At 43.3% G+C, this 288,358-nt stretch overlaps 1 protein-coding gene across 1 annotated transcript; it reads left to right on the top strand.

The window, feature by feature from the left end:
- The first annotated feature begins 91,714 nt into the window (after positions 1–91,714).
- On the top strand, positions 91,715–232,729 carry ESRRB (estrogen related receptor beta). Its single transcript, XM_054972976.1, has 7 exons — positions 91,715–91,842; positions 171,081–171,490; positions 190,179–190,295; positions 216,725–216,835; positions 219,573–219,734; positions 226,650–226,919; positions 232,485–232,729. The coding sequence occupies exons 2-7, from the start codon at positions 171,094–171,096 to the stop codon at positions 232,727–232,729; spliced, it is 1,302 nt and encodes a 433-aa protein (XP_054828951.1). The 5' UTR covers positions 91,715–91,842; positions 171,081–171,093.
- The last annotated feature ends 55,629 nt before the right edge of the window (positions 232,730–288,358 follow it).

The following is a 288,358-nucleotide window of genomic DNA, read 5'->3' as shown; positions in this document are numbered from 1 at the left end:
CAGATCTGGGATTCAGAGATCCCCCCACCCCCAAAATCCAGGATTCCAAAATCCTGGAAAAAATTTCTGATCTGGCTCAGACAGATCAGAGGAAATCCAGGATTTATTCAGCCATTATTCCATATGGAGAAAACTATCGGGGGCGGGGGGACTGGAGGGGGGCTCATTTTTCAAGCAAACTTCACCAAACTTTTAGAGAACTATTCTTTTCCATAAAAAATGTTTAGGGTATATTGCCAATGTTTTTAGAGTGATTTGTGGGATTTTCAATGGGATTGCCCTCATGAGAAAGAGAAATGTTGGTAAGATAAATGATTTTATAATATGAAAACTTTCATACCAGAAGGGGTTCATTTTGTCCCATTTAGCTAAATTGACTTGATTTATAATTTTAATGTGGTTTAGTTTGAATAATTGTTTTAAGTCTATAGAAATAGTTATACCTAAGTATGAGATTTGGTTTGGGGCCCATAGATATTTACTAACGTGCTTAATCTGATTTACAGTGTTATCTTTGATATTTATTAACATATAATCTGCAAATAAGATTAATTTATAATTATTAGAGTCTAACTCGATACCTTGTATGTTTTTGTTCTCTTATTGCTATTGCTAAATGCTCTAGTGGTATTACGAATAGGATGGGAGATAGTGGGCATTCTTGTCTGATACCTCTCTAGATTGATATTTTGTCTGAAATATGGCCGTTAATTTTAATTTGTGCAGAGGCTTGGGAGTAGATAGTATTTATTATTTTGAGGAACTTTTGTCCGAAGCCCATATGTTGTAATGTTGTTTTGAGATATTGAATTTCAATTGAATCAAAGGCTTTTTCAGTGTCGAGAGAAAGAAATATTGACTCAAGTTGATTTTTTTGACAATATGATATTAAGTTTAAGGACTTATATATATTATTCATTAGATCTCTATAAGGAATGAAACCAGATTGATCCTGACGTATGTAGTTAGAAATAAAAGAGTTTAATCTTTTTGTTAAAATAGTTGTGAATATTTTATAATCTTGATTAAGGAGTGATATTGGTTTATATGAAGAGTTTTTTGTAGAGACTCCTTACCTTGCTTAGGGATAACTATAATTGATGCTCTTGCCCATGAGGGGGGAATTTGTCCCATTTCTAGGACTGCATTGTAAGCTTCTGTTAATGGTTTGCGTATTATATTTGCGAATTTTTTGTAAAATTCAAAGGAGTAGCCATTTGGGCCTGGTGATTTATTGTTGCGAAGAGATTTAATAGCATGTAGTGTTTCTTGTTGTGTGATGGGGCTATCCAATAAGAATCTGTGATTATCTTCAAGTTTCTTTAAGTATTTAAGTGACTATAAAAACTGTAATATTTTTTTGATTTGGAAGTTTTGATGTGTATAATTGTTTGTAGTATTCTTCAAAGGCTTTTAGGATATTCTTTGTCTTAATTTGTAAATTATCTTGTCTGTCATATATTTGTTTAATAAATTTGTTGATTCTTTTCCTTTATTTTGTAGGATAGTAAATGTAGTAACTTTGGAGTAGTAAACCAATAATTTTGTTTTGTATTGGAGGTTCCTATGTATTTTGTTGATTTCTAAAGATTCCAACAATTTACGCTGAGTCAATAGTTTTTTGTGTATATTTTTGCTGCCTGGTTTTTTATGGGCAATTTCTAGAGTTTTAATATTATCTAATAGATACTGTTTTATGTATTGTCGAAGGCTTTCACGGCCGGAGAACGATGGTTGTTGGGGGTTTTCCGGGCTGTATTGCCGTGGTCTTGGCATTGTAGTTCCTGACGTTTTGCCAGCAGCTGTGGCTGGCATCTTCAGAGGTGTAGCACCAAAAGACAGAGATCTCTCAGTGTCACAGTGTGGAAAAGATGTAGGTCATTTGTATCTACTCAGGAGGGGTGGGGTTGAGCTGAGTCATTCTGTAAGAGTTTCCCAGGGTGTGGAATGCTAATGGCGGGAGGCTTCACTGTAACCTGAGGAGGTTCTTTTGCATATGGATTGGTGCTTGATGTGCTAATCTTCTCTGCAGGGCTATTGTCGGGTGTGGAGTGTTTTGTTGGCCTGGTGTTTTTCAGAACTGGAGCCCATGCTCTGTTCATTCTTAAGGTTTCTTCTTTCCTGTTGAAGTTTTGCTTATGCTTGTGGCAATGCTACAGTGATCATGAAAACGGAGGAATACAAAAAGAAGATTAAGGAACTCCTGGACCCCTCCACCTACAAAAAACTAAAACGAGATCCCACTTGCAAAATCACCAGGCTAACAAATGCGCTGATCAAGAATTCCTCACTACATCCCGACACGCACAGAAAACTATGCAAGACTGAAGCACAGCCACCTAGACTATATGGACTCCCCAAAATACATAAAGATTCAGTCCCACTCCGACCCATTGTGAGTGCCATTGGTTCACCGACATATGAATTAGCTAGACATCTGGCAGATCTCCTGCAGGACCACATCGGGAAAACCTCGTCTTACATCAAAGATTCAGCAGATTTCATCAACAAAATCAGTTCTCTGAAACTCAATCCACGAGACATACTTGTCAGTTTTGATGTTGTATCCCTGTTTACCAAGGTTCCAGTAAAAGACACTATTGCACTGATTAATCAGATTTTCCCAGAGGATGTAACAGCCTTATTCCATCATTGTCTGACAACCAGTTACTTCCAATGGGACAACGAATTCTATGAACAGATGGATGGGGTGGCCATGGGGAGCCCACTCAGCCCAGTTATAGCAAACTTCTACATGGAACATTTTGAAAAAACAGCTCTAGAATCAGCACCCCACAAACCCAGTGTATGGTTCCGGTTTGTGGATGATACATTCATCATTTGGAGCCATGGGGAGGAATTATTAAATTCCTTTGTTTATTTAACTGTGTTGAAAGAGATATTATATGGCCTTTCATGATGGTTTTAATCGTATCCCATAGGATATTTGGCTTAATACCACTTGTAGTTGTCAGGTTCTGCCACGGGCGCCGCCCAGTGAGACGCCGGCCTGCCTGACTTCCGCCTTAAAGGACCTTCAGGGATGTCAGGTTCTGCCAAGGGCGCCGACCTGTGAGGTGCTGGCCTGCCTGATCTCTTCCTTAAAGGACCTTCAGGGAATATGTGGAATCCCAGTCTGCGGAAGGAGGGGGGGTATACCTCAACCTCACACCCTCTCAGTCCACTCGCAGGTCCCCTCAACCTGACCTTGTCCCGGCTGCCTTCCATGACAACTGCCCCCACCCAGCTGTTGGTCCACCCCCTCCCGTTGGTCCTCCCCCTCTGCTGCTCACTTGTCTCTCTCTTTCCTCCACTCCACCACACTCCTACACAACAACCCACCACGCCCTGTAGGTGGACTTCCCTTATATCCTTTCCTTTATTCCTGGCTCCACCTGCCAGCCACACCCCTCGTTTGCCCTCTAGCCCTGGCTGCCTCAAGCAGCTGCACCTGGGGTAGCTTGTCTGGCTGCTTTGGGCAGTTACAGATGGACTCTCTTGGCTGGCTGCCAAGCTTCCTTTGCTCTGAGCTTCAGGCCCCTGGGCAGCAACAGCTGTGCCTTCTTGGCTGGCTGCCAAGCCTCCCCTGCTCAGAGCTTCCAGCTGGTCCCTATTATTCCCTTCCTCCCTGTTTGCAGGTTGGGGCATCGTCCTGGGCTGGTTTTGCTGCCTTTTTTCCTCTGCCGTTAAGGTTGCTGGCTGGCTGGTTGATGTCTGGCTGTCCCTCTTTCTGGGGCCTTCTCCCTTGGCCCTGGCCCCCTTTTGGCTGTCCTTACTCTCCCTTCCAGGGCTCCCAGCCTTCCAGCAGAGGGTAGGACTGGCTGGCTTCCATCTGCTCCTTCTAACCCTCTGAGGCTTGTGTGTCTCTTCCCTTCCCTCTGTGGCTGGCAGGTTCTGGACCTGCCTGTCTGTTGGGGCAGTGGGGCATCTGATTCCTGAGGGTCTCCTGTCCTCTTCTCCAGGTAAGTCCAGGGGCTGGGCTGTGGACCCCAGACAGTTGTATTATCTTCAATATTTACTAATTTCTTTAGCATTGTCTTGGTTGGTGATTAATGATTTGTTTAGTGACCAAATTTTTTGTTTATAAGTATCTTGAATGATTGCAAATACACAGTCTACCCAAACATGGGTAGCATTGAGATGTTACCGATTTCTGAACTGATTATTCTGTTTATGGTTGTATCTGAGGTTAAAAGGTAATCTACTCTGGTGTATATGTTATATTTAGGCGAATAATATGTAAAAATCTTTTGTGCTGTTGTGCGTGTATCTCCATATATCGATTCGGTGATTGTTTTCTAAGATTTTCACTAATCTAGTATATGGATTTTTCCCTTTGTATGGTTTCTTTTAGGGTCTCGATCTGTCTAATTTATAATTTACTAAATAGTTGAGATCACCCCCTATAATCAATTCTCCTTCCTGAAAGTATGAGAGTTTGTCTAAGTTGTCTTTTATAAAGGTTAGCTGGTCTTTATTCGGAGCTTAAATTGAACCAAATGTGTAAATTTGATTTTCTGTTGTGCCTTTGAGATATATAAATTGGCCCTTTAGATCATTTAATGTATCTTTGTGTTGGAAAGGTAAATTTTTGGAAATTAAAATAGCTACTCCCTTTGCTTTAGATGTCCCCTTTGAATGATATTGTAATGGGATCCAATTTGATTTCAAATCCTGACTGTTCGAGGGACTGTTTCTGTGGGTTTTAGTTCTTTCCTTTTAATCAGTACTTCATTTGGAAGGTCTGTAAAGATGTATACTGGAGTTTCATTGAAAGGTAATAAGCCTTTAAGTTTGGCTTCTTCAATAATCCTTTTCCTGACATTGTGGTCTGAGATCTCTATAATGATATCTCTTGGAGTGTTCCTGTTCCTGGCTTGCTTTTCTGAGCCTATGCGATAAGCTTTAGTTATCTGGGAAGGAACTCCATTTCCTAAATCCAATTGCTTTGCAAGCCAGTTTGTTATTATTGTTATTAGGTCTTCATCTTTTGTATATGCTTCATCCAGCCCCATAAGTTTAAGGTTCTTCTGCCGGGCGTTAATTTCTAAGCTAAGGATTCTTGCTTGCTGAGACTCTATTGTTTTTTGGAGATCGCTCACGTCTCTTTGAGCCATTATAGCAAGATCCAAAGCATTCTCCACTTTTTGATTAGTTTTACGCATTTCGAGTTTTATTTCAGTTAGTTGCTCTGCTAAGGGCTGGATCAATAAAGCCATTTGTTTCAATAAGCTTTATTCTAATTTTACAAATTGAGGGTCAAGTTTAGGATCTGCAGTGTTTACCATTTCACAGGCTTCAGTAGCTCTTCCGTCAGCCATTTTGGATTGCTCTATTCTGTGGCTTTCTTGTGCTGCGGCTTGAAATGTCTTTGTAAAAGAAGCTTGCAAGTTTTTGGCAGCTTTCAACAGGAATTTCTTTTTCTCTGATTCTTGCTTTCTCATGATGTACTGCAGAGTAGATGTTATGAGCATTTCGGCGGGGTTTTCAGGCTTGGGAGAGACAGAACTCTTTCAATGTGTGTCCATTCTCTACGAGAACAATGCCACACCCCCAGATAACCTATTCTTGGCTGTCCTCTAAAGACCACCCAAGTTTCAGGAAGATTGTGCCCCAGCCACTCCTTTTTTCATATGGGAAAAAGTCAAAGAAGCTGACTCTCACTGCAGAAACACACTGGGGCAAGGCTGCCATGGCCAAGGCACACTCCCAAATGCAATCTCCATATAAATAAATCTCAACAGAATCAAACTGAAACAAGGGAATGGAATTCCCCCTGAACCAAAGTGAAGCAAGTGGACCAATATCAAACCAGAGAATCACATCCATTTCACCCAAACCAAACTGAAGCAAACTGAAGATAACCCCACTTAGCACTTGGAGATGGGAATGGTTTCTTAGAAAAACAGAAAGTATGGCTGAGTTTGTCAAAACTGATACTTGTGGAATGCATCAGAGCAAAAGGAGGAACAATTGTAAAAGAAGTAGATAGCACATAGTCCTGGTGCCATATGATCCCCCCATTTCTGTGGATGGTAGATCACAAGTTACCACAACAGCACATATGCAAACTGTACATGACAACTCCGATCCTGCCCAGTTCCTAAACACACTGGGACTGACCTTCACTTGCTAGAGTAAACACACAATTGAATGTCACCACTTGATCATTCTGATTTGGAATGAAAATTGTAGTTAGAAAAGTACTGTTTGTGGTTTCTGGAAGGGAAGCTGAGATGTAGTCATTTAGTGGTTTTCTGGCAACAAAGCCCGCATTCCCTCCTCCTCCATTGCTGATCCCAGCTGAACAAAGGAAGGGGGTGGGCATGGCCACCTCCTCTGCACCTGATCCCAGCTGAGTGAAGGAGGGGTGGGCATTGCCACCTGCTCTGTGCCTGATCCCAGCCAGGTGAATGGGGGGATTGCTGCCTGCTCCACACCTGATCCCAGCTGAGTGAACTAGGGGTGGGCATTGCCACTTGCTCTGCTCCTGATCCTGACTGGGTGAAGAAGGGGTGGTCATTGCCTCCTACTCTGTGCCTGATTCCGGCTGGATGAAGTGAGAGGGGGCGTTGCCACCTACTTCTGCCTGATTCTGGCAGGTTGAATGGGAGGGGCATTGCCTCCTGCTCCTGCTGGGTGAAGCGGGAGGGGGCATTGCCGCCTACTGCCTGATTCTGGCAAGTTGAATGGGGGGGGGCATTGCCTCCTGCTCCACTCTTGATCCAGGCTGGGTGAATGAGGTGGGCATTGTCTCTTGCTGTGCCTTTGATCCCGGCCAGGTGAATAGGGCGGGCATTGTCACCACCTCCTCGCCTGATCTTGGCCAGGTGAAGGGGGGGCGGGCATTGCCACCTGCTCCAATCCTGATCCCAGTTGGGTGAAGGCGGGGGGAGGGCATTGCCACCTGCTTTGCTCCTCATCCCAGCTGGTTGAAGGCGGGGGTGGGCGTTGCCACTTGCTTCGCTCCTGATCCCAGCTGGGTGAAGGTGGGGGGTGGGCATTGCCAACTGCTCTACTCCTGATGCCAGCTGGGTGAAGACGGGGGGGAGAGGCATTGCTGTCTGCTCCTCTCCTGATCCCAGCTGGGTGAGGGCAGGGGGCATTGCCACCTGCTCCACTCCTGATCCCAGCTGGGTGTCCTGCTTCCAGAGGTTGCCGAGTCTGCAAAGTGCTGCTGACAGGTAACGAGGTCCAGCTGGCAAGGCGAGGAATGTGCAAAGTCCGTAAATCAAGGGAGTAGTCGAGGACAGGCCGGGTCGGAGGTCAGAGAGACAGTTCCAAGGAGCAAACACAGGCAGTACAGTAGCAGCTTAGAGAACTCGTTGAAGCCACGCTGAAGGGAGCCCTCCCTCTGGCTTTTATACTCTAAGGGCATTTGGTCAGCTCGCACAGCTGCTTCAAGTCTCCTCCTCTGAAGCCCCTCCTTCCTCTGAGAAGGCTGGCCTGTTCAGAGCCCGGAGGCGTGCAGATTGACGTCGGATCTGTAAGTCTCTTCTGTCCCTGCTACGCCGACGTTGCTCTCGATAGTCTGGAGATGTTGGAGGGGATAAGGAAGCTGGCTGCATCTGGGCTGGTGGCTCTGGGTGGGGAAGGGGAGCTTCTGGCTGGGATTCAGCCTCTGACTGTTCAGCTGTGGTCGGCTGCTGGGAGACAGGCTGCTCCTCCTCAGGAGGAGCAAGGCTGTCAGCAAGCATCAGCTGTTCCAGTTCCTCCTCCTCAGAGGACTCGTCAAGCTTAGGCTGTACTATGACACTGGGTGAAGGTGGAGGGGGAGGGTGGTGGGCATTGCTGCCTGCTCGGCGCCTGATCCCAGCCTGAGCTTTCCACTGTGGTGCGCTCTCTGGAGGTTTTGCTGCCTCATCTTGGCTTCCCACCACAGTAGCGCCCTCTGGAGGCACATCAGGGTAGGAAGTGAGTTGTCTTGAATACACTTAGCTTTTTATATAGTAAGATAGGGGACATCCTCTTAGAAGATAAGAGAGGCAATGGAGACATTGACACTCTGGTGTAATGTGCTGTACTCCTGTCAGGAGCTTCTGTAGCAGTTGATGCTTCCAAATGGTCTTCAAGAGCAGTCTTTTTAAAAGTGAATCACGGGAGTCTATTTTCAAAGTTAAGATGGAAAAAAACTTCCTTTCTAGATCTGATTCTTGTAAATGGAGTATGTAGTCAATGAAAGATGTGCCATTGGTCTTCCAGATGCAGCCGTGGATCCAGCAATATATCAAGACATAACTTGAATACCAAACCACATTGTTTTCACCACTTTACAAGCTTAATTTATAATAATTGTTATTACATTGTTTTGAATCCCCAAAATCCCAAATGTGGGGAGACATTTCACCCATGTAGTTATAACTTATGGTGTAATATATTCTTGTTCCTGATCTGCAGTGCTGAGGCACCTGTCCATTCAAATCTTGCATGCCTGGAATGGGTCTGGAGGGTGCTTTCATAAAGGAAATAGAGTTCTTATTTATTGCACTATTTATTTATATATTATCTGGTTTGCACTGCACTATTTTCTTATTTTCGTAATCCAGTTATTGCATTGCTTTTTAATGCCTTGTGTTGTTCTTCTAATTTTGTAATCTTCCTTAAGTCTCAGAGAGAAAGATGGGCTATAAAGTAAATAAACAAATATGTACGGGAAATCTAGTTCGAACAGCTGTATAAATGGCAACTATAGCAGACCATGAATCTATGGATCAGAAGACAACAATTGGCTTCACAGCTTGGCATTTTAAACATTTTTCTACTAGCTGCCAATTTATTGCTTTCCTCTCAGCTATACATCTCTATGGTTAAGACCAAACTAGACATTTGCCTTTTAAAAGAGCTGGATCCAGGTACATGTGCACAGACTACTCCATGTGGAGCATCAAAAATGGGGAAATAATCCCCCAGTGCTGTTTGGCGTGGGATACCAGCAGTGGGGCAGTAGCCCTTGTTCCCTCACAGTAGCATTCCGGGCCTAAACAGGCTCTGCTTTTTTTTAAAAAAGCCATTACCTGTGTCGTTGCAAAGAAATTGGACCCAACTCTTTAAAAAAATAAACATCTACATTGGCCCTTATTCATTGATGTTAACTTGACCAGGAAGGTACTAAGCCTCAGAGATTAATTCCAATAAACATAAAGTTATAATTAATTATTTTAATATATATTACAATATTATATTATGTTGTGCTTTACCTGGAGGTTCCAAATACATTGCATACATTATTTCTATCTTTCTACATAATTGAGAAAGCGCGTTTCCGATGACTCACCTTGATTCCACTGCGCAGGGGCGCTCTATAGCACCCCTAGCGGGTATAAGAGGTATAAGAGGCGAGTCGTGGAAGAGGATGGTGCAGCAGTGTGGTTCACTGCCTGCTCTCCTCTACCCTGCCCTGTGCGGCCCTGAATGCAGCTGCAGTGGGCAGGCGGGCTGGCAGGCGCAGCAGCGCCCGGCTGCCGGTTCCCCCCACCATGCAATCCATGCCTCCAGCCTGCTCGGGGTGGCCCCAAATGGGACCGTGCTGGGTGGGCTGGCAGGCACAGCAGCACCCAGCTGCCTCTTTCCCTCCTCTCCCCCCCACTGTGCAATCTGCGCCTTCAGCCCGCCCGGCGTGGCCCCAAACCGGATTGCTCTGGGTGGGGTGGCAGATGCAACAGCACCCGGCTGCCTCTTCCCTTCCCCCCCACTGCACAACCCACACCTTCAGCCTGCCCAGCGCAGCCCCAAATGGGACTGCACTGGGTGGGCTGGCAAGCACAGCAGCATCCGGCTGCCTTCCCCCCCCCCGCCGTGCATTCTATGCCTCCAGCTTGCCTGGTGTGGCCCCGAATGGGGCTGCACTGGGAGGGCTGGCAGGTGCAGCAGTGCCCAAGTGCCTGCTCCCCTCCCCCACCCCACCTCCACCTCTGCAAACAGAGGCCAGGTCTCCAACCCCTTTGCCAGCTGGTAGAGTTGGCCTCTGATCCTTCAGAGACCAGGTCTACCTCATTTCCTTGGCTGGTTCAGTAGACCCGGCCTCTGGACCCATGGAGACCAGGTCTACCCACCATGGTTTTGCTGGCAGGGTAGACCTGGCTTTCATACTCCTGGAGGCCCAATCTATTGCCCATAGCCTTGCCAGGCTGGTAGACTTGAATTCCAGACCCATGGGGGCTTTGCTGTCCTTTGCTGGCCAGGTAGTCCTTTGCTGTCCTTTGCTGGCCAGGTAGACCTGGCCTCCATTACCTCAGTGGGGGCCACAACAGGCTGCTGCTGGGCACAGGAGCCCACCAGCATGCCTGGTACTACCACCCCCAGCAGTACTCCCTGCCTGCAGTGGTCTGTTCTGACCCTAACAGGGCTAGAACTTGCCGCTGCCGGGAGCAGGAGCATACAAGGTCATCTGCCGCCACTCCCCCTTGGCAGCACTCCTCACCTACAGTGGCCTGATCCGGTGCCAACAGGGCTCCTGCTGCTGCCCCTCTAGGGGCACTCCCCATCTGCAGTGGCCTTGGCAGTGGCACGTTCTGACCCCAATGGGACCAGAATGGGCTGCTATTGGAAGCAGGAGCCCACCAGGGCACCTGGCGCCCCTCCCCCACATGGCACTCCACACCTGCAGCAGCCTGATCTGGCACCAACAGGGCCAGAACAGGCTGCTGCCAGGCACAGGAGCCCACCAGGGCACCTTTTGCCCCCCCCCCGGAGATGCTTCCTGCCTGTAGTGGCCCGATCCAGTGCCAATGGGGTTGGAACGGGCTGCTTCCGGTCACAGGTGCTCACCATGGCACCTGCCACCCCCCCTCATGGTGCTGGGGAGGGGGCAATGCCAGGCCCGGCCGCCTTTCCCTCCCTCCAACCAAATTGGGGTGCAATGACTGGTCCGCCTGCCCTGCTCCTTCTTGAGCCTGTTGTATTTTCCTCCCACAACGGGCTTTGTTACTAGTCTTTAGAATAACCATGTGACTAGCAACTTTTGATTCACATATCAAGACTTTTAGGGCAGACTGTGGTGATAAAATAAATCCTTCAGTTCAGTTCTATATTTTCTGAAAGTGGGTGACTGCCCCTAAGCTAGCTGGTCATGAAACCATGGCAGTGAAAAACAGCCTGGACTATTTAGTTCTGAATGTATTAATGATCAGACCATACATGACAATACTTTCAGGATGCAAAAAGTGATAGTGCAGAAGAAGCTTAAGAGAAAAACACAATAGCTTGGTCCTGGTATTGTTCAGTTTTGTCCCAACGCAAGTAGATCAACTCCTCCCTCTCCCTCTGTCTACTGGAACGGAAGGCAGGAGGCAGAGAGCTGTGCCTTATATAAGAAATGCTCACATAGAGCAGAACAGGAGCTCTCTGGTGGGCAGACAGACCTGCCTAACAGGGTTTGGAGGGATGAGATTGGTGTTCCCATGGCTACAGAAGGTCCATCCTCTCCTGCTCGTTACTCTCATAGAACAGAATGAGAGATCTCAGGTTGGCAGGGAGAGCTGCCTATCAAGGTTATATGGGCAAAGATTGGGGTTTCCACAGCATCTAAAGGTCTACAGACATTCTGGGCCTATGTTACCTAGGCTATCAGTGGATTGGCACCAGCCTGTCTGGCATCGTGAAGCATTCACGGATCAAACGAATCGGCCCCAAAAGTTGTGTATTTCATGAAAAACGCAGCCTCCACAAAACGCCTTTTTGCGATACACGAATTGGCTCGATTCATCACAAAATTTGATTCGTATTTCAATTCGTGCCCATGTCTACTGTTTATCGATCAGAGGCCAGATGTGACCTCCCTGAAAGAAAGACAGCTTCCAGACACATGTGCTGTTGGTTTTCATTTGCTTCACAGGGGTTCATCTGCCTTCATCCAGATTGTGTCTCTTTTGTAGGGATATTGTGGCACTCAGATAACAATGTTTTGTCCCTGGGGGAAGAAGTGTTTTGTGCAGCCATTGCTCTTGAGATGGTTCTGCAGAATGTGGCTGCCTGAGAGTCATGGGCCTCTATTTGATCAGTGAAATTGGGCTGTTAGGAGGCAGTAATGCAATTCTGCTGCTCCTCCCCACCAAACGCCTGCACTGTTCTGCGACCTTTTGATTGCTTTAATTCTATGAAAACCCCAGGAAGACTATAATCCAGGCCTTTTAAAAATAACAAACAAAAGTATCAAACAACAGAGAGTAGAAACTATGATCCATTCCTGTACAGGAAAAGTGCACCTCATATCTTTTTACCTCCCCTTTTCTCTTACCTTTGCGTTCCCCTCTCCAGGACTGGCTTGCTATCAAGCCCCCCCGCCGCCCAAGACAGCCACAAGACTTGCTCACTCCAAAGCAATTCTACCTCCTCTTGAAGCAAGGCACCCTTTCAGTTCTGTATCTCCAGGCGGGGTGGGGGTGGGGGTGGGGGTGGGGGGACATACAAAAGGAAAAACAGCTGGGGCATGTTTTGCAGGATTCTGTGCATAATAGGCCTTATGAACATTCCACTGAAAAACTACATTGAAAAATGCTACCTAGCAGGAGTGGTGGGGATAGAAACTAAGCTGTGTAGGCATGCATTTCAAGGGAATGTGACTCAAGCTGACTCCATGTGTGTGTATGCATTATGCACAGAAACAATAGGCATTGACCTATGCAAACACATAGCAAATTATAGCTTCCCCATAAACAAATTAGCATGCTTTAAAAGGTGAAAAGCTCTATAAAATTGTCTCCCCTATTGTTTATGGTGTGTGTGTGGATGCACTACATTACTGAGGCATGCTCATTCCTCTCTCCCCCCCTGGACGGAAATGGACGCGTGCTCTGTCCATCCTGCCATTGTTCCTGCCAGCCTGCTCCCAGCAGGGGTTCCCTAATTAGCAATCTCTTCATTTCCAATCAAAGCACAAAGCAGCCCCCAAAGCCTCTCTTTATGAGGGAGCGGAGCAGTGGCTGGGGACACAGAGTGGGATAATTGCCTTCGCCACTGGCAGCGGTAAGCAGCCTGGCTAATTCATTATTGTAATAACTTTGCTTGTCCTTGGGGAGGGAGGGGGAGGGCCAGAGTGGTAGAACTGAGCCAGCCGGTGCTAGCTGAGGACAGGAGAAAGTGGGAGCCCAGCCAGGGTTCAAGCAGAATGGGAATAATTAGCTAAGAAGGTGAGTTTTTCTCCCCTTCATTGCAAAATACTCCACAGCACTGGTGAATGACCAACATCCCGAGATTTAATTTTAGCTGGGTCTTGTCCACGTGTAAAAATACAGTTGACCTAGTAATGGCAGGGTAAAGTGCTTGAGGTGTTGCTGAAAGAATGACAGAAAACTGCATTTAGGCTGTGCTCAGGTCTTTAAACAGAGGTAGAACGGCTGATCTGCTGCCATTGCTATGTCTCTGCTTTCTCTCATTAATTTGTGTTACTTCATCTCAGGAAATTATAGCCCATGTTTCCTATTGCTGGTGAGATCTGAGAGAGCCAAATGAAACTACATGATTGCAGTTGTGTAGGTTCAAACACAGTGCTGCCCCCTATCAAGGTGTGTTTATGTGAAGGATATGGTTTTTAACAGCAAGGGGTGTAAACCTTCCATCTTCCCGCTGATTCCATCCCTGCAGTGTGTTTTAGCCAGCTATATTCGCTTCAAGTATTGGAGCTTGGCTGAGGAGAAAAGTTCTGGGGGGAAGGAGCTCCAGGCAGGTAGACCATTCGCAGTCTTTACCTCTGCACTCTTTGCCTCTTTGTCCTTGTCACTGTTAAGCTCCTATCTTCTCTCATTCTGTGTGGCTAGGACAGTGGACAGTCCAGTATTTAAATACACAAGACTGCTGCTATGCCTAAGGCACTTTTCAGACACATTGGTCAGGCCTTCATTTAATTTACATTGGGATGGCTCTTTGGTGCTAATTTTACACTTTATGAATTTTGCTAGAAATGGATTCAATACATGGGGGAACATATACAATGTTGACGCTAAGGACAGAACTGGCTAAGTCAAAGATTGCAATGCTGAGAGTGAAAAAAGCAGCCCAGATCTCCTTCTCCCCTTTCTCCTGCTAAGGCTAGTTAAATCTCATGGCATTGAGATCTTCCTCACCCTGGCAAATGGCAGCCATTGGGGTGAACATCATTGCCAGGGAAGCATCCAGTGCAATCACATCATTTCACATGTCAATAGTTTTAGGTTGGTAGCCATGTTAGTCTGCATTAGAACACGTTTATTACACCAGTGATAACAGGAGCAGTGTGGCACCCCAAGTGTCAATCTGCTAATCTTGGGGGGCATTTGGAACTTGGGGGGGGGAAGTGGGGAGCATTTAGGATTTTGGGCAGACCCTTTTCCCCACCTTGATAGATCCCAGATCTCTCTGACTGACCTTGAAAAAAGTGTACCCATGTTTAAGGAGATGGCTAATGGTCATCAGTCACAAAGGTATCATTGCCTGAGATCTGTGTGTCATATCCTTATATCATAAATACACCTATATAAATAAAATTTCCTTGTCTAAAGTGCTGTTTTTATCTCCTTTTAAAACTTATGAACTAGCTTGCCACCTTAGATCTTCCCAGAACTGCCTCTTGCTTGTGCTCCCACTTTGGGTCCTCTGTTCAAACATGGGTCTGCTCTTATTCAGTGGCTGCTCCATCACTGTGCGGTGAACCAGTGTGCTGTCCAATAGCTGTGTTTTTCTTACCTATTCTTAAAACTACCTGTGCCTTGTGGACCAGGTGTTTTTATAAGTTGCCTTGGACCACCATGGCTGGTGGCAAAGGCTGCATATAAATATTTAAATAAATAAACTAGGGGGCGTTCAATGTTTATTTAATTTATTTTATTTATTTAAAACGTTTATTTAGCCTTGCTGGAACTCAAGGCAGCATCCAATATAAATAAAATAATCATAAAATGAATTTTAAAAGTTTATAAAAAACACAGTTTAGGACTGCCAATAAACATAAAAATAAAGTTAATTAAAAGCAGTGGGGCACCCCAGCTTCTTGACGTCACCTGCAAGATAAAAAGATAAGCGTTTTACTACTTCATAGCATTGCCTACTCTGGATATGTACCTTTTGGACGGTCTTCTTCCATTGTTCTTCTCGCTGCACCTACAAAAAAGAACAAAGAGAACATTGTATCTTCATATCAAATATTGACTGAACTTTTGGCATTTTACAGTATTGAGAATCTTGTCTAGCGTGTACATAGGACCTGTTTTTTGGATACTGTATATTGTATTTATAGGAATAGTCTGCATTTATGGGTATTCTTTATATATTTTGCATCGTCTCCTGAAGACTGGCGGTGAGGCCATGACACACCTCCTTGGCGATGCTGTTCCATAATCGTGGAACTGCTACTGAAAAGGCCCTCTCCTGTGTACCCACCAGTGAGCTTCTTTAGCTCATGGAACAGTCAAGAGGTCCTTTCTCTGTGAACTTAATTCCTGGGCAGGAACATATGAGAGAAGGCAGTCATTCAGATTCCCTGTTCTAAGCCAGGTGGGACTTAAAGGCCAAAACCAACACCTGAATTGAGTTCGGGTGTGGATTGGTAGCCAGTTGCTATAATATTGGGGTCAGATGCATCAGATAGCTGGCCCCAACCAGCAGTCTCCCCACAGCATTCTGCATTAGCTGCAGCTCTGAACACTCTTCAAGAGTAGCCCCTAAGTACAGCACATTGCAGTAGTCCAGTCTAGGGTTGCCAGTATCCAGATGGTGGCTGGAGATCTTCTGGAATTATAACTGATCTCCAGGCCACAGACATCAGTTCCCTTGGAGAAAATGGCTGCTTTGGAGGGTAGATTCTATCACATTATACCCTGCGGAGGCCCCTCCCCTCCGCAAACCCTGCCCTCTCCAGGCTCCACTCCCAAAATCTCCTGGAATTTCCCAACCTGGAGCTGGCAACCATGGTCCAATCTAGATGTAACTAAGGCATGGATTACTGTGCCTAGATCTGACTGAGCCAGGAACAGGTGCAGCTGATGCACCAACCAAAACTGGGCAAAAGCACTCTGAGTCTGAACCCACCTATCCACCTAGTTTGCTAAGGTGACTATTGTGTTGAGCAACACTCCCAATTTGTAAACCTGGCTTTTCAAGGGAAATGTAAACCCACCCAAGACAGGCGAGGTCTCAACTTCCTGGTCTGCCTTTCTATTAACTGTTACCAGAACTGCTCTTTATTTTAAGGGGAAATTAGCTTTAGCAGTCTGTAACTAAAATTAGCGCGGATCTGACCTATATATACCGAGGTCCCGATTCCAGACACTCTAGTGAAAAAGAGGCAGACTACAAATAAGTTCCAAACACGTGTATTTAGTGTGGCGTAAGCCTAAACTTGCACAAGCATACAAGAGAACACACAAGATCTAAGAAATACAGAGTAGGAAATGCAGAGACTTTCGCATTAGCTGGTTCCCAACGATGGTGGGGAATACTCACTTATCCTGGAGCGAAGCAGAGACACAACAGCGAGGTGGCCCAATGCCAGCACTGGGACCACAGACGGACAGCAAGGGATTCTGGATAGGATGGCCTGAGCACCGAGTGGTCTGAGAGACCAGTTTAAATACCCCAAAACGTACCCTGGGGCTGGTGCTGTACTTGGTGGTTCTCACAGATTAAAACAAAGGTTCTAATGGGCTACTGAATGGCTTGGATGGGCCATTTTGGTAATCTGATTGTGATAAGTGACACCTCAGGAAGAGGGGACAAAAGAGGGAGGGGGAAATCCGAGTGGGCTGAAAGGATGTTCCAGTGGACAGGGCTTGTCCTGATGTCATCAGCTCTGGAATGCGGAGGTTTCTTTGAGATGCATTCTATAAGTGCTTGGGATGGTCGGCACTTAGTTCCTTCTCCGGGGCGGCTCCTAAGATATGCAGAGTGGGGCGAGGTACTCTTGCTGCGGACGTGGTGTGCCCGCTTCGCCGAAATGGCTTCTCAAAGCAGTCTTCTTCCCTGGGTCTTCTGGCTGCCTGGGAACATGGATGCCGGCTGGGCATAGCTGGGGCTGGATAGCAGGCTGCCCGGTAGCGAGGGCAAGCTCAGGGACCGACCCGCGGGAGGCTCCAGGCGGGAACTGACCAGGGAGCGCCTAGCCAGGCTCGCTGGAGGTTTCCCCGGCAGGCGCCCGGCTGCTAGCAGCGGCTTGGGCCCATATGAGGCAGGCTTCCATGGAGGCAGGGGGAACAGCACACAAAACACAGTCCAAAGCAGGGAACAGGCACGGTCCGTGGCAGATAGCAATGCAGGCACGGGGCACACTTGTAATGAAGTCCAAACACACACTGGGAAGTCCAGATACAGGTCAGGGCAGGGCTGCCCAGAAAAAGAGTCCTTTGTGCAGTTATCCAAGCATGGAGTCAGGGATCTACACAGTCTATTGCAGCAGCAAGGTAATTGACACGCAGGCAGGAAACTGACACGTGTATCAGAACACACACGTGCAAAGCAGTCTTTGGTGCAGCAGTAAAACAGCAACGCAGGAAACTTTAACACAGTTCATGGCAGGCCTTAAAGCAGGAGAGGGGGCCTACTTGGCAACATAACCATGAGAACCTCTGTCTTGTCAAATTTTATTTTTATTATCTTACTGTTCCTTAATCCCCCTGCAGATGTTAACACTGGGGGCTGTGATGTAAAAGCAGATCAATCACGTAAAAGACTTTTTCTGTTTGAAATTAGCTGTCATTTACACAAACTCTCAGATACATAGTCATGTATATTTCTTCCTCTGAAGAATTTCCTGTTGGCAACTATTTGTGGAAGCCATACAGATTCTGTAAGATAATGCACCACAAATAGGGTAGAAATGCAAAGATCCTGCTCCTTTGTTTTGGGATTCCCTTCATATGTTGTCTCTTTGTTAGATAAAATTGGAATCATTCAGCCACTGACAGTACTTAGAGAATTCAACAACAGCTAAACTGTACTGGCTAAAAATTCTTGAATGGTAAATGTAGAGTACAAGTGCAAAAGGCAAATATCTCATGTTCCTTTTGCCATTTATTTATTTAAAACATTTATATGCCACTTCTCCAAATACTTGAGGCCTGCCATTGACTCGTGTATCTGACCTTGGACATCCTTCTTCCTGCAGGCATTTCTCTACTTGCACTTTAGCTGGAGATAATATTTACCAGTTTACCTGTAAAAACTGTATTGGGAACTTTGCAGTTTCATTGACAAACAAATTAGGAGGAAGTGCAAAATGATGAAAAACATCAGGACAGAGATTAGTGTAGCTGCCTAGCTAGTATGTCAGATGTTGGCAGACCTGGCTGGGAACTGATGAAAAGGATCATGGGTGGACAGTTAGGATCTCAAACCTCCTTGCCTTCCTTTCATCTCAGAGCATAAACTGTTGCGCCAGTAGCAATTGCTTGTGAAAAGGTAAGAAATCGCAGCAATGGACAGGCAAGGGAATATTAATGATTCAATTTCCAGCTGGGTTCCACTCCAAGGCCTCTCTGGAAGATGAGCATTTTTAATCATAACTAACCAGAATGAGTAGTCGTTTACGATGAAGCAGCCCTGTGTGTAGAGCCATTCAGTGTGACACATCTTGTACCTCTGTTTGCTGCTGGGGGGAAACTGTGCTCTCCAATGCAGCTGCATAGAGTCTAGAATCTGCCATCTTTTAGGAATGCATCATGTTCTACCGACCCATTGAAAATCCAAACTACAGCAAGTACAAAGCTATCCCCATAACCAAGGATGTGTATTCGTCCTCCCACCTTGAATGGGTCTTATCCTAAGGGTACTTGGGTACTTGAAGTAGATGTTGTTAAGTGTCCATATTCAAGTTCAAATATCTGCCCAGTTGTTGGACCTTTCATAAGTGCCAGTGGGTGACTGGAAAAGAAATCACCATTGGAGAAACATTGTGACAGGGATATAGTGTGACTGGGGTCTAATTAGAATGTATTTTTGCAAGTAATTCTTTAGGGTTATTCTAATAGGTTAGAGAGACAAAACTGAGGCAGGAGTGGAGAAGTATCCACTGAACTGGATTTCCTCCCCAGGTTATACAGAACCATAAATCAGATTATACCAGTTTTCCCAAATGATGAATTGGAATAGGTACCTGTCCCCCCAAAAGATGATAAACTTCATCTCCAGGGAAATAAGGAAAGTATAATATCCTAATTTTTCACAGGGATACATGTTCTGCGGACAAGACTCGGCAAGTTAATAGAAGTCCTGCATCTGGAACTCCCAGCATCTTTTCAAATTGGGCTCACACATTTCTGGTAACTGAGTTAAATAATGCTGGGAGTTCCAGATGCAGGACTTCTATTAACTTCCCTGCATCATTTCCACAAATTAAAACAGCCCTGGAGAACTGCTGTGTGTCCTGCAGGGGAAAACTTCATATGGGCCACCTCCATATCTCACAACTGAATTTAGAAAACTATGGAACTGTTAAACACAGAACTTCTAGTGTCTTATCTGTTTAGCCCTGAAAGAGTTCAGGATGACACCATCACAATAACATCATCAGATTCCTGCAAGACCAAAGTCACATGGAATCATTCTGATGTTCAAATAATTGTGTGAAACACAGATTATGCAAAAACATTACTAGGTTTGTGGAATACAGAATATGCGGGGTCAGTATTGCGGAACTACCTACATCTGTGAATAAACAGAAAATAACAGTCTTCACATGGTAAAAGAATGGAAGATTTTACCTTGGAATTGTCCTGGACCAGAATCTTTTCCTCATGAATGCTATAAATGTTGCATCTTCCAACAAGCACTTTTAATATTAAAATCAAAAAGAGTCCAGTAGCACCTTTAAGACTAACCAATTTTATTGTAGCATAAGCTTTCGAGAATCACAGTTCTCTTTGTCAGATGCATGGAGGGCAAAAAGAAACTGGTCAGATATAGAGGAGGAGAGGGGAGGGCGGAGTAAATGCAAACAGCTCCTTCTGATATGGAGATCAGTTTGCTTCTGTTAAGGAAATCAGTTACCTCTGATAATGAGATAACCATTCATAGTCCCTATTCAGTCCCAGCTTGACAGAGTCAAATTTACATATGAATTCCAATTCAGCAGCTTCCCGTTGGATTTTGTTTTTGAAAGGTTTCTGTTGAACTACAGTGACCTTTAAGTCTTTGATGGAATGTCCTGGTAGATTGAAGTGTTCTCCCACTGGTTTCTGGATGTTGCCCTTTCTAATGTCAGATTTGTGTCCATTTATTCTTTTGCGTAGAGGTTGGCTGGTTTGTCCAATGTACAGAGCAGAAGGACATTGTTGGCACATGAGGGCATATATCACATTGGAGGATGAGCAGCTGTAAGAGCCAGAGACAGTGTAGTTGATGCCATTGGGTCCTGTAATTGTATTCCCTGGGTAGATATAAGGGCGGAGCTGGCATCTGGGTCTGTTGCAGGGCCTGGTACCTGTACTGGTGACTCTGCTAGCCGATTCATAATTGTAAGTGAGAAGTTGTTTAAGGTTGGGGGGCTGTCTGTAGGCAAGGAGAGGTCTTCCACCCAGGGCTTCTGAGAGAGAGGTATCATTTTCCAGGATGGGTTGTAGCTCACTGATGATACGTTGGATGGGTTTGAGCTGGGAACTATAGGTGACAACCAGTGGTGTTCTGTTGTTAGTTCCTTTAGGTTTGTCCTGGAGCAGGCTGTTTCTGGGTACTAGTCTGGCCCTGTTGATTTGTTTCCTCACTTCATTTGGTGGGTACTGTAGCCCCAAAAATGCTTGTTGTAAATCTCTTAAGTGGGAGTCCCGATCAAGAGCATTGGAGCAGATACGGTTGTAACGTAAGGCTTGGCTGTAGACAATTGACTGAGTGGTATGTTTAGGGTGGTAGCTGGAGGCATGTAGATATGAGTATCGGTCCATGGGTTTCCAGTATAAGGTGGTATTTATCCATCCATTATGTAGTTGTACAGTGGTGTCCAGGAAGTGTACCTGTTGTGTAGAGTGGTCCAGGCTCAGGTTGATAGTAGGGTGAAAGTTGTTGAAGTCCTGATGAAATCTCTCAAGGGCTTCCTTCCCATGCATCCAAATGATGAAGAGGTCATCCAAGAATCTTAAGTATAGTAGTGGTTCACCAAATTCGAAGTAATTGTGAGTGAGTACGAAGTGACAAAGTTCAGTGGCGAGGTGTGCTGTGGTTTTGTCCGGGATAATATTCCTTATGGCTTGCAGTCCATCTGCATGTGGGATATTTTAATATTAAGACTACCTGTACAAATATGTGGGTACTAGATCAAATCAAGCCTGAATTCTCTCCAGAAGCTAAAATGACACAACTGAGGCTATTGTACTTTGGTCACATCATGAGAAGACAAGATTCTTGGGAAAAGTTAATAATGCTAGAAAAAGTGGAAGACAGTTGGAAAAGAGGAAGACCTAAAAGGAGATGGCTTGACTCCATAAAAGACGTGACGTCCTCCAGTTTGCAGGATCTGAGCAAGTTTGTTAATGAGAGCCAGTTTGGTGTAGTGGTTAAGAGCGTGGGACTCTAATCTGGAGAACCGAGTTTGATTCCCCACTCCTCCACTTGAAGCCAGCTGGGTGACCTTGGGTCAGCCACAGCTTCTAGGAACTCTCTCAGCCCCACCCACCTCACAGAGTGTTTGTTGTTATGGAGATAATAATAGCATACTTTGTAAACCGCTCTGAGTGAGTGTTAAGTCATCCTGAAGGGTGGTATATAAATCGAATGTTATCATCATCATTATTATAGGATGTTTTTGAGGTCTTTCCTTCATAGGTCGCCATAGGTTGGAGGCGACTTGATGGCACATAACACACACACACCCCTGTACATCAGGAATTTTGTTTCTTGACAGAGGGAGGTTAACTGTGACAAACTTTCTTGTATGTAGCTACAAGAAAAGAAGAACAGGTTACAAAATGGATCTTGTTCTTCTCTTGGGAACAATGCCCAGGATAGCTAACTGAAGTTGGGAAGTGAGTATGATGTGGACGAGCAACACTCTGTGTATGTGTGTGTGTGAGGGTGGTATCCTGCCTGCTGTGGAAATCTGCACTAATTCAGGAAAGCATCCTATTTCTACCCTAAATCACTTAAACAATCAAACCAGTAATGAAATAGAAAGCCAGCAGCGGAGTGGGGGCTATGTTTTTCAGGAAGAGCTACATGGGCCACAATTGTGGGTGTGTGTTCAGTACTAAGGGAGCAAATTTGTTCCCTTCAGACTATGGTTGATGATGTGGAAAAGCTGAGGTAAGGAGAAGTATGTGGATAAGACCTTCAAGGGACCTACTACAACAGTCCCACTCCTGTGCTGACAGCTCCTCTGCTGTCATAGAGACTGAGGGTCCTGAGGTTGGAGGGCATCAGGCACAGGAGAAGGGACATGATCTCTTAGATGGGCCCCCTTATGGGATGATGGACCGACATCATCTTGAACTGAGGATACCCCTCTGGGTTGGGAGGAGGTGGGCTTTTGGTAGTGGGTGATTTGATTATTAGGAATATAGACAGCAGGGTCTGTGAGAGGCATTTTGATCATGTGGTGATTTGCTTGGTGCAAAAGTTGTGGACATCATGTGCTGTCTAGATAGATTGATAGTGCTGGGGAGGAATCAGCAGTTGGGTGCATTGGGAAATGTAGTTGTATGGTCCTAGAGATAAAAAATTTAGGTTACTAGGCAAAAAGTTAAAGGCCAGGGCCTCTAAGGTAGCATTCTCAAAATTGTTACTGGTTCCCTGTACAGGGCCAGCTAGACCAGTACAGATTAGGAGGAAGCAGGGCCTTTTTCTGGGAAAAGAAGTGGTGGAACTCAGTGGGTTGCCCTCAGAGAAAATGGTCACACGGCTGGTGGCCCCGCCCCCTGATCTCCAGACAGAGGGGAGTTTTGATTGCCCTCAGAGGGCAATCTAAACTCCCCTCTGTCTGGAGATCAGGGGGCGGGGCCACCAGCCATGTGACCATTTTCAAGATGTTCCAGAACTCCGTTCCCCCGTGTTCCCCCTGAAAAAAAGCCCTGGGAGGAAGGGTTTAGATTTGTCAGGCACTAGGGGAAATTCTGGGACAAGCTGGACCTGTACAAACATGACAGACTTCCCTTGAATCAAAAGGGAACCATATTACTGGCACATAATGTCAAAAAAATGGCAGAAAAGCTTTTAGACTAATCCCAAAGGGAAAACTGACAGGAGATAGGACCCTCCATTTCAAGTCAACTCAGACCAAAGGGAAAATGCTCAGGGTAATATTGGTAGGAATACAATAGAACTTGGTGGTGAGAGTAGGATGGCAAAGCAAGACCATGTATTGAGAGACAAGGGGACTGAGGGAACAGAAGGTTGTTGGAAAAGAAAACACATTATAGGAGTCTGTATACCACCACTAGAAGCGTTTGGGCCAAGATGCGGGCGCTGGAGTGCTTGGTGCTAAATGACAATTTAGATATCTCATCTGGATGTCTCAGAAAAATGGTAGAATGGAGAAAATTAGTGGGATATAGGCCATCCCTGGGTGTGAGCTTTATAGGCAGGGCAGGGAAGGATATGTTGGGGAAGGTGTTGCATTGTATATCAAAGAAGACATCAAATCAAATAAGAAAACATTAAGGGAATGAACTTCCCAACAGAAGCAATATTGGTGAAGATACCAGGCCCTAAGGGTTATTTAACAGGGTGTGTGTGTACTATTGCCCACTTGATCAAACCTTTGAGGAGGATCATGATGAAGAAGGAAATAAGGGAGGTGACTAAAGCAGATAATATTGTGATACTGAGTGACTTCAACTATCCTTACACTGACTGGATAAAAATGTGCTTGAGTCATGCAGTAGAAATGAGATTCCTAGACATCATAAATAACTGTGCACTAGAAAAGTGGACATAGCCAACCCTTCTCTTGTGAAGATATAAAGGAAAAGGCATATCTCTACAACAGAAAGTGCTGGAGACTTACTTCTGTAAAAAAATAAAAGCGGTGAATTCAGAGAACCTGCTACACCTATCATTACAATAGTATATTAATATAAATATTGATATATATATTTTTTAAAAGCTCAAAAATGAAACCAGAAAAGTGTGTGTGGGGGGGGGGGGTGGCAGCAGGAGGAGTAGTTCAATGATGATGAATGTCCAATAATCGAATAGTGTGTTGGAGCTGGGTGGGATAAACAAAACCAAACCAAACATTACACACATGAAACAATGGTGACTCAGAATCAGCTTCAAAAATGATCAGTTTCAGGTAGGTTCCTAAGTTGATCTGCAGCCAAACAGCAGGATTTGAATCCCATGGCACCTTAGAGACCAACAAGATTTTTAGAGTATAAGCTTTTGCGAATCAAAGCTCATTTCTTGATATCTCAAGATGGGAGCTTTGACTCTCGAAAGTTTATACTCTGAAAATCTTGTTGACCTCTAAGGTGCCACGGGATTCAAATCCTACAAAAAAAAATGGAGGCTAGGCTGAGGCTGTCCTCTTTGTGTTGTTTGCTCATGATTTTATTGTTAAGTTTTCAATTTGCTGTTGATAAAAGGAGTCAAATTGTGAAAGGGACTGTCTCTTTCTCTACAGGATGGGGAAAAGCTACCATGCACATATCATGGTAGAAAAGGTTGCACTGGAATATTTATTGGGCATTTATATGTATGTATAAATTTGAGAATGGCTTTGAAGCAAAAGAAATGGGGTGGCAAAATGTGTGAGCTGTGAGCTGTGTGCTGTGAGAAAGTCCTTGGTTCAAATCTTAACCTTAACTCTGACCCAGCAGATTTTACACAGTATCCTCAGCACCTCTCATCCGCCAGCAGTTTGGAGATAAGACACCTGACCTAATTTGCAGGGTTGTTGTTAGGATTGCTGAGATAATGGAAGTAGATGCTTTAAAATGGCTACATAAACTCTTCTTATTTATGTTATGACCTAAATGGATATAGATTTGTGCTGAGTTTAAATGGATTGTTAAATTTTAAAGTCATTTTAAAATTAATTGAGATTGAACCGACTGCTATATACTTTGTTTCACTTACACCCTTGCTTGTGTGTGTATATATGTACTTCTGCTGTGCTGATGCTTGTTTTGATACGTAGGGGAGAGTTTTGCTTCTGCTTCAGTGCTCCAGCAGCCTGCCTCTGATTTAAGGGCAGGTTTTATTCCCCAGCTGCCTCAGGGCTCCTCTTTTCTGATTGCATTAAAGTCTCTATAATTCTCCCCTCATTAATGATTGGCATATTTTTACCTCTCACTAAAGCAGTTTGGAGGCAACTCCCCAAGGAAGGGGAGGGGGCTGCTTTCCAAATGAAACAATTTCATCCTGCTCCAGAAATGCATTAAAAAGGGTTTGTCAGGATCTTATCGCTACTTAGGGGGAGCTAATCAAATTACTTCTATTTATTAGCAGTAGCAGTCATGTGTCATTCCATCAAAGTCAGCTACTGGGACAGGCCTGATAGCTCGCCAATCAACATTCCAATACCGGCCCTTCAGTGCCTCCTGCTGGGAGGGGGGAGTGTGGTGATGAAACTATGAGTTGACCACAAACTTCCCCCTTCTCCCTGCAGCAAAGGTATCTTATTGGTTCTGGAGAAGGTAACTTTGCACTTTATGGTTGCATATTTGTAAGCAGATTATAATTACCATGTAGGAAACAAGATTTTCAGACTGTAAATAAATAAATTTATAAATAAATAAATACCACTCCCCTGCCCTGAAATATTTGCATGCAAGCTACAGTTTCTACATAAGGAAAATCTAGATTCTTGCAAATTGTTCCATTTGGCATTTAATTACATATAAGTACACTTTGCAGCTTCAGGGAGCATAGATTTCTTGGGGATCAAAATTCTTGGCAGTCTTTGTGTGGTCAGGTCTAGAAGGGACAGTTGTTGAAGATGGTGGAAAGAAGACAGGCTGTTACAGAGAAAGAACATGAGGAGGTCTGGTTTACTGCATTAATCCACCTTTCTCCCCAGTAGTGGCCCAAAGCGACTTATAACATTCTTTTTTCTTTCATTTTTCACAACTAGACATGGGTATGAACGGGAAAAAAACCCCGAACGCCCTGTTCGATGTTCAGTGCCATCCACGAACAATGAAAAACGAACATGGACGAACATGAACTGTTCCCGGACATGTTAGTTGTTCGTTGTTCGTGGGGGCCAGAATGCCCCCCCCCACTTAGCCCCTTCCCCTTAAATCCACTTACCTGGCCCTTTAAAAATTCCTTTAAACTATCAGCTGGCAGGTGGCAGGGGGGGGATTACCCCTGCCGACTGCCAGCTGATAGTTTAAAGGGCCGGGGGAGCAGTAGTACAGCCAGGCTGCCTGCCCAGTGCGAGAGAGGTGGGGAGATTCCCCCCATCCCTCTCTCACCCGGGAGAATATTCCCAATGTCCAATACCCACCAAATTTGCAGGGGTTTTAGTCATCACTATCCTCTGAAGACCTCCCCCCCAGTTTCAGAGAGATTGCACCCCGGGAAAGGCATGATCCATGGCTCTCCCCCTTTAGTCCCCACTGTCCTCTGAAGACTCCCCCAGTTTCAGAGAGATTGCACCCCAGGAAAGGCATGATCCATGGCTCTCCCCCTTTAGTCCCCACTGTCCTCTGAAGACTCCCCCAGTTTCAGAGAGATTGCACCCCAGGAAAGGCATGATCCATGGCTCTCCCCCTTTAGTCCCCACTGTCCTCTGAAGACCCCCCCCCCAGTTTCAGAGAGATTGCACCCCAGGAAAGGCATGATCCATGTGTGTGCCCCCCCTTTGCTGTCTTTTTCTGTTCACAGTGGCAAAAACAGAACTGCCTGTTGGAAGGCAGCTACTTTGAGGGGTTACAAACTGCCCTTCCCAATGTCCAATATCCATCAAATTTGCAGGGGACATAGTCCTCACTGTCCTCCAAAGACCCCCCCCCACAAGTTTCAGAGAGATTGCACCCCGGGAAAAGCATGATCCATGGGTCCTTCCTTATGTTGTCATTTTCTGTTCACAGTGGCAAAAACAGGACTCTCTGGTGGAAGCTACTTTGAGGGGTTACAAACTGACCATCCCAATGTCCAATACACACCAGATTTGCAGGGGACATGGTCCTCACTGTCCTCCGAAGACCTCTCAAGTTTCAGAGACATTGCACCCCGGGAAAGGCATGATGCATGGGTCTCTCTCTTGTCATTTTTTCTTCACAGTGGCAAAAATGGGACTCTCTGCTGGAATGGCTGCAGAAGGCAACGAACAAGGCTTTTAATGACCACCTGTTAGTTTAGCATGGGGCCTCACAAACAGCTTGCTCGCAAACAGCAGATTGGGCTGTTCTTGGGTTTTTTCTGTTCGTAATGCTGTTCGTGCCCATGTCTACTCTCAACTTTGTGAGGCAGGTGAGGCTGAGAGCGTATGACTGACCTATTGTCACCCAGAGAGCTTCCATGGCAGATTAAGGATTCAACCCGGGGTCTCCCAGATCATAGTCCAATGTTCTAACTACTACACCGGACTGGCTGTTTCATTTGTATCCTGCCAATGACAGCATAGTATAGCCCAATCTTGTCAGATCTCTGAAGCCACCAAAAAAGACTTTGCAGAGGAAGGCAATGGCAAATCACCTCTGCTTTTCACTTGACTTGAAATCACCTTGCTGGGGTTACCATTAGAAGTGGGCACGATCAGCAATATGAAAAAAAAGCCATGAACAGCCCGATCAGCTGTTTGCAAGCAAGCTATTTGTGAGGCTCCATTCCCAACGAACATGTGTTTGTTCCAAGCCCTGTTCATGGTGCTCATCAGCTGTTCGTCAATCCAGACCGTCTGGCGCCTTTCAGTCAATTCCCTTGGCAACAGTAGGCATGGACTTTCTGAACTCTGTCTGTACTCCTATTGCCCTGGAAACCCCAAACTAAGCCCAGGGGCACTTCACCCCGACTCAGCTGCTTGTCAGGGAAAACCCTGACAAGCAGCTGAGTGCATCCTGCCGTGGTTTAAATTTCCCTCTCCCTGCTGCTGCCCAGCACAGGAAGAGGGACATTTAAATCCCCCACTCAGCTGCTTGTCAGGGAAACCCCTGACAAGTGGCTAAGTGCAGCCTGCTGTGGTGAAATGCCCTTCTCCCTGCTGCTGCACAGCAGCAGGGAGAGGGGTATGTCACCCCCGACTCAGCTGCTTCTCAGGGATTTCCTGACAAAGTCTCCCCCCCTCCCTCCAGCCGGCTGGAAGGAGGGAGACTTTGAAGGAAAGGAGGTTCCCTATGCCATTTGCATAGAGGGGCCCCAGCTGAGGGAGTCTGAACAGAGTACCCCCATGGATAGCTGCCCCCCCCATTGGCTGTGTAAAGAGTAGTTTTCTGGGCAACTGCCTCTGGGGCAGGCAGGGGCTGCTGCCACCGCCCCCTCCCCTGCTGAGCCTCGCCTGCAGAGGCTGGCAGTCAGGGGAATTCAGGTGAGGGGGCAGCTGTGTGCTCACCTACCTCAGTTCATAAGCGGTGCAGCCAGAGGTTTTGTAGGGTGCGTGGGCAGGTCATTGGGTGCGGGGAGAGGGGCTCGCCCACTCCGGAAGCGTATGCAGATTGGCCCCCATGGCAGTTTCCATCCTATACTCCTTCAGGCCGCGAGGGTGGGGGACATTCTTGGGCCTGAGTCAATGCCCAATCTGCAACATCTGGGAAGGTGTCCATTGGTTAAGAGCTGTGGCAGCAGCTCCACAGGTACAGCTCACAACCACATGATGCGTGACCCTCTGGTGAGACAGCCTCATATAAAATAGGTGTTGACAAACAAGAAACTGCTGACTGTTCTCTTGCTCCCCTGACATTGACAGTAGCTGCCGCAGCCCCCAGCTCCCCGTCGGGACGCCTTCTCACACATCCCTGCAAATTCTTCCTGGCTTGGGGCTGGGATCGATAGGGTGGGCTCTGTTGCTAGGAGGAGCTGGGGTCAAGTGGCGCCCTGTCCAGCTTCCCTGCTCCCTCCCCTCCCCTCAATGCAACTTCAGGCAGTGGGGTGGGAATTGAAGTCTGGCCCATGAATGTCTGGCAGAGCAGGGGGGAGGTTCCATGGAGGATGTTCATTCTCTGACAGACTGAGCTTCTGGCGTCCGATAAGCCAGGCAGAAGGGAAGGTGGAAGTTACTGCCGGGAGGTGGGGGATGTGGAGCGACATCTTCAGATCTCCTCCTCCTCCAGGAGGATGGACCACCCTCCATTTCACTGTTTGTGGATGCAGGGATGGACTTGGGAAATCTGGCTGAGGGAGGGGGTGAATGGCGGCCCCCAGAGCAGTTTCTCTGCTCCTGCAGGCTGTCAGTCCACAGGGGGAGGGGTGTCACCCCTAGACTGGGGCATGGCACTCAAGTTACAACCCATGTTCTCACATCGTTGTGATGAAGTGATGTGTTCAAATGGCACCACTGCAAGTCTGTGGGCGCTTTGCACTGCCTTCTGGCCTCTTGCATGGTTTCCAATGGGCATTCTTGTCACTCGTTGTAGAACCTGCCCCCCCCCGACCTGCCTCTTCGGATCCTGGGGGCTGCTCCCAAGTGCTGCAGGCTTTCTGGTTCCACTTTTCAGGGAGGAGGAACCTGTTTCTCATGGTAGCGGTGGCAGTGGCAGCGGGGATTTACAGGTGCACTGAACTGTGGCCAATGGCCTGGCCCTCATCGAAAATGGGGGCTGGACAGGCGAGAGGGTGGGTGTTTGATCTGGACCTTCACTGTCACTTCTGCCCCCCTCCCTGGCAGGAATGCCTGCTTCCCAAGGGGGGCCCCTGTTGGCGGGTAGCGGGGATTGCGGCCTCCCCATTGGCTGCACCGCCACTTGCCCCTTGCCTGCCTGTCAGGGGAGCGGTGTGGCTATTGGCTGGTGTGAGCAAGATTGTCAGGGGAATGGCAGGTGGGTGTTCCTGGTGGCGGCCATGCCACGACTTGCTGCACCAGTGGGACTGTCCTGCAAAAGTCCATAGGGAGCCACGGAGTAGCACCCCATTTACGTCAACACGTGAGCAAGGGTGCTGCCTTGGGGCTTAGGATTGAGCTGCCCCTTTTGCTTAGTTTGTAGAAGGCCAGGGGAGTGGGAGTTCCCCCAACCTCCTCAGGCAAGGCCATTCCGTAAGGTGGGGGCCATCACAGAGAAAGCACATGTGCAGGCAGCTATGGATTTTGCCCTACTGCGAGGTAGTATCTGCAGAAGGCTCAGTTCAGATGAGCAAAGCGGCCATGGTGAAAAATAGGGGGAAAGGTGGTAGCACAGATAATGAGGAGCCAGGGTCATGAAGAGCTTTGAATGCATTACAGTAATCTAGTCTCTATCTTACTGTGGCATGAATCCAGGTGGCCTGATCAGCTGCGTCGAAGTAGGGGGCCATCTTGCATGTTTCCTGTTAGGAACTCAGAGTGCATTGCTATGTACTTACCCTTACCCTTTCCTTAAGGGTAAAGGGTAAGGATAAGTAGTAAAAGTAAGGGTAAAGGGTAAGGGGTAAGGTTAAAGGGGTAAAGGTATGGATAAGGGATAAGGGTAGGGTTATCATGCAAAGCCCTGAGAAAGCAGTGTTGCCATTATGTCATTTCCTAGAGAAAAGGGACAGTAACCCCATTCCCTCAATTCCCAACCAGCCTCTAGCCTGTCATATCTTTGTCGGCAGCTATCAGTCGATTCCACCTAGTCTTTATTGTGTAGTACAGAGCCTCTGTAGTATCTGTATGTAAAGTGCCATCAAGTCGTGGGTGACTTATGGTGACTCCATAGGGTTTTCAAGGCAAGAGCCAAACAGAGAGGTGGTTTGCCACTGCCTGTCTCTGCATAGAGACCGTGGACTTCTGTGGTAGTTTCTAGGAGAAACGGAAGTCATCCCCTCTCTGCAGCCATTCTAGGGCTTCCATTTTCTATAAAGTCTATGGTTCATATAGGAGAACTTGTCACTGTAGACTTGAGATCACTTATAATTCTAGGAGAACTCTAGACCCCACTAGGAGGTTGGCACTTATATATCTGAGTTACATATAAAGGGCTCAAATACACCAGTGTCCATTAGCATCATGAATCTAATTGCATGGCTTGGACTGGAAGAGAGAGGGAAAATCCTGGGGAAGGTGGTTGTTAAACTCACTAAATTTACTTGGTGGTTGCTAAACTCACTAAATTTACTGTGACAAGTCAGAAGCACTCAGGGTCTATTCCAAAACTCACTAAATTTACTTTTGGAATAGACCCTGAGTGCTTCTGAGTCACAGTGTTTTGACCTCAGACTCCTAGAAACAGGCACGGTTGAAGTAGGATTACTGGTATTCTCGACCTGTCCCATGCAGGGAACCATACTCTGGCGTTCTTTTTATCCCACGTAGTTAAAAGGCAGCCTAGAAAGGGCCATCACATTTCACAAAAAGCTGTATCGATTGGTCTGTCAGAGCGTTTCCTGGGGTCCTTTATATCTCTCTGCCTCGTCGTTGGTAATGAAGAGGCTGAGTGCGGGGAGAGTCTGCAGATGCCCGGCTGCTGGGATTTCTTCATCTTCTCATCAGGATTTTAATTAGACACGTCCGAGAGGGCACCCCTTGTGAGGGCGGGCAGCAGCTTTATCAAACAGGCCCCATCTTTAATTACTGTTTACTGACAGATAACAAGTAGTGGGGTTGAGAGGTGGGTGGGGGTGGCAAGTCTGAAAGGACAGTAACACCCAGAATATCCTTGTACTGCAAAAGCTAAAGCTTCTGAAGCTCTGTGGAAATGCATGGCTACTTTCCCAATACTGTATTCCTATTTCCCAGAAGGAGGAAGAAAATGATTGCCTGTATTTTAATGAGATGGGAAAGGATACAAGGAAAATTATTTGGCAGGTGCTAAAGAAGTATTAATTCTAGAAAGAAAACAAAGCAGATGGGAGCGATATGTTCTCCTCAGAGCAGAACAACAGTTAAAATCTATGTACCTAGTACATTTTCATCCTACCCTTCATTTAGTGACCCCAGGGTGACATATATCATTCTCCATTCCCCATTTTGACATCACAACAACCCTGTGAGGTAGTACAGCCTGAGAGACAATGACTTGCCAAAGGTAACCCAGTGAGCATCAAAGCAGAGTGAAGATTTGGCCTGAGGTCTCCCCGATACTGGTCTGACATGCTAGCCACTACACCAAGCTTGTGTATAATATGTAAATATATGTATTAACAGTTACAGAGGAAGTCATATATACAAGTTTCAGGTGGATAGCTGTGTTGGTCTACCGTAGAAGAGCAAGATTCAAGCCCGGTAGCACCTTATCCACGGTATATCCACAAGATATCCACGGTAGAAGAAGATGAAGAAATCCCAGCTGGGTATCTGATAAAGGGAGCTTTCCTCTGGAAAGCTTATACTCTGGAAATCTCATGGGTTTTTAAGGTGCTGCTGGACTCAAATCTTGCACATCTTTGGGGAAAAGTGTGCTCAAAACCATCAAAAATTGGTCAAATATATGTGGACTGTTGAACTTCATGGGACGATTTGTTCAGTACCGTATTTGATTGCTTTAGAGTCTTACAACTGAAAAGTATGTCTGCTTGCCCGGGCTGGCCCACTAACTGAGGGGAAAATGTCAGCTTACTCCTTACCTGCTGTCTTCTCTTCCAGCTGGGAAGGGGTGTGTATGTGTGTGAAAAGAAGCAATTTTCTGTGCTGTGTGCATGACATGGGAAGCGGCTGTGCTGATTCCTTCCAGGGAGCACCCCACCCTTGTGAAAGTCCTGTATGTGAAGAAGGGAGCTCTGACGGCTGAAAGCTTATACCCTGACAATCTTGTTGGTCTCTAGGGTGCCATTGGACTCAAATCCTGCAATTCTTATAATATATTTTGTACACAGACAAACTCTGTGCTGGGAAATGGGATTATTAGGGAAAGGATTGAAAATAAAAACAGCCAGTATTTGTAATGCTCTTTGTAGATCTATAGTATGGCTTCATTTGGAATACTGTGTGCAGTTCTGGATGCAAGAACATTGCAAAGCTGGGAAAAGCACAGAAGAGGGCAACCCAGGTGTTTTCCACACAAGGTTCTGGCTCCTTTCTGCTGTGGTTTATTCTCTGATTTCTGTGCTTTCTCTTGAACCTTTAGCTTTCACCTGGCATTTCTCCATTTTTTTCTAGTTCTTTTGGGACTACTTTTACACCAATCTTTTTCTGAAACTGATTTTGAGTTGCGTTTTTTCGCATGCGTAATGTTCCCTGTGGGTTTGTTTTGTTCCACCCACTTCCAGCCCACTTTTCGCTGATGGGACTGTTGTCATACCATGCCCTTTGATCCCCCCCCCTTCCCTCTCTGCCCCAGAATAGTGAGGTTTCAATCATTTTTGATTTTTTAAAAACTTGCCTTATAGAGATATATTGCCAAGATGATTAAGGAAAGGATGAAGAGTCTGGGATTTCTCCATTTAGAAAAGAGACAACTAAGGTGGGACATAACAGAAGTTTATAATATTATGCACATGGTAGAGAGAGTGGACAGAGAGAACTTCCTTTCCTTCTCCCCAAATACTAGAACTCAGGGGTATCCATTGTAGTTGATAGGCAGCAGATTCATGATGGACAAAAGGAAATACTTCTTTATGCAATAAATGATTAAAATGTGGAATTTTCTGCAAGACGTAGATATGGCCACAGGCATAGACCACCTTAAACACAGAGATTAGACAGATTTATGGAAGGTCTTTCAGTGGCTCCTAGCCATGGTGACTAAAGGGAACTGTCACATTCAGAGGCAATTCATCCCCAAGGCAGCACCAGGGAAGCCTCAGCCTTTATGACTTGTTGTTGGCCCTCCAGAGTAGCTGCTTGGCCATTGTGTGAGACAGGATGCTGGACTAGATGGACCACTGGTCTGATCCAGCAGGGCTCTTCTTATGTTCTTAGTAGGGTTGCCGGGTCCCTCCTATGGGCCAAACTGGAGGATGGGGTGGTGGAGGGGTGATGAGTACTCACCCTGCCTGCACTCTCCTGCATCACCACAAACTGATGTTATTTTCAACATGACCTGCTGCTTCTGTCTTGTGCCAGAATGACATTTCCAGCAACACCCATGTCACCCGTGTGCTCTTGGCCAGAGAGCTCACGTTTGGCTGGTTCCCTATGCTTCCATCTCACTGGCCAGGTGAGTGGTGGGGGTGGCAGCTGGCAGCAGCTGGGGATGGGTGATCATCTTCCGCAGTGGCAACCCTAGTTCTTAGGTTCTGAAACAGACACATCATAATGTTTTTGATAGGAAGGAAGCATGTTATATAAATCTCAGATTTCCCCTTTAAAATGCTGATAAGTGGGTTCTTGATGCTTTGCTGCTTGTTTTTCATGTATATCTTAAAGGGGAAAGCAGCAGCTTCTGTACACTTGCTTTTTATATCTGAAACAGAAGGCATGCCATTGTAAATGGCTATCATGACATCCATAAAGTATGCCATTATGTAAAATAAGTGGTAAGCCCACTGTGAAAATACATGTACTGCATTTTGTTTACCATCTTCTCTTTTGGATTTAGCATAGGAAAAACACAGTTCTACAGGTTTGTGGAAGAATTTGACTATGTGTAGCTCTGATTGGCTGGAACTGGTGATGTCACAAATCACCTCTCCTTCCTGGAGCAATTTCTCAAGGATGCATGGTGAAACAGATTCAGTATTTCAGAAATTACAAAGATGGACAATTCACTTAAAGCATGGGACATGGCAATCAATGGAATTAGTGTTTGATTCATTGACTATTGTTTCTCATTTGCATTCCAAACATAAAAGGAAGCTCTGAAGGAAATGTAGTGAGACTCCTTTTTTTAAGCGTACTTCTTCAAATCATTTTTATGTCTCCCTTTCTTTCCTTTACATTTGAATCAACATTAAATTCTTTCTTGTACATCACTACCCCTTGATGGGAACTCTTAGGTAAAGCAGGGTTTTACATGAAGCTACCTTATGCTGAATTAGACCAGGGACGAATCCACATTACTCCTTTTTTAACGCATTTTCCCCACCTTTTCCCCGCATTCCCGAGTGCCGGTCACATTACCTGATAAATCACACGCATCTCTTCCGCATTCCTCTCGGATCTTCAGTTACTGTTTTCTTGCGAGAATTTCACGGTGGACGTGAATGCCTACAAGTGCAATTTACGCGCCTTTTTTTTAAACCACCCCCATTCAAGTATTTCTAGCTGTTCCCTGGGTTCCCATCGGCCGATTCTATTACCAAGTGCTCCATAGTCTGTTAATGCCTGTTTTTCATTTTTTCTTTCATTGTCTGGGAATTATAACTCAGATGTCTTCGAAATCATTTCTGGTTGAGTGTAAAACTTTTTTTGGCAATGTAGCCTAATAGCGGCTTCGCGCAACTCCCTGGTTTTTTTCTATTTTTATTTTTCTCTAGATCAATGTAATAGCGAAATTACGGCATATATTCCTGCGCAATAAAGATCACGTAGCAGCATAGCTATCAGGCTTCCCGGCTTTCCCCACGTATACTCAGTCCCCTATGACACTTCACATTAGCTTGAATATTGCCTGGGATGATGTTCTAACATTTGGCACGTCTTTTTAAAAAGATTAATTTATTCTTATCAAAGCATCGCTTTTACGGAGTACTGATGAATAAAAAAAATAAAAAATTATTTATTTCTTGCAAGATTCTTCCTATCGATATAGCAAAATTAAATATCCTAAATTATTGATGGTGCTTGAGTTGATTGGTGGTTGCAACAACAATGGGGTAACACACGTCTGGGAATATTGGATCTCCGTCAATGCCCCAACGAAATAAGGCATTGGTTTCTATTTAGCATAATATCGTTATGCCAAAGATTTGATCAAAAAAAATTGCAGCTTAAATGAGCCTCCACCAGCTCGATGAACATGCTCTTGGACATTCGGAAGCGGCGTATCCAGCGACGGTCATCCCAGTGCACCATCACAAGTGTTCATGTGATATATCGCTTTGATGATGTTTCCTTATAAGGTAAAATCAAAATAACGGAAAAGTGCGTTCAAAAAATAAACAAAAAATGGGCGGGAAAATGAGGTCCCGCCCACAAAAGCGGCTTTTCCAGTGGCTGTGTGACCGGAGGAATGCGTGAGAAAGACGCATTGGAAGCATGAATGTGAACGGAGAGGAGAAATTTGTGGATTGGAGACAAACGTTAAAAATGCGGGTAATAGGTGAATGTGGATTCGAACCAGTGGTCCATCAAAATCAGTATAGTCTAGTCAGACTGTCAGTGGGTCTCCAGGATCTCAGATCAAGACGTTTCACATCAGTTCTGACCTAATCCTTAACTTGAGATGTCTGAGGTTGAACCTGGGGCCTTCCGCATGCCAAGGAGATGCTCTATCACTGATCCACCCCCTAGCTTAACCTGTACCTTCAGATGGTTCCTACTTAAAATACAAACACATTCATAAAAAAATCAAAAATGGTAGTTATTTTCTTATTACCACTCCAAACAGGTCTTCCATTATCCCCTAAGCTTTTGAGGATGCTTAAGTTTTCACATGACCTTAAATGCTCTATTAATTGGTAAAGGTAGCAAAACAGTGTTTTGCTTTTGAATGGTGAACAGCTGCCAACAATAGGCAAAAGTGTGCACCCACTCCCTAGGGATGTGACATATCAATGTCACTGTATCAAGCTTGTTGAAAAGCTATTCAAGGTTGAGTGAGGCATGAATGATGTCATGCAACCTGAGCTAAGCAGTGGCATCTCTTTTGTTGTAATAATATAGATTAGCATTTAAATGGGAGCAAGCATGGAGACAGGCAGACCGACAGTACCCAATCACTTCCTGAAAAGCCCAGGAAAGGGGGGAAAGCATGACAGCCCCCTTACCCCGTGTATGATAAGCACAGATTACCTATACAGCAGACTGTTGCCTCCCCCAAATTGAGTTTAGGGCATTTTAAAAATGGAATTCTGAATGATGTGATAGACTTGTATAAATATTTATGTATTTACAGGATTTCTGTACTTCATTTTAAAAAAAATCATAACATGGGCCACAAATTATAGATTTTTTAAAAAGTCAAAAGCAAAATCTAGAATTCTATAAAACCCTAGCACCATTCAGTTTAATTTCCCAAAGATGAGCAGGATAGTTGTGTTTGTAGGTAATTCCAGAGATACATTTGAATGAGTACTATTGCAGCAAAATCAAACAGGAATCCAGTGCCCTTTTAAAGACTGACAGATGATTCCAGCATAAGCTTTCATAAGTCAGATGCATCTCACAAAGTGAACTCTGGCTCATGAAAACTGCTTTTCATTTGGTTAGTTTTTACGGTGCCACTGGACTCCTGTTCAGTGTTTGTACATGCTTCCAGAAGGAAGCCAAATGAATGGCCAGTTCATCATCACAGACCCTTTCCCTGCACAGATGAAAGACATGCTTTACAGATTGTCCCAAGGCAAAGTGTGTTACACAAAGAAATGAAGGAGGTACAGGAGAAGCTGCAGGCAGCAGATGGTCCAGAAATGCAAGCTCAGCCATATCCTGCATCTAATGACAACTGGTTCTAAGGGTCTGTAGTGCTGTGTCTCCTAGCTTAGAACAGGGATTGCAGGGCAAGGTGAAGTTTTCCCCTGCCCCTGCTAGAGCCCTAGTTGGTCTGCACAGAGCAGAAGCTGTAGTGTATGTCCAGAGTAGCAAGGACCCAGTAACTGGACTGTTGTTTTCCCATTTTGCTATGCAGTAGCAAGCAGATTATAGAGCCTACTTGCTATAGATTTCCTGTCAGCCCTCATGAATCAAGTTCCACTGTCTTATTTACTCTTGGCCATTGCCTGTGAATAACATCATCCAGGGGCATACACACTCACACTCTTGTGCAAATATACACAGCAAACACATGTTGCCATTGAGTTTTCAGTTTCTCCCCTCCCAGCTCCCTCCTCCTCTTGTTTCATCCTTTTAGAGACATTTCCTGAAAAAAGAAGGGCCTTGTTTATCATCTGGGCACCTGGTGGCAGCCAGCAAACAATGCACGTTTAATACAATTAATAGCTATGCCTCCACCCCAAAAGTTGCATGCCATACACTGGTTTCCTCTTTCTCAAGAATACTATTTGCATTTTAAGGAAATACCTGAATCTGAGCATGGAAGGTCAGTTGAGAGCCTCTGGGTAAAAATAAAAGGAGAAAGAAATAATAGTGGACTTGGGTGATATACTCCTAGACCTGGGCCGATTCCAGACGACTAACCTGAAGGCGCTGCATGCTGCCATGTTCCGGATCGTGACGGGGAAAACGCGAAATATCGCGTTTTCTCGCGCAAGTTTGGCGCGCGATTTCCCCGTCGCGATCCGGAACATGGTGGCATGCAGCGCCTTCAGGTTAGTCGTCTGGAATCGGCCCAGATTACAAAATTTTCAAAGAGATGGAACATAGTCATCATGGGAGATATCAATTACCCTGATATCTTCTGGAAGTCAAACTCTGCTATAAACATAAGGTCTGGTTGACAACTTCATCTTCCAGAAAGTAGAGACGGAAACAAGGGGCTCTGCTATTTTGGACTTGATTCTTACCAACAGGGAAGAACTGGCTGATAAGGTGGCAGTAGTGGGCACCCTGTAATTTTGAAGTTTAAGATCTTAGGCAAGGGAAAAGCTGGACGTAGATGTATAGGTTGGATTTTAGAAAAGCAAATTTTAACAAGCTCAAGGTCATGCTGAGGAGAATCCCATGGTCAGAAAAACTCAGGCAGAAAAGAATTCAAGATGGGTGGGATTTTCTTAAAAGTGAGATGTTGAAGGTACAACCACAAACTATTCCAATGAGAAAGAAACATGGGAGGTACTTAAAGAAGCCAGTGTGGCTCCATAAACAGCGTTCTAAAGAACTGAAAATTTTAAAAGACACATTTAAGAAATGGAAAGAGGGCTGTATAACCAAGGATGAATATAAACAACTTGCCAGTGCTTGTAGAGAGAGGGTTAGAAAGACCAAAGCTAAATATAAGCATAGGCTAGCAAGAGATGCTAAATGCAACAAAGAAGGTTCTTTGGTTATATTCGGAGCAGGAAACAGATAAGGAAGTGTTAGGCTCACTGCAGGGATTAGAAAATGAGATTTTAACAGGTGATAAGGAGAGGGCAGAACTGCTCAATTCCTACTTTGCCTTGGTCTTCACTTGCAAGGGGAACTGTGCTCACCATGGCAAAAAGGGAACATATGAGGAATAAATGTAATTGCAGCCTACAGTAGATGGGGTGGTACGTAAACACCTAGCTTCTTTAAATGAAATCAAGTCCTCAGGACCAAATGAATTGCACCCTCGGGTAAGAAAGGAACTTACTGATGTAATTGCAGAGCTTCTATCATCTTTGAGAATTTTTGGAGTACAGGTGAGCTACCAGAAGATTGGAGGTGGGCAAATTTATTTATTTATATTCAATTTATATTCTGCCCTCCCCATATCAGCAGGCCCAGGGAGGATAACAACAAAGTTTAAAATCACATTTCACAGTTTAACAGTTTAAAAACATAAAACACCTTAAATACCATAGATTAAAATAACACACATATATATATAAATATAAACACAGCAGCACATAATCTGGACGACCACATTTTTCGCTATTTCCAGAGCATTTTAACAGGGAGATATGTGAGAGACGGAAGGTGTCACTAGAAGGTAGGGCACGTGCTTTCCTCCCCTGGCTAGGGGGCACCACCTCACATCAACCATATGTCTGGTGGAACAGCTCTGTCTTGCAGGCCTGGTGAAAAGCTAACAAATCTTGCTGGGCCCTGGTCTCATTAGACAGAGCATTCCACCAGGCTGGGGCCAGGACTGAAAAAGCCCTGGCCCTAGTCAATGCCAGGCGGGCCTCCCTAGGACCAGGGATCTTTAATAGATGCTTATCGCTCAAGCGAAAAGTCCTCTGGGGTTCATATGGGGAGAGGTGGTCCCACAGATACTCTGGTCCTAGTCCGCATAGGGCTTTGTAGGTTAGTACCAAAACTGTGAATCTGATTCGGTATTCCACTGGCAACCAATGCAGCTGGTGCAATACTGGTGTTATATGCACACATATCAGCGTTCTGGTGATGACCCGCACCACCACATTCTGTACCAGCTGAAACCGCTGAATCAGGTTCAGGGAAAGCCCAGTATAGAGTGCCTTACAGTAGTCCAGCCTAGAGGTGACCATTGCTTGGTCCATTGTAGTCATGTCACGGGACGAAAGATAAGGCGCAAGTTGCCTGGCCTGTCTAAGGTAACAGAAAGAAGACCTGGCAACCACAGTAATCTGATCTTCCATCATCAAGGAGAGATCGAGGATCACCCCCAGGCTCCTAACTCTTGGAGCTAGTGTAAGCACCACCCCATCAAGTGTAGGAAGCTGGGGTCCCAAGCCCACGTTTCCACGACTCAAGTACAGGATCTCCATCTTTTCAGGGTTCAGTTTCAGCTGACTTTGCCTCAACCATCCAGCCACGGATTCAAAAGCACGCTCCAGGACAACCAGGGCCAATCCAGGCCGGCCACCCAACAACAGATACAGCTGGGTGTCATCCGCATATTAGTGACACCCAAGCCCCAAACTCCGCACCAACTGGGTGAGGGGGCGCATATAGATATTAAATAATAATGGGGAGAGTATCGCCCCCTGCAGCACACCACATATTAATGGACTACGGGATGATAACATCTCCCCTAACACCACCCTCTGTCCCCAATCATGGAGAAAGGAGACTAGCCACTGTAGTGCTGTCCTCTGGATTCCCACATCAGCGAGGCGGTGGGTCAGAAGATCGTAATCGACCATATTGAACACTGCTGAAAGATCTAATAAAATCAGCAGCGCCGATCCACCTCGATCCAGATGCCTGCAAAGATCGTCTGTGAGGGCAACTAGCAATGTCTCCACCCTGTGTCCTGGGCAAAAACCAGACAGGAAGGGATCTAGGGCAGAGGTCTCCTTCAGGAAACTCTGTAGTTGTTTCTCCGCTGCCCGCTCAATCACCTTACCCAGAAACGGGAGGTTCAAGACCGGGTGGTAGTTGAGCGGGTCGGTGGGATCCAATGGTGATTTCTTCAAGAGGCCGCACCACAGCCTCCTTTAGTGCCCTGGGAAAGACTCCAGAGCTCAAGGACAAGTTTACAATCACCTTCAAGGAATCCCGTAGTCCGTCGACACTGGCTTTTACCAGCCACGATGGACACAGGTCTAGGAGGCATGTGGTAGGCCTCACCACCTGCAGAATCCTGTCCACCTCCTTCCCAGAAAGGGGTCTGAAATGATCAAATATCCACCCTGAAGATGGCCAAAGGGCCTCTAGTTCATGTACTGTATCAACTGTGGCTGGTAAGTCGTGGTGGAGAGACAAGATTTTATCAGCAAAAAAGCTCACAAAAGCCTCACAGCTTTTCTCCGAATTCAAATTTTGACGGTCTCTACCTGAGTGGGAGACCAATGAACGCACCACATTGAACAATTTAGCTGGGCATGAGCTAGCTGATGCAATGGAATCTGTATAATATTCCTTCTTCACAGCTTTCACTGCCATCTCATAGGATTTCATAAGCAACCTATGGGATGTTCTTGCTTCCTCGTCACAAGATCACCACCACACGCACTCAAGTCGTCTTAATTCCCATTTCTGTCGCCGAAGCTCCTCCGTATACCAAGGAGCTCAGCAATTTTGGGAACAAAGAGGATGACGGGAAGCGATTTCATCAATGGCCTCAGAAAGCCGGACCTGCCAGTCCTCCACCAGCTCATCTAATGAACCACCGTGGAGCATTGGTTCCCGTAGAGCATTCTGGAAACCAATCGGATCCATGAGTCTCTGTGGGCGAGCATAAATTTGCTCACCGCCCTTGCAGGGGTGTGTGTGACACCCCCAACCGAGCCTTCATGAACACGTGGTCTGACCATGGCACTGACTATTCTGTTTAGAACCACATCCAATCCCATCCTGAAGATCAAATCCAGTGTGTGGCCCACTTCATGTGTGGGCCCAATACAAACTGGAAAAGCCCCAGTGTTGCCATGGCCAACACCAGGTCTGCAGCCTGTACAGAGGTGGCATTGTCAGCATGGACGTTGAAATCCCCCAGCACTATCAGCCTGGGGTACTCCAAGGCCCACCCCACCACCACCTCCAATAGGCGCAGCAAGGAGTCTGCTGGTGCGCTAGGCGGTGGGTACACCAGACAGACAGCCAAAATTTCCTTGGCACTCCACACCAGTCCCACACAATCAATGCCAGAGATCTCAGGGATGGGAAGCAGCCTGAAGGAGAAACCATCTCAGATGAGGATTGCCACCCCTCCCCACAACACCCTGTTCACAACTGATGGAGGACCGAGTATCCTGGGGGGGTCAGCTCACCCAAGGTGACTGTTTCACCCTCCCTCACCCAGGTCTCAGTCACGCATACCAGGTCCATATTAGCTACTGCAAAGATATCATGCAGAGTTCTGGTCTTATTATTTATGGACCTGGCATTGCACAACATCAGTGTCGAAGGGGGATTTTTCCTAGCTCCAACACCAGTGTGTCTTGGGATGAGACGTAAGTTACAAGGGCACCGAGCCTTTCCATATCTCCATGGCCTTCTCCATTTTAACTGAGTCCCACCGCCATACCTCCCTCGTCCCCAGAGGACTGGGATCCCTGGCCCTGTCTCGGTTGCCCTGTCTTCAAGAAGGGAAAAAAAGGAGGAGCCAGATAATTATCAACCCATCAGCTTGACGCCCATAATGGAAAGGTTCTGGAATAAAACATCAAGCAGTCAGTCCTTGAGCATTTAGAAAAGACAGCTGTGATTACTAAGAGCCAGCATGGGTTCCTCAAGAACTAAAACTAAGAAAATGAATTTCAAAAGAGATAAATGTAAAGTTCTGCATTTAGGTAGGAAAAATCAAAGGCACACTTACAGGATGGAGGAGACTTGTCTTGGCAGTAGTATTTGTGAAAAGGATCTAGGGGTCTCAGCAGATTATATGCTGAAAATGAATCAGCAATGTGATGCTGTAGCTCAAACGGCAAAGGTGTTTTTAGAGCTGTATCAACAGAAGCATAGTGTCCCGATCACTTTACTTTGCTCTGGTTAGATCTCGGCCGTTTCCACGCACGTTGAATAATGCTCTTTCAGTGCACTTTAGTTATCCTTTAGAAGTGGATTTTGTGTTTCACACACGAAAACCCAGTTCCAAATGATCACTAAAGAGCATTCAAGTGCATTATCCAATTTGTGTGGAAGCAGCCCTCATTTGGAGAACTGTGTACAGTTTGGGGCACCACAGTTTAAGAAGAATGTTGACAAGCTGGAACGTAGAGGACAACAAAAATGGCGGGAGAGTCTGGAGAGCAAGTGTTATGAGGAAAGGTTGAAGGAGATGTTTATCCTGGAGAGGAGGTGACTGTGAGATGATAGCCCTCTTCAAGTGATTGAGGGGCTGCCTCATAGAAGATGGAGCACAGGGCCGGCGCACCCATTGAGGCCAGGTAGGCGGTGGCCTCAGGTGTGGGGTGCCAGAGGGAGCGCCGGAGGAGGCGCGGGGGGCAGGATTGCGTGCCACAAAGCAGCAGCCTCCTATCCTTCCCGCCCACGCCACTGCCGCTGCCAGCACAAGCCCCCGGCAGGGCGCAGCCGCCGCGGGCAGGCATCTGTGGCGGCACAGGCAACCAAGCGGGAGAGCTCGGAGGCCACCCGCTGCAGCGATCAGGCCAGTGGCGGCGAGTGCGCTCCCGTGATGATGTCACACGTGGTGTCATCACGCAGGCCAGTGCCTGTGCAGGGGGGGGGGGGAAGGCAGCTGGCCAGCTGGCCGGCCACAAGCAAAGCAAACCCTTGCACCACCCCTGATGGAACAGAGTTGTTTTCTGTTGCCCCAGCAAGTTGGACTAGAAACAATGGGTTAAAATTAAAGCAAAAGAGTTTTCGACTAAATGTTAGGAAGAACTTCCTGACAGAGCAGTTCCTCAGTGGAACAGCCTTCTTTGGGGTGTGGAGGGCTCTCCTTCCCTGAATGTATTTAAGAAGAGGTTAGGTGGTCATCTGACAGCTATGATGATTGTCTGACTTAATATGAATGTACACAGATTAAGAGAGGGAGCGCATGAAGGAATGAGCCAGCACTTTACCTTCGTGGGCCTTTCTTATATGCCCAGGGTAATGTCAATCACCATTTTGGGGACAGGAAGGGATTTTACTCCAGGATAGATTGGCCAGGGATCCTGGAGGTTTTTTGGGCATAGAGCAGGAGTCACTGGGGGAGGTGGGAGGGGATAGCTGTGAATTCCCTGTGTTGTGTAGGGGGCTGGACTAGAGGGCCCTTGTGGGGAGATCCCTTCCAGCTCTGTGTTTCTAAGTAGAATAAAATAGGGGCATTCCCTTTTATTTTCTAGGAAGGCAGGGTAGATGGACCATTTAACTCACAGGGAAGAGCTCCTGGTGGTGTCTACTGCCTTGGAGGACAATGGGCAATCAGGAGCAAACAAAGCCAAGCCTCAGCAGCAGTGCCAGTGCTGTAGGGACAACTCAGTTCAGATTTGGCCAGTGGCACCAAGATGAGGGCAGTGGTGCAGGAGGTAGCAACGGGTAAGCTGGCACTCATCATTGGTATCCCTGGCCAGTTCTGAGCTGAGTGGCCTCTACCATACTGGCTTGTAGTTCAGTAGGAACCATTGAGCCTGGCTTGCTCCTGAGCTTCCCTATCCACCCCAGTAGGAAGGGATGTTATCTCTATCCTTGTTTATTCCAGGGATCGTCCATCTACTTGCAATTTCTTTATTCTTTAGAAGCAGCATTTACTAGGATGACTGGCAAATGTTCATTGCCCTTTCAAGAAGGGGTAGTGACCACAGCTCGTAGTAAGAATTTGGCCAACCACAATCTTTATAATTTGTATATTATAAATTAAAGACTTGGAGGACTTTCCCCAAGGATCATTTTCTTGGGCAACAGAGGAAGAGTTGCTACCTGGTTGTTGTGTAGGGGCGGGGGTGGTCCAAATATTCTCTTCCGCCTTGTCACAGCTGGATTGCATTTTCTAAGTACTTCAACAACGTATTTGGTCATTAGGGAAATGCACTATTTCTCTCCTCAGCTACCACATCTATTATGACCATGATTGCTATGTAAAATGTACTGAGTGAAATGCTAAGAAATTATGATCATGTTTGAAAACTCCTCCATGTTTGAGAACTTAAAAGACTTCATATTTATATTTTATTTTTCTATTTTAGAGACAGGTGCTTCCCTCTGAACCACTCCAGGAAAAGCACTCATGTAAAATGAGAACAAATGGGTGGTGGTGGTGGTGGTTAGGAATTCTTGGGAGAGTGAAATAATTTGGAAATCTCCCCATGTGAAGATGTCCCCTCCAGGATTCTGTAAACTCTCAGTGATTTGAGCAGCTCAGTTTCTCTTCTCTGCTCTCCCCTTTGAACTTGACCCTCCGTTGCTCTCAACACTCTGTGCTGCTTGAGAATATTCAGTCATTAGGCCATTTTGGAGTTCCCCTTTTTCTTTTTGGTTATTTTACAAAGTCATATTTTTCTGTATTCCTGAGGACTCCCTCAAGTAGGTAGAGGTCCCACACATTGTCTGTGGCTGGCTTGATTTTGTATCTTTTCACAATTAGCATAGAGGACAGACAATTAACTAGATACAGTGATGTGGGATGCCTGTGAAGAATCAATGGAGAGAAAATATTTTCCTCCTCTCCCTTCCTGCCAATCCTCCCTCTATCATCCCATTGAAGATTAACAGGCCCCATCTGCATTTTGTGCCTATTGTATTGCTCCTGCTTCCCCTTTAAGGCTGCATTCCCAATAGGGTTTTCAATCTCCAGGTGAGGCCTAGAGATCGCCAGACTATAGTGATCAGTTTCCTGGAGTAAATGGCTACTTTGGAAGATGGACTGTGTGGCATTTATACCCTGTTGAGATCCTCCCCCCCGCCCCCACTCCCTGCCCGGTATACCTCACCCTTACCAGGTTCCATCCCCAAATCTCCAAGAATTTCTAAAGACAGAACTGGCAATCATAATTCCTATGCATGCATTCCTGGGTGTAGCTCCTATTAAACGTAGCAGGATTTATTTCTAGCAGATGGGCATAGGATTGTACTCAACAAGTTGCAATCAGGCCATTGTTTTACCCCTTATCATATGAGTTTCCTATAGCTGCCATTAGAAGGTCAGTTTGAATAGCCAGAAGAAGTGGAACTGCAAAGGGGCAAAGTAGACTAAGTAGCAAGGGCTGTGCTATTTGTTTGGCAGGAGCTAGATACTAAGGGAGGAAGGGCTGGCAGATGCCGACCCATGGGCCTATCTTGTCCCCATATTTCATGGGCCAGACTTTGGTCTTGCAGCATATCTTCTGCCTTCCAGGCCCAGAAGCTGTGATACCTTATGTTGGTGTTTGCTGGCATTTGGAGGTAGTTTGTTTGGTACTCATTCTGTGTGATAGCAGTAGTTGTGGATTTGTTGCTGCTCTTTACTTTCATGGCAGTGTGATCCCATTCTTCAGTAGTCATTGTTCTGGGGACCAAGGGGGAAGCTATTTTTTCTGCATACTTGGGAAAATCCCAGAATTCTCCATGTTAATACTAGAACAATCACCAAAGGCCAGCAGGCAATACTCTGTGGCACAGTTGTTCCTCTGGCAGCAAGGTGCCCCATCCATTCCGTAGGGATGGAATATTGAGCTATTAGAGTGGTTACTCCTGCAGACTTTCCCCCATTGACCTGCATCACCACATTAGATCTTTGGTTCATCTAGCTCAGTTTCCCACAGTCTCAGATCACAAGTGCAGGAGCTCTTTCCTAGCCCTTCTACCGGACGTCTGTTAAGTGGCATGTCAGAGATCAGTTCTATGTCCTGCTGCTGAGCTGTGGGTCCACCTTGGCATGTTGAAATGTACATAGAATCACCAAACTGGAAAGAAACTTTGTATGTTTTGAGTTTCTTCTGTATCCCATTCCTAAAGCTCAGGCAAATACTTAGGAAAAAAGTCCCTGTCCAGTATCATGCACATAAGTAGGACTATCCAGTAGATGAAGATCAAAATCAAGTAAAGTGCTCAAGATCGTCATATCCAAACAGGTTTACTATGGAATGGTGTCTGAAGATCAGATAGGTCCAGGTGGCTTGTGTGCCAATAACAGGAGAGAACTTTACTACAAAGACTCAATTCATCTCCAGGTTACTAAGGCCCATGATAACGACACATCTTGGAACTGTGTTGTGATAATGATAAACTGCTCAAAAGAACACTGTTACATACAAGTTCTATCACCTCACTATGGATTCCAATGAAAATGACTAGGTAACGAGTATATCCTGGAAGTAACAAATAGCAAAATCTGCTGCCATTATTGACAGGACAGATATGGGCACGTGAGAAGAATCCGTTATGGCAATAAACGGAATGAAGGCTTCATTGTGTTCCAAAGGAGTATGCTTATCCATCATGCTTAGAATAACTACACTGGATCAGACCTACATTAGGCATAGTTGCACAGGTTATTGCTGCACTGCGCATTCTGATCTTGTGAGAGAGGGATTTCACTGGCATTCACAGATCAGGAATCATCACCAGGTGCTTCTGGGTATATTGAAGACAACACAGAGTAATAATAAAGTACTCCATGCAGCTATTCATTTCCCATGCTCAGCAGTGCAAGGCATTAGGAACAGAACAATATATACCCTAACTGTAAACTAAATTATGATTATTGCATAAAATAGGATTATTGCATGGCCTACGTGTTAAGGTTAAACTAGACATATGGCACTGGACCTGTTTGGTTAAACTTTGTCTGCTCTGCTGCTTATAAAACAGGTGGAGAGGTCATTTTTAGAGTGGATAAATGCATATCTTCCTGCACAGAAAGCAGCAGCTTCTGGGGAGGAGGGGCAATTTGCTTTGCACAGACTGTTCAGGGTAAAAGGGTAAACCCCCCTGGCATAACATGACCCTACTGAGGTCAAAATTTGGTAGGGATTCGACTTAGGCTACATCCACACATCATAGAATATTGTACAGTGAATGTACTACATTGTGTTCTCTTGGACAGCCTGACCTATTAATGGACATTGTTGTTCGTATAATATGTTCACAATGTAACAAAAACAACATAACTCTGCTTATTTTGAATGGTACCTTCCATTTTATATCTCTGATTATATACCGTAAGTAGCATATTTGAGTCCAATACATTCTCTCTCCAGCATAGACACATATCAATTAATTGCTTAATCTCTTCATGTGTCTAATAACCACTGGGCCCCAGCCTTGTCCCATAGAGATGCTTATCAACTAATTGCATATGGTGACATTCTGGTACCCTTAACTTGCTTTCCACAGAACCTCTGTTAGCTAGCCAACATATGTGCGCTAAATTGAGACCCAAATACTTTGCCTTGATGATAGTGTTGGACATCATATTCAGTCTAGCAATTCTTGAGGGTTCTTTTTGCATGTAGTAAATTGCAAAACCCAAGAATGCAAGAATATATTGAAAACATGGAGGTTTTATTAATACACAATTAATTGCTATACTGGGGGGGAGGGGCGGGATATAAATTCCTTGCAAAGAATGAATGTTCAGCTGTCAGGTTTGAGTATTTGCATGTCTAATTATTGGGTTTTTAGAGGTGAGATGTTACATTCACAGGACGTGAGATTGAGCTTTTTAGATTAAAGGCTACAAGTTGAGAACAGTGGATTCAAACTTATAGATTTGAAGCCAGCTTGCATTCCTAGTTCCTGCTGTATTCCTAGTTCAGAGAATTTCCATAAAGGCCCATGTCTCTGAGCTGGACGCATCATTGATCGATGTGATCTGAACCGAATCATGAGTTAACGGTATGTCACCTCCACATTGATGCACAACAAAGTCATAAGATCCAAGCAGAAGATAGAGGAAATTTTTGATAGCCTTATTCTGTTAGAATCTGAGTCCAGAGCAGGGTGCTACTTCAGATATCTGAATCAGGGATAAAATTACCAACTCTGGGTTGGGAAACTCCTGGGGATTTTGGGAGTGGAGCCTGGGGAAGGGAGGGGAGGGGGTGGTCAGTGGGGTAGAATGCCATAAAGTTCACCCTTCAAAGCAGCCATTTTCTCCAGAGGATCTGATCTCTTGCAATTCCAGATCTGCAGGCACGACCTGGAGGATGGCAACTTCAATCAGGGGACAGGGAGAGGTTTCAGTAATTGGAGGGGCAAGATTTACAGCTTTGAAGCCCACTCTTGCATATAATCCTAAAACATAAAAGGCAAACCATGTTGCCGATGACTCACTTCTTATCCCCATGCAGGCACAGTACACAGGGATAAGAAACGAGTCGGGGGCAAAACAGTTTGCCTCCCTGCTGCCTCCTCAGGGCATCCAGAGGCCCAGAAAGGCCCAGTGTGGTTGTGGGAAGGCCTGGCACCGCTCAGGGCTTTCAGAGGCCAATGAAGCCCTGGCCCAGCAATGGGAAGGCCTGGCACAGCAGCAGCAGGAAGGTATGGCACTGTGGTGCTGGGCTTTCGGAGGCTTGGGAAGCCCTGGACCAGTGAAGGGAAGATCCAGTGCCACGCCACTGAGCCTTCCTGCTGTCTTGGGCTTCTGAGGAGCCTGCTGTCACTGAAGAGCCTGCCACTGAGGTGCCCAAGAGCTCCACCGCTGTGTGCTGAGGAGCTCCGCCATGGCGGATGAGCCCACAGCCACTGTGGGAAGGCTCAGTGTGGCGGAGTGGCCCTCCCAAGGTCCCACAGCGGCTGGGGGGGGCTGAGCTCCCCGCTGCCTCCATGGGGCCTTGGGAGCAGCAGACAAGGGGCCGGAGGAGGGAGCCTCCCCGATCTCTTCCTTGATCCCCCCCCTCAACTGATGCCATCAGGAGAGGTGCGGGGGGACGAAGCACTGCTAAGGTCCATTGTATTTCCCAAACAACGGGCCTTATTGCTAGTCAAGATTAATTGAAAAAGGGTATTTGCTATGATTAGTTAAAAATACCTTTGTAGCAACTACTACAGTGTTACTAATGAAAATCAGTCACTTAGAAGAAAAGTTCTGTTTTAATGTTTTTGTTGTGAGCCACCTTGAGCAGGTCATGAGAGTCGGCATACAAATCTTCTAAGTAAATAAAAAGGATTTGTGCCTTTGGCATGCATACCTAATAACAATCTAACTTATTTATAATAGTAGTTCACTGAAGATCAAACTGGAAGAAATGTCAGGAGATTTCTGAACTGGCTTGTGGGTTTTAAAAAGATAACTAGCAGCTGTGGAGGCCTGTGATTCTCATTGGGACTATGGCATGAGGACTTTAACTCTCCCCCGGATAATTTTCTTGTCCTGTAAAGCAAATAACTGTGGGTGGGTGGAGGGAGTCTGTGTGGAAGAAGAGCATATAAGGGAAGGTTCATAGAATCACAGAATCATAGAGTTGGAAGGGGCCATACAGACCATCTAGTCCAACCCCCTGCCCAGTGCAGGATCAGCCTAAAGCACCCCTGACAAATATTCATCCACCCTTTCCCTTCATGCAACAGTTCCACTGCAGCTCATATGTCTATTTTAAAGGCCTGCAATAAAGGCATTCTCCAAGTATCACATCTTGTTTGACCCAAAGAGAGGCTATGGCTTATTGGCAGAGCATCTGCTTGGTATACAGAAAGTCCCAGATGCATACCTGGTATCTGCAGTTTAAAAAAAAAAGAATCAGGTGGTTGGTGACGTGAAAGATTCCTACCTAAAACCCTAGAGAGCCACTGCCATGCTGATGGGCCAATGGCTGGATTCAGTATAAGGCATCTTCATGTATCTATGGTGCTGAATCAGTAAGTTGGCCGCCAATATAGGAGCTTGTGATGGCTGATCTCACTATGATGTGAAACTGCACTGTTCCATTCCTGTTTTATATGGTTTTAAATCCTTTCAGCCCCTCCCTTCTGGATTTTTGCCGTATCAGATTGGGAACAGTAAAAGACATAGAGCAGAACCACAAGTGACAAAAGGCACAGATTGGACACTAGTCAGCTTCCCTCGAGTTTTGATGGGAAATGTAGGCATCCTGGTCTTGCAGCTTGGCTCTCTGACTGCTGTCCAATGGACTTTTCAACTGTCACTTGTCCAACATTCCGCCAAGCTGCCTACATTTCCCATCAAAGCTTGAAGGAAGCTGACAAGTATCCAATCTGTGCCTTTTGTCACTTGTGGTTCTGCTCATAGACACACCATCTCAGTTTCATATCTAGTAATTCATTCAACTGCATTTTTAGAAGAAGGTCTTTAACACCATTTCTAGTGTTTATTCAGCTGACCTTTTGAACTCACCCATGGGGGCTAATATATTGAGAAAATGGGAGGGGAAGAAGAAGTCAGTATTGTATGTCTTAAATGTTGTTAGTCACTTCCAGACTTTGTGATCAAAAAGTGGGGTCATCGATATATCTAATTTTCAACCTGGCCCATCTATGGATATTTAAACCAGAGATTAGGGACATGGACAGGCAAGGCAGATCTGTCTACAAACCTGAGAAAAGATCTAGGCTGGCATAAAAATCTGAAATCTAAAACAAAACAAAACAAAACAAAACACCACCCCAAAGTAATAGTAGCATAGCAGTGCCTGTAGCTTTAAGAAATGAATGCTATCAATGGCTGTTGCTAGGCAGCCACAATTGCCAGCCCTGATTTCTGTCAGTAAAAGGCAGGAGGGAGGGAGAGGGGGCAAGGCCCTTTCTAGGGATATTTTGGCCTTTGAGGAAGTTCTCATTGGGGCCAGGCCTGGCAGCATCCACTGGGCAACTTGCTACCATGTGAGTTGCACGATTTGCCCAGGCCTGGCTGCTAGTTACTCTTCAACAGTAGCCACCCTACAATAGCTAGTGTTGCATACTGGTTACAATTTCAGTTTAGGATCTGGGGGACAAAGGTTCAAATCCCCTCTCTGCTGTGGAAGCCCACTGGATAACTTTGGGCCAGTCACAACAGATTGTGGATCTGTAATTCCCCCAGACCAATGGGAAAAAATTTGGTCTTCTAATATAAGAGATTCTCGCATAATAAACAACAGAATTCAAGCTTATAAAATTATCCACAGATGTTATTTAACACCAAAGAGACTCTCATTATTTTCACAAACTCAGTCACCTTATTGTTGGAAAAGATGTAATTTGATAGGTTCTTTCGATCATTGCTGGTGGAATTGTCCCCTAGTTAAAAACTATTGGATAGAGATTTTAAAGAATATAAAAGAAATAACAGGTTATGAAATACCCTTTGATATTAAGCTAATTTTTCTAAATCAATGGGACAACATAGATATCCCAAGCATTAGGAAAGAATTAATTAATGACCTCCTAATGGTCGGAAAATCCCTTTTGGCAGCTAACTGGAAGTCCCCCAAGATCCCATCTATCGACAGTTGGTTTTCCAGAGTCTGGGATTATTATATCCAGGAGAAAGTTTATGATTCTATTTATATATCTCAGCATTTTCCAAAAGAAACTGACTTTATGACAAAATGGCTCCCTTTCTTTGACTACTTATTAACCAATGATATACACCCTCCAAAGCACTTATTGTTTGTCTCATGGTGTTTCTGAGCAATATGTTGGGTTTCATACAAACTGTAAAGAACCTCCCTCTCTGCTTAGGTATATTGCAATTCTCTAAGCAAATTTTCTTTTTCCTTTGTTAATATTATATTTGAAAACTGGTAGTATATTATAAGCTATCTGTTTTTTCTTGTATTATAGTTGACTTTAATATTGTGTAATTTGTTTTCCTGTTTACGCATTGTATGTTGTTTTTTTAAAGTTAATAAAAAGTTTATTTAAAAAAAAAAAAAAAAAAACTTTGGGCCAGTCACACACTTTCTGCGTAACCTACCTTACTGGAGTCATGAAGATAAAATGGAGGAGAGGAGAATGGTATAAGCTGCTTTGGATCCTCATTGTGAAGATAGGTGGGGTATTAATGAAATAAATAAATATAGCTGAGGACTGGAGGCAGGTAAATGGTAGGTTGGTTGGCGTGTAGGAAGGAGAGAAGGAAGCAAGGGGGTAGGGAGAGAAAAGTAGGTTGGCTGGTGAATGAGAAGGAGGTAGGGAAAGGGGAGAGGCTATGGGGGCTTTCAGGGAAGGGAAAGAGGAAATAGTAGGGGAGGAGAAAATAAGTTGACCCCCCCAGAAGCCCATGTTCAGATGGGCATTTTTATAAAGGGAATATTGTAGTTGAATGTCTGTGGAAATTTTATAGTGTTTTACTATATTGTTTTCATTGTACTGTGTGTAATTTTTGTAATCCATCTTGAGTCTGCGTGAGAAAGATGAACAATAAATGAAGTAGATAAAGAAATAGCTGCTTACAGACTTCTCATCCCTGTTGTGGATGGATGAAGGCTAGCCATAGGCATGGCAGCAAGCACAGGAATGCTGTTGCGTCAGGCGGGGAGCTTGGGCCTTCTTTTTGAGGATTGGATGGGCACTGGCAGTAGAAGATTCTTGTGTAAATGAGCAAGGGTGGCTTATAACAACAACAACAACATTTGATTTATACAACACCCCTCAGGACAACTTAATGCCCACTCAGAGTGGTTTACAAAGTATGTAATTATTATCCCCTCAACAATCACCTTGTGAGGTGGGTGGGACTGCGAGAGCTCTAAGAGAACTGTGACTAGCCCAAGGTCACCCAGCTGGCTTCAAGTGGAGGAGTGGGGAATCAAACCCAGTTCTCCAGATTAGAGTCCTGCCACTCTTAACCACTAAACCAAACTGGCTGTCATTAAACCAAACTGGCTTGACAAGGCTGGTGGCTAACAACTACTTTATGTTCTTGGACCGTGGCTGGAGAAGAACAGTCTGGAAGTAAGCTGGCAAGATGCAGTGTTTGTTTGGGGGGGGGGGGGGTGTTCTACAGTTTGCTTTTTGGAAAATTGGTGCTGTGTTATAGATCAGTGTCTTGTCTCAGGGTGCCTCCCTGCTCCCACGTGCTGAACGTGCATATTTTGCAAATAAACATATTACAAGAGGCACTGCCAGTCTTCAACATGCTCTTCTCACAAGGAATCGATCTTTTAAAAAGCTTCCCTCCCCTGGGGCTTTTTACCACTGAGGGAAGAGTAGATGTGGCATTGCTTGTCCCTTAGTGTATAGGGCCTCTGAGTGAGCTCTGGAGGCTGAGGGTGGGGATTCCATAATGGATGGGACTCTCTCGCTCTCTTTTACAGGGTCTGTCAAGCAGAAAATGTTTGTTTGCTGCTCTGGAATCCAGACCAAGGTGGAAAGAATAAAAGTGATTTGGAAGTCACCTGACAGAGCAGACAGGCAGGCAGACTGCAAAGGACAAATGGAAGAGGAAGGTCTGCAGTGTGCGTGGGGTGCAGCTGGGGATGGGGAGACATAGATGACCGGATTTATTTATTATTCATATTCTAATTTTTCTCTGCTCATATTTCTCAAACTGCTGGTGGAAATAAGGATTTTCTTAACTGTCTCCGCTATTTCGTGACTTGTGAGCGCTCTCTGTGACATTGAGTTCGTCTTTGAGACGGGGAGTGCCCTCTAGTGGTCAAGGACATCCCCACACCTCTCTGCGGCAAGCAAGGCTCAGATCCAGCAACGCAGGGCTGAGTGCGTTCAGGTTAGTTTCAGCTGACTTTTTAAATTGAAAACAGCACATTGTTCATGGGGGTTTCTTCTTCAGGCAGAGCAGATGAAGTGGAATCTGCAAGGTGAGTAACTGGACAAGGAAGTTTGTGGGGCATTCCTTACTTTTTCATACTTAACCTTCATTTAAAGACCTTGCTTAGCTTCTTCATAGGCTCCTTCAGAAATGTGACTAGCGCCCTGTCGTGTGAAGCAGCAACTCTATGACCGGAAGACATTCCAGGGAACATGTAAGATCTTCTGGGTTTATCTACACACAGAATGAAATCTGAATGAATCCTTCTTAGATCATTGTGTGTGTGATAATGTCACACATGTGTAATTCACTCACACATGATGGAATTCAAGCAAATTCCTACACAAAAGTGGGTCCAGAAATCCAGGGTCTGTTTTCTAAGCAGCTCCGTTTCTGTGTTTGGTCTCTCTCCCCCTGCCTCCAGTATTGTCTCATGCCACAAATGCCCCCCCCCTTGATTTTAGTTCTTTTAGTTCATATGCTGAAATCAGTACAGTCCACTGCAGAATGAGCTGGAATTCAGCTCAGGTTTCCCTTCTCCTTCCCTTAAGTGGATTAAATAGGCTGAGGGGATAGTCTTCGCCTGCCTGCCTCAATCTTCATTAGTTAACGTGTTTCACCAGCTACAGCCACATCCTGGTCTGGGGAGGTAGGATTGAGTGGAACGGATTGCATCATCTGTTTTGTGCATTTGCCAAGAACACGAATCATGCTTTATCCCATTTAAAACGGGAGACCAGTGGCACTTCATTTTGCAGCTACAGGCTAACATTACGAATTATTGATCCTATTTCTCCGGTTCTGGTTCTTGGTGGATGGTAGCTAATCAGTTGAAACTGAATTCAGACGAGATGGACATGGTGATGACCAGTGAGACTGTTTACTGGGAAGGAATGGGTGCACCTGCATTAACGGGGCTCGGTCTTCTCTAGCCAGTGAGGCTTTTGATTCTCATGTCATTTCTGAGCCTGAATTTATCCGGTGAAGGTTATGGAAAGGGGAAGTTTCCTCTATGCACCATCTGATGAGAAGCTGTTTCTGGATTTGGACACTGCAACTGACATTGACATCTTTGTAGCCTTGAGGCTTGACTGTTGTCTTGTGCTCTTTATGAAGCTGCCCTTGACAACTGCTGAGTTATGCACAAAACACAAACAAGTACAGGCATCTTTCTCCATCAGGACACTCCCACACTAAAAGCAGGGATTCAAGCAGTATAATCTCATTGCTTCTGCAATGGACCCCGGAGCGGATGGAGACTGAGAACGGGAGAAGTGGAAGAGATCCAGTGCATGGTACATTGAATCTTTTTAACAAATGCCAAATATTACCTGAAAATTCTTAAACAGCAACACTCTCTCTTAAGAGTCTTGTTACAGTCTGACTTTGCATGTTATATACACTCAGACAAAACCAGCATAGGCCTTTAACCAGGATACCAGATAAAAAGTTATGTACGTTGCTGCTGTAAAGAGCTCCGTGGCGCAGAGTGGTAAGCTGCAGCACTGCAGCCCAAGCTCTGCTCATGACTTGAGTTCGATCCTGGTGGAAGTCAGGTTCAGGTAGCCAGCTTAAGTTTGACTCAGCCTTCCATCCTTCCAAGGTTGGTAAATGAGTACCCAGTTTCCTGGGGGTAAAGTGTAGATGACTGGGGAAGGCAATGGCAAACCACCCCGTGAAAAGACTTCCAGGAAAACATCGTGATGCAACGCCCCCCCCCCCCCCCCCCGTGGGTCAGTAATGACTCGGTGCTTGTGTAACTTCTCTTTTCATGGGTTCTATGGGGCTTAGGAAGCAACTTACACAAAATTTTAAGAAATAACTTTTTTTCTTTAAACTTTTTAACAATTAATAAAATACAACTTTTTAAAAAAATCAACTCTTAAGTGCAACCATAAAAAAACCTCCAAATCAACAACGTCCTTGAAAAGGCAAACAGTTCAACATCCAAGAAGTGATGAGTCCTCTCTCATCCATTCGAAGCAGCTGTACCCCAGGCTTCTGTCTTCTTGTTGGGGAATTATAGCCCTGCAAAAATAATACAATCCCAGTAACACCAACTAAACACAATACACAAACACCACTTTAAATCATATTTTACATACGACATTTGATTACCTTATTCAAGGTGATAAGAGCTTATAATTTATTAAGCTCCCCAGCAAACAGCCTCCTCCTCAGCAGCCTGTCTCTAGCTTCTGACTCCACCCCACTGGGCTAAACCAATTAACCTCACAGGGGTTACACTTGCACAGGGGACTACCTTTGCCTTTTATGTTGTTGCTGCTAACCAAGTCTATTGTCAGCTGGACAGAATGTAGTGTGCAGGGCTTACCTGAGTTGATGGACAACCCAATTGCAATTTGAGGGTTTATTTTCCTGTTCAGAGTCTTTAACCCACCTGCATTTGGAGCATAAGGTCCCCTTTAAAGCATTTAACAATGCAATCCTGTGCAGTTACTCTCTGCTAAGTCCATTGGAGACATCCAGTGCTTATGCAATGCAGTGGTTCTCAAATTGTGGGTCAGGACCCAAAAGAAGGTTGCAACTTTCTTGCAGGTAGGTCTTGAGGAGGAGGAACAATATGAGTTGGAAAAGGAGGCTTTGAGTGGCTTGATGACATACCCAGGTTTTCTTCTGCATGTGTGTCAAATGGCAGTGAAATATAGCCAGGTGCTCAGTGTCATATACGTACTAAACATGAGATCAAACTTATAAATGTATTTGGTACTAACTGATGTGAGATTTTGGTTTTCTATGTTGGAGAGAGGGAAAATACTGTGGAATTATATTGCAAGTGGATCCCCAAAAGTACAGTATTTAGAAGTATTCCTGTATTTGAGAAGGGGACTAGATGACTTCCAAGATCCCTTCCAGCACTAATGACCTATAACTCTAAAAAGTCCCAGTTTCAGAAGGTTTGAGAATTACTAGTGCAATGGATATGTTTTCATACTAGGACTTGGGTACAAATCCTTACTGAGCCATGGAGCTCACTGGGTAACTTTGAGCCAATCACTCTCAGTCTAACTTACCTCTCCGGGCTGTTGTGAAGATAAAGATCTTTGACTTATTATCCATTTAGAATAAATAAACAAATAACCATCCCCTTTCCCTTGCAGTTCCCAATCCCTACTGCAAGAGCATGAAATCACTGCCACTGGACATCTGACCCTCTTTGTTATTTCATTTATTACATGTCTCTATTATTATATCCTTAAAACACCTTAGTTTACAATCTTTTTCTCCCAGATTGGCCCTCCTGTCCTATTTACCCTAAATGCATCTTGAGAATTGAAATCCTGAGGGCAGGGTCTATTTTATTCTTATTTTGCTCAGGGCTTAGTTGATTTTAAGTATTTTACAGTGCCATCCTAAGCAGAGTTGCGTCCTTCTAGCCCGTTGATTTCCTGGGACATATAAGGGTGTAACTCTGTTTAGGATTGCATTGTAAGTGGGCCAGGCAGCCTTAGCAAGGTCTTGTTTCTTCCAAGGAAAAACACACTGGCAGTGAAATCCTAAGAAGAGTTACTCCAGTCTAACCCCATTGAAATCAATGGGCTTAGTCTGGAGGAACTCTTTTTAGGATTACACTGTAAACAATGCAAGTATGTATTAGGTAAAAATTAATTAATTAGATAAAATTAATTAATAGTAAATAATGGTCAGAAAATATGGAAAATATAAGCATTTGTAAATAGCTATACTTTTAAACACCGGGTCTCCCCTAGTAATGCTTCCGCAGACCAAGGAAACTTAATTGACACTGCAAGTCCTAGAATTATTATTGGAATCCATTTACAATGCATAGCCTGTGTCTATTTGTGCAGAAGAGAAGTGAGCAAGCACTGGAAGCAGAAAAGAGAAGTCTAACAATGCAATCCTAAGCAGAGTTATTCCAGTCTTCAATGGGCTTGGACTGGAGTAACTCTGTTTAGGATTGTACTGTAAGAGAAGAAAGAAGCTTGGCACGAATCTCAAAGTGAGCATTGTTTCATTTGCTCTTGATGGTGAAGTTCTAGTTATGAGTACAAAGAATTCAGGAAGAAATTTGTTCAGAATTACCAGATAAATTTCTCAGGCTGCTAGGATATGCTACGCTACCCCAGAGGCTAGCAGGGGCTGGCATGAAATGATAACATCCTAGCCAGGTGCTGGACCTCAGCGGCCTCTGGTTTCATGGCACAGTTGGAACCTCCTAGCTTCTGGTATTGCTGTCTAGAGATGAAGGGAACCTGATGCATGTTGTGAAGACTGCAAGCATAATGCAACCTTTTAATACTATGGTGCATGTTGTATCTGGGAAAGCTGAGCTGCATGAGAGATGCCAAGTTTATTCAGGTTCTTCAATTACATGTGAGAGCATGAAAGTCTGCATGAATCCAGTCATCATGGTAGCATTTTGCAGTCTCATAGGCCTTCCAAACTACCAAAAATAGACTCTGAATGAAACTGCCTATCATTCTCTCTGAAGAGGGGGAGTGTCCAGGCTGAACTGGCATGACTAGAAGTTGAGAACTTTTGAATGAGGAGGACTGTGAATCACCCAACCAGCTTCCCAGGCTTTCATACCCCTAACATTCCTATAGAAGAATACAAAGGGTACAACTTGATTCCATTCAGGGTTATCAAAGTACACTGCTCAAAGCCACAGCATTAACCCTATAAATACTAGAAAGGGGCAAGAGTCCAGTAGCACCTGTAAGACTAACAACATTTGTGGTAGGAGATGAGCTTTCATGAGTCACAGGTTACTTCTTCAGATATAGCTAGAATGCGAGTCCACCTGTCCTTATATCTTGGAGAGTGGAGTGATTTCAGGTGCTGAATAACAACAGCCAGTGAACGACAATAGCAGGCATGATTGGATTGGATGGGGTATGCAGAGGGGTAGGTATGATGAAGTCTGCATTGGTAATGAGGCAGGAAGCCTAGGTCTTGATTCAATGCAGGTGAAGGCATTGTCTTGAGCTTCATTATCAGTTGCAATTCAACAGTCTCTCTTTCTAATCTCCCTTTAAAATTCCTCTGCAGAATAACTGCTACTTTTAGGTCAGCAGCTGAATGTCCTAGAAAGTTAAAATATTCCCCCACTGTTTTTTTAATGTTGTGTTTTCTGATGTCAGTCTTATGTCCATTAATTCTTTGTCAAAGGGACTCGCCAGTTTGTCCAATGTGGAGAGTGGAAGGGCATTGCTGATACGTGATGACATAAATCACATTAGAGGATGAGCAGGAGTATGAACTTGAGATGGCATGGCTAATGTTGTTGGGTCCTCTGATGTTGTTGCTAGGATCTATAAATACTGTACAAACTTCCTGAAACTTGTGTTCTCAAGCTTGCTCAAAAGTTGGGTCAGTGGAGCTTTGGACCATACTGGAGCAAAGTCTGGGTCTCATAAGCCTCCTTGTGGAGAGAGCGGACTATAAATTTAATAAATAAAATAATAAAAATAATATGGGAGCTGTCCCTGGTCCTGTGGAATCATAGAAGCATAGCGTTGGAAGGTGCCTCTAGGGTCATCTAGTCCACCCCCAATACAATGCAGGAAATTCACATCTCCCCTCTCCCCACCCCTAGTGACCCCTGCTCCATGCCCAGAAAATGGCAAAACACCTTCAGGATCTCTAGCCAAACTGGCCTGGGGAAAATTGCTACCTGACCCCAACCTGATTCTGAATCAGAACCTGATTCTGATCTATTCCCTGAAGTTCAAGAGAAAAATGATAGTCTGATCATTGTTTTCTGTTCATATTCAGGCTTGGCTTGATGACAGAGCCTGTCTTCTGTGTTAACTTGCATACCCTTTTTCATATGCTTGGTTTGAATGATGGGATCAATGGAGCACCATTGTAGTCAGTTGGAATCACTGATCGTAATAATAATGGTGGTGATTGTAGAACTAGGGTGCCTTGAGATAACTTGAATGTGCAAGCTTTTTTAAAAAATGTGTCTCTTAGGCAAGTGGCACAGGATTTCTCAGCTTAGAAAGAAATACCTGTGTTTGGATAATATTTTCTCTTGGGCTTATCATCTGGCGAAATTATTGAAGTTGCAAAGAGAATGTCAGAACTTCCAATAGGGAAATGGGACTTTTCATCTTCTTATGCCCCTCTCCCAGATAAATGCACTACATGAGTGGATAATATTAAATGGCTTGTGTGCAAATACGTGTTTGGCTTTGGTGCCGATATGGGATTGGATCCTATATTTTTGCTTAGCATGCACTTTTCTTTGGGCTCCATGGAGGTGGTCCTCTGCTACAGAGGCTGTTTTTTCCTCATTCTAATCACTTTGAAAAGCACTGGAACACTCCACTCTGCAGTGGAGGAATACCACCACAGTGCCAGTAGAGAAGTGTGCTGGGTATAGGAGTCATTGTTTCTGGTTTTGCTTTCTGGGTAGTAAGAGTGGGTAAATCCAACATTCTGCCCTATGAGTACTGAGGAATTATCCTGTTCTGAATGTCAGCCCACACTTCTCACAGTGGGTTTCTACCTCCATCTCCCCATCTCCAACCTGTTAAACAATTGTTCAGTCCCTTGAGAAACTTGATCTATACTGGAAAAAGTTTTTTTTTTAAAAAATCCCCAAATTGCCAGACAAAAAGCCCTTGCAGCCAAACTTTTCTCCCCAAGGGAAACTTAATGCAGAGTACTTGGGCCATTCTAAGTGTCATTGGTATGTTGTTTTTTCCCAGGAGGCCTGTTGATGCTCTCAGTAGCCCTCTTCTGCCCCCAAGACTTCGGTACATTCTGTACGGCATTATGAACATTCTGGGCATGAACTGTACTAACCTCCTTGAGATCCGAACTGAGGAAATTGATAGGATTTCAAGCACCACCTTCTGCCTGCTCCCTATCCCTCCCTAAACCTTTCCAAGCAGAAAGGGTCGCCCCAAGAGGAGAAAAAAAGAACTCTATAAATAAATAATCTTCTTCTGTCTTTCTCAATCAGCCCACAGAGCAGTGAGTGGTCCTGGGTGATCAGCTTGCCTTAAAAATGGCTTTTGAACTAAAGTCGCCCTCGTCATGATCCGCCAGCTCTTCCTCCCCTTTCTGAAACAGCAATTGCAGCTTTGTGGGTGAAGGCCTTTCTCTCTCTCCACTCTCTCTGCCTCTTCCTTTTCTAAACAACAAAACATACTTATTTGGTTTGAGCAGAATAGTGATTTGATTGGGACAAAAGGGAAAAGTTGCCCCAGGATGTAGCTGGCCAAAAACGTTTTGCTGCCCAATGCAGCTGTGACAGGCCTTACAAGAGTTTCACCTTTCCAATGTAGCAGTAGCTGCTGGAGCAGTCCTACCCGAACCTACCTAACCTCTTTGGAGTCCCTGCTTTGGGTGCCCCCACTTTCTGAGATTAGGCGAGTAGCAAGCCAGCGGAGAGCCTTCTTGGTCATGGCACCAAAATTCTGAAACTCTGCCCCCAGGGAGATTTGTCTCTGCCCCTTCTGTTGCCATTTTCCACCAGCTGGGGAAGACTTTTTTTTGTTTCATTTGGTGTTCCCTCAGAGTCTCTGTACACAAGTCCTCTTACATGGGGACGCTCAAGTGAAAGATCCTACACTTGTTCTCCCATTGTGGATACACATGCACTGCTAGGGAGACAGAGTGCATTTGAATATAAGACCACACAGAAAGTAAGTCTCTTGAGCATTCTTGTGGTTTTGGTTGGTTGTAATTGTTTTAAAATGTACATTATGTGTATTTTAACTTCTTAGCCACCTTGGTGGCTCTTATGAGGGCAGAAAGGCAGGATATAAATTTTGTTAAATAAAATAAATTAAAATTCTCCTTCTGTGCTGCTGAGTACGATTGAAGAGTTGTGCCTCTGCATCCTTTGTGGCACTATGATAGTCAGAGGCCCAGACGGTGGCTTTCTCCCCTGCTTTATTGGTGTCTCTACAACAGACAGTTTATTTGCTTGTGCAGTTAGGCTTGCAATGCCTAGTTCCTCTCAGAATGTTGTTTGCAGCCCTCACAAATGGGAGTTGGACCTTCAAGTATCTATCTTGATTATTCTTGATGGTCTGTTCATGGTGGAAGTGTTTTCATGCACTTTCCATTTCTCAAACGCTGTTGCTGTTCTGGGCTGGCCCTCCCTCCACCTTTCCTCTTAGTGCCTCCCTGGTAGTCTTGCTCTGTTGACGACCCTTTGGGGTTTTATTGAGTTTGGCATCTCAGCACAGTTGTGTGCCATAACAGAAGGAAGCTGTTAAATGCAATTGCTGGATTCCAACATAGCCTGACCAGCATCCAGGGACTGTAGAACAGTGCGCTTGCACAGTGCCTATTTCTCTCTCCAGGGTATTGCAGCATGTAACATATATCATCACCCGTCAGTCAGAGACAGCTTTACTCACTGTACAAGTATTAATTAATTAACCCTCACCATGTGCTGTGAGGGCAGCATTAAAATGCTCATTTCCCCCCATGAAGGCGCTGAGAGGTTAAGTGACTTGTCCTAAACTGCTCATTTAGTAAATGACAGATCTGGGAATAGAATGCAGGGTTCTGAGCCTGTTTGGTCTCTTCTCAGTATTATTTATTTAGATAGTTGTAGTTTGCCATATTCCGAAGGCTTAAAAGCAACTAACATATGATTGCCACTGCTATTACTCTTTAACAGATGTACAACAGAGTTGATTGAGGGAATTTAGAGCCAAGCAAGATTTAAACCCATTTGTTGCAGGTCCAACACTCTATATGGGGGGCTTATATGGAGTGATCCTTTAGAAGCCCTTGAGATCTGATCTTAAGGAATTACCACTGGATTTGTATTCTATGGTATTACTTATACATCTGCATCATATGGAGGAGGAAGACATCTGTCCCCAAAAGTTTGTAAATGTCAGCTTCTGCCCCACCTTTTGGTTATATGGTAAAGTGATCAAGACATAGGGTAGACAGTGTTTTATTATGTGCTGAAACATTGCCTCCACTGTAGTTTTTCTCCTGTAGTTCTGGCTCCCATATCATATGTGCAGCTTAGAAAGTGGAAGCAGAAAGGAAGACTGGTGCATGTGATTGTAATATACAAGAACTGGGAAGGGGGTTGAGTTGGAGCACGGGTCACTGGGTGTGCGCGCGTGGGGGGAGGTAGTTCTGCTGCATTTTATATTCACTTGTTCTACTGCGAGCTTTGTGGGCTACTGAATACACATCACTTTTTTTTTAGTTTGAGCATGCGTGGTAGTTCTCTGTGCTGCCATTTTGAACCCTAACTGTTGAAATTTTGAGTCTTTTTACTTAGAAAACAGCACAAGAGCAGCTGCACTGAGATTAACACCAATCCTTTCACCCCCCACTACCTACTATTCACGGAATGATCTTCCTTCCCCCCCCCCGCCACCTTTTTTACTGTTCTCTGCAACCAGAGAAGAGAAATAAAAGAAAGCTGGTTCTATGCAGGGAAGCCTGCAGGACAGAAACGTGTGTGTGTGTGTGTGTGTTGGAGGGGGATCCACTCCATTTAGCCAGGTCCCAACTGAACGCTTTAAAGAAAATAATCTTCTTAGGTTTGTGTTGGGGAAAGATTCCATCTCCACGACTGTTAAACACACACAACTCTGTTTTAAAGTGCTTAACGCCTCAATGATACTACCCTTCAGAAGCAGTAAAAAAATATCAGATGGGGAGATGAGAAGGGAAGGGGCAGAGCCATCACCACCTCTGCTCGTCTGGGAAGGAAGCAGAGGAGGCGAGCGATGGGCACAGCTGAGCTGCCACTTGGTGCAACGGTTGCTGCCCAATGGCGAAAGAAGCATTAGGGGAGCTGACGAGGGTGGGTGTGATTAAATCTGCTCTGGCCAATCAACTTGCAATAGAAAAGGAAAAGGGGGGGAAGAGGCAAACATTTTATACTTACTTTCACCAACTCAAGCACGAGTCAGCATCTAAGGCAAAAAAAAAGTCATGATATGTCCGTAGTCAGATACCCCAGGGAAAAGCTAACATAGCCCGGAGCAGTGTCACATGACTAGCTGACAAGTGTAAAAGGCAGAAAAACATGGAATGTGAAACAGTATTGAACGCGCTGTAAAAACCGAGTGCAAAAGACTTCCTAGTCATTCTTGCATCTGAAATGTGGTAATGGGGAGGGCAGTGGATAAGCTTGCCACTAGGGATGTGCATAAGACAAAAATGAACTGAAAATACACACAGAAATTGCTGGTTCAGCTCGTTAAAGCAGCTTCCAGAATGGTGGAACAAATTTGGGAAGTGAGGCTGTCAAGACTGCTCATACCCGTCAAAAAGTTTGTGTTTCGTTTTGGTTCTTACCTGAACTGTTGCCGTGCAGGCAGGCCAGGCAGTGGTGGGCCATTCAGCAGCATCTTGTTTTCCTTAATGGAAAGCCTGTCTGCACTCATCATGCAATCAGTTGGATCGGAAGAGGAGAGACTGAGCCCTTAGCATTAACTCTAAGGGAATGTGCATGGCATGCATGAGTGCAATTTTTCTTCAGAGCTTCCTGGGCAATGGCATTGGCATTGAGTGACTTGTATGGATTGAATCTCAAAAGGTTTGCTTTGCGCAGCAGCAGACAACATGGTGCCAGCATTGCCATCCCTTTCTGTACATGTTTATGCCCAATGCAAAGAAAGGCTGGCTACATCCATGTGGGCATACACACATGGATTGGAGGAGGGAGGGGTCTGCTTCAGCCCTCAGCCCCTGGTTGCCACAAAGGCTCATGTTATACAGATTAGGCTGAAAATTGGAAAGAAAAAAACAATTATTAAAGGAGAGCTGCACTGATGAAGTCCCAGGCACCTGCAGTTGGTTGATGCCCATCCAGTAGCCTTCTGCTGCTGCTTTCCTGTACTTAGCTGCCATGGTGCCAGGGCCACTACTGTGACTAAAGAAGACCTCCAAAGATAGTGGGTTGAAGAGCACCAAGAGGAATGTCATCTTGCCCAGAAAGTCTTCTGTCTTTTTTGGCTTTTCTGATTAAAACTGTCAAACCAGTGTTAAATGACACAGAAGTAGCAGAAGTGTGCATTGTACATGTGCACATGCACACCCAAGTCTTTCTAGATCAGTATTCCACATGGAAAGACCAATCTTGTCAGATTTTTTATTTTTGGGCACACCAACGGAACTCTCGTTGAGCTCTACCTGTCATTGTTTCCTTTCTTCATTTTCATTCAACTCTGGGTTAACGGTTTTAGTTGGCAGGGGAAACTGGCAGCTGGCAACCTGTCTAGTCTCCCACTTTCACCAGTAAAAAATAGAAAAAAAGAGGGCCATCCTCCCTCTAGTTTCCTTCCTGTGGAGGAAAAACCAGCATCTAGCCCTCCCTTTCTGCAAGCTTTTATGCACAATGCAAGGACAGGCCAGCAGCCAGCAGTATCTTCATGGTTTTAAAAAGGGAGGCTGCTGCAAAGCTGATTAGGGTGAGGACTGGAGGATTCACCCCTCACCTTGGAAACGAAGCTACAAGGCACAGGGAAAGATGGCATTACTGCAGGACTCAAAGGTAGTAATTTCTTGGCTTTGTCACTAAAGTAGGAATTTAAAAAAAAAATCACTGTGCTGTGCCGGTTGGCAACGGAGAGCTCTCCTGCTTGTGCAGCATGCTGGCGTGTCGTGCTGTCACTGCTTTGCCAGAAAGTTTCTTACTATTGTGCGCAACCACTGGTTTTCGCCTTCTTTAGGGTCCATTGCTGTATGTGTTTTCATGAGCTTGAGGAGAAACCAATTGGACTGATGGGTTTGAGGATGGTGCCATTTTTAATTAAGTGGAAATAGAACCTTGTTTCCCCAACTCCCCCTTGAAAAGAACAGTATGTGTCTGTGAAGCCACCCAACACTTGCCTTGATGCATGCCTTCCCCAAGCATTCTTTGGGGTCTATAAACACGGAGTCCCATTGTTGTGTGCTCTCGGTGGGTCGATAGTTAAAGGGAGGACTGTGTTCTCTGCGATTATGGTGCCATTGAGTGTGGCCTCAGAGCCTTGTTTCCTCACCTCCTTGAAAAGAACAACACACATCTGCGTATGTGTGGCCAGCACCCACCATGTGCACATGCAACAGACTGAAACTCATGAAAATGAAGAAAACCAAACAGAATAGATCCAAACTGCCACTGACCCACCCAGAACAAACTAGTAATGGCATGAAATTATTCTGGAAACCCTGAAACTGAAACTAAAAGGGAAATTTCCTTGGTACACACCCCTACTTGCCACCCTTGGAGCATGATAGTTGAAACGGCAATAGATCTCCCCCATGCTAACTTTTAGGAGCATAATGGGAAGTGCAGCAACTAGGAGGAGCCTCTAAACAGCAACACAGGTGCAGAGAGATAGGCATGCTAAACTTTGATTAGCAGGAGACTATGGGGCTTAGGGTCTCTGGTGGTAGTGGAAGCTAACCAGTTTGGTTTTGGTATCACCAGGGAGTGAGGGAAAGGGGCGGTTATTGCAGAATGGAGACTTGAGTTGGCTGTGGATTTTTCCAAACTCAAAGTAACAGGAGGGCCTTGCAAGTCCATTCCTTCACAAGCATGTTTCAAAGTGACAAATTGCTAGTGCAGTAAGTCCCCCCCCCAACATTTACAGTCTAGGTCACCTTCTTCCATCAGGGCTGCACTTCCATGGCAGTTACATTTTTGCCAGCCTGAAATGTCCCACCTTTAACTCACAAGAAAGCATCATCATTGCAAGCAATGTAATCACACCCAAAGCTTTTGTATGTTGTTTTGTGTGATGCCAGGGCTCCTCTGTGGTGGTGCCTGCTCCTTCAGTGCATTGAAACACACATTTGTTCCTCTACATTGCGTTTGTAGAGCATCATGCATAAAATTATCCTACAGCTTCAAACATGAGGATGCATCAAGAAACCAATAAGTCTGGGATAGAAATCAAAGCATATTGCAAAGGACAACCTGAGCATGGGGACATAGCGAGATCTTGAGTAACCATGGGCAGATCTTAGATCTGCCTTGCAGCTGGGGGGAGACAAATGTTCCCTCTTAAAGTTCTTTTCGTTTCTATACATTGTCATTGTGAACAGTTTTGATCGGCCCGTTTTCCTTGCTTGAACTGATACCTTGTTTCTTTTATGATTTTTTAAAAAATTATACACACACACACACATATATACATATATATATACATACAGTATCAACGCTGTACATTAATTAAAGCATGTACACAAAAAGTACTGAGATGCATCCATTTTATGGAGAAGATTTGCATTTTATGCAAGAAAAAAAGAGAATGGGACAATAACAAAATTGTGGGTTTGGTTCACACAAGGGAGAAGCAAAATCAAAAGGGGAATAGTTGAACTGAGACAGAAGCTTATGAGATTCGACAGCATCTTTACTTGCAGCCCCCATTCTCCATCCATAAAATAGCAATAATTGCCACCTATCTCACAATGTTATTGTGTGTGCAGGCATAATAAAGCACTAAACATGCTACATAAATGATGGAAAGTAGCATTAACAGGGTTCTAACTTAGCAGTTACCTGAGAGACAATACTGGCGTCATTGTGGTTGGTGCACTGCACAAGAAACTGTATGGCATCCATTGTGGACATGCATAGCAAACATAAATCTTATCATCCATGTACAAGTCTGTAGTGTCATTACTATCTTGAATGCTGCTTGCTTGAAATCTTAATTACTATATGTATAAAATCTTGAACATCATGTGCAGTTTTTGTGTGTTTCATCTTGAGAAAAAAATTTGCTGGAGAAAGTGTGAAGAATCACAGGTTCAGGTAGGATTTATATATGGTTTCTTTACTACACAGAAAACACTTTCATGTAGGGTGGGTAGCCATGCTGGTCTGCAGCAGGGCTTCCAGATTTGAGACTAGTGGCACCTTAAAGACCAACAAGATTCCCAGGGCATAAGCCTTCAAGAGTGAAAGCTCCCTTCCTCAGATAATAACTTTTAATCTAAATGCAGATTGTCAGATCTGATATTTGCAAACTATCTATTATGCCTTGAGAAGGCATGTTATATCACGATTTCTCTGTATGTGCAAATGCAATGGATTCATGTATTTGATTTAATATCCCACTTTTCCATATAAATACATGATGGCTTCCACTCTCAGAAAAATAACCACACCCTAATTCCCTTGGCATCTTGAACACTGTTTCCAGTATCTCTAACGCACCAGTGCGCCCAGGGGGAAGTAGTCCTCTGAGTGCTTGTTGGGAGAGGTGTGTGTTTGGGGGAGATATTTTCCTATCTGATTGGTGTAATCAGAAGTTGTGTCCCAGTATGACCTGCCGTGGCACTAACAGCAGCCTTAATGTGCAACATAGTAATGAGAGGGAAGGGAAAAGAAAGGGGTAGGGGGAGATGTGGAAGAGAAAAGGAGGCAGAGAAGGGGGAAAGATGCAGGATCACAAATGAATGGACAGATTTATTTATTCTTTGCTTCTGATTTCATTACTCAAACAAATGAAATTAAACAGGATTATTAAATTGTATATTCATTTGGAAAGGAATGTACAACTCCCATTGCTATGTATAAGCTGTGCTGTAGTCTGTCCTTGTCCCCTTGCCTTCCTCACAGCAGTGTCTGTCCATTTTACCTGGCACAAAATTTAAGGTGATCAGGTAGCAGGTGAGCCCATTTTCCACCTGGTTTGCTGTGTGAGTGTTTTTAAATTCCATAAGCTATTTGAAGAATTGTGCCATGTTTTTGCCTTTCTTTTGGGAATATTCTGTCGGACAATAATGTTGGGGTGGAGGGCAGATACAGGGACTGAAAAGAAATTCAAGACCTCTTCGATCCACTCTGTTCCCTTTTATTCTCATATTTTGTTATCAAACTGTACTATCAGGTCAGCTTGGCATGGATTCTAGGTTCTCATGTATATTATACCAAATGAAATTTCTGCCAGTCATTCTGTCAGCTTGCTGGGACGTTGGCCATTATTTGATGATAAAAAGTTTTTTAAAAAGTAAAAAGAAAAATGAATCAGTCACAAAATTGCTTAGTCATTAAAGTACAGGGGGTGGAAGTGTAAAGTCAATTTCTGAGTCCATCATCACCGAGAACAGCACAAAGAGGGACGAGAATTTGCTGTTTCTCTTTGGAGAGAAGGGGAAGTGATGCTAATGTACCTTTTGGATAAAAGGGGCCCAATACCAGTGTGGAGCTGCAATTTGTAGTGATATGGAAGGGTCCCATCCTTGACTGTGTAGCATAGCAGTTTCTATTGATCATGCAGCATGTGCAGCTGCTTCCTTCTCCCACTATGTTACAATAAGGTTAGGCATCATGCTACACTACAGTGACGGGGGCATGGCTCAGTGGTAAGGCAATTGCTTTGTATTCAGAAGGTCCCAGGTTCCAGTTCCAACAGTTAAAAGGAATAGAAGTAAGAGACTTCTGTCTGACACTTGAAAAGCTGCTTTGACAGTATTGACCTTGGCAGACTAATGGCCTGACTTGTTATAAGAAGTCCCCTTTATGCAGAATTCTGTCACTTTTACAGACCACTGCCTTTGCAAAGTTCAGTGCAATTCTCATTTAGCATTAAACATTGGCAGGGTGGGATGGAAGTGGGAGGAGTCTGTCTTGTTTTCCAGTGCTTAGGATGCTACAGCAGCTGGATTGAGAGCCCTCATATACTATTATGTTGTCTACATGTAAGGCAGAGGTGCAGTGACAAATAATTACATTGCATTACATACGACACCATATGATATGGGCTACGTGTATTCTGAGACTCCATCAAAATGCAGAGAAAGCCCCAAATTAATGCTGGGTTGATATGGGATACAAGGCTGCCATTTGAAATATTAGAATTAGGTGAATGGGATCACTAGCCCATTAAACGAAATATCCAGATAAATAAACCGTCCCTTCTGGTTAGTCATCTCCACCGAAAGGTGTCATTTCACCTCCATGACAAACTCATGGCAGAACTAGTAGGGATACCCTTCAAACAGAGGATGAAATGAGCTCATCAAGTGAATGAATGAGCTCATCCAGTGAATGAATGAGCTCTCTCTACAGTCATTGTAGAGGGACATAGTGGCCAGTTGCGTATATATTTGGATATAAAGAACTTCAACAAAGCTATTGAAAGAGAACATTTCTGACTACAAATGAGAGTCCAAGTTGCCAGTGCCAAATACTTCAGAAAGTTGGATGCTTCTTTAGGATTTTGGCAACTAAAGCAAACAGCAAAAAGTTCTAAATGATGTCCATTTAACACTCCATTTGGAAGATACAGATTACTTCCGTTTTCTTCTGGCATAGTTTATGCTCCCAAAGCATATTACAAAAGGTTACATGTGATCTTATGGAGAGAGTGAATGCATCTATGGATGAAGATATTATCTGGGGCTCTACCAAAGAAAAACATAATCATAGACATCAGCAATATATAGATATTGCATTGCTTTTGTCTCTTGGGGATCAACCGATTGAGAGTGTGGGATCTAATTTTTTTTTAATGTCCTTGGAGCATCAAGACCAGCAAGTTTAAAATGAAATGGGCAAAATGTGTGTGAAGGTTATCTAGTTGACTGTGGTTGGAGATATGATCTCCACTACAGGGGTTAAATCAGACAGCAAGAAAGTTCTGACTGTTGAAATAATACCATGGCTTTGATCAAAACATTTGGGGGGGAATGGGGAAATTGGAGGAATTTATATTGAATGTATCCAAACTAAAGCAACTCTGCTGAGGAAATTTTTAGAAAATAAAAATGAAAGGCACTAGGAAGTGCACAAGGAAGAATGATAGACTACTGTCAAACAACAACTTCCTCAAGTGCCTGTATTAAAATTTTATGCTCCGAGATAGGCCCATCAAAATTTCACCTAGTTCATCACAGTCAGGCTTAGGACCAGTAATTCTGCAGAAACGTTATGACCATTGGCAACCCTTGTCAGCAGTATATTCATCTAAATCAAAGACTGATCTTAGCTTGTGAGAAAGAGCTATTGAGGATCCTGTTTGCTTGTGAGTGCTTTCATCAATATATCTATGACTGGACAGCTCGGATAGAAAGAGGCCACAAGCCCTACATACTGTTATGTTGTCTATATCTTAGTGTGTGCTAAATGATTAGACCTTAAGAATCAATGGTGGCTGTGGGTCAGGCACAGGGAATATTCCAGCCTTCACCACTGTGTGCAGAAGCGGAGTAGGTGGTGGTGTCACCATTACCAGTGGATGACAAGAGGCAACACCAGAACTGCTGGACCCACAGCTACATCATTGTGACTAATGGACTCCAGTACGAGTGCTGAGTGATGACCTTACTTGCTGGCACCAGGTTCCACTATTTACTCAGAAGCTGCACGCTTGCATGGTTCTGCCACTGTGGCACCGACAAATATGTTGCTACTTTGCCTTCTGGTAGGATTTCTGCCCTTCCCTTCAGTGATGCAAAGAGGGTAGATTCCTTGCATTCCACCCCATGAACCTCTGCTCTTAAGGATTCAGTGGATGATGATCAAAGACATCTGAACTTGAGGAGCAAGCCTATGTACACTAATGTGTCACAGCAGAGCCCCAAAGTGGAAACAGAAAGATGAATGAATGAGCGTTCTGAAGGAAGAGATCATTCAGGAAGGCCGTAATATAAAGGTGGCTGCTTCTTCAGTATAAGAGATTACTGGAAATGGAAACAGGTAATCTGAGTAATTGACATTAAAATTGTTTTACCAAAAAGTCTTCAGGAGAAAAATGAGGACTTTTTTAGAGTTGAAAAATGTAAAAGATTTGCCCGAGGCATGATGTGCTGTCCACAAATCAATTAGATCATTGTTAATACGATATACCTCCTTGAAATTTCAATCAAGACAAGCAGACCCCTGAAACATTTCACCCATTCCAAATAAACTCAATGGCATGCTTAATAGTTACAGATCATTTTTTTGTGTATGCAGAAATGTGTACTGCCTGGTATAAGTGGTACATCTGTGATACAAGGATCGGCCCCTCTTCTTGAGGCCTGCCATTCCAACTGACATCTTTAATGATAATGGCCTTCAATTTGCCGGTGTTGAATTTAGACAATTTCTTACAGATGTCACAAGTAGCTTACTCACAATGGCCCAGTGGGCAGATCCCTAAGTAAAGGTAGTCCCCTGTGCAAGCACTGAGTCATTGCTGACCCATGGGGGGATGTCACATCATGATGTTTTCTTGGCAGACTCTATATGGGGTGGTTTGCCATTGCCTTCCCTAGTCATCTACACTTTACCCCCAGGAAACTGGGTACTCATTTTACCAACCTCGGAAGCAGGGCTCATTTGGAGGGGGAACGCACAGGAACGCAGTTCCAGCAGTTCCCCAAAGAGGTCACGTGACAGGTGGCCCCGCCCACCTGACTCAGCCATTTTGGGCCCGTTTCGGCCTGGATTGGGGCCAAAATGGCCCGGATCGGGCCTCTGATGGGTGGTGGATCACTCCTGCTCAGCAGCGGCCCAATCCTGATCGTTTTGGGCCCCTTTTCAGCCCCCTTTTGCCATTTTGGGCCCAACTTAGGCACTGAATGGCCAGGATTCGGTCCAAAACAGCCAGGATAGGTGATGTCAGGGGTGTGTGGCATATGCAAATCAGTTATGCTAATGACAAACTTCTGGCGATGGCAAGAGGTGTGGCATATGCTAATGAGTTATGCTAATGAGTTCTTCCAGCTCTTTTTCTATGAAATGACCTCTGCTCGGAAGGATGGAAGGCTAAGTGAACCATGAGCCAGTTACCTGAACCCAGCTTCCGCCAGGATCGAACTCAGGCCATGAGCAGAGCTTGGGCTGCAGTACTGCAGCTTACCACTCTGTGCCACGGGGCCCTTACTCACAATGGCCCAGTGAAAAGATCCCCACAAACAGTAAAAATTTGATGAAAAATAGCATTGCTTATGAGATAAAGAATACAATCTATTCTCCCAATTGCTAGTATCCTGCTGAGAAGTTTTAGCCATAAGGGCCACAAAAAATATAAAAGCAGGGAATGAGAAGCAGAAACTTTTGAAGTTTCTGTTACTGAACGGGGCCAAGAGAGATGGGGCAATTCATAGTAACCTGTAATCTGTAATGTACTCAAGGAGTGTTTTTGCTTTGTCTTAGAATATTGTTGGTCTTCAACAGAGGGACAGAATGAGATTATTCTAAAATAGGCTGCAGTTTTCACCATGTTAAAGCCACACCAGCAATCAGAAATCTCTTCACTTTCCACTGAAGAGGTGGTACCTGGACACTGCAAGAAAAGCGAAGTCTCATACTCCAAGAGCAGCAAAGGGAGAAAAAGTGATGTCGGGAAGGAGAAACTCACTTCAGAGTGATGTACAAATTGCCCAGTTTAGGATTTCCTTTATTTTTGTCCAGTCATTATGCCTTCACTCTGCACTTGGTGTTGTTTCTTGTGAATAATACTGAGGTAATGGCTGTTGGCAGGCAAATGGGTTCTCCATTCACATATGCAATTCAGTCTCCCAGCTTACTCAGGCTCAAAGCTTTCAGGTGCTCCTGGACTCAGTTTCCTCCTACTAAAATCACTCTGAGGGCCACTTTTCTTCTTTAGCAACTTTATTAACTGTATTGCTATGTTAACTGCTGCAAAACCTTTTTTTTACTCATTCTTTTCCCTTTGTAATCCATTCTGTCAAACTTTCGTTCTCTGTGTTCTATATTGTTTTCTTTCTCTACACCACCATAACTCTCTAGACCCCTCTTTCTGTTACTCCTCCTTTTTTTCTTGTTCTCCAAGTACATAAATCTCTCCTAACCCTCTTCTTTTTCTCTACCCCTTAGCACTTTCTTTTTCCCTCTGTTCACAAGTTACAATGAATTCATGTTCAATCATGTACAGTGTATGCTTGATTTTTCTTTATAGTTACGTTGAATAATTCTCATGTTAACATTTAACACATGTACAATGGAACATGATTTAAACTTTGCATTTATCCAAGTACTATTCCCTGGTTTCATTTATAAAGTGAACATGTGTTGGCTCTTTGTTATAGATATATGCATGTACAGGCAAAATGTATATGCATTTGCTGTAACGTGAATAGGGGAGTACATAATGGAAAAACAAGCTGAAAATATACATACATACACTTGCTGGTTCAGCTTGTTAGAGCAGCTTCTGGAACACCAAACCAAATCCGGGAAATGAGGCTGTAATGACTCCCCCCCACCCCCACAACTGAAAAGGACCAATCTGGTCAGATTTTTTATTTTCTGGCACAGCAATGAGACTCTTGTTGCTTATCCTCCTGTGATTTCTCCTTCTTCCTTTTCATTCAACTCTGGGTTAACAGTTTAAGGTGGAAAGGGAGACTGGCAGCCAGCAACCTATCCAGTCTCCTACTTTTGCTAGTAAAAAACAGGATAAAAGAGGGCTAGCCTCCCATTTCTGTAAAAGAAAAACCAACATCTAGCCCTCCCTTTCTCCTTGCCCAGGCTCCTGCATAGGGTTGCTGATCCCCTGGTGTGGGTGGGGGATCCCCCAATCCCAGCCCCCTCCACTCATCTGGCTGGTCAGGGAAAAGGTGCAGGAATGGGCCTCCCAGGGTGCACTTGGTGTTTGGAGGGGGCAATCTGTGGAAGGGCTTCTAGTGTTCCTTCCCCACTGGCAGACCTCCTGATGACACCTGGTTTTTTGGCTACTGTGTGATACAGAGTGTTGGACTGGATGGGCCATTGGCCTGATTCAACATGGCTTCTCTTATGTTCTGGTGTGGTGCAACAACGTCACTCCCAGGAATGACGTCATTGTGCAGGCCCCAAGAGTGTTCCCAGGCTTTGTGCTAGGCCGATTTGGGCCCCCCAATGGCTCTTTTGGGGGCATCCCTGAAATCAGTGGGTGGCTACAGAATGCATAGCCTTCAGGTTCCTAACTATCCATAGAGCAATAGCATGTCAGATGCAGATGTCCTATGCAGAGTGGCTGGCTAGCTGCAAATGACACATGCCTTTAATCCAGGGAAAGAAAGAACAATATAGATATAATTATGCAGCCATTCTTTTGAACACCTCTGGGGTGCAGCTAAGCCTTAGCCTTAGTTGGGTTCCATGATCATATCTGTGGGAGGGAAAAGCACTCATTCAAAGAATCAGTTTTTGATATGGAGACTGTGCACATTACAGTTATTGATGAGAGAGATGTGTACAGGACTAAAGGCCTGTCCCGGGACATAGGTGTGCCTAGTAGTAGAAGTATGTTTTAGCAAATCTTCATTCCCTGCCAAGTATGAGGATAGTGTATACATTTAACCAGGGCTTTTTTTCTGGGAAAAGAAGTGGTGGAACTCAATTGGGTTTCCCTCAGAGAAAATGGTCACATGGCTGGTGGCCCCACCCCATGATCTCCAGCCAGAGGGAGTTTAGATTGCCCTCCACGCCACAGTGCAGAGAGCAATCTAAACTCCCCTCTGTCTGGAGATCAGGGGGTGGGGCCACCAGCCATGTGACCATTTTCAAGAGGTTCTGGAACTCCGTTCCACAGCGTTCCAGCTGAAAAAAAGCCCTGCATTTAACACAGAGGAAGGAGACAAAAAGAGACACATCAGTCCTTTTTTGAACATTGCAATGTATTGCTAACCTAACACAGATCTGTCCCTGACCTGAATGGCCCAGGCTAAGCCATATCTCATCAGTTCTCGGAAGCTAGGTAGATGGAGAATACCAAGAAATCCAGGATTGCTACACAGAAGCAAGAAATGGCAAACCACCTCCATTTGTCTTTTGCCTTCAAAACTCTTGGTTGGCTATGAATTGACAGCACTTTACTCTCTCTGTCTCACCCCCTCCTACAATATGGATGTGACTAAATATTGGGCTTTCAGAGTTTCTTCAGTAAACCCCAGAGTTGTTTGATGTTCTCCTTAAAGAGGAACTGGCTGTTTTTGTGAGATGAGGAAGTTTTAGCATTCAGTAGAAGAGCAGGAGGGGTGTGGACTGCATGCTCCACTTGCTTGGGGAATGGGAGCTGTTGGAATGCCTGCTCTTTCTGGACCTTTCTGCTTTTGTGGGTCTTTCTCTAATAGGCTTTGTAATAATCTGTGATCCCATTCCTTTGTATGTATTTAGTTTGCCCATCATTGCACAGGATGAGACTAAATGCTATTGATTGAGCTCCCCAACTTTACTGTGCCTTCAAAAGTTCAACTAGTTTTTGTCTTGACATATTGAAGTTTTGCTTAGGTTCCAAAAATCTGTCTTTTTCCACCCGCCCCCCAAAAACAACTGCATTAGAGCTGAAAGCATTGGCTGATTAATTGGTGTGATCAGTTAATTAAAATGGAGATCTAATTTGTCCAAATCAGCTTTCTGGACTTTCCCAATGCCAAAGTAGGGATTTGGCTTTACTCTCTGTGCTTTCTCCTTTCTTTTGCAGTCCTTCCACATTTTGCTTTTTTTTGCAGATTGATAAGTGGGGGATGTGATCTGGTTGCTCAGGGTGAAGAGGACAGGTGAGAAGATGGAGATTAAAACATACATGGCTAAATCCCAGCAGAGTTATTGCCTTTGTTACTGTACGTCTTATGTGGTAGGGGGGAAGGGAGCAAGGTGTTGCAGGAAGGAGCTTGAGGTTGTAAGAAAGGTCAGGGGGACTTGTTGGATATGAAGCTTTGTGTTGCTTTATAATGAGGTTGTATGTTGGAGCTTTGAAACCCTTTCAAAGTTTTTTTCCAGGAGGTGTGCCATGAAAGTTCTAATTCATAGTGGCTGTTTTATATATGAAAGTTATTGCTTCATATTGCAGCCATCAAGTGATGGACCTGCATGTGTGAACTCACCCTAAGATACAAAGAACAACAACAGTTTAATATGGTTGTATGGACATGGTGTCTCAGAAGCCTTTTGAAAATTGAGTGATGAATTTAAGTATGTGTGGGTATGTATGCACATTTTTGCATAGTGCTTTTCTCCCCAGAATTAGATGCACTCATTTGGATCATGCAATTTCCAAAACTTTCCTGAGCCCTGAGCTGAACCCATGGTAGTCCCATCGCTGTCTGAATGGTGAAGGAAGATGATTGGTCTTTCTTCATCATGTGCAGTGCTGGAACAAGGGTTCGGCTGTACCACATTGCATATTTTATCAAGGGTCTTCTCACAAACTTCAGTTTTGACTTGCTCTAAAGCTCCAAAAGAAGTTACTAGAATTCTTGCTTCTGACTCACAGGATATTCCAGATGATAAATGCAGGAAAATCCATATTAGTGCTCCCTCCTCCTTCTGAAAGATGCAAGTGATTACTCTGGAAAAACGTAAAGTTTCATTTGTCCTTTTACACTGACTATAAAGTATTATTAATTTTTGTATCAATAATGGTTCTGTCGAGCCTTTTCAGAAATCCTCCTCTCTTTTTTGCATGGGCATTTCTCTGTCAGCAGGAGTCCATTATCTGAGCACAAACCTTCATTGTGTTACCGTTATCAGTTAATTAGACCCCATGAAGTCTGTGCCAGCCAATCAGGTGGCTCCCTGGTTCACTCTACTAGGTCCTGATAAAGTTAAAACCCCAAATTAAAAACTTCAGCTATTGGAAACCAGCACCTGTCTTAAAATTCAACATCTGTTCTTGGGGGTTCTGCAAAGTGGAACAAGAGCATGAAAACAGTAGGGCACATTGGCACATTTTGTTGTTGTTGTAAGGTGAATTCTTATAGACTGCCATGCAAATGTATTGTGGGATGCTGCCTTTGAGAAAACTAGACATCAAATAATCCTGGAACAGACCGTGGCAGGAATCTGTCCTTCAATAGCAAAAGCATACACCAATCCAAATAAGTCTCTCTAATCTTGAGCCAAAATATTAAAATAATTGTTTTGCTATTGTCCATCCACACTCAAATGATCATCTTTGTAAAGTTCTAGTGGCTTGGAAGTCTTCAGGTCAATGGTTTGAGCTAGAAACTAATGAAATGGAAGCCCAAAATGCAACAAAGTTTGTTGACCAGCCATAAGTAGGAGACCTGGTTTCTAGTATTTGTACCAGGCAAAGACCAATCAAGAGATTTGACACTGCCTGTCAGGGCCTGATTGGTGAATGCTGTATTCTGTTTCATCTAAAATTGACATTTTCTGAGCACACCTAGTCTCTGGTACCTCTGCTAGGATCAAACCCCAAAGTCTTAACATCCTGGAAGATGACTAGATATTTGACTTTCATCTTTTCCTCCAAATAAGTCCTTTTAATTCTCCTTCTAAACCACAGTATAAAGTACTGACATGACAGTGTGTATAAAAGTGTTCTGAAATGTGGCAAGTAAGATATTGTTCACTTTTATTTCAACAAGGCCTGTCTGCATGAAAAGGGTGGAGGGGTGGTAGGAGAAGGGATGGAGGACAAATAGCTGAGAGTGGATTGGAATATCGTTAATGACAAATGTGTCCATGCAAAATCCTCAGTTCTGTTAACATTATGCTATAGAATTATAGCTATACTAGTAACAAAGCCCGTTGTGGGGAAAAATACAATGGGCTCTAGAAAGGGGAGGGTGGGCAGGTGGGCATTGCCTCCCTCTCTGTGACTGAGCCCAGCCAGGTGAAGGGGGGTGGGAATTGCTGCCTACTCCATGCCTGATCCTAGCTGGGTGAAAGGGAGGGCAGGCATTGCAACCTACTCCACGCCTGATTCCGTCCAGGTGAAGGGGAGTGGGCATTGACACCTGCTCCGCTTCTGATGCTGGGTGGGTGAAGGGAGGGTGGGCATTGCTGCCTGCTCTGTGTCTGATCCCAATGGGGTGAAAGGGGGCGGGCATTGCTGCCTGCTCCACATCTGATCCCGATGAGGTGAAAGGGGATGGGCATTTCCCTATACTCCGCTCCTGATCCTGGCCGAGTGAAGAGGGGTTGGATATTGCCACTTGCTCCACTCCTAATCCCAACTGAGTGAATGGGGAGCTGGCATTGCCACCTGTTCCTCGTCTGATCCCAGCTGGGTGAAGGTAGGGGTGGGCATTGCTACCTGCTCCACTCCTGATCTCAGCTGAATGAAGGCAGGGAGTGGTCATTGCCACCTGCTCCACTCCTGATATCAGCTAGGTGAAGTCGAGAGGATGGGCATTGCCACCTGCTCTGCTCCTGATCCCAGGTGGGTGAAGTTGGGGGTGGGCATTGCCACCTGCTCCACTCCTGATCCCGGCTGGGTGAAGGCAGGAGGTGGGCAATGCTGCCTGCTTTGTGCCTGATCCTAGCCTGGGCTTCCCTCCATGGCACACTCTCGGAGGGACAGGCTTCCTCGCTTGGGCTTCCCTCTGCAGCAGTGCCCTCTAGAGGCCCACCAGGGTAGGAAGAGAGTTGTCTGGAACACAGTTTGTCTTTACTATAGTAGGATTCATACCTGAAGCTAGTTAGCTCTTTATTGGTTATTTACCCAAACATATTGATCTACAATTTAATTTACTTTAGGAATTGGGTATCTAGATAGGTTCGATGCCAAGGAACTAGTCCCAATTACCTGCACTCAGCATTGGATGCACAGATCTTCCAGTACACATGAAGTCATGCATGAGGAAGCATCCACAGCATTCACACCCAAGTACAGTCACTCATGATTCACACTTGGTCCATGCATCTCCCTCATGTCTGCTGTGGGTAGTGTCAACCAGATGTGTCCTGGGAGTTCTGTGCTTGGAACTTAATTCTCAGGTACATGGAGATTCAATGCACATTTAGGCCATGGTGTGTGAAAGAGGGGCTTAAACCTGCACTATTTTCTTAACCTAAAATGGCATGGGTGGTGGAGTGGGAGGGCTTCTTTGTGGTCCCATTCCAAATCAGGCTCATGTGTTGCCTAGGAATTAAGTTCTGAGCATGGAACTCCCATGACATGTCTGTCACCAAGATATGTGGGGGGCACAATGATTTTGTAAGATGCATTTGTCCTGAGATACCTGTGCATACAGCTTCACACAAATTATAAGAAGTCTTGTGATCCAGAATATGTAGGAACAACATTGTTCCCTTTTTGTCAAGCCAACTTATTAATCATCCCAACGATCTAATTAGTCCTACTTATACAGAACTGAAAAGATGAACTGATCTCATTTTGTCCCTGCTTTTGTGGGACAGGTTTTGTTTCTAACCAGATTCCTCTCTATTGAGGGATAAACTAACACATGCAAATGTGTGTAACAAAGGCCTCATTTTTAAAGAAATGAAAATAATCTTCTATTAATTAGAACAGAGGTGCTGGGTACATCTGAATTTTTGTAGGAGAAAATGCAGCTGAGTGTGCATGCGGGAGTGGGATTTTGAACAAGAGCAAAAGGCCAGTGGGGAAAGAACTAGCCACCTCCATTTCCCTTGCTCCCTGTTTCCTTACCATTACCGTCTCTTGCATTTGTTTTTTATCCAGGCCTTTGAGTACCACTGGGGGTGGTGGTGGTGAGATAGCTGTGAATTTCTTGCATTGCGCAGACGGCTGGACTAGATGACACTTAGGGTGCCTTCCAACTCTGTGTTTCTGTGTCTCTTATGATTCACTCAGCTTTACTCATTCATTTATGTAGCACTAATCCTCAGTTAGTATGTACTTAATATTCCCCCACCCCATGCTATGTAAATACATACTAATTACATAAGAAACTGAGCTCCTCTTAATTCGATTTCTAGCATTTTGCAATGATAGCCCCATGCAATGTCTAGAGAGAGAGACAGAATATGTGTGTGTGTGAGAGTGACTGGTTATCATATCAGTAGATTTTTTGTGCTTTCCCCTTTGTGAAAATTTAACACATACGTGTACCATGTGCGTGTAAAGTGTATTCAAGCTGCAATTGACCCAAGCAAGGGGCTTTCAAAGCAAGTGCGAAGCAGAGGAGGTTTGCCAGTGCTTTTACTCTGCAGAGTCTTCTTTGGTGGTGTCCCATCCCACTGATTCTGCTTAGCTTCTGAGATCTGATGAGATCAGGCTATGCCATGTCTCCTTCCCTCCATGTGAATCATATAATGTTTTATTATTATGTGTATCTTCTGATGTGATTCAAATAAATAATACACATGGTAGAACAGAACTGCTGCATTGTATCTGACATATAAAACTCTTGTCCTTTAGGTGTACAGAGATTTACTAGCTTTGAGATTATTACAGTAAGGTTGCAAGAAGTACAGCAAATTGATTTTAAATGCTTTTGAAGATATATATTAATTTCAACTGGCTCAAACCCAAAAGTATAAATAATTTAGAAAAAAGAAAGCTTTATTACATTGGTCCAAATATGGCATGAGTTGCTATGGAATTGGCCTTATATACCCTTCTAAAGGTATCTATTCTGTTGGCCAATATAGTTTCTCTTGCTAGCAATGTCCACTCATCATCAGTATCATTCAAATATAATCATTTAATATCTTGATAGTTTTCCATCTGGTGAAGTCAGCATAGGTGGAAATGGCTGAATTAATAGGGAACAGCAATTTTTAAAATCTTGTTTTTAGTAGTATGTAGTATGCAGTATGTAGACCATTGTCTTGTATGTATGTATGTAGTATGCAGCATGTAGACAATTGTCTTGTACAAAACCATTGTCTTGCATATTTGCTAATATACGAGACTCTTTAAACATAAAGGCATGGCACATTGCTCTTCATGAACTCAAGTACAATTTATATACAGAAAGCTGGACATCTGTTTGATATTTTCCCTGTACTATAATATTGCCTTGAGTTCTACATCACTGATGATGGACGCATAATCAAGAGTGTGCCATACTCTTAAATCCTCTCAACATTTGCAGTGTTACTATATGCGTTATACTATTGCTTCTTCTTCTTCTTTTTACTCTCCTGCTTTTTCCTGCTTCCCTCCTTATGCAACCAACCTGGACTTTCAAACCAATTCATAGAATCGTGGATCATAAAGTTGGAAGGGGGCTTACAGAACATCTAGTCCAACCCTCTACCCAACGCAGGAACAGCCTAAAGCATCCCAACAAGTATTGGTCCAGCTGCTCCTTGAAGACTGCCAATGAGGGGAAAATCCATAACATCCCTAGGAATTTACTCTTAATGTGAAGTTTTTCCTAATATCCAGCTGCTACTTTCCCTTCTATAGTTTAAAACCATTATTGCAAGTCCTATCCTCTGCACTTACTTATATGTAAATATTTAGCATCTGAGTTTTTAGATAAGTTTCCCCACCCACCACCGACATATGCATACTCTCTGTACCTCTAATTCTTCTGTGATGCTCTTTAACATAAAGTGTTTTTATGGAATGCATTTAATCCTCTGTAGCACACAAGATCCTCAATAGGCATAAAATTAAATAAACTAATTAACTTTAATTAAGATGGAGTGATTCACACCAGCTGAACTGTTGGCCCTTTGTTTTAGCCCCATTCTGTACCCTAGGCTTCTGCAGATTATATGAAACAACCAGATTTTTGGTCATCACTTTCTAGTCAGTTGGGTACATTGTGGCAAGATATTCTCATGTTTGTGTGTTTTAAAAAGCATTTCTACTGATTAGCTCCATTTCCCACAAATCTGGTCTAACAACTGTACATTTATGAAGTGAAATCAATCATGAGCAACTCTGAACAGAGGATGGCCAGTCCTGACGCCTGTTCCCTAGCAGGAAGCATTCCTTTTAACATCCACCTGGTTTCTCTAAAAGTGTATATTTGGGAGGTGGTGAAGATGAGTTTACCAGAGGATTGTTTCTGGCACTACACTTTCCGTCTAAGGGTTTGATTTTGGAAATCTTTCTATAGAAGCATGTATCAAATGTGTCTTTGCAACCGGTCATCTGCACTGGAACTACTCAGTAAGTCAAAGCTCGATACAGAAAGGAGCTGGAATTTCAGCTGTAATGTGCTTTCCATGGAGTGACCCTGAAAACTGTTTGGAAACTCCAGCTTGTCCAAAATACAGGAGCCTGGTTATTGTCAGGGAGCTGCATAAAGGGATCATATCACCCCTGTGCCGAAAGATCTGCCCTGGCTGCCTATTTGTTTCCAGGCACAACTCCAAGTGTTGGTTCTTATTTTAAGGTCCTAAATGGCTTGTGGCCAGATTAGTTGAAGAACTGCTTCCTCCTATACTGTCTAGCCCACTTGTTAAGATCCTCTTCCACAGCCCTATTCTCTGACTCCATCTGCCAAGATAAGACAGGTGGCAACCAAAGACAGGGCTTTTTTAGTGGGGGCCCTTGCCTTCGGAATGTTCTCAGCCTTGAGGCTCACTGGAGCCTCCTTTACTGTTTTTTAGATACCTGGCCAAAACCATTATCTTTTCCTAGCTTTTGAGTTATAGTATTCCATCTTTTATAAAACTGTTGTTAAGGGCCTCTTCTAGTTTGAGATTGTGTTACAGATATTACGTTGGGATGCTTAATGCTATTTTTATGGCTTGTTTTAATATTCGATAATTTATTATAGTTTTTATTATTTTGTTGTATTTGTTTTTACTTGTATGCCACTCAATCAGGTCTCTGGAGTAGCAGCACATCAATTTTCTAAATAAATACATTGTGCAAGTTGCAAAGCTTATCCATTCTGATGAAATTTCTTCAGCTATATGTCACTGCAAGTGACATTCCACAGATGTCAAATGTTTTCCCAGAAGTATTCACAGTGTGGGCCTGTAGGTATACTGAGAACCATATTTAATGTCATAGCTTGGCAACTGTGCATGTGACAACAGTAAGCACAATGAAATCAGAGTGCAGAAGGGTTAAATGTGCTTAATTTCCCCACAGAAATCAAGAGGAGATAAATATGTGTGATGGCTGATGCATAGCATGTGAATTGCTATTATCCGGTTTGCCTGTTCTTGCAGGGAGAGGAGTGCTCTTTCAGTATGTTCATAGCAATATAATATAATTCCTGTATATGACACTTCCACTTCAGGATCAAGAAGCCAAGTATTTAAACTTCCCTTTACTACTTACAGAAGACAGGGTACCTGTGTAAAGCCAGAAGGGGAAAGTGAGAGGCATTTTCAATGTTTTCAATGCATTCTTAATGTTTGGGAGGTATTGGGTGTTTACACTGCTGTTTCTAAAAATCCACCGATGCCGGTCTCCGGTTTGCTGCTAACAACCAGGACCGTCAAGCAAGCACTTACAAAGCGTGGAGAGGTTCTGGTGGTCAAGAGCAGTCAGCCTCTGGCCGCGATCTCTCCTTTCCGTCCGAAGGGGGTGGGACGAGGCGAGGAGACGTGCAAGTTATTTCCGAAAAAGGTTGATCGCTCCGCTCCTTGGCAGGAACCCGGAAAACACCGGTTAGGAGCGTGGGGTGTGAGAAACTTCTCAGTTTCAACTCAGTGTTGCACACTCCCCTCCCCCCCAAAGTCCAGGTTCCGCTCCTTTCCTGTTTATGCTTTCAGCTTTACCTCAGGACCGTCTTTTTGCCACTTCCAGGCGGGCGGCCTTTGGGGCAGCCGGCGCCCCTCAAGTGCCTCCCGCTCCCCTTTCCCAGCCAGACTCTCCGCGCGGCGCGCACTTTTTAGCGCGCCTCGAAACAAGCGGGCGAGCAGCCGCACGCCAGCCCGCGCGCACACAGACGCTCGCAACCCTCCCGCGGCGAGGTCCTGGCTCCAGTTCGACCTGCTTGCCGACGGGAGGCTGAGCTGAAGCGCGAAGGGGTTGGGGTTGGGGGGTGCGTGAAGGTCGCTGGCTTCGCGGCCGCCTGCGGTCCCGTCCAACTCAGGCGACGCGCTCCCTCTTCTGCCGCTGCCTGGCCACGTGTGGGGATGTTGCTGGCACTTGCTTGGCCCCCTGCCCTCGCTCCTTTCACTCACCCCCTCCCGTTTGCTCTGTCACTTCAAGTCCAGCCCCTGAGAGGTAGCCAATAGCGGCGGTGCCATATTCATCAGTCTCGCAGCCTTAAAGCTACAGTGGGGGTTAGCGGCGTCTAAATCTCTCGCGCCTGTGACTCCTCGGCTGGCTGCCTTCTCTCCGCTCGCCTCAGTGTGATTGGATGAGTGGGAGCGTGTGGATGTGCTTATGTCTCTCTCTCACTCTCTCTGCCCTATTCGTTTCCCTCCTTCCTCTCCCCTCAACACCGCACCCCCCCCCGTGTCTTTTCCCTTCTCTCCTGGTCATTTTTCCTTTAGTGTCTACTCCGCTTTCATTCCCTTTGCTCTCCTTCGCTTCAGTGTGATCTAGTTGCGTTTCTCTGACAACTGGGAATGCTAAAACAGAACTGATGGACATTTCCGAACTTTGCATCTCAGACCCTCTCAGCTACCACAACCAGTAGGTGCCCTCGTTGCTTGCGTGCTTATGAATGTTGCTTTCCCCCCTTTCTTTGTGCCTGTTAATGGAAGTGACAGGATACTGAATTGAGTTGTATCGCGCTGTTGGAAAGGGATTTTTGTTGAAACTTTTGCTTCCCCCTTTTATGTGACCTGCCATCGCTTTCCCATCTCTCGGACGTGAACTGGGGGTGGGGGAGTGAGTTGAAATCATGTACTTCCAGGTGTAAATAGCTTGCTGTTCTCTGAACAGAGGAAGGATGCAAATGCTCATTTAGAACAGGTGTCGTGCCCAGCGAGCGGTCTGTAGAGAATGGAGGCTTCTCAGATACCACTTAGTTTGGATAGACTTTAGTTTGCACCACTTTAATTTTAAATCTTATCACTTTCTCTCCTCTGCCTCCAAGGCATGCATATTTCACTTTTTGTCCTTTCAAAGGCTTGGCCTTTTCTTGTCAGAAATTTTGACTTGGATTTGTTCACTCAAAGATGCATATATGCCAACAATTTTATATTTAAAAAATAGCATTTGGCTTTTTAAAAACTGTGTGCCATCTGAAATCTATGCAGGAAACCAAAGAGTCTTGTGGCATCTTGAAGACTAACAAAGTGTACCTGGTGCATTGGGCCCTGTCTTGTACCACATGAACTGTGTGCTACATAAATTTGCTTTTCTTTAAAGTGCCACAGGTCTCTTTGTTGCATTGGCTATAGGAGACTAACACAACTCTCCCTCTGGGATTTGCCACTCGGGAAGCCAGCTCTTGAGGGTTGTGTTTCATGCAGCATGATGAACAGTAGAGCCAAGTATCCCAAGACGGGACTGACAAGAGAGACAGATCAGCACTGGCTGGCATTCTATTTCTTTGTGTGATGTAATGGGGAAGTGCTCTGTGGTGATGCTTTGCATGGAATTGTTTCAGGAAACAAGGGTTGAGCCTTGGATGGAACTTTGGAAAGTGGATGGAATTTACTGGGCATTTTGTGTCTGCTTTGTGAGTGTGATTCATTCCTAAGCTGCCTTCTCTTCATTGATAAAACAGTTTCTCAGCCAAGTCCTGTTTTTGGCATGACTGGTCTGTCTGAACATTCGAAAGTCTCTGTGGTGTCACCTGACCAAAAACATTATCAGCATCCCAGATGGACCTGGTATAGTTTTAATAGGAACACCGTAGAAGGAGAAAGAAAGAAAGAATATATTTTCAGTGAAAAGATAATTTTCTACTCAGCTTTTGTCATTCCTCCTTCTGTTTTTCTGAATAGCTGCCATTCCTTGTCATTTGTCGTCCCATCTTATTTTAGACCCTTTCCTGCCAATAAACAATATTTCATATCTAATCTACATTGGGTTTTATTTCCAGTAGCGCTTTGGCTTCTGCCAAAACCTCTTAGGATTAAAAGTCTCACTTTCAATCTTTATTGACAGTTTTCACCAAACAGTGGATTAAGAGTAAATAAGGAATCATATGACATTTGGTATTTTGCTAAAAACTGAGTTAAAGAATGAAACATTATCTCCTTTGGAAATAATACATTCATTGCTTTGTAGTCACCGGCACTATTTTTCCTCTTAACTTTTTTTCCTGTTCACACAACCTGCTTGTGGAACAAGGAAGATGAATGCTAAACCACCACCACTGCCAACCCCCCCCCCAAAAAAGTTTAAGCATTTATCTGATCCTTTTTGAACAGTTTGTATAATTTGATAGTGTTAATAGAAAGTCAGCAACAATGCTGTAGCTAATGCAATTCTCCTGCTTCACTGTTAACTTGGTTTCTAATTAAAGAAACAAGAAATGGACCAGGAGGCTGTGCCCATGAAAGTCTTAGTGCAGAACAAGTGAGTGGATGTACAGTTTTCCTTCCAGGTAGTAAACTCATGGTTTTATCAAAATATTTTGTTCTGTTCTAAAATATTTTGGGGACAAAAATTGAAATGGATTTAACTTATTTTAAAAAGATTTAGATTCAGATTTTTTTTTAAAAAAACCCTTCAAAACTCTTTTTGAGCAGTAGATGTATAAAGAACAGGAGCAAAAATGTGTATAAATTCTGGAAAAAACCTGTATAAATTATTTGAATGCTCTGTTTCTGCTTTCATTGACACTCTTGTTGCATAGTAGAGTGTAGGAATGGAGTATAAGCCAGCTTCAGCTGTTTTATTGCTGATTTATTTAGTGCATGTGGATTTTAAAAAATACAGATAGAATAGGACTATTTTTATTAAATGTTGGTGGCCAAGTCTCATCTGTCATAGTTCCTATTCAGTGTAGTGATCATTTAAATAATTTGCACAATTATTTAAAAGCTTTTAAAATTATTTTCCTGCTTACATGTATTATCTTTGATAATTTCTCACTATGATCACAAGTCATTTAGATAAATTGCACAATTGAAAAACTCTTCCCTTCCATTTACTGTGACAATTTTTTAAAGAAAAAATGTGTATGGTTAGAATAAGCTCTCCTTTCCCCCCTTTGCATAGTTGCTTTGTTCTAAAACAGAGAATGCAGCTGCAGCTGATGGCTGGTGCCTTTCAGATGTTCCAAACACTTCCTTGGGACATCATACTGAGAGAGGATGGTAGTAAAAGGCAAAGAAGTTATCTGTGCAGGTTTCACAACTGAAATGAAAACTGTACACATCACTAATTTCAGTGATTTTAAATGGAGTCTGCCTAAGCTGGGAAAATTTGAATTCAGGATTTGGTCTCCTGGATTTTACCTTCCTGAGGCAAGAAAAGGGCTTTCCCCGACTGTTCAAGTGATATGAGCATTTTAACAGGGTATTGAAAAGAGAAGCTGACCATTGCCTTATGCTGGTTTCTGAGAACGTTGCCCTTAAGTGACCCTTAGTTCCAAAGCCTTTTTGTTAATCTGATATTTGTAGATACTGTTTGGAGTAAGTACTTGTGGTTGCTAAAATGTGTTGGAAAAGTTTGCCTATCAGTAGCAAGGGCAACAAGATCCAAACTGAAGCCTTTTGTAAGAGTAGGATTAGCAGGCAAACATATGGAACAAATGGATTTGCAGTACATCTTGCAGGTCGAGACAGGTGAAGTGCGTAAAATTAGTCGAAGCGGACTGTTAATGCCCATCTGCAATATAGTGAAAACATAATATAGATCTATATGTGTGCATAAATATATATATACAGTCCCTCTATATCTATGCACATATATTGCATCTGTGTTTGAATTTATAAATTCATACTATATCCTTTAAAGTGAAACCTAGTACTTTCCTCTCTTTAGCATTAACATCACAGTCCCAGATAAGAAGTGTTTTTCCTTGTTTCCTTTTGGCTTAGCCTTAGATGTTGCTAGGACTGCAGGAAGATACTTTTTGCTATTCCTAATCAATAGCTTGTGCAGAAGAGTGCAACAGACTAAGGATACAATATTAAGTAAAAATAATGCCATAGGGGTACACCAAAGCATTCTGTAACTATCAGATATGCCTGTTTAAAAAATGCTTTCTCTTTGATAAAAGAAAGATCCATGAAGTGTTGCCATCATAAACACTCTCATAGTTAAACTGTTGCAAAAGGTAAAAAAACAACTGCATTTGTGAGCACAGAGAGACCTAGATCCAGAGGGATACAGTATGATTCCATTTGTTACTCTAAAGAAGAATAAATTTAGGAAATGGGAAACTAATTTCTTTTGCTGTTTCTTACATTGATCCTTATTTGCAGACCAAAGAAATGTGACTTGGTTTCTGAGTGCTTTGCTTTGGCGAATGAAGAGAAATCATTGTCAGAAAGGTTGAATGAATGCTTGAGTTCTAGGCACTCCTGGAAATCTAGAATGGGGAACTGTTGTTCTTTTTCAGCCTGTGACAAGGAAGAAATTCTAAATAGAAAGACTGAATGAAGCTGTAACTGCTCTAAGTACTCTTGGACGCGCTCTGTGTTTGTGTGTGTTTTCTTACTGGCAGAACAATTCCAAAAGAGGCTTTAACGCCAAGGAAAGGATTTAGCTGACTTCCCTGAATAGGTTTCCTATTGTGTATCTGGTTCCTTTTACCAAGAGCTTGTAGATTTGAATGCTAAAGCTTTAACCTTTCTTTCTGATTCTACTTTTTTCATGTCAATTATTGAAAAATTATGGAAAGATCAATTTATTATTTTTTTTAGGGAAAAAAACTGGACAGGGATCTTTTCATTGTATTGATTGTAAGTAATCAATAGATATTGCATTTAGCCTGAGAGAGAAGAGACTTTAGAGAAATTGTATCAGAGAAAGTTGCTGTGGCTGAAATTTCACAGCACAGTTTTTTATTCCCAGGAGAAAATATTGCTCTGATCCTAATTTTCTGATCCCTTCCCACATTCATCTCTTTTCTGTCATAATTTGGTGATGTGTTTTACAAATAAACACTTATTTCTTGTTGGATGGATTAAATGTCATCTCTCCCCCACCCTGTCTTGAAGACCTGACATATTTCTGTTCTGGATACAGTCACTTTAAATAACTGAGATAAGGAGGAATGGAAAGATTGAGCAATTAAGGTGCTATGGGAGAAAGGTTCTCTAGTGCAGAGATGATCAATGTCTTGTAAGCATGTTTTAATCAGGATGTTTTAAATTACGGAATGAAATACCAGCATCATGTTAAGCTGGACATGATGGTATGTACACTCTGTTCTGTATCTTGGGGTACAGAAGTGCCCATAGCAATAGTATTGCTTAAAGAATGTAGTACTATCCCCTTTGATGCCCTGTCTACTTACTTAAAGAGAGTTTGGTATTGTTTTTATTTAACAAGATGTAAAATGCAGAGACATTTTATATTTATTTTTATATATGCACAGATGTAGAAACATAGTTTGTGCATCTGTAAGGTGCCAAACACACATAATAGGGGTCTCATTCTACCCCCTTACAAAGTATAATGGTAAAGATGCTAGAGATATTAATGACTTTATTGGACACTTGTTTAGAGGTATGTCTACATAAGCAAAACTGACAGTACTGTAACCTGAACAAAATCTGTTGTTCTTCCCTTCCAAAGTACTTAAAATATGAAGTTGGAGTTGCCATGTAAGACAGGAAAAGTATTTTACATGTTCAAGTTGCGATTGTAACACTGTTGGTGGCCAACTGTAATTTATAAATATTAACACAGAAAGGAAAGACTCCGTTTATGAAGAATTAGTTTTGAGAAGTTCTTAAATGTTTATTTCTCTACCTTTTCCGTAGTAGTGTGGTCTCTTAAACTCCTTCCTGCCTCTCCTAACTATCAAAGCTGCCTACAATCTGGTCCTTTCAGCTGAAGTGCAGGTTATTTTGTCTGTCGAGAAACATTTCTGAGCTCCATTGCTAGAGGTAGCTATCTGATAGGAAATTATGCCTGCTTGCAGTGAAATGCATGCCAGAATAATATTTTCATGTTTTTAATTGCAAATGTAATTAGCAAACAAACTCCGGGGGATTAAGGACATGAACCTTTCATTCGACATGATATGACCCTATGTAAGACATACAGGAATAGTGTGCACTGTTTAACCATCCGTCAAAGAGTCTTGTGGTACTTTAAATCCCAGCAATTTTTTTGTGGCATGAGCTTTCATGAGCTAGAGCTCAGTTTCTCAGATGCATGAAGTGTTTCACCTGTATCATGTCTGCATTTTTGTCTAGAGACAGTTGCTGCTTCTAGACATCTGTCCTACAGTGATGACCCTACTCCTTGTCCTTTGACTTTGGATTCCTTTTCAGAAATAATTTCATTTTTCCTGTTATGGGAAAATGTACTAATAACTATTAGCTTGCTGAACTGCTTGGTGCTTACAAGCTCCTCAGATGGTATTACTATTTATTGTCACATTGTATTTTCACAGACAAGTTGCAAAAGCAACCCTTGGGTATCTTGAAAACAATGTATTTGATTCTTAATAAAGTCACACAAACTTTGAGTTTGTGCATGCATGGACTGTTGTTTGCTTTTTCATGCAAATTTCAGAGTGCTAGAGGTTCTCTTCTGCTCCCCTATGTGTGCAGTATTTAAGTTGCGGTAACATGCCATGACAAAGCTGTTTTTGTTTTGTTTTTTAGTGTGAAAGGGAATGGATTGAGCATAGAGAGAGGCGGCGTGTCTTGTCCGATTCTGCATTGCCGGTGAGGCGTTGATTTCTAGGCTTTCTCCATAATTATTACATCCTGTTTGTGGGGTGGCTGGGAGGAAGGGAAGCCTCTGCTGTGTTAGACTGTAGGCAGACTACAGAACTTTGGACAGATCCTTGTGTCTTCTGTATGTTCCTTTCCGACAAACAACACCATTTCACTATGCTTTTTAAATGTGCATCAGTACTTTACCACATCGTACTGGTTAAATAGTGTTTGGGACTTTCAACTGGGAGCAACTTCTCTGTTAACAAAGGAGGTACTCTCTTACATGGCTTCTGAGTTGGCTATATATACTTGAGCTGTGGGTCTCTCCCCCCCCCCCCCCCGAATATTCTTTTTTCCCATATGCCAAAACGTGTGGCTATTTTGGGAGAGATTCCTTTTTTTAAAAAAAAAAAAAACAATTTGCTACTTTTTTTTTTGTCCTTCCACTTTACAGCACTTTCCTATAAAAGCGGAACTTCCTAAATGAACAATGCTGGAAATTGTCTTGCCTGCTGTCCCCTTTGTCAGGAATATGGCCTGGTTTAACATTGCTTACTTTTCTGGTTTGATTTTGCACAGGATAGCTGTTGTTTCTTCCCTGTAAAATGTCAAGGAGAATTAAAGGGCAGAAATACAATGCACTGTCATTTCTCATTCTATTTCTAAAATAAATTTTGTAATACTCAATAAGTGTGCTCCACAGACCAAGGACATAGCTCCCTTTCACCAGAATACTTTGTAGGTCTATACAAATAAATATGCATGTAAAAGTAAGCTCCGCAAATAGGTGGCTAAGATTTTTATCTATAAAAATATTTTTTTCCTTTTGAAATACAAATTTGCATTAAGTCGTGTTAGTTATATTTTCCTGTTTTAATTGATTGTTATATGTGACTTTAAGAACATAGGTATTTAAGAGCAGAAGGCTCATTTATAGAAGACTTCTTCATATTTTTATATGGTGGTTATCAGCTAGTAGTAGTTGGGCTTATTCTGGGGAGAATTTTTCAGACTTTCTCCCCTTCAAAATTTGAAAACAAAATGGTTTCTGAGTTATGATACAATTTGATTTCTGTGTCAACATTGGGTGTTTGATATGTGAAAATGACTTGCTTTGAGAACAGCTAATAATGATGATGACAATGAATAGTATAGTGAATCTTCATTCAATATATTGTTTGTAACCCACCTCCATGCACATTCTGCCTTTCCGGACATTTCTATCTCTCCATCCCTTCTCCTCTTACTGCTTCATTTAACTTTTCAAGTGTTTCTATTTTTATGCTGTTTGCTTTTTTGGTAGCTCAGGGAAGGGAGAGGCAGGGGTATTTTGTACTGCTATAAGATGCTGAGCAGCAATTCCTGGGAAACCTAAAACCTTAATGCCCATTGCCTATCACACTTCAGTAGTCAATTTGGCATATAGGTCTCTTTTGCAGTGACGAGCTATCTGAAGGGAAGAGGCCTCTCTGCAGCTAACTGGCTGATTATGCAGTGTAATTTGCAGACAACTGAGTGTAGTCTGCAATGCAGTTTAACCTGGGACAGGAGTGGGGGGGATGTGTTGCTGCTGTCCAAACTGACTTTTCAGCCCTAGAAAGTGATCCCAAGATAGGTTCCCTGATCTGATATCTTAATAGCTTTGAAAAAAGGGAGTTTACTTCAACTCCTTAGAGAACTTTCCTCAGGGTTGGAGAAAGATACCCTTTTTGAGAGAGGCAGCAATTGGAACTGATGTAGTTACACATTTATTTATTTTTCCAAACTATAGCAGATGGTTTAGTTTAGAATAAATGTGTTTATTATTGTACTTACCTTCTCATACCATGGACCTATTTTAATCACACTCTTAAGTCTTTGTAACGCACACACAGACACACACAACAGTGAATTTCTGCTCTGAGTTTCTGTGCTGTCACTATGCTTTCAAGTAGGCTGTGTATATGAGAATAAGAAAATCAGTATGGGTTATGCACAGTATAAATATGCATATACAATATGTGTCTTTTTACATCTTGTGTGGTTGTACATGTTAATTCTGAATCTGTGCAGTTCATGTGTCTGTATATCTCAAAGTACGTTAATTTGTAAGAATAGGATTAAATTTAATCTTATCTTCCTTAAAAGATGGATCTTAAGCAATGATTGTGGAACATTAAAGATGCATGTGTAAAAGATAACAGAAATGCAATGTGGTTTAATATGTAAATATCGGGGATGCATAGCTTACTGGGTGGATGTAGTTTGATATGGACCAAATGTAGTTGGAGAGCAAGTATCATTGTTTGAGAAGTTTTATGGAGGTTTTTTTTATACTGTTAAAATTCAAGAAGATAAAAAGATGCTAGATGTGCAAAACATGAACAAATTGCAGCAAAATTCGGCAAGAGGATTGAGGGTGATATTTTTTATTTTGATATTTTGTTTGGATTTAATTGAGATGATTAAGAACTATGAAGGTTTTTGCATGCGTATTATATATTCACTGTTTATGCCAATTTAGAAAACTTTCCTATTCATAATCTTTCGTGCTGGAAAGAGCAGTTGGAAAGATTGCTTTTGGATATACTTTTATTATGCCAAATAAGACTTCTCTTTTAAACTTTAGAGAAGACAATTTAAATTAAAAATAAACAAATGGTTCCTCTAGTTTTTGTAATTCTTCATCCTGAGAGTAATATTGCGGAAAGAACCATATCCAGAAAATGTTACTGTGTCCATTTTTCCATGTGTCTCATTCTTCCAAATCTTCAAGATACTTTTCTGCATTGAAGGAATCATGGTATGTAACAGTGTGATAAATTATGTCTGTGTTCAGTTCACATATATTTGAAGAAGTAATGTTGCACTCCTGTTGACAGTTGCTAAAGAGTAAATTCCATTGGACTCAAAGGTACTTATGAGTAAGCATTGAGTTTGCATTGAAAAAACTTAAATGCTGTTTACAATATTGGCAATAAATTCACTTTTTTTCTCCCCCTTTTCATTTCCTCTTCAATTCTCACCAAAAAATTTAGGGAAAATAGAATAAAACATTCTTTAATTGGTGATTGACGAATAAAAGAATCAGCTGTTCTGGCTGTTCTTTTTCTGTCGGCCTGAAGCTTCTTTACTTCAATCTGTGAGAAATGTTATAGATTCAATTCCCCTGTTGGCCCAAGACTTAAAAATTAATTCATGAATAATAAAAAACAATCAGTCTTGTTGAGTTTAAGAAGGATTAGAAGAGAGGTTTTTGTACAGAAGCAGTTATATATCTTGGTGCTGATGTTGGACTATTAGATATTGTATTGGGTCTTGCTAGTTTATCAGATAACAGTACATGATTTGCAAAATACGGTTGTTATCCTGATGACTAACGAGCCTAATATTGGATGGATTAACAGAGGTCACACTGCTTGAGCCTTTTACAAGCTCCCAGACCCTTTAGAGATAATTCATTTCATTTGAAAGCATTTTGAAGGTGCAGCAATTGTAAGAAAATGTATTTGTATAAGTGTCATCCTTGCTACTGTGGCTTTATTAGTTAAATAGATTTTTTCAAAGGGATTTAGACTTTTAATTCGCATGCAAATCCATTGAGAGATTTGCATGAACTAATAGTGGTTTTTGATCCATACACAGTACGTTTCCCATGATGTCTCCTAGCTTGAAGGTGCTACCATCTAATATATAAGAACTGAAAAAAACCAAAGCACAGTTTTTAAAGTTGGATCATCCCCACCACCAAAACCTTTTTCAGTTCTTCCTGTCCAAAATAGGTTAGAGGTACCCAAGTTGTTAATTTTTTTAAATACTGGGCCCCTGTGCCAATTCAGGTCTTAGGAAAGGATCCTTCTTCCTCATTACCTGGGGCTGGCCCAGTTGTCCTGTGTGCCTGACCAGGTTCCCAGTCTTTTATTGTCCAACTGTTATAGCTTACCCTATTCATTTGCTCATAGTCAGGTTTATGATGTCCCAGGGGGGGCCAAGCATTTATGGTTTCCCATAACCTTTCATCCCTGGTCTCTTAGTCTGTTCACTCATATGAGACTATAAAACCCTCCCTTGAGTTTTATGTCTTGTTTAGCTAATGCTGTAGCAGGGCAGGCTCAGAAAAGGTATGTTGAGGTGTCCAACCTATATTGTCGCCCTTCTGCTTGGACTCTGCAAAGACAGATGAACACGATAAGAATGAAAACATGAACAGTGCGAATTTCTAAAGCAGTTCTAACATGGTTATGAGAGACAGAGGATAAACAACTTATTTCAGAAAGTGTAGATACAGAAGGCCAGTAGATACAGAAGGCTGTTGAAACATTCATTTTGAACATTACAGGGCAACAAGTGTAATATTCTAGGAAATAATATATTGTGATTCCACCTTCCTCCAGGCAATAGATTATTCTTTTCTCCTTTGCTTTGCCAAAATTTTTTAATTCAGGCTGCTACCTGATCAAATAAATCTTTGGTGATTTTTATCATTTGCATTTTAATCCATTAATGATGGAAGTGCACTGGATGACCTTGGGCCAGTCCCTATCGCTCAGCCTAACCAACTTTACAAGGTTGTTGTGAGGATAAAATGGAGGAGGAGAGAATGATGCTCTAAGCTGCTGTAAGGGAAGAAAAGCCAGATATAAATAAAAAAATTACTTTGCATCTTAGAAGAGGCATTCCTTCTTGTATGAGGGAGAAAATAGAGTACTTTTCTAAGATGGTACCTCCCACCTATGGCTTTCTAAAGTATTTTTAAAAAATGAACAATTAAAAAAAACTTTCTGATTAATTAGGGGCATTGTTTTAATTGATCAAAAGTTCTTTTTAATCAGTTAATATTACTGACTGACCAAATATTGCAACCATAATGATATTATGGGTATATAGCAACATGCATCCAATTTTTTCCTATTGGCAGAAGTTGCAAATTATGGGAGCATTGTAGGCTGAGTCAGGGCAATCTGGAGGTCAGGATATGATAGAGTTGCCAGCCTCTAGGTGGTGGCTGGAGATCTCCAGGAATTACAGTTGATCTCCAGGACATAGAGAACAGTTGCCCTGGATAAAATGGCTGCTTTGGAGGATGGACTCTATGGGATTATAACCTGCTGAGGTTCCTTTCCTCCCCACATCCTTCCCTCTCCAGGCTCCACCGTTCAAATCTCCAGGAATTTCCCAACCTGGAGCTGGCAACCCTAGGGTGTGAGGATGATAGAGAGGAGTTGGGTGCACTGCTTGTTCTTTTGTTGAACAGTCAAAGATGACATGGGATAGATTTGGAAGGCAGGCAGAATCATGGCCTTAGGAGTGACATAGGAACATGTTTAAATCAAATTCTACACAGCATCTGCTTCTGCAATAGGTGTTTTAAAGAGTGAGGCATTTTTACAAGAGATGCTGCATTAGAATACCTATTAACATGGAATAGGCATTCTAATGCATGGATGCTCCAAATGCAAGATAATACAGAGAAGATAGGGGTTTTTTTAACAACATTTTAAAAATTCAGTTAACTGATACAGCAATGAGTAACTTTTATAAAATAATAATCTTTTGAAAAGGAAAAAAGTTTTTAAAGAATGACAAACAATGTTGACTTTTATAAAGATGTCATAATGGAAAAGCTGCCATTGCCCATCATTGCTGCATCTGGGTGTGTATTTAGTGTGAAGCAAGCACTGGAGTTTTATGTAGGATGTACTGGGCAAAGAAACAGGACTATCTGCTGTGGATTGCACCACAAGTTCTAACATTACTTTGGCAGACACAGGCCAGCCACTGCTTTACAAACTCCTCAGAAGAGTTCTGATAGCTTTTCTGCTTTGTGCTGTAAGCCACAGAATGCAAATATAGAACTCTACAGCCCCCTACAGGTCTTGGTTGACACTCAGCTACGCATGAGGTTTCTTTCCCTAGCAGAGCGAGGAGGCATGGATCCTTTGAGTTGCAGTGGAGGGTTACTTGCAGTATATGTCTATATTTTTTTACACATGTAATCCTGAGAGATAATGAAATTATATTTTGGTTTGAAAGGTAAAATGCCAATTCCTCTGTCATATATCAATGATTGTTTAATCCTTGTCTCAGGTACAGAATCATGAAGATACGCAAGGTGGACAGAGATTAGATGCTCTTGGCCATCTCAGGATTCTGCCCTGCAGTATGTTTTTGGAAGTGGTGCAATCTTGTTTTGCCTGTTGTAAGGAATAAACATGGGAAGCAGGAGCCTTGACTGTGATAATTTTTAGTAAACAGCTGTATTTAGCAATCAGCTGTAGTTAGTATACAGAATAATTCAAGTATTTTGTAATCTAGATTTTACTGTTATTATTAACATTTGGGCTTCCTCCCACTCTGTCCCTCCAGAGGCAATTTATTTCTGAGTTCAAGTGATTATATTCTATAGAGGGCTCATTCTTCCAATTTTGTGTATATTTTATCTGTCATACTTGCTTTTCCCCACATTTATATTACCATGCTAAATATTTTTTTCTGCCTTTGTTCCTTATACTCTTCATTTAATTAATGTATTATCGGCTTTTAATCAAGTTTTATGCACCAGGTAAACTATTTGATAACTTCTGCTGCTCCCAAAGTTTCTGTTTATACTTCTGTGATATTCCAGCTCCATATGGAGTTTTGCTGAATGACAGATCCTTCTGATAGGCAACTTTAACTTTTTAGCCTTCATTCTAGGGACGTTTGGCTATCAGTTGTCTTGCCTGTTGGTTTTTCTGTTTCTGAATTGTATAAATATTGCTGGAATTCGCAAAATATGTTGCTATTAATATTTCTTTTATTAATCTCTTAAATAACTTTATTCTATTCCTAAATAATGTTAGATAAGTACCACTAGTTTATATTTATTAATTTGCATATGTTCTTTCTTGTCAAGCTCTTCTTAAACTAGTGTAAAACTTCAGGAAAATATGAATTGCTCTCAAGAAAAGTGTAGCTCTTTTAGATTGAAAGTTATTTTCTGCATGTGATAATCCGGTGGTCTCGTTGATTTCAGAAGGAGACTTTATCATGTACTTAAATGTCTTCAACTGAAACTGAAATGATTTTAAAGGGCTCAACTTTGCCTGATTCATGACCCTTAATTATTATGTAAGGTTTTATTTAAATATATTTGGTGCTAAAGCATTAAGAAAAGGATGTATTGAATAAAGAAGGTGGATGCTGATATAACATTTTTATGTTAGGTAGAATAAAATGCTTGATATAGGAATTACTGGTTTGCTGATATTCCTAAATTTTCAAGGAGCCTGTAGCTAGCAGCACAGAATCCATGGCTAACTTTTCAACATGTATTTGAATTTCCTGACCAACTAGCTGGTTCAGCAGGACTCTGTTATTTTCATTCAGTTTTTATTTACCTTTCCCATTAAACAAAACCTTTTGAAAAGCTGTTGAATGTTTCTGTTATTTGACTATTTTTGCTGAATTTGTTAAGAAATTTTAATTGCATTTTTCTTCTTATGAAAATTCTCACTTGTTTCACTTTCCCCTCAAAAGAGATGGAAAATGTTTATGTTATTTGACTTTATTTGCTGAATTTCTTAAGAAATTTTAATTGCATTTTTTCCCTATGAAAATTTTCATTTGTTTCACTTTCTCCTCAAAAGAGATGGAAAATTTTCTTTGCAATTTATTCCCCCCCCCCCACTCAGGAATGAGCCATATTGTTATAGTTTAGTCTGCTATTTTATGGTAAGAAATTTTGGTATGATATACCACATTTAAGCACAGTTATTTATTCTTCTGATATAATGGAAGAAAAAAATGTATGGCGATGTAGTTTGGAATCTCTCCCCCACCTCCGGGTTCAGGTATTTATGGAAGGGGAACTGGAATATAGAAGCAAGACTGAAATGGAATGCTTGGGATTTTGTGAAACCTTTTCAGGACAGAACAGACAGAAATGGCTGGGTGATCTTAGGAAAATATAAGATATTGTGTTGCATGACAAAAACTCAATCACAACTGTATTGCATATGTTCCCTGATTTCTGAGCCTTAACAAACATAACCAATATCCATAATGAATTTACTCATATACTAGAGACTGGGATTTGTAGTGTTCCCATGAGATTCTATACTGGAAAATGTATTATGTTATTCACAAACACAATCATACCTATGTAGATTTCTTATGCACTCCCATGACTACCTCTTGCTCAATAACATATTACGGGCTCTAATGGGCTGTTGAATTTGATACTTTTTACAATGGAAAATCAAATGTTTCTTCATGATAGAACTTCTGGAATGTTCTGATGATATCAAATTCAGTTAAAGACCTTTCAAAGACTTATTGTTTAATCTCTTAAGAAAAATCTATTTCATGTTCTGCATCTTGGTAAAAATGCACTACAAAGAACAAGTATTTTGGAAACAGTTATGGTAGCTAATATATATATGACCTATAAGGTAATTTCAGTGCTAATATAGCAAAATATTATGGAGAATAACATGAGTGGAATAGTGTATTGTTGAGATTCAGCAACAGAAAATTCTCATTTTTCAAGTCCTTTTTTGCTTCTGTTCTTCTACTCTGAATGATCGTTACTTTAAACAGCTTAAGGGATGCTTCCATTATTATATGTCTTGCCAGTTTTCTGAGGACATGAATGGAGAAGGGTCCAAAATTAAATCCCACCCACACAGTCTTTGTAAATTCAGAAGGCTGAAATTCAGATTTGTGCTAAGTTTTACACTGACTTTATGAAGATACCTGTTTTCTACTTTGTGTACCTCATTAAGGTATGGATAAGGGAGGAAAATAGCATCTAAAATTGCTTTTACCTCTTGATTTTAAGTCTCATTGATGTCTTAAAAGCATATCAGTCTAAGAATTATGAATAGCTTGGCAAACTAAAGCAAAGTATGCAACAGGTGTGGGCAAGAGGGCAAGTAGGGTTATGAACCACACATTGCTGTTTAAGTTGCTGAAGTACAAGCATCTTCTGGTGCTGTAACACCGAAATCAGAGGTCAGGGTGAGAAAAGTAATGTATACAAATTCTGACGCCACTAAAGTAAATGTTTTAACAATAAATGCAATGAAAAATCATCATTAGAACATTCATGCCACAGTCACAATAAAACAGAGATGAATTTGGAAAAAAATCTGCAGTCTGAATGAACATAAGAACATAAGAAGAACCATGCTGGATTAAGCCAGCAGTCCATCCAGTCCAGCATACTGTTTCTTAGGGTTGTCAAGTCTCCTTATCCACCGGGCGGGAGGGGAGGACTCGACACTCACCTTTCTTGTCATCTTCGCGTTCGCGTGCTCCTGGGGCAGTGCAATGAAGTCACTTTCGGGAAGTGATGTCATCATGCAGGGCCCAGGAGTGCTCCTGCACTTCACAACAGGCTAATTTGGGCCCCAATTGGGCCCAATTCAGCCTGTGTGAAGCACAAGAACGCTCCTGGGGTGGTGCAATGATGTCACTCCCAGGAGAAATGTCCCTAGGAGCCCTATGTTTCATACAGTGGCCAACCAGAGCAAGATCTAAGTCCAAGAGCATCTTAAAGGCCAACTAAATTTCCAAAATATGAGTGTTTGAGAGTCAGAGCTCCCAAGGGACTCTTGAATGCTCACACTTGGGAAATCTAGTTAGTCTTTAAGGTGCTATTGGACCTGGATCTTGCTCTGATCTTGCTCTTCAACTGCAGACCAACATGGCTACCCACCTGATACAGTGGCCAACCACTTATTCTGGAGAGCTAATAACACTCTGTAGGCTCTTCTGTAGGACTGTGGGCTGATAAAATCCAAATTTCTAGTGTTCATGAAACATGTAATTACAAAAGGATTGGGAAAAGGGGAGAATTAAAAGGATTGGTGTAAGCCTACGTAACACCTTTAAAAAAGACAAAAGCTTGCTAATGAGTAAGGAAAAAACCCTTTAAATAGGGGCAAATGATTTTCCTGTTAGGCCACTCTGAGAAAAAGGTAGCATGTCAAGGCCTCAAATTCCCACCCACAAAGAGAGGTGTGCCATCAAGACTCAGTACCTAGTCTTTCTTTTTCCATTACTCTATTGTTAAACTGGTAATATTGGCAGTAGTGGGGAGGGCAGGTGACATGCATCTGCGGCCAGATGTGGCCTAGGGGGCTACAAGTTGCTGATCCCTTCTGCCGGTATAGGGAAGCTCAAGATAATAATTTTGCAAAACTCTGCCAGTTGCATTTATTGACTCCAATCACCAGCTGCTTCTTTCTGAGTTTAGGTTTCATGCTTCCAGTACATGTAATGATTCCTTCAGTCCTTTGGGAGTAATTTGGAGTGTGTTGGAAGAAGCTCTAGAGTAGTAACTAGGGAGTAGTAACTAGTTTGCATTGCCAAAATGCACAGAGGACAAAAATGCCAAATGAGGTGTGAGAGGAGATGAAGTGTGAACTTGCTGAAGTCACAAAGGATATTATTTTTCAAAAAAAGAGCAATTGAAAAGCAAATGCAGATTTATACATCAGGAAAAAAAGAAGAGCAGGAAGTTAGCAGGAAAGAGCTGTGGGCTTTGCTTGAGGCATTGGACTATCCCTTGTTGAAAACAGGATACTAGTCTAGATGGACCACTAGTATTACTGCAGCTTGTCTACTCTTATGCCCATTTAAAAGAGCAGCAGGCTACATTAGGTTCTCCTGGTTATGATACTCCTGTTAAAGATATTGGGTTGGATCCTACCAGCTTTTCCACTCAATTTTGCTTGGCTGTCATCATAGCAACCTTTGTCACATATGCCTTTTGTCCATATTGGTCCCACAATTCCCAGCATAGCCTTTTTGGTGGTCAAAAGGGATCCATCCATTCTCTTTCATCAGTGGAAAATAAAGGGGATCTAAATCTTCAAATGGAAGACTCCTTCCTTGGGAGAAGGGCACAGCCATAATAGGCTTTTAAAGAGAGGCTCCACATCCATAATATTTGATGTAGTGCCATTAAACTGTGCCCATTACATGAAATGGATAGTGAAGGAAGGTTCTGAACAAGGTGAGATACCTGCCACTTTGATTTTGAGTTGATACTCTTGCAGCAGGGAACTCTCGTTCGATTCTTCTGTCATGAAAATAAACAGCATATGAACAAGGCAAAATAACAGTTGGGAGAACTGAAAGCTGTGAAATGCTTTTCACAATTTGTTTGAAGCTAAAAGAAGATAATTTTATCAGGCATTGATAAAATTATCAGTCAGAACAGAGTCCTCTCTCTCAACCATCGACCCACCCAGTTTTCACGCAGAACTAAAACAGATGAGACAGCTGATGCATGAAGGACACACGTCAGTTTCCTATTACCTTTAGTCCCATGTTTCCTTGTGCTTATTCCCAGGGAAGTATCTTTCAAATTGTGGCATATGGTTGAAGTCTTCCAGGGCTTTTATCGATTGGTTCAACAGATCACCCTTCCACATACATTTCCTCATGGCGATCCCAAGTGCTCTGATTGGGGGTGGGGGGAGAGAAGAGAAAGACCAGTACCTGGGCAGTCATCCCAGCAGGTCTAGTCATATGTAAGTCCCATGTGTTTACTCCCAGGGAGGTATCATTGGAATTGCAGCTATGACTGAAGACTTCCAGGGCTTTTATCAAGTTTGATTGATTCAACAAACCATTCCTCCACCCCCTGTCCCCGCCCTGCCTGTGGCACTTTTCCTCAACAATTGTCCAGTGCCCTGATAGGGGGAGGAGAGACAGACCAGTGCCTGGGCAGTGCTGCAAAACAAACCAAGATGTACCCCAGCAGGTCTATTCAGATGTAAGTCCCATGTTAGTTACCAGTGCTTACTTCCAGGGAATTGCCATTTAAATAGCAGCCTATGATTGAAGTCTGCCTTCCAAACGTTTTCAGAGCTGATAGGTGGGGAAGGGAGGGGGGTGTCCCCTTGTGAGGACTTAATTGGCTTGGAAAACAAGATGCTGCCATGCAAGTTGAGCCCAGTGCCTGCCTGCTGTTGCCAGATATAAACTGAAAACACCCAAACTTTTTGGTGGGAGAGACTCATTTCAATTTTGTTTCCTGGTTTTGTTTCAACGTTCTGGAAGCTGTTTTAACAAGCCAAACCAGCGATTTCTGTGAGGAATTTTGTCTTGTTTTTTCCATTATGCACCCTCCTAGTGGAAGTGTGTGTGTTCTCACAGAACTGGCTCACTGTTTTTTGAAACCTGTCAGATTATTTAATGTTAGAGGTACATTAAAAACATATTTTACAAAGTAGAATGGAATGTCAACACTCCAGTTTGAAGTTGTGACAACTAACTCCTTAATTCAAGAGTTGCTTTGGGGGGGGGGAGGTAAATCCATATATATTGCCTGACCTTTGGAAAGGATCCCGTATGTGCTCTGGAAAACATGTGTGTGTGTTCTGTGCCATCAAGTTGTCTCTGACCTATGGCGCCCCTATGAATGAAAGACCTTCAAAAATCCTATCATTAACAGCAGGGCCAGTGCCAAGGTTTCTGGCGCCTGAGGCAAGATACTTACTTGTACCCCTCGCCCCTCACTTCTGAAGTCATCGCACAGGAGCATCCCCCTCACCTGAGGTGGGTGGCAGTGGCAAAGGGGCAGGGAGGTGGCTCGCTTCCCTGCTTGCTGCTGCGCTGCCTGGGCGCCTGGCTCACTGGGAGCTGAGCCGAGGCAGGCGGCAGCGGCGAAGGGGTGGAGAGGTGAGCGGGGATGCAGCCCACTTCTGGGTTGGGGTGGGGGTTGTCGGGGGCCGGCATGGCCATCTTTCAGAGTTCAGTGCTTGAGGTGGCTGCTGGCACCGCCTCCATGGTCAGCCCAGGCCTGATTAACAGACTTGCTCAGATCTTGCAAACTGGAGGACATAACTTCTTTTATTGAGTCAAGCCATCTCCTTTTAGGTCTTCCTCTTTTCCTACTGCTTTCTACTTTTCCAAGCATTAGGAAAAGAACATAAAAAGTAAGAACATAACGGTAAGAAAAACAGAGGTCTGGAACTGTGAGATATGAAGAAAGGATGAGAAAGGGAAGGATTTCAGGTGTAATTGACTCAGGATATGTAGCATTACTCATCAGTCTTCAGCTAAAATTAACTTGTTTCAAGTATGATTATAAATCTTCAACACATTAAATTCAGAATTTATTTTAATTCAGTACATGACTTACAATTCAGAACCATTCTGCTAGTAATGGGTTTTCAGTTCAGAAGGAACATGTTGTGCTCTCTTTGTCACAATGTGAAAGTGGTGGCCAAGTCAGTTTTGTGGACTAAGGTGAAGGTTGGAAGTGCACCACTCTGCTGCATCTATTTAATCTTTCATAGAGAACTTTCATGTTTCTCATTGTTTGGTGGTTCTTACACTGTTGCAGATTCTTGACCACCTACTGTCTTTTCAAAGATCCTGAAAGTGGCACAGTAAACTCTACAAGTAAGCAGTCGAAGGTACATTTTGAAATGCATTGTAGAGCTGTGGTGGAACATACTCAGCAGTGCCTGACTAGAAGAATAGTCTGAAGTGCCACTATAAGTATCTGAAGAGAGTTCTGTCCCAGTTCCAAAGTTTCATTTTACTGTTGCATGGTTTCAGACAGTGATTGAATTGTACTGATCAGAAGTGAAGAACAATGCTTTGAACAGATGTTCCAAAGATGTAAGAAGGACCTTTTGTCTCCCTTGATCAGTACAATAGAATTAAAATGTATATGAACTGGGTGAGATCTAGGCCACCATTTCCATGAGGGCAAGAACATCCACCTATTGTGCTCTGCAAGTGGAAGTCCATGAAGCCATGAAAATACTAATCTGGGGCCCAGTCCACTAATTGTCTTTCATCCAACAAGAAGCAAAACTGCCAAAAGGGCTTCGTATATCAGTAAAGTATTTGGGGATGGCTAACAAAAACAATAAGAAATCAAGATATTTTAAAAAAATGTATATCAGATGCTCAGTAGTATCCCTCATGTAAGTATCTGTCAGGCCATTTTTGGGATGACAGCCAGGGTAGCCATGCATGGGGGAATCTTTTTGAACTGGTGCCTTCATTTGGGAGTTATGCATGTAGTGGTGTGATTAAAACTGCAGACTCTGGATTGGAAAATTCCTGGAGATTTGGAAGTTGGAACCTGGGAAGGATGGGGTTTGGAGAGGGCAGGGACCTCAGCAGGGTATAATGCCATAGAGTCAATCCTCCAAAGCAGCCAGCTTCTCCTGGGGAACTGACTTCTGCAGTCTGGAGATCGGTTGTAATTCCGGGAGATCTCCAGGCCCCACTTGAAGGCTGGCAATCTTAGGTGTGATCAACGTCACCTTTTGAACTGTTGGAAATTTATTCAGTCAGTGTGCCTGTGTAAATGTGCAGCTGACTCCACACATTCCTTCAGGTGATTGTGTGCAGGCTCCCAAGTGTCTGAGATCAATCAGCTTTGAGTCATGGTTGTCAAAAAGGCCTGTTCACATGATCAGTTTTCTTTGGATAGCAAACCCTCAGATTTGCTTGAACCTCTGACTGGTGTGCCCATTAAACAGTCCCCAAATTTACTTGGAACTCTGATTGCTCTGTCTGTTAAAAGAGGAATCAGAGGTTAAAATTCCTTGGAAGTGTCATTCCTCTCTGACAAGATTAAGAACTCTTAGTTCCATGAGGAACACCATGATGTGTTCATGAAGGGAATGTTCTGATAATAAGAAATTATTCCTTATAGATAGTGACAGGGTGTGTTGTTTCAGGATAATGCCTCACAAATAACTATCTAGGCATCTTGATTGTGGAAGCATGAAGCAACTTTTCTGTGGGAGACTTGGGAAATTGCTAAGGAAGGATCAGCCCTGATTCCTCCAATCCAATTCCAGTATAAGCTTGGTAGAATGACCAGCTTTGTTCCTTATTCCACCTCAGAGCCAATTCCAAAAGAGCCAAGCCCAAATGTATGCATATGTGAGCTTTCTCATGGCCATTCGTTTCCTTCTATGCAAATGCCTGTTCTGCCATTGATTTTTTTCTGATGGTTGTCTGATCAGGATGGAATTTTTTTGCTGCAAGCTGTATGTACTTAAACTCCACCCCTTACTCACCATCAGTGGAATGGGTATCTCTGTAAAATATCTTGAACATGTGCAGTTGCCTCTGGCAGAGCAAGACCAATGGTCCACCATGTCTACTGTGACTGCTAAGAGCTATCCAGAGTCTTGGGCAGGGAAGGATCTTTTTCTTAGCACCTAAAATCCTTTTAATCTGAGATGCCAGGGACTGAACTTTGATTTTTGCTCTACCACTTGGATGTGCTCTACCACTCAATGATGGCCTGCTCCCAATTTCTGTAACAGTTCCCACTTTTTAAAAGGCAGTAAGCATGGGAGCAGAAAGGCATGGGACCTGGTACAGAGTATTATAGAATGTTTATTGAAAGGAAATCTATATGTAGCTAAATAAATCCCAGAACTGTTTCTGATCATACACTGTTCAAGTAAAGTTGGACTGATCATACACTGTCCACTGGTTTCTGAAGGGCACATTAGAAAAAAATGTGGCCAAGTGGGTGGAAGAGAATATGAAAATGCATCAACTATGGAGGCAATCAAAGCTGGAGGGATTGCCCTGCAGAGGTCTTGAGGTCCCTTTTAAGAGGGGCAGTTGGACAGTTGTACCAGGCATCACACATTGAAAGGGGGGCATTAGTTTTGACATATGGTACCATGTTTTAGTGTTTGAAATGATCAGATCATTTTTGTTCCCAGGCAGTCACATTGATTAGTGGAAATATAATCTCTGGACCAGGAGAGATTTCAGTTCTTTGAAATTGTCCTCAATTTACTGCTCTCCATGTACTGTGAAGGGATCGGATCTTACTGTCTTGTTTGACATGCACATTTTATCAACACATTGTTAATTAATTCATTTCCATCTCCTCCCCCTCATGTTCCTGAAGCAGTCCAATAACTTGGTTGATAGCCTGGCTAAAGAACATGGTGATGGAGCTATCATCCAGCAAAGACCTGCAAGGAATACTTACTGGCTCAACTCACATTCTTGATAGGAATGGCTGCCAGGCTGCACTTCTTTCAGAAGGGGCACTGCGCTTTCCAAGTAAAGCTAACAATATTGGGGGGGGGGGGGGGAGAGTGCATTTCAATTTTCAAGATATAGGCTGCAATCCTAAAATAAAATAAAAGTGGGACTTACTTCTAAGAAGATCTGTTTAGGAATTGGCTTCATAACATGTTAACGTATCGAATTCTGATGTCAAATATTTTTTTTTGAAAACTTTTTATTGGGTTAGAATCCATTATTTTTACATTTACATTCAATTTTCCCCAATTTTTTCATCTCTAACCCCCTCCCTTTCCCCCCCTTTTTGTTGACTTCCAACAGCTTTCCAACCCTTTGTCTCCTTTCCCTTACTTCTATTAGATTCCTCTATCTAAAACAAATATATATTCTCCATTATTCTAAGCAGTACATCCTTAACTATTTTTAACATTATATGCCCAAACTGTAAGTCTTTGTTTCCATCTTAGATAAACAATTTATCCCATTTTTCAATTTCAAATATTTCTATATATCATAAACCATGTAAATCATACATTCATTTAGATCAAACAATTTGACTTATTCTCTATATGTTACTCATTCTATCTTTTTGTAATAATTCTATATATCTCTCATCTCGTAGTCAATCAATTTGACTCATCTGTATCTTCAGACATTCAGTTTGGTACATTTTACAAAGCTTACCAAAAAAAAGAAAATGTTGTTAGTTAATCAATCCTTATATTTAATCCTTATAGTTAATTATTTTCTATCTATATTCTGTTTGTTAACCTATATATATCTATATATATGTCAATCTATTAATCTGACTGCTTATTAATTCACATTTATCTCTTCTCCCCCCGGTAAAGTCTCCCCCCTCTACTTCAGTACTTCAGTAGTTCTCAAACTGCCACAGTTTTCCTCCCACCTCCCATTTCTTCTCCAGGTATTGTTTCAGCTTCTCCCAGTCTGTGTTGAACTGCCCTGAGTCCAGATCTCTCAGTTTTCTTGTCATCTTGTCCATTTCAGCCATATACAGCAATTTGTAAGTCCAATCTTCAATAGTTGGCACTTCTTGTACTTTCCATTTTTGCGCATACAAAAGTCTAGCTGCTGCTGTCATATAAAATATCAACGTCCTGTGTTGGGCTGGAATTCCCTCCATTCCCAAGTTCAGTAGCAGGAGTTCTGGGTTCTTATTAATTTGAAATTGTAAAATTTCACTCATTTCTCTTATTATTTCCCCCCAGTACTGCCTGGCTACCTCACACGACCACCACATATGATAGAGGGAGCCCTCATGCTTCTTACATTTCCAGCATTTATTAGAAGTATTCAGATTCCCTAGCGCAATCTTCTTTGGTGTCATGTACCAACGATAGATCATTTTGTAAATGTTCTCTTTGATATTAGTACATGTCGTTGTCTTCATTGTAGTTTTCCACAAGTATTCCCATGCCTCCATTGTTATTTCTTTATTAAAATTTATAGCCCATTTCACCATTTGTGTTTTAACTGTCTCATCCTCGGTATACCATTTCAACAGTACTTGGTATACCTTGGATATTCTTTTCTTGTCCTCTTTAAAAAGGGTCTGCTCTAGTTCCGAGTTCTCTGTTCGTATACCTCCCTTTACAGAGTCCGAGTTATACAAATCTCTGATCTGTCTATACTGGAACCAATCGTAGTTCGGTGATAGTTCCTCTTGCGTCTTTATTCTAAGTTTAGATGCTTCTATTTTAGTTATTTCTTTGTATGTCAAACATTGTCGTTCGTTGTCAACAGCTCTCGGGTCTATCACCTCATATGGAACCACCCACCAGGGAGTTCCTTCTTGTAGGTAAATTCTGTACTTCTTCCAGATTGTATATAGACTTCTCCGTACAAAATGGTGCAGGAACATCGAGTTGACCTTTACTTTGTCATGCCATAGGTATGCATGCCATCCAAATATTTTTTTATATCCCTCTAGGGCTAATAGTTTCTTGTTCTTTAATGTCATCCATTCTTTCAACCAAACTAGGCAGATTGCATCATGATAAAGTCTCAGATTGGGCAGTTGCATTCCGCCTCTTTCCTTTGCATCTTGTAAAACTTTCACTTTCACTCGAGGCTTCTTGCCTGCCCAAACAAAATCTGATATTTTCCTCTGCCATTTTTCAAATTGTTTAGAGTCTCTGATGATTGGTATTGTCTGTAGCAAAAACATTACTCTTGGTAACACATTCATCTTAACTGCTGCAATCCTGCCCAACCATGACAAATTCAGTCTATTCCATTTAATCAAGTCTCTCTCTATCTGAGTCCATAGTTTTTCATAATTGTTTTTGAATAGATCTATGTTCTTTGCAGTTAATTCGACTCCCAAATATTTCACTTTGCTTGTTACTTCACAGTCCGTTGTTTCCGTTAATAATTGTTGTTTCTGCTTAGTCATATTTTTACATAATATCTTTGACTTCTTTTTGTTGATATAAAAACCTGCCAAGTCTCCAAACTCCTTGATCTTATCTATCACTCTTGGCATGTTCTCTAATGGGTCCTCTACAATTAACATTATGTCATCCGCAAATGCTCTGACCTTATATGTATAGTCCTTTATTTTTATTCCACGAATTTCCTCATCTTGACGTATTTGTATCATCAGAATCTCCAATACTAGAATGAACAACAATGGAGACAACGGGCAACCTTGTCTTGTTCCTTTATTTATCGTCAATTTCTTGGTCAATTCTTCATTCACCACGATTGCTGCAGTCTGGTCTCTGTAAATTTCCTTAATTGCTCTGATGAATCTTTCTCCCAATTGTAGCTTTTCCATAGTGGCAAACATAAAGTCCCAGTTTAAATTGTCAAACGCTTTTTCAGCGTCTACAAAGAAGAAACCAACCTCTTTGTCACAACGCTTGTCATAATATTCAATAGCATTGATCACTGTCCTTAAATTGTCTCTTATTTGTCTGTCTGGCAAAAAGCCTGCTTGTTCCTCCTCTATAACTTCCGAGAGCCACCCCTTCAATCTCTCCGCCAATATCTTCGCAAAAATTTTATAGTCATTATTGAGTAGCGATATAGGTCTATAATTTTTCACGTTAGTCAGGTCTTGGCCCTCTTTTGGGATCAATGATATGTTCGCTTCACTCCAAGTGTCTGGAATCCTTTGATCCCTTAAAACCCCATTCATCACCTCTTTTAGGAATGGTGCCAGTTCATTAGCCATTGTCTTATAAAATTTAGCCGTAAGTCCATCTGGCCCTGGCGCCTTTCCTAGATTTGCAGATTGTATTGCCTTACTTATTTCCTCGTCAGTTACTTCACTGTTCAACTCATTTCTCCAAGCTTCCGAGATTTCTGGAAGTTTGGTTTTCTCCAAATATGACGCTATTGATTCTTTATTTACTTCTTTTTTATTATACAGCTTAGCGTAGAATTTATAAAAGGCTCTACTAATGGTAGTCTGCTCCAAATACGTTTTGTTGTCTTCACAAATTTTATTTATTATTTTCTTTTCCCTTTTCTTCTTCAATTGCCATGCCAGGTACTTCCCAGGTTTATTAGCGCCCTCAAACGCTTTTTGATTCAGTCTTTTAAGATTCCACTCCAGTTCTTTATTACTCATTGCTGTTAGCTGTTCTTGAAGTATTTTAATTTCCTGGTATATTTTCTTTTTCCCTGGTCTCTTTTTTAGCTGTATTTCTTTGGCTTTTATTTTCTCCTCAATCTCTTGTCTTTTCTCCTCTTTCTTCTTTCTTGCTCTACCATTTAAGTCCATTAGTATGCCCCTTATAACCGCCTTGTAAGCATCCCAAACTTTATTGGTTGGTACTTCTTTATTCACGTTGTATTGTATAAAAAACTTTGTCTCTCTTCTCAATATTTCCATATTCTCTCTTTCCTGTAACAAGTCCTCATTTATTCTCCATGCTTTCCTTTTTCTCCTTTTTCCTAATTTCCACATAATTGGGTTGTGATCTGAGCCTACCATCGGCATTATTTCTACCTCCTTAGTCCATAACGCTAAGTCTTTTGAGGCCCAGATCATATCAATTCTTGATAATGTAGAATGCCTTGCAGAATAAAAAGTAAACTGTCTGCTTTTAGGATATTCTCTCCTCCATACATCTTCGAGAGTCTCTTGTTGAATCAACTCAAAAAAAAGCTTTGGTAATAGTCCTCTTTTCTTTTGTGCCGTTGTAGTCTTTTTATCTAGTTCCAAGTCTGTCACTCCATTGAAGTCTCCAGCAAGAATTATCTGGTCATATGCAAAGTCGTCTAAATGCTTCCTCAAGTCCTCAAAGAAGCTTTCTTTTGCACCGTTAGGTGCATAAAGTCCGACTACCAACACTCTCTTTAAATTCCAAATACATTCCACTGCTACAAATCTAGCTTCCACATCTCTCATAACAAATTTTGGCTGTAGCTCCTCTTTTATGTACAGCACCACTCCTCTTTTTTTCTTGTTAGAGGCCGCTACAAATTCTTTGCCCAGTTTTCCAGATTTTAAATATTTTACATCCTGTTTTCTAATATGGGTCTCTTGCAAACAAACAATGTCACATTTTTGTTTTAGTAGCCAGTGAAAAATGTTTTTCCTCCTGATGTCAAATATTGATTGTTTCTGAAAATACTGTACATACCATTTTCTAACTGGGGAAAAATGACATGGGATGCAATGAGAAGGAAGGGGGGATGAGGTTCAAACCTTTGTCCTCTGGGACTCTATGAGACATAAAAAGATCAAGTTTAGGTTTGTGAATAATTCAATTTGCTTGTTTCCAGCAGCCCTGCTTTCGGAGTACAGCTACTATCACTGTGTGACCAAAAGGGCCATTTGGTTTCCAGGAGAGGCACCGCAAAGCAGCACTCAGTAAAATTAATAACAATGAAAGCACATTATAGAATTCATCAATCTTTTGTTTCCGGCAGGATGCAGTATTGGTCTCCGTAGGTTACGTAAGGACCATCACTTTCATTACAATACCCGCCCTGCCCCCTTTCTCAGGGAAGGGAAGGAATTCACTTTCATGCAATGATAGAGGCAAGGCGGTTTGGGAAATAAGGTTATTCAAGAAGAGAATTGTACACTCCTCCCCCCCTCAAAACCTGCAAGTTTAGACAAGCTCTTAGAAGCCTTTGTGGTGTCATTACAAGCCACTTCAGGTTTTAAAAATGAAATATGAGAACTAATTAATTATCATCATTATTTAATGTCCTATGGTGTTTTTTAAAAGTTTGAATTAAATGCTCACGAATGTGAGACTCTGTTGTTGCTAGCTAGCTGGAGGCAGCATATAGCACATACTGTCCCCTCCTCAACCTTAATAGTCTATAACAGCCTCTTTGCATCCAAAGTGCAAACCAAAAATACCTTTAGGGCTAACATATGCATGAGGTCTTTCATGCTATCTATACTGGGGTTCTTTGGAGATGTTGTCCCTCATTACTGGGGGAAGAATAACTTACTGGCTGAAAGGAGATCTCTCAAACCTCCCATGTTACAGCCCAATATATTGGGGAATCAACATCCCTTGTCCAATTTCAAAGCAACCACTGAGCTGATTTCTTTATTTGATCATAAAAAGGATTTATTTAAGTGAAACAGACATACAAGGGAATAGCAACAAAAGCAATGATCAATGCCCAGACTCCCACAGTCAGTGAACAAGGTAAGTCAGGCTTACAATCTCCCATCAGCAAGGCAAAAGTTAATTCCATTCTCTGACCTCTAAGATCTAATACAAGGCTTTGTCAAAATTACACACAAAAGCAAAGGAACAGTGACTAGGGCAAACACTAGAAATGCAACAACAAAGATGACATATGTAAAAAGAGGAATGTTGACCAGCTCACATTCCATAAGAAAAGGAAATTTGTCTCCACCATACACCAGTAAGTCTAGGTTAAAATTAGGCTGTAGGTATGTCTTGTTATGGTGTCCAAGTGTGGGTACAAGAGAAAACCATACAACCTGTCTGGAAGGAAAAGGCAGTTGGGATGCTCTTCCCCAGAAGCCTCAAGAAAGGGTCTTCAGTTGTGGTGGTTTGCACCAAGATGACTGGTTTTCTGTATCAATTGGGTGGCCTGTTAATTTGGGCTAAGATTGGAAGTTGGGGTGTTTGGGTATGCAGCAGGAAAAAGGGGGACAATTTGATTGATGAGCCATCAAAATTAGATAGAGACATGAGTCTAAGGGTGCCACAAACCCATGTCCAACTCAGGCTTGGGCTGATCTTCCCCTACCCTGAGGTAAAACTTCTCCTCTTTAAGCCTATGAAAATGTATACTGGGCTAGGAAGCCTCTGGTAGCATGGTTGGTGTTAAGCTTCAACTTTCCTTCTTGTCCCACCCTTAGGAAATATTCAAATTGGTTACCCAGCCAAGTCTTAGTAGGGGACAGATCAGGGGTTTGTGCTTCCCTTTAGCAGAAACTGGCAGGCAAGGCTTGAGGAGGTTCAAAATGTAACAGAAGGTTTATTTACAGAAGGTTAAAATCAAAAGGCAGGTAGGCAGATGTTTGAACTTAAGTAACAGAAAGTTTTTTATACAGCAACTTCATTGGTGTGAGGCACAAAACGCTTGGTTTAACACTAGGTTGCTGGCTTCTTTCAGAGGTTGACACTCCTTCACAGATGTTACACTTTATGTACTCAAACACAAACACAGCGCGACTTTCCCTCCTCTCCAGACTTAAGGATGCTCCACTGAGACAAACCCTTACTAGATACTGGGCATGTGTTATAGTTATGAGCTATAACCCTGTTCCTGGCACTGAAGGGGAGACTCTACCCACTTCCTTGGCCCACTATAATTCCCACATCTCTCAAGTCTAATTTATTTATTTATTTTTATTTTATCACATTTCTAGACCGCCCTCCCCGTCAGACGGGCTCAGGGTGGTTTAACAACAGTTTAAAACAGTAAAAACATTATAAAAACATTAAAACATTATAAAAATATTAAAACATTAAGCAGGAGTTAGTGCTGTTTTTTTCCCACTTTAGTCCGAGGACTAACAGTGCTTCACAAACATCATTTCCTCTCACAGAGGATTCTCTGGCTGACCCTCTCTGGTCTAAAGCCAGGCTCCCACCCTCTTTCACTCTCTTGTTTATACCCCAACTCCAACTGACAGCTTCCCCAACATTCCATCCCCAACTGCCATTTCAGGCTAGCCACGTGGGGTAGGGGGGAACATGTCAATCATTCTCTTACTGTCTGGAAATCTCAGCATCTGAAGCTGAGTTCGTCACAAGGGCCAAGCTAGAAGTGACAAATTACACTTGAATGGCAAGTGAACAGACTCACATGTATTCCTTCCTGTTCACTTGCGCTCCACTTGCACTCCACCCAAGTTTGAGGTTTAGAACTTCCTGTTCCCTAACATCTTGGGTGCTAATGCCATACTATAGAGAGGATGTAATAACCCAGAAAACTCTGTATAGCTCAGATCTGGACAGCTTTGAGATATTGGGGAAAACTGTAGCTTTATACTAAATCTTGATCATTATCAACTGTGGTGTTGTTCTGTCTGTGCTGGCACCTTCCCATTTTGTCTGTTTACAATTGCTGAGTTGTAAGTGCAAAAGATTCTCTCTTTCCCCTGTGACCTTGGAGAGCTTAATTACTCTTTTACATCACTACTTTGGCACAGCATAAAGGATAGTGACCTCTTTAAACCAAAGCAGGATTGCTGGTTTATTTTAGTAGATTTTGGCATAGAAACATCCAAGTTTTATAAGAATAGTGATCCTGGCAACCTACACTTCTAAAGATGAATCTTCGTAGATTTCTAAAGATTAAACTTTGTGCCCTGCTTCTTGAAGAATTGCTTTGATGATGGGGGCAATTGATTGAATGAGTGACTGCATCTTCTGTGAAGTCCTGTTCTTCTTACACATGCGAGGTGAGGGGGAGTTGCATGATCCCCCCCACTATCTGCTCTCAGAGTGCTGAATTTCCTCTGTGGATGATATGAGTCCATTCTCAGTGCTTGGGGGGGGGTCATTGCAAGCACATCCCATCTTCCTCTTCCTGTTTAATTACACTGGACTACGCCATCCCCTGGGGGTATCAGCTTCTTTTATGCATTTTCATAGCTTGCTTATGTTTGGAGCGCCTAAGCACTTGTCAAGTTGGCTGCTGTGATAACCCACCCCCCAATAACTAAACCTTTGCTATCCGAGGTGGCAAGGCACTTGTATTTGGAAATCAATTTCATTGAACAAGTCAGGACTTACTTAGAAGTCAACATGCATAGGGTTGGCCTGCAAATTTCACTGTTATCTGGATTCATTTTGTATATGTCATGCAGACCTATGGCAAGGTTATAGTAAGTATGTAAATGACTGAACCTCTAATTACTCATTTTGGCTTTCTGAAAAGAATTAGATTTGCATCTCAGCCTCTGCCATCCTGCTAATAGGAGCGCCTTTGCAGGAAAGAAGGGTAATAAATGCTTTAAATAAAATAAGGGAATGAATTGTAAACACAGCACTTAGAACAGATTCCTTAATTCCTACTTCAGACTATCAAATACTTATTCTTTTGCTAGGCCCTCTAAGGCATAATAAAATGGATAAACACATACTTAATGTACGCTGGTGGGAAACTTGTACTGAATCTGAAAGCACATGCTATGGAGCCCATTAGAGGACCTATAAAGTGGTGGTGGTGATAGTGGCAAAGAAATGTTTTTTCTCTGCTACTATCACATTAGCTGGTTCATGGCCATCCCAGTTGTCTTCTGACTCCTAAACCTGAACCTTTACAGAACTCAAGATCAGACAATTAGTTGTGACACCTTTGGAAGGTTTTTTTTTGTTAATAAAATAGCACAAATATGCTCTGATCTGGATGCCCAAAAAAAACAGGTAAGCAACACAACAATGCACTGAATTGCACAAAAGATATTCTCCAAATACTTTATAAAAGATCAATGCAAATTCATTCAAAAAGCAATGAACAATCAATTGCTACAATGTAACTATAACTGTTAAACAAGCTTAATGCCAGAAATACAGCAAAGTGTTACAAAACTGAATAGCATATATGCCCTCAAGCTAGAAAACAATCTTATGAGTTCTCTTGTAAGAGTGTTCCAAACTTCAGTGCTGAGGACTCCCGCTGATGATGCAGGAACAGATGAGGAATCCCCCGGGGAGAGGTGGAGAGGAGCTGTAACTCTGGGAAGAGATGATGTTGTAATCTTCAGGTGGGACAACAAGAAACGAATGGGAGACCCCCGTGGGGGGCTTCCCCGCCCGACAAGCTTCCGGATATCTTAAGCTTGTTTCATAAGCCTTCATGGGGCAATATACCTCCCACCAAGATGTAATCTCTCCGACTCTCCTACACGAAAATGAACTCTCACGTGCTAAGTCTCAGCACACCTTCAGGGACATCTTGTCCCTGGCCACGGATGACGGAGTGAGGGGTGGACTGCAGGCAGAGACGCCACCAAGAGTTTGGGATGGGGATGGGAGGGATGTTTCTTAAACACAAACCTTTCCTCCAGGGATCCGTCACCCACCCCTCCTCAAAATGTTGAGAGAGATCCTCCCTCCCCAGCGGAAAGACCTCTTTGGCCTCTTCCACAGCCCCCACAGGTGAATCTGGGGGAGCAAAAGTATTCTCTGCTGCCCCTGAGCCACACCCAGTACTGCTTTCCAAGAGGACTGCCTTTGCACTTCACCCCACGACTACCCATGGTAGCCACCACAACATGAAGGCTCATTGTGCCACCAAACTAGAATTAAAGCGGACAGAAAAGGAGGGAACACTGTGAGCCCTCAGCCAAGGTGCCCACTGAGCTTGGCCCCAGAGCCTTGCAGCATCCCTTAAACCAGTGGCTGGGATTAGAGCCCTAGCCCAGCACTCTCAGATACCTGACAAGATCAGGCACTAATAATAATGTGAGCCCTCAGCTGAGGTGCCCACTGGGCTTGGCCCCAGTGCCTGGCAGCAGCCCTGGAACCGGAGGCTGAGACTAGAGCCCTAGCCCAGCACACCCAGAAGCCTGACCACCAGATCAGGCACCGATATTGATACTAATAATAATCAGTGTGAACTCTCAGCCAAGGTGCCCCCAGAGCTTGGCCTCAGAGCCTGACAGCAGCCCTGGAACCGGAGGCTGAGGCTAGAGTCCTAGCCCAGCGCACACAGAAGCCTGACCACCAGATCAGGCACTGATATTGATACTAATAATAATCAGTGTGAACTCTCAGCCAAGGTGCCCACAGAGCTTGGCCTCAGAGCCTAGCAGCAGCCCTGGAACCAAAAGCTGGGGCTAGAGCCCTAGCCCAGCACACCCAGAAGCCTGACCAGATCAGGCACTGATACCAATAATAGTAATAGTCAGGGTGAGCCCTCAGCCAGGGTGCCCACTGAGCTTTGCCCCACGGCCTGGCAGCAGCCCTGGAACCAGAGGGAGGGGCTAGAACCCTAGCCCAGCACTCCCAGATACCTGACAAGATCAGGCACTAATAATAATGTGAGCCCTCAGCCAAGGTGCCCACTGAGCTTGGCCCCAGGGCCTGGTAGCAGCCCTGGAACTGGAGGCTGAGGCTAGAGCCCTAGCCCAGCACACCCAGAAGCCTGACCACCAGATCAGGCACTGTTATTGATACTAATAATAATCAGTGTGAACCCTCAGCCGAGGTACCCACAGAGCTTGGCCTCAGAGCCTGGCCAAGGAACCAGAGGCTGGGGATAGAGCCCTAGCCCAGCACTCCCAAATACCTGATCAGATCAGGCAGTAATAATCAGGGTGAGCCCTCAGCCAAGGTGCCAACTGAGCTTGGCCCTGGAGCCTGGCAGTAGTCCTGGAACCAGAGGGGATAGCTCCCTATCTCACCCACCACACACAGAAAAAAGCCCAGCTCCAATGCACTCTCCCTCTCTCTCCCAAAAGGCTATCAACAGCTCTGTCCTACTCCACTGCTTGCTAAAAGTGAAAGCCAGAACTGGGAGTGCAGTGCCTTTTTATAAACAGAGGTCTCATTGCAAACGCAGGAGGTCTGTGGTTGGCAGTCAGAACTGCCTAACAGCGTTTGCAGGGATGAGATTGGAGTTCCCATGGACACAGAACACCCCCCTCCCCCCTGGTGTGTGCTCCCATGTTACCAATTGTAACCGATTTTGCAGCCCCATGCTTGGAAGGAAGACCTGCCTGTCAAGCTAAGTTGGGCTTTGATTGGGGTGTCTGGGGTGACAGAGGGAGTGCAGACAGAGTTCAGGCAGTCCCTCCCTCCGTTGCTGAGGCGATTGATTGAAGGCGCCTGAGTGTCTAGCTTCTCGAACAGCGGGCGAGCACAACGAACAAGGCTTGCGACGACCACCTGTTTGGCTGGAATGGCGCCTCACGAACGACCTGTTCGTGAGCAGCAGAGTGGTCTGTTCATTGATTTTTTCCATTTGTAATGCTGTTTGTGCCCATATATATATACACTCATATAAGAGTGTATAAATGGCACGTGCTCACAAAGATGGTTATATGTGGAAGAGATAGAATGCTGTAAGAATATGTATCATTTGTTACAAAAGGTTGCTGTTTTGTGAGTATGCAGATAATGTGAGAACGCACAATGAAGTGTGATATGTATGCTGATTTGTTGAAAGCATTGCCAATTTTGGAATGGTTAACAGAAATTTTAGAACAGGTTTGAGATATAATGAAACTTCAATATTGGACTTATTTTTTTTTTACAATGGCAATTAGTCTGTCTTCATAGACAGCAAGTCTTGAGAATAACTTCTGCTCTGTGCATAAAGGGTTGCATTTTATATGCTATCATGCATTGGGTACAAATGCATTTTGCTTTTGCTGACAGTGTTGTAATCTCGGTCTAATATGCAGGAAGAGATAAAATGTACTATACTAAATATTTAATCCTGGCAGATAGAATTTAGTAGACAACCATGGGAGTCGTGAAGATGCCATTGACTTCAATATTGAAAGTCGGGGAAAGCTTCTTAGAAATTGCAAGAATGTTTTAACAGCTCAGCATGGAAGCTCTGTATCTCTGCTGGCATAAAAAGAGCTGCAAACAACTTAAGTTAACACTGGTGACCTTTGGGAAACTATCCATAATTTTATTCCACCCTTTGTCCAAGCATCTTAAGGCAGCAAATATAGGTTAAGCTAAGTGAATGAGACTAGCCAAGGTCCCCAGTGAGCTTTGTGGCAGAATGAGGATTTGAACTTGGTCCTCCTATCAGGGTTGCCAGCTCTCAGCTGGAATATGCCTGGAGATTTGGGGGAGTGGAGCCTGGAAAGGGTGGGGTTTGGGGAGGGGAGGGACCTCAGCAGGGGATAATGCCGTAGAGTCCAGCCTCCACAGGAGCTATTTTCTCCAGGGGAACTGTTCTCTGTTCTTTTTGTCTGCATCTTTTAATGATATTTTGTTAGTTAGCTCTTTAGTTGCACAGTAGTACTTACAAGAGAATTTCCAGAAGTCTTGATATATGCACAGCTCTTCTTAGGCTTAAGGGGCAGAGCAGAGTCTGTGTTGGCATCTTTCTCACAATTTTTGTAATGGGTGGGAGCAACTGAACTTTAATTGTGGATATTGACATTTGAGGCTATAGACTTTGGAATAAACTATAAATAAGAATCTCATTTTTTCGATCTGAAGACTTCTCTAAACCATCCAACTGGTAGTAGCGATGGGCAGTGTCAGACACAGGGGTTTCATATTAGCTGATCTGGATTCAGTGGTGGAAATTCTAAGTGAGTCTACAAAATACAGTGAGACAACATATGAAAGATCCCCCCTTTTCTTCTCAACAGATTTTTGGGGAACAATGATTGGAGTCAAACTAGGATGTGGAAGACCTGGGTTCTAATCCCCGCTCTGTCATGAAGCACTCTGGGTGAAATTAGCTCAAATGCAGAGTTGTTGAGATTTTTATTTATGTATTTAATATATTAACATTAAAATATACTTCACACTTTTTCCTTAAACGGAATTCACAGCTTTCTTTTCTCAAAGAATATCTCCCTAGTACATTTTTATTCTAGCCTTCTGCCAACAAACTAAGGGCAGCACACATTTTTCTCCTTTCTCTCATTTTATCCTCACAACAACCCTGTGAGGTAAACTAGGCCGAAGGAGTGTGATTGGCTTAACCCAACCTAAGAGATCATTGTTATAAAAATTAAATATTTGGTGACCAACTTCTTACATCAGGGTTCATATTTCCAGTTCCTTTTCACATGATTTTTACATGACTTGACTCAAGAAAGTCCAGTCTGTTATTCTGAGACTTCTCTATAGGAAAAGTTAATAGATTTTGCTCCTGTGTCATTTGTGAATGACTCAACCAAACCCACTTGCACAATCTTATCTTTGTACTGGGCAAATAAGTTTTATTCATTTGTTTAAAGCATTTCTATGCCACCTTTCTACCCACTTCAGGGTCCCCAGGGTGACAAACATTAACATATACAAAACAATTAGGTAAAACATAATATAAACTCATAAAGATACAATAAAAACCCACAGATGGGGAGAGTAATAACAGTTGCTGAGGAGACACTAGTCCAAACAAAAAAAATCTTCACAACTATAGAGGAGACAGAAAAATCTCCCCGAGAAGGGAGTTCCAAAGTTTAGGTGCCATGATCAAGAAGGCCCTTTCTCAGGTCACCACTTGTCTAGCCTCAAATGGTAGAGGCCTCCAAAACAGGGCTTCTGAAAATGTCTGAAGTGATTGGGTAGATTTGCATGAGAGTAGGCGGTCCTTAAGGTGTGCAGGCCCCATGCCAGTGGTTAATGCCAGATGATCAAGGGTCAATACCAGCACCTTGAATTGTGTCAGGAAGCAAATTGGGAACTAGGGAAGGTTCTGTTTTTCACTGATTTGTGGCAATCCACTAATGTCCATTTCAAGAGGGTCATATATTCCCCAAGCAATATCATATAGGGACAGACTCAGTAAACTCCATGCCTGGAACAGCTTGTAGTCTCTTTGGAAGCCCTAAAGGTACATTCTCAGGGAATCTACACAGTGCTGGCTGGAAGAGCTCCCTACTGATCCCAAAGGAATAAGACTGAAGAGGGACCTATAAGAACCACCTATTCAGATGCAAACCTACTTGATTGCGATGGTTGTCTTCTGAGTCCCTGCTTCAAGTCCCCCATCCTTCTGATGTTAGATGGGTAGCAACGCAAGAGAGGGCTTTCTCTGTTGGGGCACCAAAATTATGGAATTTCCTCCCCAAGGATAATTGTCTGTCCCTTTCTATCACTATCTTCCACCTGTGGGTTAAGACGTCCTTTGTTTTGTTTGCCGTTCTCTCAATGATCCCTTTCTTCCTGCCCTAGGTTTTAAATGTTTCTGTTTTTACACCTCTCGTTTTTGTTTTAATTACTTTGATTATCTGTTTTTATAATATTCTGTTTTTAATTGTTGGCTGCTGTGGTGCCCTGACTGGCTGCAAAGGTGGTATATAAATATAAATAAATAAAAATGAGTAAGTTGTCTTTAAAGGGCAAAGCTCTTCACTTGGGCCAAGAAAGGCATGCAATTCCTGAGGTAGCCCCAAAGGGCCAAACTCAAGGAAGCTCCTTAGACCAAGAGGAGTTAGCCGTGTTAGTCTGTAGTTACAAAATAGTAAAAAGTCCAGTAGCACCTTTAAGACTAACCAGCATTAAGACCTTTAAGACTAACCAATTGTATTGAGGCATAAGCTTTCGAGAACCACAGCTCTCTTTGTCAGATGCATCTGATGAAGAGAGCTGTGGTTTTCAAAAGCTTATGCCTCAATACAATTGGTTAGTCTTAAAGGCCTTAACGCTGGTTAGTCTTAAAGGTGCTACTGGACTTTTTACTCCCTAGACCAAGTAAGTGGAATTTTACTTACTGACATTTTAAGCCTATGATTGTGGCTATGAGTGAATCCAGGGAGAGAGGAAAGGATGGGGTTCGGGTGGTCTTGTTTGCTCTGCAGAAGGCTTATACAGCACATATATTAAAATGGAGACAGTGGATACTGGTGGTAGGTAGCACATGAAGAAGTGATGGACAACATATCTTACTAAGGGCAACCGCTGGATCTGCAGTAAAGGCATCAGTATAAGCAGTGGTTAGGAATAAACTTTGGAAGGCAGTGCTGTGTTTCTAATCTAGGGTCTGAATCCCAAAACTATCAGCTGTATCAACTGCAGTGGTTCTTTTTGTTAAAACGCATAGTGGAAGAAGACTCCCTGATACCACACTCTGCAGTGACTTGATTCTGCGCTATAAATATGGTTTTATATACACATCTGAGCATCATCTGTCCTATCCTTGGCATGTCCTTTCTCTGTAATGCATTCTTCCCAGCAGGGATACATTCCTGGAAATATTTGCCTGTGGCATAGCAGCCCACTGGGTTTTGACTTCAGCTACCTCTCCTCCCTTTGATCCATCCAAGCATTGGTATGGGAAGCTGGCATTGGTTTGGCACAGCCTGCAAAATAAAAATGAGACTGTGTGGCCTAAACAACCATCCTCAGGAATCTTCAGAGCTAAAGGGCTCTCACCTACGTCACAGCCAATAAAACCATTTCATTAGGCTGGAAAGGTTAATTGCACTGAAAGCGGGCATCACCTTTGGATGCATGGTTGTCGTAAAACTGCACAACAGCAGGAGGGCTGAAACCAACATACAGGGAATGGAACTTGGCTACTTCAAGAAGCAAAGCTAAGCTAATTCTGCTCATGGCTGTTTTGTATAAGAACAATTGCAGTGGAAATGCAGTAGAATCAGAAATAAACTAAGCTATAGTCCCTCTTTCTGTTTCCTGTAATCCTGCATCACTCCTTCTACTGACTTTTCCTGCTCAATTTTTATATCTGTAGGATTCAAGTCCAGTGGCACCTTAAAGACAAAGATTTTCAGGGTATAAAGTTTCAAGGGTCAAAGCTCCCTTTGTAAGATACAACTAGGAATGAAGATCCCTGCACCTTTATGTCTCAGGAGGTGGGAGAGAGGAAGTAAAGAAGGGAGTCAGGATGAAAAGGTATAGGCAGCTTGATTGGAGCAGGAATTAGCACCTGTAGTGAGATAAGAATCTTATGTTTCTATTCAACCCTGAAAAAAAGGAGGGGGGTGTTTCTATTGTTCTGAATTTGTGAATGAATTCAAGTTCAGCAATTTCACCACAAAATTCTGTATTATTAAACAGCTTCTCCATTACTTTTTTGAAATAATAATTAGCATTTATATGGCACTTTAAGTGTTCAAAAAGCTTCACATGTATGATATTATTGTAATCCTTACAATGACCCTGTAAGGAAGGTCAGTGGTGACAGGGTTGAGGCTGCAAAAGGAAATCTAGCAGGTTCATTGCAGAGGCATGATTTGAACCTGGTACCTCCTGGATCACAGCTCACTCTCCAGTGCCCATCTTAGATTTCCCTCTTTGTTACAGAATCAGAAGAGGTCTAGCAACTCTCTAATCACTTCCTTCCTTCCTTTCTTAATAGTTACACCATCTGTAAGGCGTAACATCATATCCTCAGTCAGGAACCTTTACTTTTCCTTTAAAAACAATTCTTGGACATCCATCTTGAGGAAGAGATTTGGTTTACTTCAAAGCTTGCGTAGTGCCCTGTGAACATCAGTTGATCCTAATGAAAGTTTCTCTCTCTCTCACACACACACACACTAACTCTGTCAGGGCAATTAGGTTGATTTAAATTCAAGTGATCTGTGGAATTGTGGATCACTCTGTGGTTCAGTCAGTAGAGGTGGAAAATAGAGTCCCAGAGATCTCAGTGAAGGACAAACGTATGTATGTGTATTGCAGTGGTGGGAGGGGGAAACAGAGAGAAACTGAGAGAGAAGCTGGTTAGAATGTCTTGGAGTCAGGAGGGTAATGTAGTTTTGAAATGCTTTCCCCCTGTGTATCAGGATCTCAGAAGGAAGGGTGCAGCAAAAGCTCTCTCTTTATTACAGTGTATGTTTTATCTCTGCAGTTCTTGTGCAGACTTAGTTTAAAGATCTCTGCTCAATACCATTAGTGTATCTCTGCTGATGGCCCTTTATAAAATTGATTAGAAACAGGGCTTTTGCATGTGAGTGTGTGGGCTCTAATCTGATTTGAGTCTGAGATGGTATCTTTAATTCAGTGCATCGTGGCAACTAACTCACGAACTTCACCGAGAGTCAGGGCCCTAATTTAGTTTGAGAATACATTAGCAAAACAAGCTCAGAAGGCCTCTTTTGGGAGGGGGTCTGGTGGGGGAGCTAGGGTGGGGGAGGTCTTTGATAGAGAACCACAGATTTAAACCAAGATCCCTGGGTGTGATATTCTTGCAATGGTTCCCAGGAAAGGGAAAAAAATAAAATAAAAGAAGAAGCTTGATTGATTGCTGGTCTAAGCCAAATAAATGGCCAGCAAAGTGAAACTACAAACAGGATTAACCCTATGCACCCCAGGAAATGAAGACTAGTCAATGGACTGTGCTTACAGCATTTTTTCTCTCTGTTTTTGTGTATGCACGAGCGCACATCCCCACATACTCAGGCTTATATAGCTTTCTCCAAGCAAGAATTGTATTATTATCAATGTAGCACCATACAAACTTTTGAGGGAGTTTTTGGGGTTTTTAAAAACCCTCTTGGTTGTGCTCTATTGTTGAGGAAAATGTGAATAGAGGCTGGTAAGTGTGTTCCTCCCTTACTTCACTATACAAGCAAATTGCTCAATTCCGTTGATCCTTCTGATTGTTAAACTAATTGGGGATAATCTTTGTGCAATCTTTCCCTCCCTCCCTTTTTCACTGTTCCCTTTTAAAGTTGATAGCACATAACTGGAGAGTGCAGTGCCCTGATAATATCCTACTGAAATTAATGACTGTCAGGCAGATCTCAATGAGGAGTTCATCCATACAGGGACAATTCTCTGCCGTGCGCTCTTTTACTTTAGGATAGGAATACCTCTGCATTCCTAATGACAATGGAGCATCCATAGGGTATCATCTTGAGAAAGGTCACAGTGAAGTGGGGAGATGCTCAGAAGTAGGATGATTGCATGATGATATCATGCAGATAGTATACTCCAAAAATTATTCCAATTTCAGAGCCAAAATGGAGCAAAATGTCTGCATGGAAGCAGTTATGGATTTGCACAGAAGAATATTTCTAGTGGAAAAGGGTAGCCTTGTTATATTTCTCAGATTCAGAGCTTTCCCAAATCGTTAAAAAACAAACAACTGTTGACTTTCCCTCTTATTGTGATAACTCCAGACTAGTAGCAACTAGAGTATGATATTCTGCCAACACATAACGGGTTGAGGGAGAAAAAGGTAAGCAGTGCCGCAGGGATTAGCCTTTTTAGGAACAGAAGAACCTGGGAACTATGCCAGAGAAAGTGATCTCATACCCACCAAAACAAACAGACAAAAATAAAAAAGGTTCATGAAGTGACAGCACATTAGCGTAAGGAGAGGTAGGGTTAATGTTGCTGGGACTTGATACTTTTTTCCTGTTTAAAGGCTACAGGATCACTCTTGTGTTTGAGACCTTCAGTGGAAGAGTATTCTTCCTCTAAGTTCCTTTCCAGTCAAAAGATCTGCTCCTGCAAGGGTACACTCTACTATACAAGTACAAGCCAGCTCCAATAAAATCTTTGTCTCCATGGGAAGAGAGTCTTTAAAAAAAAATACAAGAAAGCTGTTGGAGAGCTGTTAGTGTGGGAAGACTCAATTTATCTCCTAAAGAAACCTTGGTATTTTCCCTTTACAAACATGGTACTCTCCCCACAATATTTTACTGTCCATTGCAAGCAGAACTGTATTTGTGACACACGATGTTTTACTTATTCATGGTTGGATTATATGATGTGTTTTCCAGCCTGCTTTTACTCCCATCATGCCATCAACATTTATTTTATTTTTTATTTAATTACATTATCTATAGTCCGCCTTTTTCACTGAGACTCAGGGCGAATCACACAGTATGAGTCAGTACAGTCAATATCAAAGGCATCAATGAAACATGTAATGGATATATATATACACGTGGATTTGCATAGATTTTTTTAAAAACCCACTGAAATCCAGCACAGAGCTGAAGAAATGCTGAAACAGAGCACAAGCAATTCTATAACTGACATATTAAATAACACAGGAACTACCCAGTTATATAGCAATAAAAATAGTAGAGTCTATAGTCCATGAATGTTTACATCTATAGTAATAAAGTCATCAGTTAACTTCTTAATGTTAGGCTTGATTCCTATTTGCTGAGTGTCACTTTTTGAATGGTTCTGGGAGGGGGGAATCTAGGATCTGAGATTTTATCCTCGGGGAGGAGTGAGGAGTATAAAATATCCCTGGCTATCAGAAGTCATTGCAGGTGGGAAGAAGGGGCTGTTCAAAATCATAAAATTTCATATGAACCCTTAGAAATCGTTGTTTTACATACTACAGATAGCTGCAGACTTCATATTTCCTTCTTTTCTTTATTGGCTCATAAGCCTGCCATTCATGGCCAAAATACAAATGATGGGGTCCCTGGAGTTAAACCCCTGTCTGCTGACTCTATTTTTAATTGATTTGTAGTTTTTTTTAACACAGAGCCTTAAGGCCCCCTCCAGAACAGGCGCACAGCATGGCAGCCCTAGTTGAGGGTGCTTGCTGACCGGCCAGCTCATCCGAGGAAGATGCAGGAGAAGAGGGCGACCCAACCCAATTGCCCCTCTCCATGCTGCTCCAATCATAAGGCAGATGAGCACCACCTGCCCTGCCTCTCCTTGCCCAGCCTAGCATTGAATCCACATTCAGAGAGGGGAAAGCTCAGACTTCCCCTCAGTGGGGCAGCCCTAGTCTTGTGGGCCTGCTTTCTTCCTGCTCTCTCCTCCTTTCGCAGGAGGAAGATGGGTGACCTGGCTGGTGAGCCTTGCCACTGTCTCCCTGCTGTCAACTGCACCCACTTGGCAATCCTGTACAAAAATGAATAGATTTTGTAGTATGAGGTGTCTTGTATTTCCTTCTTTTGAAAAGTAGGGTTGAAGTGTTCTTCAAGAATAGCACATAGTGATTCATAAACATGTTACTATCCTGGAAGGGTGGGGGGAGGTTGCATTGTGAAAGTACCTAAATGAAAGCACAGATTCTGCCCGTCTTACAGATCATGCACAAGGTTCTGTAAAAGCACTGATGGCAATGGAGTCAGGGAACTTTCCAAACTAGAAGGAGCCAGGATGTGTGTGTGTGGGGGGGGGACTAGACACCTGCAGAAGCCCAGTGCACCAGTCCTGCTCTCCCTCTCCCTGGCCCTTTTGCAAAGAAATGCCACTGAAGCTGAGTCCAAGCCTTCCCCTCTCTGCATGTAGATTCAACACTAGGCTAGGTAAGTAGAGGCTCATCCGTCTTATGATTGGAGCAACATGGAATGGGGTAGCTGGGTTGGGTCACCATCTTTCTCCTGCATCTTCCTCGGGCAAAATGGCTGGTCAGCAAACAGACTCAACTAGTGCTGCCCACTGTGCCCCTGTTCTGGAGGGGGCCTCATGGCTCTGTATTAAAAAACTACAAATCAATTAAAAATGGAGTCAGAAGACACAGATTTAATGGCAGGGACCCTGTCACTTGTAGCATAGCCCTTAGTTGTTTGTGTTACTGTGCCTAAATAAAATGAAACAGAGGGATAACCCCTGGACTGATGAAAATTGGCAATGATTAACAGAAAAGGCACTTTTTAAACATAAAGGCAATTACAATTTCAAACCTTACAAAGCTATCTTAAACTGGTTCCCTATCTTCCAAGTGACCATGCTTATCCATAGATACTGTGCTTGCAAAATTGTTGGTGATTCATACTTAGAACTCCATATCTGGTTACATCACACCATATTTAGTGAATTTCATTTTCTCCACCTTTCTCTACAAACTGCAGCAGTCAGCTCTTTTGCGTCTGTGGATTGCACCAATGAACTTTAGTTCTGCACCTACATTCCCTATCCAATCAGAGCTGCACTGCAGAGAAATAATCCAATTTTCCTTGATTATTAATAATTACTCCCTGCTGCTATTTTTTGAGTCGATTGATTAAAATAAACTATGATCTGACAGAATACTCTGTACCTCATAACCTAACACCCTCCTTCTCTCTAACTCTACTTTAATATTCAACGGGGAAGAGAGAGAGCCCCCCAAACCATGGCAAGGGGAGAAAGGATAGCTGGTGTGATGCCTTATTTTGAAGAACAAATTCTTTAAACCAGGAACTAAAATGGTTCAGAAGTTATTTCCCTGATCACTAAATAACTGTAACTGACTGCACTAATCTGGGATGAAGAAATCCTCTAACGAAGTGAGTTCAAGACAAACTAGACTCTAGTACCTCTCTTTTGAAATTAGCCATCAAATTAGCTACCATAATATATGCCTCTGAACATTTCCACAAAACTCAGCTGTTTTAAAGTTTGGTTTTTGGTGGACACATGGCCTGCATAAAGAGGTCAGGAAAACTCCCACTCTCCTGGCTTTCCACAAACTACACAAATTGAATTATTCATGAGGGCTTTTTAATACAGGTAATAGGTAGGGTTGACAACTCATATTTGGGAAATACCTGGAGATTTGGAGATGGAGCCTGGAAACGGTGAGGTTTGGGAGGAGAGGTACCTCAGTGGGGTATAATATAATAATGTCCACCCTCCAAGGCAAGCATATTCTCTATCAGCTGGAGATCAGTTGTAATTCCAGGAGATTTCCAGCCCCCACCTTGAAGCTGGCAATCCTAGTAGGGCTGTGCTGTAAGGAAATGGTTTAGAGAGGTGCTTTGGTAAAGGGACTGGGACTATAGACTATACTACTGCGTACCCTCTGCTGCAGCAATTACTGGATAATTTCTGCATTGTTTAATATGTCATGTTAAACTGCTTGAGTTTTGTTTCAGCATTTGTTTCAGTTCTGTTTCAGATTTCTGCTTGTTTTAAAATTTCTGCAATCCATACCCTATTGGATGTTTATTGAATGTCCCAGTCATTGATTACATTGATTGTACTGTATAATCTGCCTTGAGTCTCAGTGAGAAGGGCGGGGGGGGGGGGTAAACAAACAAACAAACAAACAAATCACCACCCATCCTGCTTTTAGAACACTCTGCTGAGACCAGCACCATTCACTCTACTGGCACTTGCCTCTGTAGAATATTACACACATCAGATCCATTGTATCTGCCCTGCTTCAACCTATGAGCCTTCCTGACAGGACCCTTGCTTTGCAGTCTTGTCAGTCTTCTTTAGTGATTTAACTGCCAGTTTTCCTTGAATATTTACACAGAGAGGTTGCCTGATAGATTGTTCTGCATTGCCCTGAAACCCTATCCCATCTTCTGCAGCTCTTCAGGGGCTGAGGGACTTTAACACGTTTGCAGATTTGCCAGAAACATAAACAATTCAGCAAAACTGTGAACACAAATAAAGGGGGGAAAGTTAGTACTAGTAGAACGAAATGTTTCCATGGGATTAGTGCGGGATCAGGGGGACTCAAGCATCAGCTGCTCTCAAATTTGACTGTAAGTAATCCTCTGGTTTGTAGAGCTGACCTTTTTTTTGGCCAGTTCAGGCCTAACAGTTGTAACCTTGAGGCTAGATTACTGAAATACACAACTTGAGGTGACCATTATTGGCAACTGGAAACTTCAACTGGTGAAGAAAGTAGGGATGCTCAAATAAAAAATAATGGGTAAATTTGGTTTGGTAATACCAAACTGAAGAAAAAAATTCGGTAATCCCTGTGACACTGAGAGATCCCTGTCTTTTGGTGCTACACCTCTGAAGATGCCAGTCACAGCTGCTGGTGAAATGTCAGGAACTACAATGCCAAAACCATGGCTATACAGCCCGGAAAATCCACAACAACCATCGGTAATCCCTGATTATCAAATTAATTCCTTGGTTCAGTTTGATAACACAGCAAATTCGGTAAAATCTGGCCATTGTTTCCTATGGGAAACTCAATTTGGGGCTTTCTGGTGTCTGTGGGGGGGGAGTCTTTTTGACCAAATTTCACTCCTGACTGTCCTCTAAAGATCTCCCCAAGTTTCAGGAAGATTGAACCCTGGAGGGCATTTTATGGGCCCCCAAAAGAAGGTGCCCATAGCCACTCTCCAATTTCTATTATTACCTATGGGAAAACTATCTGGGAGCTATCTAGGGGGCTGGGGGTGGTATTTTGCAAGCAAAACCCACCAAATTTGCAGGGGACCTACTCCTGAATTGGTCTAAAGACCCCCCAAGTTTCAGGAAGATTGTGGGTGACAAGGCCAAGCCGACTCCCACTGTACAAACACATGGATCAAGGCTGCCATGGCCAAAGGCAAACTCTCAAATGCAAGCTACACACACAGACAGTCCAACAGAACCAAAGTGAAGTCCCCATCACAAGCTCTGAACAAGCTGCCCACTGCCACTCTCCAATGATAAGAATGTTTTACACGCTGGTTCTTGGGGCACATACACACAGGGCAAGGATGCTACAGCCAAGGCACACTTCCAATGCAAGCTCATCCCTGGGGAAGCCCAACAAAACCAAGCTAATTACTCCCCCCCCCCGCCAAAAAAAACTCCCAAGGTGCCTTGAGCAGGCTGACCAGCCACTCCATTGTTTTCTATGAGGAACAACATCACACCAGTGAATCACCCAAACCAAACTGAAGCAAGGGACAATCTTTCAACTAGAAGCAAACATAAACAATGGAATGGAATTCTCCCCCAGAGCCAAAGTGAAAAGCAAGGGACCAACTTCACCCTAGAGAATCACATCCAATCCACCCAAACCAAACTGAAGCAAGGAACACTCTAGCAACTTAGCCCGACAGAAACAGTGTCATTCACAGCAGCCAGGCACTGGGTTCAGCCACTGGGGGAACACCACAGAACAGAACCAAGCAGTACCCAGCCACAAGCACAAGGCTACGGCAAGCAAGCACAGTTGCATAAGATGGATCCCACCCACTTGGCCTCAGGCTAAAGGTGAGAGCGAGGTGTACTTTTAGGAAACCCAAGGTATCTTCTCTCTCTGCAGTTACCTTCACTGGCTCAGGACCTCAAGGAGGTGAAGGCTGCAGCAACCTTTCATCACTGGCCATCCCTCCCGTCCGTGCAATGAGGGAAGTTAACATTAGAACAACACATTACATACATTATATTACACAACTGCATTATGTAGCTTCATTTGGATGTTTCTGTGAGTTTCTCTCTGTGACACATGGTGTGTCATTCTCTGCTTTCCCTAACATCTCTCTCTGACTCTTCCCATCCCAGTGGCAAAGGAACAACATTTCTGGAGTCTCTTTTCTCAATTATATGCACAAATTTGTGCTAATGTGAGCTGGTGGTCTTGCAGTGCGTGTGTGTGTGTGGGGGGTCCAACTTGGACTGTGAATTTGGTATGCCAACTGAGTTAATTGTCCCTCTTCTGATGCCTTTCCACCTAACTTTTAAGTCCTGGGAAGAGCATTTTCCCTCACCTCCCCAACACAGACCCACAGAGGATGCAGGCCACAAGTTGGGCTCACCTCAGTCACCCTGGAAGTCTTGAGTTGGGAACTTGAAGAGTGGCGTATTGACCTTCAGGAAGAACAACTGCTGAAATCTCCAGAGGAGCAGGCGAGTGCAACGTAAGCGGACAATGTCACCCACATCAGAAAAGACGCGCTTGCTCTGCATGCTCATTGGAAGGCATGAAAGGAGCCTCTGAGCCTCAAGAGAAAGGTCTGGCCATACCGCCTCTTTCTTGGTCCAGTAGCTCAGAGGATTGATGGAAAGCAGCTCACAAGGTTCTGCAAGGTAGTCCCTGACTATTGCCTCCACTGAATCTTGGCTCATGCATTTCATGTTCCAAGAGGGGCCAAGGGCACGCTGGAGTATCTCTATCTTCATGGACATCCCAGTGCTGGCTGGAGGTGAGCCTGCTGAGAAGGGGTGGGAAGGGGGGACAGCAGAGTTGGGCCCCTCCGCCTCTGCTGGCAGGAAGCCCCTCTTGGTCTGCCTATGCCACACTCACAAAGACAGGACATTGCTCATATTGGTGAGGTTCTTGGCCTGCTTTGCAAAGGTGCTCTTGATGCAATGATTGCATCAAGAGCACCCTTGCATCAAGAACACCCTACCCAAACTGATCTTTGCCGTCAGGAGATTAATTGTAATTTCAGATCTCCAGGTCCCGCCTGGAGGCTGGCAACTGTAGCTGGCATAGAAATGTGCAGTGTCAAGTATGTACCATAGCAGATCAGGGCTTAGTTGCTAAAATTGGCTTCCCTACTTTGGCTTACTATGGTGGGAGACCTCCTGACCTTGGTCCTCAGCTTTGTGCTGTTGCCCAGTGCAGCAGGTGGGGGACCTGGTGCTTACCTTTCTGGCCTTCCCATGATTCTCCTTGCATGTGTAAAAAGTGTGTGTGCCCCCCACGATGTCACTTTCAGAAAGTGATGTCATCGCAGGGGTGCGTGCGCACTTTCCCACGGGCTTCAAACAGGCCAAAACAGGCCAAAATTCACTCGCAGCAAAGTGTGGGAGTGCTTTCAGGGTGGCATGATGACATCACTCCCAGGAGTGACATTGTTGTGCTGCTCCTGAAGTGCGCCCAGGAGGTCTGTTCCCGCACCTTCCCCCCCCCCCACCGGCTGGGTGATTGGTGGCGGGGGTGGGGGGGTGAAGGGTGAAAGCAGGGGATTCCCTGCTCCTACCAGGTGAATGGGATTCCTAGGGAGGTGCTGTCAATGCTGCAACATCACTTCTGGTTGCATAACCAGAAGCAACTTCATGCAGCACCACAACTCTCCAACAACCCCCAAAATGTCTGTTAAAATCATAAATATTTGGGAGATTCCTAGAGTACTGCAGCAACTTACAACTGCAAGTAACATCATGGTATTGTGTGATGCCACACAATGTCTAGTAAGTAGCAAATGTAAGACTGATTTTTTAAAAACGGGGTCTTTTGGAGATCCAGGCCTGTTATCCTAATGCCTGTTCTGAATAAAGTAGCAAAAGTGTTATTAAAGATAAAGGACTGCTGAGGGAAAACCAGCATGCCTTCTGCAAAGGAAGACTCGCTGCACCAGGATTAGCCTTTGGACATTAGATATCTGGATTTCTGAAAAGCCTTTTAACAATTATGAGACAAGAGAATATGTCCTTTTATGGATTAAAAGTATAGAAGTAAAAGAAAACAGAATTATTCAAAAAGGCTTTTTACTCAGATAGAAGGGCTGTATTGTAGAGATGACGTCTCAGATGCTTCACTATGCATTACTGTGCTTCATGTTGTCAAATGTTAATCCTAGAATTATGTTCTGTTTCAGCTTCGTGTTGTCTATTATCAGTCCTTTTATCTGTTATGTTCTGTTTCAGCATTTCTTCTACTCTGTGTTGGATCCTTGCTTAATGGTATGTCTTTGTATACTTGTTTATATTTACCCTATGACATTGTTTATGGAAATGTCCTTGACACTGTATGGAAATGTACTTGATACTGATTGTACTAATCTCACACTATGTAATCTGCCTTGACTCTCAGTGAGAAAGGCGGACTATAAATGACATAAATAAAATAAATAATAAACTAAAAGGATTCAAAGAGAGTAGGAGTAAATGGACAATTCTTGCAATGGAGGGAAGTGAGCAGGGACTCTCCAGGATCATTATTGGCACCAATGCTATTTAGTTTGTTCATGAATGATGTTGAATTGGGAGTGAGCAGTGTAGTAACTAAATTTGGGGATGATACAAGATTATTCAGGATGGTGAAAACCAAAGCTGATTCAGAAAAGCTCCAAAGGGGGTCTCTCCAAATTGGGTGAGCAGGCAACAACGTGGAAAATGAAATTCAGTATTGATAAGTGCAAGATAACACACATCAGATTATAAAAATTAAAACTTTAAATATATATGATAGAGTCTGAATTGACAGTGACTGGGAAAGAAAGAGATCTTAATGGATAGGCTGATAAAAATGTTGACATAGTGTCAGCATAAAAAGGCTGGGGATTATTGGGAATAAAATAGCCAATATTGAGATACTCTTGTATAGATCTATGATGTGGTCACATTTGGAATACCTCATACAGTTTTGGTTGTCATAACACACGCACACACTCACAAAAGATAATGCCGAGCTGCATAGGGCCATATCTTTCTGGCCTCCTGTTGGGCATACCTAGAATATGCATGAGACCAAAGGAGGGAGCAAATGTGGGAGTAGCATATGCCTAACACTATTCTACTCAGACCCCTTCCAGGTGCTCCACCTCAGGACGCAGATACCAAAGGGGAGCCTCCAATGGGTGAAACAAGGAGACTGCACCTGGCACAGGTGAGCAAGAGGGAGGGGGAATTCTGCCCCAAGGTATGACTTCTGCAACTGCTTTCACATGCCTTCCCCTGCCCACTTGTTGTATTTGCCCATCAGCCCTTCCTCCTCAATACTGACTGCTGGTATGTATGTACAGTACCCATATGCTAGCAGCTTTCACTGTGCAGTCAGTATAATGTTATGCTGTTGTAACTTGCACCAAGAGTGGGGAATTCAGGGAACAAAACAGGCCTGATAGACTTCCAGCTGGTTCACACTATACAGTGTTACTGCTGGACACACACTAATAATGCTCGTTACCTTGCAGGATTAGAGCCCAGTGGAGTAGCCCACTTGTCAGTGAAGATGCCATTTTGATGCAGCTCCCTACAAGTGATGGGTAAGTATTGGCTCCATGGTTGTACCATGTTCCCCAAGAGCTGCAACCACCACATGGAAACCACCCAAAAATGAGGATGGGGGGATCTGCAAGAGGTCCATGTACTGAACTGCTCTGTGCTGCTACCACGCAACATTATTTATTACCATCCTTGCATTACTTTGGACTCTTTGGAGGCAGACTTCCAACAGGGGTAGAGGCCAGGATGGACTTCATTCGCAATGCAGTGCCAATCATCAACTGAACCTGAAAACACATCCAACTGGAGTGGCCGGTGTGAATGTGTTGGGAGTTTGCCAGCTCGCTTGATTTAACTTGGGCCCACACCTTTGCAAGTTGTTTTACAATTTGTTTCTAGCATGGGCACCATGTAGTGATGGGGACAGCTTTTTCTGAGATTCTGCAGTCTGTTAGTCCAGTTTTCAAAGGCACCAGGGGCCTTGGTGGGAGTAGAGGGTTGGCAACCCCATTCATCAGCCTTGTTTTCAGAACATTGTATCCGTTCCTAGTCAATAAATATGTTGATTGTCTCACACAGCTGTCTCTCTGTTTCATTGGTGTTTGATAGACAGAGATCAGTTTCGACTCAGTTTCTTGTTACTAACCTTGGCCTGGATGGGAATGGAGTTAATTTACTGTATGCACCAGCACATCCCTGATTACTGCTGGCATCCCATAAGCCATGTAGCCTGCAAGACATTGGGGGCACAAAAGTTGCTGGGATGAATGGGGGCAGGTGGCTGACTGCTGGGATAGCGAATGTGGGATTGCTAACCAAAATTATCAGCATGTATAAGCATAGTCAGTCCATCTGAAGGGATTGTGCTTGATGTGCAAAGCTTCAGCTGTGGCTGTGACTCCTTCCACGAGTGTCGGGTGGCCATTCTTATGTGACACTTGAAATGAGGCAGTAGGGATGTGATCAGGGTTGCCAGTAGGCCTGGAAAAAAATATTTTGTCTTTTTAATAGAGGCTTAATGTGTGGAAATGGGCAGGTGAAGCTTTTACCTTGAGTTTAAAAATAGAAATGTGAAGGCCTGGAAAAAACCGTGGAAAAATCTGGGGGAAACTTCTTTTCTTCTCTTTTCCCCCCAAGGCTTCCCCTGCCTTGGGAAATTTTGGGGGGGAAATATTGAAAAAAACTCCTATGAAATATTTTCTTTCTTGGAATGAGTGAAATGCTTCAAGAAGACAAGGTGGGCATGATGTAGACAGATTAAATCCCATGTGCATTTCTGCACCTGCAAGGTGTGAAAGAGTAGAGAAGCTTGTTTCAATCTGTGCAAACCTCAAGTTTTCCAAAGAGCTGCAGGAAGATAAAAATGAAGGCTCAGAATAAGAAGTTTTAGAAATTAATTCCAATTAGAGACTTGAGGTGCTGGTACTTTTATTTTTAAATGTGACTAATTTTGTGCATAATTAAAATGTTATAATGTGCATGCTGATAATACACTACTGGGGAGTGGGTTAATGCTATAATGTTATAAAGTTTAACTACATTTCAAAATATGCTATTAGTTTGATTTTCAGTGTGTGACCCTTTTTCTAACCAAATAATATATTTTATGTTATTTACTGTGTTTTCTGTTTAACGCCTATTTTTTCCCTACTTTTCAGATAGCAAAAATTAAGGTACATGTGCCAAGATAGCATAGGGAGCATCAGCTTGCAGTTTTGCTTGTAGAAAACTAAGGCATATATAACTTTTAAATTCCATAAATTGTACATGTTAAGTTAGTTTAGGTTTGATAGGACAATAAGTATTGCATATATGTCAATCTTTCCTAAAATTTGTTTGTTTGTTTGTGGTATTTTCTCACTGATACTCAAGCAGATTGCACAGTGTAATTCAATACAATCAACAGCTGGGGCATTCAATAAACAGATTGCAGAAATTTGAATACTTCTGGTTTTTTTCTGGGGAAAAAGGGGAAATATACTCCCCCCCCCCCACAGCTTCAACATTTCTGGCAATTATACATCTCTATTAAATAGCATTAGTTGGTAAACTAATTAGGTTCCATTAAACCTCTGTTAAAGAGAACAGGACATTTTTCTCCAGGCCTGTTGGCAACTGTATATGTGATACCTGTGCATTTCTGTTCTGTTGTGTCTTTCTCTTCACTCTTGCCTGCTCTGGTAAATCAGGGTGGCATCAGTGTCAGAGCTGTTAGGGATTCCTAAGGCCCTGTCCTGTGCCTTGTCCCTGTGTGCTGTGTTGGGTTGGGTATCTTGTATGGAATTGTTCCCAAATGCATAAAGTGTCTTCCATCTTCCTTTTGTTTGGCAGTTGAATGGCTTGTTGTTGGCCAAAAGGTGTGCTTTGCTTTGGCTTGCAAGCGACTCTTGGGTGGAATATGAACTTATGCCTTTGTTTGCCTTTCACAGTGCCTTTCCCCAGTGAGCTATTGGGGAGATGATAGGAATTATTCCCATGATTGTGTGGCTTTGTGTCCCCTTGTTACCCTAGTGTTTCCATCCCTCTTGCCTTGAAAAACTGTGGTGGTATTCATCTCCTTCCACCCCAAGACTTGAACCCTTGTATAGGGGAGGCGTTGGATGTTGTCTGCCATTTGAACTGCAGAACAGTATAGGCAGTGTAGTTGGTATACCCATGTTTCTCTCCCCATGTATGCACTTTGCAAAAGTGAACATGGTTGTAAGAGGGGACTCAAACCTACATCTGTGGAGCTCCATGATGGGGATTCATTTTATGTCTCTTGCTACTTTCATTCCTATGTTCTTTATATTGAAGGATACTGTGCTTTATTTGTTACCTCCTTTGTTGTGCTGTGCATATGGGTGGCAGCAGTCTCCTCTCGGGATGTGTGTGTGCTTTTTATCATGTACCAGTTGCCATATTTCATCACTGCCTGTCAAGGGGGTGACACTGGCACATCATGCTGTGGTTGGTAGGTTGCAGTGGGATTGCTATGAACTATGATGTAATTGTTATGCTCTTTGCACCTTGACACGAGGTCTTTCATTCATTTCTATGTACTCTGTGGAGCAAGTATTGGATACCAGGCTAGTGGTGCTAGTTCTTCTCCAGCATCAGCAATGAGCTGGCCCCGGGGACTTTGGATAAAGCTGTGTATCATCATACTGTTAAGTGCTATATAAAAGAGGGTGCTGATGTAAGTAGCATAATGTTGAGGGTTCTAAACAGACCTGCCTTAAGTAGTATGTTTAGTGATGTGTGTAGGAGTTAACCTAGCTGGTGGTAACCCAAGAAAATGGGGAAGAGATTTCAGTCAATCCCACATCAAAGAGTCAATGTTTGATAGTCAGTATGAAGCCAGGATTTCTAAGCAGAACAATTACTACGTAGCACAAAACCAGTGTAAAAAGTCCAGTGACTCTGTGTGAAAGTTCAGAACTCTACTGCAGGTTTGTGTTTATAGTCTAATGGCTGCCTTTGTTCAACAATAACAAAACACCTCCACTGTACCAAGCAATGTGTGATCACAAGGAAAGCTCCTCCCACAAGGGGGTTCCTGGCAGTGAGGTCCACAGCAACTAATGTCAGAGTGGAGGGCAGGATATGCCCTCACTGCAGCAAAACTTCCAGCATTTGAGTGAATGGCAACCATTGGCATGGCAACCAAACATTCTCGCTACACATGGTAACCTCAGTAGTAGAACCTGCTCTTATTTGCATAGGCCCATCCTGGGTTCTGTTTCTTGATTATGTGGAATAAGATGGAATTTAAGGTACTAGCTTTTTCCTCCTTTAAAAAAACAAGTTTATGTTTCAAAAAAAGTTGTACAGATTTTCATATAAGTTAAGGTTACAGTACACAGTGCAGTCTGGAATTCCTGAGAATCCTATTGTACAGTTGCTCATTTTAATGTCATTTAGATATAATTTGAATTATTTGAATTGGAGCAGGGTGGAACTTCCAGATTATGTTTTTGTATAAAATGAAAATGTAAGATAGAAACTTGAAGTGCTGAATCAGGGTACTGCAGGTGAGGTCAGAACAGCGTAGAAATCAGATGCAAACTGAATGTTATTTAACATCGATGTTATTTAACATCTACATGCGCCCCCTCGACCAGTTGATGCAGAGGTTTGGGCTGGGCTGTCATCAATATGCAGATGACACCTAGCTTTTTCTGTTGATGGATGGCCGGCCAGACACGGCCCCGGACAATCTGGCCAGAGCTCTGGAGGCTGTGACTGCATGTTTGAAACAGAGCATGCTGAAACTGAAGCTGGTGAAGACGGAGGTCCTGCAGCTGGGACGGGGGCTGCCATATGTTGGGATCCAGCTCCCTGCCCTGGATGGGACACCACTGGCAACTTTGCCAGTGGTGAAGAGTCTGGGCGTGCTCCTGGATGCCTCCCTGTCGATGGAGGCCCAGGTCATGGTGGTTGCCAAGTCTGCATTTTTCCATCTCTGTCAGATCAGGCAACTTGCCCCTTACCTGACGCCCCGGGACCTGGCTACAGTGACCCATGCAACAGTCACCTCCAGGCTAGATTACTGTCACTCACTGTACGCTGGGCTACCCCTGGGCCTGATCTGGAAACTACAACTGGTCCAGAATGTGGGGGTGTGGGTCCTGACCAGTATATCCTACCAGTCACATATCACACCTGTCCTGCGCCAGCTGCACTGGCTTCCGGTTGAATTCTGAATCAGGTTCAAGATGTTGGTTCTTACCTTTAAAGCCCTGAGCAGGTTGGGATCAGCATGTCTTCGGGACCACCTCTCCCTGTATGCTCCCCGGAGACCGCTTCGATCAGCAGATAAATGTTTACTGGTGGTCCCTGGCCCTAAGGAAGCCCGCCTCACTTCAACCAGGGCCAGGGCCTTTTCAGTCCTGGCCCCAGCCTGGTGGAATGCTCTGTCAATGGAGACCCAGGCCCAGCGGGACATATTATCGTTCCGCCGGGCCTGTAAGACAGAGCTGTTCCACCAGGCATTCAGTGGTTGAAGGGGGCGGTGTCGTGTCGGTCTCCCACCTTTGGGGGTGGGGTGGGGGTTCTCCCCACCATTGCACTTTAATGTTCTTGGTTAATTAATTTTATTATTGCTTATTGTATGTTGATTTTAGAATTATTGTTATTATTGATTTTAACTGTTGTTCACCACCCAGAGCCCCTGAGGATGAGCGGTTTATAAATCGAAATAACAACAACAACAACAACAACTTTATCTAAAACTGATAAATCCAAAAGTGTTGCCACTATGAAAGCATAGGAGGGAAAGCTGGGATCAGAGTCATCTTGTAAAATGTGTCATGGACACATGGAGATAGGAAGACAATAAGGATAATGGAAGAAAAATAAGATTGATCTGTAGGGTATATTCTATCAGTGCCATTCCTTGGTATCCATCTACTATAAGAAATTGTAGGCATGATTTAAATCCAGACCTATTGCCCCAAATCCTAGAGTTCATTAGTTTTCAGGGAAATGGCTTTAGGAGTGTCTCTTCAGGCAATTATTTTGTTGTCTAGGGAGAGCATATGCAGAGAATCCAATCCGCCTTCTCCACCCTAGTGTGATCCTTGGATTGTGTGTGTTTGCAAGGGTCTGTGTGAGCAAGAGTATATGTGTGTGTGTTGCCCTCTATAGACATCACGCTGGCATTCCATTCATTCAGAGTAGAAGGCTGCCAGATGCTTGTCTCAAGAGCCTGATTGAGTGAATTGAGCTCCTGAAACGTGTCTGCTCTGACTCCCATGTGAATGGAATGTCAACGTAATGTATGTGTGGAGGGCTTGTGTTATGCGCATTATCCAAACATCCTTGCAGGGAAATCTCATTTTCCCAGCCTTCAAAGCTATATTCCCTCTGTTTACATGACTGCCTTTGATGTTTAGTGTGCTACATAGAATGTTGCCACAAATAATTATTGATTAGTGCCTGTAGCATCACTGGAGGCTGGGACATTCTTCCAGCTAGGACTGAATCATTTTAAAGGCCTTTTAAACATTACCCATCCTACTTACTCAAAAATTATATTTCTGGAGGCCGAGGTATACCTTTTCCAAAACAGTGAACTTCAGTCCATCATGTTGTGCAAGAATCTAAAGAGTGCTGCAGGAATTGGGGAGAGAGCTTAGTGCAGTGAAGATTTAAGATCAATAGAACTATGACTTCATATATTCAAGGGACATAAGACTAAATTGTTCTGTCTCCATCCCTCCCTCAAAGCCAGGGCTGGATCGAGGGGGGGCGGGGGGGGGGGTAGTCTGCCCCCGGCGCCACCAAGGAGGGGGCGCCAGGAGCAGCTGCCAGCTGCCAGAGGGCGCAGGCAGCAGTGTGGGCAACCTCGCAGCCCCCCGCGCTGCCTTTCACCTGCCCCGCAGGACAGGGGGCGGCCAGCTTGCCGCGCACCCCTTGTCCTGCAGGGCAGGCAAAAGGCAGCACAGGGGGCTGCAGGGCTGCCCGTGCCATTTGCGTGCCCCGCAGGACAGGGGGCGGCCAGCTGCCCCCTGTCCTGCAGGGCAGGCGAATGGCGCAGGTGGCCGCGCTGCCTTTTGCCTGCCCTGCAGGGCAGGGATGTGCGCGGCAAGCTGACCATCCCCTGTCCTGCGGGGAAGGCAAAAGCAGCATGGGGGGCCGCGCTGCCTTTTGCCTGCCCTGGAGGGCAGGGGGTGCCTGGCAAGCTGGCTGCCCCCTGTCCTGTGGGGCAGGCGAAAGTAGCACAGGGGGCCGCGCTGCCTTTTGCCTGCCCTGGAGGGCAGGGGGTGCCTTGCAAGCTGGCAGCCCCCTGTCCTGCGGGGCAGGTGAAAGCAGCGCGGAGGGCTGCGAGGCTGCCCGCGCCATTCGCCTGCGGGGAGGCGAATGGGGCGAGTAGCTTCCCAGCCTCGCACGCTGCCTCCATCTGCCCTGCGTGATGATGTCATTGAGGTGACGTCATCATGCAGTGCGGGGAGTGCGCGCGTGAGTTGGCCAGCCAAGGGTTGCCCCAGGCGTGGGCAACCCTAGATCTGGCGCTGCTCAAAGCCATAGATTTTTGGAGAAATGAAAGTCCTAGAGTGACATCACATCCCCACTGAGTCTTCTCCTCCCTACAAACTCTACTCTCCCAGGCACCAGCCTCAAATCTCCAGCAATTTCCCAAGCTAGAGTTGGCAACTCTATTTACATTCGCATTACTGAAGCATTGAAAAGCTGCGTGCAATTTACAAGCTCTTGTGTGGCTACTAGGGGTGTGCAAGCCAAAAATTTTCGGCTATAGCCGAAAGTAGAAAGCCGAAAGAAGATTCTCTATCGTTAAAGACGAAAGCCGAAACAAGAATCTCTTTCGGCTTTCGGCTTTCGGGATTCTTTCGGCATTATTTCGGCATTCTTTCGGCTTTTTTCTATGGGAAAATGCCTCCGTCTTCCAGGACGCCTGGAGGAGGCATTTTCCCACCGAATAAGCCCAAAATTGGTGGGGACCTTCCTCTAACCCTTCTCTAACAACCACCCAAGTTTCAGACAGATTGGACTTTGGGGGGCCATGTTATGGCCCCCCAAAGCAGGTCCCCCCATCCTCCCATAAGAAAGCGAAGGAGCAGCATATTGTTAGCATGCTGCTGCTGATCTTTCTTCATTATTTCCTATGGGGAAAAAATGAAGAGGCAGGCTTCCTTTGCCAGGGGTGGCATTTTGCATGCAAAATGCCCCCCAGCCCTCAGGGGCCCTTCTCCCACCCCTCCTCCCACCCCCCACCAAGGCTCAGCCTGCTCCCACTTGGGGGGGCCATTTCATGGCCTCCCCAAGTAGGTGCTCTAATCTCTACCACTGACAGCTGGGGGAGGCTTGTGTTGCCAGGGGTGGCATTTTGCATGCAAAATGCCCCCCAACCCTCTGGGGCCCTTCTCCCACCCCTCCTCCCACCCCCCACCAAGGCTCAGCCTGCTCCCACTTGGGGGGGGGCATTTCATGGCCTCCCCAAGTAGGTGCTCTGCTCTCATCTCTACCACTGACAGCTGGGGGAGGCTTGTGTTGCCAGGGGTGGCATTTTGCATGCAAAATGCCCCCCAGCCCTCTGGGGCCCTTCTCCCACCCTTCCTCCCACCCCCCACCAAGGCTCAGACTGCTCCCACTTGGGGGGGGGCATTTCATGGCCTCCCCAAGTAGGTCCTCTCAGCCCCTAAAGTCCACCCCTTACAGCCCCACACAAACCCAATTCCCCCCCAGCTGCCACACACAGACCCAAATCCCCACATTAGCCCCTCACAGACCCAAATCCACCCCCACCTGCCCCACACCCATAACCCCAGGAACAGGCTGGCAAAGGCCAGCCCTCTCCCTTTGTTCCCTATGCTGGGAACTTCTAAACTCTCTTTCCCTGGGCAATTCTGCACAGCCCAGGGGTGCCACAATGGTGGGCACACTTCTGAGTGCCAGCTGGTCCCTGTGAAAGAGCACCTGAACCACAGACACCCTCCCTCAAATTCCCCCACCACCTACAGAGATGGCTGGCCAGCCAGCCCCATTGTTCCCTATGATGGGAACCAACTGCACAACAAAGAATAAAACAAGAACAACACAAAATAAAGTTTTAAAAAAATTATTTTCTCCCTTCCAAAGTACAAGAAGGCAAAGCATTATGACACATTACACCAGCAGTCCCCCACACAGAAAAATTAAAACAAAACTCACTTAACATCAGAGAATCACAAAGCATGATTCCTGTCAAAAACACTTTATTTCTTGAACAGCTTTAGGTTACACAGCAGGGGGGAACACCAAAGGGCATGGCAGCACTATCTTACACAAAAATAACACAACTCACTTAACATCAGAGAATCACAAAGCACAATTCCTGTCAAAAACACTTTATTTCTTGAACAGCTTTAGGCTACACAGCAGGGGGGAACACCAAAGGGCATGGCAGCACTATCTTACACAAAAATAACACAACTCACTTAACATCAGAGAATCACAAAAACACAATTCCTGGCAAAAACACTTTATTTCTTGAACAGCTTTAGGTTACACAGTAGGAGGGCACAACAGGGCATGATAGCAATGTACTACAAAAAATAATACAACCCACTTCACCGTTTTTGACAGCAATTGTGTTTGTGTGATTCTCTGATGTGAAGTGAGTTGTGTTATTTTTGCGTAGTACACTGCTTTCCTGCTCTGTGGTGCCTTCCTACTGTGTAACCTAAAGCAGTTACAGAAATAAAGTGCTTTTGACAGCAATTTTTTGGGGTGATTCTTTAATGTGAAGTGAGTTGTGTTATTTTTGTGTAAGATACTGCTTCCGTGCCCTTTGGTGTTCCCCCCCTGCTGTGTAGCCTAAAGGTGTTCAAGAAATAAAGTGTTTTTGACAGGAATTGTGCTTTGTGATTCTCTGATGTTAAGTGAGTTGTGTTATTTTTGTGTAAGATAGTGCTGCCATGCCCTTTGGTGTTCCCCCCTGCTGTGTAACCTAAAGCTGTTCAAGAAATAAAGTGTTTTTGACAGGAATCGTGTTTTGTGATTCTCTGATGTTAAATGAGTTTTGTTTTAATTTTTCTGTGTGGGGGACTGCTGGTGTAATGTGTCATAATGCTTTGCCTCCTTGTACTTTGGAAGGGAGAAAATAATTTTTTTTAAACTTTATTTTGTGTTATTCTTGTTTTATTCTTTGTTGTGCAGTTGGTTCCCATCATAGGGAACAATGGGGCTGGCTGGCCAGCCATCTCTGTAGGTGGTGGGGGAATTTGAGGGAGGGTGTCTGTGGTTCAGGTGCTCTTTCACAGGGACCAGCTGGCACTCAGAAGTGTGCCCACCATTGTGGCACCCCTGGGCTGTGCAGAATTGCCCAGGGAAAGAGAGTTTAGAAGTTCCCAGCATAGGGAACAAAGGGAGAGGGCTGGCCTTTGCCAGCCTGTTCCTGGGGTTATGGGTGTGGGGCAGGTGGGGGTGGATTTGGGTCTGTGAGGGGCTAATGTGGGGATTTGGGTCTGTGTGTGGCAGCTGGGGGGGAATTGGGTTTGTGTGGGGCTGTAAGGGGTGGACTTTAGGGGCTGAGAGGACCTACTTGGGGAGGCCATGAAATGCCCCCCCCAAGTGGGAGCAGTCTGAGCCTTGGTGGGGGGTGGGAGGAAGGGTGGGAGAAGGGCCCCAGAGGGCTGGGGGGCATTTTGCATGCAAAATGCCACCCCTGGCAACACAAGCCTCCCCCAGCTGTCAGTGGTAGAGATGAGAGCAGAGCACCTACTTGGGGAGGCCATGAAATGCCCCCCCCAAGTGGGAGCAGGCTGAGCCTTGGTGGGGGGTGGGAGGAGGGGTGGGAGAAGGGCCCCAGAGGGTTGGGGGGCATTTTGCATGCAAAATGCCACCCCTGGCAACACAAGCCTCCCCCAGCTGTCAGTGGTAGAGATTAGAGCACCTACTTGGGGAGGCCATGAAATGGCCCCCCCAAGTGGGAGCAGGCTGAGCCTTGGTGGGGGGTGGGAGGAGGGGTGGGAGAAGGGCCCCTGAGGGCTGGGGGGCATTTTGCATGCAAAATGCCACCCCTGGCAAAGGAAGCCTGCCTCTTCATTTTTTCCCCATAGGAAATAATGAAGAAAGATCAGCAGCAGCATGCTAACAATATGCTGCTCCTTCGCTTTCTTATGGGAGGATGGGGGGACCTGCTTTGGGGGGCCATAACATGGCCCCCCAAAGTCCAATCTGTCTGAAACTTGGGTGGTTGTTAGAGAAGGGTTAGAGGAAGGTCCCCACCAATTTTGGGCTTATTCGGTGGGAAAATGCCTCCTCCAGGCGTCCTGGAAGGCGGAGGCATTTTCCCATAGAAAAGCCGAAAGAAAGCCGAAAGAATCCCGAAACGTTTCGGCTTTTTTCTTTCGGCTACCCGAAACGTTTCGGCATTCCCCGAAACGTTTCGGCATTCCCCGAAAGAAGCCGAAACACTTTTGTTTCGGCATTCTTTCGGCATTCTGAATGCCGAAACGCACATCCCTAGTGGCTACCACTAGATTAGAATGAGCGGCAGGGAGAGATTCTGAAGTGAGCAAGAAGTTAAATACAGCATTAGGCCACAATTCTGTTCAAATGCACTAGTGCCTGTGGGTCTCTCTGCTGGTACAGCTGTATTCATAATGTAGTTTTAAACTCAAGAAGTTGGGCTCAAGATACAGATCACATGAGATATGTAGTTGGAATCTATGTGGTAGTTGAGATCGATGGGTGTGGGTTTATAGATTCTCTGTCTTCACACATCATATTGATCTTGTTCAGTTCAGTGTATTATACTGAGCATTTAATTTATATAATGTGACAATTTCCTGTAGCTTTGTTTATTTTTAACCCTTTAGCTTGCTAGCAATTTCCCAGCTTTAGTAAAATAGGCGAAGATTAACAGTGCAATTTCCAGTGTTAGCCCACTTACTTAAATGGGCTTAGACTGGAGTAACTCTTTTTAGGATTGCACTATAAGTAATCTGGAGGAAAGGTGCCAGTTTTAGCATGAATAAATCTTTCTTTTTAAATAATAAGAAACAGTATCACTCCTAAAAGGGAGTGGGCAGATTGCAGTCTGGTGTCAGAGCCAGTATTTCGTTCAATTTTGTTCTTCTGTAACAGCATGCCTTGCAGAGTCAAAAGTGTGTATACAGTGAGAGTAAATGATGTATTTTTTGAGCACACACTCCCAACACCTGCAGTTTTTAGAGAAGCAAGAAAATATACTGACCGGTCTGAAAGTTCCATAATAAAGTGACCCCCTCCCCTACTTGTAGATATGAACATCCATTTTTTCTGCTGTTATAGGCCTGTACACATTTTACAGTGTGAACTGCGAACATGAGTTTGTAAGAAAGATCCAATACTTGTTCACTTTGCAACTGAAACCAGAAATCAACTGAAACCTGGATAAATGTGGGGTTTCTTTCACATGTTCAGCTGTATGTGTTGAATGTCACATCATAATTACTCAACACACATATTTTAAAAATCAAGTGTTCATTGTACATGAATTGTATATATATAGTATGTTAGGCAATATTCTTGTGCTTTTGTGTGCAGGTATCCATGTTTGCACCAGGGGTAGAATTTGTTTCTCACTAGTTTTAGAAAACTGAAAGGGTGTTTTTTGGAAGGTTTGGTAGGGAAGTATTTTCATTGCTGCTGTAATGTTGAATTTTGCACTTACAGAGGAAATGGTTTTGTTGCTCACGTTCCTGATGCTGAGTTGCATGCCAAGTACCTGGAAGTAAAAAGGTATCCCAGGCAGCTTCTGAAGGAGATCAGGGTCCTAAAAAATGTTGCCTAGTGTAGATCCAACAATGGGCCACCACAAAAGGAAGATGCTGAAAGAAAAACCATTTGTTGGTCAGCAGCATACCATTGAAATCTATAGGCTGTTGTTCTAAAAATACATTAAGCTGCCCAAGTACCCTTGCTTCTGTCCAGGACATAAATTACTTGCTTTCCTTCAAAGACATCTTAATCTGTGTATTTTATTAGCTGCCTTGTCAGCTATTGCAACTAATATTCTATTTATATATTGGATTTTTTTAAAAAGGAAATTAAGATAGGATGTAAACCTCAGAGGGTTCTGATATCAGGCCATGTTTCAGGAGCATGAAACTTCTGTATTCCTCTCTCCATATTATGCACCTGGGACTACATTCTAAAGATAGTAATCAAATAGCACTCCCCTTTGATGCACCCTAATTACAGTAGCCCCAAGACTGTCCTTGAGCAAGCATTAGTATTTCCCCCATGACTTCAAGGTTGTAGTTATTTAACAAGCTTTACTCTCCAACTTAAGTGCCTCTTCTCTGTACTTTCAAACCAAGGTAAACAAAAAGAAAAAAAAGCAACAACAAGGAAGTACAATGTGTACATAGAGTTGCCAGCTCCAAACTGGGAAATTCCTGGAAATTTGGGGGGGGGAGGGGTGAAACCTGGAGAAGGCAGGGATTGGGGAGGGAAAGGACCTCAACATGATATAATTCCATAGAATCCACCCCCCCCCCAAAGCAGCCATTTTCTCCAGGTGGACTGATTTCTGCGGCCTGGAGATCAGTTGTAATTCCAGGAGATCTCCAGCCACCACCTGGAGGCTGGCAACCCTATGTTGCCCCATGAAGCTGCCTTATGCTGAACCAGACTATTTGTGACCAAGGTCAGTATTATTTATTCTGACTGGCAGTAGCTCTACAGTCAGGTGGTGGTCTTTTACCTGAGCTTTTAAACTACAGATATTGGGGACTGAAGCAGAGACCTAGATGCTCTGCTGGTCCATTACTGAAAACTGATTTCCATTTCCTATTTCATTGAATTCTTGAATGTCATAACCAGTTGGGCTCAGTTCTGCTTCAGTCTTGCCCATCAGGAATCACAAAAGCAGTTATCAAAATGCTAGGCCAAACCTTTGCTCTGTCTGTGATCTCTTGCTTTATTCAGACCCATGGACAGCTCAGACTTCCTGTCCACATCTACCCACAGGACCGTGTCCCCATCTCCTTTTCTTTCAGTGTATCTAATGGAAGGTGGTAATCCCGTTAGGTGCTTGCAATAGGCCTGCCGCCGAGTTTTCTCACAACGCCGGTGCCAGGTCGAGTGTCATTGCCAGCAGCGCTCTTGGCGGGATGAAGGTTGCATTAGTGAATAGTAATTGAAATGCAAAATAACATTTTGATCGAGCGAGCAGGCTGTTTATTTATCAGATCAATAGCCAAAATGCCCCATCTGGAGAAGTCAGTGTGATAATAAGTGATAGCATTCCAAGGGCAAGTGGAACACACACAGCAGGGAGGGCATGCAAGGAGGCTGAGATGTGCTGTGTGGTGGGTGTCTCCAAAACACCTTTCCTCCCCTCTCCTTTCCTTGCAGGAGGCAGCCGTCTTCGTAAAAGCTTTTGCCAAGGGCAGCATGTTCATTGCCACATTTAGCAACAGGAAAACAAACATCCCTTAAATAGCCTATCGAATCCAATTCTAGATGTGTATGTAAAATCATATGAGAGAGATGCTTCTCTTTTATCTTTAGGAGAGATAGGACTCGGGTTTGGGGTGCCATTCACCAAGGATATCCATCAAGGGTGTTGTTGTTGTTTTTTGCCTATCATTTCTAACCTTGTGAATTCTTTGCAAGTAATATAGTCCTCAGTGCTGGTGGCAGTTTATATGATATGTATATTCTGGTAACATACTATTTTTTGCTTTATTCTTTGGAGACAGTTTAAACAGTGCAATCCTAGGGAGAGTTACTCTAGTCTAAGCCCATATAAAATCTATGAGTTTAGACCAGAGTGATGCTTCAACAGATAACACTGTCAGTGTTTGGGTATGCCAGACTCTCATGAATTTGCATGATCAAACTGCTAAAAAAAAATCATAAAATATATGCATTCTATTTTATCACTCCGTTTCTGGGTTTACATCTTCCCCCTGCCATAATTGTCAAATTGCATGGCTTTTGTTATCCCTTCTATAAAGTGATACCCAACTCTGTGCGTTCATATTTTCTCTTAACTTGTCCAGTTTTGTCAGCCTAATTCCTTTCTAGAAATATTAGTTGAGATGTTACATTGTCAGCTCAAATTCAATCAAAGCTAGAATTCTTTAACTTTTTCTCATTAAGCCTCCTTTCATCTTCATTGGCAAACCTATCCAGTTGACTATGCACGTAGAATGTGGCTAAAACATATTTTTCAAAAGAAGAAATTCATAATGAAATGTCTTCTTTCCTGACTATTTCCACTGCGAATTGTCTTGGTCTGACAATTTAGGGGAGCCAGTTTAGTCAAGAGGGACTGTTGAGGGTGGGACCAATGAAACTTTCATTTTGTTTTGGCTTTTCCTAGCAGAATTTTTTCTGTGACTTTTGGGGGGGCCTTCCTATTGTAAATCTTGTACAAGAAAGGGAAAATAGTGAAATTCTCATGGAGCTATTCACACAGTGCTCTGGATCAAAAATCTTCATCTTTTCATGTCTCAAGTATTATAATCTTTTCACTGACCTTCCCTTTTCCTACTTTGCTTTTCTTATCTCTGTTTAGTTTCAAATGCTGCTGCAAGAATAATGTAGTTTGTTAAGTCAGACTACATCCATTTTATTTCCAGTAAACTTCCTTGTCCTTAGTTTTAAGTTCCTCACTACATTGCTTCACTTGTTTTCTGCTCCATCCCTGTACATAATTTTCCCTGTGCATCTCATCTCAGTTTTTTCCTCAATACATCTTCAACTGTGCAATCAGAAACCTGCTTTGCTATGCAGCCAGTGGTAATGTGCACAGAATTCCCTGTGCAACCAGCGCTGACTTTCAGTTCTCTTGATTGGACCTAATTTAGTTTCTGTGAAGAATGGTGCTAGATGAAACCAGGCATAATAAAGAGAAAGAACTTAAAAATCAAGTGATAAACGTGCCTGAAATGGTATGTAATGAAATGAGTGGGATTTTTTTTTTAAAAAAAAACTTTCGTACCACTTTGCACTGTTTCAGAGGAACTTTGCTGTGGAGGGGACAAGATAAATGTGTCATGCACTCATGGGTTTCCAACTACTTAGTTAGACTTTGGTCAAAAAAATGACCATGAATCACCAACAAAGATTATGGAATCTTGGGATCTAGGACTACACTGATTTCAGGGATGGATAGAAACTCCCAAAGAAATGTCATACACCTTAGCAAAACTCTTTTGCCTTTTCTCTGAAATCTCCCTAGAACTGCTTCTCATTCCACTGTAGGCAAACTCTCAATGCCAACTCTAATTGATGCCCTTTTCACTGTAGGCCATATCTGAAGTATGCCAGTTTTGGGCATCTATATTCTACAAGAATGCATTCAAGCTAGTACAGGTGAAAAGAAAAGGTACTATGGTGATAGCAGGAATGGAAGACTTTGTAAGCGTTGATGAAGGGAACTATACAGCTTAGGAAAAGGAAGCCCCTGAAGGGATATGGCAGCACTCCATAAGTCTGTCAGAGGACACATCAAAACATAGGCCAGGGCTTTTTTTCTGGGAAAAGAGGTGGTGGAACTCAGTGGGTTGCCCTCAGAGAAAATGGTCACATGGCTGGTGGCCCCACTCCCTGATCTCCAGACAGAGGGGAGTTTAGATTGCCCTCCGCGCTGCTCAGAGGGCAATCTAAACTCCCCTCTGTCTGGAAATCAGGGGGCAGGACCACCAGCCATGTGACCATTTTCAAGAGGTTCCAGAACTCCGTTCCACCACGTTCCTGCTGAAAAAAAGCCCTGCATATGGCTAAGTTAAGAAGTCAGTAAATGCAAGAATTAGTGCTTGTCAGCTACTGATTTTGACAAATAGTTTGGAATTTATTTAAAAAAGGATATAAATTCTGGAGTGCTTATACTTTAATGATTGGAGCAAAGAAACACATTTGAAGGCCAGCAAGGTATAATGATGAACCACAAACCACAAACTTTCACATATCTGCCCCGGTTCACGAACCGGTTCGTTTGGTTCATGAAAATGTCACATCCAGCTCAGCAAATCATCACTTCTGGGTCAGCAGAAGGTCTGCAGGAAGTCCATCCCCTGTTGCCTAGGAAACTGATTGGTTGGTGCCAGGCTGTCTGCAGTGATGAACCAAAAAACAAACCAATTGAACCAGCCTAAAGTTCATGGCAGTTTGTCAGAGATGGGCTCTGATGAATCACTGGTTCACTAACCACGAACTGGCCCGGTTTGTCATGAACTTTGGTTCGTATTTCAGTTTGTGCCCATCTCTATTGCTGAGTGACCTTGGGCCAGTCACACACTCTCAGCCTAATCTACCTCAAAGGGTCATTGTGAGGATAAAGTGGAGGAGAGGAGAATGATGCAAGCTGCTCTGAGTTCCCATTGAGAATAAAGGTAATATATAAAAATAAATATAATAAAATAAAAATTGATAAATTTATGTCTTGTAATTTCCCAGTATAGTTTGCTTTGGCGGATGATTTAGTAGATGAGTTTTGCTCATGCTCAGAATCTCATCTCCATATTGCAAGTAAGGGATGAAGTTTCCCTCAAATCAAGTTAGCTTGTGACTATTAGGGCTTTTTGGCTTTTTCTGAAGAAAAGTTGTGGCTTAGTTTCCTGCTTGAGTTACTTGAATCTATTTTTTCTGCAGGTACTTTTCTGAAGGGCATCAGAAGTCAGCTTGTGACGCGCTGTTATCTTCATTGCCTAGGTTGATATTTGTGTGTGGAGGGGGTAGGGTTGCCAAGTCCCTCTACCCCCCAGGTGAGAGATTGGAGGCCTGGCACCTACCTTTTCATATTCCTCTCTCTCGTGCGCTCTGCACATGTGTAACCTGTTTTGTTCAAGGAACAAAAAATAGGTATATAAAAATAAATAGATATATAAATAGATATATCTATAAGTAGATACGTATATCTAATTTAAGAACTGGGAGAGTTCACGTCTATGACAGTGTGATCCCACCTTGTGACACTTGCATTTATAAAAGACAATGAACAACTTGGAAAAAAGAAAAGCATCTTATTTGGAACAATACAACAATAAAGCATATACAACAACAATCATGTAACAAAACAGGCCTGTTTTGCTCAAGCAGACCCAGGTCTCAGTTTTTGACATCTTCTAGCCAGTCCCTTGAAATGCAGCAACTTGTAGCTGTGCTCTGCGTTGGGATGCCTTCTGTTCTTCACAGAGTCTGCAACATTAATAGAGAGTTCATAGAAAGGAGCGCTTCTGAGGAGAGAGTGCTTCTCCCTGCAGTTTCAGGCCCTCCAGTCTCTCAGGGAAAATTGCGCCTTTTTTTAACCTTATAAGCAATACCCCAACTCTTTATCTCCCTCTAGTGGACAAGGGCTGCATTCTCCCCTACTAAAATACTGTCACCCCAACAGAAGTAACATATTTAGAATTTTGTAATAAAGTCTTTAAACCTGCCAGGAACCTTTCTAATCCTGCTAGTTCTCTTAGGCAAAGGTGTTGAAGAACTTAGTGGACATTCAGCTCCACTTCCTGTTTGTCCATCACCTTCATCAACAACATCCCAATCTGCAGGACAATCTTCAGATGTATACTCTAAATTGCTCTGTACCCAATCACCTGTTCCACTTGTAGTTTGAGAGTCACTAGGCATTGCTTTTGGTGAGTCAAACCACTTAGGCAAATATTCTTTGGCTTCTGGATTGAGAGACGAATGTGCTTTGCTATGAAGTGGTGCATCATTGCTTTGATTAAAGAGCCCATCAATAGAAATTATGCTACAGTCCAAACTCTCATCAGAACATGCAGAAAGGAAGCCACATGGATGCAACATGTCTCTATGAAGTGTCCTCTCAGGACCATCTCCAGATTCAGGCTTTACTATATATACAGGCAGGTCATTAGGCATCTGTCTTACTACAATATGTACTAGGGGTTCCCATCGATTGGATAACTTGTGTTTGCATCTCAAGCTTAGATTGCGTACCAAGACTCTATCCCCGTCTGAAATATGGGATATCTTCACTTGAATGTCCCAACTTCTTTTGTTGGCTGCTTGTATTTTAGAAGCCTCTTAAGTGGTCAATTCATAAGCATTTTCTAATCTTATTCTTAAATCCCGTACGTACTGGTGATGAGAAATTTTCCTATAGTTCTGTTGCTTAAGTCCAAAACATATATCTATAGGTAGAAGTGGCTGTCTGCCAAACATTAGGAAATAGGGTGACTCACCAGTACTATCATTGCAGGTGCAGTTGTATGCATGTACTAATGGTTTAACACGTTTTCGCCATTCTTGTTTATTATGATTTTCCAGTGTGCCAAGAACTGACAATAATGTCCTGTGGAATCATTACAGGATTTCCCCTAGGATGGTAAGGAGTGGTCCTGGATTTAGCGCCACACAAATTACATAGCTTTTCTATAAGTTCAGACTCAAAACTAGCTCCTCTATCACTGTGCACTCTTTGTGGAAATCCATAATGGCTAATAAAGTTCTCCCATAAGACATTGGCAACAGTCTTTGCTGTCTGATTCTTGGTTGGATATGCTTGAGCATACTTGGTAAAATGGTTTGTGACCACTAAAATATTCCTAGTATCTCTGTCATCTGGTTCCAGCATCAAGAAATCAATGCATATAAGTTCCATTGGGGCATAGACCTTAATATTTACTAAGGGAGCTGCCTTTTCTGCTTTAGCCTTGCACTTAATGCATCTTTCACATGTTCTACACTTCTTTTCAACATCTGCAAACATCCTTGGTAAAATCTGCTTCTGGCTAACTCCAGTGTACATTCTACTCCCAAGTGTCCAACTTCATCACGTATTCCTTGCAGTGTATAAGCTCTATGGGTGTATGGAACAACCAGCTGACTAATAACATCACCCTTTCTGTGAACTAGTCGATACAATACTCCATCTCTCAGATAATTTAGCTTCAGGAGCCATTCTTTGTTTCTCTCCCCTACTAAGAGGGTTACCACTCTCCAATAACTGAATAATCCGCAGCAAGTGATGATCGCATCTTTGGAGTTTCTTCCAGTCATTATGATGAAGCCCTGGTAGGCTAGGAGTTTCCAATAAGACACTAGGATCTTCAAATTCTGGCAGAATAGCATTCTCATCACAGTCTAAAGTTTCTGTTAATGTCATTGTACTATTGTCCCCTTCATCATCACTGCTATTAGGAGTTTGTGCCAGCAAATATACATTCCTTGACTGGCAAATGGCCTTACATTCAGCTTGAGATATTAAGTCTATACTTTCAGCATCAGGCTTGGTTCTTGTTATCAAATCAGCTACTCTTTCCAAGAATTTTTGTGTCTCTTTATCATCCCCTATAGGTGCATGAGGTTGACATGACAACCCATCTGCATCACAGTTTAATCTTCCAGCTTTGTAACTAATGTCAAAGTCATATGAAGCTAAAGCAGCTAGCCATCAATGAGAAGTGGCATCCAATTTTGCAGTAGTTAGAATGTAAGTGAGCGGATTATTATCAGTGACTACTCTGAACTTTGCACCATATAATTAATCATGAAACTTTTCTGCTATGGCCCATTTGAGGGCCAAAAATTCAAGCTTATGCACTGGATATCTCCTCTCACTAGGACTCAAACCCCTACTTGCATAGGCTATGACTTGATTTTTCCCTTCTTGAACCCGATAAAGAGCTGCCCCAAGTCCTATAAGGCTAGCATCAGTATGTAAGACATATGGTAACTTGCAGTTTGCAAATCCCAACACTGGAGTTGTTGTCAATTTACTTTTAAGATCATCAAAAGCTCTCTGACAAAAGCTCTCTGTCCACTGTTCTTCCAGCCGTGGTGAAAATCTACCCTTTCTACCATTCAGTTTTTTTCCTGATAGAAATGCGTTTAGGGATTTAGCCAATGTTGCATACTGTTTTACAAATCTTCTATAGTACCCAGAGGAACCCAGAAAAGACTTGAGTTCTGTAATGGTTTGTGGTCTCAGCCAGTCTTTTATTGTTGAGATCTTCTCAGGATCTGGACAAATTCCATCTTTTGAAATGATATGACCTAAATACCTGGCAGAAGTTTGAAAGAATTTGCATTTTGAAGGTGATAACTTGAGTCCATGTCCACAAGTCTCCGTAGTACAGCTATAAGTCTCTCCTCAGGTTCTTTCACTGTTTTGAAGAAAACAATGATGTCATCCAAAAAAGCTATTGCTCCTGCCAAGTTTGTGCCACTCATAATTTTTTCCACCATATACTGGAATGTTGCTGGAGCATTAGTGAGACCTTGGGGCATCATATGGAACTGCCAGTTGCCTAGTGGAGAAGTGAAAGCTGTTTTGGGTCTATCTTGTTCTTCTAATTCAGCCTGATAATATCCACTTTTAAGGTCCAGTGTAGAAAACCACTCAGCTCCCGCAAGTAATGAAAATGTCTCCTCTGTCCTAGGGAGAGGGTAAGCATCTTTACGAGTTATATTATTTAGCTTGTGATAATCTACTACCATTCATAGGGCTCCAGGTTTTTTTCTCACTAAAACAACAGGTGAAACATAGGGGTATTTGTTTCCTCAATTACTCTCATAGCTAATAGTTCTATCAGATGATTCCTCAAATCCTGTAAGTCCGAAGGTGAAACTGGCCTAGTCCTTTCTTTAAAAGGTGTGTCATCAGACAAGTGAACAGTATGAGTGACTCCACTCATATGACCTAAATCCAGATCATGTTTTGAAAAAGCTTCACCTATTTCTTTAGATGTCCTCTCCTGTACTCGAACACAAAGCTCTGGATCTATAGGAGAATCACTAAAATCTAGAAAGAATCCACAATCTCTCACTTTTAAGGCATCAGGCACTGGTCTAACCCATTCTATCACTTCCCCTTTGGCCAGGATACATTTCTGAGGCAAAGTTATGCAGTGAGAACTCTCATTACTGAGATGAACACTGATACAGTTACAGGAAGCTGAGGTCTCTTTAGCAAATTGTGATTTTACTACCAACCCTGCAGGTAGAGCTCTGTATCTTGGATTGGCCCCCATTACTTCAATTTTTTCCTCATTGGGAGTAACTCTCCTCCACCCTTTCACTTCTTTTGCTTCTCCTGGCTTCATGGTAATAGGTTTCTTTTCAGCTACCTTAATAGCTCTCTCCGCAGCTTGCTGCTGTATTCTTTTTGTTGCATTAAATTCAGCATAAGCTGCGGCCCACTCAGCAGCTACTTTGAACTTTGTAGGGAAATACAACCTTTTCATAGTCTGAGAATCTTCTACTAACCAACTTAAAACATTGGTCCCTACAATTACTGGTACAGCTGCTTTAGGCTCTTGGTCAGGATAGACCAGAGCAAGAATCTGATGTTTTGTCACTTCCACAATGCTGTTTATCAAATTTTACAGATACACACACATATCCTAAATAAGGAACCTCCTGTCCACCTGCTCTTGTGACCTGGAGTACATTCTACAAGGGCTGCAGCAAAATGTGAGAGAGGTGTTGGGAATAAAATTCTTTTGTTATGCAAGTAACTTGGGATCCTGTGTCAACAAGACATTTACACTGCACTCCTTCTACATAAATAGGGGAATAACATGGAACTCCTACTAATTCCTTTAATATCTGGTCCATACCCAGCTCCATTGATGTACTGGCTACAATCCTCTTTTGAGTCTCAGCCTGTTTGACACCTCTTTTCCTCCTATTTCTGGAAAGTAGTTTTGTTTGCACTAATTTTGGATTGGATGGGGAAGTACTTGAGAATGTCTATCCTGAACACACTGATAGCAAAAATACCATTCGCTGAATTGTTTCTTCATTGGAGCCTGAGTAGAGCGATGGGATAAAGAAGCTATATTTTTCATAGGACAGTTAGCTTCCATTTTAGTATCCTTTATTTGACTGGCCGCTTGTATGACAAATGCACTCTCAAGACAAGCTAATCTGCTACTTAGGGAGGAAAAATTTTCTTTCTCCTCCATTCTATTTTCCTCAGTGATCTTAGGCTCCACTGCTCGGCAGAAACTATTATATACCTTAGAGGATGATCTACCCAACTGTTTTGATTTTCTACAGGCTTTAGCTTCATTTTCTTCTTCCATAGAATGAATTTTATACAGTATCTTAATCTATAAGAAGCATGATTATATAACCACTTCTTTCTGTTGCTAGTGATTTTATAACATGCTCCACAACCATTTTATGTACTCCTTCAGGTACTGCCACAGCCACAGTGGGTGAAATATATCGAATCTCTACCAACTGTTACAGAGCCAAATGCCTTTTCTGCTATCTCCCCTGACTTGGACAGGCTGTACACTTCTCTTTATTTTGTACACTTCTCATTATTTTGTGGAGTACCATGCTTTAAGCTTTGCTTAATAGGTGTTACTACCCACTGATTTTCTAACTTATAGGTATTACAGGCTTTTGCCAATAACTGGACAGAGAATTTCTCTTCAAACTCACAAATACCATTCCTACTTTGGCACCAGGCATTCTTTTATATTTGCTGACAGTGCCATAGTTAGTTAAGGAACATTCCAAATTTATATTTATTTATTTATTTATATTTCAGTTTATATACCACCCATCCCCAGGGGCTCTGGGCGGTGAAATCTGCATCAGACACAGTTGACCATACACCACTCAGCCTAACAGAGCAATCAGGATCCAAATTGTACAGCTTACACAGTTCCGTTTTGGCTGAGTTAATACTGCAAGTTTTTTAAGAATAATAAAATACATAAATGCTAAGATCACAAGGCAGCACTGTCCCTGTTCGGACACCAAAATAATTCTGTAACCTGTTTTGTTCAAGAAGCAACATCAAATAAATAGATATATCTAATTTAAGAACTGGGAGAGTTCATGTCTATGACAGTGTGATCCCATCTTGTGACACTTGCATTTATAAAAGACAATGAACAACTTGGAAAAAAGAAAAGCATCTTATTTGGAACAATACAACAATAAAGCATATACAACAACAATCATGTAACAAAACAGGCCTGTTTTGCTCAAGCAGATCCAGGTCTCAGTTTTTGACATCTTCCAGCCAGTCCCTTGAAATGCAGCAACTTGTAGCTGTGCTCTGCGTTGGGATGCCTTCTGTTCTTCACAGAATCTGCAACATTAATAGAGAGTTCATAGAAAGGAGCGCTTCTGAGGAGAGAGTGCTTCTCCCTGCACTTTCAGGCCCTTCAGTCTCTCAGGGAAAATTGCACCTTTTTTAACCTTATAAGGAATGCCCCAACTTTTTATCTCCCTGTAGTGGACAAGGGTTACACGTGCATGCTCCCAGCCTGCGTGATGACATCACTTCTGGGAAGCAGAAGCACTCCCGCACTCTGCAGAGGCTGAATCAAACCCGAATTGGCAGAAATTGGGCCGCAGTGGAGTGTGGGAACACTGCTGCATGCCACACCACCCATTTTGGCCCAAATCCGGCCTGATTTGGGCTGAATCCAGCACGATTTGGGCAGTATCCAGCCTAAACTGGGCTTAAATCAGGCCATTGAGGTGTGTTGGGGCATGCAGAAGCATGCCGTGCCACCTGAGAGCACGCCCTGGGAGGCATGTTTCCCCCTTCCAGCCAGGTAAGTGGGGGCAGGGGGTGGAGGGTGAGAGCAGGGGATCTCCTACCCCCAGCGGGGGACTGGCAACCCTGGGGGGGAGTGAGGGACAGCTGGTAGGTGGGAGTCATGCTGTTTTTTAGTCATGTTTCTCACCTGCAGTTATTTTATTTGGTACCCTAGACTGTATCTGGAGAACACAAATCAGTGCTTCACTGTAGTATAGATGTTGATATCAGGGCTTTTTTTCAGGGGGAACGCAGGAGAATGGAGTTCCGGCACCTCTTGAAAATACTCGGCAATAGTGCTTGAAAATAATATGATTTCAAAGAATCCCATATGTTTCTTCCTCATTTCCCTCTTAAGAGTTCTGCCACCTCTTTTCCCAGAACCCTCCCCCACAGTTGATATAATATTCCAGGGTAAACTATGAGCACAAGCTGCTGGGAAATGCTCTTGCCCAAGTTCTGTTGAAATGCATGTGTTCAGGGGAAAACGTTCTGGGGGCTACCTGCATGAGTATGGGGGTCTTTAGAGGACAGTAAGAAGTAGGTTCCCTGAAAATTTGCTTGAAAAAACGACCCCTCAGCCCCCAGAGAGCCCCTGAATAATTTTCCCCATAGGGAATAATGGTCGAATTAACCCAGATTTCTCTGATCTGTTTGAGCTGAATCTGTCTCGGATTTTGGGAGTCCTGGATTTTTCTGGGATCCCCAAATCCTAGATGTTCCAGAATTTATTTATTTTTTGGTGCACATACCTATTCAATATTACCCTCTATGGAATTACCAAATATTTCTACTTCATTTGGAATTACCCCTCAAAATTGCTGAAAGCTGGAACAGCTTTTGCCATAGCCAGAAATGCTTGTGAAAAGCATCAGCTGAGACCTGTCAAATTCTAGATTGTTCACAACTCAAGGCAGAGTGTGATAGACCTAATCTTCCTTTACTTACCAACTGGCATAAAAGAACTTGGGATTTCTTTATCATGGAGAAGATCACCGATCATCTCCGTTCTCTGGACAATCCCAAATTCCAATCTAACTTTTCAACCCTGTGGCACCCATTTCTAAATTTTATAACTCTTCAGGATCAAGCACTGTTACCTGATGTATGAGTTTGTAATGTTCTTGCTGTTCTTTAAAATCTGTTTGAGATATTACTCTTATTATGTTCAGTTTACCTGTTTAACCAACTTCAATTTTTTACGTGGTGAATGACTTGATTACGGGGGTTTAAGGGGGAGGGAGTGTTTGTTGTCTATTGTTATACTGTTATAAAAATGTTAAAGCCAAAATAAGGGTTTTTTTTAAAAAAAGTAAAGCTACAACCCTGATGCGTTTATTATTTATTAGGGAAAGGTGAAAATGGCTGGGAGAAGCTAATTTGGATAGTTTCGAAGAAAAGAAATTCAACCACAAGCCAAGACATAATGCACTCCACTACCTTAGTTAGAGGGGAAAGGTTGATAGGAAGCTATTTATTTATCCATTTTTATCCCTCCAGTAATCTCAGAGTGGCATATAGGACTTGTACCCTCCAAGCAGTTTATCCCCATAACCTCATGAAGTAGGTCAGGCCAAGTACAACACTTTAGCCACTGCACATTTCAGTGATCAGAACTTACAGTGTTGGCTCTTCATTGTAGATGGGTTTTATGCTCACAGATGTCAGTCATCTTAAAGGAAAACGAAACCAATGAGATCTGGTTATGTGATGGATCGCGAGAATGAAGTGTCACTGTGTTTTTAATCTACTGAACATATTTTGTTCAAAAGCCTGCCCTCATGTCTCTATTACTCTCACTCCCTCACCAGAGAGCCTGGAACAGTCTCCCTCCCTCCTCCATGGGGAAAAAATCAATTTCTTCGATTCATTTGGAAGAACTGGGTCTCAGCCAACTTCCACATCAATAGACCTAATTTAACCCATTTCTCTTCAGGCTGCCAGCAAGGCTGCCCCCTGGAGCCCTGACTCAAGACAGACTTGTCAGGCTAGAGAGATTTTGGGTTGACTGGGCACTTCAGTTGTTTACAGTTCAAATCTACCAATGTTTGGCTTCAATTACCAGCTTTCTATTTTCAATGGTAAGCCAAAAAGTAAAATTCCTGCAATGCAAAAATAATTACATAAATAAATAAAAATATACACATGCAATGTGTATGATAGGAGGTAGATTCAGAGCACATTCGAAGGGGAAAGTTTGGCTTAGAATCTGAGCTGATCACTTGGTGTTTGCTAACAATCCAACCATCTGTGTGTAGTTCATGATTTTGAGTGGTGGGATCTCTGCAGTGGTTTGATCATTTTCAACTAGATATCACTGTGAGCATTTCAAACTTGGGTTGAAATTAGCATATGAAGCAACCTTGTAGTTTGAGCAACTTGAAAACTTTTTCACAGGATTTGCCAAGGACTTTCTGCATGCACAATCAGTATTTCATTTTTTAAAAAGTTATATTTTGTGTTTTTGGATTACCAGTTCACCAAGCCATTAATAATAGTAAAACGTATTATTCAAACAGTTCAAAATAATGTTAAAATCAACAAAACACTAAAGCAAATCTCAAAATTCGACAAATTAGATTTACAGTGAGACCAGGAAGTCTGCTGCTGAGCTATGGCCTTTCCTGTGATACTGCTATGACTTTCAAAGAAACCATGTGACCCAAATCTTTAAAAATCCAGTTATTTGAATTGGAATAGTATTCATACTCTGATTATGGGAAGAAGCGAAAGGTAGAGGAGAACATTGTAATGGTTTGGTAAAGAGCATGGACTGGAAACTCCATGGTTCAACTTTTGCCTCAGGCAGACTATTCATTCAGTTGGCATTTCACTATCTCTCAGTTTTTGCCACCCATTGGTAATGTGGGATATTAATGCTAGCCTACCTTATAGGGCTGTTGTAAAGTTTGTTGAGATCATATGTGAAGTGTTTGAGCATTAAGAAATGCTCTATAAATATATAACAACAAACCTAAGCTGTTCAAAGGGAAAAGCATTGTGTAAACCAGGCCAAAACATTTATATGAAGCTGGGTGTCCTTTTTAAATATAGCACAAACATATTTTAAAACAATTTACTTAGAGTGCTAGAAATGTGGAGTTTGGACATGATAAAGACTGCACAAGGGTTTGTATCCAATGGAACATTTCCACGGCTGGAATGGTGTTTGCCTACAGAGCATGATTACCTTCACCTTTTCCCATTCCATGGCAGCTCAGGCAGAATGCTTCTCTTGAGGGATAGTGGACCTCCAGAAACGGCTGCAGCATGGCCTGGGGTGGGATGGGGAGTACAGATTATTCTGTCCATGGAATCAGTTAATTCAATCTAAACCATTAGGACTCCACCTGTATATGTAGTTAGGTGTCTTTGTCAAATAAAATGCTCACCAGATCACAACTTGCTACCTTTCACCAGATCTACAGGCAGGATAGATAGAGCATTATGTTGGAATTATGGCACTGGGAATTTAGATTCTAGATTCTAGATTTAATGGATGTGGTTTTTATATCTATGACAATAGGATGTTGCCTTTATGCCCTGCTTTTGTAAGTTCCTTAAAGCATCAGGCTAACAGCTGAAAACAATGTTAACTTGCTTGGCTGATCTTCTCTTCAATGGGCTATTCAAATACAGCAATGAAAAAATAAGGCAGGGAACAAAATCAATCAAAATCCAGGGTCCAAAGAACCATGCAGCTAGCTCCACATCCTCAATGTACATTTGTAGTGTTTTCAAGCAACAGACCTCTGAGCTGCTGGCAAATGGCTTTTGGAGCAGAGTGGCATTTCTAAAGCCATAGAAATGGCATAGGGCCCAGCTATTCAAACAAAAAAGGGCCAAACATTCCACTAGGTTTGCCCAAAAGTTCTTTAATTGTTTAAATCTTCCTCATTCCTAGCTATATATGTTCTGTACCTGGGAAGTTGAAGGTAAAATTGACAGAGAAGTCCCTCTGTTTTTGGCTAATCACAGGATGGTGATGCAAAAGAAAAAGATGCTTTCCCCAAAACATTATCCTCTAGGCATTTGATTCTATAAGTTCTGCAGGTGAGACATGTTTTCAGAAAATACTAATTTTAACAACTGTGGCTTTAATAAGTCTTGCTCATTGATCTGCAGTGAAACAAACTTGCTGCAAAGCAATTAAGCAATTGCCTGTATTTCCAATAATGCATAATCAATTTAATTAATTGATTCTTAAGCAAACAGAAAATTTTACAAAAAGTGCAGTATGGCAAGTTCTCACTTCCTATTCACTTACCTTTCAATGGGTTTCTGCTTGGAAAGCTCAATGAGAGAGCTGTCCAAGGTGCTGCTGCAAGTCTACTTGCTATTTCTGCTGCAATCAACCAGCATGGCTGGGATTAGTTTCCTTCATATCTTCTCGTGCTGCAAGCATAGGAATCAAAACCACCAAACCTAAATGACATTTCTTGTTACGCAAATAACCCATATGGCAACCACATGCTTTTCTTTTTTTGGCCACTGTTCTTCATTCCTGAAATGATTTCTTCACCAAATTGAACTCTTCCCTCTTCAAGTGTATGGGCTGAACTCTGACAGTTTCAGTATTTACTCTGTTTACCTTTCAGAATCTTTTTGGAGTTTTATCCAGCCTCTGTATCTTCCAGAATATGTTGTTCAGACAGAGCCTTCATAAAATTTTAAAATTTGTTGGATTTTTTTTGCAAGATAATGAGTTCTTATATCTTGAACCAAAATTCCTCGGTTGGAAAGCAAAAATTTATTACTTCACCCTTAAAGAGGGTGAAATGTGTGTGCTTGTCATTCTCGTGTGACTCTTGTTTGGAATAATTTTTGAATGATTAGGCTGGCATCTCAGTCTGTGAGGTCAACAAAGGGAAAGACATTTGTATTCTGCTTTTCTCCCTAATAGCAATAATGACTAAAGGGGAACTTCTGTGTTCAGATGCAGTAAACTGCTGAATACCAGTGCTAGGAGCTAACATCAGGCGAAGGCCTCTGTGTCCACCAGGGCAACTGTTTGGACCACTATATGAAGAGGATACTGATCCAGAAGGCAGTTCTTCTTAAAGAAATACGATATTGAGCAGTCAAAAACAACAGTATGGGATGGATCCAGCCATGTTAGCCATATTCGTTGCAAAATAGTAAAGAGTCTAGTAGCACCTTTAAGACTAACTGTGACGGACTCAGCTTCGGATGCTGAGATTTCCAGTCAGTGAGCTATGATTGACATGTTCCTCTCCCCCGCCCCCCATGTGGCTAGCCTGAAATGGCAGTTGGGGATGGAATGTTGGGGAAGCTGTCAGTTGGAGTTGGAGAGTAAACAAGAGTGAAAGGGAGTTGGAGTCTGGCTTTTGACCAGAGAGGGTCAGACGGAGAATCCTCTGTGAGAGGCAATAATGTTTGTGAAGCACTGTTAGTCCTCGGACTAAAGTAGGAAAAACCAGCACTAACTCATGCTTAGACTTGAGAGATCTGGGAGTTATAGTGGGCCAAGGAAGTGGGTAGAAAGGAGTCTGCCCTTCAGTGCCAGGAACAGGGTTATAGCTCATAACTATAACACCTGCCCAGTATCTAGTAAGGGTTTGTCTCAGTGGAGCACCCTTAAGTCTGGAGAGGAGGGGAAGTCGTGCTGTGTCTGTGCTTTAAAAGGGAAACATTTGTGAAGCAGTGTCAACCTTTGAAAGAAGTCAGCAACCTAGTGTTAAACCAAGTGTTTTGTGCCTCACACCAGTGAAGTTGCTGTATAAAAAACGTTCTGTTACTTCAGTTCAAACACCTGCCTACCTGCCTTTTGACTTTAACCTACTGTAAATAAACCTTCTGTTACCTTTTGAACCTCCCCAAGCCTTGTGTGCCAGTTTCTGCTAAAGGGAAGTGCAAACCCCTGATCTGTTCCCTACTAAGACTTGGCTGGGTAACCCTTTTTAATAATCCTTAAGGGTGGGACAAGAAGGAAAGTCGAAGCTTAACATCAACCACACTACCAGAGGCTTCCCAGCCCAGTATACAGCTTCATAGGCTTAAAGAGGAGAAGTTTTACCTCAGGTCAGCCAAAGCCTGAGTTTCATGTGGGTTTGTGGCACTAACCAACTCTTCAACATGCATCTGAAGAAGAGAACTGTGGTTCTCGAAAGCTTATGCTACAATAAAGTATGGGTTGGGAATCAATTGCTGGCTTATCCCTTTGGTTCTTGCCCTTCAGTTCATGCCTCTGGCCATGCTCAAGCTTTATAGTACCTGCAGGAAGAAGAATGCAAACTTAGCTAGATGGAACTCAGCTGCATTTGGCATTAAGCCAGCCAAATCTTGTTCGTTCCCTCCCTTCCCATGCCATTGATCACCTTTGTAAGCAGCGCCTTAAGCACAAAACCTGCCACACACAACAACTTTCTTACACACACAAAGACACTGGTATGTGTATGTGCTCTGCCTCATTATTGTGCTAAACTTTTCTTCTCTGAAGATTAGATCTGTTTCAGGAAAAGGCCTTATCTAAAGTGGACCAAAGGAAGTTGCTGGTGAGATTAGTTCTACCCATGTCCCCTCGTTTTTGGAATGGTTTCGGTATATTTTGCACATTCATTTTTGGTCCATTCTGTGCACTCCTCTCTGGACTGAATTTTAGATAGTTTGTATAATCTGCAACATATTTTAATCATTATTTGACAGGATCGTGTTTATTTTATTGTTTATTTATGCCTATCTGTCCTGTGTCCTGTGGAAATCAGTGGGCTGGAATACTACTGAATCCTGATTTGTTTATTCAATTTTTATCTCGCCTTTCCTCCGAGGAGCTCTAGGACATTTCACCTCTCTTCTGTTTTATCCCTGCAACCACCTTGAGAGGGAGGTTAGGCTGAGACTCGTGTAATGGGCCCAAGATCACCTAGAGAATTTCATGGCTGAGTGAGGCTTTGAAGCAAGGCCCCTCTAGTGCTGCTCTGACTGCTATGCTATACTGGCTTCAAAGAAACATTTCAAATGGAGAAGCATTCTTTCACATTTCCACCTGAGAGAATATTCTCTGATTTTAAATCTCATTTACCTGTCTACAAGTTTCAGCATTTTCTTGTAGCCACTTTATTTTCTATTTTCCTTTTCGTTGTAGCGACCAGCTGTCACACAGTGAAGACAAAACAGTCTTCCATGTTCTTGGAGGGGGGATTTAAATATTTCACTTTTACTTATTTTGTCTGATCCAAGTATTGCTTTGGGTTATCTCCATTGTATTCTCAGTCTAAAATGTATACGTTGTTTGGAGGCAAAACTACAGGATGTGCCTTAGAAAAAATTTCCCATGTGCCTGCACTCAAACTACATTTTGTTTCCTTTGCTTGAAATAATCTACGTAGCCTAATGTACATTCTGTACAAAATCACTGAGATTCTGTGAATGAGTACATGTGTAGCATCTGTACATCTAAAAAATGCATTTTAAAGGAAACTGGAGAGAACATATGTTGTATTAAGGTTTTATGCCAAAGTGGAAAAGAATGTGTTTCAAGAAGGTGGCATCTTTTTAAAACAGGTATCAGGCTGTGCATTGCTGGAAGAGCTAGGTTTAGCCTCCGCCATCTCCAGTTATAAGGATCAACCACCAGGTGTTGTGAAAGACTTCTGCTTGAGACTCTGGAGAGTGACTGATGGTCAGAGTATATGAGAGTGACCTTGATAGACCAGTGTTTCTGACTTGGTATAAAGCAACTTTCTGTATTCATGCATGTATAAATGCTTGGCCCATAGCTGACATGCTACCACTGAAAAACATCTGTGCAGTCTGTGGGATCATATTAGAATCTTGAGAATTCTAGAATTAATTTTAGAAAGGGATTTTTAGTCCTTGAGGCTGATAAGAAGCTTTAGGAAATTTAAAAATGAAAATATTCATGAATCAAGAAGAAGCATTAAACTGAGCATACACCTCTGTATGAGTTGCATTCTTAAAAGGTTGTCTTTAGTCATTCCAAAACATTATTTTGTTTCCAGCATATTTTTAAGGAAAATCTTCTTTGGTGAAGGGCAGTAAATGGTATTGGATAGGATTAGCTGTCCAGAATGAGAATAGCAAAGGAAGGAGGATGTTTGGTGCAGTGGTTAAGAGCATGGGACTCGGAGGTTTGATTCCCCACTCCTCCACTTGAAGCCAGCTGGGTGACCTTGGGCTAGTCACAGCTCTCAGGAGCTCTCTCAGCCCCACCCGCCTCACAGGGTGTTTGTTGTGGGAATAATAATAACATACTTTGTAAACCGCTCTGAGTAGGCATTAAGTTGTCCTGAAGGGCAGTATATAAATTGAATGTTGTTGTTATGTTTAGTCTTCTCATACTTACTAAAACATGATACAGTATACAGTATATGTTAGCACAGTAGGGACTTTGATCTAATGAGTTTCCAAATGGGTTCGCTTTGTACACCTCCATAATAATGTCCCAAAAGCTGGACAATGTTAGATTGGATCATTTTAATTCCCTGTGGGGTTGTGTTAAGCACTTTAAAGGCTCTGATGTTAATGTAGCGTTCATTATCTTAGAATGTTGTTCATCTGACCAGGGTTTGACACTCTGTGGAGAAAGCCAACATTTAGGAAAGGCAGGCCTGAGACTTTACAAAAACAATGGATCAGGAAAGATTTTTTCTGTTTCTCAAACAGGTACAGATCCTATAGTGGTTTTCAGGGAGAACTAGAGCTACGTCTATCACTGAGCACTGGTGATCAGGGAGAAGGATTTGGTGTACTTAACTTTCCAGAAAGCACTGGGAGGTGACAATTAAGGTGCTAGAGCTGCTCCTGGAGTGCTGTGCAAGCACACAGATAGCAGCACCTGGCACTCTATTGCTCTGGCTCTATTACATTTCACATTGTACATTCTTCTCTGGACATCTTGCCACAGGAAACACATAAGACAATTTGGAGAGAACCCAGCAAAGTGCAATGAAGATATTAAAGGGATTAAAGGAGATGACCTATAATAGAAAAAAAAGATGGAAAAAACCCTAGCTATGTTTAGAACCTCTAAACCTGTTACATGGGCCCAGAAATAGTAACAGAATTTCCCTTGCCAGTTCACAGGAGAACTGGATCACATGCCTTCTCTTTCACATTCCTCAGAAAGTAACCAGAGCCAAGCAAAATGCCTTCTCTTTGTGCATGGACAAAGAAGAACACATTGCCCTTATTTAAAGTAGCACCGATTTTGCTGTATTGTATTTCATGGAATATGAAAGGGAATGCAAATGATCCAATCTTTTTGTACATTTGCAGTTATTCAGAACTGATTCAGCCAAAGAACAAATTTGTTCTGCTAGGGTTTTTTTTTAATGGCATTCTTAGTGAAATGATGGAAAATTAACATGTGAAACTTTCAAGGAAGAAAAGTCCTACTAGTCCTGCATCCTGTTCTCAAAAGGGACTAACCAGATGCTTCAAGGAAGTCTTCAGGAAGGGCATGAAAGCAATAATCCTCTCCTGTTTTCTTCCCAGCATCCAATACTCGGAGGTACACTTGGTTGATAGCCACTGGTAATCCCTCCCTTTTCAAAGCTGCTACACTAGGGGCCATCACTGCATTCCACGACACTGAATTCCATATGCTAATTATGTACATTTTGAAGTACGTCTTTGGTTGTTTCCAGTTCCGTCATGGCTCCTCTTCCAAATCTCAGACTCCATCATATTTCTTGATTGCAGTCTCCCTTTTGGTTGATGATTGAACCAAGAAATAGAAAATCTTTAACAATTTCAGTGTCTTCATTGTCAACTTTAACAGTTCAATCTTTGAAGAGTTACTTCAATCTAAGCCTGTTGATCTCAGTGGACTTAGACTAGAGTAACTCTGCACAGGATTGCACTGCACAATTGTGTAATTCCTCGGCAGACATTACTTTTGTCTTCTTAATGCAATGCTGCTTTGGCACTTTCTAGAGTAATGTGGTATCACCTGAATATCTCAAACTGTGAATGTTCCTTCCCCCAATTTTCATTCTGCCTGCATCTAAATCTAATTCAGCTTTCTTTATGATATGTTCTGCATATAGGTTGAACAGGTAGGGAGATACTATACGTCTTTTTCTGACACCTTTGCTAATTGGAAACCATTCTGTTCCCTCAGATTCTGTTCTAATAGTAGCCTCTTGTTGCACAAGTACACAATACATAGTTTGCACAAGTACACATTGCACTTCAACACAATCTTTCCTCTTAGGGAAGACCATAAAGGGAAAACCATAAAAAAGAGACCAAAGACTCTCTCAGTCCAATATTCACTTTCATTTTTTTGTAATCTTTTTCTAATTCAGTTGTAGGACCAGAGCTTTTTTCTGGGAAAAGAGGTGGTGGAACTCAGTGGGTTGCCCTCAGAGAAAATGGTCACATGGCTGGTGACCCTGCCCCCTGATCTCCAGACAAAGGAGACTTTAGATCACCCTCTGCACTGCTCCAGCAGTGCGGAGGGCAATCTACACTCCCCTCTGTCTGGAGATCAGGGGGCAGGGCCACCGGCCATGTGACCATTTTCAAGAGGTGCCAGAACTCCATTCTACCGCCTTCCTGCTAAAAAAAGCCCTGTGTAGGACAATTGCTTACATGCCTAGCACAGCAACTACTTAATAATCTGGCATTTAAAAATATGAGATCCTTACATATTAGTAAGACCAACTGTCCAAAATTACATTTTGACTTTCATTTCATATTCACCAACTACTCTGCAAAGCAGAGTTCGTATCAGAGGTAGTTCAAACAATATATATTTTTTGTTTTGTCTACCCAGGCATCCTTCACCATTCCCAGATTCATGTTCATATGTTCAAATATAAGTTGGGAATGAGCAATAACAGATACAGTGGTTCCCCAAACCCAAGACTCCGAAAGATGCCACTGCACAACACATTCTACTGATTGTAGCATCATGACATGAGTCCAATGAGGGTCCATGTACCTGCTTTAACTAAATTTAAAGAAGTCAGGAGATACAGTCATGGTTCTTCTATGTCTTGTGAAACTGGTCCCAGCAAAGAGGACATACAATTTCCTAGTTAATTTCCCTGTGACTAGCTTGGAGGTTTTGGTGTGTCTATTAAGGCCTTATGTATGTATCTGCCTGAGCTAACTTGTAGTTTTAGAGTGTAATCCTATAATAAGCCTATTGAAATTAGTGAGTTTAGACTGGAGTAACTGCATTGGATTGCATTGTGCATTATGTTGATTTACCTACTCTTTGAGCATACCGAGGCCATGTTATACTACCTAAAAAGAGAAAAAAGAAAATAAATACAAGGGGTAAATAGATCAATACAAACAATTATTAAATTCCTGGAAAATGTTTGAACGAGAAGGGTAACTTTAAAAAAATCCAGTTGTAACTGAGATGCCTTTTATTTATGCCGCAGCGTAAGAATTAGGAAACTTCTTTTGCCTGGAACTGTAGCGGGGGATCTATTACTTCATCTGAAACTATTACAGTCCTTTCTCGTGTCACTCAATATGGTTAACAACACAGGAGCTCTCTGGGTTAGATTGGAGATACGTGCTCGCAGTGAATGTAAGCATGAATTAATAAATATTAAATATATTGGCCCCTGCTGCATGATTCTGAAAGTCCTATTCCAGCTGTTCTGTTGGTCTGTTAGTTAACGGTCTCTTGTGTTTTCTACCCATAGGCTGCTAGGTAGAATGTCCACGGATGAGCGGCACCTCACCTCTAGCTGTGGATCCTTCATCAAGACTGAGCCATCCAGCCCTTCATCAGGCATCGACGCCATTAGCCACCACAGTCCAAGTGGTTCTTCTGATGCCAGTGGTGGTTATGGCATCAATATAGGGGGCCACCCCAATGGCCTGGACTCACCCCCCATGTTCAACAGTGCAGGGATTGGTGGCGGGCCCTGCCGCAAGCGGTATGATGACTGCGCCAGTGCCATCATGGAAGACTCACCCACCAAGTGCGAGTATATGCTCAACGCCATCCCCAAGAGGCTATGTCTAGTGTGTGGGGACATTGCATCTGGATATCACTATGGAGTGGCCTCCTGTGAAGCATGCAAAGCCTTCTTCAAGCGAACCATTCAAGGTACGGGGCCTGGGAGAGCAATGCAAATGAGGAGACCAATGTGGATCCCTTGGTTTTCTAACAGAGGTTTTTGTGCTTTAATTTAAGCAGAAATGACATTCCAACAAAATTCTAAGTCCAAAATGCAGCTACTGATTTGCAGAGGGATAGCTGTATTAGTCTGTTGCAACAGGGGGTCTGGTGACACCTAAAAGACTAATGTTTTATTCCAGCATAAGACTAGATCCTGCTTCTTCAGATGTAATGAGTGAATTCTCAATATACACTCACTTTATGTAGACGTATAAACAGAGAATTCAGAACTTTTGGAGTTGGTTTGGATCAGTCAGGAGTCAGGACTAGACTGTACCCGCGACACGGAAGCTTGAGTGCTGCTGAATACACAATGTACACATAAATCACAGCTGAGGGTGTGTATGGCCATCATTGACATTTTCAAACCTGGATTCAAAAGTTACGCTTCAGATTCAATCTGATTTTCATTTTTACATCTAGGGACAATGATAGGATTGAGAAGTGGGAAAGAGGCCATTCTTTTCAAAGGCAATCTTTCTGAGGCGATAAACATAATAAAACAGTTCCATGCACCCAACCATGCAGTTCCTCTGATGGAACGGGGTTTTCATTTGTGAAAGAGGAAATGGTGATTTCCACTGATTCTACCTACCAAAGACCTCCACTTTGTCCCCTATGCTATTCCTGAGGATCCACTGACTCCTGGGGGGGAAAGGGGGTAGCGCCTGAGGTGTAGCATGAAGGAGAAGCAGAAAAGTCCTGCTCTGCAAAGTTCATGGATGGCTGGATACATGCCAATGAGTTTTGCAAGCCATTTCATTGGAATATGTAAACTGTCCCTGCTAAGCTGATAATATTTCCAGTTGTCACAAGGGCTAGTTAGGCTGGAGGAGTTCAAATGTGCAGTTTGTAGGATTTTAAGTGTGGATGTGATACTTCACACACAGTGACAGAGTGCAAGACATTACAGACATATTTCAGTCCAAAAACCGATTTTAAAAAGATCTGACCTCCTTAACAGTGCAGGACAGTTTTTTTCTCCAAAAATCCCCAAACTGTATATTATTAAACCTTACAAGGGACCTGATTAGTAGTGGTGATAGACCTGGATTGCAGATACTGTTTGCCAGAGTGGTGTTATGGTTAATGTGCTGGACTAGGATCTAGGAGAACCAGGTTTGAATCCCCACTCTGCCATGGAAGCTCACTGGGTGACCTTGGGCCACTCATAGTCCCTCAGCCTTACCTGCCTGACAGGGTTGTTGTGAAGATAAAATGGAGGAGAGAAGAATTATGAAAGGCACTTTGTATCCCTACTGGGGAGAAAGGTGAAGTATAAATGCAGTAAATAATTGTAATTATTTACACACAACAGCCATTGCTTGCTTCAGTGTCCCAGTAGCTATTGGTATAATCTGAAATCTGTTTTGCACCCAGCATGGGCTAATGTAATGAAATCTACCTAAACCTTCTGTATTCCAGTTGGGAAGGAATCTTTATCCTCCAAAGGCAGTCAGTCTGCAATTTCTTCCGCTTTTCATTTGCAGCCTAGAGAAAGATGTTGCCAGACACCTGTGCATAGGTTAAGAGCCAACAAAAGCACACACAAATGTGGTCCAGCAGATAGAGGTAGGGCTTAGATCTAAGATCTGTAAGCTTAAATACTCTAGACTTACTTGGAAGGCCTTGGGCAGATCACTATCTGTCATGCTCAGTTTCCCATCTGTAACATGGGAAGAAGACTGACTGACCTAACTCTTAGAATGGCTTTCAAAATGAATGAGGTAAGGATTGTATACTAAGCATTCTGCCCTCTAAAAGCATCAGGATATTTGAAACCCTAAGTAAATGCTGCAAAAAACAGCTATCTCATTATGACTACAATATAACATGTAATAGCTGGTTAGTATTTATTTAATGTGTTTAAAATATTTCTCTTTTCTCACGAGTGGGACTTACAGTGGCAACCTAAATTAACTAACCAGTTTACAAATCAATACATTTGCAGGGCACACCTATACAAAGAATTATCTGCCTAATTGTTACTGGCATGCAGATATCTGTATGCACATATGCTAGGATTTTTCTGTGCACACAGTTCTGCAAATTGAAAAGACCAAGAATATTACTGTGAAAGGACAAGCGTATTGAACTGACTCCAAAAGCCCCCTTGAATCCTATGAAGTGAATGAAGTAGGCTTGTGGGAAGGGGCCTGTTGTGTTATCACTTGCACTTATTCACTTAGTCTTGATTATTCCTTGCTGTTCAGGATTTTTTTTAAAAAAAATAAGCTTTGCAGGAGGAAGTCTTGCATGGCCTCTATAGAACATGATTATGTTCTTTAATTCTGCGGATCACCTTTCTTTATGGCATGTAAATCAGTATCCTCCCAACCCAGGCCCCGTACCCCCTCTTAACTTCTTCCTGGCTCTTTCTTTTCCACAATATTTGTGGGAGGGGAAATACAGAAATGCATTTGTCAGTGTGGAGTTTTGCTAATAGTAGAGCTAGTGTGCCACTGTTTCAAAGTCTTTTTTATTCACTGATGTTGCCAAATGAAGAACAAGAGAGTGGCATTAAATCAATGGAGAACAAGAAAAAGAAGAGAAAGAGGGCCTTGTATAGCACCTTGTGAAAATGACACATATTTGTACATCTGCAGAAGATTTTTATTGTTTGAAATGAATTTTCTTATCATGGAGAGCTGATGATATACACTGCATGGTCTGCCTGACATTTAAGAAATGTCCTGCACTGTAGCGAGAGATTCTTCCTAGCCCATTGACTTCTTTCTATACAGCTCTTAAAGTGACAGCTCCCTTGTGCCAGCCATAATCTGACAGCATTTGTTGTTTGTGACCTCCAAAATCTTGTTTAAATGTACTTCCGAAGTCCAGCTAATGAATGTTCAGCAGCCCTCCCAGTCCTACAAAACTTCTTGCCTCTGGGGCTCAGTTGGTTAGAAGAATAGCATGGCAAATCCTAAACACTGTTTAGGATTGCTCTTCAAGCAACCACTCCAAGCAGGCTACTTGGATTCAGACAATTTCCATAAAGGTGGATTTCATTCTACCTTCTGCATGATGATGCTATTCTACCTGATTTATGCCTGTTAACTTTCATCCCATTCTAAAGAAGTCTTCCCTTTTGGTGATGTCACACCTCCTAGAAGGAGAGCTTGGATGCTACTGTTTCTCTGAGGCAGCAATGGTGCTTGCAACGGATCACTGCATATTTTAAGCACTGCACCTGTTCACAGGGACAGAAAAATGTGCATCCACCATATCATTTAAATTAAATCACCACATTTGTAGGGACGATCATTCAAGCTAAAACAGCTGTTACCCACATTACATGGTGCATTAACTATATTTACAAGTTCAAAAAGCCTGCCTTGGAGACACAAGGATGTTCTTAGGCAGTGTCTGCACCAGCAATTTCTCATGCAATATGCTACTGATTTGGAATGAAGAGAGGCACAATCCACACCATGTCCCATGACCTGTCTCTGAGCAGCCCTTGCTGTTTTTTTCATACTAAACCATGCAATTGATCAAGGCAATGCACGTATTCTGAGTAGTTGGTGCAGACTTGTACTTCTTTCTGGCCATATCTTCTTCTCTTTTAAATGATTGTTGCATTTGGACCATCACAACATGCACTTTGTGAACCTAGATACATATATAAGTTTGTCTGCTAGTAAAAACCAACACTCACATCTTCCAACAAAAATTTAGTTGCATCTTGTAAAAAAATAGAGCGAGAACGAGAGCGGAGGGGGGGCTGGGTGGGTGGGCTGGAACTTTGTGACAAGATGATGAAGTCACTGGGGTTGTAGAAGTTCAAAAACAACTTCATCCAAAGCTGGATTTATTTATCAGAGGGGAAAAGATCAGGTTACCTATGATGAATGATTGTATTTGCACAAAATCCCTTTTTTAAAACTAACGGAGAAAGTCTTTTGATATTGAAAGATTAATTGCAGGAAGATTTGTAACTCTTTAATGAAGTCTAGACTTTTTTACATGCCCTCGCTTTCCACCATAAATTGGAACACTAACCTGGGAAATCAGATCAAAAATGTAATTGATGAAAAATGATACAGAGCCTCTTACAGAATCTTACATGAAATCCACCTTTACAGTTCCAAACAGAGTAAGATTAAAATATATATAGCCTTTAGTGACAGGTCACACAATGTTGAATAGAGACATATCTTAAGACATGCCAGTGGTAGGTACCCTAAGACTTGGTCAACATGAATCTAGTTTCAAGTCAAAATACCAACTGGCACCACATCCCACATGTTGCTGGATGGTTTCTTGTCCACAGCATGTGAGTATAATAGACACAACAACAATGTATTTGGGTGGTGGCAGCAAAGGGCAGGCCTAGGTGGCTCTAACTGCAGAAATTGGAACTCAGAAGCAGGCATATCTGATCCTGACTAGAGATGGGCATGAACAGCAATAAGAACTAAAAAAAGCCACGAACAGCCCAATCAGCTGTTTGTGAACAAGCTGTTCCTGAGGCCCCATTCTAAACGAACAGGTGGTCGTTGCAAGCCTCCTTCCACTGCTGTTCGTCAAGCCAGACAATCTGGCACCTGCAATCAATTCCCTTGGCAACCAGAGGCAAGGACTGCCTGAACTCTGTCTGAACTCCTGTTGTTGCCCTGGAAACCCTAATCTAAGCACAATTTAGCTTGATAGGCAGGTTTTCTTTTCAAGTGTGGAGCTCCAAATCTGTTACAAGGAAGCAAAGAGCAGGGGGGAGGGGGCTCCCAGCTCTGGTTTTGCGGACAGTGAGGGAGAGACAGTTACTGTTGGCATTTTGAGAGAGAGAGACAGGGAGAATGCATTGGAGCTTGAATTTGCTTTGTGTGTGGTGGGATAGGGATCTACCACTTCAAGTTCCAGGGCTGCTGCCAGGCTCTGGGCCAAACTATTATTTATTACTGGTACCTTTCCTGCTGCCTGCTCAGGTACGGTTTCTGGGAGTGTTGTGGTAGGGATCTACCTCTTCAGGTTCCAGGGCTGCTGCCAGACTCTGGGGCCAAACTATTATTTATTATTGGTACATTTCCTGCTGCCTGCTCAGGTAGGGTTTCTGGGAGTGGTGTGGTAGAGATCTTGATGGCTGGAAGAGGGCCTGCTGGCCCCCACGAGCAATGAACATGTTCGTGAACAGGTCACGTTCGTCAATGTTTGTTGTTCGTTGTTCGTGGATGGCAACGAACAACAAACACCATGTTTGTTTTTTCTTCTGTTTGTACTCATGTCTAATCCTGACCCGAAAGGTGTTTTTGGCTGCTGGACCATATAACTAGCAGGAGACAGTATAGTTCTTGTGGCTGGCTCATTCTTTATTTAAAACATTTGTATGTCTCTTAGGTATCCAAGTGCTCAAACTGGCTAACAATAACAAAAGCCAATCAAGACCAAATACAGTATAAAAATGACTCAAAACCATTGGTATTGCTTTTTAACTTTAATTTTAACTTTAATTGATTTTTTATACTGCCCATCTCCCGAAGGACTCAGGGCGGTGTACAGCAAAAATAAAACATACAAATATAAAACAATAAGAATATAAAATATAAAAATATTGAATAATTTAACTCAGAACAGAACAACTCAATTAAAACACATTTAGGCCAGCCCTGCTTGTTGGAATAATAACGTCTTAAGGGCACGGCAAAAGGTGTGTAGGTCAGGGACCATACGTATCTCCGGGGGCAATTCATTCCAGAGGGCAGGTGCCCTGACAGAGAAGGCTCTCCCCCTGGGGGTCACCAGCCGACATTGTTTGACCGACGGCACCCTGAGGAGACCCTCTCTGTGGGAGCATACCAGCCTGTGGGAGGCTGTCGGTAGCAGCAGGTGGTCTCGTAAATACCTAGGCCCTAAGCCATGGAATACTCTAAATATGGTAACCAGCACCTTGAAGCACACCCGGAAGACCACCAGAAGCCAGTGTAGCTCGCGCAGGAGAGGTGTTACATGGGCGTGCCATGTCGCTCCCATAATCACCCGCGCGGCCGCATTCTGCACTAATTGCAGCCTCCGGGAGGTCCTCAAGGGGAGCCCCATATAGAGAGCATTACAGTAGTCCAGACGGGAGGAAACGAGGGCATGGGTGACTGTGCGCAAGGCGTCCCGATCCAGAAAGGGACGCAACTGGTGAACCAGGCGAACCTGATAAAAAGCCCCCCTGGCCACGGCCGACACGTGGTCTTCTAACGACAGCCGCGCATCCAGGAGGACACCCAAGTTGCGAACCCTCTCTGTGGGGGCCAAAATCTTGCCCCCGATAGTCAGCGATGGAACCAGCTGGCTATAACGGGGCACCGGAAACCACAGCCACTCAGTCTTGGAAGGGTTGAGTCTGAGCCTGCTTCTCCCCATCCAGATCCGCACGGCCTCCAGGCACCGGGACATCACGTTAAGGGCATCATTGGTGTGATCCAGGGTAGAGATGTACAACTGAGTATCATCAGCATACTGATGGTACTTTACCCCAAAACCACGGATGATCTCACCCAGCGGCTTCACATAGATGTTAAACAGAAGGGACGATAGGACCGACCCCTGCGGCACCCCACAAGTGAGGTGCCTCCGGGTCGACCTCTGCTCCCCTGTCAGCACAAACTGTGAGCGGTCGGAGAGGAAGGAGGAGAACCATCGCAACATAGTGCCCCCCACTCCCAACCCCTCCAACCGCTGCAGCATGATACCATGGTCAATGGTGTCAAAAGCCGCTGAGAGGTCTAATAGGACCAGGACAGAGGAGCAACCCCTGTCCCGAGCCCTCCAGAGATCGTCAACCAATGCGACCAACGCCGTTTCTGTACTGTGCCCAGGCCTGAAGCCCGACTGATACGGATCCAGACAGACATCTTCCTCCAGGTGCTGGGGAAGTTGTTGCGCCACCACACTCTCAACAGCCTTCGCCACAAAATGAAGGTTGGAGACTGGACGATAGTTTGCTAATACAGCCGGATCCAGGGAAGGCTTCTTGAGGAGGGGCCTCACCAACGCCTCTTTTAGGGCCGTTGGGAAGAAACCCTCTCACAAAGAAGCATTAATAATTCCCTGGAGCCAGCCTCATGTGACCTCCCGGGAAGCCACCACCAGCCAGGAGGGACAAGGGTCCAATAAACAAGTAGCAGCGCTAAGCCTACCCAGTATCCTGTCCATGTCCTCGGGAGTCACATGGACAAACTCTTCCCAGATGACATTCACAAGACCCACCCCTGTCCCCCCATCTATACCCACCCAGTCCAAGTCCAGACCCTCCCGAATCTGAGCGATCTTGTCGTGCAGATATTGGACAAAATCCTCAGCCCTGCCCTGCAAAAGGTCTTCCCGCGTTCCCTGGTGAAGTAGGGAGCGGGTCACCCTAAACAGGGTGGCTGGGCGATCAAAGCGGAAAAATAATCGGATTTCGCCGCCTTTATCGCCCCTAGGTAGGTCTTAATATAAGACCGTACCAGTGTCCGGTCAGAATCGGAATGGCTGGCCCTCCAACCACTCTCTAGGTGTCTTTTCCGGCATTTCATCTCCCTCAGCTCCTCAGAGGACCAGGGGGCCACTCGGGATCGGCACCGGGTCAGAGGCCGCAAAGGCATGACACGGTCCAAAGCTCCAGCGGCCGCCCTATCCCAGGCAGCCACCAGCTCTTCAGCCGGAGCGTGAGCCAGCGCCTCGGGTAATGGCCCAAGCTCTGTCAGGAACCTATCCGGGTCCATCAGGCGCCTGGGGCGGAACCACCTGGTCAGCTCCGCCTCCCTGCAACGGGGGGTAGCTAAACGGCAGTCCAGTCGAAGGAGTGAATGATCTGACCATGACAAGGGTTCAATGACTACCTCCCCTGTTCCTAGGTCATTCAACCACTGGCCAGAGACAAAAATCAAATCCAGAGTGTGGCCCCCAAGGTGCGTAGGGCCCTGAACTAATTGGGTCAGGTCCATGGCCGTCATAGAGGCCATGAACTCCCAAGCTGCCTCCGACGCTTTGCCAACAGATGGCAGGTTGAAATCCCCCATGACCACCAGCCTAGGGGTATCAACCGCCACCCCGGCTATCACATCAAGCAGCTCAGGCATGGCCGCCACTACGCGGCAGGAAGCCAGGTACACAATTAGCAGGCCCATCTGCACCCCACGGCCCCACTTCACAAGTGCTAAAAGACAGCACAGCACAGCAGCAGCACACAACAATAATTAAACTCATAGACTTGGTTTCAGAAATTGAGCACAGGAGTATAAAAGGAATACATCCATAGCTCTAGGTTACATGCTACAAGTTGCTGTAGGGGGAGGAATTGCAGCTGGTTTGAAAGGTCAGTACCAGATACCCTCAAGGTTTCCAGTTAAACCTCAGGTCTTTGTAGGCTGGGAAGGTGTCTAGAGAGAGACAGGATGTTCTGCTTAGCTGACTTGGCAGAAGACCATGGAGATATTTTTTAATCTGCTTCAGTTGTTCCATTGGCTTCATACTGCTTGCAAGTAGCAGGGGCTGATGCTATAGCTCTCTATTCCCTTATGTACCTGTAGTCCTAGATAACTTTCGAGGTTATGTCCAAGCCCATATGACTCCTGGTTCAAACCCAGAATATTCCAGCAGAATCTGTGAGACAATAAATTTGCTCAGTCTTGCATGATCCAGTGGGGTTATCTAATACACATACCATGTCAAAACTTATTTTCATGCACTTGGATGAACGTAAATGCCTGTGTGCATGCAACTGCAGTTGCTCATTGGCATGCACAGCTTCCTCTTCTGGCTTTGAAGATACCCTGGAGCTCTTTCAACTGCTCAGTGCCAGATCACCTCTAGTCCATGTTGACTCAAGAGGCAGCATGACTGCCAGCCGGTGGAAGGCTGCTGGAATCCCGATGAGTTAATCTCATCACTTTATCACAGGGCACTTATAGAAATTGCAAGGCCATATGAGTGGCTCAGCTATGCTGGCAGCCAGCCTTAGGACCCATAAAAGAAATTGAGAGATTAGAGGAAGGAGGGGGGGAAAGAGAGCAGAGAATTTTGCTGAATTTTGAAGACAGTAGTATGTCTTGCTCTACTGTTTGGTTGACTGAGGTGGGATGGTTCATTCCTTTTTCTACATTTCCCCCTGAATTAGACATCCTTGCAGTTGAAGTCCATTTGCACCTGTTGTGGCATTTTGTCCTTGCTATCATGCAGCAAGATAAAATACAGTGCAATCTGGTCGTGTTGGGGATTGTTCTTAGTTTCTTCCTGGGTGACGGGGACTTTAAATCAGGAGTGTTATGAATGCATTGTAATAGTATTTTGTTTTAATTAGGGTATGATTATCCTTAAGTAACAATCTGTTGTGTAAACTTGACTTGATGCAGTTTAATACAAGGATGTACAAATCAGACTGTAACATTGCTGGTTGCTATTTTTAACCTGGTCTTTTAAAAAAGCTTTCTTTTTCATTCTGAAATTGCATGAAACCATGGTTTGGAACCTCTAGAATGTATTTTTGCAGATATAGAAGGATTGCTGTATGCATGGCGTGGTTTTCTCACATCCTTCCTCCTGCCGCAGCCCAAAATGCCTCCTGAAATGCTACTCCTGGCAGAGAACTCTCTACCCTCCCAGAAACAACAGGGGTGGGGGGTGGGAGTGTGTGGCATTTTGAGCTGTAGTGGCAGTAGGGGAGATGGTGTTCCTCAAACAGAAATCCTTCTCTCCCTACAGAAACATAGATTTTCTTAATAGGGTTTGAATCTTTGCAATTGGAAGTGAGGAATCTGAGATTAAAAAGGCAGGAAACCTTAGAAACAAATATAATATCCCCCAGTTTCCTTGTGAATAGGATGCTGCAGAAGGGCCCAGGTTCTTGGTCTCTGGCAAGATGTACTTACCCTGCAATTGCAGTTCATTTATTAACTAGAGATCAAGCTTGAATTTCAATTTCCAGCTTTTAGAGATATTTGATACTTCCCTGGCTATTGAAATTCAGGTGTTGTGCGGTGCCAGGGTGTAGACTTGATGGAGGCAGCTGGTACAGCTCTCTGAGTTTCTACACAACGTCTGTGTCTCAAATCAGACCATGTGATGGCAAAGGATAATCATATTGAAAGGCAGTGAAGAAAGGTAACAATAACATTGGTAATGATGTTCAAGATGTGGGCCTTTAAGCAGTAATAATCAGCAGAGGAGAACAGCTTGCAGGGCATGCAGAATGGGTTGCCAGCCTCTAAGTGGTGAAAACCTATAAGGGCTCCTCTGGGGATTAAGACTAAGCAACAAACAATGCTCTTCCTGGAGTACACAATCAGAACTATTACAAAATCAACTTTTATATAAAGTGCAAAAAGTGCTCAATTTCGTCAATAAATATCAATATCAAACAATCATCTAATCCATATCAATCAGCTACTTTAGAATAATATCAATATGAAACAATCATCTGATCCATATAACTACAACAACAACATTCGATTGATATGCCTCCCTTCAGGACAACTTAATGTCCACTCAGCGGTTTACAAAGTATGCCATTATTATCCCCACAACAAAACACCTTGAGAGGTGGGTGGGGCTGAGAGAGCTCCAGAGAGCCGTGACTAGCCCAAGGTCACCCAGCTGGCTTCAAGTGGAAGAGTGGGGAATCAAACCAAGTTCTCCAGATTATAGTCCCACTACTCTTAACCACTACACCAAACTCGCTCCCATTATACATTAAGTATATATATAAGTCAGCTTCTTTCCGATGATATCCAACAGGTGGGAAAGAATATACAAAGGCAATACAAGAACATTTCATTCATACAGGTGAACGCGGCATCAGACTGTCCTGGGAATACCAACATGGTGGTTTGTTATTGATTGAAGCATTCACTGGCCCTTTTCACACTGCTTACCTGCTGCTGGAATGTTGCGAAATATCGTGCAAAAAATGCAGAAGATAGCATCTTCTCACGAGAGTTTTGCGCGATGTCGTGCAAAACTCTTGCGAGAAGACGCTATCTTCCACGTTTTTTGCCCGATATTTCGCGATGTTCCGGCAGCAGGTAAGCAGTGTGAAAAGGGCCACTGTATGGAAGAAATGCCTATGAAGAAGTGTATGTACGAAACGGGATTGGACAATTTATGCCGGCAAAACCCGTGGAGTGGCACTTTGCAGCTCCACAGCTCCACAGACTTCTGCAGGCAACTGTACAGCTTCAGATGACTGACTTTTTATTTGATTGATTCAGCTTGAGTGCCATTGTGCACCTGTATGAATGAAATGTACTTGTATTGCCTTTGTATATTCTTTCCCACCAGTTGGATATCATTTATTTGATATTGATATTTATTGTTATTTATTGATGGAATTGAGCATTTTTTGCACTTCTTGCATAAAAATTGATTTTGTAATAGTTCTGATTGTGTACTCTGAGAAGGGTGTTGTTTGTTGCTTAGCCTCTAGGTAGTAGCTGGAGATCTCATGGAATTACAACTGATCTCCAGGCCACAGAGATCAGTCTCCCTAGAGAAAATGGTTGCTTTGAAGGGTGTAATCTGGCATTATACCTTGCTGAGATCCCTTCCTTCCCCAAACTCCACCCTCCGTAGGCTCCAACCCGAAAGCTCCATGAATTTCCCAACTTTGAGCGGGCAGCCCCAAAATGTAGCCCCTTTCAGAAGTTGCCAATGAGCAACAGCAGCTAAGAAATGCAGTATATAATGACATTGCATATTTCCTGTAATCTACACACTGAGGGGAGAAAATGGCCGGTGGGGCAGGGGGAGGCCTAAGCCTTGTGTGCTGTGGTCCTAGGCTCACTTTCCCCACCTACTGCACCCCAACCCCACTCACCTGGCCGGGGGGGGGTGAGGCACAGGGGTGGGAAGAAGCACGTGCACACACTCACATGCTCCCCCATCACACTAGCGACAGAGGAATCCTAGTGCTCTCTGAATCAGAGCTGAGTGAAAACTGCCCCTTTGGTGGCAGTTTTCGCTCAACTCACCATCAGCATGACTCCTTCCTTTGTTGCAGTGGAAAATGAGTGCAACAGAGGAGGGAAGACTTGCCATGAGCAGTTAGCACCCTGCACCCCCACTTGGGCCCCTGGGACCACTGGCAACCACATGTGGTCCTGGTGTGAATTAAGCACTGCAAATGCAGGATTTGAGAGGAACTTGCAACTCATCTCTGACGATTACACAGGGCCACGGCCCCCAATCCAACCTCTGTACTCTGTAATGTGTGAATTGGACCCTCCTGAACATAGTATCTTGTTCAAGGCCTTTTAGTAAGTTTTTGGCTGCTAATGAATAACCCAGGCTCAAGTCCAAATCTAGACCACCATGACTTCTTCTCATGCTTTTTCAAAAGTCAGAGATGGCTTTTTTAGACTTATATCTGCAGATGCATAAATCCAGCATGCATGAGAGCAAAGACTGTGTAGTCAGTGGTTGTTGGACTAGCAGGTCCCAGATTTAAATCCTTACTTTCCCCTGAAGTTTGGTATTTGACTTTGAATCAGTCAGTTTCTCTCTCAGTCTAACCTATCCCACAAGGCTGTTGCAGAGATAAACATGAGGAGAAGAGAAACATTTGTTCCACCCTGAGAAGAGATGTGTGGAATAAAAACAGGCTAGATAGAAAGCACAACACATTTGGGCCCACCTGCTTTCCCCACTAAGATGCTGAAATTCAGCCTCTTAGCAAGAGCAATTCCGCTCCAGTTTGGCTCTTGCTAGCAGCCAGGTCAGTTCCAAGGACTTCATTCAATGAATCTTTACAGTTACAATAAAGCCACGAATGTGTTGCTGCCTCTCCATGTTACTTAACACATGATGTCAGAATCACTGTTATGACCGAGGTTTTCCTGATCCATGTTAGCTTCACCCTTGGTGCTTTTTTCTCTACCACTTCACTCCCCCCTACTTGCTGCAAATTCCTGAGACCATCTTTCTTCCCTTCCTTATTTGTCTAATGTAGCTTGTTAGTCTTCTGGGAAGACACCTTGTTATAGATATGTTCTTGTCACAAGGAAGATAACGTTTTAAGGAATAGGGGCTACTTGAGTCAGACTCTGCAACAGCAACAATGATAAGTGCTGTATTCTTTTGCACATTGCTTCTGGTGGGATGGATATGAACTGAGTGGCCTCTTCTGGGGTGGCTTGTAGAGATGCAGGGCCTCCTCAGCTTGGCTTGTTGCTGGGTCATTTTAACTTCCTGGTCTACTCCTGGTGCCAAGATTGGCTCAGAAAACAATGTGGGTTGTAATCTCACCAGCACATTTCCTAAATGAGTTGCCTCTATAAAGGGGATGAGAGTAAAGTTATTGCCTCTCTCTAAGGTAACACAGATCTCTCTGACTACAAGCATATGCTTCTATTTTAATCCTGTTGTTGACCTAACTTTGAGCATTATGCCTGCCGTCGTAAGCGATGTCTGGCTAGAAGATGTTTTAGTAAGAATATTTTATGCATTCCTTTTATTTTATTTTCTCTGTTGCACTTGTATGTCTAGTTGATAAGTTCTATTAAATCTTTCAATAAGATGGTTCTGCATGTTGTTGGATATTGTCACCGTAACTGTAAAACTGAGCTGCATCCTTCTAAGCCCATTGACTGACAACTTGCTTAGAAGGATGTAATTCTGTTTAGGATTGCTTTGTTAATCTCTTGCCCCTAATCACCAAAGTAAATACATCTGCTCTGACCCCCTCCAAAAAGAGGGGCTTGCTTGTGTTCCCTCCATGACTCGGAACAGCCTGGATGCAAAGGGGAATTGGCCCACAATGACGATTCAAAGGATCTAGGCGTTCTTGCTTGCTTGTCTCTTAGGTGTGTTAACTTTATCACAAGACTCATCTGAGTCTAAACAGCAGGTGTGTGGCCGCTCGGCTCTGGTGAAGCTGGATCTTGTGACAGTTCTGGACAGTATCTAACACTCTGCTGGTGCTAAGTAAGTATTAAATGGTAGACATCATTTAACTTTAGACTTTAGTGTGACTCTCAGGAGCATACATGCATCTTTTAAACAGTCACACAAGAAGCAGCCTTGAGCTCCATTACTGAAGCTACAGCCGCTTAGCATAACATCCTGTTGCCATAAAACAGATGCTGCGTTTCTTTTTAATTTTTTTTTAATTTAAAAATTATTTTATTAGTGTGAAGTGGAAAAAATAAAAAAGCAAGCAAAAAATAAAAAAGCAAATAAAAAATAAAAAACACAATTAGCAAATCTATACATAGATATCTACAAAAGATTTCCAAATATCTAAAAATAAGTCCATATGCAATTGCTTTCTATAAGAAATACGTTCAAACGTTGATAAATGTATAAGGTCTTCAATCCAGTGATTCACAGAAAGTGGGCTTTCATCTTTCCAATGTTGAAGTATAAATCTTTTAGCAACTGTAATGGCACAGAGGGTCCTTTTCCATTGACCATTAGAATCCAAGAGACAGGCAAGTGGTTTAACAGTACAAGAACATCCTCAAAAATAAGTAAATTTCTTAACACAAAATTAATATGACTAATAAATTCTCCCCAAAACAACTAAATGACTAAACATGTCCAGAGCATATGCTTAAGAGATGCATTTTGTGAATTGCACTGTACCAACAGACACTGCTTAAACCTTTATTAAAATGATGCTGTTTAGGCCAATATAGCCTAAACATATTTTTTTACTGAATAAGATACAACAAGATCCATAGTAGCAACAAGTATATGACTTAAAGCCTTGCTTTAGCACAATTGAACACTCTAGATCGTTATTCCATTAATCTCTAAGGCTCTGTGTAACATATTTATTAACTATCCTCAAATATTTATATATAAATGTTGTAGATTTTACTTTCTGTACTGATTCAGTAAGAATCTCCAAAAGTGTGGGAGATAAGAACTCATCATTCTTATTTATCAATTGATCTAAAGAAAAAATTCCTTTGTCTGTCCAAGTCTTCCATAAGAAAGATTTCTTCTTAATTTCTAAGTGAGAATGGGTCGAATGTATATTGTCATATTATACGTCATCAGGGCTTTTTTCTGGGAAAAGAGGTAGTGGAATTCAGTGGGTTGCCCTCGGAGAAAATGGTCACATGGCTGGTGGCCCCGCCTCCTGATCTCCAGACAGAGGGGAGTTGAGATTGCCCTCCGCGCCGCTCAGTGGCGCGGAGGGCAATCTCAACTCCCCTCTGTCTGGAGATCAGGAGGCGGGGCCACCAGCCATGTGACCATTTTCAAGAGGTTCCGGAACTCCGTTCCCCCGTGTTCCCCCTGAAAAAAAGCCCTGTACGTCATACTTCTATAGCTGCAGAAATTGTTGGAGGAACAAAATCAATTTTAACATAAGTAGATCCTAATGCACTCCACTTAAAAAGTGGCTTCAAAAAAGAGGCCTCCAAAAGAGCCCAAGATGAATACTCCAGTTGAGAGGAGAGATCCCAGTAATTTGTACATGCTAACAAATATGCCTGATGATAGCCTGGAAGACCAAATCCTCCTTCATTAATTGAAAGCTGCATCCTCTTTCTTGGCAATTCACTGCACTGTCTATGCTCATGGAATCTTGGCAATTTAAAATGAAAGTTTAAATGAATGAATGAATGAAAGTTTAATAAATAAAACATACCGTTACATTTTGGTGTGGTCCTTTGCATTTGGAATGTGTTCTATTCAAAAGAACGATACATTGCATTTGGATATAGCTTTTAAATGTTTAAAGTGATTATATGTGTAATCCTTACAACAACCTTGTACAAGCGATCAATATTGTTATCCTGCTATTGCATATAGGAGTGGAGCTTACTTGAGGCCACTTACTGAGTACATGGCAGAGTAGAGATGTGGACCAGGGACTTCCGTAATTTTAGTTCAGTTCTGTAGAGCCAAACTGGATGCATGTATGGAGTACCCAGTGCTTCATTTTAAAATGGCATACTGCAGCACGAGGGAAAGTGAGGAGGTTTAAGTCTTTCTCTGTGTTGCTTTCTTGGCTGTTCACTTTCTGTCACTACCTATTTGACCTACTTGTCTTGGAAGCTAAGCAGAGTTGGCCCTGGTTAGTACTTGTATGGGAGACCACCAAGGAAGACCACCAAGGAAATTTAGGGTTACGCAGAGGCAGGCAATAGCAAACCACATCTGAATGTCTTTTGCCTTGAAAACCCTACAGTGTTGCCATAAGTTGGCTGTGACTTGGTGGTACTTTACACACTTTCACACCAATTTACTCTCTTAGTACTTATTCATACAGTGGGTAAATAGCAGTTCCTCAGGGCATTTCATTTGTGCACAGATTTTCTAACTAAATGCATGTCTCAGGATGACTTGGGTTTTTTTGGGCTGTACTTCTCCCTGCCATTTAATTAACAGGTAGTTAGGTCAGGATTAGAAAGGGTTATAGCATTTGGACATTTTCAAGACAGCTCATTTTAAATGTGTTTCAGTTTTTCAGCAGCATTGATTTGAAGATCTTGCAAGAATGAACTTTTAGCATTTGTACTTCAAATGGTAATTAATACTTGCTTCTGCAAGACTTTCTTGTCTGGAGCTGGTGACGTTTAAACTGTACCGGGTTACTTTGAAGCAGGTTTATTTACATCCTTTTGTTTTTTCAAGGAGACATATGGGTTGTGTATTCTCTCTCTCTCTCTCTCTCTCCCATCTCTCTCTCTTCTGTGTCTCTGTGATATTATCCATCACTTGCCCTAGGGACTGGGAAGGATAGAGAAAACTGAATGAAATCAATTAACGTATTAGTTTACCAATTATGGCCTTTAATACTGGAGGCATTTTCCTCATGGCCAGGAGCATCTTTGTTGATGAACATTGCACATCCCATCATGTTTGCACTGAGAGACAGTGTGGTGTAATGGATGAGGATTCAAACTAGGATTTAGGACCAAGGAGACTCAGATTTCAATCCTAGGATCCTGTGTATTGCCATAGGGAGCAAGTGTTGTGTAGTGGTTAGATACTAAGATGGGAAATGAGGAAAGTTATTAATTTGTTAGCATACCTGTTTGGTATCTTGAACATATCTTGTTTGACACTTCCGATTAAACTAGGAGCCAACCAGGGATATATTCAGATTTCACTGAGCAACTCAGACAGTTGCTGAACAAGTCTGCAGCTGCCTGTTGGACAGAAGTCTGATCGAGAGATCAGCTGGGAGTCTGTTCCCAACCCCTCAGCAAAGTAAATACACAATGAAATAGCAAAAGCAGGGACAGAAGCAATGCTTTTGAGGTTTGCATTGCAAAAGGGAGGGGAGCGAGAGCTCCTTTCTCCCCCACTCCCACACTACAATAGGTGCAGTCAGAAGCAATGCTTCTGCACGCCCTCTGGCAAAAGGGAGAGGAGAAAGAGTTTGTCTCTCTCCTTTTTTTCTTCAGTTACAAAGGAGGAAAATCAGCTAGGCTTCTTATCATTCCCTCTCTCCAAATTTGCTGCTTCTTATCAAGTCTAAGAGACCACTGAGTTTCCAAGATGGGAAGGTGCCTTCCGGCTGATCATCTGGATACTTTGCTGGGTACTGCACAAGGTTTCCCCTGAAAGAGATCAAAATCTGACTGCCAGTTGACCCCTCATTGGAAGTCAGCTTCTGATGGTTGCTTGTTGCCCAGTTCTGCAAATACACAGGAACAGGATGTGAAGAGCCCATCAATTAATTAGCTACGCAATCACCAGGGCTTTTTTTCTGGGAAAAGAGGTGGTGGAACTCTCAAGAGGGAAATGAGGGAGAAACACATGGCCCCCCCTTACAAAATGGCCATTTCCTCCAGGGGAACTGATCTCTGTCTGGAGATCAGGGGAGCGGGGCCACTGGACACAAGAGGTGCCGGAACTCCATTCCACTGCGTTCCTGCTGAAAAAAAGCCCTGGCAATCACCATTTGCAAATGGAAGGTGAGCCAAACTGGCAGGTGTTCTATCATCTCTAGGGGAGACCTGAGTTCTAATCCCCACTCAGTCTTGAAGCTTATTGAGTTGGGCCAGTTTCCTTCTCGCTCAGCTGAGCCTGTATTGCAGTGTTGTTATAAAAATAAAGGGAGGGAAGTAGGTCACCATGAGCTCCTTAGTGGGATAAAAACTTTAACAAATGAAGAAGAAATAAATATTGCTTATATCTTCCTGTTCCAACACATTGATTGAAGTTCATTGTTTCCCAGTTCCTATGTTTGTTTCCAGGGTGAAGGTGCTTCTAGTTAGGGTCCCCAGGTCCCCATAGCCTCTCGGCGGGAGGTGGGGGACCTGGCACTTACCTTTTTGCTGGGCCCATGATTATGCCGGTGTGATGACATCACTTCCAGAAGTGACGTCATTGCATAGGGCGTGGTAGTGTGCATGTGCGCTTCACAGTGGGCTGATTTTGGCCTCAAATGGGCTAAAAAAGGCCCATTTGGGGCCAAAATCAGCTCGCTGCAAAGCTCAGGAGCACTCTTCGGGTAGCATTCCCATGTCTTCCTCCCCCACCAAGCAATTTAGTGGAGGCAGGGGGCAGAGGGTGAAAATGTGGGATCCCCGCCCCTCCAGGGGAATGGGATACCTACTTCTGGTATATTGAGCATTATGTGAATATAACAGGTTGGCTCTCTGCAGAATGAAGCTTCATGGGACGTGAAGGAAGTCCTTGATTCTATTTGTTGTGAGGCCTTAGTGACTGCTTCTCTTTGTGTTCACAGGGAATATTGAATACAGCTGTCCAGCCACCAATGAATGTGAAATCACAAAACGGAGGCGCAAGTCCTGTCAGGCATGTCGCTTTATGAAATGCCTCAAAGTGGGAATGCTGAAAGAAGGTAAGGAGAGGCAGCCATGCCTTATGGCCACTTAGCAGCACCTGATTTAAAAAAAACCCTGTCCAAGGGCAGATTACACTTGGGGGGGAACATTTAGAATTTTGTGTGGCTATGCAGCTCAGCAGTACTGTGACACTTGCTTTTGTGTTACAGTGAAATTCAGTTTCAAACTTGAGTGAAAATGATGAAGTGGGCAAAACCAATTTTGATCAGCCATGTTTCCCCCACCATTTCCATCGAAGATAGGTCTGTTGCCATTAACAGACATGACCAGATGGAACAAACCCTGGGATTCTTTGGGCAGGTGTGATGTTTTGGTTAAGCTGGGAAATTCAGCTCTTTGGGAGGATCCTAAGAACTGTGTTCTTATTCATTTAATTATATCACATTTTTCTGTACAAAAGGCCTTGGCAGTGTACATTTATGACAGTTTACCCTCTTGAGTTTGATACAAGATGCACCAGTACAGAAGGGAAAGGAGATAATACTAAAACGGTTGCATTTTAATAAAACACTCATCTGAGAGGCAGACACTCAAAGTGTCACCACTGAACTGTGGCCTTGTTCCCACTTTTTGTACATGGGAGGAAGAAGAAGTCAGTGCATGAGTTATAAATGAGTCTATGGCCCAGATCTCCTACCACTGGAGCTCTCTTTTGGCAGCTAACTGCTCACAAGACATTTGTCCTACAGGAAACAACATACATGCTGTTGTGTTCTGAAGAATGTATAGATGTTTCACTGCAATGACACAGGTTATGAAGATGATGCATGCAGTGCCTTCTCAATGTCCCCAATCACAGAAAAACTCTTTTCCCCCACATGAAATAGTGAACATGCCCCTTCCTACGTATAGATTATTTCTATACAGAAAAAGAAATGTGTATTGTTTCTGGTAGCTACTTGTTTTTTTTTAAGGGTTGAAGTACCTGACACTTTCCTCCCTGCATTCTGAACATTCATTCTTTTAAACACTTTTGACATCATACTCTTTACAAGTTCTGTGTTCTCACATGCATTAGACAGGGTGATTCAGAACTGTGCACTGAACATTGTGTGGTTTGTTTACAGAAGCGTGTGAGATTGCCTTAGCCTGTCCACAAGTGCAAAGAAAGTTTGATAATAGTCCATTTGTTCTGAGGTCAGATAAATGTCTCTGGTTGGAAAGAGACCCTCATCCCTGAGCAGGTGCTCAGCTCACTGTCTCATTCTGCCTATCGATCTGTTCTGGGTTGTCTGAATAGGACTTGGCTCATCCCTCATGCTCCAGCCACACACACACACACCCCGCCTTCCCCTCATCCATTCAAGGTGTGCCATTGGGAATTCAATGGCAATTAAACACATTCTTATGGATTGGCTTCAAAGCTTCATTTCCTCAGGTTCCCTCCAGAATGGAAGAAAGGGAGGTGGGTGGGTGGGTAGGGAGTAAAAGTAGCACTTGTAACTTTCTGCATCGATGTACTTGGGAAAGCACAGCTGCCTCAGCCTAACCCACTGGAAAAAAACACTATCAGCTGTAGAGCACTCCAGCCCAGCACATTTCAGCCAAAGCAGGCAGGCTGCCACTGTGAGAGCCAGAAATGAGTTGGAAGCTGTGAGCAGTGCTTTTCTTCCAAGGTGTTACAAGCTAGCATTCTTTGTCATGTAGATTCTAAAGCCTGTTTTGCCTTTTAATTGACAGATCATACCTGAGGTTAAATCTTTCTTCTTTCTCAATCACAACTCTCCTAACCTTGGTGAGGTCAGCCCCTGGTGACCCTCCATGACTATCGTTGAGATTAGGCTGATGAAGCAAGGGCAGTGAGAGATGTTAGGTTGCTTTGAAGGTGGGATTGATGGGCTGTTCTCTGCAGACCAGGGACAGAATGTATGGAATCTCTCCCAGTCCATTAGATTCTTTTATATTACTCTTCTTTGCTCTTTTCTGTGGTCTAATAATTAAGCGCATGCCTTTTGCCAGGACTCCTGATTGGTGGTACAGTAAATCAGCACAATGTTGATTTCTAAGACTGTGTCCTGAACTAGAAGTTGTAGCAGATGCCCAGGTACCCATGTCTCTTCCTCCTCTCTCCCCTGGTAACGGCTAGTAATAGAAAATGTGTTGGCATGATATCATTATGTTTCCTTGCCCTGCAAAGTGGCAGCCAATCTAGCAGGGCAGGAAAACTTGCATCATGATGATATAACATCACATATTATGTATTGTCAGATTTATAGGGGGGAGAAGATGATGTGGAGTTACTGATTTCAGCAGCAGCTATGCATGCACCGGAACATCTAGCTAATGATAACCTACAAAAATATCTGCACAGTTGTGAATTGTTGTTACTGTTAGGACGAGTAATAATAAGAGTAGAGATGATAATTTAATAATAACGTGAATTAAATCAATATGATTATACAAAAAATGAAATCTAGGAAAGTGAAGGAAAAAATAGTTGTATAGTATTTGGTCTCCAAAGAGTCAGCAGCTCCTTTGAAGAACGTATCTATAATTGACTTTCTGCACAGAAATGCAGAATTGGCTGGGGATTTTCACTTATAAAGGGGTTGCTGGTTTTCCCTACTGCTGGGTCCTGTAATTTCTCTTATTCACTCCATATGACGGGGGTCAGTACAGAATTGTTTCTACTTGCACATTTTCTGGTTCTATATCCAGGTCAGTTTTCAGAAGTTCCTGATGAGGAGCCTTCTTTTGAGATGCAGCTCTATCTATAAGTTGCTAAGAAGAAAATCTTGATATTCCAGCTGCTACTTATTTTTCAGAATCCTGTTAATCATATAACCATCTTCTGTCATCCTACTGAATTTCCTCTTCTTGTTGCTTTCAAAGTATGCAAGGTGCCCACACTGTCTCCAAAGACTGGGAAGTTAGAGCAATGCCCCCCCCCAAAAAAACCATGAGAATAAATATTCCACAATTGCATTTGGGGCAATGTAGGGGATGTTGGCAGGCCTGAGAGCAGGAAAGATAATGAATGCTGGGAGCATGATTCTCTGAACCACTGATATGGTCTATGAATAAACCTAAAGATCTTTGTCATTTTATCCCACAAAGTTATTACACAGGATTGAAAATGCAAGGTCTGTTTAAACAAAGGAAAAATGGAGGGAAAGAAAGGGAAAATGTGAAAGAATTATGAACTTGACTACAGGGTCATTTGGTTGATTTAGAGGTGGAGCCCACTGATGCAGGAAGAAGACAGGCCTACATTCCAAATGTGTAAGAGTCCAGTAGCACCTTTAAGGTGCATCTGACAAAGAGAGGTGTGGCTCTCAAAAGCTTATGCTACAATATAGTTGGATAGTCTTAAAGGTGCTACTGGACTCTTTACTATTTTGCTACATGGCTAACTCGTCTGGATCTATTCCAAATATGGAAGCAGTGTTTTGAACACAGAGCCCTGAAAATAAATTGTTTCAGAAGGTTCTGAAATTTTCAACCACACTTGAGAATGTCTGTCTTTGCTTATAGCAACGTTTCAAGGTGTAATAGGAGTCCCCTTTCAATATCTGTTGTCCCAGTTACCATTGCAATCTTATCCCACTTGCCTGATGAGGCAAACCCACCCTTGGTCACTTCTGAGCTAGGATGCTGCATTGCTGTCAGTCATAATCTGGATAAAGGTAGGCAGTGAGAAGCCGTCTGCTGTATCTTCATTGCCTCTTCTGCCTGTAATTCCTTTCTAATTTCCTTCTTCCTCATTTCGCCCCACAATTTCATCCTCCCCAAAGATTTTGGTTATTATCTTCACAGCAGTATAAAGTTTAATAAATCAGTTAGAAATACATAGATTAAAAGCATCATATGGTTCTACATATACATACTAAACTCTTGTATTTATATAAAATAAAATAACTGATATACAGGTAAAGTAGGACATTTCATTGCTGTTATGTATAGAACCAAAAAACCCAGACATGTTTTGGCTAGAGTTGCCAATCCCCCACTGGGGGAAGGGGATCCCCCACTCCCACCCTCCACTCCTGCTTACCTGGCAAGCGGGGAAAAAGGCAGGGAAACGTGCTTCCTGGGGCATGCTCCCAGGCTGCACGGCACACTCATGCACTCTACAGTGGCCTGATTCAGGCTGAATTGAGTCGTTATGTAGTGCAGGAGCACTCCAGGGCCCGTCGTGCCACCCCAGCAGCGCCCCTGCACTCCGCAGTGGTCCAATTCGGACCAAATTCATTACAGATGCCTCCTTCTGTGTTCAGTAAATTAGAGGCAACACAATCCCATGCATACCATGATGTCAGAATGTCTCCTGTTGTACTCTGCAAGACCCTTGTGTACTCTGTGTACTGGCTGCATTTTGCAAGGCCTGTTTGATTCTGTGTGACTCTGATGTTAGAAGCTGTCCGCTACCTGGAATGTGACAGCCTGCTGTTATCTCTTTCTCAGTCTGCAGTTTGCCTTTCACCTGGGAAGGTCTTGAAGTTACTTACACATCATCTGGGCTGGGTTCTGCTGTTCATCTATTAAACTTAACTAACTGTTCTCTGAAGGGGGCTGGGGCTGAGCTTAGAATCCTATATACGTTATGTGCTTGTAGAGAAAGGCTGTTCCTGCCAAGGAATGTAATAGTGTATGAACTAGTAGCTTATCAATAAAATGCTTTAACTCATGCAGTTCCTGGACCCATGCAGTGAAGTCTTGGAGAGTTACTTGGCAGAACTTTACACATATACACTGTACCTGTGTATGTATACTCCACCACTTACCTGGCCAGCAAGGGGGGGGCATGGGGAATGGGTCTCCTGAACGTGCTCTCAGGGCCAGAGCGATGACATCACTGATGTCATCACGTCACCTCATGAGTGTGCCCGTGCTTCGCAGAGGGCTGATTTGGACCCCAAACAGGATGAATCAGGTCCATTTGGGGCCCAAATTGGCCCGCCGCAAAGCTTGAGTGTGCTCCCTGCCTTTCACGATGACATCACTTCCTGGAAGTGATATCATCATGCTGGTGCAAGAAGGTAAGCACTGGGTACCCCCCTCCTGCTGGGAGGATAAGGGTACCTGGCAACCCTAATCTTTCCTGCATTGGCTTCTGAAGCAGGGTGCATTAATAACAATTCCTTTAAAAAACTAATGTTCAGTAGACTTCATTTCACAATACATTTCACATTTTTATAGATAACATACAGATATAATGGACACCCACTGTAGTAAAGTGGTTAGTCTGTTGGACTAGGATACGGGAGACCAAGGTTCAAATCCTCACTCAACCATGGAAACTTGCTGGGTGACCTTGTGCCAGTCATACCCTTTCAGCTTAGCCTACCATTCAGGGTTGCTATGAGGATAAAATGGAGGTGAGGGGAATGATGTAAGCCACTTTGGATCCCCATTGGGGATAAAGACAGTGTATAAATAAAGTAAATAACTGGCAAACTTTGATTTGCCATGAAGTGAATAAACCTGGGAGATCTTTCAGTTTGTGAGCTTCCTCTTTCTCTTGCACATGGCTAGCTAATTAACCATTTCTGGGGCTGTGATTAGAATAGCTTGCTGCATTAGACTAGTGGTCCATCTAATCTAGCACCTTGTTTTACTTAGTGACCAACCAGTTGCACCGGAGGGCCAAGAAATAAGGTTCAGAGGCCAAGGCCTTCCCCTCATGTTGCCTCCTCCTACTGGCTTTCAGAGATTTAAATGATTGTTTATTGTAGCATATAAGTAAGGCTTCTGCTTTGCCTTCAAATCAGATTTTCAAACAAGAAGCCAGTCTGGGACTTGGTAGGGACTGTCCTTGGTTAATAAGGACAGTTGGTGCTTATGCATCAGGTGAAGGAAGGGGGGAAAGTGAGGCTCCAAAGGGATACTTTAAGGCTATGAAAGACTATCTCTGTGATGCACACAGTGATGGGGGTTTTGTTATGGCAATGCAGAAAGTGAATGAAAAACAGAGGCAGGAAGGGAGAAGAGCAAGCAATCAATAGGTTTCTCAGATATCCTGGCCACTTTGCTTAAGAGAGCCCTAATCAATGTAGAGCAACTAAGGGAATGCATGTGCTCAGTGCCATCTCAGTTTCTCCTGTCATGACGCTGCAGAGTAGAAACTCGCTTAGATAAACTACAACATGGGGATAGAACATAGTATGAAGAACTACCCAGGCAAGGCCCGATATATAAGCCAAGAGCATATGTATTCAGTGCATTGGCTTTCGTACTGGTAGATACCTTTTTTCTAACAAGGATTCATTACAGGTTGCCTCCATTTGGCACCATAGTTCTTTGTCCTAGGAAAGAGGCTGAGAAGTGAACAGATTCAGTGCCTGAAAGCTTGTCTCACATATGTAGGTTGATAACTTCTGTTTGTACTGGGCATTTTAGGTTGCATCATACCATTACTGTGCTGGTTACCATAAAGTGGCAGTTCTGAGAGCCAGAACAAATGGCATTCAGATTTGCCTTTATGACAAGGATAAGGACTATTATCAAAAAGGGAGTTGGTACCAAAGGTTTTTTTTTTTGTTTTAAATTCTTGCTTGAGAAGTTCTGCAAGAGCTAGGTATAATCTGGATTCTTTTGCTTCTAGGAACAGATCTACACCTTCATCAGTGTCATATAGTACATACTTTTCACCCTGGAATCTGGAACCTTGATGTGCTGTTTTATATATTAATACATACAAAAGCATATTATATATGTAGGAAATATAAATACATATATGTATATAAATGTACATACAAATGTACATTAATACATATTTATATAAATTATATTCATACATTGTTAATATACATAATATACAAACAGGGCTTTTAAAATAAGGAGTTTTAAAAATGTGCCAGCCCTCTCCTCAAAGCCTGAAATGGTACAGTCTAGGAATTCCCCTGCAATGAAATGTACGGAACATTCAGCTCTCAGAATTCTAGACAGGGGAACCTGTTTCCACGGCCCTATGAGAAACATATTAGGGGGAAAAAAATAGAGACAGCAAAGAGATGTTGCCAGAAATGCCAAGTTCATTAAGGAAAATCTGAAGTAGTTTTTCTGATGATGTTTTTGATAACTGTGTGAGAAAAGGGGGCTAAGGGAATTTGACCTTTCTTTCCTCTTTGAGTGGTCAGAATGGGCTTTTATACCACCTTATGTATCCACATCATCAGAGTGACCAGTATTCCCATCACAAAATTTCTTTGTTCCTAGAGCAGCTTATCTCCCCCCCCCATCCATCCAGCTTGAGCATACTTCACCTTTGGCATTGCACCAAGGCTAAAGCTAGCTAGTCATTTCGGTTTTGAAATTGGAACTCTTTTAATTTCCCCCAAGTCTCGCATTTCAATGTCTTCTGGAATTCAGTAATGAGAGCTGCAATCAGCAATTCTAAAGGGAGAATTTAGCATCATGTTGGGTCTGCCATATCCTCCAACCAAACATGTACAAATATATGGAGTTAAACACCCACCCAAATATATTTGCGTGACTGTATATATGCAAAAGGGTAGAAAACAAAAGGGAAAAAGTGTACCCCATTTCCTGTTCCAGGAGCAGCATGGCTGCAGTTTGGCTTGTAGGGTGGGAAGCTGCAAAACCCTCCCCTTGGGTCTGTGTGGCTCTTTTGTCTCCCTCAAGGAGATCCAGTTTGGTGTAGTGGTTAAGAGTGTGGGATTCTAATTTGGAGAACTGGGTTTGATTCCCCACTTTTCCGCTTGAAGCCAGCTGGGTGACCTTGGGTCAGTCACAGCTTTCTGGAGCTCTCTCAGCTGCACCCACCTCACAGGGTGATTGTTGTGGGGATAATAATAACATACTTTGTAAACCGCTGGGTGTTAAGTTGTCCTGAAGGGTGGTATATAAATCGAATGTTCTTCTTCTTCTTATATTATTAGTAATACTGGCCCTGCCCAACTTTGGTTTGCTTGAGCCTTATCACTGATAGGGGAGGAGCTTCTAAGGGACACTGGTGGCTTCCCTGCTTTTTCCAGTTGCCTCATTGGCTCTCCAGGCAAGGACACACTTCATGAATCTGATGAAGTGGGCTCACTTTGGAAGTTTATGCTAACATAAACTTTAAGGTACTACTGGTCTCCCTTCCCCCATTAATGCATTTCTAGAATTGGAAAAACTGGCAACAATGCTGGAGAAAAGGCAGAATTTGATGGCGGAGGGCTGGAGGAGGGGGAGACTATGTTATCTTTAGAATAGTAATAGTAATAGTAATAACATTTGACTTAAATACCACCCTTTAGGACAACTTAATGCCACACTCAGAGTGGTTTACAAATTGTGTTATTATTATCTTCACAACAATCACCCTGTGTGGTGGGTGAGGCTGAGAGAGCTCTGAGAGCTGCAACTGACTCTAGGTCAGTCTTCAAGTGGAGGCGGGGGGAATCAAACTCAGTTCTCCAGATTAGAGTCCTGCCACTCTTAATCACTACACCAAACTTGTGTTTCATATTTAGGACAAAGATCAGACATGACGTTTTGGTTAAGGTAAAACCTTTGGCAAGATACATGTCTTTAAATAGCACTACCCTAGAGAAATCCCCTGCAGAAAAGGCATCCTTTAAAGAATGAAGAAAATCTTGTGCTAGAAGAGAAAGAGGGATTGTCATTCTAAAACATTCTCACTTGCAGAATCCATGGCTTGTTAAAAGCAGTCCTGGATTTATTTCATTATCAATGCAAGTCCTTTCTGTAGTATTGTAAGAAGTGCCATGTTGTAAGGATATATTTTTATCCCAGCACATTTGTGCATATTCTTAGATTCCTCCTTGCCCAATGTGATCTGTCTCAACCATATTCATCAGCAGAATATCGTAGCACCATATATTACCAAGATCAGGGCATGAGAGAAGGTAGGTGGAGGAAATAAGCAGTGGCTGAGAGCTGAACTAGACGAGACAAATTACATGAGTCTATGCGAGTGGCCAGATTCGTTTTTTCCCTCACCTTCCTGTGTCTCTTTTACCCCCGATGAACTCGCGTCCATGGCTCTGCTCTGTGCACGTGTCAGCAAAAAAGTGGTTTACATTAGCAACTGTCTGCGGACCATATCATCGAGTTGCCATTGCAGAGTGGTGATTCTGTTTTGCTTCCACTTCCCTCTTCCCAGTTTATGCATGTGTAAACTGGCAGCGCATGATGGGATACCATTCCTGCGTCTTGGAGGAGCACAGAAGAAACCCATGCCAGCATGGACATGGGATCAAGCACAGTCTGACCATGCTGGCAAGTGTACAGGAAAGCAACAGGGAGACACGTGAAAGTCCGTTCACGTGTTGTTCATCTGTCATTTATATTGTGTAGTTCAGCTCTCAGATGTCTTGTATTTTTATTTTTGCTAGAAGGTATTGCCTTGTAAAAGAATGCTGCCTGCTGTGGTCATGGTTGTGATGCCAATAGCTGCATAACTTGTGGATCTTTAATACCCTGAAGAAGTACATGGAAAGCTTCCAAAAATTTCTGCCTTTTATTTTTAGCATGTTATATACCATCTTTATACCAAAACAACCTCAAGTTGTTCATCAAGTTTAACAATGTAGTCAAACATAACATGCAATGAATGTAACATAATGAAATGCAGTGGTCGCTTCCACACGTCAGGGCCGGATCTAGCGCTCCCGGCGCCCAGGGCAACGCTTGCCGGCCTGCCCGCCCGCGCTCCTGACGCAGCGTGATGACATCATTTTGATGACATCATCACGCTGCGCGCCGGAGGCAGCGTGGGGGGCTGAGAAGGCTTTGCAGCCCCCCACGCTGTCTTTCGCCTGCCCCGTGGGACAGGGGGCGACCGGCTTGCTGGGCGCCTTCTTTCCTGCGGAGCAAGCAAAAGGCAGTGCGGGGGGCTGCGAGGCTGCCCAAGCCATGCGCCTGCCCCACGGGAGAGGGGGCGGCCAGCTGCCCCCTCTCCTGCGGGGCAAGCAAGTGGTGTGGGCACTGCCCTTTGCCTGCCCTGCAGGACAGGGGGTGCGCTGCAAGCCAGGCACCCCCTGTCCCGCGGGGCAAGCAAAAGGCAGCGCGGGAGCCTGTGAGGCTGCCCGTGCCATGCACCTGCCCCATGGGACAGAGGGCGGCCAGCTGCCCCCTCTCCTGCAGGGCAAGTGAATGGCGTGGGCGGCCACGCTGCCCTTTTCCTGCCCTGCAGGACAGGGGGTGCGCTGCAAGCCAGCCACCCCCTGTCCCACGGGGCAAGCAAAAGGCAGCGCGGCTGCCCATGCTGCCGCCTGCACACACTGGGAGCTGCTTCTGGCGCCCCCTCCCTGGTGGTGCCAGGGGCAGACTACCCCCCTGCCCCCCCTCTAGATCCGGCCCTGCCACACATTCCAATTTTTGGGGTTTTCCCTGTCCCAAAGCTGCGTCTTCCCAATCCGCTTCGAGAACTCACCTTCCACATGCATCATCTCCATGCGTGTTTTGTGAGTGTTTGTCATGAGAGGGAAAAGGTCTTAAAACAGAAAACATGTTCGTTATCTGCACCTCGTCACAAATGACATTAGTGCATTCCCGCCCAACTTTCCTTTTTTTTTTTGAGCGCATATGGGATTGCTCTATATCGTTGTCCTGTTTTTCAGCTTCTATAGAAACTAGGCATGCAAAGTATGCTTTCTCTACCATTGATTTCCCACTCGAAGTTTTAAATGCAAAAGTGCTTAATAAATATATGAATATTAGAGTAGCACAATCGCACGATTCCATGTCCTATTATATAAAAGGCAGACTGTGTTCCTCACCATTCACTCCTTATCCTTGTGGAGGCACAGTATGCAGGGATAAGAAGTGAGTGGTGGTCGAAACGGTTTGCCTCCCCACTGCCTCCTTGGGGCCTACAGAGGCCCGGAGGGGCTCAGTGTGGCTGCGAGAAGGCTCAGCACAGTGGCAAGGCCCTCCCAAAGTCCCACAGCAGTGGGGGCGGGGCTCCCCACTGCCTCCATGAGGCCTTGGGAGGGCTGCGCACAAGCCAAGTGGCAGCTGAGGGGTTGGAGGAAGAGGGAGCCCCTGCTCTCTTCCCCAATCCCCCCCTTGACTGATGCCGTGGGGAGAGGTGCAGGGAGGGGAAGCACTGCTAGGGCTCATTGTATTTTCCCAAACAACAGGCCTTATTGCTAGTTTGAAATAAAATGGCATTCCATTCCCAATGTTGTTCTTCGACTGATAGCCTGATTCCTGAGTGATCCAATGTAGCAAGCATTGCAGTATGGTTCCCTTTGTATACATAGATATTGTAGTAGCGCAAAGACTGTTAAAAAAAGCTTTAAAAGGTGGAGGAATTATACAGTTGTGTGTGTGAGCCAGATGCAAAGAATGAAATGAAGGACTTTGCATGGTTCCGCTCTGTAAGGGGTACAATGGGACAGGCAGGCAATGGTTTCTATACTGTAAGAAATGAACCAATCCAAAGGCACAGATGTTGCAGCCATTTATCTGCTCTCTGAGATGCTTCTGCCCATAGACTGTCTCTCTGAATCATTGTGGTCATGAACCACAATGCATAGCTATTTGAAATCATTTGAGTTATGAATGTGAGTTTGTAGAAATGGAATCAGCAAATTTGGAATAGTTCTCTTTGCATGCTTTGATTATAAGGGAAATGTTTCTGTGAGAGACTGAGAACAATGTGGCAATCAATCCTGCTTTTAGCACTTTTTTTTTTAAAAAAAAGAAGTGGTGGTGTCTGGATTTCAAAATTAGTCAATGCTTCTGGTTCTTTTCCATCCCTGTTGAAAGTGTGATATTTTCATATTATACCTATAAGGGACTTTATTTTTATTTATTTATTTCAAATTTGTATTCCGCCCTCCCCATGAGTGGGCTCAGGGCGGATAACTACAAATTAAAAATACAATTAAAAATTCATGTTAATTAAAAACAACACATTTAAAACAGGGTGGTGGACAGCCTTCACAAGGATTGGCTTTATTGGCTTTAGATTACATATCACATCTGTAGGAACGATGGCTTAAAAGAAGCTTCTTCCTCTTTTCAACCTTGTGTACAATTTGCCTTTTGTGATGAGAAGGGAATGCCATCATTACAGCTGCAGGACCCTCCTCCTCTGTCTTTAACACATGCCTAACAGGCAGAATTTTGGCAAGTGAGGATGCGTCTCTGTGCCTGGAAAATGGTCCATTGGTTAATCAATACCTATGGTAAAGTGGTTAAAGGCAGAAAAGCACTGCTAGAAAAAAAGGTGGCACCCCCTACCTCTTATCCTGCAGCCAGAGATTGCAAACACCATAACCTAAATCCAATTCTCTTTGATAGCATTCAAATTCAACTAACATCCTAGCAACTAAAACAGTGAAGAACTCACCTGAATACGTAAAATTGCCCTCATTTTCTCTATAGTGTCTTCAATGGAGCAAAACCATCCTAGCGCTTTCCCACACCATTTCCCAACAACCCCCTTGCCCCCTTCCCCCATCCTCAGCTTCTCTTCCATGTATTTTCTGAAAGATATTTGATTTCAATGAAAGCTCTGCTGACATCCATGCAATATGCTTGCACTTTCTCTTTGTGCTTCCTGGGAACGATGAGGACTCCTCCGGGGATTCTGGGTAATTGGGTTAGTGGCCAGCTCATGTCAGGAAATTAAAAGGCGGCCCTGATCAGGTTGCTGCTGCATGGGGTTTAATGGCTTTGTATTTATAGAGTATTCTGCCTCTAGCCCGTGCCAGAAATATCACTTTTCTAAGCATTCTGGGGAGGGGGGGCAGGGGGGAATCCTTCACTAAAATGGATATTGTTTTAAAAAACAAACTGCTTTAACAATGATACTGGTATGTTTCAGAAGGAGATGTGACCAAAATGACCCCACGTCGCCATATTTTCAGTGTTCCACATAAGAGTTGCTGCACTGTATCTTCTCACGTATCTCTGTTGTAGGACATTTCCAGACAGTATGTTTTATGAATCCTGGAAATGGGATTGGCAGTAGGGATCCTAGGTCCCCCATATGGGATCCCCCTCTTCCCCGCCCCCGCCCCCCACTCACTGGTGGAGGAACAGGCCTCCCAGGTATGCACCCAGGATAATGCAATGATGTAACTCTTGGGAGTCGTGTCATTGTGTTGCCCCCAGAGCACTCCTGCACTTTGCAGAGGGATGATTTGGGCTCAAATTGGCCTGCTGCAAATCTCAGGAATGCTCCCGTGCCTGCACGATGACATCACTCCTCAGAGCGATGTCATCACACAGGTGTGGGAACCCATGTGCACAAAGTGTGCATGCGAGGAGTACCCTCGGGTAGCGCAAAGGTGAGTGCCGGGTCCCCCCCTCCCACCAGGAGGGTAAGGAGACCCAGCAACCCTAACTGACAGCACCAGATTGGGAAACGTCTGCAGATTTGGGGCTGAAGCCTTGGGAAGGCAGGGTTTGGGGAAGGGCAAGACTTCAGCAGGGATGTGATCTCAAGGCCTCACATGGAAGTTGGCTACCCTACCTGGAAATAGGGTGCCAGCTCCAGATTCATAAATTCCTGGAGATTGGAGGGGGGGTAGAACCTAGAGAGGATGGGATTTGGGGAGGGAAGGGGGCTCTGAAAGTTTTATTCCCATATAATTCACCCTCCAAAGCAGCCATTTTCTCTAGGGGAATTGATCTCTGTGACTTGGAGAACAGTTGTAATTTTGAGAGATCTCCAGCCACCACCTGGAGAATGGCAACCCTACCTGGAAATGATGGCCATGCCAAGCTGCCTTATACTGCATTTGAGTGTTGGCCCATTTTGCTTAGTATTGTCTCCTTGGACTGGCAGCACATTTCCAGCGCCTCAGGCTCAGACAGAGAAAGGGCTTTCTCAACACCAACTACCTATGATCCTTTTAGGTGGGAAATGCTAGGAATTGAACTCCAATGTGTTCAAGCCAAGTATGCGCTTTGCCATTGACTCATGCTCTCTCAGTTTGGGAGGGGGAATCTAACTGGAATCCACTGTCTCTTTTTGTCTTTTTGCATGATTATGACAAACAGCCAGTATGTTTCCAGAAGTATGCTTTTACAGTGCCCTGCACTGTGGTAAGGATTCTAATTGCAGGAGCAACACGGGACCTCGAGGGGGCTACAATATTCAGATAGCAAATTTTGATATATTCCCCTCTGCCTGCTCTCTCTCTCTCTCTTTCTGTGTGTGTGTGTGTGTGAGAGAGAGAGAGAGAACAGATCTGGAGGAAAAGCAACAGATGGAAATTCAAGCAGGAGTTTTCACATAAGCCTGCATTACCAGACAATTAGAATCTACTTCATATCTGAGGAACTGCTAGATTACGTCCTTGTAGTGCAAGCAGCAACCCTCTGTTATCTCTTTTTATTACAAGGGTGTAGATAATATACAGAATGCAATAAGCTGCAAGTAATAGTGCTACTCTAGCAGATTGGGTGGCTGGGCGAAACATGATGAGGACTTTTAAAATTGATCATGCAGAACAAAACTCTTAAACACAAACATGCAGGCGCGTGCACACACACAATGTATGCACATGCACATTCATACATGTAAGAATGCCCTGGGGATCACATACAGTATAATAGGACTCAGGACTCAGGACGGAGTCCTACCCTGTCATAGGAATTCTACTGAAAAAGGATGCACAGCTTGTAAATTCAATATGACAGCCAACACCAGGCTTGAGCTGCATTTCCCAGTGTCCAGGGCTTTGCTTCACAGAGCTTTTAAAGGTATTTTTAGTTTCCAGAAAAGAAAAAAAGGAATGGAACTTGATTGCTCGTGCTGCCTTCTCTGCACACTCGGCTATTTTTACTTCCGACAGACTGGGCCTGCATCCAGAGTTTTAAAAAAAATGCTGGAATTATTTTACTTCCATTAAGAAAAAACCTCCCAAAGCCTGATGTTATCAAGCCAGTATGGGGACATCTGATCTCAGACTTGTTGGACAGATGTCTCTTGGCAGGACCACAGTGGAGAAATGCAGAGAGCTTTGAACAGATCAGCAGAAGCGCTCACGCACTGCGGAGGCTTGGTACTGGCACAGACCTATCTGAAGGACTTCTGGAACATGAGTGGCACCAACAGGATGGTTAGAAAATTGACAGGCTTATTTGAGAAAGGAGGAAATGGCAGGCCTGAGACAAACACTCCTCTATTTTCCATATTGGGATTGGCATCCAAATAATTTTTGTACAGAAAAAATAAACAGAACGATAATGAGAGTATTACAATTATCTGTTGTTTCTAGTAAGGTGGTCAGCATGCAAGGTGGAATGTTAGTATTAACATAAGCACTTTTCATGACGATGTTTAAGCATACTGCTTTTCCTGATGACTGTTCACAAAGAGGATTTTTTATTGCACAAAGTTTTCATCTGAGAGCAGCTCAGGTATGGTTCCCAAGCAAATTCTCCTCCAGGCTACAGATTCTAAGCTTTAGTACCAGAACAGTGATACAGGGCCATCCTCTGACCCATAACGGTGTAGCCACTCAGGCATGGCCAGACCAGTATCATTCAATTTTAGTTTTGTTTACTGTGATCTTTGTGAAGTTTCTTTACATAAATATTTTAATAAATAAATAATAAATTGTAAGTTTGGGTGTTGCTTCCCCCCCCCTCAAATATCAACCTGAATCCAAGCGATGTAAGAAAACTTTAAGACTCTTAAATTTTGTTAAGAAGGGTAGCAATTTTTTGCTAATCAACCCTCCTACTGTGCTGACCACCACTATACTGTTTCTGAGAGTCTGCTGTCCTCCAGGAGCAAAGTTTAGGAAGGATCAGTGGGCTGCAGTGAGAGGAGCTATCAGTGGAAATCATCTCGTCTTATGAAAACTTAAAGACTCTTAGGTTTTCTTAACTGTATGGCTGTTATTAACAAAGGCTAAATATATATAATATGGCACCAACACAGGCCAGGAATTAGAAGAGCAAAACACTTCTACGCAGACCCCAGGCAATGTGGGGTCGATTGTGCCCCCTCAGCACATGGATGTCTGTGATATATCATGCAATCTCTATCTTTCACTGTTGCTGCACACAATGCACGTAGGCAGAAGAAAACAGAGCTTTTAATTATTCATATGTTAATTCATTTAAGTGTTTAACAGTTTCCATACAACTACTATTGACAACTAGTTTTCTTTTAAAAGAGCACTTTGCCAGTTTAAAACAGCTTAGCAATAGATACACACACACACACACACACACACACACACACACACACACACTTCCCATGCAACATCCCTAAATCAATGCAATGCAAAGAGGATGTTTGTTCTATGCTTCTCGGTCTTGAAAAGCAACAAACTTCTGTTAACAACTCCCACAGTTCTCAACAAGGTCCAGTGACCATGGCTCTGCGATTGCAGAGAAACTCACTTTATGTCATTAAGCATCTTTATCTGGACTGAACTGGGCAGTATGAATTGGATGTGTTTTTGTCTCTCAATCATTTTCACTCACACATGACATTTTAAATTTCAGACCCAAAGCATGCAAAATGAAATGCAGAATAATTGCTATAATGTAATTTTGTATTGGCATCTTGGTGTCTATTGTGAAGCCTAATATATCAATCCTACTTTTCTTCATGTTCAAGCTTAACAATTGATTTCTATTTTATTTTAAATTCTTCTTCTCCCCCTTTCTCTATGGTTGCTACTCCCGCGGCAAGAACTTCCTTCACCTTCCATTGAATGTATTTGCTCTGCAGCTTTCTGCAGGGGCAGATGGGCCATTGATATTTGGGGACATTAGGCCATATCTGCAAATATTTTTGCATATTTTAGATACAGCCATCATTTAGTATGTTTAAGACCTGCAAACTAGACAGAACACATGCACTGCCTACTCTGTTTGCCAGTCTCTCCAGTTTCTGCTGACACAGGGATTTAATGTTATGCATGGGTGCTCCACTACACATAGGGGGAAGTATGAAGCTGATATGAGAAACCATGTGCCAAATTATATATTTCTCTGGGATTATATCAGATAGGATCACATGATGCTCATGCTCTGCATGTTACACTCTCAGACAGAGATGTTTGCAGTTGTTAACCAGATTGTGGTTGTAATGGAAATAGATTTCTATAAATACTTACACAAATTTATGTGTGTGTGTGCGTGTGAATATGCATTTATTTTTGTGTAAATACAGAAATTGATGTTATAGTGGAAAAAGCAGAGGTATTCATTCATCTATAGATTTTTCAGCTTCCCAAACATAGTAATTTCTACTATTCTTGCATTATTGATCATTGTCATGTTAGGTGAGGTTTGTGTGTCTAGAGGAGACAAAGAAAAAGTAGCCACACCAAACATTGGTGGAAAAGACTGAGGTAAAAGCATCATGCAAGGAAATTACATCTCAGTTTAATAAGGAGGAACTCTGTCTATGTTTGATATCTGAATTCCCCTGAGGAAGATTTTCAGAACACATTGCGGTTTTGTTTTTAAAAGAACTTTTACAAATTAAAAGTGTTTTCATTTGCACTTTTTTGGGGGGCTTTGCTTTGTTTTCTTGCCCCTGGAGGAGGGACAGCAGGGCTAGAGAGCAAACAGAGCAACACACACCATCACGAGTTGAATAAAGGCACTACTTTATTGTTGTGATCAAACACTTTGGTCCCCCTACAAGGTAGGCACTGAGTGTGATTTGGGTCTTCTGTCTGATCCTCTGCCCTGCCCCCACTTGACAATGAATGCACCTTTTCGTAAAAGCTTATACTATAAACACCTTCTCCCTCTTCTCTTTTATTTTTTTTAATGAAATTTTTATTGGAATTAGAATCATTTAATTTCACATTACAATCATTTCCCGTTTCCCAATTTCTAACCCCCTCCCATTCCCCCCTTTTTTGTAGACTTCCAACAGTTTTCCAACCCTTTGTCCCTTTTCCCTTACTCATTTTAAATTCATCTATCTAACAAACATATATTTTCCCTTTAATCTAAGCAATAATTCTTTAACTATTTTTGACACTCTGTACCCTGTCTTTAAGTCCCTTCTTCCGTATTAGACAAACAATTTGTCCCTTTTTCCATAATTTCATAATTTCCTGGTTTCAAATATTTCTATAAACCATATGTCATATAGACCATATAATCCGTACATTCATATAAGTCAACCAATTTAACTTATATTCTGTATATTACTTTTTCTACATATCTTGTCTTCATTCTACTTTAGTTATATTTAATTATATTATTAATTCCCTCTTTCATTAATTATACATCTATATAACTATCATCAAAAGTTATCAATCAATTTGATACATATATTTCTTCAGGTAGACTTATTCAGTTTAACATGTTACACGTTTATACCAAAAACAACATTAATTAGTTGGTCCTTATAGTTAGTTATTTTCTATCCATATTCTATATATTTTTCTATATAACAATCTAACAAGATAACTGCTTAGACATTTTCATTTCTCTCTCTACCCTCCAGTAAAGTCACCCCCCTCTACATTTTGTCATGTTTCAATAGTTCTCAAACTGCCACAGTTCTCCTCCCACCTCCCATTTCTTCAACACATATTGCTTCAGCTTCTCCCAATCTGTGTTAAACTGTCCTGAGTCCAGATTTCTCAGTTTTCTTGTCATTTTGTCCATTTCAGCCATATACAGCAATTTGTAAGTCCAATCCTCAATAGTTGGCACTTCTTGTACTTTCCATTTTTGCGCATACAAAAGTCTGGCCGCTGCTGTCATGTAAAATAGCAATGTTCTATATTGAGCTGGAATGTTCTCCATTCCCAGGTTCAGTAGCAGGAGTTCTGGGTTCTTATTGATTTGAAATTGTAGAATCTCACTTATTACTTTTATTATTTCTCCCCAGTACTGCCTAGCTACCTCACACGTCCACCACATATGGTACAGAGAGCCCTCATGTTTTTTACATTTCCAGCATTTATTAGAAGTGTTCGAATTCCCTAGCGCAATCTTCTTTGGTGTCATGTACCAACGATAGATCATTTTGTAAATGTTCTCTTTAATATTAGTACACGTTGCAGTCTTCATTGTGTTTTTCCACAAGTGTTCCCATACCTCCATTGTTATTTCTTTGTTAAAATTTATGGCCCACTTCACCATTTGTACTTTGACTATTTCATCTTCAGTATACCATTTCAACAGTACTTGATATACCCTGGAAATTTCCTTCTTATCCTCTTTTAAAAGTGTCTGCTCTAGTTCCGAGTTCTCTGTTCTTATGCCTCCCTTTGCACAGTCTGAATTGTAAAGATCTCTGATCTGCCTATACTGAAACCAATCATAGTTAGGTGATAACTCGTCCTGTGTCTTTATTTTAAGTTTGGAAGATTCTATTCGGGTTATCTCCTTATATGTTAAACACTGTTGCTCAGTATCGACAGCTCTCGGATCTATTACTTCATATGGAACCACCCACATGGGGGTTCCTTCTTGTAGAAAGTCTCTGTACTTCTTCCAAGTTGCAAATAGGCTTTTCCGTATGTAATGATGTAAGAACATAGAGTTCACTTTTACTTTATCGTACCATAGGTATGCATGCCATCCAAATATTTTTTTATATCCCTCTAGGGCCAATAATTTCTTATTCTTCAGCGTCATCCAGTCTTTCAGCCACACTAGGCAGATTGCATCATAGTAAAGTCTTAGATTGGGCAGTTGCATTCCGCCTCTTTCCTTTGCATCTTGTAAAACTTTCATTTTCACTCGAGGCTTCTTGCCTGCCCAAACAAAGTCTGATATTTTCCTCTGCCATTTTTCAAACTCCTTAGAGTCTCGGATAATTGGTATTGTCTGTAACAAAAACATTACTCTTGGTAACACGTTCATCTTAACTGCTGCAATCCTTCCCAGCCATGACAAATTCAATCTATTCCATTTGATCAAATCTTGCTCAATCTGAGTCCATAATTTTTCATAGTTGTTTTTGAATAGATCTATATTCTTTGCAGTCAGTTCAACTCCCAAATATTTCACCTTAGTTGTTACTTCACAGTCCGTTATTTCCATTAACCGTTGTTGTTTTTGCTTAGTCATATTTTTACATAATATCTTTGACTTCTTTTTATTAATATAAAACCCTGCCAAATCTCCGAACTCCTTGATCTTCTCTATCACTTTTGGCATATTCTCCATTGGGTCTTCCACAATTAACATTATATCATCCGCAAATGCTCTGACCTTATAAGAAAAGTCTTTTATTTTTATTCCACGGATTTCTTCATCTTGTCGTATTTGTATCATCAGTATCTCCAATACCAAAATGAATAACAGCGGAGACAACGGGCAACCTTGTCTTGTTCCTTTACTTATAATCAATTTCTTAGTAGTCTCATCATTCACCACAATTGCTGCATTCTGGTCTCTGTAGATTTCTTTAACTGCTCTTATGAATCTTTCTCCCATTTGTAGCTTTTCCATAGTGGCAAACATAAAGTCCCAGTTCAAATTGTCAAAAGCTTTTTCAGCATCAACAAAGAAGAAACCAACCTCTTTATCACAACGCTTATCATAATACTCAATAGCATTGATCACTGCCCTTAAATTATCTCTGATTTGTCTACCAGGTAAAAAACCTGCTTGTTCCTCCTCAATGACTTCCGAAAGCCATCCCTTCACTCTCTCTGCCAGTATCTTCGCAAAAATTTTATAGTCATTGTTAAGTAAGGATATGGGTCTGTAATTTTTCACATTAGTCAGATCTTGGCCCTCTTTGTGGATCAATGAAATGTTAGCTTCCTTCCAGGTATCTGGAATCCGTTGATCCTTTAATACTCCATTGATCACTTCTTTTAGGAATGGTACCAGTTCATTGGCCATTGTCTTATAAAATTTAGCTGTAAGTCCGTCTGGCCCTGGCGCCTTTCCCAAATTTGTTGATTGTATTGCCATTTTTATTTCCTCATCCGTTACTTCGTTGTTCAATCTGTCTCTCCACGCTTCCGAGATTGCTGGGAGCTTCATTTTCTCCAAATATGTCGCTATTGATTCTTTATTCACCTCTTTCTTATTGTACAATTTAGCATAAAATTTATAAAAGGCTCTACTAATGGATGTCTGTTCCAAATACGTTTTGTTATCTTCACATATTTTATTTATTGTTTTCTTCTCCTTTCTCTTTTTCAATTGCCATGCCAAATATTTCCCAGGTTTATTTGCCCCTTCAAACCCTTTTTGGTTCAGTCTTTTAAGATTCCACTCCAATTCTTTATTATTCATTGCTGTCAGCTGTTCTTGTAATATTTTAATATCCTGATAAATTTTCTTTTTCCCTGGTCTTTTCTTTAACTGTATTTCTTTGGCTTTTATTTTCTCCATAATCTCCTGTCTCTTCTCCTCTTTCTTTTTTCTGACTCTTCCATTTAAGTCCATTAGTATGCCCCTAATTACCGCCTTGTAAGTGTCCCAAACCTTATTGGTTGGTACTTCTTTATTCATGTTGTATTGTATGAAGAACTTTGTCTCTCTTCTCAGCATCTCCATATTCTCTCCCTCTTGAAGTAAGTCCTCGTTTATTCTCCATCCTTTCCTTTTGCTCTTTCTCCCCAATTTCCACATAATTGGATTATGATCCGAGCCTACCATCGGCATTATTTCCACTTCCTTAGTCCATAACGCTAAGTCTTTTGTGGCCCAGATCATATCAATTCTCGATAGTGTAAAGTGTCTTGCGGAGTAGAACGTAAATTGTCTGCTTTTCGGGTTTTGTCTTCTCCATACGTCTTCTAAGGTTTCCTGTTGTATCAATTCAAAAAACAGCTTTGGTAACAGTCCTCTCTTCTTTTGTGCAGTTGATGATTTTTTGTCTAATTTCAAATTTGTCACTCCATTGAAGTCTCCAGCAAGTATTATCTGATCATATGAAAGTTCATCTAGTTGCTTCCTTAAATCCTCAAAGAAGCTTTCTTTTGCTCCATTAGGTGCATAAATTCCAACTACCAGCACTCTCTTTAAATTCCATACGCATTCCACTGCTATAAATCTGGCTTCCACATCTTTCATTACAAACTTTGGCTGCAGCTCCTCTTTAATATAAAGCACTATTCCTCTTTTTTTCTTATTAGAGGCCGCTGCAAAATCATTGCCCAATTTTTTTGATTTTAAATACTTTACATCTTGTTTTTGAATATGGGTCTCTTGCAAACATACAATATCACATTTTTGTTTTAATAGCCAGTGAAAAATGCTTTTTCTCTTATTCGGTGAATTAAGTCCATTTACATTCCAAGATAAAACTTTACACTCCATAATCATATTCTTGTTGCTGGTAAGTCCTTTTCATTGTCTCTTATAAATCGCTCCATCTCTCGTTCAGATCTGATGCGTTTTTTGGCCCCTCCAAATTCAAAGGACACTCCTTCTGGTAATTCCCATCTGTATCTGATTTTCATGTCCTTCAAAATCTGGATTAGCGCCTTATATTTTTTCCGGTCCAATAACACCGATCTGGGTAATTCCTTCATAATGATAATCGTCTTGCCATCAATCTCCAATGGATCTTGAAACTGTTTAGTCACAATCTTCTCTTTCATATTTCGGGTCGTAAATTGCACAATCACATCTCTTGGTAATTTCCTCTGGGTCGCAATTCTTGAATTTACACGATATACCACGTCCAGGATAGCCACAACTTCCTCCTCCTCCTTCCCCAGGTATTCAGCTAACACCTCAGTCATCTGTTCTTGCGCTGTCTTTCCTTCCACTTCCGGCAAGCCGCGAAATCTTAGCTGCTTCTCCATGTGTTTACTTTCCGCAACCACCATTCTCCCCCTCATCAGCCTCATCTCTGTTTGTTGCGTGTCAGCCAAATTCTCCACCGCGCCTTCTACTGCTTTAACTCTCTGCTGCGTTCCTTGCAGTTCATTTTGCATTGTTTCCATACCTTTCTTTACTTCTGACAGCTCACTTTTCACTGTCTGTTTAACCTCTTTAATCAGCTCCGGTTTCATGTCCTTAAGTTCTTTAATCACTTCTAAAAGTTTTTTGTCTAAGTTCTCTATTGCCGATTGCCACTCTTTTTTCGACATCGTGGGGCTTGCCTTAGCTCGCTCCCACGAGTCCGCCCTCTTCCTTAACTCCGTGGCGTAAAGTTTAGTGTCTTTTTGATTTTTAATTTAAATGTCTCAGTCTTTTTGCAAAGAAAAAACTTTTTAAAAGTCCAAAATGTCGGGCGTCTTTTCTCTATGGTTCCTCTATGGTTTTTGTAATCCAAAATGGCTTACTTCCTCTTCTGCTGAAGCCGCGGCTTTTCCCCTTTCAAAAATGGCGATTCCCTTCTTCCTGCCCTCCGGCAGGGGCCGCTTCTCTCCAGCAACTCTATTGTTATTACGTACTTCCTGTCTCCCGACTTCCCACAGTAGCTCTCGCGATGGTAAAATTTTCTCACAGCTCCATAACCGCAAGTATTCAAAACAATAGTCCAGATTCTTTAATAACTTCTTTAAACTTAGTCTTTTTTCTATTTCGACTCTTGCCGAGTCTTCTCCTCCTTATAATTAGCCTGTTGCAGTTTTAAAATCTACTTTTAATCTTCTTTACTTTTAACAATCTGTCCCGTATCAGAAGATAGTGATCTTTACCTTCCCATTCACTTTCCGTGGGTTGTAATCGCTGTTTCAATCTTCGTTTCTCCTCCACTCCTCTTTCCCCTGTTGAAGCTTGGGTACATAGGTCTTATGCCAACCGCATTGGCCCCGATACTGCCGCAGAGATCACAGCCGACCTGTCACAGGGTGGGACCTCAAGGGTCGTGAGGGGGCCCGTCGCGTAGAGCCCCCCCTCGCCCGAGATCAACGCGCCCTGAGGTCTTGAGCGTTCTTTGCCTGCTCTCCGCCTGAGAGCAGTCGGCCGCGGGCTATTTTGCCCCCGCCGGCCGCTTAAAACGGCAGTCCGGTCAGCTCCGCAGTTGGAGCTGCGTCAGACCTCCATAAATCCCAAACCGGAAGTCCCTCCCTCTTCTCTTTTATGATGCTTTTATTTTAAAAACGAATTTCTATTTTCAGTTTAAGAAATAATTCAGGGACCACATGAAGGTCACTAAGTATTCCACTATATAGATGTATTATATGTTGTTACTTATCCTACATCTGGCCATTTGTACTTTAATTGTAAATGCTTTATTTTGGACAGAGATCCTTGATCTCTGCCTTGATATCTCTTTTAAGTCCAGTCATTAAGCATATAAATAGCAAATGACGAGCTGTGCTTCTGTAGCATCTAGTGATTGCTCTAAAATTAGCGACTGCACAGTTGGGTGGGATGTTCATCAGGTGGGTCCTGTCTGCGTGCTGTCTCTTTAATGCAGGCTCTGATGATGACAGTGCGCAGATGAAACAACAACTGTGACCTTATTTAAAGTGCTTGCCTCAAGGAGTGTCATACAGGATGCAGGGAGAAGAAGAGAACAGTCTCATTTGAAATTAACAAGCTAAAGTCCTTGGATGAACATGGAGTCATATCCACTCATCAAGGAAAAGAGGGGTGGCGGGTAAATCTCTCTCTCTCTCTTAATGTACTTAAGTCCTTTGTCTCTCTCTAATCTGATGAGGACGCCTAATACCTCTGCAACCTGTGCAGCCACCTTCGCAGCTAAGATCTGAAGACAGTGCACAAGTCTCCTTGGTGAAAACAAAGTATCATTTCTCCCACTGTACCTTTCTTTTTGCTCCACAAGAATGTCCTGGGACTGCATGTTTGAGATTTAGGACAAGAGATTTGCTAAATAATGGGTGCCCTGGGATGTGTCAAAATGGCCATTGACATTTGATCTTAGGTGAAAGATTGAGAAGTAATAATGACCAATAATATGATATTTGACTGCAACCTTGAGCAGTGTGCATGTGACAGTCCCGATTGTTTTTTGTAGCACGTGGCTGCCTTCTGGTGTAAATCAGTACCTACTTCACTGGTTTAAATTCATACTGCTGCCTTCTGCTGAGTTAAACCATTAGGGTCAGTATTGTCTACACCAAATGGCAGCAGCTCTCCAGTGTCTCACTTACTGCCTCATCCTTTTCAACTGGAGATGCCAAGGACTGAACCTATAAAGCAGGTGTTCTACTATTGAACCGTGGCCTCAGCCCATACTCTTTGGGAAGTAAGAAATATTTGGTGATACTTGCTGGAGTACAATCATCATAAATATTGGATCTCTATAATAACAGTCCAGCAGAGGTCCTGATTGTGATCTTGTAGTTTTGGAATGAAATTCTGTTTGAAGCAACGAGACTTATTTCCTAAGTTCTGCATTTGGGATTCATGTGATCAGGACTGGTCCACTTGTCATTAGTCATAGCACAAGCATGTCCTAATGGCAGTCATATGCTAGAAACATGTGATTGACTTCTCTGCTTTTTTATGGGCTTGAGTTTGCTGGTATAGAAGTTGTCTTTAAATTTCATAAAAGCAAAAGATAGGGAGAATGGGTTCTACCAAAGTTATTGCCTGATTAAGGCAAATCCTGGTTGGGCTGCTTTGCATGTTCGATCACTAAGTGGCTGTAGCATCACCTGGCGACTTGAATGAGACTTCTGCACCAGGGATCCCCAACCTTGCAAGCACATTTGGCATCCTGATTCAGTGTGCTCAGCATAGCTGCAAAATGGCTGCTGCAGGAGGTGGAGCCAACCACAAAATGGCTGCCACAGCTCACCTTCAGACCTTCACACAGTGAAGATACTTGTGCTATGGAAGCAGCTTCTGCCAAAGCAATGTTTTTTTAAAAAATCTGCACAGCCAAACAAATCTTCAATAGCTTATTGTAAGCCATGCTTAGCCAAAGCCCCACCAGGCCCCACCCACTTTCTAAAAACCCAGGCACCAGGAAATGTGTCGGCAGGCATGGTAGTACTCATGGGTACCACATTGGAGACCCCTGTTCTACACATTTCTGTTCACTTTAGGCAGTCTTAAAGTATAAACAGACAAAAGTTTCAGACTGTATAGCTCTTTGTTTTAAAAACAGATTGATTACATGTTTTAGAGGTCCATGAACTTGAATAGTATTTTCTAAAGATTTTCATGTTTTTTAAAAAAGGATAATTCCAGGGGCACTGGAGGCTGAAGCCCTCAGACAAGAAACAAGAGTGGGTTCTTTTTGGTTGACCTTAGAATCATGAGGGAACATAGTTGTCTGTCTGTAATGCAAAACTACTGAATGCCAATCTGGATATGCTCTGGGAATTAGGCAGGTATGTGTGGGTGCTCTCTTGTTTCTTAGGACATCATTAAACGGTAGCTACAAAAACACAAGGGTATGGAGGGAATGACTTTTGTTCTTTTTTGTGCTTTAAGTGGTAGGGCTAAATGATATTCATGTATATACATATATTTGTGCATGTGTGTAAATATATTCACAGACACAATCAACAAACTTTCATGGCTGCGCTGTCAGAAACTGGAGTTCTAACCTGTTTAATTTTCTTTTTATGGCATACTGACGTCTTCACCTACCTACATCATATCAGTTATAACGTTTTTTAAAGGACTAGCACAAATCCTTAGGGTTTCCTTTTCCTTTTGCCTGCAGGGGTTCGTCTGGATCGGGTCCGAGGGGGCCGCCAGAAGTACAAAAGAAGACTGGACTCTGAGAGCAGCGCTTACCTGAGCTTACAAATTCCCCCTCCGGCCAAAAAGCCATGTAGGTGTCAGCAGCATCCTGCTCTTGTGCTTAGGCAAGCTCTCTGTTTCCTGGAGCACTGCAGGGCTGTGCTGTCCCCTTGGTATTCCTCCTGGGAGGAAAAAAATCACACGGTCAACAACGTTAATTAATACAGAGTCTCCTAAGACCCAACTCTATATTGTCAAAACCATTTTCCAAAAAAGGGGGCGTTGGGAGGGGAAGGGAGAAATGCTAATATATACCGTATGGGTGTTGTAGTAGGACAGTCCTCTTGCCACAGAGGAATGCGGAAGTTATTCAGCCAACTTGGCTTTCCAGCCACTAGATTGCAGCAAGGATCCTTTTCCATTGCTCCCCACATCTTTCAAGGTAGCTGCTGCCACCAACAGACCATTTCTCAGCGATTGGATCCAGCTTGAAGGTGTGCAGTCAGGCCCCTCTCATTTTCTGTCCCTTAAGACATTTACCTCACATCGCATCTCCCCTCCTCTCCAATTTGCAATGGAGGGGAGAAATTTCTCTTGTGTGCGCTCTCTAGGAGAGTAAGGTTTAACAGCTGCTCTCCCCCACTGCCCACCCCCATGCTTCTGGGAAGTGTGGACTAAACTGGATTTATTGTGGTTCACAGAAAATTCAAATAATACTAATTTCAAGATAAAATCTCAAAGAATATAAGAAAACAATGGATACATGGGTAAATATAGTTGGTCAGCAAAAGATTATAAGCAGGGAAATCAGATATGTAAAATTGCATCCCTGTGATTTTAAAGAGATGGGCAGTTTCCAGGTTTGACAGTTGTTTCACAATTAATCTTTTTTCCAGAATGGCTAGTACATGTTTGCCTCCTTTAGAGTGACTCCCCCAAACCTGACTCCAAAGACAGACTCCAAGCATGCACCCCCTCAAATGCTTCCTTATTAAAAACATAATCCAAGTGAGCAAAGTCAAAGATTTTCCATTGACTACATGACTGAGCAAGCATTCTGTTCTCGAGCTGCCCTGATTATCATATTAAACGTCTTTATTACCCTTTCCTGAGCTTTGAATAGGGACCACTGGCATTTTGAGCTTAACTGCTGCCTTCACAAAGTGTAAACATTCACAAAGCAAAGAGGAAAGTTCTTACCTAATTATCAAGGATGAAATGTCATTTCATCACAGGTGCATTAGGTCTTTTCTACCACATACAGACAAAAGATCAGCTTCCAAACAGAGCTAGTAGGGTGTTTCACCAAATGGGTTTTCAAGTCCTGTGAAATGTTTGCCCTATCCCATACATTTTAGATCCCCCACCCACACTCCCATTTGTGATAACCCAAGTTGCTTGCACAAAAGGAATATGTTACAAATGGAAGTGACTATAAAGTTATTTCACACATCATGAAGTGGCAAAACTGAGCTTTGCCATCAGGTGCAAACTCAGCAAGGCGCTGCAGTCAGTTGTGTGTCCCTTAATGGGTATGCCCCTAAAAAGGTAAAGGTGCAAGCACCTGTGCAAGCACTGAGTCATTACTGACCCATGGGGGGACATCACATCATGATGTTTTCTTGGCAGACTTTTTTTGGGGTGGTTTGCCATTGCCTTCCCCAGTCATCTACACTTTACCCCCAGGAAACTGGGTACTCATTTTACCGACCTCGAAAGGATGGAAGGCTGAGTCAACCTTGAGCCGGCTACCTGAACTCAGCTTTCACCAGGATCGAACTCAGGTCATGAGCAGAGCTTGAAATGCAGTACTGCAGCTTACCACTCTGCGCCACAAGGCTCTTATGGGTATACCCCTAAAAATATAATATTTGAAGTGACTCTTAACTGCTCTGTGAAAGAATTTAATTCAGGGCTTGTGGATCCTAATTCTGATGTGTACCACGAAGCTTCTTCTTATGGAGGTTAGGTCCATCAGTGGCTACCAGTCATAATGAACTTCTACATCCAGAGGCTCTAAACAGCAGTTCTAGGAGGAATCCTCGGGGGAATACCTTGGCCTGAATGCCCTGTTTGTTAGTCCTCAAGGCAAAATGGTTAGCCACCATGGGACACAGTATGCTGGACTAGATGGACCAGTGGTCTAATCCAACTGGGCTCTTATTCCTGCTTTGGTACCAGAGTTGCAGGAAATATACCTGGAAAAATAATTGACCTTTTTCAGAAGGAGCTCCCTCTTTCATAGGGACATCAAACCATGCAGATTTCACAAATAATGCTTGTCCTGCACTGAGGATAGACTGGGGAGGATGAACACAGACCAAGGTGTGTACTTATGGGAGTGAGCAAATGCACCCAGGGCCATTTCACATGTTACAATAGTTATTTCACACAAATAGTTGGGAAGTCTTTAAAATGGAAATGAGATCCATCTTCATTCATTTGCATTTTCTCTTGGGTGTGAGCTTAAGCCATTCTTTCTTCTGCCCTCCCCAGCAACACCAGGAGAGTTCCCATTCATTTCATCCAGAAAGAATCCAGATGTGATCTTCCTACCAGTATTAATTAGCCTGTAGAACAATTATTAATTACAATATGCAGAACTTCAAGATAGGAAACTTATATCTTGGCACCAGATACCTAGGTCCATCAGTAATTAACACATGCAAATACGCATGATAGGATCCACAAGCAAGCAGGCGAACAAAGATATGCTAAGTAAAAAGGGCCATTGTTTCGAAATGACAAGTTCCAAGTAACTTCTGAACAAATATAAAGTCCATAAATTCATTGCAAGTACATACTAACTTCTGCTTTTGAATTTGCAGTGACTAAGATTGTCTCCCACTTGCTGGTAGCAGAGCCAGAGAAGATTTATGCTATGCCTGATCCTACTATGCCAGAGAGTGATATAAAAGCACTGACCACACTCTGTGACTTGGCAGACAGAGAGTTGGTTGTGATCATTGGCTGGGCAAAGCACATCCCAGGTAAGAAGGGGGAATCTATACAATTGGCAAAGATGGCTACTTCAGATGGTTGTTGTGGATTTTCCGGGCTGTATAGCCGTGGTCTTGGCATTGTAGTTCCTGACGTTTCGCCAGCAGCTGTGACTGGCATCTTCAGAGGTGTAGCACCAAAAAACAGAGAGTGACACTGAGAGATCTCTGTCTTTTGGTGCTACACCTCTGAAGATGCCAGTCACAGCTGCTGGCGAAACGTCAGGAACTACAATGCCAAGACCACGGCTATACAGCCCGGAAAATCCACAACAATCATCGTTCTCCGGCCATGAAAGCCTTCGACAATATATAGCTACTTTACTTTTTCTCCTCCATGGGCTCTGGTTTTATTTGGATTCCAAAATCCTCTACTAACATATTTCATATTGGAATGAAAATGCACTCTCAGCCTAACCTACCTCACAGTCACATGCTCATGAGAGGAAGGGCAGGAAGGGTTACATCAGTGCTTAGTTCTTATGACCCCATTTTACAAGTCCAGGGTAATGCTGATCACCACCTTGGGGTCAGGTAGCATTTTCCCCCAGGCCAGTTCGGATAGGGTTCCTGACAGTGTTTTGCCATCTTCTGGGCATGGAGTAAGGGTCACTAGGTGTGTGTGGGAAAAGGGGAAGTAGTTATGAATTTCCTGCATTGTGCAGGGGTTTGGACTAGATGACCCTGAAGATCCCTTCCAACCCTATGATTCTATGATTCTCAGCCTAACCTACCTTACAGGGTTGTTCTGGGGATAAAATGTAGGAGAGAAGAATTAAGTAAGCCACCTTGGGTCCCTATTGGGAAGAAAAATGGGGTATAAACAAATAAATAAATAAATAAAACTTTGAGCATTCCCCTTTTACTATACAAAAACAAACTACTCTAATCAGCCAACAGCAAAGTGGAAAAGCAAGACTGAGGAAAAAGGCAAAGACCTGAGCTTCCATTTTGAAGGTCTTGAAAACTGGGGAAATTGATTTTGACACCTGTGAAATCACTGAGTTTGCATACTCAAAAATTCTTTGTGGGCTCAAATATATTTGTGTTCCAGATACTGAATGAAATAAAGTGTATTCATTAAAAAAATACAATGTTCAGATATTTGCTTCAGACCTGTAAATAAGAATTTTGTAAGGTCCTTGTTCTAATGCAAGTTCCCTCTCCGTTGTGTCTGCAAACTAGAGCTTAAAGCCACTCTCCTGTAATTGGGAGTAGAGTGCTTTAATAGTATGTTCAGCAAACATTATTTCCCTAATATCCTCCCTGGCAAGATTACTATCCTTTCCCCCGGATAGGACTCGGTTTCCTTCATCCTTCTCACCCACCCCCTGCATTAATCAACTGTGTGTGGCTACCACCTTCCCAGGGCTTCTCTCAGGAAAACTTCTGTTGAGGGGTGTTGACGGGGGCTCTCCCAGAGTGGCTGTTTTGCTGCTCTTCTTGCTATGAAGACGAAAGCTCAACACAAGATGAAATATGGCTAGTGGAGTGACAGCAGCTGTATCTAGAGTGGCCTTAGATCCTATAATTACATCTCTCTTTATTACTGCTGCTAATGGCCCTCCAGGATGGCAGAAATGATAATAAATTAACAGATTATGAACTCCACTTGCCACAAATTATGTGTTCTCTCTCTCTCTCTCTCTCTCTCTCTCTCTCTCTCTCTCTCTCTCAACAATTCTGCTGCCAAATGTCTGAAAAAGAGTAGGAAGTCACTTCATCCATAGGTGTAAATGCCACCAATTTCAATGGAAATGTTTGAAACTCCACTTGCAACCTGCCCCAAAAAGCTCATATATTATTCTGTATGAGGCGGGGGCGGGGGTGGGGGGGAGGAACTTGAAGACTGTGCTTGAGGGAACAGTGTCAACGACCTGAACAAAAAAAGTATCACCCCTTCCATAGTATTTAGAAATGGGCAGCTGAAGCTTTTCATGGCATGAGGTAAATCACATCCCCTTAATCCTTTGATAAGGGGGCAGAACATTCTTTCTCCGGGTTCTCTGCAGTCCTAAAGATAGAAATTTCCTCTGAGTTCCACTGCTTTTTAATATTTTCCCCAATGGAAACCCAAAGTGAATTATCACTTTATTTCTCCCCTCCTCCTTTTTAGCCTCACAAGAGCAACCTACAAGAGGTAGGTTAAGCTGAGAGTACGTGACTGGCCCAGGGTCATGCGGTAAGCTTTCATGGCAGAGCAGGGAATCTCCAAGATCTTAATCCAACACTCTAACCATTACTGGCTGGCTGTCAGTTTGGTACAGCTTCCAAGTCATTATTGGAAGCTGAGCTTGGGCGTGCTGCTAAGGAGAGAGTACCAATCGCCTTTTGGATTAGTTCTTTGACATGACCACTTGCAGCAGCTGTGTCTTGCTTCTGGCACCCTAGGGGAAGAGCTAAGTGAAGCCACTAAGAATGCATCTGTACATAGATCTGCCAATCATAAAACAATTAAGTGTCTTGCTGGATCCAACCAGAGCTATTGTCCTTAGCAGCAATATCAGATAGCCATAGGTTGCTCACATAAACAGGGCTTGATGGGGACACCCATCCCCTATTGTTTGATTGACCCAGGCTTCTGGCTAAATTAGTGGCATGCTGTCTCTGCATACAGAGGCTTCAGTTTTAGCAGTCATGGCAGAAATCATTGACAAACTGATCCTCATATTGTTTAATCTTTATAAAAAAGCCGCTCAAGCTAGCAGCCATCTCCACAAGCTGATTATACATAAAGGAGAGGAAAACTTCCTTTTGTTGGTCCTGAATCTACAGCTAACCATAAGGACCCTAAATTCTAGTGTTTTGAGAAAAAGTCAGAGCTTTGGAAGATTTGCATGTGCACAGGGCCCTTGCACAAGTGGAAATGGGGGGGGGAGCCATACTGGCCCCTTACACTATTAAACACGTATCCCTATTTTTCTGCTTGTGCAAGACATTGTGCAAGCATTTTCTGGGTGTTGTAAGATATGAGAAGGAAAGCACTAAGCATTGCAGAACATCTTGCAAGCAGAACTGCATGAAATCTGTTTTATGTTTCTGCTCACGCATCCCTGAATGTGAGAGGCTATTTTCTTTCTATTCATTTTGTTCAACAGCATTCATAATTTTATAAATATAGCAAGTTTTCCCATTAGATAGAAGCGCGCAGTACCTATTATTGTACTTTTAAGGTTCAAATAATTCACCACACTGAAAGTCAAGCTATAACCCTTATGCAGTTTCACTAATTGGAAAGGTACACATCTTTTTTTCCCCCAAGCACGAGTAAAGCACTAGTAAAAGCACAGCAGCCTGTGTGTGTGTGTTTTGGTAAATGTGTGAGGAGAAGATCTAAAGCTTAAACCCATTTGCCCTTTCCCATGAGGCCCCAGTCTGAATCAGGGCTTCTTGTGGATGTCTTTAAAAGAAGAAACAATATCCATGATCTTCCCTATGTCTAGTTTGATCCTTTTTTGCTGCAGCACATAGAGCTGACCATTTTCTTGAACTTTCTTCTAAAATCACAAGACCACCCCCCTTCCAACCCAGGTGATTACAGTCACTGCATAAGTAGCTATCCTTCCTTCACAGCCTCCTTTGGGTTTTAGCCACACTGAATAATTGGGTGCCAGCCATAAACTTGGCTTAGTTCACTAGTCCCTTGTGACACCAGATAATTTATTACTAAATTAAATAGACATGATCTCAGTACAGATCGTTACCCATTGTTTACTTCCTCATGTCGCAAAAACTGTTTCCAGCAGCCAACCCCATTTAGAACCCTTTTATCATAGCTAGTTAGATGTCAAGGCTATGATGTTGCCAAGACAGAATCTGACAGAGAGGCTTGCTGCCTCCTCTCCAGACAGGCCTGGCAAGAAGGTAACCTGTAGTTTTACATACTGTGACAAACACTAGAACACCTTGAGGCTATGGGTTGTTCCACAGGTTACATGGCAGCCAACCCAGGCATGCCGTTGATTATAAACTTGGCAGAGAGCCACGGCCAACCCCAGCTCTCTGATGAGAGTACCCCTAAGATGCTTGTGTTTTCAAGGATGTTTGGAGCATTCACCTTGTACATTGTAAGGTGCATGCTTAAAATTATTAGGTGCTCACCTAAAAATCATAATATGTGTAGAAACTGGAGGTTTTCTGCATAGCCTCTCAGCTTTCATGCTACAAATTATGCATGCAAGCCTAGTTCTAAATGTATTGAATTCTTTCTGTCACAACTAGCCGCACAGGGCAGTGGCTGCCCCTAACAGTTTTAAATCAACTGGCCTGGGGAGATGAGAGATGCTCCTTCCTCCGCTACAGCAGAATCTAAAGCTCAGATGAATTGGCCAGCGTGACAAATAGAAATAAGTTTAGTATAGCCAAATCTTTGTGAGCATAAATGTGTGGCTAAATAAATATGCAGTTGCAATTGAAGGGTCTATTTGCTTTGGTAACTGGCAGAGCAGTCGTTCAGACACACAGCGGGCCAAGCCCTAGCTTATTGTACATCTACTGGAGATGAGTCTAGTCTAGTTCCTTTCCATTTGCAGACTTGCCATAGCAAGTGTTGGATTTGTCTTCCATCTCCCTGGTGGCCAAGGCTCCTCTTCAGCTGTCCTCTTATTTTTCCTGGCTCTCCTCCCCAATGCTTTATCGATCCCTCCCTCCTACCCATCAGACCTCACACACACACACAAAACACGTGATGGCTGATTGGTATCTGTTAATTAATGTGGCCTGCGGCCTCTTTTCTATTCAGTGGCCTGATAAGGGAAATTGGATGTCCAAGGACTGCCATGCCATTATCACCCCTTACCTCCTCTGGCAACACAAACACAAAACATGGTGTAGTGATAAATAAATACCACTAACCCATCCCTCTGCCCTCACTTCCTTGGGCTGAGATAGCTGAGATAGAAAAATAGAACTCCCGACCAGTCAATACAGCAATCACTGGCTCTTTTGTTAATTGCTAAGTTGATAACAAGAGGAATCAAATGATCCTTACAGTGGCTGTTTTTCCTTGGCCCAGATGCAGGAACAAGAGTATACAAAGAGGATTCTGGGAATAAAGGCATCCTACTGAGCATAAATCACAGGCAGCTGCTGTGCATCTTTGAGGCAAAGGGTAATGAGCTTAGACAGTGAAGCAGTTGTGCACAAAGAAAAAGAGCAAACATCTCTTAAAATATCATTGTTGCAAGAGATTTCAGGTTTACCCCCTACTTGCATATACCAGTAGGGTCCGTTTGTTTCTAAGATGTGACATTTGTTACTAAGATGTGACAGCGAGTCAGCCCTTACAGAAGCAGAAGGGTCTCTTGGACCATGTTAAGTTTATATTCCATACATTAAGCTTTGATCCTTAATATTTCTATGATCTGTGACAGCCCAAGACAATGCTGGGAATAATCACACTTTCCAAATGGTATTTCTGCTCGCTTTCTCTCCTTCAGCAGGGACAGTTCTTCTTGTTTCCTTTTGTAGATGAGGATTCTTGTGTGATTCTTGGTAATTTTGGTAAATTATCCCAAATTCCAATTTTCATTGTCCTGCAGGAGCTAAAGTTACAGTAACAGTCCTCTGTTTGGGGAGGATGTTAAATAAAATGAGGCTATCTTTTGAATTCCCGAGATAAAATACTATTGGTTTGATTGAGCTGGCCCTTCAAGCACAGTTTAGAGGCAGAAAGCTTCACTAATGCAGAGATAAAGTAAATGGACAGCTCAAATTAAATGTAGCAAAATACTAGTTAGCCTGAAATATATGTATGCCTAAAACAACTGTAAGCCCATTCAATGGTAGCAAATGTGAAAAATCCTTTTACAACTCTGCAAAAAGATACATTTTTTTATCGAACAATGATTTATTAGGCCGCTTTTCCACTTACTGTATGAAACACAAGCACATAAGTAATAGTTTACATTGATTTAAATGCTCCATTAATGTAGATCCTTTTTCCTCTCCTTATGTTTGTCATGGTTAGGGATCAGTCATCTAATCTTCTTCCTAATATAATATTTCTAGGGTTTTTTTTGCCATATAGCATGCAACACTTACTATCAAACAATCTTTCCCTCCCATAGACCCACCCTTGTCCCTAGCTCTAAACAGAGGAGAGGGGAAATTTAAAAAATCAGTTTCAGGAATAGTGTTTCTATTGTTTAATTATTTGGGGCAATAGGCCAGGAGTTTTCCAGCCCTTTCTCCTGTCTCCTCAAAGGACTATTTTATGCAGGTCAGGTAAAATTCTGCTTGTTAAGAATGAATTTACCTTCATATTTCAACTTCATCAAATGTTGATATTGCTCTTATAAAGAATTTTCTGCATATTTCCTTAGAGCAAGTTGCACTTCTGCCTCAAGTTTTCCAATTTTGTGGATTCTGATAGTGTTGGTGTTAATAAAATACTGTATTCAGAAACAATGAGATATTAATGATATATTTTATATATTTTGTTCTAAATTACAGTCACAGGAAGGGGAAGTCCAGGCCATGGATACAGATGCTTTCCTAGACAAAGTCTAACTTACAATAGTTTCAGAGACACAAAAGTTTTTGTTAGCAGTTCCAGTTTCAGTCATCCAATCTTCTTGGGACACCTCTCATCTATGTGGCATATTATTATGCTTCGATATATGTTCTGGCTTCAGTTATACCAATGTGGTTGGCTCTTCAAATGAGATCCAACCTTTGGGTAGCTGAAAATTGCACTTCCAAACTTTTCAGCAGTTCTTCTGAGGAACGTTTTTATCTTGAGTCTGGTTGTGTCAGTGGGTTCCAAAGTGGCAGGTGGTTGCCAAAGTTGAATGTGCCAACAGCAGTCTGCCAGTCTTCTAGGCTTCAGCACTTGGGGCTGGGGGTGTCAATATGTACCCTGTCCTTGTGTATGTAAAATGATCTGCTCTTCTCTTGTCCTGCCAGGTTTTTCTAATCTTTCCTTGGGGGACCAAATGAGCCTGTTACAGAGTGCCTGGATGGAGATCCTTATCCTGGGTATTGTGTACCGCTCATTACCCTACGAGGATAAACTGGTCTATGCTGAAGATTACATCATGGATGAGGAACACTCTCGTTTGACGGGTCTGCTGGAGCTCTATCTGGCCATCTTGCAGTTGGTACGCAGGTACAAAAAGCTGAAGGTGGAGAAGGAAGAATTTGTCACGCTCAAGGCCCTGGCTCTTGCCAATTCAGGTATGGAGGAAAAAGAAAAAGTGCCGCAGTATCCAAAAAATATAGGCAAAAAAGCCAATGGTGCAAGAATCTTTATTAGATAATTATAGGGTTAAAAAGATTTTACTATTCCACTCCCAATAAGAGGAAAGGTTTTTATATTCCCATCCCTACATGTCTCTCATTAGCTTCCCCAGGGGATCTAATAACGTTATCACAATTTCAGGTAAGACCATGATCTGAAAGACTCATGAGAGCTGGATCACTAAGTACTGTTGATCACAAACTATCGTCATTTTGAAATGTGGGGTATGGCACTGACTTATTAAAAAAGTTTTATATGTGGTCCAAGTTAGGATTTTCTAGACCTTGAAGCTAATAATGGTGGGAAGAAGATAATCTACAAACTGTTTGTTCTGATTTGGTCTGGTACAAGAAATATCAAGGCAGAAAAAGGCATTTTTGGTTTTCACACTTTCAGCTACTCAAGTCCGTAGGGTTGCCAAATGGAAAACTAATCTCCTGTAGAGGCTTAATGGAATGTTACTTACCTCCAGGCCATGGAAAGCTTCAACTGCCCATTTCCAAACATTAAGCCTCTAGAGACTGGACTTTTTTCTTCAGGACTGTTGGCAACCATACAGGTCAGAATTCATAGTGATTCAGTATATGAACTACCTATCTCATTTCATTTTCAAGAACTAACTTCTATGTAGTATCAGATCTAGAGAAACTATAGATGGGAAGTTATGGTGTTGAACTAGTATTTTAAATCTTGCTATGAGTTGCAGAAAAATCCATTCAGATTTCATTCCGCAATAGCCCAAGAACTGCTTAGAAAGAAGTGTGTCCAATCAGGTGACTGGATCTTCCCAGCAATTTTTAAAGAGCAGTTGTTGCTGTTCAGGGAGAGTGGGTTTAATCATTCAATCCCTACATGGTTTTGCTAGTTAACATGGTCTTTAAAGGTCTAATAGCAAGACGGGTGGCTGATTAGCAAAACCAGAGAAGTGGCAGGGGTTAAGCCCCTCTTGCCCCTCCATGCATCATCCGCATAGCTAAAATTGCTTTTTAAATGATACAGGAAGATCAGTGCTATCTAATCGATCTCTCAGATAATGAATCAAAAGACAAAAAAGTTATCGCAACCACAATTGTTTCTAAATAACTGAGTAGAGTTAATTCTTGCTGTTAATTATTATTAATTATTATCATGGTATATTTGTGTGTGTGGAAAATTCTTTAAAGTGTTCATATTCATATCAAAGCTTATCAGAAGCTATAAGTCATTACTACTCTAACTTTTCTGATGAAAAACAGAGTACGGTTATTTACTCAATATTAATTCAGAGTTTGTTATCCTACGGATGTTTCCCTGAGATAACAGCTCATCCACAAGAACAGGGAAGATCTTTGTTAGTTGTCTTGGATCACACTGTGTTGCTTGATAGAACTGTGAATTCAATGGACAGTGACCACAGAAATCAACACTGCTACCACATATATACATCCCACGAGGAAAGGAAAATGGGCCAAGAATTACTGCTCTTTGTCAAGGACTGATGATTTTCTTTCAGATTGCTTCAGCCCCTGATTCACTCTTTGAACTGATAAATGAAGCAGAGTTTGAAGCAAGTTTAGATCATTATTATCATAGTACAATTGGTCATGTTAGCATTATTTCAAAGCTAGCCAGTAACCATGACTGAGCTGCAATTTAAACCTCAGCCTCCCAGTCCCCCTGACCCCACATCCAACGTTCTATCCACTGAATTTTAATCAAAAGTGTAAAGAATCTTTTTCTTTTTATGCATTTGGTTTGAATCCTGTGAATCCAAGGAAAGATAAGACATTCACCACAATGGAATGTAATAGTTAACAAAGGACAAACTCCCCTTCATCTTGGCTCATAATAACTGGATTGACAGTCACAAGCATTACCAGGGCTTTTTTTCTGGGAAAAGAGGTGGTGGAACTCAGTGGGTTGCCCTCAGAGAAAATGGTCACATGGCTGGTGGCCCCACCCCCTGATCTCCAGACAGAGGGGAGTTTAGATTGCCCTCCGTGCCGCTCCAGCGGTGCAGAGGGCAATCTAAACTCCCCTCTGTCTGGAGATCAGGGGGCGGGGCCACCAGCCATGTGACCATTTTCAAGAGGTTCCGGGACTCCGTTCCACCACATTCCAGCTGAAAAAAATCCCTGAGCATTACCATTAACTGTTTGAAAAACACTTGTGTTTTAAATTGCACAATGTTAAATGAGATTATGCACATTTGAAGAATGTACCATTTGTTTGTCTTCCTTTTCACATACTAGCAGCCTGCAGCTTTAACAAAAAGAAAATGCTCTCAGAAAAATTAGGGACAACTCTCTTTTTGACTCTCCATAGGCTGAAAATATCTAGCAAAGCCTAAAGAGAAAGATGGTAAATCCCTGTGCATAAATCATTAGCTATTAGATTGAGGAACATCCTCGAGATTGAGAAGCTTGGGGGTTGTGGAACTTTAGTTTTTTCCCCCCTGTGGACATCCCTGAGCTTGCTTCCCCCCACCCCCACATTTCATGGAGCTTTAATAGTAGTCCGGGGGGGGGGCGGTCTTAGGAACTTCAATTAGTGGGTTGGATCCAACCAACTCTATGATTCTGTGCCTCCTCTTTAACCACCCAAAAGGCTATTCACAGAATTTTGGAACCTATTTATACGTAGGATGGGGCTGTAGTATGGAGAAGTATTGTGTATGAGTGAAAAAGATGGCTAGAACCAACCCGCTGTATCTACTTTATATTATTTTAAATTTTTTCAAAAAAGAATATCACAAAATACAACAAAATACAACAATCTTTGATCTTTAGCATTTCGTACTTAAAGCAAACAGCATATTTAACGTATGCGCAAAGTCTAGTTGCACATTATTAGCTACTTTAGAACTTTTCAGAGAAATGATGTTTGTCCAAATTAGTGTTGTCAGCTCAAGGTTAGGAAATTCCTGGAGATTTAAGGGTGGAGCCTGGGACAGTGGGGTTTGGGGAGGGATGGGACCTCTTTGGGGTATAAGGCCATGGAGTCTACTATCCAAAGCAGCCATTTTCTCCAGGAGAAAAGATCTCTGTTGTCGGGAGATCAGTTGTTATTACAGGAGATCTCCAGGCCCCTCCTGAAGGTTGGTAACTCTATCCCAAATATATGTGTGCATTATGACCAGGTAATTGCGAGTTTCATGAGTATCACTAGAGGTAGTTGATAAACAAGAATTGCATATGCCACGTTTCTACAGGTCTGTAAACTAGCTGGATTCATGCAGCCAATTTGCACAAACCTGAAGCAGAGCATGAACTGAAAGCTTTACCATTTAGCGTTCTAACAAGTGACACCAGTCACTTGTGCTGATTATTTTTACACCATATAAGTTGCCGAAGACCTAAACCATGGAATTAGCATCCTGCTTTGGGAAAAATGACCCCTCCCCTTATCCAACTAAACTGTCTATTTACCCACCCAAGGCAGAGAATTACCTGCCCCTTGCCCTAATTTCCCACCCCTGAGGAACTGGGGTAAATTGGTGTAAAGACCATAGAGACTAGAGGAGGCAGCCTAGAGCATTACTCAGACATGACATGTCATTTGCAAATTCTGACCTCAAATTCCAACCTCAATAGCCAATTCCCCACAAATCTTCTGACATTTTTGTTTGGAAGCCTACATCCCCCAGACCCCAGAGATCCAGACCACGGAGCATTTACTTTGTCCCATGCTAATTTGGGAGCTGGAGAGAGGCATTTTTGCTGTTTGATATATATTGTACAACTCCTGGTTGTAAGTGCATTTTTGAGAAAGAGGAGTGACTTGCTGTCCTCAACTTGAGCTATATTTGGGGCCTGACTCTGAAGGCCTTTGAAGAATACAGGGTTAGCTTGCAAAGAAAACCTTCTGTGCATATTGCTCACAGCCTCTGGGGCCCACCTGGATTCAGTTTTATAGCTTCCCCCACTCTGAGGCTTCCCAACAGCTGTAAAAATTCATAGTCATTGATTTTGTAATTAACAGTTTATCAGTGCCATTGACACCAGCTTGCTGATGGATTGCAGCAAAAGTAATCTCGCAGCTTTGGTTTGTTTCTTTATAGCCTCTCCCAAATCCAGGTTCCTCTGAGCATTTCAGAAATCAACGGGTTGAGACCTTGGTGAGAGAACTTGGAAAAGAGGCCGCCTCTAGAATCCTATCTTCTGCCATAAAGCGTTGTTCTGCATCTTCACTGTGTAGAAATTAGATTGTGAAGGCATTGGACTGTGCCTCTTATGTATATTTTGCCTTCCATTGCCATATTAACATACCCAGAGTAGTCAAATGTCAGATTTAAAGGGCGCAAATATAAATGCTGGCAATGGAGATATGAGGTGATTCCTTGATGATTCCCCACCCCATGCCCCCGTTTCTTTGTGTTTTTGGATGGAGATGTGAGATACAGGGGTTTCAAGGAACCATTGTGTGGCAAACTATTAAGGATTTAATCCATTGCCTGCCACTGCTCTGAGCAGTGGTTAGAGGGGTAAAAAGGGGGAGAAAGGCTGTAGCCTAGTCACCAGCATGTCACTTATGGATACAACCCAGAAGCGATGATGGTAGCTCTAGGAATCACTATAGACTTTTTCCATACAGTTGCAGTAATTCCTAGCGCTACAATTGTCAGTTCGGCGTTGTACGTTGACGTGACTTAGTGACCCCATATCCCCACCCCCTACTGCTGGTTGCCACCCTATGTATGTACCAGAGGACTAGAACAAGGTGAACAAGTACTACTTATTGTTTTTAATTCTAAAGGATGTCCAAATCTATATAAAAGTTCATGTAGGTTACAGAGTGGTTGTATGACCATGTTCACCAGTTTTTTTTTAAACTGTATGTTATTTTTTTAAACTGTATGTTATTGTATGTTGTCATACCGCCCTGAGCCCGTCTGATGGGGAGGGTGGTCTAGAAATGCAATAAATAAATAAATAAAAAACAACATGGACAGTGGTCTATGGGACTCTGGCTTACAAAATATATCCAACAAAAAACTCTTTGCTCATCTAATTGACCACATGAAGGTAAATATTCTTTAACCTAGGAGCAGAATAATGTGAATGAGAATTGCACTGTCATGATCTTTTCTACATGCACTCACAGTACAATCCTTTGCACAGTTATGCTTTCAAATCCCACTGATTTCAGTAGGTCTAGACTGGAATAATTCTGCATAAGAGTGCACTCTCAGTGAACATAAGCCCCTGTTCCCAAAGCATTGGCCATTTCCACACGTCTTCTCCCCCTCCTGAAAAATAGCACAAAACTTATGGAACAATGCACCTACCTTCATAGCACGATTTCCCGACATGACTTTGCTTCATGGCACAATGAGGTCAGAAAATGCGCCACAAAGCAGAGTCATGATGGAAGAATTGTGCCATGAAGGCACATCATTCCATAAGTTTTGCACTATTTTTCAGGAGGGGGAGATGTGTGGAACTGGCCATTGTCTTCCTGAGCATTGTGCTCATTTCCTGGCTCACTGAACTCACTTGTTATTTCTGCTTTTCCCTTTGCAGATTCCATGCACATAGAAGACATGGAAGCCGTGCAGAAGCTCCAGGATCTTCTCCATGAAGCTCTTCAGGATTACGAGCTGAGTCAACGTCATGAGGAGCCACGACGTGCGGGAAAGCTGCTGCTGACCCTACCCCTCTTGAGGCAGACGGCTGCCAAGGCCGTGCAACACTTCTACAGCATCAAACTGCAGGGCAAGGTCCCTATGCACAAACTCTTCCTAGAAATGCTGGAGGCCAAGGTCTGACAGGCCCCGCAGCCCGACTTGCAGTGCCCAGGAAGCAAACTGAGGACAGAGAGGCAGCTGTGGAGCAAACCACACAGAGGTGGCAGCTGGCTTTTATCTCCAATCATTTATTACGGAAGAGTTATTTAACGTCCATCTGGTGGCCTGCCAGCCTGTACATCCATCTGAAGATTATTGTGTACAGAAGAGGAAACTCTTTTAATCAACATCACTCTCTTTTTTTTCTTTGTGGAAAATTCTAGAACAAGCTCTTGCACTTGCAAAGGGAGCCAAAGGAAATTTGGAGCCCCAGAGCAGTGATGCTCTTTGCACTATCCAGGGCAGCTGATTCCTCTCTCTTTCTACCTTCTTTCTTCCAGAGAAGGGGAGTAGGGACTGAAGCAGAAAATGGTGAAAAATAAGAATGTATAGTATTCATAGCATGGGGAGTGCTAAAGGGGAAAAACATGGGCATCAGTGGGTCTAGGGCTTCATACCATTCTTTGAAGCACAGGCACGAGTGACGGTTGCTTGTTAGGAGAGGAGCATCATGGAATCTCTTAAGTCCAAAATGGCTGCCCCTGATGCTTAACTCTTCATAGAACATGTACATAGAGACCCTTATTCTTTTGGAGAAAGACAGGTCTAACCATGTAAGATATGTGATCCTGTACAGTGTCTTTGCACCTGGCTTCCCCCCACCCATGTGTGATCACAACATTCCCAATGGCTGCTAGAGAAGGTGGAGTTACATCCTTGAGAGGAAGGCCCTGTTGTTTGAGAGCATGGGGGTGGGCACAGACATTTTTGTTCCAGGGTTTTATTTGCTTGATAATCGCTTCACCCTCCTTTATGTGGTGCTATTTAAAACCCCTCTACCTCCTTTCTTCTTTTCCCACTTGTCACAGAATTTGTCTGGCATGAGGGGGGTTCAAATGAGAAGATATCACCAAATGAGGACATTTCTCTGTCTTTCTGAAACAAATGGATGTTGAAATCTAAATCCAAATATTGGTTATATTAAATGTTTGGGGCAGGTGTGGAATCACCTCAGAAACCTGCTGGGCTTGTATCATATCAAAGTAATCACCACCACCACCCACCTCTTAGGGAGATATTTAATCATTGCTTCCTAAGCAACTCCTCTTTCTTCCCTTGATTTGGCAAGCTCTTGTATCTTAGCCATTTGCTTGAATTTAGACCAGGTCAGTGATAACAGGTCTTAATCTGACCTCTGGGTGCCAGGCTCCAGCTCCAAAAGTACGTGAAATGGTCAGTAGGAGAGTGCCCCTGAGAATGAATAGTACATTTCCCTTCCTACTGAGGCCAGTGGTCAAACCCCTTCGCTTGGATACTACTCCACTGCTTAGCAAAGTTTTCTTCCAGGCTTAGGAGACTTCCTCCGATGGAAGTGGTACAACAGAATGAGAGCCCTTGAATCTGAGGTTAGCAGGTAGGGCTTCCAGGTCATATGACATGACTTCCAGGTAGGCTCGAGCATCATTTCTCCGGGCATAGTAGAAACTTGTAACACAGGTCTGTTGTGTTGCTTGGTGCAGGCAAGGAGTCGTCGCAAGGCAGTTCCCTCTCCCTGATCCCATCCCATGGATACAGTCTCATGAGTCATGAAATAAATATATTTTATTTTTGCAATGTCATAAATGGATCAGCTATGGTGATGAAATTGCAGGCTGGGATTGCCCTCCCCCACCTGGGAGTTGCCTTGGGATCCCAAGTGCCTGCCAGTGGCGCGCAATCTCCCAGCAGTTTACCTTCTTGCCCACCAGTCAACCAGCAGGAGGTATTGGGCCACCAGTGGAGATCACCTGTCACTTGCAGGTCCCCTGGGAACACGTGTGGGGTGCACACTCCCAGGGGGCATGACATCACTTCCTAAAATGATGTTATTGCGCTGGCCACAGGCATGCTCCCTTACTTCATTGGGGCCAGAATTAGCCCCATACAAAGTGCAGGAGCATGCCCATGGCAGGTGTGATGATGTCACTTCCCAGAAGTGACATCATCACCCAAGCACAGGCACGTGCACAAAGGGAAGCATGCTCAGGACACAAGGTAAGTGCCAGGTCCCCTCCCTTCCTTACAGGAGGGTAATGAGGGTAATGAGATCTGGTAACCCTAAAAGGTGCCTGAAGTGGCCACAGTATTGGCCAAGATGAATTTCACTTAGAAATTGAGCTAGTCAATCATTCAGGCACAACAGAATCAATTGAGCAAAGCAAGAAAAGGCAAGGCAAGGATGTAATCGAGGATAAATTTCACACTGGAGAGGATGCTTTTGTAGACATTTATTTAGAAGCTAATATTGTAGTAAACATCTAGAACTTCAGATTTCATCTCTTGCATTTGGACTGTGTCTACGTGAGAAATAGCAGTATCTATGAACACTTTTGAAGATGAGTGGAGGAATTTGTTTTCAGAAACTACCATATAACTTCTCTTAAGAGGCAAAAAATATATTAACTCTATAGTAACACAAGAACCATTTACTGTGCAATCCTAAGGCCTCGTCTGGTGCCCATGGTTGAGCATCAGTGTAAATGCAGCGCAACTCATCTGCTTCCTAAGGACTTTTGCGGGAGAGCTGGGGCAGCCAGCCGAGCCCAGCAAGGCGCAGCCTGGAGTGAATGTGCTGTCGTTGCCCAGCAACACCACCAGGATTGACTAATTGTAGGGTGGCAGCAGTTGACAGCACCATGAGTGGCAGGGGAAGGCATAGCCAGTCCCGGGCTGCATTTCCTGTACCCAGCTGCCACACCCCTGCCCTGCAGGGAGAGACCCCCCACGATCAGGCTTGCTGCAGCCCAACAGAGGCACCTGCCCTGAAAGGAGCCCTGCCCCGGAAGGGTGAGACACTGATGGTGCAGGTGGGGTGCTCGCCCACCCGCTTGTCCAACCCCATTCCCAACAAGGGGCAGGATGGCGGCAAAAACACCACTCACTTGCAAATTCCACCACCGCTGCTGCTGCTCCAAGGAAGATGCACCCCTCCCTGAAAAGTGAGCCCAGAAAGGTGGCAGGACCTGGCGAGGGCTGCACTTGTAGCCTGCAGCACTTAGGATCAGGCCCCAAGTCCCGGAGAGGCAAGTACGTGTGGGTGGGTGGGTGGGGTCTTCAATGAATGACAAGAATGCCCATTGGAAACCACTCAAGAGGCCAGAAGGCCCATTGGATGTGAGTGACAAACACACAGAGACTTGTGGTGGGGCCATTTGAACACACCACTGCAGCACAAAGATGTGACGAGAACGCGGGTTGGACCTCAAGAGCCATGCTCCGGTCCTGAGGTGACACCCTCCCCCCAGAGTGGACTGACAGCCTGCAGGACCAGAGAAACTGCTATGGGGGCCATCGTCCACCTCCCCCTCATGCAAGATTTCCCAAGTCTATCCCTGGCTCTGCAAACAGGAGGGTGGTCCATCCTCCCAGAGGAGGAGCCCCAGAGATCCCAAGATTGTGCTTCACATCTCCCACCTCCTGGCAGCAACGCTCCCTTCCCTCACATGCAGCGGTCATCTGCCTGGCTTATCAGATGCCAGCAGCTCTGTCTGTCAGAGAATGAGAGTCCTCAGTGGTGCCCCCGTGCCCCACCAGACATACATGGGCCACACTACAATTCCCACCCCACTGCCTGAAGTTACATTGAGTGGGGGAAGGGGGCACGGAAGCTGGACGGGGCCCCAAGGCACTACCGGACTTCCCAGCCCTGAGCCAGGAATCATTCGCTGGAATGTGTGAAAAGACGTCCCTACAGGGAGTTGCAGGGGCTACCGTAATGTACAGGCAAGCAAGCAGACAGACAGGCGGTTTGTTGTTTTTCAACACATGTTTTATTAAACTGGAAAAGGTGAAGAAGTTGTCTGGACATGGGTCTTGTCAATGTCCCTCGGCTGGAAAGGGAGCAAAGGCAGTTTGCACAGCAGTAAGAGCCGCAAAATCTATTCTTTGTCCTGCCCTCACAGAGGTGAGATTGAGGGCCAAGCTACAAGTGACGAATGACACTTGAAAGGCAAGTGTATTTCTCCCTGTTCACTTGCCCTCCACTTGCGCTCCACTCAATCCACTTGCCGTTCAAGTGTCATTCGTCACTTGTAGCTTGGCCCTGAGATGCGGGCTACCTTGGGGAACTGCTCTCTAGGCTGGACCTGAATGGCACTCAAGGAGGCTCAATAGGGGCTGGTACAGCCATGTTCCTTGGTCTCGCTGATGAGTTGCAACCTGCCTGTAAGGGAAACAGATACATGTGTGGCAAGGGACCCAGCCCAGTCCAGGGCCAAGCCCAGTCTGCAACATTCTGGGAGGGTGTCTATGGTTGAAAGCGGCATCAGCATTGGTGTCAGCTCCAGTGTCACAGATGTAGTCCACAACCAGATGATGCATGACCCTCTGGTGAGAAAACACTCTGCATTGGGATGGTTTTATCCTGTGAGGGAGAACGTCAAGGGGCTGAGCACCTTCCATCAACAGAGTGTTACAGACACCCAGTCAACCCAACCTGCAGCCTCACTTACTCCTCTGCTTGGAGGGGCCCTGGCTGAGGGAGTCTGAAAAGAGCCCCCAAACAGGTAGCTGGCGCCTCCCCCAAACGTCCGTGTCAAGAGCAGTTTTCTGGATGGTTCTGATGCTGCCGTGCCCCCCCCTCCACCGGTGAGCCTCACCTGCAGAGGCTGGCATTCGGGCGGGTTCAGGTGAGGGGGCAACTGGCACAAATCAGCAAGCTGGGTGCCACCACCCCTGCTCTTTCTTACCTGTCAGTGCTCTCTTGCCCCTTCCTGAGCCAGAACTCTAGAGTCAGATAACCTGCAAGGAGGCTTGGGTGGTGGTTGTTAGTCAGACATTCTGGACTTTGCTCTTCTTCCCTTGGGCAAGTGCAAAGTACTCCCTATTTTCCACTAAGTCCCCCCAGTGCAGTCGTGGCCTGCCACTGTCAGCACCCACTATCTTGCCTTGCACTTTAAGTCCCCGTGGCAAGGGGCTGCCGGACAGAACTTCCAGCCACCTTCCTACTTACCTGGGCTCAGGGGCGGCGTAGCCAGAGGTTATGTAGGGTGCATGGGGAGCTGATTGGGCGTGGTGAGAGGGGCTCATCCACCATGGGGGTGCATGCAGATTGGTCCCTGTGGTAGTTGCCACTCTATGCCCTGTTGGGCCGGGCAGAGGGCTCGAGTTTTCCCATTCAATGGGCGACTATGGGCTATGCCTCCTTTTTTCATGGTGTAACTTTCCATCGCTTCAGGGGACATTCCCAGGCTTGGGGCAGCTCATTACCTGCCCCCCCCCCGTTCCCTCCAGCGCTGGTGCGAGAACTTGCGCCTCACTCACGCCTCCATCCAGCCGCCAAATGTGCCCGCTGGTGGCAGCCCAGCAGCGGTAGCATGCCTTGGGCAGCCATCAGCAAAGGGGAGTTACGCCCGTGTAAGTGCAAGTTACACCCACATTAGCCTTAGTCCTCCCCCTGAGTGCTTTTCACCTCCTCCCTAAAGACTGTGCTGATCATGCACTACAGTTGCTCCAAGTGGGATACCATAATCAACATTATGTAAACCCCACAAAATTGAGCCATCTTAATGTCTCCATCATTCCACTGGCTTCCCGTTTACATTTGGGATCTTCCACTTGCACAGACACAGAAGCACTGCCATGTCGGCTTTAAGGACTGGATGTGCAGGACCATCCATCCATCCATCCATTATCCATCGCAGGTTCTAGCCCTTCCACATTGCTCAGAGTAGCTACTCTATGGAAGAACTTTAATTGTAGGCAGTTTAAAAACACAGAAGTTATTTTATTGTTTATATCAAACTCATCTTGCAGTTGCTAGCATTATTGTGTTTACAACTTTATCACAACTGCTCAATTTGTAAAAAGAAACCCAAGAGAATTCAAGCTCCCAGACATCAATAGGTAAAGAGCTTAACCAAACAGCAGCAAGGGGCAATCAAAACAAGCTAGACGTGAATATACTTGCTTAATCTTCTGAAGGTGCAGTAGAAAAAGTTCCTCACGCTGAAAGGATAGTTTACATTGTGGGATGCAGAACACACCATCACAGACCTCCTTTTATCAGTTTTCATTCTTTCCTTTCATCATTTCCCTCAGAAAGCGACTTATCAAGGGGCAATGGTGAACCATTTCAATTAATATTTTCAGCCATAAGATGCCCTCCCTTTGCTTGGGGGGCAACGTAGCAATCTGGTCTGACATCAGCTTGAGAACCTGCATGGAATGCAGCCTTTTCATAATAGAGTTACTGGGTTTTGGCCAGGACTTAACCCCTAAGGTTGGCCTTCTGCTTGCCCATGATGTGCCTGAGGCTTCCAAGGCTGTACCTGCCACATTGGAAACCTGTCTAGGATCTAGAAGTTCACTTGCTCCCATGTTCATTCGATCATTTGATCCAACAGGTTGGGATCGGAGGCTCAAGGCACCAAGGTTCTTGGGGACACCATTTCATTAGATTCTATTCCTACTGGTTCTTTGCTCCAAGTATCCATCACTCTGGGCTCCATCCCTCTGCCAGCCATCCATGAAGGATCAATGCCTCTTGGATCTCTTGCACCTCAGTCATTCATCGAGTGCCTCAGTTCTCCCAGTGGTCTTCTTCTTATTTCATATAGGAGTGGTTCTCAGTTGTCATGGCCAAGTATGTGGTGCATGGATGGGCCCTGATGGCCAAAGTTACCTCTTGGAGAACCTCAGGTTCTCCAATGACTGAGAGCACCGTCTGTCCATGAGGGTTATTTGGAGCATCTCCCAACAGGCATCGTGGTGGTGGGTCACTAGCTTGTTCCGGGGGGTGGGGCCTTAGGACTGTCATCCATACTTCCTCTTCTTGCCATTCTGTCCTTCTCCATGAATAAATCCTTTCCTTTCTCATCTCTCTTTCAGAGGACACTAATTTCTGAAAGTTCATGGCATGTAGAATTCAAAGAATTTCCCCCCCCCCAAACTCTTCCCGCTCCCTTTCCCAAAAATTTAACCCATCTCCTTTGTATGGGACAACTGGGTGTCCGACTGTCTTACACAGGCCTCTTTGATCCCCTTTATGGCCTTTGCTACTACAAAATTATCTTCACATGTCTCTTTTTCTCCAAAATGTTAGGAGGCCCCTGGCGTTTCGCTGAATTCCCAGTATGATTCTTCCAAGAATTTCTTCTCTCTCCCCCCCCCCCGCATTATTTCTGAAAGGAAATACATTTTGCTGTCCTTGTCCTGCCATAGCAAGCCCTCACACTGAGAGAGCTACGTAAGACTTCTTAGGCAAAGATGCTGTGTATTCTGTTGGGATAGTGTTGCCAAGTGATCTCTCGTTACTGTGGATTGGGCCTCTCTCTGTAAAGTGGGCCTGCCTTCGAAGTGGGAAGTCACAACAGGCCGAGTAAAAGAAGTCTATTTCCATACCATGCAGTTCTGGGCATCTTGATGGTAAAGAGCACAGAACAGGTATTCACTCACATATAATGTTATAGCAACAGTGACTAGAGAGAAAATGCTTTCTGCAGTGGCCAGGTGTATCGTCGTTTTATCCAGAGGGGCAGCAGCCTCTGTTTCTTCATAACTTTCATTCTCTTCTAGGTCCATTCCAACAAATGAAACAAATTGATATAGACTATGTAACCCTCAGTGAATCTGAAGATGATGCTTTTGTGGGGGAGGGGGAAGCTCCTGTTATGTAAAGGCAGCAAAGGGAATTGCAGTGGCAAGTTTGGAATTAACTTGTTAGAACGTGCAGCTAAGGAGATTTATAACAATCTGTCACAGCAGAAACTTGACTATAATATATAGGGTGAAGGGATGTCACTAACTGGTAGTGTAAAATACCGTCAGCTTGTAGCAACCCTGTAGTGTTTTCAAGGCAAGAGACATTCAGAGGAGGTTTGTCATTGCCTGCCTCTGAGTAGTGCTCTTGGTCTTCCTTGGTGGTCTCCCACCCATCTACTAACTAGGGCCAACCGTGCTTAGCTTAGCTTCCAAGATCTGATGAGATTCAGCTAGCCTGGGCTATCCATATCAGAGCCACAAATTACCATCTATTCAATGTGATAGGAATAGCCACAGTTTCATGAGTTTGGAACTGCAAAGTGATGTTTGTGTGCTCGTGTATGCAAAGCCTCCCCCTCCCCTTTTCTCTGCTTTACATTATTTGGGGGACAAATGAGCAAAGACTTTGCAAGGAGTGAACTCCTAGTGCAAGAATGGTTCTGACCACCACAGGGTTTTATACAAATGCAGCTTTGATGGAATAGGCAAGCCCCTATGCACTAACCCCTGGTGAGTTTAGAACAAGGCATGCAGTGAAAGTGCCTTTGTGAGAATGTAAGCATGAGGGTAGTGAGCCTGCTCCCTTCCAGCGAGCCCCTTTCAAGGATCACCCACTTGTGACCCGCAGTGTAGTCTCTTCCTCCCCAAGCTTTGCATATACATACCCAGACCCTGGTCTTCTGCTAAGAAATGCCACCGTCCCCATGTGACAACAGATGTTGTTCCTATTCACATTCCTCTCTGAGAATAGAACATTTAGTGCAAAAAAAAATTGATGGGAATTGGTTCAGATCCATGATGGGATACGCAGTCCATTTATATCGGAGTAAACTGGGCATTACTTTGAAATTTTAAAAAAATGTGAAGAAACCGCAAAACCACAACCAAACAGTATTGTTTCTGCCAAATAGGGGAATGTTATTTTCTCTTCATAACCAGACTCACTCATGTTTTTGGAACACTTAAACACATATTTTGAAACCATGCTACAGCAAACTGTCAAGAGGTAAAGATATAGTGAAAGACCTAAGAATGTTAAGTGGCCATCCATTCTGCTAGCTTAGAACTGTGAGAGAGCTGCCCCACCCACCCACCCACCCACCCACCGTAGCCACAAGCTACAGCCAATCAGGTGGTCAAAGCCCACAGCTCAGTTCCTGTGGCGTGATGGTGAAAGGGAAGCTGAAACGATGGGGAAGTCTGTGCAAGCTATGCAGGGTACCATAGTCCAAGAGTGACATAAACAGTATCTACCCAACTATTATCTGCTCCTGAAAAAACTGTTACATAACTAATTAAATAAATTGTATTCTTGTGGTACAGGTCATTTCGAACAAACTGAGAAATAAAACCAATATAAAAGCAAAACCAGTTGAGTTGTTACATTTATTGGGGGCTCTGCTGCTTCCGTTTGCACATTCCTTTACATTGCAAAGTCTACTTTCCTGTGCACAATTAATAGCAACGTTTCTAGATTAAATATAAACATTCCTCATGGCACTAGAAACATCTTGGTATCCTACCTAGCCCAGTAGCTTATGTACCAGTCCCAGTATGGATTTTGTTAGTACAGCAATGTTGGGTCCTTGTCCTCTTATGGAAACAAAGGTCTCTACACCTGATCCCTCTTTTGTTTTATACAAAACTAGGAAATCCATATTTGGAGATGGGGAAGTGTATTTTCAATTTGCTGGAATCTGCAAATCTTTACAACCTTCTTCAATGATCCGTTACTGAGCCCCATCCTCAGTGGGCCATACCAAAGCTGCCCAAGGGGTGGTTTCCAGCTTCTACGTCTTAGAAACTGGGTTGTCATTTCCTGCAACTCAGCTGATCTGAGGGGCATCGGCTCATTTTCAGCCCTAAATTATGTGGATTTGATAGTTAAGGAAGGGAGATCTCCTTTGGGAAACCACAAAATTGCCAGTTCTCACTATTGGGTGTGTGTGCATGTGTCATAAGGATGCATCTGCGGCTGTTTTTCTTGCAGCTGGTGCTAGTTTTTAAAAGTAAACTTTTTATATTAGTATGTAGCTTATGGCCCTTCTTCAGAAATGTACAACGTTTAAAGGAATTGGTCAAAGCCCCTAACTGTATAACCAGATAGGGAGGGATGCAGGGATGTTTTGCCACTGTTAGGCATGCTAAGGTTCAGCAGAATTATAAACATAACAAGGTAAGTTGCGCAGGAGCCCTCTGTAGTTAATTCACATACTAAATGTAAGCATTAAATATCTAATTTCTGAGGTGGTGGTAGGATGCTCATTTGTCATTAGTCTAGTCATTTTCTTCCTGAATGGGCTCAGAATAGGAGTCAGCTTCTTTATCTTTCTTTGGGAATCCTTTGCTATGATTTATTATCTCAGGCCTTCTGGATTCCTTTGCCTTGGTTTTTACCAAATCTTGGCAAGGAACCCCATAATTTTTAATTTCTTTTGCTTGGTCAAGAATAACTTCTGCTCATGGATACCAAACATTGTACATCACGTGTAGTAACTGAACATTGGACAGACTTTCTTAGCCTCTAATAATGGGCCTGGCCAAGGCACTTTGCTCTGCTTCTATGCCACAATATCCTCTGCCATAGATTCATTGCTTCACTTCGTGAGAATGTAGCCAATCTTCCACTGGAAGTATTCTCACCAATCTGCTGCTCATTCAGCAAAGTTAGTCATCACAAAGTCCGACTGAAAGCAAGCTAGTCTCAACTCCATTCCTCTCCTGGTTTCAACAGAACTTCATCACTACTAACTTCAGTTGGACCACATTTACAAAACCAGTCTATTCCCATAGAGGACTCACTGGTCCTCTTCTTGGCTAAGAATATTTTGGGGAAGAAAGGAGCGAGGGATAACAGTAACTGACAGGTTGCATGGAGTCACTTTGGTTCAAATCAAAATGGATCAAAGCCATGAAATACCTTTTCTTAGGACCAACCCAAATGACACAAAACTGTCATTTCTCCAGAACTCTTCAGGGATGTGCGCTTAAAAAAAAAGTATTATTCAGAGCTGGTTATCCAGAATACCATATATCTTCTGGATATTAGAGTCCAAAATACCAATTTATTATTCAGATCCAGGTTTTATTCGGGAATCCAAGTATATTCAGCTCCACTATTCCCTATTGGAGAATTTATTTGGGAGGCTGGGCCCTTCATGTGCAAGGTGCCCGCAGCCACTCTCTATTGTTCCCTATGGGAGAAAAATTCCAGCCAGCTTTCCAGGGCAAAGAAACCTTAACTGAACTTGAAACACCCAGGGACACCCACAGGCCAACAGCCAGACCCAAATGCCAGCTGAAACAACAAAGCCCAACAAAACTAACACCAAACTAGAGAATCTCAGCAGAACCAACATTGAACCAGAGAATCCCAGAAGACCCCCCCCCCAAGTGAAACAAAGGGCACAGTTGCAAGCCCACTCACAATAGCCAGGCAGAACCCAGGGCCAATGTGATAACAAAACAGAAACAACCACCCAGCAGTATCACTAACCTGGCACAAGCACAGCCAGCCAGACCTGGCAATGGCAAGCAAGAACACAGGCGCTTGTATTTCCCTTCCCCTTCCTGCTGCTCTGTAAATGCTAAACTTGTTCTCTTACCTCAAGGTTTGTTGGGAAGTGTAGGTGTCTTGGCAGCTTAAAGTTTAGCATTTACAGAGCAGCAGGAAGGGAAAGGGAAATACAGGCGCCTGTATTTCCCTTCCTGCTGCTCCGTAAATGCTAAACTTTAAGCTTCCAGGACACCTACAGATCCCGGCAAACCTTGAGGTAAGAGAACACGTGCTGAATCTAGGTATTTCTTCTCGTGTGTTTTGGCTCTTAGTGTGGGATTCTCTGCAGGACCCAAACCCAGTGTGTCCTTTAATGTGACGTGATGTTTATATGTCACACAGTAAACGTACTTGAGGCCTACTTGGATTACCACTGCCTGGATGTTTTTGCTGCCATCCGTCACCATATATCCCATGGTGACATCCCTGCCTACCCACTCTACTAATTGCCTCTCAGTGGTGGCAGAGATATTGTCCACCATGTATGCTTCATCAAGGATTCACTATGGAGCAAGGCCTTGCAGTAGCTGACCCAGTGCCCCCCCCATCCCACATTGCCTGATGCTAGTTGTCCCACTCCCAGTTGGAAGATCATTGGGTTGCTCCACCAGTGCACAGTCACTGAGAGGTACACATACTGCTACTGAGGACAGGTCCAGATATCTGATGTGAAGTGCACACTTCTCCAACCAGCATGGGAGAACTGTGCCTTCACATAGTCCTTGGCAGCCCTTGACAGTCTGTAAAGGGAGAGTACCACAGTTCTGCTTGGTGTGAGTAGAGGTCCTGTACCAAGGACAGACTTCCTGGAGCAGCCTGTGGAAGTTGACATCCTTGACTATGGAAAGGGGACATCCATATAGAGCAATCCTCAAACCAACGAGGCGAAGGACCCTCTTCCCTGCCCTTTGGATCTCCCTCTTAACACACTAGTTCCACCCTGTCCGATGCCCAGGCTGGACTTGGAAACCCTCCCAGAGCCACACACCCCAAAGCCAAGGCTTACAGCCCCACCATCCTGCCCTGCCACCCTTAGCACTCACCCAGCAAGGCGGGAACAGGCAGCAAAGACACTAACAGAGGCCAGGAACACTGAGGAAGCTCGACAGCAGGAGGCAGGCTAGGCAGCAGCTCCTGGGTCCTAGTGACCACTAACTTCCCAGCAAAGGCTCCAGGGCAACCCCTTTCCTCAGTCTGTGGGAAGCTCAACAGCCCATCCAGAGGGAGAGGGCACAGGAGGCAGAGACAGACAGACACACAGCACCCCACAAGTAGCAAATCGATGGCAGCAAAAGTGGCACCGGGGCACACCCCAAGCCAGCAGCAGGCAGAGGAAGGGCAACAGCCCAGCAAACCTGCAGGCAGGCTGGAAGGGATTGGAAATAGCCAGGAGAGGCTAGAAGCAAAGCAACCCAAGCTGTGGGTGCCTAAAGCAGCCAGGGCAGTGGCTAGGTTGTTGGGGGTGGGACTAGGAGGTGGAGCTCTGTGAATGGTGAAGGGATAAAAGGGAACTCCACCCACAAGTGAGGGAGGAGATTACAGAGCATAGCCAAGAGAATAGTGAGGGATGCCAGGCAGTATTAGCCCACCCCATGCTCTCTTTCTGAGACCTGGGTCACCCAGCCAGTACCCACCTGGTTGACAGGGCTACAGCTGAACCTGCTAAGGTGGGGCCAGAGCTGGGTGAAGTCTCACCCCCCCCACACACACACACATCAAACGGCTCCATCAGAGATGCTTGGCAACCCTTCCCTACAGGTGACATGGGGGGGGGTAGTGCCAGAGGTGGTCATGGGACAATTCCCCTCCTGGCTTGCTGGTGTTCCTGTGGCACTAGCCTCTCCCCCCCCAAAAGAAGCATCGCCTGGTGGTGCTTCTTCAAGAGGTTCCTGAGGCCAGTAGTTGAGATAGGAGCTATGTCTTTTTCTCAACTGATCTGGGCCCTATACAGCTAGCACTACACAGAGCTGGGATCCTCCATCTTCTGGAAGTGATCCCAGATGGCAGAGGTGTATGGGGCACCTACATTGCCAGCAGCTGCAGGCACTCTAGGAGCCACCTCCTGTGAGGTAAGGATAGACATACCATGTTGGGGGAAGGGAAGAGAAAGTAATTGCTGAGAATAAAGGGGTTGAGATGGCAACACCCTTGGGGGCAATTCATCCCTCTCTTCCTCTTTTGCCACCTCCATACCCTCCCTGAATGGCCTGCTGCTGATCTCAGAGGAAACTGGGGAAGAGTCACCTGTGGTGATCATCTCCTCTAGTTCTTTCAGCATCCTCTGGGCCCCTGGGGTGAACTCAAAGACCAGAAGACTCATGTCCCCCAAGTCTACCCAAGGGACACCTCGTGTTGCTCATTCACTGGCTAGATATTGATTGTCTGAAAACACACACACCATCTGACTACCTACTCTAAAAGCTGACTAATTGTTGTGGGTCTAACCTGGAGATGGAAATATGAACTCTTATTTAAAGACTTTATTTAGGTAATATTATTCTAACTATACTAGCAAAGAAGCTTAATTCCTCTTCAAGAATCAAATAACTCTTTTCTTGAAACCCAGAGACTAGTAAAGGTCAGTCTATGGCTACAATCACTACTCATCTGAGAAACTGAGAGCATGCCAGGCTATCCTGGTCGACTGAACCTGGAAACAACCAATATCCTTAACCAGAGACTCAAAAGGTCAAAAAAAATTTATTAAACCAAAACCAGTTGTATGTACCTGCGTGGGCATAAAAACCAAAGTCCAAAGACCCTGTACTAATGCAGTTACAAAGCTTTTATAGGCACTTACATTCATAGGCCGAATCCACACTTCCCTAACTTCCACTTTTCATGTGCATTAATCACCTTGGATTCTATCCCGCAGTGTCCCAGTCTGTGTTCACATCCCTTCTCTTACTGCCGCTGCCTCGCGCTATGCTTTGTCCACATCACTGGTAGAATTGCACAATATGGGGCGGGTTTAGATCCGACATCGCTGATGATGACATCGCATTCATTTTTTTACATTTTTTCATCAGATTTCCGCTATAGCGTTTTTTTGCTAAATTGCTTTGGCAAGGCCACACCCCTATGATGCCTGTGATTGGTTAATGTTATTCTATGCCTTCTTCTTTGAAGTCCATTGGACCATTATTCTGGTGGGCTAATTTGAACTGATATTTAAGGTGGGGGTGATCCAAACTCTCCAAATGGGCAGACTAATTATTTGACGCTTGAATGTAATGTTAGAATGACGGATTAACGCTATAACGGTAATTTCAACATTTTAAAAAAATTAATTTTAACAGTCACTGATATTTCTGACTGTTTGGCATCCTAAAAATGACATGGAAATGGAAATGATGCCACCTCTTGATGTCTCCATGGGGATTTTGGAGCACCAAGATTAAGATTTATGGCCGAGATTTTGCAACAGTGCTGGGAAAGTCCCCTTTTAAAAAAGGGGAGGGGGGAAGGGCGGGCAGGCAAGCATGCTGCGGAGAGAGTGGAAAAGCTTGATAATTGTACAGCAAAGAGGGATGGTGTTCCAGAAAGGCTGCAAACATGGAAGTGGAGGGTTGGAAGGGGGCGGTCTCCTTGTGAAACGCTTCTAATTGTCCACATCCACGGTGAGAACCGCACAAGAGAAGCATTTGAATGCATGACAAATTCATTTGAGGCGCAACGCAAAAGATGCAAAAGAATGGTGGGATTGAGGTAAGAGTATGTGAACAGCCCTCTGAGAAGCGAATAATGGGTGGGGGGAAAGCGGAAAACTTGAGACGTGTGGATTCGGCCATGGTGCCAAACACCAATCATAGTCAAATCTTCATTTATTACCTTATATGGCAAAGTAAGCAACAAGCATACTTGGCATAATCTGATTGGCTATAAGTTGTTGCAGGGCACAACATGTGTTCTTAGGACTGATGGACATGCCTGTCTCACTTACAGTTATGGCTGCTAGGTGACATAACAGCTCTGAACCAAAGTTTCCCATAACACTGCTTTTCCCCATCACCTGACCTCGTTTACTGAAACCGAGATCAAGAGCAAGATGAGTGGCCTAACTAACTTTTTACTATGGGCCTATTTATCTATTTGATAACAAAAGCACCTGCCCTTTCATAATACTTAAACTTCTTTACAGAAAAACTCTCTCCCCTACAATGGTTGTTGTGGATTTTCCGGGCTGTATAGCCGTGGTCTTGGCATTGTAGTTCCTGACGTTTCGCCAGCAGCTGGAGCTGGCATCTTCAGAGGTGTAGCACCAAAAGACAGAGATCTCTCAGTGTCACAGTGTCAGGAACTACAATGCCAAGACCACGGCTATACGGCCCGGAAAATCCACAACCATCGCTCTCCGGCCGTGAAAGCCTTCGACAATATATTCTGTTCCCTACGCTGAAAATAAATTTGTGTTTTTTAAAAACACCTACACCTACGTTAAAACCTAGCATCAAGAAATTTCTCTCATAACAACTCTACCACAGCAACCCTAAACTCCACTAAACTAACAGGCAATAAAAAAGCAATACCCCGCCACCACCAATAGTAGCAGCACAACAACAACCAACCCTTTAAACATTAAACATGCTGTACAAACTAATAAACAGTATAACACTAATAAAATGATGTCTAAAGTGTAGTGTATGATGAAATTTTCTTCCCTTTAAAAGCATATTTTAAATCAATCCTAATTTTGCTGTTTGTGTTTGGCGATATTGATCTTATAACTGTATGACTTAATTTAAACTAAATCAAGAGTTTAATTTTAGAATTAGAGCTCTGCTTTAAGATGTGTAATTTAAAAAGAAAAAGAAGAAGTAGGAGAGTGAGCATATATGGAGTACCTGACACCCTCAGTTCAAATACAGGAGGCACTGGGTAGGATTTTCTCAAGACCAAGTCTGACTAAGCTTCATCCGAGCAGCACTTACTTTAAAAATTAAGTACTAACTGGATCCTACAGGAGTTGCCAGACTTTTTAAAGTAGGAGCTACCTCTGAGTAAAAAAAAATATCCTGAGCTCTCCCCCCACCCCATTCTGACATGTTTTGTTCTGTTCTGGAACATGTTTTGTTCTGTCCTGGAAACAGAACATGAAAGCACCCCAGAGAAAAATCCTTCAGAAAGCTTTTTAAAACCCTAGAGCAGATATTTTTCTGATCTCTTTAGAGGTCTTCAAGGGCAATCATTCTCAACCTTTTGTATCTTACATCCCATCAATCACTCTGTCAAAGAACCTGGGTCCTCCCTCCATAACAGAAAGAAAAAGCCCATTTGGTGCAGAAGGACATTTTCTCGTTTGCAAGCATTCTATCACTACTACCTAGGAATATCAAGGTTGCCAACTCCAGGTTGATAAATTCCTGGAGTGAATCCTGGGGATGCTATAGAATCTACCCTCCAAAGCAGCCATTTTCTCCAGGGGAACTGATCTCTGTAATGTGGAGATCATTTTTAATTTCCAGGAGATCTTCACACCCTATGGAGGTTGGCATCTTTGCTACTAAGATGGCAAAAGGTCACCATTGGATAATCCATAGCAGATAGGGTCATCAAGAGATGACATGTCACATTTGCTGGTGGACATGAGGATTGAGGGAGAGCAAATTCTTAGTGTTATGAACCATGCACCCCACCTAGACTACTTCTGTGTCCCACGGGTGGTACATATATCACCGGTTGAGAACAATTGTTTTAGAGGATGCACAAACTACTCTGCAACAGCCTGCAAGTTACTAGCAGCTCACAAGCTACCTGTAAGAGACCCGCTGTTTAGGTAACTGTTGACATAACACAGCTTCTGAATCCTTAATCACAAATTACAAAAGGAAAACAATCGTCCATGTTCCTTTCCCCCCCTCTAATTTTAATAAAATTCACAATATGTGCATTTGGTTATGTATATCCTACAGACTCCAAAGCAGAAGATGATATTAGCAAACAGATCTCACCAGGGATGGGAAGAGAGAGAGAATTTCAGCCGTTCTGAAAATATTTTCATTGAATATCTCTATAATGTTAGTTGATATTGTGATCAACACACTGAAAATATTTTGCTGCCTTCTATTTCTTAGCTGGCTTATACCAGTCAAAGGCTGCAATCCTAAGAAAACTTTCCTAAGAGCAAATCCCATTGAATAAGACGAAGCTTATTTCTGAGTAGATGTACTTAGGATTTCCCCCAAAATATCTTTTTCTCCCCCAGCATCGCAACTTTACAAAAATAAACACTATTCTCGCAAAACATTTCTTTAGGCCAAACACTAGCCAGTGGTGCAGTTAGATCCTTTTAGTCTCTGGGATTGATGATCTGATACCCCTCTGCTTAGATGGTAGGGTATAAATTAAATGCAAAGCTGCACTCTGCTTTTGGGGCTCCTACTGAGCCAGTGAGGAGGAGTCCCTGGACTGCCCTGTCTGGCCCTGATGGCTCCATTGAAAACATCACTGTATGTTATGTTTTAGGATTCATTTATAGCATTGGTTTTAGTAAATGGTCACTGCTTTTTCAACAGCTTTATCATAACACCCAAATGTAGCTCTGGAATAATAAAGGCAGAGCAGCGATCAGATAAGGAGGGAAGCCAGAGAAAAACCACCTGTGCTAAACAACCAGGGACTGATATAAAATAAATCCTATACTAACAGCCAAGTTAAAAACCAAATCACATCAACGTTGTTTTCATGGGGAGATGGGAAAGGGGGTGGTGGTGATAATTTACACAGCCAGTCAATTAAAATGAGTGCAATGCACAGGTTATTAATAATCATATTGGGATGAAGAATGTTATTTTTGGACAGAAAAAATGATCTAATGCTAGATTATATCACCTCCAACAATTCCATTTCCAGAGTTGTAAATTCACTTTGATTTTCATACTGAAGCCAGTCAATCCTACAAATAATAGTTATTACCATTTACATTATTAAAACCACACACATTAACCCAAATATAATAACATGCATAGAAGCCACTTACATACAAGCTATTCCATTGAGAGTCTGGCCATTGTAGCTGCAGGGAAAAGCCATTGTGAAATGATTCCCAGGAAATGATTTTGCAATTGCTTTTTTCCTCTATGTTTCCTGAGCATTACAAGGTGAAACAACTACTTGAAAACAGCAAGTAGCCAGAGCTAATGGGGGAGCATTATTTACTTTTCCTGACTTCTCCAGTAGTTCTCACTCCTGAACTTTGGAATTTTGTCAAGAAAATAACTCAAATTAACTGCACCAGTTATACAATGAATAAACAGCTTCTATTGCTCATATTTATTTGTGAAAGATTTGTATCCTGCCTTTCTCCACTTTTCTCACTGGTCTCTGCAACTTCTCCAGATTGTCAGTCAACTTTGCTTGAGTATATGAGCATTCTTTCTTTCTCACACACAAACTCAACTTTCCTGTCTATATTTCCACATAGATCCAGCAGATTAGATATGTTGCAACTGGGCTATTCTTCAGCCAGTATTCCTCACAATATTGGTGTTTCTGGCCCAGTTAAGGTGCAGGAATATCTTAAGGTGTGCCTCAACTAGAAAACAAATACTTGTACAAACTGAAACCATTTCAACACACTGAACTACCCCTACAAACAAAAGTGGCTGAAGATCTAGAGTTACAACTTATATCCAGAAGACAGAGATCAGTTCCCCTGGAAAACTGGGCAGTATATAAACATTCGATTTATATACCGCCCTTAAGGACAACTTAATGCCCACTCAGAGCAGTTTACAAAGTGTGTTATTACTATCCTCATGACAATCACCCTGTGAGGTGGGTGGGGCTGAGAGAGCTCTGAGAGAGCTGTGTGACTGACCCAAAGTCATCCAGCAGGCATCAAGCAGAGAAGTGGAGAATCAACTCTTAACCACTCACCAAACTGGCTCTCTTGAAAGAGAGGAAACATCAGTTTTGGGGCACGTTTAAAATAAAGCAGATTTTTTTTTGTGGAAGGAACAAGCTGTTAACAGTCTGTGTACAGGATGATGTCAGTGAGAACTTGGAAAAAAACATACCAGGTGGGTGAGTGAAATGTGGTGTAGAAGCAGCCCACATAGAGTTAGAACTAGTAGCCTACAGATATAGTGCTGTGCATGAGGGGGTGCAAGGAAATACCTCCATGTAGAAGCAGCTTGTGTTTCCCCAGTGCTGATTCTGGAGAGAATAAATGCAAGCCGCTGCTGGCAATCTGACAAGGAAAAATCATTCATGCTATAAACGTGTGGCTCAAAAGCTGTCCTGCTTTTAGCTCAGGTCCGCAGCAGTGCAGTCTTAAACAAAGTTAGACCTTTGTAAGTTCATTATTGTCAAAAGACTTAGAAGTAGGTAACTCTGGCCGTCGTCACACGGGCCCTCATTTCGTCAGTTTTGCACTAGAAATCGTTTCTTCTGTTATCATTATTAGAATGGATTCGCCCATCTTTTGATGACTGCTTGCGCTTCCAGTCAGTCACATGAAAAGGGGAAAGCGCAATTTGATGGTCTGTCAAAGTGCCTCTGGAAACGGGGCCCTAAAAATCCCTCCCCTTTTTTAAAAATTTTTTTTCGCATATTTGCACTATATCACTCTTCTGTTATACTAATGTTGTGCTGGGCCAACCCAAAAGCCAACCGTGATAGGTAGCAGAGGTTTCCTGCCCATGGCAGAATAGTGCTATAGTGCTATAAGGCTGATGTTTTTTAAAAAAAATTACTTTAAGGCTTAATTGTGGGTTGTGCTGGGGCTTGTGGGAGTGTAGGGCAGTAGAATCAGTGTTAGGTGACACAGATGATCGGGGAGAGTGAGCGTTTTGGTGTTGCAAAGCGTTCATAGTCAATCCAGGGCATTCACATGGAAGTGGATAAAGACGACATAAAGAGTCACAAAGTGTGAATTGGGGAGAATGGTGAAATCGCAAGAGAGCTGGAATAAGGTGAGCATTCAGCGGGAGATGGCGCTAGTTTGGCGCTAAATTTATGGCCGTGTGACGACGGCCTCTGTGGTTGCGCTGTGAGTCTGGCACGAGTCAACTTTTCACCCAGATTATTCATTCTGTTCCTTGCACTCATCTCAGGATGGTCTTTGATCAGTAACTATTTTCAAGATCCAGGTTCACTGAAATCCTGCAAGCTTAGAGATCCAGCAGTTCTCTAAGCAATTACAGGGGACAAAGCTCACCCCACATGCTTCTGAAGAAGAATGGAGAGCTGGCTGCTGATGTTTCGGGTGATGGAATTGCCCTGTGTAATGTCTGCTGTCAGAACTGTCACAGTTGCAGGGAAAACTATGAGCACGTTGAAAAATATGCTAGGCTTTATGTATGGCTCTTCACATTTCCATCTTTTTCTCTTATGTTTTTGGCTTCAAAGTGGCATTGGACCACTTACTGTGCTGTGTGATACACAAGAAAAGTCTCCAGAAGGCACCTGAGAAAATGAGAGAGCTGGGTGCTAATTCTGAAAGTATATAAACAGGTTATTATGACCCTTGAGTTCCAGAGAAAGAATTGCCTAGCAAATGAAGACTGTTTCAAGGGCTTTTTCTCTGCTTGGTGACACATAAACAAATGATTTGGAACAAGCTGTAACCACATACATGAACATGATAAAAGCATCCCCAGGAATTTGGGGCAAGATAGAAAAAAGAAACACCGATATGCATTAATTCACATGATAAGTAAGGGAAGGAGAAATCAATAGTTTCCATCTGCATATTCCTAATATAAGAATGCCCTTTCAGTGATTTTGTGAGTGATCATGTGAATATTTCCCACCGTAATGAAGAGAATGTTGGGCAGGAATTTATGAAGGGCACTTGGCAAGGCTGAGGCCATAAGGGAGAATGGGGGACACACTTCAGCACTGATGTTGATGAAATAGAAGGATGATGTGGAGTCCAAGACAAAAAGATGCAAAGGGCCGCTGAAATTCTTGATCTTTAAAAAACAGAGTTCTCCATCCTTCCTGGGAAAGCTCCAGTGCATACAGAGGCTAATGACAGCAGTCCTTAAAGAACAGAGCTTTTAAAATGATCCTTAGCACAGCGTGATGTGTGTCATAATGCAAGGTTACATTTCACCCGTAGCTGCAGAAGTCTTCCCTGGCTGTCAAAGTTAACATCAGCGCTCACCTGACTGAAATGGTACATCTTTGTGCATAGCAGCATGTGTACATAGTCCATAAGAAGCTCTGTAGTTTGGGGACAGAGTAATTAACTAAAACAATTCTTTGGTTTTCAGGACTTTTAAAAAATGAGAACTGAGAATTTGTACTTTTTTAAAATGGAAGCCTTGATTTGTCTCACATTGCAATCCTAAGAAAGTTTCATCTTTCTAAGCAGGAAAGACGGACTATAAATAATGTAAATGAATGAATGAATGAATAAGCCTGTTACTTTCAATAGAAGGATACCTGCATAGGACGGCTCTGTTAATATATTCACATGGCTAAGTATGCTTTGTTTCAGAGATGATCCTAAAGGCGCTTGGTACTTTCAAGCATATTAACTGAGATTACTTATGAACAGAAAGTGATTGGTTTGTGTTTATTCTGAGAATTTGAGAGAAGTGATATTCATGGAAGATTGATTAGGTTCATTCTGAATCCTCCAATAAAATAGTGTCCTAAAGGTATGTGATTAATAAAATAATACATTCAAGAAGGAGGAATCCAGCCAGGCACTTCCTCTCTAAAGTGCTGGTGGTTTGCTCCTCTTCCTGCCCACTATTGCAGGTCGTTAGTTGGGAGTTTTCCTTGGTGGCAACAGATCATTTGGCAGATTTATAATATTCTTGTCAAGGCGAGAGGGAAGTGGAAGAGAAATAGCCTTTGATTTGGATGGATCTAAAAGATGCTGACAAGATATGACTGGGCTGTGCAAGACCAGATGGACCCACTTGAGGAAGCAGCAGTGTATAGTGAGTGGCCCTGCCTCGTTGCCCTTCACGAAGGAGTTTGGTTACCTACCAGAGGCAACTGAGATATGAGATAGTTGCTCACCACCAGCAATTCCGAGTATACAAGGCTCTGTAGTGAACGGAGCCTTCAGCAAAATCAGGGATTGGGGGAGATAGTACAGAGCAATAACAGAGGAGAGAAGGCAAGAAGAAACGTTTAGCAATTTGCCTATTACCAGGAGCATTTACCACTGCATTTTGCCCTTCCTGCATACTTAAAAGATAGTAGGCAGGCAGCTTTCTTTGTAACAGTGTGAATGCCAACATCCATTCACAGATTACTGACACAGTATATCAAGCGTTATATTGACTGACCGGATGTGAATCAGAGGACAAGAGTTGCCAAGTCCAGAACCTGAGGGGTTTCTTGAACTTTTAAGTGTTACTCAAAAGCAGGGGGTTCCGATCTGGTTTGTGAAATTCCTGGAGATTTGGGGGCAGTGCCTGGGGAGGGTAGAGTTTGGGGAGAGAGCTCACTGAAGATGTGACGCTTGAGAGATTTCTTTCCGAAGATGCTTTTTCTTTCAGGGGAACATCTCTGTAGCCTGGAAATGAGTTGTAGTTCTAAGAGCACTTGAGGCTACACCTTAGTAATCCTACTAAGAAGGATTTTTTCCCAAGTATTCATTCTACCAGCTTGATTTGGGCTCAGCCCAGGCCCTGGAATTCTGTCCCAAAGTCCATCCCTTATAGCACCACTGGCAGAAAAAGAGAGGGAGAGTGAAGAAGAGGGAACAAGCTTCTGAGAGCCTTCCAGCAATAAGTCTCAGCGAATTCTACGAGGGGGATATTAAATTCCAGCTTCATGGCAAAGAATCATGTGTGAGAAGAATGCCCATCAGGGACAAATGATGAATGTCGCTTGCCATGACACATTCTTTATTGGAGCTTTGTCACTGTGCGGCTTTGTGGATAATGCAATACAAATTACTATTATCATTATTTAGCCCTGTCAGCCTTCTCCATTCTTTAGAGAAACAGACTCTCTACAGACCTCATCTCTGTCCCTCAGAATTTACGAAATAGCTCATGAACTCTCGGCGCAGCATTTGGCCAGAGTTCAAAAGCAATTTATTTGCAGACAGTATTGAACTTTGGTTTTTTGTAAAAAAAAACAAACTTCTAAAATTTTTGGAAGAGGAGGTTGGGAAAATTTTTAAAACCCACAGAATAATACTTGCCTCTGGATCTCCCACTTGACAAGTTACCTTGAAGCATACCACTGGCTGCCTGTGGACAGTTCTTCCATAAATCAATCTCTTATGGCTGGGGACAGCATCTGAATGACTTACAGTGCAGTCCTAAGCAGCGTTACACCCTTGGAAGACCATGGACTTAAAAGAATTTAGAAGAGTGTTACTTTTGCTTCAGGATTGCACTGTTATCCATGTAGATGGAACCGATGAGTCTTGGCCATGATTCTGTGAAGTTTGACTCTCCAGTTTGTCTTTTGGGTGCCTTGAGATACAGAATCCAGTTGCATGGGATCAACTCGTGGAAGAACAGATCTCACTCAGCTGGAGGTATCTATGTCTATGGCACTTCACACAATATGCTAGCAAACCCAGATTCCTGATTCTCAGATGTGTCCATTAAGAATGTGCCCTGAAAAATTATCGTTTTAATTTCATATTGTAAATTAAGAAAGCTAAGAAATTCCATATTGGTTTTAAGAAACCTTTGAAATTTTGTTGTCTTATCATGAAGACTCATTGGGTTCCATTTCCATTTTCATTAAGAGAGAATCAGATAGTTGCCCATTCTTCTCCATGTGGAGAAAATTGCAGATTTTCCTGAGTGTGCATTTTCACCAGATGGTAGCAAAGTATCAGGAAACCTAGTCCACCCTCTCCTCTAAAGACTGGCTGGGATGGCGGGAATAATCCAAATTTCCTGAGTTTGCTGGATGAAATGAATCTAGGACAGGCAGCATACCCTTTCACTTACACTCCAGCGACAAGCCATGCCTCTCATGTTCCTGGCTGATAAATAAAGCTAAAGCACACATTATCACAGCGTGGATCTAAAAACGTTCTGACTCTGATTTTAAAATGTTGATATTTTTTCATTCATTAGGTGTTATATCAAAGTCATGGCCAAAGAGTGCAAAACTTAATGCTTATTTAATTACCAACATGTTATTACACAATACTTATTGTGTGTTATTACACTTCCATCTCTACTCACCCTTTTTGGAACCATTCCTATAGCAAACTCTGCTTTGCCTTGTCATTAAAAAATATTTTTAGAATCCAAATATAAAATAATCTACTACTACTACTACTACTACTACTACTACTACAACGGCTTAGATTGGGGGCGGGGGTAGGATTTCTATCCACAGAGAACAACTTTCTCCCCCTTCACTACCTGCAGTTCAAGATGTCTCCTAAAATAATGTTCTTAGAACAGCCTTTCAGTGGCATTTGGGCCTCCAATGGGAGGCAAAAAAGTCATGCTCTGTAGGTATAAATCCTTCCACCTGTGGAAGCACTCTGTTGCATCCAAGCCCAAGCCTTAAAAATAATATAGAAAATGTCTCCTCGAGGTGGGTAGCTGTGTTGATCTGCAGTTAAACAGCAAGATTTGGGGCCAATGATACCTTAAAGACCAACAAAATTTTCAAGGTAACCTTTTGAGAGGCAAAGGTATCTGGCAAAGGGAGCTTGACTCACAAAAGCTTATACCCTGAAAATCTTATTGGTCATTAAGGTGCTACTGGACTCAAGCAATGTACTCTGACATCCTATCAATCAAATATATGCTAAAATTTCATCCTTAATTGTTCATCTCTTTTCCAATACAGAGCAAATGGTAATCATTTCTTGATATAAATTCCTTGTGAGCATCCTTCTTTTTCCTACAAAAGTTTATAAGATCTAAGATTATCCATAAAAGCCATACTTTGCACAATGACTCACCAATGCCATAGGTCATTTTTATTCTTCCAGCAGTACACAACAAGTAATCTATCCACTGTTAGCAATTTCCATGTCAAATATTTATGCCTCTTTCTCAGATGCATCTGAGTGTATCCTAATAGGGCAAACAATGGATCATACAGAATTTTATACTGCAGGATCTTACTTAAAGCATGAAAAACCTCTAACCAGAGTTCTTTTATCTTGTCATTTTTGAGCCCTTACAGTAAGAGTTGATCCAATCCCTTTTGGAAGGGAATAAAGATCCCTTCAGAAAGGAAGGCAGATGTAAACCCAAGTCTGTTCCTCTGATGGACAGGGAAATGTTCTGCTACAACAGCTTTGTTTAAAATGCAAAATGCAGATGTGTTTAGAGGACACATCAGCATCAATCACCATATGCAAATGCCTACTGGTGGGAAGATCTTTCCTTGTAAGTCACTCTTAGCTGTCCTAATCCAGTTAATGCCATTGACTGAAGACATCCTCAGAACGGATGTGCTGCTAATAGTTCTGCCTCAGGGAAAGACGGTAAGTGGGAAGTGGGAAGGATGGAAGCTTTGGGTGGGACAGCTGAGCTGTACTTGTGTGTCTCCCCATATGCTTTCTGTTTTGTAGTAAACATGTATCTCAATTCGCAAATGGATGGAAAAGGAAACATTAAAGGCGATGGTTGTTGGGGGTTTTCCGGGCTGTATTGCCGTGGTCTTGGCATTGTAGTTTCTGACGTTTCGCCAGCAGCTGTGGCTGGCATCTTCACAGCTGCTGGCGAAACGTCAGGAACTACAATGCCAAGACCACGGCAATACAGCCCGGAAAACCCCCAACAACCATCGTTCTCCGGCCGTGAAAGCCTTCGACAAAACATTAAAGGCCTTTGGGCACAACCTCTGTGCTTGAAGAATGAAGAATCTGTATACAATGTAGGTATGCCCCTGTGACCATTTTCATTCTTTCCATTTCAAAACCACTCAGCCCTAAAAATGCAATGGAAGTCCTTCTCTTTCAGATGCACCTTTGTCAGAGTGTCTGTTCATTCTGATTTTTTTTCAGAAATAAAAACGATTAACTCTGTTATTAACATATACAACATTAATGTTAAAATTAAGAGCCGATATTCATATATGACATTGAAACTGACAACCTAATTTGTTTCAGAATTGCGTTCACAATTTGCTGTGCCATGCAATATTCTCTTAATAAATCCTTCGTATTTTACATATCTGGTTCAAAACCTTGTGTCTCAGTTCAGTTTCGCAATTTTGGTCTGGTCATCACGCTTTCCAATCCTCTATTCCTCTAAAATATCAGAAAACCTTTCACATGCACAAAGTCTGTTCTTGAAACAAGCCAGTTTCATTCAGACTTTGATTTCTGTTAACAATCTGGGGGACACACTGGCTTAATTCTAGCCCTTTCTTCCACTGGTGTAGTAATTATCATATGTTCTCAACTGCATAGACAGTGCTTTGTTATGGAGTCTGTTCCTCCAGCACTACATGTTCTCTGTTCGGCATCTTGCAATGAGAAGAGAGTTCCTACTAGCACCAGAGGAATGCACCCAACAATAGAACATCACATATGCAATAGAAGACATGCTGCAGAAACAGAAGAAATGGCTAGGATCCAAGCTATGTGAAACAGGATTTCTGGATGGTATTTTTGGGTACTGTGGGAGGGAAGAAATGAAAAATTGTGCTCTACGGGTTGAAATCCTTGCATCTGCAGGAAAATCCGGTGGATATAACCCACTGTAATTAAACACATATACATACACTGCTATTATTTTGACACTACTCAAGATTCTGGGTCTTCTCCACAAGCAATACAAAATTTACTTCAGTTATATTTAATAATTACGGTAATATTCCAGAAAGCTCAGTTCCTATGACCAACAGAAAATTATGGCAGAAAGGTTAAAGGGATGGATGTCGGAATTTATTGCAGAAGAACAGGCTGGATTCCTACCTAATAGACAAATTAAGGATAATTTAAGGACAGTAATAAACGCTATTGAATACTACGACAAGCGCTGTGATAGGGAAATTGGTTTCTTTTTTGTGAACGTGGAAAAAGCATTTGACAATTTGAACTGGGACTTTATGTTTGCCACTATGGAAAAGCTGCAAATGGGAGAAAAGTTCATACAAGCAGTTAAAGGAATTTATAAAGACCAGTGTGCAGCGATTGTAGTTAATGATGATTTGACTAAAAAATTGAAAATAAGCAAAGGTACAAGACAAGGTTGCCCATTGTCTCCATTGTTGTTTATTTTGATTTTGGAAATTTTGTTGACTCAAATACGAGAGGACGATACAATTTGTGGCATAAAAATAAAGGAATTTTCCTACAAAGTCAGAGCATTTGTGGATGATGTAATGTTGATAGTGGAAGATCCAATATATAACATGCCAAAAATAATAGATAAAATAAAGGAATTTGGAGACTTGGATGGATTTTATGTGAACAAAAAGAAGTTGAAGATATTGTGTAAGAATATGACGAAGCAAAAACAGCAAGAATTAATGGAGATAACAGACTGCGAGGTAACTAACAAAGTGAAATATTTAGGGATTGAGCTGACTGCGAAAAACATAGATTTATTCAAAAATAATTACAAGAAACTGTGGCAACAAATAGAAAGTGATTTGATAAAATGGAATAAATTAAATTTGTCATGGTTGGGAAGAATAGCAGCAGTGAAGATGAATGTGTTACCACGTGTGATGTTTTTGCTGCAAACTATTCCAATTATCTGAGACTTCAAACAATTTGACTGTCCGGCGACGCCAGCCTTTTGTCCACCCTCACCACCAGCCCTGCAGCAGCAGGCACCCCCTTTAGGCCCTGCAGCACAGCCTCTGGCAGTACCTCAGTTGCAGGAGCCCCTCCAGGCCTCCAGGCCTCTCCCACCCTTAGGACAGTTGCAGCCGACGCCCAGGCACAACTCTGGGGAACAGCCTGCAGCCACTCAGCAGACTCACCTGTCTCCTGCAGTTGCCCAGATGGCTCCACTTCATCCAGGCTCACACGAGGTTGCCATCAGCACAAGTCAGGCAGGCGCAGGCCCCAAGATGCCAAGGGAGCCACTGGGGAAGGTTCAGAAGCAGCAGGGGCGAGCCAGGCAGAGAGCAGACCAAATGCCACACCCCAGGTGGGGATGGAGTGGGTGGGGCCAGGAGACTACAGAGTCTACCCAGCCCTCCTATCAGATAGGCTGGGAGCAGGGCCAGTCAGGGAGACGGGGTGACGATTGGGGCCAGAGCCAGGGAGGTGGGGCCAGGGGAGGCCTTTAAATTCAGGTTCCTGTGAAGGCCGAGGAGGATTTTGCAGGGAGAGACAGCTGGAGTGTGCTGCTACTCCCAGGGCAGGAGAAGGAACAAGGTGGTGCAACCCCCTTCCCTGCCCATCTGAGGCCGGAGGACACCTGCCTGGAGAGCTGGTAGGATGGCAGGCCATCAGGAGAGGGCGCCAGTGAGGGAGGATCCTCACATTGACAAATGGCAAAGAAAAATTTCAGACTTTGTGTGGGCAGGCAGGAAACCCTGGGTGAAAATGAAAGTATTACAAGATTCGAAAGAGGGGGACTGCAACTGCCAAACATAAGATTATATTATGAAGCAATTTGTCTGGCTTGGTTAAAAGACTGGATAATGCTAAAAGACTGTAAACTGCTGGCCTTGGAGAGATACAAAAAATTGTTTGGATGGCATGCCTACTTGTGGTACGATAAAGTTAAAGCGGACTCGATGTTTTTGCATCACTATATTAGAAGAAGCCTTTTCATAATCTGGAAGAAATATAAGAACTACATGGAAAGTGGCATCCCCTTATGGGTGGTACCATATGAAGTAATAGATCCGAGAGCTGTCTATAATGAACAACAATGTTTAACTTATAAAGAGATAATGTCGATGGAACATGGGATTCCAAAAATAAAGACACAAGAAGAGTTATCTCCTCACTATGGATGGTTTCAATATAGGCAAATCAGGAATCTTTACAACTCGGACTGTTTAAAGGGAGGAATAAGACTGAAAAACTCAGAGTTAGAAGAAGTGATTTTACAAGAAGGTTAAAAAGACATTTTGAAAATATACAAAATACTTTTAAAATGGTATATGGAAGACGAGACAGTCAAAGTCCAGATGGTGAAATGGGCAATAAACTTTCATAAAGAAATAACAATGGAATCATGGGAACACTTGTGGAAAAACACTTTGAAGATTTCAACTTGTACCAATATTAAAGAGAATGTGTATAAAATGATGTATAGGTGGTATTTAACGCCTAAGAAGATTGCGCTTGGAAATGCAAATATGTCAGATAAGTGCTGGAAATGTAAAAAGCATGAAGGATAATTGTATCATATGTGGTGGACTTGTGAGGTAGCTAAGCAATACTGGGGAGATATAGAAATAATTAATGAGGTTTTGCAAACCCAAATAAATAAGAACCCAGAATTGCTGCTACTGAATTTGGGAATGGAAGATGTTCCAATGCAATATAGAACACTGCTATTTTACATGACTACAGCAGCAAGACTTTTGTATGCGCAGAAATGGAAAGTGCAAGAAATACCAACTATAGAAGATTGGATTTACAAATTGTTGTACATGGCAGAAATGGACAAAATGACAAGAAAACTGAAAGATCTGGACCCAGGAGAATATTTTGCAGACTGGGGGAAACTGAAACAATATTTAGGAAAAAAATGGGATGTAAAAGGAGGACTGTGGCAGTTTGAGAATTATTAATTTGTGATTTTATAAAGGGGAGAGAGAAGTAACTTTACATCGAGTTGATGTTGAACCTTTGTCAGTTGAAGTTAAAAAGTAGTCCCTCTGGTATCAACCATCTATATTGTATTCCATTTATGCTTAGTAAATCTGTCAGAAATCCATATTCCCTTCACTTCATTTGTACCTCCCATGGAATATTTCGTAGGACTATCACATCTTCATCGTGGCACTTCAAGGTGGTCTCTTGTGTTGCTTTAAGAATGTCATCTCTGATTCTGCGTCTGATAAATTTTACATGGATTTCCCATGGTTTTTTGTTCTTTTTTGCATAAGATGAACTGATCCTATAGGCCGTGTCTATCTCTGTTTCCATTTCTTCTGCTTGAATGTTTAGTGCTATTGCCAATAGCCCTGATGCCACCTTTAAGGTATTTTCTCCTTCTTCCTCCTTCACATTCTGCAAATGCAGCATCAATGCTGCCTTCTCCATCTGTAAGGTTATCAGTTTAGTTTCCATCGTCAACTGGCTTTTGGATACCTTCTCAATCTTATCTTCATTCTGTTGAGTCTTCTCCTCCACTTTTCGCACCTTAGATGTTAGTTCGGCTGCATCCTTCTTGGTTTCTCTCATCTCATTCTGGAACTCTTCAAACCTGTCATTCATAGTTTTCATTTGGTCAAGCAACTGGGCCATGCTAGCCTGTATTGTCTGGATTGATGCCTGTGTGGATATAGATGTCTGTGCCATAGCTGATGTCACAGATTTGAGGCTTCCAGGGGATGGTTTTTGGCCTTTTTCTTTTTCTTTACCTGGCAACATCTTTAAACAAATATCTCCACTCTATTATTTTTACTATCTATCCTAAGCTCAGTAACTTAAAGGTAGTCAGGTCTCATTTACCCCACTCCCTCCTTCTAGCCGCTTGAGATTAAAAAAACCACATAAACCACAATGTTCCCAAGCATTTCCCTTCAGCCAGACAATATTTAAATATCTTTCTAGGAGAGAAAACACAACATTCTCTCTTGCTCAACCAATTTATGCCCTGGAAGTTACAGTCTTGGGAGATCTTCTTCTTCTTGAAGCTACAAGAAATGGGAGAGGCACTACGCAGATTCAATTACTTTGTACTCCATTTTGGGAGCCCCCCCCCGAAAAGAAACAAAAAATAAAGAATGAAGATTCAACCAAGTAGAGGTCCAGCCAAACTTCAGCAATAAAAAATAATCCACCATTAAGAAAAGGGAAGGACGAAAAAGAACAAAAGACACAAAAACATACGTTTATATCCTGAAATGGGAGAAAGAAAAAATACAGGGACCAAAATCACAGAAGGCAAAAGGAAAACAAGCAAACAGACCAAAAAAAAAAAAAAACAGGCAAAAATCACACTGTAATCCAGAAGGTCTTGATCAGTAAATCAGAGGTCTTTCTCTTTTTCTGTCGATCCCAAAACTTTTCTGAAAATTGGCAACGTAGATCATGTGTTGATATTGCTAAATATCAATTGGTGACCATATAGAAGTCTATTGAGCCTCTTCTCTTATTTTAAGGGTAGTTAATTTGTCACTTAGTATAAAATAAGCAAAAGTCTGTCCTTATGGTACCTTGGATCTTAAGCAATTCATTTCTTCTCGTCTCCCACCATGATTCAAACAAGGTAAAAAGAGAAGCACAAAAAGAGAAAGGGGGGGGATACTTGAAAATTCTCGAGGTTGGTAGCCGCTTCAGTTAAGTTGAAAAGAAAAAAGATTAGATCTCACCCATACGTTCGGAACGTTTGAAACGTTTGCTGTTGCAGATTCATGGTGCTTGTCATTTTCAGTCGTGCTAAGTTATGCAGAGTTCGGGATTCCCAGCTCGTGGGCCACAAGGCTTCCTCTTCACCCTCCACCAAACGAGCAGACTGGGGGTCGCAAGCTGAGTTGCTGCTCCGCCTGTTGCCCCCTGTCGCACTCCAGCTTAGTCCCCCTCTCCAGCGCGGGGGGGGGGGACTTTTGAAGCTCAACTACTGAGCTTCAAAGAGGATGCGAGGATCAGGTTTCTGAGCTGAAGCTCAGCAAGCCTGACAGCAATGCGCCATTTCCCGGGAAAATTTTTTTTAAAAAAATGATGTTGAATGAGCAGACCATGTTGCACATCAGGGAAGGCTATAACCAGCAAGGAGATTTTAAGATGTTTTAAAACAATATTTAGGGTTGTGTGGAATCCCTGAGAAATTGCATTAGTGCTATCAAAGGGTGTTGGCCTTCCTTTGTCTTTTTTTGGATTGGTTTACTTTTAGGGAACCTCCAAGTTCAGTTCAAATGTTGCCTTAAATAAAATCCAGGATCTGTCATCTCTAAAATCTGTCATCTCCATCTGTCATCTCTAAATCTGTCATCTCCATCTGTCATCTCTAAAATCTGTCATCTCCAGAACACCACCCTGTCACTAGACTTCCTAGAACAGTTCTGGTTTCCCTCAGAAGTTCTTCAGATTGTTGGCTTCTGAAAGAATCCTCACTCTAGTCATTTAAAGTTCCATTCTAAAGAAAGCTACACCCTTCTAAACCTGTTGACTTCAATGGATTCAGAAGGGTATAACCAACTGGAATCATACTACTTCTTTAGTAAGTAATTAAAAAAACTATTAAAAGCTATTGATGGGTTTTTTTTGTTATTTCCTGTTAAAAACATCACAGGTTAGGTGCCTCTGTGGTTCATACAGCCAATTTTCACACAACAATAATTTTATTACAAGGGAAGGAAAAAACAAGATGGTCCTTATCTGGCAGCCTTTTTAAATGCCTTTACATCCTGCTTATTATGTTTCCAATGTATACTGATACTTCTTTGTTGTGCCTTTTGTCCTCAAAGTACTGGCTCCAGCTCAGCTCCAGTTACACTGAGAAGGACCAGCACAACAACTAATGGTCTTTGATGGGGAAGCTCCCCCCCCCATCTTAGATCAAAAGACATATCCTGTCTATTCAGTGGGGTCGAAATGAGCATCATAATGATAATGCACCCACATCGTGTTGCATCAACATCATGCGCCTCATTCTGCATATAAATCTCCCTTTCTGGATTGGGGAAATCCAAGTTGAAGGTGATTGTTCTAATTTGCTTGAGACTCATGGCTGTAAGTGGCAACCAGTATTTTCAGTCACATTCACAATCCTTAAGCCAATGAATGAAATCCCTCGATGCTAGTTATTGTTTTATCATTGTTCAACCACAATAATTCACAACTGGATCTCCCTGTGTGACAAGCCAAGTCAGTTACAAATGTGTGGAGTAGTGGTTAGCATTGGACTAGGATCTGGGAGAACCAGGTTGGAATCCCCACTTTGCCATGGAAGCTTGCTGGGTGACTTTGGATCAGTCACCTGCACTCAGCCTAACCTACCTTAGAGGATTGCTGTGAGGATAAAACAGAGGAGGGGAGCATGTAAAGTTCTTTTGGTCCCTGTTGGGGAGAAAGGTGGGGTATAAATGAAGTAAATAAAATAAATGATTGCTATAATGCTAAAATAGTGCAATATCCAACAATGTGTGAATGCAGCCCCTGTTTACCAATTGAGACATATCCTTTGACCAAGAGAGACTGAATTAATAACCTTCAGGAACAGCTGAGTGGCCAGCATATATCAATGAACTCTTGATCTCTTGATCTTTATTAATCCTGAATTAATCTCTATTGATAACAATAACCACAACCCCCAAAGGCATCCAAATATGTGATTTTTTTTTTATTATATAGTTGTTCCTGTTCACTCCTTATCTTTTCATCCAGAATGGACCCTGTTCTTTGGCCCTCAGCATCAGTTTGTTGGGATTGTTCCAACTTTTCATGGGATAGTTCCCAGTTTCTTCTCTTTCATAGATGCTTCTGCACAAAGCACTTGGATTCACAGGCTCCATACAATGTATTCCCCTCAACCCCATCACCTTGAATTATGGTCCAGCATGTATCTTATATGTCTGAGTTACGCTGTCATCTCCTCTGAGAGCAGGAATCTTGTCTTTTATGTGTCTGTAAAGTGCTCAGAATGTTTATGGCATCCTATAAATAAGGGTAATGAGAATCTGTTACCTGCAGCCCCAGAAGCAAAGGAGAGATGTTGGCATCTGGTTGAGAAGACAAAAGATGCTTTCAAAAGCCACTTTTTCAACTGGCACTTGCAGTGAAGACAGGCTAATTCTGGCCCACTATGCTTTCTTCCTCTGTATCCCTTTTTTTTTGCCCAAGGTATATACTCCTTGGAAATCAATCACAAACATTCCTGGTGTTTCTTCGGACTTGTAAGCTGCCTTGAGGGATGGGATAAACTGTTGACAGACGGACAGATTTTCAAGCAGTTATCATTGGGGGCGCACCCATTTTATAACATTGCTGTAGCAGCAGCCAATAGAAAGTGGTGGGATTGCATGATTGATATGTACAAAAATAATGTGTCCTTCTGTCCTTTGGGCCCTATTAACTTTCAAGGTTCAGTACAGGGGTACACATAAAGGAGTTTACTGGATGCCACATTTCCTTTGGAAGGCATTTTAAGGAGAAGAGGAAAGGAGGACCATCAGGCTACATCAAAGGGAAACGATGGTTTGTTTTTATATTGTTATGTTGTTTTCATTGTAAGCCATTTCAAGCAGGACTCTGATGAGGCGATGTAGAAATATCCTAAATAAATAAATACTAAGGGAGTTCATGGAGGAGAAATGTCTCACCAAGAAAAAAATGGAGTGCTGATGAGTATGTGCAACATAGTGACACAATGTGCTTCTTCCTGACAATAAAATAATGGCCGTTTCCTCATGTTCTAAAAATAGCACGACACTCATGGAATGCTGCCGGCTTCTTTGCCCTATTTCTAACGTCACCTGGATGCAGGCGGTGATGATTCCATTTCCATGGCACCACAAAAACAGAATCATCACTGCCTGCATCTGGATGACATCAGAAATATGCAAAGAAGCCGCCATCGTTCTGTGAGTGTTGTGCTATTTTTAGCACATGGGGAAATGGCCAATGTGTGAGCTTCTATATGAGTAAGACCATGATGCCAAGCAGATTTATTTACTGGAACAAGGAGGTGGTACGTCCAAATAAATGCCTTGGGAGCTGGTACTATGTTTGATACGTGCATCTGGCTTTGGGGATCCAGTAGCCAAATGAAAATTGAAAGAAGGGGAGACCTGTGGATCTGAAATGCCTTGAGATACTTGAAAGAAGCATTCCAGGAGTGAAGGGCAGATTGGTGAAAGGGGAGGCTGCTTTAATTAGCAAGATTCCTTGCTGCACCCACCCTGAACCATGATCAACGGAACCAACACAGTATGGGAAGCATTCTGTTCCTGTCTGGATGGCCCAGTCATCTAAGGTGCTAGACTCAAGGTGAAGGCTTTGTTTCTCAGGAGCATGTTGGTCTTTGAGTGGAGGAATGGTTTCCAATCCTGACAGTCTGGAATTTATTCCATAAGGCGGGACCATGACTCTACAGTAGAACTCCTGCTTTGCATGCAGGAGACCCCAGGTCAGTTTCCCAGTGTCTCAAACTTAAAAGGATCAGGCAGCAGAGACCTCTACTTGATACCCTGGAGAGCCACTGTTAAGCAGATGAGACAATACTAAATTTGAAAGACCGATGATTGACTCAGCATAAGACATCTTCATGAGTGTTCAGTGCCATGATGGATGAGGAAGAATGTAAGTGTTCCAGCTGCTCTTCCCTGTTGGAGTTCCCTGAAGCATAGTGGCTTATAGAATGGGCATCCGTATACAACAGAAAACATTCAATCTGATTGCTGCAGACCCTTTTCTTAATGAAAATGGAACAAGGGTGGAGGAGCTTCGGAAGAAAAGAAGACAGAGGAATTTGTGCTGCTAGTGGTGCAGTCACTCCTGTTTCACAGGGGAAAAGAGCAAGAGCCCAGTAGCACCTATAAGAGTAACAACACTTGTGGTAGGGTATGAACTTTGATGAGCCACAGCTCTCTTCTTCAGATATGGCTCACAAAAGCTCATTCCCTACCACAATTTTTGTTAGTCTTATAGGAGCTACTGGACTCTTGCTCTTTTCTGCTGCTACAGACAGACTGACATGGCTACCCATCTTGATCTGTTTCACAGGGCTTAAGCATATAAGAACAATCATCAAAACACCTCCTTGAGTCAGAATTCTTTCGTTGTTAATGGAATACGCAAAGCAGAGTGGATACTGCTGCCTTCCAAGACACTTCCTATCTGCTGGTGAGGTAGGTTTGCTTTGTGGGTATAAAGTGCCTCAATGGCAGAGTGAGGAGAGGAGCATTAAACCAGTGTTGGAGCAGGCTGAAGTTTTAGCTTTACAAGAGGATGATGAATGGCAGCAGCAGCAGGAACAAAACCAAGCATCCTTCATGCTGTCAGAACGTTGAAGCCAGCACATAACAAGATGTGGGTCCAGAACAAGGCTGCATTTGAGAAGAGAAGTCACTTTGGGTCAGAGTCCATAGGCCAATTTATCTTCCATGGTTTTCATGGGCTAGTGGACACAAATGACCCTACATTGCATGGAAACCACATGGAAACTCACCACAAAGCACAGCACCTGCAAGAAAGTGGGGATCTGCACAGCAAACCAACATGAGGTTGCATGGATGTGATAAAATATGTCTCACTATCTAGTCTGAACACTAATATGACTGGCTGCCTGTGCCCCACTTGAAGTTAACAAGAAGCCATCACATGATACAAGCAGCCATTGCATACAAAGGTTTGGGGTACATATTATAATATATGCTTTTTATTGATCACTGTTAGGTTACACATGCAGACTGAGTCAAATTCTTTTAGAATTTCTGGCATAAAGGACATGTACAAGGTAAGTAGGCCTCTAATGTGATCACAATGGATGGATGGATGGATGGATGGATGGATGGATGGATGGATGGATGGATGGATGGATGGATATGCGTGTTTTTGTTTTCTCTGTTTCATCCAGTTTTCTTGAACCTGCAAATTAACCCAGTTTTCTGGACACAAAAGCAAGAAAAGAGGATCAAAGTCATTGCTGTGCTTTTTAAAGCAGAGGGAAAGCTGTGGATCACACAGTAAATTCCTTAGTGAGGTATTGGGTGGCTATTGAGGCAGCACTGGATTAGTCCTAGCCAGACTGTTGGTAATGTAAGGAAGGAGAGGATAAGTCTCAACCGTTATTAGCCACAATGGCAGAACAGAACCTCCAGATTTAGAGGCAGTATACCTCTGAATATTAGTTGCTATAGGAGGGGAAAACAGTGAAAGAGGCTGTTGCTCTTCATAAGGCCTTCCTTGGAGGCATCTGGTTGGCCACAAAGAGAAACAGGATGTTGATTAAGGTGAGTCTTGTGATCTGATCACGCCACTTTCTTTCTTATGGGCCTCCTTAATGATCTCCTTTTAAAGTGACTGTCAATTTATTTAAAAAATAGAGGCCATTTATTTATACAGCTTGAACTGACAATACAGGTTGTGGAATACCCATGTGGAGAACCAGAGAAAATCTAGGAAACAGCAGCTTTTGGAACCTGGTGTCTCATGGCATGGTCTGAAAAAAATATCCAGAAGGTTGGAATGATCCTAGCTATGGGTCTTCCTGTACCCAAGGCCATCAAGATCACTGTCTGCTTTCTTTCCTACTGCAAGGGAGTTGGAGGCACGTGGGGGAGACAAAAGAGGATAGAATATCAAGACTAAAAGCTTGCTCTGCTTGCATGAAATGGGAGAGCTCATGAATATTAAATGAAAATAGGCTTTGAGCAGTAGCAAAAAAATCACAGTTGTTAAATGGCACAAAACAAAGTACAATTACAGAGAAAAAGGAATCTTCTTCTAGATAATGGAAAGCCAAAGTTGTGGTTCATGGCAAAACCTATGCCAGACAAATCAACCAAAGCCATGGGTAGTTTTGTAAGTCCATTGGAACAGAGATCCTCCCAAGGTTATCTGTTGGACTTCCCAGTTTTCTGGAAAGACACAGCAAGACAGGCAATTTGGTTAGTAGAATGAGAGATGGACAGGTATCAAGAGACAAGATCAGAGTTGGGTTGATAACCTCCGTATACATGGGGTGCAAGAGAAAGAGGTCTGGGACAGGTGGACAGGCAGGTAACCAGGAGGCCATTTAATTCAGAGAGCATTTTAAGATGCTGATGCAAAAAGACAGTGGCTGCATCCACACATCTGTGGATATTGTTGCACAATACCAACCATTTGCAATTGGATTATCCTGTGTGGATATCCAGATATCCAATCCAGTTGCAAATGACTGCTATCGTGCAACAAGAACAATATCTAACAATGTCTGGGTGCAGCCAGGATCCATGTGTTTACTGCTGTTGGCCTGTCATTGTTTAAAGGACCATTATACATAAAATATACATTAAAAACAATATACATATTGTGTCATCAATAACATTATGGTCCACAGTGCCAAAGGTGCTTACTTCCAATTTAGTGTGCACAGGGTTTTCAGCATCAGTGATCATATGAATGTACTTGGAATCCTGGTAGGACTGCCAGCTCCAGGTTGGGAAATTCCTGGAGATTTGGGGGTAAATCCTGGGAAGGGTGGGATTTGGGGAAGGAACTGAACCTTAGCAGATTATAATGCCCTACAGTCCACCCTCCCAAACAGCCATTTTCTTCAGGGGAACTGATCTCAGTAATCTGGAGATCGGTTGTGATTCCAGGGGATCTTCATGCCCTTCTGGAGGTGAGTGAACCTGCACCCTGGACACAGGAAGGAGGAGAGAGACGGTCAGGGCAGAGACTGCTTTTTTTAAAAAAAAATTGAAAAAGGTTATCAGCAGCAGGAAATGCAAAGTTAGGCCAGCGGGAGACTTTTGCAGCTGCTTGCTGCGAGTTTTAGGTACAACTTCATGCATTACCATGTTAAAGACTTCATTGATGTATATTATACTTTGTAAACCAAATTTTAAATCTCATCTCCATGAAACTGAAATCCAGTCTGATCAGAAGTGTAAGATTGTAATGTTTTCAGATTGCCTCAGACACATGGGAAGCAGGAATTGCAGAAGCCAGCCTCATATTTGTTTATTTATGTATTTATTTAACAAAATTTATATCCCGCCTTCCTACAACCCACCAACGTGGCTGATAAGTTAAAATATGCATAATAAAATCACATTTTAAAATGATTAAAACCAAACAACAACGCATCATTAAACAGTTAAACCAGAGCTTAAAATATACAAAGACACAAAAACAACAATTAAAATATTTCTAACAATTAAAACATTGGGCATGAAGGACAGAATGCCAAACAAAACACAAAAGTCTTCATCCGCTGGCGGAAAATGGCAACAGAAGGGATAGAGGAATCTTCTCTGGGGAGAGAGTTTCAGAGTTTTGGTGCCACAACCAAGAAGGCTCTTTCCTGGGTTGCAATTTGCCATGTGCCTAATCTCCGAAAGTGAGGGCACCCAAGCAAGGCCTCCAAAGACAATTTGACTGCAGTGGTCAGGTAGGTTCACGGTGCTTCAGTAACACAGGCAGAGGACATAATCCCCCAGGAGTGGCTCTCTGCTTCTGCACAGGGTTGTGCAGAAAGAACCTACTAGCAGATTTTGTCCACAAGTAGGGAGGCCAATTGTTGGCTAGGAAATTCCTGGTAGAGCCTGGAGAGGGTGGGGTTTGGGGAGGGACCTCAGCAGAGTATAATGCCGTAGATTCTAGCCTCCAAAAGCAGCCATTTTCTCCAGGGCAATTGATTTCGGTCATCTGCAGATCAGTTGTAATTCCAGACTGCCAGGTATCCCCTGGAGGTTGGCAACCATATCCCACAGTTCCAACAGAAAGTTCCTAGTATAGGAAAAAAAACTATGTCTGCCTTGAATGCCACTTCTAATGCAAATTAAGGAGCTACATATTTTGCTTCAACAAGACATATAGAAGCACCACCAGCACTCCCATTACTCTTCATTAGTCCTAATTAGAATTCTGAAAATGATTGTATTATTCCTATATTTCCAATAATGATTAAGAATAATGGAAATCCACACTGAGCTTGGTCTTTTGCTCTCTCCATTCACAGTCATACCAGCAAAACTTCCCTGATGTGGAACTTGGGCCACAGCCACACCCAGGAAACTAGTTAACTACAATATGTATTATAGCTAGCTTCTTGACACTCTAATTTACAACACCCCTCCCACCCTCTGTCTGGATTATAAAGACTCCTGCCTTTTCCCACTCCTTGTATCTGATGAAGGGAGCTCTGACTCTCAAAAGTTCATACCCTGGAAATCTAGTTGGTCTTTAAGGTGCTACTAGACCTGAATCTTGCTCTTCAAATACAGACCAACACTGCTACCCACCTGAAATTTTCCCCAATACAGGCCCTTTTAAAAAATTATTATTATTATTTTTAAATGTATTTATTTATTTTCCTCCTTTCTCATTGAGACTCAAGGCAGATTATATAGTGTAAGTTAATACGACTGATGACTGGGACATGCAATAAACAACAGTTTCAGGTAGATAGCTGTTAAAGGAATTTTCTTATAGCTGTGTAGACTTTAGCCCAACTCCTTTAGTTATGAGTTTAATCAAACTTTGGTTCTACAGAAGGGCAGACTGGGATGAGTTTTGGTTGACTTCCTCCCTTTGCCTCTCTTTTCACCTACATGTAATGGCCTTCAACATTAGCAATTTGGCCAAAGATAGTGGGACATGGAGAGTTCTGGAGCAGGGCCGGATCGAGGGGGGGCAGGGGGATAGTCTGCCCCTGCCGCCAGGGAGGGGGCACCAGTAACAGCTGCCAGCTGCCGGAGCGCACAGGCGGCAGCATGGACAGCCTCGCAGCCCCCCGTGCTACCTTTCGCCTGCCCCACAGGACAGGGGGCAGGCGGCTTGCCACACACCCCCTGTCCTGCAGGGCAGGCAAAAGGCAGTGCGGCCGCCCGCGCCATTCGCCCCTGTCCTGTAGAGCAGGCAAAAGGTGGTGTGGGCATCCTCACAGCCCCCCACACTGCCTTTTGCCTGCCTTGCAGGACAGGGGGCGCGCAGCAAGCCGGCCGCCCCCTATGCTGCAGGGCAGACGAAAGGCAGCACGGGGGACTGCGAGGCGTCCCGCACCATTCGCCTGTGGGGAGGCGAATGGTGTGGGCTGCTTCCCAGCCTCGCACACTGCCTCTGCTGCTCCACCCTGCGTGATAATGTCACCAAATGACATCATCGCGAAGCACCAAGAGCGCACGCGCTGCGCAAGCACGAGAGGAGATCGGACTAGGGTTGCCCTGGGTGCCGGCAACCCTAGATCCGGCCCTGTTCTGGAGTGCCATGATTTACAACAGGAGATGGCCTTGAAAGTGTGTGGATGTTGTAGATTTGATTCCACAGTATTTCCCTTATTGTCTCCCAATGTACCCCTTTTGGTATGCAAGAGGTGCCAAGTGTAACACTTAGCAGACCACAGTGCCTGTCAATCTTTTGGAATTTTCTGAATAGATGGTTGCATTTTTGTAGAAGTAACCTGACATTCTAAATATCTTTTCTGATGGCTTGTTTGTAAGGAGGCATATAAGCTAGTGGGCGTGCCCTGTGTGGCATTCATGGTCATAGATATCTGCTGTGCATCAGTTTATTTGGGTCTTTTTGCTCTAATAAACTCTTTTATTTTGCCAAAATTTCTGCCTTGATTAATTGGAGTGCTGAATCCTGTTTGGGGCCTCCCTCTGTTGGGATACTGTGAGTCCCTTCTCATTTAATGGTGCTGTGACTTGAATCTGATAAGAGCACCCATGTATGTGCATTCAGACGTGATGTGGAAACCGAGTGGAGATCTTGAAACTTGGGCATGCCATTGAGAATCTTTTTCTCTTCTTGCTTCTCTCTTCTATTCAGCTCTGCGTGAGTCTGAATTGTGCTGTGAAATTTAGTGGTAGGTTGGCAAGCTTCCAGAGAGATGGGCTGTGGAGAGGCTGTCTGCCCCTACACTCCGCTCGGCTATCTGCCTATTTACTCTAGGGCTGCTTGCCCCAGCATTCCTTATCCCTTTTTTAAACAGGTTGTTTGCCTAGTAGCTGTCTGCTGCAACTTTTCTCTTTTTTAGCTGTTTGCCTACCTTTTAGGGTAGTTTGTCCGTTCCTTTTCTTTGGGCTGTTTATCTTTTTCCTGGGCTCTTTGCCTACTCTTTGGGCTGTTTGCCCCTTCTTGTTGACTATTTTCTTACCTTTTTTCTTTTACTTTTCTTTTGTCTTTCATTATAGGAATTAAAAATCCTAAGCTGGCTAGGTTGGATTCCAGGATCCTGCTGAAGGAGTTGGCTGAGCTCCTTCATGGCCATTTCTGAGACTTTTGAAAAAGAGGTTTGTTTACCTCTTCATGGAACGATGGCCCCTCTATACTTTTCAGTAGGGGTGTGCAAGCCAAAAATTTTCGGCTATAGCCGAAAGTAGAAAGCCGAAAGAAGATTCTCTATCGTTAAAGACGAAAGCCGAAACAAGAATCTCTTTCGGCTTTCGGCTTTCGGGATTCTTTCGGCATTATTTCGGCATTCTTTCGGCTTTTTTCTATGGGAAAATGCCTCCGTCTTCCAGGACGCCTGGAGGAGGCATTTTCCCACCGAATAAGCCCAAAATTGGTGGGGACCTTCCTCTAACCCTTCTCTAACAACCACCCAAGTTTCAGACAGATTGGACTTTGGGGGGCCATGTTATGGCCCCCCAAAGCAGGTCCCCCATCCTCCCATAAGAAAGCGAAGGAGCAGCATATTGTTAGCATGCTGCTGCTGATCTTTCTTCATTATTTCCTATGGGGAAAAAATGAAGAGGCAGGCTTCCTTTGCCAGGGGTGGCATTTTGCATGCAAAATGCCCCCCAGCCCTCAGGGGCCCTTCTCCCACCCCTCCTCCCACCCCCCACCAAGGCTCAGCCTGCTCCCACTTGGGGGGGCCATTTCATGGCCTCCCCAAGTAGGTGCTCTAATCTCTACCACTGACAGCTGGGGGAGGCTTGTGTTGCCAGGGGTGGCATTTTGCATGCAAAATGCCCCCCAACCCTCTGGGGCCCTTCTCCCACCCCTCCTCCCACCCCCCACCAAGGCTCAGCCTGCTCCCACTTGGGGGGGGCATTTCATGGCCTCCCCAAGTAGGTGCTCTGCTCTCATCTCTACCACTGACAGCTGGGGGAGGCTTGTGTTGCCAGGGGTGGCATTTTGCATGCAAAATGCCCCCCAGCCCTCTGGGGCCCTTCTCCCACCCTTCCTCCCACCCCCCACCAAGGCTCAGACTGCTCCCACTTGGGGGGGCATTTCATGGCCTCCCCAAGTAGGTCCTCTCAGCCCCTAAAGTCCACCCCTTACAGCCCCACACAAACCCAATTCCCCCCCAGCTGCCACACACAGACCCAAATCCCCACATTAGCCCCTCACAGACCCAAATCCACCCCCACCTGCCCCACACCCATAACCCCAGGAACAGGCTGGCAAAGGCCAGCCCTCTCCCTTTGTTCCCTATGCTGGGAACTTCTAAACTCTCTTTCCCTGGGCAGTTCTGCACAGCCCAGGGGTGCCACAATGGTGGGCACACTTCTGAGTGCCAGCTGGTCCCTGTGAAAGAGCACCTGAACCACAGACACCCTCCCTCAAATTCCCCCACCACCTACAGAGATGGCTGGCCAGCCAGCCCCATTGTTCCCTATGATGGGAACCAACTGCACAACAAAGAATAAAACAAGAACAACACAAAATAAAGCTTTAAAAAAATTATTTTCTCCCTTCCAAAGTACAAGAAGGCAAAGCATTATGACACATTACACCAGCAGTCCCCCACACAGAAAAATTAAAACAAAACTCACTTAACATCAGAGAATCACAAAGCATGATTCCTGTCAAAAACACTTTATTTCTTGAACAGCTTTAGGTTACACAGCAGGGGGGAACACCAAAGGGCATGGCAGCACTATCTTACACAAAAATAACACAACTCACTTAACATCAGAGAATCACAAAGCACAATTCCTGTCAAAAACACTTTATTTCTTGAACAGCTTTAGGCTACACAGCAGGGGGGGAACACCAAAGGGCATGGCAGCACTATCTTACACAAAAATAACACAACTCACTTAACATCAGAGAATCACAAAAACACAATTCCTGGCAAAAACACTTTATTTCTTGAACAGCTTTAGGTTACACAGTAGGAGGGCACAACAGGGCATGATAGCAATGTACTACAAAAAATAATACAACCCACTTCACCGTTTTTGACAGCAATTGTGTTTGTGTGATTCTCTGATGTGAAGTGAGTTGTGTTATTTTTGCGTAGTACACTGCTTTCCTGCTCTGTGGTGCCTTCCTACTGTGTAACCTAAAGCAGTTACAGAAATAAAGTGCTTTTGACAGCAATTTTTTGGGGTGATTCTTTAATGTGAAGTGAGTTGTGTTATTTTTGTGTAAGATACTGCTTCCGTGCCCTTTGGTGTTCCCCCCCTGCTGTGTAGCCTAAAGCTGTTCAAGAAATAAAGTGTTTTTGACAGGAATCGTGTTTTGTGATTCTCTGATGTTAAATGAGTTTTGTTTTAATTTTTCTGTGTGGGGGACTGCTGGTGTAATGTGTCATAATGCTTTGCCTCCTTGTACTTTGGAAGGGAGAAAATAATTTTTTTTAAACTTTATTTTGTGTTATTCTTGTTTTATTCTTTGTTGTGCAGTTGGTTCCCATCATAGGGAACAATGGGGCTGGCTGGCCAGCCATCTCTGTAGGTGGTGGGGGAATTTGAGGGAGGGTGTCTGTGGTTCAGGTGCTCTTTCACAGGGACCAGCTGGCACTCAGAAGTGTGCCCACCATTGTGGCACCCCTGGGCTGTGCAGAATTGCCCAGGGAAAGAGAGTTTAGAAGTTCCCAGCATAGGGAACAAAGGGAGAGGGCTGGCCTTTGCCAGCCTGTTCCTGGGGTTATGGGTGTGGGGCAGGTGGGGGTGGATTTGGGTCTGTGAGGGGCTAATGTGGGGATTTGGGTCTGTGTGTGGCAGCTGGGGGGGAATTGGGTTTGTGTGGGGCTGTAAGGGGTGGACTTTAGGGGCTGAGAGGACCTACTTGGGGAGGCCATGAAATGCCCCCCCCAAGTGGGAGCAGTCTGAGCCTTGGTGGGGGGTGGGAGGAAGGGTGGGAGAAGGGCCCCAGAGGGCTGGGGGGCATTTTGCATGCAAAATGCCACCCCTGGCAACACAAGCCTCCCCCAGCTGTCAGTGGTAGAGATGAGAGCAGAGCACCTACTTGGGGAGGCCATGAAATGCCCCCCCAAGTGGGAGCAGGCTGAGCCTTGGTGGGGGGTGGGAGGAGGGGTGGGAGAAGGGCCCCAGAGGGTTGGGGGGCATTTTGCATGCAAAATGCCACCCCTGGCAACACAAGCCTCCCCCAGCTGTCAGTGGTAGAGATTAGAGCACCTACTTGGGGAGGCCATGAAATGGCCCCCCCAAGTGGGAGCAGGCTGAGCCTTGGTGGGGGGTGGGAGGAGGGGTGGGAGAAGGGCCCCTGAGGGCTGGGGGGCATTTTGCATGCAAAATGCCACCCCTGGCAAAGGAAGCCTGCCTCTTCATTTTTTCCCCATAGGAAATAATGAAGAAAGATCAGCAGCAGCATGCTAACAATATGCTGCTCCTTCGCTTTCTTATGGGAGGATGGGGGGACCTGCTTTGGGGGGCCATAACATGGCCCCCCAAAGTCCAATCTGTCTGAAACTTGGGTGGTTGTTAGAGAAGGGTTAGAGGAAGGTCCCCACCAATTTTGGGCTTATTCGGTGGGAAAATGCCTCCTCCAGGCGTCCTGGAAGACGGAGGCATTTTCCCATAGAAAAGCCGAAAGAAAGCCGAAAGAATCCCGAAACGTTTCGGCTTTTTTCTTTCGGCTACCCGAAACGTTTCGGCATTCCCCGAAACGTTTCGGCATTCCCCGAAAGAAGCCGAAACACTTTTGTTTCGGCATTCTTTCGGCATTCTGAATGCCGAAACGCACATCCCTACTTTTCAGCTATTAGGAAAAGAGAGGTGGCTCCCAGAGGGCAGTTTTGATTTGCCATGCTTGGCTGCAGTTTGGCATATAGTCGAGGCTCCCTATTCAGTGCAAATGGCATATCTTAAACCGGTGGTTTGATGAGGGTGCCACTAGGCATCCTCCACCATCAGCTCCAATGCTTGTGACCTTAACATGTCCCTCTGCATTCCCACCAGGGGAAGCCTCTGTTGCCAGGCCCTATCCAAGTCTGACCTGGGTCACTCCCCAGGAAAAGACAGCGTCGGAAGAGAGAAATCTTCCCCTTCCTCTACTGCCTTCTGACCTGGAGCTGGATGAGTTAATGTTGGTGACCGGTGTTTGGCGGAGGTCCAAGGGAAATAGGAATAATCCGTTAGGAAATCCTCCAGCCGGGGGACCTCTGCAGAGCCCATCACCAGCACTGCCTCCCTCACCGGTCGAGTGTAGGTCACCGATGCCAAAATCTCCCCCATCTTCCCCCAAGTGAGAATGACCCCAGTCTTGCCAGCAGGAACACTTCCTGTCCCTGGATCATTGAGATCTGTCGGCAGATGAGGAAGAATAAAAAAGGCTGGATGATGAGGAGGTGGATGAAGGGGGAGCAGAACTTTCCCCTGAAAAGAAAGTGGCTATGTTGCAAAAATTACAGGGTGCAGAGTTACCACACCCCAGTGGGTCTGAGGTCCTAAATTACAGCTGTAAGACTAATAAGGTAATCCTGCAAGGACCACTTGGTCCTGCACAGTCTTACCCAGTTACTAAATCTTGTTTTGACATGTCAAAATTATCCTATGCTTTGACCTCTTTGGAGCAACAGCCAGCTGGATTGTTTCCAGTATGAACCTACCTAAATGTGGTTGATCCAAATGCAGGTCCAGTATGTGACTAGGTCCTTTGGACTAATTCTGACTTATTTTCTCTTAGGACCACAATGTGTAAACCTAGAGAGAATATTGAGGGCTTCATTAAGGATGCTAAGGACCTGATCACAGTTTATATAACCCTTTACTGCCAGAATTGGAATAATTAATTAATTAATTATTAGAAAAGAGCAAGAGTCCAGTAGCACCTATCAGACTAACAACATTTGTGGTAGGGTATGAGCTTTCATAAGTCACAGCTCACTTCTTCAGATATTGGCATTTGAAGATGTGAGCTGTGACTCACGAAATCTCATACCCTACTACAAATTTTGTTAGTCTTATAGATGCTACTGGACTCTTGCTCTTTTCTGCTGCTACAGACAGACTAACACGGCTACCCATCTTAATTAATTAAGTTGTTAAATCCCTTTGTTTTATTACAGAGGTGATATTTTCCACCCTCATTTTCTATGCTGCTTGCCCTCCCTGGCTTCTCATGAGTAAACCTTTGCTTCCATTGCAAATAGCAGAGGGATGTTTGGGAGCTGATCTATGCTGGGATGTTCCAATACCCTTCATTTTTCGCACTGCAAGTCCCATCGTCATCTTGAAGTGTAGTGGCCAATTTCAAATGCATACCTTTATTTTCTGATGTGTTATGCCTGCCAAAAATGAAGAGTCTTAGCTTTCATTGGAAATAACATGGAGATGGGTGGTTTCTCAAGATAATGTTGGCTATGATGTTCCAATTCCTTGCAAGTCCCATCATCATCTTGAAACTGGTGGCCAAATTTGAGAGTCTTAGTTTTATTTTCTCAAGAGTTATGCCTACCACAAACAGACAACCTTCGGTTCCATTGCAAATAGCATGATGCAGGGTTCGGGACCTACTGTGAGTTAGGAGGTTTCAATTCTCTTCATTTTGGGCACTGTAATTCCCACCATTGCCCTGAAGCTGGTGGCCAATTATGAAACTTATAGCTTTATTTTCTACTGATTTAGGCATGCCATGGACAGACAGAAAGATTCTTTTATTATTATAGGTAATAGTGAGGAAAATCGGGAGTGGAGATCCAGATCTGAATTCCAAAGCTCAACTTATTGACCTTTCTTTCCTCTTATAGAGCCTCTGATACTGTAACCAAGTAGTGGCAGGCAAAATTCGGCAGGTGGACCTCCCCCACCATGTAATGGTAAAAGCTGTACCTGTTGAACTTTTGCCAGTCATGCAATCCTTAAAGGCACAGAGCTTCTGTATGACAACAGGCTAACACAGTAGGCAGGGCAAGTGGCTTGGAGTGAGACGATGCCCTCCTCTTCTGCTTTTCTTGTAATTTGTGCCTCCTGGGACTTCTTGTGAGGCCTCAGGCCATTTCAGTGCTTCACCAATAAAAGGGAAGGAAACTATTGAAGTACTTCACAGCTTGCCTGAGAGGATTAATTCATTCATCCTCCCATACACACGCACACACTTTAGCCCTATGGTGCTACCAGAAAGAAATCTTATTGTGGGCAAAGCAGGGGAAAGCCAAAGATGCCTTGTACAGAGATGAGGAATGAGGCTTCCATCTAGCTGAGCTCTTCCTTCTTTCCATCTGAATTCTACCAGTTCCAATTGTGAAAACTCCTTGGACCCCCTTATCAGAATTCAGCATTGCAAGAGGCTGTTTTTAATCCTCCCCATATCTCCCTTATCCCCCCCCCCCCTTGCCAAGCTCGCTAGGCTGTAATGTTTCCCTCCACGCAATCCATCACAGACACAATGTCGCTTGTGCAAATTAAAATGCACCTTGGAATAATAAAAAGGGGGACTCCCCCCCTTTACTTCTAGTAGCAGTACCTAAGCACAATCCATTTGTCTCAGGGCAGAATTCAAAGAAGTTAACCCTGTGTGTTTCTCAGGAAAGAAGGCACACATCTTGTGTGGGATCAATCACTGTTGACGGGATGTCTGCAGATCTGGCATGATGCTACCTCTGTGAGCGATGAATTTCCAGAGCTCTTGCTGTCCCCATCAGCTGACTTCAATTGCTCACATGTTGGCCATTTAGCATCAGAGAGGGCTGTAGGTGCCTTGACCATCTCTTTATTTTAGCTGAGCCATTACAGCCCTGGAAATCACACCTCAGGTTGCACATCTAGGGCTTGGACCCAGATTTAGATGGGAAGTAGTTAGAATGTCTGACTAAGGTAATAACAATAATAATAACATTTGATTTGTGATGCAGAGCAGTAAGCTGCAGTACTGCAGTCTAAGCTCTGCTCATGACCTGAGTTCGATCCCGGCAGAAGCCAGGTTCAGGTAGCCCGCTCAAGGTTGACTCAGCCTTCCATCCTTCCGAGGTCGGTAAAATGAGTACCCAGTTTCCTGGGGGTAAAGTGTAGATGACTGGGGAAGGCAATAGCAAACCACCCCGTAAAAAGTCTGCCAAGAAAATGTCGTAATGCGACATCCCCCCATGGGTCAGTAATGACTCGGTGCTCGCACAGGGGACTACCTTTACCTTTACCTCATTAGAGTGTTTGACTAGGGCAATAATAATAATAACAACTTTCGATTTATATACTGCCCTTCAGGACACTTAACATCCCCTCAGAGCAATTTACGAAGTATGTTATTATTATCCCCACAACAATCACCTTGTGAGGTGGGTGGGGCTATGAGTGCTCTGGAAGAGGTGTGACTGACCCAAGGTCACCCAGCTGGCTTCAAGTGGAGGAGTGGGGAATCAAACCTGGTTCTCCAGATTAGAGTCCCGTTGGTCTTAACCACTACCTCAAACTGGCTCTACGGAATCCAGATTTGAATCCTACTCTGCCACTGAAGGCTGCTGGCTGACCTTGGGACAACAACACACTTTCATCCACACTTATCTTACAGGGTTGTGGTGAGGAGAAAATGGAAGACAGAAGATTTATGTTAGCCTCCATTGAGGAGGAAGGCAGGGTATGATCTTTGTTGTAAATCTAATTTTGGCAGAAAAGTAGGTTTCTCCCTGCTACAATCAAAATATTGAACCTGTAAACACAACAATTATAAACAATTTTTTACTATAAAGTGCTGACAGTGAACAAAGTACAAAGTGCTCCCAATAAATTCATTCAATTCAGTAAATACATCAATAGAAACAGTCAATATATAAATACTTCAATCAGTATTTATATATTGATTGTTTCTATTGATGTATTTACTGAATTGAATGTATTTATTGGGAGCACTTTGCACTTTGTTCACTGCCAGCACTTTATAGTAAAAAATTGTTTATAATTGCTGCGTTTACAGGTTCAATATTTTAATTGTAGCAGAGAGAAACCCACTTTTCTGTTACAGTTATATCTCCCTAACGTGCCTCTTGATGGTTGGTGAATCTAATTTTGGCTACAATTTGCAAAAAAGGACAATCACTCTGGCTGTTGCTTCATCAGGTATCGCTGCAGTTCTTTTAGCAGGAAGCAGAACTGCTCATTCAGTATTCAAGCTACAAAGTGGAGCAAGTGGACACACTTCAAATAGGTAATATTTGCTATCCCTATAATAATTAATATTTGTTATACCATGATCTAGTGATGTCCCCTAGTTTAGGTACCTTTAAATAAGAATCAGGGACAACCTACTGAAACATGAAAGATCCTTGATTGGATCTCCCATTTCTTATTAATTTAAAACAAGGGTGACATACTGCACTTTTTAAAAAGCTTAGAAGTGCTGTACAAACAGCTGAAGGACTGTGAAGGGTTAATACTTCACAGAAACAGTGTGTGCCAGGTTACTCCAAGAATTTGATTGGGTAACATGAGCTGAACAGAGAATTGGATGCTGGGGAGAGGAGAGTCTGATTTCAGCCCTAGCTGAAATCAGTCGAGTACTGACAGTTCTGAGATTCAGCCCTGACTGAGCAGTTTAACACAGACAGAAGAACTGGGGGAACATTGGTAAGAAAGTTTGGGAAATAGTCGCAGACTTCCATTCATGCCGAAGAAAGGGGATAGATCTTCTAATGAGAGGAGAATTTCCCTACCCAGTCAATGAGGGAGTTAGCTCTGAAGAGTGAAGAGATCCCTGATCTGGTGTGGTTAAAAACTGCCTTTGGAGACCTTAAGAGTTAGTTAAAAACTCAAGATGAGAACTAGTGTTTCATGAGAAGAGGTTTGGTACTAGAAAGAGAGTACCAGCCTTCTGGAAACCAAAAAGAGTAAAAAAATACTTGAAGAAAGTGTACTAGAGTGTTTGGGAAAACACTAGAACAAAAGCCTCTCAACATAAAGATTTAAGTAACTTTGAAGAGCTTAAACTCTCATTAGTCTGAAACACCAGCCTTTAAGAGCTAAGCTACAAGAGATGAATTACAGGAGGAGGAGGAGCACATGAAGGGAGTCACAGTGTTTGCTGGGAAGCTGAGTTTTAAAAGAGAGAGGAAGGCTCTGTAAATTTCCCCTCTCTACAGATAGCTGCTCAGAAGGTTTGTTTATTTCCTCTTAGCTTCTTAGAAGGGGAGGTGAAACTGACAGAGCCTTCTGGAGGCAAAGAGGAAATTAACAAATCCTCTGAGCAGCAATCTTCCCCAGTTCTGTAGAGAGGGGAAATTAACAAAGCCTTCCAATCTCTTTTAAAACTCAACTTCCCAGCTAACATTGCAACTCCCTTCACGTGCTCCTCCCCATGTAATTCATCTCTTGTAGCTTGGTTCTAAGCCTGTGCATGTACTGATTTTCCCTCAGAGTTATCTATATTGAGTTACCTGAGAAATTTTTAACCCCTGATTTCACCTGACCTTTCCTCTCTATCTTAAATATTTGTTATTTTTGAATTTTAAAACACCTCTAGTGCCATTTAAGTTGTTAAGTAAAAAAAGAGGGGGCATCATAACAGGCAAATTAGGTTGGAGCAGCTAAGTGGGTGGAAGTTGTTTAACCTCTTTCCACCTGCCATTTCCATTATCTAACCCCTACTTAAACCTGCTATTAGCTGGGGGAGGGGGCAGGTACAGCAACAAATTCAGAGTTCCTTTTAAAATTAGAAACTAAAAGTCAAGCAAGCCAATCACATAAATTTGCCTTCACTCAGACCATTGTTCTGTCAAGGTTAGTATTGTCAACTCTGACTGATAGCTTTCTAGTGCCTCTTGTAGAGGTCTTTCACATCACCTACTAGTTTTAACTGGGATTGATCCTGGAACTTTCTGCATGCAAAGCAGATTTTTCTACAACAGAACCAAAGCCCACCATTACACAGCTCTTGTTTCAGGTATAGGTTGGTCTTGACTCTGTTACGTGTGTGTAAAGTGCCATAAAGTTGCAGCAGACTTATGGCAACCCCATAGGGTTTTTAAGACATTTGTAAGTGGTTAGGGTTAGATGGTTCAGAGGGTGTTGGCCGTTGCCTGCATCTGTGTAGTGACTCTGGACTTCCTTGGTAGTCTCCTGTGCAAGGAGACCTTTGGAGACCTTAAGAGTTAGTTAAAAACTCTTAGCTTAGCTTCCAAGATCTGATGAGATTGGGCTACTCTGGGCCATTCGGGTCAGGGCAACTCTATGTTAATGCTGCACAAGGCCATGGAAGTCACTGAACCCTTATCTCTCTACAGATGTTAATTTCTGCATTTCCTCCCTTGCTCTAATCAAGCTATTTACATTTTGCATCCTACCTTTGCATCCTGATTCCCTTCTTTGCATCACCCCTCCCACCTTTTGACTGCAATATAAGGGCTCATGGATCTCCACTCCTACTTGTATCTGATGAAGGGAACAACTTTTGAAAGCTTATACACTGAAAAGTTTGTTGGTCTTTAAAATGCTACTGGACACAAATCTTGTTCTTATATTGCAGATCAATATAGTTACCCATCTGAAACAATATATGAATGCAGAAAGTTGCCATATACGGAGTCAGGTGTCTGAAGAACGAAGCTCTGACTCTAGAAAGTTCATACCCTGAAAATCTTTAGTCTGTAAGATGTCACTGGACTCAACTCCTGCTGTTCCATTGCAGACCAACATGGCTGCCCCCCTAAAACTAGATATATGGACAATATTTTTTTCTCTGACCAGTAGCTGCTCTCCATGGTCTTAGGAGAAGAAATGGTATTTCCCAACACCTGCTGCCTGAATGCCTTTAAACTGGCAATGCCAAAGTTTGATAATGTGATTTTCTACATGCAAAGAATATGCCATGCCACTGAGTCACAACCGCTGCTCTCCAAAATCTAAATGTGGTTAAATAGAGAAATAGCATTCTTCTGATACGTAGTTAAGCAGTTCTCAATTCAATGCTGTTTTTAAAAGTAAACTAAGTTTGAGGAGTTTCACTTTAGAGGATAAAATGATGAAACAGCTTTTAAAAAATTGATTGCTATTTATTCTTAAACCTGAAACAGAAAACTCATATAAATATAGGAATTAAATTTAATTTGTTGGATTTGTTGGTAAACCAGACCAACAAATTATTTCTTCTATGGAAAGCACAGAGCGTCAGAAATAAAGATTTATGCTTTAATTTATACAATGCATCTCATTATAAAAACTTACAGCATGTGTGTGTAATTAGATTTAAAAACCCTCCCAGAATGTCTACTATTAATAATAAAAAGCATAAATAAAAAGGACAGCTCTTCCCTTCTTGAAAGACATACAGAACGTTTCTGATCCATGTCCTAGCTTCTACCATGAACATGCCCAGGGGAACAAATAGAATGTGTAATATAGGATGGTCGCAGATGTGACCAGGAGCAACCTCTGTGGGTGCTGAAATGTGTTTTTAGTTGCTACAATCATTAGGAATTGATGGTCACCATATATAGGTGGTTGTCTTAATCAAATATTATATTTCTTCATTCAAGGAAAGTCTAGAACAGGAAATAGACAGGAAATACATTGTGTGTCCTAGTCTTGATCCTTATTTATTTATATCCTGCTCTCTCCATCCCACCCAATAGTGATCCAAGGCAGCCTATAACATCATTCTCCCCTCCTCCATGTTTTCCACACAACCACTGGGAGATAGATTAGGCTAAGAGACAGTAACTGGTCCAAGGTCACCCAGCGTAGTTTGCCACACATTGGTTGCACACTTGATATATATGACCAACCCATGCAATTTGCATGGTAGGTGGGTGGAGGTTCTGGCATGAATGTACTTTCAAAAAAATATCAAGAATGGTGTCTACAATAGTCTGTTCATGCTCTGTTTTTCCTACTTTAATAGGTAACATCTCAAGGAATAATAGTGACACAGGTGCAGATGGAGATATGGCCTGTCATAAAATCTTACAGCTCACTGGTTTATTTTTTATTTATTTTTAATTTTATTTTATTCATTTTATTTTAATTAATTAATATTTTTAATTTTATTTTACTTACAGCCTACTTTTCTCACTGATTAGATTACAGAGTACAGAAAGAAAAAACGTAATCATACAGTATAGGTCATTGAATAACAATGCAATAGGATTAGGAGTACAAAACTGAATGACAATAAAAGCAACCACATGAACATAAGTATAAGACACACCATGAATGCAAATGAACAGTGCAATGAATCTAGGAATACAAAATTGAATGGTAACATAAACAGCCAAGGCCAGCATACTGCAGGCAATGCTGAATATGGGATTACTGTAATGCAGTATCCACTCTCCACTCCCATATGCAAGTGCCTTTCTCAACCATTCTCTCTTACTACAGATAATTCCATTACAAAAATGCCCTCCCAAGCACTTTTGTTTTGCGTATTTCCCCAAATGTAATGTGGGAGCCTTCCTATTTTCCTCAGGCAGGTCATTCCACAAGGTTGGAGTCAGCACATGGAATGTATGTGAGTGGTCAGTTGCTGATCTTACCAGTTTTCATGGCGGAACCTACAAAAGGTTCTGTTTAGATGACCAAAGCTACTGTGGCAGAATGTAGTAGGAGAAGCAGTCCCACAAGTGTGGGGGAGGTATGCTATGAAAGGCCTTGCAGGTAATAACTTGCAGGTTACTGAGCCCAGTAACTGATCAGTAGCCAATGGACCAACTGCAGGATAGTTGTGATATGCATGTTCTGCCTGACACCAGCTAGTAATTAAGCCGCCTCATTCTGTACCAGCTGGAGTTTTTGAACTGACTTCAAGAGAAGACCCATGTAGAGTGCATTATAGTAGCCAAGCTTCAAGGTAACCATCTATGTGGCCATATTCAAATGGAGATAATCAACTAAAGCCACCAACACTGTCTTCATTCCATAGCCTACACACCGACAGATGTTGAGGGCAGATGAATTATCCATGAAAACCTGGAGTTGTGAAGCTACTTCTCACTTGATCATCTTGCCGGGTTGAGGACTGGGCAATAATTGGCCTCATCATTCTTCTGTAGTAAGGAACAAATGACTGCCTATTTTAATGACCTGGGAAATGATCCCTGGGTCAGTGATTGATTTATGATTATTTCAGTGTTTCATTGATATGGTCCTTATGAATGGTTACGGCAAGGATAGGGTGCTGGTACTCACATGAACTCTCAGATCTGCTTTAGACTGAAATAGACCTTAGTGCCAAAGAATACTTTATTTTGGAAACCCATAACAGGATCCCTCAACATGGACTTTAGTCTTTAAAAATAGCTGTGTAGCAACCCAGGTTGGGTCTGGGCCACATTACTGGGCAATTGTGGATTTACTTCTGTATCCTCCTGTGGTATTTCCTTGATCAAAGTGTTCATCTTCTACTAGCCTGGGGCTTCTACGAGTCCTACATAACTAATGGCTGCCTGGTGGTTATGGTGATAATTTAAGTTGGGTAGATTATGTCAGAACACATGAAGCTGCTTTATACTGAATCAGGCAATTGGTCTATCAATGTTAATATTCTGTCACCG

This window comes from Eublepharis macularius, chromosome 2 (genome assembly GCF_028583425.1).
Source record: "Eublepharis macularius isolate TG4126 chromosome 2, MPM_Emac_v1.0, whole genome shotgun sequence".
NCBI lineage: Eukaryota > Metazoa > Chordata > Lepidosauria > Squamata > Eublepharidae > Eublepharis > Eublepharis macularius.
This window is presented reverse-complemented; position numbering and strand designations above follow the sequence as displayed.

Excerpts from the sequence above, each read along its gene's own strand:
- ESRRB (XM_054972976.1), top strand. The coding sequence starts at position 171,094 with ATGTCCACGGATGAGCGGCACCTCACCTCTAGCTGTGGATCCTTCATC. Across the intron at positions 190,296-216,724 it reads AGTGGGAATGCTGAAAGAAG|GGGTTCGTCTGGATCGGGTC; the intron begins GTAAGGAGAGGC and ends TTTTGCCTGCAG. Across the intron at positions 216,836-219,572 it reads CCCTCCGGCCAAAAAGCCAT|TGACTAAGATTGTCTCCCAC; the intron begins GTAGGTGTCAGC and ends TTGAATTTGCAG.